The sequence below is a fragment of the Falco cherrug genome, chromosome 1, assembly GCF_023634085.1.
Source record: "Falco cherrug isolate bFalChe1 chromosome 1, bFalChe1.pri, whole genome shotgun sequence".
Classification (NCBI taxonomy): Eukaryota; Metazoa; Chordata; class Aves; order Falconiformes; family Falconidae; genus Falco; species Falco cherrug.
Window position 1 is genome coordinate 13,783,018 of NC_073697.1, and position 288,358 is coordinate 14,071,375.

The 288,358-nt window shown below is 39.7% G+C and overlaps 3 protein-coding genes across 11 annotated transcripts; 2 read left to right on the plus strand and 1 right to left on the minus strand.

Annotated features, from left to right (window-relative positions):
* Window positions 1–1,290: 1,290 nt before the first annotated feature.
* On the plus strand, window positions 1,291–102,572 carry GAB1 (GRB2 associated binding protein 1). 9 transcript variants are annotated; one of them, XM_055701020.1, is made up of 11 exons: window positions 1,291–1,719; window positions 59,497–59,791; window positions 70,774–70,990; window positions 78,129–78,733; window positions 80,899–80,984; window positions 81,298–81,508; window positions 94,474–94,563; window positions 96,799–96,892; window positions 97,233–97,356; window positions 100,308–100,430; window positions 100,671–102,572. In XM_055701020.1, exons 1-11 carry the CDS (start codon window positions 1,648–1,650, stop codon window positions 100,827–100,829), a joined length of 2,076 nt encoding a protein of 691 aa, XP_055556995.1. In that variant the 5' UTR covers window positions 1,291–1,647; the 3' UTR covers window positions 100,830–102,572. The 9 variants fall into 9 exon arrangements, with proteins under 9 accessions (XP_055556995.1, XP_055556996.1, XP_055556990.1 ...); XM_055701021.1 differs by having other exon boundaries at window positions 1,294–1,719; window positions 70,777–70,990; XM_055701015.1 differs by having other exon boundaries at window positions 1,295–1,719; window positions 81,205–81,508.
* Window positions 102,573–112,460: 9,888 nt separating this feature from the next.
* Window positions 112,461–137,056, plus strand: SMARCA5 (SWI/SNF related, matrix associated, actin dependent regulator of chromatin, subfamily a, member 5). The gene is made up of 24 exons (XM_055701014.1): window positions 112,461–112,732; window positions 115,207–115,281; window positions 118,178–118,344; window positions 119,077–119,177; window positions 119,846–119,946; window positions 121,826–122,005; window positions 123,486–123,641; window positions 123,745–123,876; window positions 124,717–124,785; window positions 125,313–125,422; window positions 125,696–125,922; window positions 127,600–127,721; window positions 127,809–127,961; window positions 129,157–129,293; window positions 129,977–130,121; window positions 130,373–130,492; window positions 130,718–130,828; window positions 131,440–131,553; window positions 131,748–131,870; window positions 133,106–133,238; window positions 134,266–134,384; window positions 135,366–135,578; window positions 136,001–136,111; window positions 136,756–137,056. The coding sequence occupies exons 1-24, from the start codon at window positions 112,607–112,609 to the stop codon at window positions 136,819–136,821; spliced, it is 3,111 nt and encodes a 1,036-aa protein (XP_055556989.1). The 5' UTR covers window positions 112,461–112,606; the 3' UTR covers window positions 136,822–137,056.
* Window positions 137,057–137,160: 104 nt separating this feature from the next.
* Window positions 137,161–207,302, minus strand: FREM3 (FRAS1 related extracellular matrix 3). Its single transcript, XM_005440921.4, has 24 exons — window positions 202,208–207,302; window positions 200,684–200,773; window positions 176,162–176,308; window positions 173,365–173,595; window positions 173,002–173,127; window positions 170,652–170,903; window positions 161,454–161,603; window positions 159,058–159,267; window positions 157,644–157,841; window positions 156,857–157,021; window positions 155,763–155,945; window positions 154,042–154,172; window positions 152,202–152,360; window positions 150,662–150,965; window positions 148,596–148,727; window positions 147,979–148,310; window positions 146,337–146,529; window positions 145,494–145,598; window positions 145,124–145,251; window positions 144,079–144,213; window positions 142,019–142,145; window positions 140,790–140,977; window positions 140,556–140,702; window positions 137,161–139,810 (listed from the first exon to the last, which is right to left on the minus strand). The coding sequence occupies exons 1-24, from the start codon at window positions 207,300–207,302 to the stop codon at window positions 139,280–139,282; spliced, it is 9,459 nt and encodes a 3,152-aa protein (XP_005440978.2). The 3' UTR covers window positions 137,161–139,279.
* Between the last annotated feature and the right edge of the window lie 81,056 nt (window positions 207,303–288,358).

Consider the following 288,358-nt stretch of genomic DNA (forward strand, 5'->3'; position numbering starts at 1 on the left):
GAGGTGCAGCCGGTGGGGCCCGCTCGGTGTGTGCCCGCCGCCCGGCCCCGGGTGTGCGGCTGTTTGCCGGGGGCAGCCTGGCAGCACCACACTCCCTGCTGTCGCCAATGCCGCAGGTCGGTGAGCAGGCACAAGCAGTCGAAACTTTTTTTTTTTTTTTGCGGGGGGGGGGGATCTGCAGCGTGGGGTGCACCCATGCGGGTGGGCGCTCGCTGTTGCAGGGAGGTCACCCTACCGAATCCACCCCGGCTGCCACAGGCCGGCCCCTCGCCGCGGCTCCGCGCCCAAGGCAGCAGCGCCGGCGCCCCCCGCCCCCCGCCCGCGGGCAGGGCCGCGGCCGCCCTGCGCCTCGCCGCGCTCACGCCCCAGCGCTGGAACTTCTTTTTTTTTTTTTTTTTTTTCCTAAGAGGAGTTTACTTTTGCCGAGTTGTTTTTAATGCAGCTCTTGTAGGTCTTTCCGGGTTGTTTTTTGGTGCCCCCCACTTCTACCGAAGGCTTGGCGGTGGGTTTCGAAGAATCACTATTTCAGCCGCGAATTTCATACCGGTCATTACCTCGGTCCCCCCGCCTCGCAGCCCTGCCGTCCTGCGGCACCGAAGCGAAGCGCCCCTCCCCCCCCCCGCGCCCCTGGGGCGGCGGGCCGGGGTCCGTCCCTCGACCCCTTCCCTTCCGCCCGCCCGCCCGCCGGCCCCGGCCCCGGCCCCCCCGCGCCGCCGCAGTGCCCGCCGGCCGCTGCCGCCCGCCGACTACAGCTCCCAGGATCCCTCCGCCAGGCGCCGCCCCCTCCCCTCTCCCTCCCGGCCCTTGTTGTTTGAAAAGGCTCCGGCGGAGTTTCGGGGGGACCCGCTGCCGCGCCGTGGCTGCTCCGCTCGGGCTGGCGCGGGGGGCCGGCGCTGGGCCAGGCGAGGTGCCGCCGTTGGGCTGCTCCGCGGCGGCCGGCGCTCGGGGGAGAAGTGGGCTGGGGGCGCGGACACGACGCCGTGAATGCTGGGGTAAACCCCTCCCACGCTCGCCGGGAGGGAGAGGACCCGGCCCCAGCCCCGGGGCTAGACCCAGCTGCGGCCGCCCCCCGCCCCGCCGCTCCCCCCTGGAGGCGAAGGAGGCAGGAGCGCTGCCCGATCCCCTCCTCCCGGCGCAGGGGGAGGAGGAAGAAGGGGAAGGGGAAGGAGCGAGAGCCCGGGGGAGCCGCGGCGGCCGGCGCTGAGCTCGGCCCGGCGGCGGGGCGAGGGGAGGGGAAGCCCCCCGCGGCCCTTCCCCGGCGGGAGGGTCCCGGCGGCGCGGGGGGCGGTGCCACCGACGCGGGGCGGTGGCTGGATCCTGCCCTGGGACGCCGGAGCCGAAGTTGCGGCGGGGCGGCGGCCGCCCCTGTCGTCTCTCCCGATGTTCGTGTGACTCGGCGGCGGCGAGGAGGAGGACGGGGGGACCCTCTCGCCTCAGTCCCGCTCGCCGCTGCGCTCCGGCTGGTTGTTGTGCGTGAGAGACAGACACACACACACCGCTCCCCCGTCCCTCCCCTCGCCCCGCAGACCCGGGAGGCCGGAGCGGGCGCGGTGCTGCCGCCTCGTCTCGGGGCTCCCTCGGCCCGGCCCGGGCGCCGCTGTTGCCGGAGGAGGAGGAGGACTGCCCCGGCGGGCAGGCGGCCCAGCCATGAGCGGCGGGGAGGTGGTCTGCTCGGGCTGGCTCCGAAAGTCCCCACCGGAGAAGAAGTTGAAACGCTACGTGAGTGCCCTCTCCCACCCGCGCTCCCCTTCCCTTCCCCGCCTCTTCCCCCGGCGGGGCTCCCCGCTGCCGCCCGGCCCGGCCTCCCCGCGCGGTCCCTCCCGGCCGGGCCCCGCCGCGGACGAGCAGCTCCCCCCGGCCGCCTGCCTGCGTCGGCCGGGACCGCCGCCCGCTGCGTCCCGCGGGGCTTCCCCACCCTGTGTTTTCCTTGTTTCTCCCCCCTCCCTCCCCTTACAAAAGGGGCGCGGAGCGGTCAGACGCTTCTCCCCTGCTTTTATCGCCTTTCCGAGGTAGTCGGGAGAGGGAGGGGGGCGGAGTTTTTCCGTCTTCCCTTTGGATCCGGGCTCGGTATATATGTATTTTTAAACGTAAACACTTGCTGCCCCGGTGCTGCTCCCTGGTCGGAGGGGAGGGCGGGGGGCGCCGCTCGGCTGGGTGCAGCGGGCCGAAAGCCGCTGCCGGCGGGAGAGCGGCGGGGGCCGCTGGCGCGGAGCCGGCGGGAGCCGGGGATGCCCCGGGAGCCCTCCCTGCGGGGGCCGGGGGGGCTTTGCCCTTGGGACCGGAGCCCTCGGCATCGGGGAAGAGGGGGGGGTGGCGGGGTGGAGGAGGGAGTTGTGAGGAAAAAGTGCCTCTTTTTCTGACTTGGGAGTTCAGCCTACTGTTGCTGAGAAGTAAATACGTTCAGCAGAGGCTGTAGCGGAGCTGACACTGAGCTCGCAGGAAAATGGAGCGCGTTTGCTGAGGGGGCAGATTCCGTAAGAGGGCAGCCGCGGTGCCGTGCGCGGCCGCGCTCCCGGGGCGCCCGGGGACGCTGTCAAGTCACGTAGGGGGAGTGGGTGATGCCAGGAGTCGTCCGTGCCGAGCCCTTTCCCGTTGGCACCCGGCTCGCTTCGCGGCATCTGGGTAATTGGTACAAAATGTTGGGCCTGCTTTCCCCCCCCCTTTTTTTTTTTTTTACCCTTCGTTTAGCCAGTGAAGTGGTATTTAAATAGAAACGGCCTTTCCAGTTATCAATGTGTTTTGTTTGTCTGTTGGGTTTTTTTTAAGCAGCTACACCTTCAGATTCATCTTAGAATCTGAATGTGGATCTTAATGTGACCGTGTTATTTTCATCTGTTAGCAATTAACGACTGCTTCTTGAAGAACTGTTGCTGTTACGGATGACTTTTTTAAAAAAAAAAATGCCAGGAAATTGGTGAAATGAGACACTTTTGAAATTAAAAAATAATATTTGGGATAGCCCATGCTCTGGTTCCCAATGGCAAAAATCCTGTTCGTGCAAAGGGCACAGGATCAGACTTGCAAAGAGAACGTCCTGATGGGTCATAGCAGGGCTGTGCTTCCCTGCCAAATTGGACACAGACTGTATTTTTGGCCGATCCTCCACGTGTATATGTATAGTCACAGGATGACGCTTTACCAATGTGTAGGAATTAAGAGCAGTATCAGTGTTTTTAAAGTTTAAATAAATTTCCTGCTCCAGTCTAAATCAAGTGTAGTTACGCTGTTACTGCACAGAGTTGTACGCAAGTTTTCCCTCCTAAATCGATACCATAAATCAGCCCCTAAATATGCTGCCCTTTGGGTATATTTATAGCTCCATTTCCATGTTGCGATAGTGTCAGAACCTGTGCGAGGAAAAACCTGACTACAGTGTTGGTCAAGTTGTTCCCTGTCCTAAAGAAGTAATTCCTTAATTTTCATTTCGAAGGGGCATCTGCTTGCTGAGGAGGCACGTATCGGAATGATAGTACAGCAAACTTATAGGAGGATGGCTTGGTTTAGCATCTTCATACACTGGAGGCCACAAGGTTGGAAGCCTAAATCTCGTGCACTTTCAGGCTGTTTTCTGCTTGTATAAAAGAAAGGCACAGTTTATAGGACATAAAAGTAAAATTCGTCCCGCTTGTCTGTAGTGCCTGATCAGTTGTAGGCTGAAGATTCACGTTGACTTCGAAGACCTAAAAGTGACTTTGACATCACGATTGCCATCTTCAAGCAAACGGAAAGCTGATGTACTTAAGATGATGACCTTTAACCGACTGCACTTATTGAAGTGTTGGCTTATGTCCTGTGTAATTTTATGCTGAGGTGAAGGCACAGAAGAGCTGTGTTTTTCAAAGCCATATTTTATACTGGTGATATTTCAAGAGGCTGCACTAGACAAAAAGATGGGAAAGTGATTTCAATAGGAAACTGCTTTTCTGCAACACATGCTTTTCACATATATATATATGGAAAATTGTAACTTCATGCTCTATTAGTTTTTGCATGCAAGTGTTGGGGCAGACCCAGGTTACCATCTGGGAAGGGAGATAAAAAGTCTGAAATTGCAGTTAAATATGGTTTCAGTTCTTAGGAAGGGTGAAAAGGAGCACTTTGAAGCTAGTACATAGACATATGTTTCACAGGGACTTAAATTTTTAGTTTGAAACAGTTGGACACGGTATTAAAGCTAGCTTACAGTCAGTTTGAGGCTAAAAAAAGAAAAAAAGCCAACAAACCCTGTCCTGCAGGTGGAAAAATCAGATTTCCTTGAATATATGCCTTATTGTCATCTATGTCTTTTTTCCCCCACTTTAAAAGGAGTTCTATTTTCATGTTTTGTTCGTGTGGTTTTGGTATGGAAGTAACTTTCTGGTAACCATTGGCACCTGTTGTTGGTTCCCTGCAGCTGGTATTCAGAACAGTTTGTTTGCTGGAATAGACCGGTCGTTTCCAGCAGCGGATCTCTGGGGAAAATACAAGTAACTTTTGATGTCAGCTGGAGGTCCAAGACTATTTAGTAGAGGAGAAGGGGAAGGGAGCTGGGGCTAAGTCCAGCACAGGTCTCTACAGCCTGTGCTGTGGTTGTGTGAGTACATGAAAGAACTTGTTTGTGCATAGGGATGGAGGACTGCTAAATTTGACAGCTTCTGTTACTCTGTGTTCTATTTCCTCACTTGTTCTTTTGCTGTCAGTTTCTCAAAACTTTATGCCCTGACCTTAACTTACTGTACTTTTTCTGCTCTGGTCCCCTTATTTTTAAAAATGTCATTGGAAAGACCCTTTCTCCCCATCTGTCCTTTAAAAAGTGATAGTAAGCCTTGGCTTCGTGGTTTTCTGCTAAGCTACAGTTCTGGTGTGCACGTGCCAGTTAAAATAGCTGATTCTTTGTGGTAGCTGCATAGAGGATTTTTTTTTACTGCCATTATGCTGAGAAACTACCAGCTACTTAAATACAGCTGTCCTTGGTAAAGCAAGGGAGAAAAGCTTGAGGGAATGGGAGTAAGTCTTCTAACTTCTCTCCTAGAACTCCTAGGCACTCATCTGTGGTGTGGCTAGGGCTCAGTACGACAACTGGATGGGCTTGAAGTCAGGATTTTAGTGTTGATGGTTAGTTTATGGAACTGGTTTGTAGAAAGTCTGCTGCTGTAATATAATAATTCTCAGTATTCTAACATGTTCCGCTTAGTGAAATACGTTTTATTTGATGAAAGGTAAAACTTTATCAAAAACATCATGTATAAACTGTGTTGGGAAAGGAGAAGATGCTTTTGGGGGTAAGTTGGTTCAGATTTTGCTGTATCTGATAGGCTTCCCTGTACTTGTAGGACTTCATAAGAGTATTTTGAAAGTAAATTAGGAAACCTTAATTTTGATGTAACTATTACTAAAAATCCTTGGTTATTTGACTGCTACTATTCATTGTGCGTGTATTAATCTAAAACCAAAGAGTTTAAAAATTAAAATAGGCTTGATCTCCCCAGGTCGTAAAGGGCACTGATATAATTCAGACAAGGCTACATACAGCATCCTCTTACTTATTCTGATGTTCTCAGTTGTAGACAGCAACTAAAAAAGTGTCAGACTACTAAGCTAGTTATTGTTGTTTGAACTACAGGCTCAGATGGTATAGGTACAAAAGTAATAGAAGTCGAACATTTTACTGGGGTTTGGCAGTTGCAATTTGGCACTAATCACATAGGTGCTTCTTCTATCTTGAGTAATACTTAAATGTGCTAAGATATGTAATTGTGTTAAGAAATGTTTTATTCAGTAGAATAGTTGTCATCTGGGAAAAGCTGGAGTGCCTAACAAAAGCCCTTTTTCTGGAAGGCACCTGTTTGGGTTAAAGCTTTTTGTGTGATCCTGCATCAGCATAGTGAGCAAATTTAAGAAGACATTTGGTTTACAGAAAAGGAAAGAAGCCACGATAAACTTCTTTGACATCATTCAGTGCTGTCCCTGTAGAGCTGGGTCAAGCTAACTCAAGACCAATGAGTGTAATCAAGTAATGTTATGTGACATCTTCATATTCTGATCTTGACTGTGCTTGTGCTCATCCAGGAGTTGCTGAAGACCTTGTAGGCATTGGTGTTTGTGCAGAAGCGTTTCCTTCTAGTAGGAAGCCTGTTCCTTCCCTTCTGCTACGCACTGTTCAAGAACCAGTATTTTGACTTTTGATATTTTTAAACCCGCGTTAGTAAACCTTAAGCCATGAATTCAGGAGCACGACTAACATAATGTTTTTGTTGATTATAGATGGAAGTTGTGGTGTTTTGTGTGCCAACTGAAGATGCTGAAATGATCTTGGGTATGACTTTGGGGGTATACCTACATCCGAAACTTGCTGTGTAGGTGTAAGTCTCACATGAGGAGCATGGAGCTCATCGTACAAGTATTTATCATCTTTGATGGAACATTAGCAGCTGGTGTTGACTTTGCTGCCAAAACTACAGCACTGTTTGTTCTTGACCTATGGTGTGTGCTCTTGAATTAACTGCCAGTGGACAGTTTCAGAGGGTATGAGCAGGTGACAGTATATAAAACAGATTAAGAAGTCTAATATACAGTAGTAAGAAAGATAAGTATCTTCTGCTAGTTATTCTATTTTTCATATAGCATACTGTTAATTTAACTATTTCTGAGCTTGGACGGTCAAGACAGTACCTGAACTGCTTGAATGACTTTTTTTCTTGGTGTAGGTAGGGAAGTTGGAGACTCAAGTAACAGGAATTGCCCCATTACCCTTGGAAGTGCAGGTGAACTGCTGAAACAAGCCCGATAATCTAAAGATGTTCCTTGATGTGAACAATTTTTCTTAACGGGTGTTAAATATTAACCCTTAATTTGAGACTGTAATAGCTGAGATGAGGAAATGCTGAAATTCTGACTTTGTGATGTTGAAGACCATTCTCAGTTGGATGTATGGCAGCTTATCCTTTCAGTATGCTTCAGCCTTTTGGTAGGGGACTGCAATCCAATGAAGAACTAACTGGGAACAGGGGGAGGAAGTGGAAAAACTATTTAATGTCTCCAGCTTTCTTGATGCTGCATAGTGGCTGCTCCTCCATGTATGCACAGTCTTGCAGCGTTAAAAATTCGGTATAAGCAACGTATGTACCAACCAGAAAAAATAATAAAATAACATGATTTTAACTTCTAGTTATATGCCAGTGACCTTGCCTCTTAGTCAATTGTAAGCCCAAAGCAGCTGTATGAAATGGGAATTGGATATATTGAGAAAATAATACTTTATTGGGCAGTTTAGCTAAAAAAAACCCCTAACTTAGAGGCCTGGACTGTCTAAATGGGCAGTAATTCAGGAGGCCTTTGGTTGACCAGGTCAGTCTTTCAGATGAGAGAGAATCTTTCCATTTTCATTCCTCCTTTTTTTTGGTATTCAGGCCCCTTATTTAGAGAGAGGAAAGTGACAGACATAAAACTGTTTCCAGTGTTCTTTTTTTTTTTTCTCTCTTTAAAAAAAACCCACCACCTTGGAATGGTGGTTTGAACACTTCTGAGGCATTGTTTTTTGGTCTTTTTTTTTTTTTTGACATGACTTTTGGATCAGATTGATTTGAATCAAATGTAATCTCTTACAGACATTTAGAACACATTTATTTCCCATTAAATTTCACTCATGGCTTTGACAGAAGTCCTGGCAAAAAGTTAAAGGATTATCAGTGATTCAAAATGTAGCAATTTTAAGGGAGAGAGTTATTTTGTGTACTGTAGATGGCTCTGGCTTGGATGTTGTGTACTACTTAGTCTAGCCGTTACTTTTTCTAGTCTGAAAATATGTCACCAAACTAAACTGGGTGAAGTATTTTCATAAATCAAGAAGGGGAGTACGACTGGTGAGGTATAAGTTTTGTGTCGATGTAGAACAAAAACATAAAGCAAAGATACCACCTCCTTATTTTCTTCAGCCCAACTCATTTTGTAGTGTTGCAATGACAGACTTCTTGAGACTTTTTCAAAGTTACTTTAAAATTTTCTGTTTCAATGAGTAATCATTTTATTGCCAATAGAAGCAATTTCAACTGTTGCAATTTAATTGCAGTATTTCATTAGGAGGGACAGACCTTATGTCATGCAAATTACTTGAGCAAGGCAGGCAGAAAGATCAGACAGAAAGGGATCATCTTGTCAAGGCAGGTATGCGTTGTGTACAGGTGAATATTGCTAGTCCACTGTAATTTGCTGCTGTTTTAGGGACTCTAATATGAATTCAGCTCCTCATATATACAAACAAGTATATCTAAGGCAGTACTATGTTTTTATTTACTTGATTTTTTGGTGTTTTTTTTTTTTTTTGCAGGGAGGTGGGTAGATTCTGCCATCTCCAGACCAAAAATAAATATTGTTTGCTCTCCATTCCCCTTTTATCAGTTCTTGATTAGGCTATCGTGGTTTGTCTCTTAGGAATTCTGTGGCTTGTTTAGGAAAAGTGTACATAGTTGTATTGATAGCGTTAGCTTTGTACATATTGCTCAGTGCAATATGCTAGTTGTAATTCTGAGCTTTTTAAAATAAAAAACCAGCCAAACCTGGCTTCCAGTAAAAGGTTACAGTCTGTTTTTTGTGCTTGTGTTTGGTCTTGCTTCCAGCTATTGACAAAGTTTTTTGTTTCTCATGATTAAATTTTGAGGCTCCTGTGCCACACAGCTATTAGTTGTAAAAAACTAATCTTATATAGTATCTGACTGCCTCCTTAGCAGTATTCAGTAGGGAAATGTTTGAGGTAACTCTGTGAGTTGAAGGAGGCTGCATTACTGTTGAAGTCTCTAATGATCTATCTTTTTTTTACTGTGGAGAAGGAATATAATTGTTTTATGCATCAAAATTACAACTTCAGGATTAAATTCCCTGAGGTTAGTGACACATTTTTCTTCTTTTTTTTTTCTTTTTTTTATTCCAGGTAAATGACAGTATGATAGTTGTCTATCTTGGAACTGGTGGTATAACAACATGTTACTAAAAAAAGTCAGGCAGTTATGTCCGTATAGTTTGTATGTTGTGATACATAACATCTGTACATAATACAAATAATTCTGTGTAAAAACATACCATGAAAAATAGGTGATACTTCTGCTAGGAGGTGGTGTCAAGTTAGTATACCAGCTTTTCACTTCTGGACAGCTGAGTTTAGGCCCCACATAAAGAACTGAATTTGAGGAAAAAATATTGATTGTTTTTTATTTTATGCAGCGATTTATTGATGGAGTGATTTTTTTTTTTTTTAAAAGAAAAAGCTTTTTCAGGAGCTGTGCTTGTTCTTTTCTCTGAGAATTTCTAGGAAGCCAGAAGAAGACTTTGCCTTCTCTGCTTCTAAAAAGGAGGTAATTTTTGTCTTCTGCCACGTGCTGGCTAGCTTGGGTGAAGAATCTTGCTGTGGTGCTACATGCAGGCAAGGCCAGTGGCTGTACCTGGTGGCTGGGGATGGCAGCAAGGATGACCTTGCCTATCAGGAGAACAGCAACCTTGTCTCTTTGCCTCTTGCCCTGCACAAGTTTTCCAGCCAGCGAGCTGGTCATGTGTGAGTTGTCCTGCTGCTTTATAAGTGAAAACAAATGCCAGATAAACTCTCCGTGGCAGTGGAGATTGTGGCTGTCACAAACTAAATCTGCTTCCCCACCCACTTTCCAGCACAGCCAGCCTTGGGGCAGGGTGATGGCAGATCTGCTGCTTGCCTTCCTCCAGGGTAAGCCTGTCTCCACCCCAGGAGGAATGTGATGGGTTTCAGTGGTGCAGGCCAGCATGTGCCTCTCTGGGGTTACAGCTACTGCCAGGCTTTTCAGTATTTCTGCCTCAAAAGAAAAGGAAGGAAAAAAAGAAAAACCCCACAAAAATAGACAGACTTTGGTTTGTCTTCCTGTTTTCTGGGGCTTGGGGTTGAAAAACAAAATAAAACTTCTGTAGGTGTTTATTGCTGACAGTAGGAGTTCACAGGATTAGATTTGGGTTATGGAATAAGAATACAGGAAGCTATTCAAACACAGTTAATACTCCTGCCTTCAAATAGACCTTTGATGCAATCAACACACAGGAATTACAGTCCATTTGGAAGAGTTATTAAAAGAATAAATACACACATGGTATCAGATGAAAAATGGATTTTAAGTTTCAAAATGGAATGATATCTGATTGCAAAAATTCTGAAAATGTGTCAGTTGTCATTTTTCCCTTTGTATGAAGAATAACAGCACTGAGTCATGTAACGTGCTAGACAAATGTCCCCAGTCACACATAATGCATGTTTCTTTTACAATTCTGACATTTGTGTTTGTATGTAGATTCTTAAGCAGGATCACATGTAGTAGAAAAGCTGTGCCTGGTTTGGGGATGGTGCACAGGGGAGGATTGATACTGCAGAAGGACTGCTTTTTGAAACTAGTCAGTATAGAGCATGTGAGCAATTGTTAGTCTTGATGAATTCCAAAGTCTATATACAGAATCTAGCAAACTGTTATGATTTTTTAACAAAGCATATAAATATTTGTGACCCTTAAACATGGTGAAATGCTGATAGCCAGTCTACCCCTTCCCAGCAAACACTGCAGAGTAAGGAGCGTATTAGGAAAGAGATGGTGGGGGTGATTTATCTGATGCCTCTAGTGGTTATTGTAAGGATTGGTATCGGTTGTTTCTTGACAAAGAGAACACTATAGAGAGGATTTCTAAGTAATGCATGGGCTTGAGGTGAATTGGCAACTTGTCCTTGTGTAGATCAATAAAAAGAAAAGGGATGGGGAGAAGGGAAGAGTATGGAGTGCCATTAGAAACGGAAGAGGCTGGTGTTTCCCAGAGCAGATGAAGTGGTGGAATACTTTGCCACGTGGTATCCATGTCAGGAATATAGGTGATTCCAGGGGCCTTGGGGAGAATCCCTCAGCTGTAAGTGTGAGTGCTTGAAGGTATAACGTGTGATAAGAGGAGACTTCTAAAATGTCATGTTGTAACCAGTTCCTTTGGTTCACCTATGTGATCCAGTCTTTTCCTAGTTCTGCAGATTGCTGAAAATGTCAGAGGTAGGCTGTGGGCATGATCCCATTTGGCAATTCTGCTTTCCTAGAAAGTAGTGATGAATATGAACTTGATTTGAGATTTAGGCCACTGTCACAAACTGACAAAAACATCCCTTTTGAATATATTCCTTTTTATATAATTCCATGATTTCTTGTGATGCGCTTCATTAAAGAAATGTTTTTCTTTCAATTACATATTATGTGGGGTGATGTTCTCATGGTGGGATTAGATAAACTTCTTGTTTACAAAATCCTTTCTGGTTGCTAAGGGACATAACTTCAAGTGCAAGAGTAAGTATAAGGTATAACAGTAAGTGTATCTTCCTGAATCTTACATGTTCTAATGCGTTCCCATTTACTGTTTCTACACAATAATTTCAGCAATTATTTGCCTCGTGCTATGTGGATAAGTTTTGCAGTCCAATGACTTGTTACTCAGTGTGAAATAATACCCTTAAAGCTCAAAGCTGGGGTCATGTCATGCCCTTAGTTATGACCTATCTAATGCAGTTTTCTGTGTGCGCAAATGAAGTTAAATTGCATAAGCTTGTCAGCACTATGAAAAATAAGTTACTCTTCACTACTGAAGGTCTGTCGGCAGACAGAACACACTTACATGCACTCAGGAGTCTGCCATTACAGACATATTTTTTTTCCTTTCTGAAGTTTTGAGGAAGGAAAGGGAGAAATGGGGCAGGGGGAAGATACAAGGTGAAGAGTAGCATTCAGATGATTTGTTAGGGTAAACTGGGAAATTTAACCTTGGTTTCATCCCAGGGTAATTTTGTCCCAGGACAGAGTTTTCTGCTATGGTGTGTACTTGAGTGAGAAGTTAATTCATGCCCCTTTGCATTTTTCCTTGACCTGATGGCTCTGTTTACCTATGAACCTCTGCAGCTCCAGGAATAAAATAAGAGGAAATATCTGTTCTGATTTACAAAGAGAGTGGCAGGAAGATCTTTACTGATTACGTAAGGGAGGCACCAACACGATTACATAAATTTGATAGCATTCTTTGGCGCTTTCTTACAGTGCGGGCATAACTGACTCGAGTCTTGTCTGCTGTTTTAGCCTTGCAATGGGCATGTTAATTACACCGAGTATTACTGCTATTTAACAAACTTAAAACTTTTCTCTAGATATGTAGTGCTGAGAGTCAATCTAACTGCGGAAGAGAGGTGCAAAGTCGTAAGCAGCACTGCTGAGATGCTCGATTGCTTCCAGCAACTGCTGGGAAGGCAGTGCTATTCCCATTGGGGTGCTTCTCCTGCTTTCTGCTTATGGAAAGAGGTTTTCCTATCAATCTCTGCAACCAGCATCTGACAGAGGTGAAATATGTTCCTGCCTCCCTTAGCTGGCTGGAAAATGAGCTTTCTTTCTGTCCATCTTTCGATACTTTGCTTCTGGTAGCTGTTGTTTAAAGGGAGGGCAGATGGAATGCTTCCCTCTGAAATCACTCTGCTTAAACAAAATAGGGAATAAGAAAGACCATGATCTGCCCTTTCCAACTGGGAGACTGAGCTGGACAGATGTTTCTTACTCAGTGCTAAGGAGGAAAGTCCCTGGCTAGGGGCTGTAGGATGAGGGTTAAAAGGTGAAGAAATCCTATGGGGGCCTCCTGCTGCTACAATTGCTTCAGCCCTGCGCAAGTCAGAGGGAAGATCCAAAACTTCTGCCTCTCCTGTCCTTTCCTCCTCCTCTTTCCTCTCATTGCAACTATTTTGTGTTTATTTTCCTACTTTTAAATTGCATAATTTAGTCCATCCTGTCACTTCCTAATGTCTGAATCATAGGTAGCTCTGCCTGCCTGCAGTAAACAAACATTTTACTCCTGGCGCCTTTCCAAACATAGAAATTGTATTTATGAAGGTGGGGGGTCCCTCTGGCAGTGTGCTTGGGAAGCTAATTCACTTGCGTACAGGTTGGATAAGCTGCTTACTACACACTTCTGTGGCCAACTGATTTCCTTGTCTTTCCAATCTTCTAAGTGATGTAGCTGCTTGGCTGATCAGGACAAGCAGGTGAATGGTAGCGGATGATAAAACCAGAGTATAAACAGTGTGTTACGAGCTCCTCAAGTTAATGACAGTAGCAACTAGGCAGCCTCAAGTCTTCCTGCTGTTGGTGTTGCTGCTTCTCTCCTCTCTCTCATACCTTGCCATGTACATACATTGCTGAGAATCACGGTGTCTGCCATTTAACCAGTCACTTGTGATAAGTGCTGGCTGGTCTAACATTAGGGCTTTGCTCATTTTTTGGATTCTTTCACTGCAATGCAAGATGATAACACGGGGCACTTGGGGACACGTGATCTGCCTCCATCAGCCTGCTGGACATCTTGGGCCATATTTGTAAAGGCTGCAAAGTATGAGTGTGTCATCCTCACTTTTCCTATTATTACTCTTATTTCTAAGCTTTGAAAATCCTTATTTTTATTTTTGGATTGATGGTGCCTCCAGAATGATGCATAGAAGACACAGCTAACAGCCATGGGGACTCCTCACCTCTCCTGATGCATTCGTACTCTCTTTGCTGGTTTCTGTCCTTTATAGGGAAAAATGGTCTTGAATCGTGACAGACCAGCCTCATGGTGTGCTGAACGCTACAGCTCATACGCTGGAGCTATGTGTGGAACAGTTAAGTGGACTTAACTTGGTAAATGGAGACGGCAGAGGAAAGATCCAGTCCTTGTTTTGGCAACCTCACATTGGTACCTTCCCATCCTTCTCTGCGTTCTCATTTCCCTCTCTTACTGCTCCTGCTAAGATGGAAAGAAGATGTGAGAATAAGTCAGATATATTTAGGGCAGACTAGATGCAGTAAGAACACCCTGAATGTTATACTGACTTCTTAATTGTGCTTTCTTGTAAAAGAGTGAGCGAGCGCCTTCAACAGTTACAACCTAGCTAGATTTTTTTACTGTTGCATGGGAAGCATTCTCAGTGTACATGATTTAAAAAAAAAAAAATTGGCAGATTGTGCCAGTAGAACAAAGCAACAGAATATTAATCTAGCCTAGTTTAATACCAGTTTCAGAAAAGACAGTTGAAGCGAAAGAACCCTGCTGTTACATGCCGCAGGAATGCCTCATGTTCTAGTTTCTCCTGGCTGAGGCTGCATATGCACAGGGACATGGGGTTTTCCCTTCTGCCATTTGTTCTCATCTGGCTGGTAAAGTAGAGGATGGAGTTCCTTAGAAAGAGAAGCCCGAGCGACTTTAGACCTGGTTGCTAATCTTCAGAGTCGTGAGTGGGTTGGATACCCTTTCTGTCACCATTGCCTACATACACTATTTGCTGATGTTTAGTGAAAGAATTCACATTTCTTTCCATATTAGTGGGAGGAGTTACTGATTCCTGCAATTGGGGTTGAAATGAATTTTACGTGTTTGGAGTCTGAAAGCCTTTTTCTTGGGAGTCCAGCTTGGGTAATGAACAACGCTAGAGTATTGGGAAGAAAGAAGTGTGATGGAAGACAGTGTCCTGCTTATAGTATATTCTTGTCTAAAATGATGGCAACCTATTTCTTAATAGCACTATACCACGTGGGAACTGGATGTGAAAACAACTATATGAAAATATCTTTATCTGTTTGATATATGCATTTTGGAATTCTTGAAACTAAATAGTACACGATCAAATAAATGCCATGTTAAATAACATAGAAAATATTTCTGTGTCCTTTGTATGCTGTGTGGTGAAAGTTTTGCTGAATCAGAAGCAAAAATGTGAGAGTTGGGTCCTGTAATTATAGTATTACAGGACCTGTCTACTATTGCCTTTTAATTTAAGCTTGTAATATAAAGTATTTCTGGTTAGAATGAAGATAACATTGACCAATAATGAAACCCAATTTTTCAATCATTTGCATTACTTTAGGTTGTCTTGTAATGTTCTACAGTACTATTTTATCAGTTCTAGTCAATTAATGTCACACTGGTGTGCAAATCTTTTCATTTGAACTTGTGGTTATTAAATTATACACTTGCATTGAATTTCAGTGATTGCATTATTGTCATTTGTCTAAGGCAATGACAGCCTTGTCTCCTTAAAGGATGTTGGGCTTTATTGTTTCTTTAAGAAGACGTAAATAGTATTAAAGTCAAATCTGGTGGAGGGTTGTATTGTTTTTAGGAAATAGTTAAACAGTGCTTCTGTGAGTCGCTTGTGAAATTCCAGTAAGTCTCAATTTAAAGTTCAGGTATTTCTCTAGGCAATTGAACTGTACAGGCTGAAGTTGCTATAAAACACATTCATAGTGTTATGAAAAAAAATATGCGCTAAGCTTTATACCATAACTTGTAACTCTGCAAGCAGGCGTAAGCCAAGAAAATGGTTGAGACTGTAATAGAAACATGCTTTCCCATGAAATAAATTCCAGGGATGTAGCCACCATAATTGTGCAATAAATTATCATAAATATGATGTCATAGTCTCTGCAACTTTTTGAAGGGGTAGTCTGATTTTGAAATCAACAGAGTAGCGAATAACAAGCCTCTGAATTGGCCCAGACAACAGCAGACACGTCTGCATCATTTGGGGAGAGCAGTCATCTCCTTAGAGAATTAAACTATTTCAAAATAGAAGTTGTTGACTCAATGTGTTAATCTTGGCTTTTCATGAAGAAGTGCAGCGTCCCACACTGATTAATGTTTTGTTTGGGTTTTTTTAACGGGTTCATAAAGTACTGGCTATGTAGGTAATGAGACTGATGTGAAGAAAGTTCATTGAGGCCATTAAATGTAGTTCCTCTGAACTGCAGTTGTTCCCTAGTAGCTTTCAAACACCTTCTTATTCATCTGTGGAAAAAGCTCCCCAGATGCAAATGCAGGATTGTAGCTTTTGACTTACAAGGATAATTTCCCAAGGGCATATTGTGAAGATTCAGCAGAATCCAGCTAATCTTTTAAGGCTTCGGTAGCATAATTCAGAAACTTTGTTTTGGATAATTATTGTATGTGATAAAAAGGATGTACTGTTTGAACCCTAGCTCCATTAGCCAATATATTATCTTAAAGTAAAAAGACAAATTGAGGGGGTCCTCTAAATTTGTAACAGTTCTGGTTTAAAAATAGAGTATTGTTAACAAAATTATTTGAAAGAACATGCTGAACTTCCATTGAGTGTGGTAAAACTTACTTCAGTGTCCAAATAAGTATGTATTCTAGGTAATATAAAGGACAATGTATATTTTTCAGCTTTTACCATAACCTCTTGGTGTGTCTGTAGTAATTAAAACAACTTAAACAGTTTAAAAATCAGTGATGTGCCAACAAATGGTATCTCTTTGCTTTCATAGCAGGAAAACCTTCACAGCCGTCCCTGTATCTTTCAGGCAAAACCCTGGGTAAATAAGCCTTGCAGTATGCCCAGAAGGTTATCTTTCAGGGGGAGGTGGGAGCAAAATTCAGAACCAACCTTCCCAGAAAACTGTCTACTGGTACACCTCCATGTTTGGGAGGCCCTTGGCTTCTGCCTGCTTCAGTCTTTCCTCATGACTTATACAGCTGTCTGCAGAGGTCTACAGATGACCTTTTCCAAGCTGATTCTTGTGTCAATAGTTCATTCTTTATATTTCCCCCCCCCCTTTAATCTTTATTCACTTTAGAAACAATCAATAACTCCTTGCTTGAGCTCCAAGAGCTCTTGTATTTAGCCTTGTGATGCTATACCCTGCTACTCTGGTAACTTGATTCATGTCTCCAGTAAAAAGTAGTAGTTCTCTTTTTTTTTTCTTTTTCTTTTTTTTTTTTTCCTCCCCCCCCCCCCCCCCCCCCCCCCCCCTTTCCTCTCCCTTTCCTTTGGGGATCTGCAGCTTTTGTGTTAACTTGTATCTTTTCACCTTTTGCTTTTTTTGGTTATTGACCTGTCTGTGGATGACTTCCCATGTTCATTTTCTGTAATCTTTACATCAATGGGGCATGCTTCAGTCTCCCTCTTCCTAAATGCTGTCTCTTCTACTCTGACTTATCTTCTGTATACTGCAATTGTTACTGTCTTACTACCAAGAAAACAGAAGATAAATTTCGTTTGGAAGTTGCCTTTTCAGTTCTCTGTTCCTTTAAAATACACCCACGTTTTACTAACAATTAAGTCACTTGACTGCTAGAATTGCCTATTTCAGGAACATGTAGGTGACATGGCCCATGTTTGACATTGGGTGGGCATGTAGACTTTTTCCAGACAGAACCAGCTATAACTTGGTGTCACATTTTTGTGTTTTGTTTGGGTTTTTTTTGTTTGTTTGGTTGGTTGGGTTTTTTTTGTCAGGCCTGCTAACCATATTGGGTGTCTTTAAATGCAACAACTATTTTATTCATAAATTCAGGGAATTTGGACTGTGAAGACTGTATTTAAAGCCTTTCATAAACTGCGCTATATCTCTGTAAAGACTTATATCTCATTATTTTTCCTGTGTCTGATCTAACAGATGTATCTCTTTGGTTTTAAGCTGTGTGCTAAGTCTGGGGTGAACTGATTAAACGCTTTTTTTGAACTATGAGAACTTGTGTGTTTTTTATTCAGTTTTTAATTAAAGCTAATTTCTTCTATTACACATGCAAAGGATTTGTAAGGTTGTTCTATTGACTTGTGTGTTTTTGTGAAATGCTCCTATGTCTAGAAGGGTAAGGTTTGGGTTTGGACAAGGAGAATGTTAGCATTGAATATACTTGTTACTCTGGGCTTGTTATTTTGTGACATGTTATTGTCTGTTGTGTTTAAAAATTACAATTATTATTTTCACTCCCCCAAAACATGCTAAATGGACATGAATGCCTTACAGAGCAAAATAACCAAGGCAACTATTTTTGCCATTTTTCTTCTGTTTTCCATCTTTCTGAGTTTGTGCATTACTGAAGGAAGGAACTGTGGGCAATCTTTTCAGGAGAGTTCATGCTGAATAAATGGTCCCCTCTCTCTCTGCTTGGAAAGCATGTAGCAGGCTTTGCATTTAACTGCTCTGTTCAGCCAGAAAAGGCTGGAGTAGAGTGGAGTGGAGTAGAATGAAAATGGAGTGGACAGAAAAAGACTGGGTAGTGAGAGATTGCTTTGTAGCTAGGATTTTGACTGTATGGAGGTTCATTAAGGCCAAAAGGGCTTGAATTTGTGCATAGGAACAATTGAGAGAATACAGACTGGAAAGCATGGGAATTATCTGTGCTCTGTTAGGAGCACTGCCAAGATAAGCTGCTGTCTTCTATATCAGCTGTAAAGTTTTTGTGGTCATCCTTCAGTAAAGCCCCAAATAGCGTACATGGTTCAAATTCCATTGAGATATAAAAGCAAGCACAAATATGAAAGCTGACCCCTGAAAGAATGCAATTTTAACTATAAAGCCAAATTTTCTTTCATTTTATGATCTCACTACTCTAATAATAAAATAAATATATATAAACAAAGACCCAAGAACCTGAAGCCAGCAGAATCTACCACATGCATTCTCTCATCTGAATGGGGTAAAAAGCTTTGGAGTCTTTGAGTGCTTCCTACAGCATTGGTCTTCTCTTTCCTGGGCTGAGCCTCAGTCAGGTTGTCTTCTCCCAACTTGTCAGCCAAGTTTGAAGTGATTTGGAGCTGGGGCATACCTTTATGTTGGTGAAATGACCACTGGGGCTACTGCTTCCTGTTTTTGCATGTCTCTAAAAATACTCTAAAAATTATAATGTGACAAAGTAGAGTTAATTACTCTGCACGGAAGGGAATTTCTGTATCCCAAATGCCATAATGTAATCTAAGCTTGTTGCTGTCCAAGAGGAAGTACTTGTGTGAGCCACCTCACCTGGGCCCTGCACTTGCCGATGTAGTTCAGGGTACCAACAGCTGTTTGTTGGTTAAAACTCAAGTTAAAACCGAGCAGCCTGTATGTTTGAGCTTTACAATGATGTGCTTGGGGGGGAAAAGATAGAGTTGTCTTCATATAGATGTGGAAGTAGCCTGGAAGTGGTCCAGAGTTGTTTGTACGCTCTTACAATTGTTCAGGTGCATCTCTGTGCAAGGTGTTCCTGGAACTGAGGGATGGAGAAGATGACTTGTTATTTTCTGATCTTGTTAACCTGCAGTGTTCTTAATGGGAATAACTGGAAGTGAAGAGGCTACTCAGGTGTAATGAGGTTTACTAATGTAACCAATGTTTCAACTTGTTCCACTGCATGTTTGCTCTAAGGCTTGTTTACGTATTGTATAAGCCAAACTTGCCTGTCTTGTTAGGTGAGTGTGGTTTAAGTCTGCAGAGCTAAGTGAATGTACTGTAATATCTTACATAGCATTAACAAAATATGCCCCTGTGGTATGACACATTAATGGCATATGAAATCTATATGCTTTTGAGACACACCTCATAATGTTGATAACACTTTTTTGCAGATTGTGGGATACTAAAAAAAATACCGTAACCATCCTTAAATATTTAAAAAATAAATAAAAGGGGGGGGAGGAGGGAATGTATGGCAGAGACTAGAGTTTCTATGGAAGGGAAATGGAAGTTGAAGATAGGTTGGGTTTTTTTTTATCGGTGGTCTTTGGGTATGTTCTGAAATGAATTGAAAATGTTTGTTTTGATGGACTGCTTGTGTCAAGTGAGGTGGTTTTTTTTAAATATACCCACCAAAAAGCTCACTGCCGCCTTGTTCCTTTTGGTGAGCTTTTGGAATTCATCATAGGAATATTTTTAGTATTTCATATAATATAGCTACTATGAACAACTTGTTTCACTGAGAAGATCTAGTGTGAAAAGAATGTAATAGTCATTCAGTATAACACTTTCAATGCTAAGGAAAATTGTTCCCACTACTTTTTTTGTTAGTTTGTTTCCTCTTGGATTAAGCTTAATGAGTATATATTAAGTAAAACTTTGTAAAGAATTTTCAAGTAAGTCAGTTAAGCAGAGCTACTGTAAGTTGATTGGTATCCTGTTAAACAGAAAAACCATGAAAAAAAAGTCTGGTTTTGAACCAAATTCTGCAGTTAGTGTGTATTATTTTTTTTTTGCCAGTTTTGTTCATGGGAATTGCTTCAGCTATAGAATCGGGTCTGTAGTAAAAGTTGGTTTGGTTTTTTTTTTATGCTTGGAACTACTTTTTGTTGCCCCTTTTGAACTTCAACATATAACACTTGTGCGTCTCTAAGAACCTGAAGTTTCTCAAACAGGAAGGCTCAAGTTTCCAACAAGAGAGTCCTATCAAAAAGCTGATCTAGATGAATTTAAGTATATCGTTGTAACCCATTGATTTAATGACCTTTGTAGAAAACTATCTTGATAACTGTTATTTTTGTCATAGTAAAAAACTATATCTTTTAATTCTAATATGAAAACAGTAATACAGTTTCTTCATAAGACTAAAAATACAGCTCTACTGGAACAACATGCTTCCAGATTATTTTTTCCCTTCTGCTCTCTTCACTTTCCCAAAAGGTTGGAAGGAAATGCAGTTTCATAATCGTGAGGTTTCCTGATAATTTTTTATTTTCCTATTTTGATAGGCTTCCTAATGTGCATGTCACACTTTGCTTGGCTTAGGTTGTCCAGAATTTTTCAGGGTAACTTCAAGCAGAGATAGTAAGCGTATACTCATGTATAGTTTACCTTGTGGCTTGTATCTCAGTTTTTTTGTGTAGTTATCTGACAGTCTTAATCTGTGTTACTGGAAGAAGGTTTGTGTAAAACCCTTTTATAACAGGAGAGGCCATGACCCATGGTGATTTTTATCTGGCAGCAGTGGATAGAAGGGAAGATGTTCCTTTGTTTGAAACTCTCCAGTAGTGGATTTTTTTTCCTTGTTATTTCCATTTTTAGTCCACTTGTTTTGAATGTCATATAAGAAACTGCAGTCTTCAGACTATGCTGGTGTCGGCTCAGTGTGGGTACCGTAATGATGAAAATCTGGCTTTCTGCTGGGATCCAGAGGTGATGGTGGAGCCAGCGAGGAGCACAGAGCACTGTGAAGCTTCACACTTCTTTCTTGCACTGTCTGACATTTCTGTGTGTTTTGGGTGGAGAAAGCTACAGGCAGAAGCTCAGCCTTGAAGTAAAGGGGTTTGTGGCTGGTGAACTTTTCTTGAGTTGAATAGATTTGTTTATGTACCAAAGTGGAGATTGTAGAGGAATTCCTTCCTGCTGTTATTGCCTTAAATTGAGACGGTGTGGGGAAGAATTGAATAATGTGGGCTGAATGCACTATGGGTGATCAGATGGCCTTGTATATTTACATTTGACTTATTATAGTATAGTCATCATTCTTCGTCTTCTAAAATTAGCAAAGCACAGCACAATTATAATACTTTCATGCTTCAGGATAAGCTTTGCATTTCATTAGTTCATTGGTTCTTATTTATGCTACGTCAGTTCAGGAAGAAAAATGTTAAACTGGAATAACTTGTTTTGAAAGTTCAGTACAAGTGTGTGCTTTCTTCATCTCTAATTTTAAATCTCCCACCTCTTCTCTTAATGTGAAAGTCTGTTTGCCTCGTCCTCTGTGCTAAGTTGTAGACTTCACCATGGAGCAGCATCAAAGCGGTTTATTTGCCTTCAAATATGCATATGTATTTGGTTATAAATTTTTAGTTGACACCCCACTGAATCCTCCTTTTTTTTTTTCTTCCTCTCCCCACGCAAATATTTTTAGGGCAAGATTTACTGGTAAAAATAGTATCAAGGTAAGAGGCACCTCGCTGTAGCAGAGTGAGGCTTTCCCAGGGAAGCTGGTGTTGGCGTGCCCCTGAGGCGCGGCGGCGGGTGCCACCTGAGGGGCCAGTGCCAGGCCAGCAGCACCCTGCCCTCAGTAGCCGCCGGCCAGCGGGCAGCTGCTTTCTTGTAAGGTAAGTCATGGCCTTCAGCGATGGTGAAGCGCAAGGGGTTCCGCAGCGTTTCGGCTGGCAATCTGAGGGAAGGTTTTCTTCTCCCTCAACCCTGAGCAGCTTGAAGGCTGTTCCCTGCTCCTCCCTCCGCAGCGAAGGCCTCTGTGGGGCCATCTCTCACCCTGGTTGTTGCGCTCTGAGGAGATGGCCGCACGGGTACAGCGTGGGGCCGGCTGCCTGGAGCCCCCTGGCTCTGCCTGCCTGCTGGCTCCGGGGTCTGCCTGCCCACCCGCTCCGGCCTGGCACCGTCGACCTGCTGATGCCCCTTGCCATGCCTCTGCCGCCTGGGCCGGACTTGCGCTTTGCTGGTGGGCAAGTAAGATGTCTGCGTTCCTGTGGGAAGGCCGGCTGTGGTGATTATCTTCCTTGAATGCCGCTTTAAAGGTACCCGGTGAAGCATCCACTCTAAAGATCAGTATTGTAGTATTTTTATGCATACTTTGAAAGGCAGATGAACGTTCAGCTGGGTTAGTGGGCAAACAAATGTATGTGGCCCTGGAGCCTTGTGCGCCGCTTGAGGGTTGTGCTGAGGTACCTGTCAGACAAAACCAGAAGGATGTGACACTTGGCAGTCACATTTCTCTTCCTTCTGTGACTTGTTGCAGAGACTGGAGTGAAAAATGAAACGCTCGTGCTTCAGACCGGTCTCCAGAGCGCGGACATGTACTTTGTCTTAGTATCTTTCCTCGCAGCTGATGTTAACGGAAGGAACCTTTTCTGCTTCACATTTTTCTTGTTCACAGGCTTCTGTGTGACCTTGTAGTGAAGTCATAAAAACTTGAGTCTTTGCTATCGCAATCCTTGCCATAGCAACATGCGTCATAGCCATATAATTATTTATTTAATAGGTTTAATTATGAAAACTGGGAAAGGCACTTATGAAAACTGGATCAGGTAGGAAAACAAAAAAGCACTAGAATTAAAGTAAAGAAAGGAAAACAAAAAACCAAAACCACACGCTTTCATGATAACCTGAGACAGGAATAAGTTAAGTACTGGAGCCTTTGTTTTAAACTACTTTATTCCCTGTCTGCCTTTTCCTCCTTTTTTAATTTTTTTTTGTCCGCCGTGCAAGAACCATGCAGCTGCTTCAGTGATATTTTTTCCCCCCGTTTGCAGACCTATAAATACACTTCCTTTGTCATGTTGTTTCCCAAGAGCTTTGCCTCCAGATAGCTTTGCTATTTAAAATTTTTCTTCTTTGAATTTCTTTCTATCATGTAAAAAATTAGAAATCCAAAACCAAATGCTCTTTATTAACTTTTAAATTTTAGATTGTCTACAGTTTTCTCGGCTTGTGTTCAGAAATCAATTTTGCCATTACAAGCCTTCTCAGAACTATCTATAAGAATGAAATATTATAAGTATTGAAGAACAGAACATACAGACACTAGCACACTCTTAGAGTAGAGAAACTATGTTTTTTATAATCACAAGTACTAGCCTTGGAGGATTTCTTCATTTATTGTCATCACAGTATACAGCAGGAGTTACATGATCTGCACCATCTTGCACTAGCGTACTGGTGGACTGATCCCTGATTAATAGTTGTTCCTTTTCCTTAATTCATGAGGGAAGAATGAAATGAGACAAATAAGTTTATTGATTCCACTTCAGACTTACTGACATGTTGTGAATCTTTCAGTTTAAATCGATAGCTACCTCAGTAGCCATAGCAGAAAAATACCTGGACTCCTGGCAGAGATGCCCTTTCCTGTGTGTCTGCCTTCAGGCTGCAATGGAGTCTTGAATGAGAGTGGGAGCAAGTAGAGTGGGAGTATCAGAGCAGGTCTTGGCAGCTTAGGATCTTAGAGATGGTTCTTGCTACAAGCATATTAAAGACTGGTTGCGAAATACAACTTGGTGACAGAGCAGTGAATTGTTAATCCAGGATGGGGCTAGAATTTCAAATTTGTGAACTTTTGGCATGGAGGGAAGGGTGGGGTTTTGGAAGGAATTTCATTAGTTGGATCGTGATATAAAGTGCAAAGACTTTAAAGTGAGTAACTCAAAAACTAACTTGGAAGAACTTTTCTGTTGAAGTTATTACTTGACTCAGAAGCCTTCATTAGTGAATATTGCTGCTCAGGCCTGATGCATGGAAGCAGAATTTCCTTTTTTGTTGTGTTTGTTTGGTTTTGGTTTTTTGTTTTTTTTTTTAATGGTGAAATGTGAAACCTTTCCTGTTGGCATGCTGGCTGACTTAACCACTTTGGTAGTCTCTTTCTCACTGTGTAGGAAGAGTAGACATCCACTCCTCTGCTGTCTGTGGAGAGCTTTGTGGGATGTAACCTTTCCTTCCTTGGAACATTAATTTTGCTTTTTATATTGGGAGAAAAAGTCTTGCATTAATTGTTCCATTTGCCTTGCTCCAATTGTATCTTCTTGGCTGCCTGTGAAATTCTGCATTTTAGAATTGCAGTGCTTATGAGAGAGTGCCTCCGTCTTGGGAGTTGCCTTGTGGCATCACTCTTCATAAGAGGAATCAGCAAAATCCTTTTGGGTTAAAAACAGACCAAAAAAACCCCCAAACACCAAAAAACCAAAAGTCTTTCTAAAAGTAGACTGGACTGGTGAATGGTCACCTGGTCCAAATGCTGTGTGAGTGAGATGTGCTGTTTAATGTGTGACTGCAGACCACCTGAGGAGCACTTCACTTATTCCTTGGGCTACAATAGTGGAGCCTCAGAAGTATGGTTCTGGAGCTTCATGAGGTTCCCAGATAGAGTTGGTGGCAGTCCAGCCAAGCATACTTTTATATTCCTGTTTAATCTTTACCCTGCATTGAATCCAAGCATAAATCTGACATTCACAGTATGACTCTCATAGATTTCTCTAGGCCTTGAAAGAAAAAGCCATACCAAGTTAAAAGTACTAATGCAAAGGTATGCAGAAGTGTATACAAACTTGTAATGTGTGTGTGTCTCTCTGCAGCTGTTTTGACTTAAACTAATACTGTCTCCCTTAGTCAAGCGTCCAAAACTTGGAGGAAAGTTGAAGTGGAAAGTCATCTATTCAAAATAGCAGGAGAGCTCCCGTCTGAAATCACTACGCTATATTGTCAAATTGGATAAGCAAGAGCTATCTAAGGTCTTCCACAGCATACTGTGTGGGTATTGTCACTGGTGTTGAGGAACTCAGGATACCTTGCTGGTGGCTGGCTGGTATCTCCAGCGGATGCTTCTTTATTAGGTTGAACTTACCAGCATCAAAAATTTGTTGGGGTCTAGTGCAGCCTTTGCATTCTGAAAGACAGGTAAAGTTCTGACAGTGTCCTTTATCCATAAGCTTCTCCTCACCTTTTCTGGAGAAAAGTGGTCCTTCTGCAAGCCTGTCACCACCCAGAGTTTGTAGTTGCTAAGGGGGAGTGTGTGTGTGTGTGTGTATGGTTGGTTGGTTTTTTTGTCTGCAGCAGAAATGTGGCACATCCACAGTGGAGCTCTTTGCTGTCTTGTTGAATGACATTTTAAGAAAAAATGATGTTGTAGAACAAGATATACAGATGGACTTCTTTCTCTGCCTTTGCTTATTGCTGCTGGGTTCCTCGTCTCTTGACTTGATGAATGTTTCTCCTTTAGACAGAAGCTTTTGTTCTTATTTTGGGCTCTGAGTATAGAAACTTGGAGAGTAGCTGGCCTGCAAGAGCAAAAAGGCTGTGTGTAAGAGGAGAGGTGGTTTACAGGGAGCTTTAGAAGTGAACCTACACCTGGTGAGAAGGGAGTGGCGGGAATAACTTGCACCTAAGAAAACAAACAAAAAACCCCCAAAAGGAATAGGAGAACTTTGTAATGTTACAGGCTCTTGCATCTGCCTAAGGCAAGGTCACTAAGCTCACCCTTCACTTCCATAAAGCTTTCACTTGGTGTGGGAAGCCTTAGCCTTATAATCCAGAAACTACTGAAGAAAAACTTCCATTGCAGGTTTTTTTCTTCTTTCTTGCCTGTATCTTGACAGCTAAACCGTATTTCTTCAGAGGAAGATCAGATGTTCTTTTAACATTGCAGCAAAACTGTACCACTTAACCATGTTTTGATGCATAATGTAATCAGCTTGATTGCTTTTTTAATATGTCATTCAGACCTACAGTTTCTGTCAGCTGGACTGAATCTGTTCTCTTGGGGAATTTCAGAAATACTTTCTGGTGGATCACAGCACCTGATGTGTTAAACAGGTGGTTTTTTTCCCCAGCGCTAAATCTGTGTCCTGGGGTAAATGGTGACCTTGTAGGGGACAGCTAAAGCATGTTGTGGAAAAGGTGCTGGGTTCTTGGTCTTCCCCTGCTTTTGCAGTGGGGAGGGAAGGGCTGAATGGAGTTAAGGCTTTCTGTGCCTTGTGTACCAGGCAGCACAGCTGCACGGGTGTATGACAGGCATTAAGTCATGCTGGGTACCTTTGTAGATTTTCTCAGGTGGAGAAGCTGATGGGGGTGGAGTGGCAGCATAGAAGCTGTGCTGCTGTAAAGTCTTCCTTTTTGAGTATTAGTTGGGCATGGCTCATTATAGTTTGATCACTTGAAAACTAGTACAAAGCTGTAACAGCTTTCAGTGCTGTTCTGTTTACTTTGCAAATCACAGGGCCAGGTTGCATTAAGAGATAGGGTTTTCCTTTTTGAGTGTTTTGCTCTTGAAAGGCTTTATTGACAGTATGAGGTGTGAAAATAAGGCACGCAAGTGGCTGTGGGTTTTTTTCTTTTTCTTCTTCCCCATCTGAGTGTGGTAGTGTATCAGCTTTAATAGGACTATGATCTCACTAAAATAAAATGGTTGAATGTGGGAGCTTTTAATATTATGCATTCTCGATTAATTGTGAGCTAGAAAGGTTTGAGTAATTAAGGTTTTTAGTTCACTTATTGGTATGTGCTGGTCCTAGAAGATACAGGTGCTTCTTCTATTTCTTCTTCATTAAAAGGAAGTGTAAAACCAAAAAAAAAACCCCCAAAACAACCCAAAACAAAAAAAAAGAAACCAACAAAAAAAATCAAACTTGAACAAAAAGCCAAACCGCCGTGTAGGCTGATTGGAAATCTGCAAGTGACATAGGTAAGAAATTACATTTGGCATTTTCATGTGTTTGCTTAAGCATACTATTATAACGTAAGCATTCAGAGATCTTTCTCATAACAGCAGTGTGCATAGTTTTAAACTTCTGTGGCAAGATGCTTTGCTGCAGCTTGAATGAGTGAAAAATGGCAAGTAGCTGTTATATATATTCTAGACAAAAAAAAATAAATTACATAAGTACTTATGAAGTGTCCTTAAGGAAAAGAAGTTATCTGTGTGGGAGTGTGAGGAAGGATTAAAACTGAGACAGTCAGTAATCCCCCTCCCCTCTTTTTAAAGAAAAAAGGTTTTCCAAGTAACACAGGAGAAAAGAATAAATATCACTAATCAGAAAGACTTAAAGGTAAGAGGAAGGCTCCTGAATAACACAAGACTAATAACTCGCCTCATCAGACTGATTCTGCATTACATGTGATTTTATCTTGTGTAAAATACAGATATTGGTTTCTTATGGTCATGTCTGCTTCCTCTGGTCTTTCCTCCTTCCCTCTTTTCTCTGTAGAAAACTTCTTGGCGAGGCCATCGATGCAAATTTGACCTTTAAGTTTTTGACTGAACAGCTCGTGTATCAGGAAATAGCTCAGAATGTGCAAGATAATTTATTGCAGGAATTTAGTGCATTTTATCACTCCTTGAAACTTTCAAGGCCTTTTAAAAATCCATCTCTTTAATCTTACCCTTTACCATGAAGAAGTTCTGCTTGTCAAGCATCTGTGTGAAGTGCTCAATCATGTGGCTGGTACACCTTGATGTGCCTACTGTGGTGAGGCTGAGGAGGCTGGGTCCCGTTGCGTTGCAAATACCTTGGTGTTTGAACAGCTACCCAGCAGGGAGGGAGATGTCAGTCTGTCTTTGGGGGTTTCTTGCTGTTATGAACCAAATTGTGGCCTGTGTTAGGTGGCACAGCAGGTGCTGGAGTCGGTAACACTCTGTTGCTGGTCCCATGTGAGTGCGCAGGTTTCTTGCTCAGCTGCCTCGTGGCAGTGGTGGTGTGGGGGGGTGAGCAAAGGGTGCAGCCCTCTCCATTTTCTCTTGCTGTCCCTGCCTGTTGCTTCTGTGACTGTATTAATATGGAGCAGTTGAAGTCACTCAGTTGGCTGTGAGCCATCCTGTGCTGTATGTGCAGCTTCTGCGAAGACCACTCTAATGCGCAGACTGGTGATGAGAGTCTGAGATAGAGGGGCAGCACGGAGGGAAAGGTATGTCTTGTCTTTCTGTCAAAACTGTGTGTCATCTTCAGTGTATCCAAATCCTGCTCATGCATTTGACATTTCCTTTCTTCTTCTTGCTAGCCTTCCTTTCTATCCCACTGGGATAATTTTACTTTTTTTCCGGTTAGACAAACCGACACTGTTTTGTAAGCTAATGGTCGGTCTCCATTAAGTTGTTAAGCAACCGTGTTTCATTGATGAAAGTCTTTGTTCAACAGACTTGGTGTTTAAGGTCAGTGGATTATCTCTGTGTAACAGAAGGGCAGGTGTGCACCTAGAAGCATATCATTCAAGCCAATTTTTAAAAAAATCGTAGCAGGGGTTCTTTGCACATCACAGCTACTGGTACAATAAATAAAGTAGCAACTGAGTTCATCTTGGAAAATTTCTGTATTTACCTTTTCTATTGGAAAAAGTCAAATTTCTGCAGTCAAGCTTTTTGTCTAAAATATTGTAGAGATTACTAGATTGGTGCAAAAATAATGTGAAAGTGATCTTGACAGGAGATTTGCATCATAATTCGATAAACCCATTTCACAAGCCTAGAACTTGATATTTCTCTTTGCTTGTAATCACAGTGACTTTTTACTTGGATGTAAAGAGACTTTTAAATATGCAGTGAAACACTTAACTGGATTTACTGCAGTGTTTAACATGCTTCTCCTTGAAACAGTGTTGGTCAATTTTTAGAGAAAGTTCCTCATGATCTTTTTATGAGCTTTCCTCAAGAGCAGTAATAATAAAAGGGAGAATGTTTGAAAACATACCACAGAAAGTTAACGAAAAAACTCCAGTGGGTCATGCTTCCCTATAACATTTAGCATGGAGATGAAAAAAATCCTATTGGGGGGTTGGTAACCTAATCTTAGATTCTCATAACTATCTGGAAAAGCCTAATAAACAATTGAAATGCAGCCTTTGCTATTAAAAAAACTTTAAACTTCTGTGATACTGCATTGATTTGTGTTTGTGTTTATATCTATGACTACTAGTTTACCAAAGCTGTTGCAAAACATTTTTTCTTCCTAGTGCATTAGATAGATTTATCTGGCAAGTGACTCATTCTGTGCTTTTAAGAAAAACCCTGTCAGAGGCAAACAGAAAAGAGGAAGGGAAGTATGTTTTGGAGATGTCCTATACACTTTGTCTTTCTCTCTGTGAAGAACAGACTTTTTTTCCTCTTATACAGCACCTGTGTTAAAAAAAACTTCTGGGAGATAATGTATTCTCCCAGAGATCTCTGGTGTTCACCCCTTGAGTGAGGGAGGGTAAACTAACCTTGCTTACTGTCACATTCCAGGTACTGGTATTCTCATACTGAAAATAAACTTAACTATTGCACTGTTTGTGCTTGTAGGAGTAATTGTACTGGCTTTGCTTTTAAGGGGGAACTTTTCTCTGACTGTCTTCAAATTCACCCGACAAATTACATAGCATAACACTTACGCAGAAGGTCGTGTGGGGTTTTGTTGTGTGTCTCTCTTTGGTTGTTTTTTTTTTTTTGTCGTTGTTGTTTTTAACTGTAGACTTTTGATATGTGCTTGTGAGACTGGGATCTGAGATAATACTTGATTTGTTTAATTTTCTGTATCTTACACATGCAGCTTTTACCTGTAACTGCCTTTTTTCCTATAAGGCTTGAACAAACACTTTCCTCTGGCTCCATTTAGCTATCCAGTTAAAAGCATATAAGAATAACTTGAAAAGTATGTTCTGAGTAGGAGGTCTTTAGAACAGCCCATATGAAATAAAACTAGGTTTTCTTATTCACGTGTCAGGATCTCATAGTAATATAAAATGGGAATATTTGTAGGAAGAAGTGAAATAGTTTCCAGTCACTTATTTCAATGTGACTTAGTCTTCCTGTATGCTTGATAAAAAGAAATACAGAATATTGAACAACAAAGCAGAGGGGACTGGGTAGGTGGCAAGGCATTTCACTTTCTCAGTCTGTCAGACCAGATAGCATAAAACAGTGTTTGAACTCTCTTGTGATTTTAAATATTTTCTGTGTGCATGCATCTTCTTTTAAAATAATAGTCGTTAGGAGTATCAGGAGCGTCCCTTGTGCTTTATTACAAGTGGTCTATGTACTCTTGGCATAAATACCAACCTCATTGCTTCACCCCAATATGGATGTCGTCAACAAAAACCTCTGTTTATGTTCTGCTCTTATCCATAGTTCTTAGATTAATTATTTGTAGCTCTCCGTCTGTAATTTCTTGTTAAAACATGTACATCATTCCTGTTGAAGTACTACTTCTCGTTCTTTCATGATCTAAAGACAAAGGAAACATAAGGCAAGAATTGATGCTTTCTCTTCAGTAACTGATGCTGTCTCTTCGTGTTGTTTGATCTAAAGACTTGGCTTCATTCCACATTAACAGCATTACAGTGACAAGAAGGGTCCTGTCTTTCCTAATGTATCCCTAGTAAATAAGATAGATGTGTGTTACCTAGTGATTGAAGTGAGTCAGTTGGCTAATAGCATCACAGCTGAGAAGTATCTATCCAGATGCAAGAGTTGTTATCGTTTGGACTTGGTGTCACCTTTTGTTGTCACTATTGATACTCCAAATGTACAAACCTAAAGTCAATATGGCAGCTGGAGATTTACTTGGTGATTTTTTTTCTAATTTTTTTTTTTCCTTTTGAAATGCTCAGACCTAAGTTTGTTCCTGGAGCAACGGCTGTTTGTGCTGGGTTTCTGAATGTCTAAAAAGGGACCGGGTTTGTGGTAAAAGCAGTAGCCTATAACCAAAATTTTGGAATTCACACGTGTGGGCAAGATCTCTTTGAAATTGCCATGGTACTTTTGGACCTGCAGGTGATGGCAAGAATCATCTTGCATTCAGAGGATATTTCAGGAAAATTCTTTGCACATTACGCAAAAGGGAAAGAGCAGTGTATGTAACAGTTGCTTGACCATTCTTGCATATGTGTTGTCCAATGAAGAGCCATCCACACTTTACCAAATGTACAAAACCTGTTCAAATTAGTAAAGCTGCTTGTTGGACAATCCATTTGTGGAGCTGGTAGTTGTGCTACCAGTTGGGCACAGGAGGGGAGAGGGGTTCCAAAAACTCAAATGGCTTTTTTTTCCCCACTTATGCAGTTATCTAACCCCTTTTCATCATAACAAGAAACATTTTCTGTGCTTACTAAAAAGAGAATCTTTAACTTTGTACGTGGCTTAATTTTTACTCCTTGAACTGTCCTTGGTTTTATCTAGACCAAGATTGTAACTGGAGAAAAGAAATACAATGCTCTGTGTCACTAGCTCACGCTGTAGTAAACCTCAGCAGCATTGAATCAGTTAATGTAATTCTGATTGTTTTGATTAGTTCCTCCCCATTTTTAGAGGATCCCTCCCCCACCTCCCTGAAACTGTTTCCTTCATTTACATTGTTTGTATGTTAACATTTAGTCTCAGGGAAAACAGTTATCCTTATTAACATGAAACTGAGATAATTTTAATTTCATTCTTCAGGAAGAATTTGAATGTCTTTCTAACAGGAAACTACTGTGAAAACTTACTCTTCGAAGCCAAATACTTCTTTTACGTTGTAGTTTCAGCTGGGCCTTGCATCAAAGGCAGTTTAGTTAAGTCTACATCAGCTTTGGTCTGTGAAGTTTAGTCTCATTTTGTTCTGAATAGTTGGGACAGTGTGATCAATTTTTCTGGGACCTGGTATTCTAATAATGATGGTGGTAATGAGGGGATGATGAATTGAGGCAGTTGTCAAAAGTAGCAATCAGTTTCTTCTGTAAATGACAGTCACAGTGCTAAAGCACACTAAGAGCACTCATAGTCCAAAAGGAACACATCAGTGACGGTTTAGAATCACAGCACCACATCTTGAAGGCATCTTTTGTTTTTTTTAATGGAAGAAGTGTCATCAGCATCTTATTGGACCAATCTTATTCACCCACTTTTACAAATAAGTAGCAGAAGACTTCTAAGATTCCTTTGTTGGCTCTCAGATGTAGGACACAGCTAATTTGCAAGCTTCTTCATTTGAAGCTTCTTCATTAGAGATAATGCATAATCATGGTTAATGACAGTATTTATTATAATAGTGTATAGTCTGGAGCTGCATCAAATAGTGATTTGTTACTCAATTCTGTTGAATAATTAGGTTGTTCCAGTAATCGCCCTGTCCATGGTTAATTTCTTGCAAAAACATCTTGTATTGGACGACTACTGTCTGGCTTGTACATGCACTGATATAGCTGTAACCCGATTCTTTCTTGGACTCGGGAGATACCTAGATGATAGAAACTGTCACCCTGCTTCCCGGCTCTTCCTGGTCAAAACAATTCAACTAACTGTTGAGTATCTTCTGAACCATGGCTAGAAGTAGGACAATTCTTAAGGAGTACAGCTGTTTTACATTTTCTTCTTTGTCTTCCTTTACAGAAGATGTGTTATCTCCAAGCAAGACTAACCTTAGGCTTGTGTGACTCTGTAATGGCAAAACTTACTGTGCAGAATTTAGCCACCTCTTTTTCTACACACGCCCAATCATTAGAAATGTTTTGTTCAGTTTACACAATTATCTTATGTAGATAAAATGAATTAGTTTTTATAAGTATAATTTAATAAGCATTTACACAATATGGTTTAGCTTAGATGACCCTTAATCACTTGTGATTCAACTTCTTGCATGAGAAAATTTGACAGTACTTATTTTATGGAAAACACAGAAATGAAACTTTAAAATTAGAGCGTATGTTAGCACAACTGCATAATTCAGACAACTGTGCGTCATATTGAGCAATGCTGGGAGGACAGTTGATTGCAGGAAGTCTAAAAATATGTTGCTTCATATACACTTGAAGTGGCTGGAAAAATCAAATGTACGCTTGTTAATGTCCTACAGCTTGCAATTGCAGGATTTGGAACAGAGAGCCGCTATTAAAAAAATAGTAGTGAAACTCTGAATTTGTGTTTAGAATAATGTGCTTAAGCAGTCAGCTGTCTCATCCTGTGCAAAGTTACTACAGTTTCTCTTTTGCCTTGTAAACATCTGGGATTGTGATAATTTTCTAGATCGCCTCGGAAAAACAACAGGACATTACACTTGCAGGAAATCAATTGTTCTCCCTCTCCTTTCAAAATACATGTCTGCAAGCATGTGTGCATTCATGCACAGCTGTTGGGAGATTCTTGAAGGGTGAGCAAGGGTTATTTTCTTTATGATCTTAAGAGGTGCCTCTGATCAAATATAAATAAATACAACTGGCTTTCCTTTTTGTGACAGAATCATGAAGACGGCATAAAGATTCAGCTGCCTGCAGTCTATACAGAGAGCTTTCCTATAGATGGCCTCTGAATACTGCAGCCCTGCAGTAGCTGTTAAGGTGTGTGCTGTAGCACATCTCCCTCCAGAGCAGGAGAGGGCACAAATCTGGTCCTGTGTAGGCAGGGCTTTGCACGAATACACATGGTGTATGACTGCTTGCTAATGCGAAGTTATTTCATCAGGTCTGTCTTGGGACTGATTAATCAGTTTTTACCTTTCTTGCAGGTCTGTTTCTGCCATGGTACTTTGCACCTGGAATAGCTTAGCAATACATATGTCCTGTCTCTTGTTTCATACATGCACTTCAGTACTTACCCCTCTTCCACAAAACCTGCTGTACTTCGTGGAATATTTCAAGTGTGCTTTTAATTAAGTTAAATTAGTGAGACTGTTCTGTTTTGCTTTTTGACTATAAATTTAAAGTCAAATTTTATGTAGTTCCAATTCATGTGTTAACAAATGGCTACTTGGTAGTCTTGGAACAGTGGTTGAAATTGCTGTCTTACCAAATGTCGGTAATCTATAATTGTAAAATCATGTTGTTTCTGATGTATGCATACCATATCTCTGTATGTAATAATGTGTAACAGAAATTAGGGGCAGGAGACAGAGTCCAAAAAAAGATGTTATCCTTTATTTTCAGACCTGATTCTGCACTACAGAGATTAGAAGATATCACAGGTTGCTTATTAGCAACATCTTAGGTCTAGGGTTTATTCTGCTAGAGCTCTGCTGCCTCTGAAGACTTGTCTAGGCCAGCTTTTTATTTTGACTATTAGTAAGACAACGCCCTGGAGCTTGTTACTCTTCAGATGGTCTGTCCCCTGATAATGGTTGTTCACTTCTTGCCTGTCTGAGAGGTGGTGGGTGAATAGTATCAGTAGAAGTGATCAGGCTTCCTTGCTCAGAGCTGTTCGAATAGTGTGTTTATCAGCTTATATATATGTGTGCGTGTGTGTGTCTTGTCTAGTGCTGTTAATTTAAGTTTTTCAGTATACTAGACAGGAACTGCAAGGGCAGGCTGAGATATGCCTTTTTACAGACGTGGTCTTGGCGGTGCCATATAGCATATATGTTGAGGTTTGTGGTTCTGAACTATATCCATTGTAAATCCTGTAGGTGAGGTTTGAAAGCATGCTGGCCTAAGGAGCACCTGCACTTTCCCAGGACAGACTTTTAAATATGCAAAATTACAAAAACACCCAAACAACCCCAATCCCATACGTAATGTGGTCAAATGTCCATCTCCAGAAGCATTTTCTCATCTTTAAAGTTTTCTGTGGGTGTAAGTTCCAGCACAGCTTCACACTGTGCTTCATCATAGTGGAGTCAGAAAGAAATTACTGTCAGGTGGGAAGATATTTCTTAAAACCTTCTTTCAACATTTGTGCCTATTGCAATGCCTTCGTTAGAAGTGTGGAGCAATCTGTAGGTTCTAACCAAGAAATGTGTCAGAAATGGCATGGGGTTTTTGACCCAAAATGACTTCTTGAACATCAAACATTATTATGGTCTTATATACTACGTTTGAGGTAATAATGTCTTGATATATGGCAGTAATTGGAAAACTCTTCTTAATTATTTTTAAAACTGCAGTTTACAAATCCCTATTTCCTGCTTGTCCTATGCTGCAAATCAGTTTCTTCCTGTCTTTCACCCCCCCCCCCCCCCTTTTTTTTTTTTTTCCCACTGGTTGCTTATGTGTTTGTGCAATTTTAGTATGCTTGTAGAGTACCTTGCACTAGGAAAAGTATTTTAGGAACTATAACATCAATAAAAATAAGCAAATGCAGGAACTGCATGAATCTGTTACTTTGCTGCTTTCAAAAAAGAAAAAAGACTCTTTCTTAGTTAAGTCTTGGTCTATTCTGAACGATAGGTCACCTGCGTGAGTGAATTCTTACCTGCTGCTCTTCCACCATATACCTCGCCCCATTCTAAATCCTCAAGAAAAATGAGCAGAAGGGTGAATAATGAATTGATACGCTCAATATGCTACTTTTTTTTTTTTTTTTCCAGGGCAACTTTTTTCTTTTTTATCATCTGAGCACTCCTGGTGATTCACTAGTCTCTTATGAAACAAGTACTTGGATATCTCTATGATGCTCAGACTGGGTTTAGTCAGCAATATAATGTGCTTGTTCAAGAGCGTGCCTTTCTGCTGTGAATAACAAAAATGATTGTGGGAAAATAATGGTACCACTGATAAATGAGTGACGGAAACCCAATAAAGTCTGCACTCTACTATTAGAAATGAATTGTTACATCTTAATGCAGCTTTTCTAGGCTTTATGTGACTCTCCTACCTGGGCTTAGAATTAATCTAATCTAAATGACAATTTTATAAAACATCGAATGGAACCATTAAGCAAACTTGGGATGCATGGTGAAACAAACCTCATATGAAGTTGATCTTTTTGGTATTTTTTTCACACTGAGAATGCAACTCATACTTCTTAGACTTTCCATTTAATTAGCATTTTGGATCCCTACAGAAACTAGCATAATAACATCAGGAATCTTATTATAGATAGACCAACCAATGAATTTCAAAGTTTTAGGTTGCCTAACATCTGCCATTATAGTATTGTCTTAGTTAAATCATGTTTTAACTGGTTGTGCTAATGACTTTTTGTCCTGGATATCTGTCATAAGCTGACTGTGTGTGAGAAAAAGAAGTGAAAATGAGATAATTACTGGTTTAAGGAAGATGTCCTTCCCTGTCCTTTCTCCTGTTAAATTTTTTCAGTAGCAAGGCTGAGAGACCCTGAGAAGCATTTCAGTATTTTTCAACAGGATCTTTTTGTGCAGGGTGGGAAGGAACATCTTGGTTTCAAAAGGCTGTTAGCAGACTTTTGGAATATTGTACAATTTTGGAAACAGCATTAATTTCTGGATGAGACAGAATTAACAGGACTAAATACTTAGGTCTATTAAAGGTACAGAAGTTTAAAAACAGACACTTGTGCATTGCCAGTGTTCCATGCTTACAGAGACTACATTGCTCTTTCTAGGTAGATTCCAGTGCTATGCTAGTGGCAGAGTACTAATGCTGCTTTTAATGTTAATACTTGATACTGTAGATAGAGTAAACATTATTAGACTCACTGTTTCTACTCTTACTTCTTTTTGAAGCTAAGTCAAATGTATTTTTCCTCCTCTCCTTTGTCCTGTCTCCTTTGTATCAGCACAGTTATTTTGACGGAATAGTGGAAAAAGTAATGCTGACTTGTATCTGGAGTTTTGATTTTGTGCATTTTTTTAAACTGTATTAACAGTTTAATCTCTAAGTGGAGAGAGACCAGTTTGTGTAGTAGCCTGTCTAGCTGTTTCAGTTGTGTTCCCTGTTTGAGGTGTCTCACAGACGATTTAAAATTGCTTCATAAACAGTAAGTGATTTTACTGTTACCAGAAAGCTCTTGCTCAGTAGATGGTGTTTCAAATGGGAAAGGATTTTGCTTATGCAAACTGTCCTTTGTCTTGTGTGTCTGTGGCAAAAATAATAATAAAAAAGTCAACAAATAGAGTGACAGTTGCTTGATTATTTATGTATTCACAGAATTCCTGAGATTGAAAGGGATCTCTGGAGATGTACTCAAACTCCCTTGCTCAGTGCAATGGCAAGTTGCTCAGGACCATGTCCAGTTGGGTTTTGAGCATCTCCAAGGATGGAGACCTCTCTGGACAGCCTGCCCCAGTGTTCAGTCATCGTCATAATAAAAAGGCTTTTCTTAGGTTTAAATGGGGTTTTTTTATTTCAGTATGTGCCTGTTGCCTCTTGTCCTCTTACTGGGCACAACTGAGAAGAGTCACGCTCCACTGTATTTACTTCCACCCACCAGGTATTTATATGCATGGGTAAGATCCTTCTCCTCTCTAGGCTAAACAGTCACAGCTTTTTCAGCCTCTCCTCATATGAAAGGTGCTCCAGCCCCTGATTATCTCTCAAGCCTTTCCCTGGACCTTCTCCAGCATGTCCATGTTTCTTCTTGCAGAGCCCAGAACTGGACAGAGAGCTGCCAGACTGAGTAGAGAGGAAGGATCACCTCTCTTGATATGCTGGCAATGCTCTGCTTAATTCAACCCAGGAAACTGTTTGCCACCTTGGCTGTGAGGGCATGTTGCTGGCTTATTGTCAATTTGTCTACCATGGCCTTCCCTACAAAGCTGCTTGCTGTCCAGCTGGCTGTCTTCCAGCCTGCACTGATGTCTGATGTTATTCCTCCCAGGTGTAGGACTCTCTATTTCCTTTTGTTGAACTTTTAAGTTCTCATTGGCCCATTCTTCCAGCCTGTTGAGGTCCCTTTGAGTGCCAGCTGGCCATCTGGTGTATAACTTGCTCTTCTCCGTTTTGTAGCTTCTGCAAACTTGTTGAGGGTGCGCTCTGTCTCGTAGTCAGAGAAGATACTCAACAATATTGGCTCCAGTATTGATGCCTGGGATATGCCACCAGTAACTGACTTCCACCTGGATTTCATGCTGCAGATGGCAAGCCTCTAAGCCTGGAAGTTCAATCACTCTTCAGTCTGCCTTTCTGTCTGGTTATCTAGCCTGTATTTCAGTGGGTTTGTCTATGAGGATGTCATGGGACACAGTACTGAAAGCTTTCCTTAAGTCAAGATAATTAAAATTCACTGCTTGCCCATACTTCCTCAAGCCAGTAATTCCGTCAAGTTGATCAGGCATGATATTCCTTTCAGAAATCCGTGCTCGCTACTCTTGATCATAGTCTTGTCCTTCATTTGTTTGGAAGCTTGAGAAATCAAAAGTATTAACTCAGTATAAAAGTAGCCAAGCCTGGGTGAGAGAATTGGCATGACCCAGTTTTATATTCTATTCTGGAGGGGTTAGTGTGCATTTGGGTGGGTAGCAGGGGTAACTTACTTGTAAGTCTCTATTTTCTTATTTGAAATAGAGCTATGTGCCTTCGCCTTGGATGTGTGAAGATGATATCCTGTAAAAATGTAAAGTTACTGAACTGCTTGGGTTGAGTATGCTTGTGGAAAAGCAGGGAAGAAAATGTAGATTCCTTTAAAAATATTTTTTATCAGGGCTGTTAAAAGCCACAAGACTACTTTTTGGTATCTGCTTGCTAAAAAAGGATTGCTTAGCAAGGCAAGAGTCCCAAGTCAGGTCCAGGCTTCGCCTGGCTTGAGTAAGTGGCTTGTGAGGCAGTTAACTTTGGAGAAGAAGATCAAAAGACTGTTTTCCCCAAGACTGCCATGCTGTTTTTCCCTTTTTACATTCCCATTTTAAATGAGTATCCTGGTAGTGGATTGAGATGCTTTCAGAAGAGTTCAGGGATGCTTGGTTCAGCATAACGGGCTGGTGATCAGCAACAGGTTTGCAAATGGAAGAAGCTGCTTCATATGAGTTGTGTGTGTCTGTTTCCTCTTTCTTCTGTCTTTTTGGTTGGATTTTTTAATTTCAGGATTCTTGCTTTTTACAGATTGTGCCAAGCTTTATGTGGTTCTGTGTATTTCCAACCTAAACATGACAAGATTATAGCCATATGTACTCATCTGGTCTCCTTTATTTAATTATCTTTCCCTTTCTTTCATGTTATTGAAAGCAGCTAATAGTAAAAGGATAAACCAGAGAATGTGTTTTGGGTTATGGAGACCTGTTTTGGAGCCCCCAGTCAAGTCTAGATATGCATAGCCTTTAAAAAAAAAAATCATATTGTTAACTATGTGTTAATACCTATCTTTATACTTGTGTGTTTTTCCCTGCACTGAATGAAGATGTGTTGAAATTCTGGTAGCACAAGTATTTTCAAGTGCTTTGGGGAAAGTGTAAGAGGTAAAGCCAGTGTGATAAGGTAGTGCTAATTTAACAGGTATGTCTTAGATTTTTGCCCATGATTCTTGCGCTGCTTTGGGAAAGCTGCTTAATCACTCATTTAAAATGCTGATACTAGAGGGGCTTGTTCTGTCTTTCGAGCTGTGTGGTGTAGCTATTTTTTTTAACTGTGTGTACAATAACTGGATCCTTCTGTTACCTAGGTAGACATCAGAACAAAGGGCTGTTTTTTTCCCCTTGCAACCAAAGAACAAAATATAGGTTAGGTTTAGTTTTAATATTTAGATTTTCTCATTAGCCTAATCTGTCAAATAGAACAAGTTTTATTTGTATGTGTTATGTTACTTTGAGGTTGAATGATGCTTGGTTTGGTAAATGAACAGTTTTATATTGGTAACAGTAAAACAGCCAGTGTGCAGTGCTTGGTGAGCTCCGTTTGGTGATAACTGGGGAAGTTTGTGTTTTGGAAAAGGCAGTGACTGATGTTCTATGAAGCCTTATGGTTTTCCAATGTGAAATTTATTAACTGTAAACATGTAAATTGTTGCATGTAAACTTAATGTTCTCCATAAGGGAGCTTTTGTATTTTGCTGTGATTGAGCATAGAACACATGTAAAATTTAAAAATGGAATGTGGCTCATAACCTATTGGATAGAAGTAACAATTTTAGGATTGGAGCTAGCAATATTTTCTACGGTTGCGGCAGTACTTTGTTCACAATTTCTTTTTATCCTGTGAGGTAGAAACTCTTTACGGTTTTGGTTTCTGTGCATGGCAGTCATCTAGCTGTAGGAATGATAGCAGAATAAGCCGATTAGCATGATTGATACTGATGTCAGGGGACTGGCATAATGGGCTACCATTGAGACTGCATTGTGAAACCACACACGGATGAGGTAATCTCATTAGATGATTAAAACCTTCAATGAGTCTACCAGACTGCAGGGCTTTCAGTTGTATTGCTGTTGGGAACTGATGCTAAATAAGTGTAGTGCTCTCCTTGGAGTGATGCTGAAATGGAGATCTTGCTGGGTTTTTCTCTTGGATAAAAGTTGAAGCAGCTGGAGGCTGAGGAAGAATGTTCCGTCTTTCTGTGTTTTCAAGTAAGATTCTAGATGGTGGTGTCATTTTCTTTTGAAGTCAGTGTCAAACTTGTGCTAGTTTAGTTTTATTGTGCATTGCTGTTCTTTGTGAAATTCTGTAGTACTAGTGTTAAAAGGATATGTTTCTGATTTGTGTAACTATGTCCCTACAGCAAAGGGGAGTATCAGAGTTCTGTTTTTATAAAGTAACCGTGTTTTTTTCTGAAGGTCAGCTTTGTCTTGACCTAGGATGAGGTGTAACGTAAGTGGCACTTCTTGTCCTCTTGTCTGTCCTGTTTACCAATAGCATGGCAGGCAGCACAGGCTTATGCTAGAACTGGTGGTATACAGAAATCCTATCAGACTTGGTCATATGCTACTTGTTTTAAGGAACTAATTGAAAACCATTGAATTTGAAATGAAAAATGGTGTACTTAACTAGTTGCATACTTGGGCTTTGTTTTTGCTAGCAAACTGAAATGAAAAACAAATGTTTCTAATTCTGGGACTCCAGTGTTACAGGATCTATAATGCAAGGGTTACTAGAACAGAATTTTGGAAGGTCAAGGCTACTATTCTGAGACTGGCAGTAACTGCTGTTGCTGTATAGTCAGATTTTTCTCTATTAAAGAATAGCCCAGTTAATCTGTTGGAGGGTGGGGTGGGCGGCAAACAGAAGAAACAGTTCTGACTTCCATTGCATGTTGTGAGCAGTTGATCCATTTCTGTTGCTTAAAGTACTATATGACAAATGAGCACATATGCACATCCAATGAGACAAAAGCACGGATACCCTATTGTTTTGTTAAGGGAACCCCAGCAATGTAGGATCTTCTGAACTCTGTCAAATATGGTCTACTTATTCAGCAGCTCTGCAAGGAAGTGATCTTTGTCTGAGAACTATTTAGGATCTGGTGTCAAAAAAACCCCACCACCCAAACAAAAAAAAAATCACCAAAAACCAAAACCCCCAACAACTTGTTCTAAACCAAAACCCCCAACAACTTGTTCGAGCATGTGAAGAAGTAGGGAAACACGCACACTGCAAGCAGAATATGCTTTCATGTGTATGTGGCAAAAAATAAAAATATAAACTTGCACAAGTTACTGATAGGTTATAGACAATAATACTCTGTGAAATGTGGTCAGCAGAGCAAGTACACAACAAGTTTTCAGGTTTAATTTTCCTAGTTTATTGAAAATGGCATAACTTGATGATAGGAGACGTCATCTTGTGTGATTGGTTTTAAAATTCAAGGTTATACTGGACATCAGCGGTATACAAGTAGGAAGCAGGCCAATAATTGATACGCAAAATCAAGTTGAGTTTCATGAAATACTATATGGTTGAGAAAATAAATGAACTGGCAAGCATTACAAGTTTGCTTATAGCATTTTTTCTCCTTATAAACTGTTCATAAAGTGTTATTTTTGTGTAGTTAAGTATATCTTCCTGAGTAGTAGACTGAAGTCAGTTACTCGACTATTAAAATATCTGCTATGTATAGGTATGGAAATGTTTTCCATTTCAACTTTAAGTTGCTCTTTGAGTGTGCTGGCTGAGTTGAAGTATCTCAAGGTCTCTTGTTCTGAGACCTTGGTCAAGTCTTGACGTTGCCTGAGTTGTTTGAGGGTACACAGTTAATGGCACTACTTTGTAGTTAGTTTTTACTTTATGGGCAAAGCAAAGCCTTAGTACACAGCTGTATTTTGCCGGCCAAGGACCTGTTCCTCTGAAGAGAATTTAAAATTATGGAGTATTTCCAGGGAAACAAGACAAGTGTTTTGATTATGAAGCTAGAAACCTCCTTTGTTGGTATGACTGCAACCCAGCTACTCTTTCCAGAGTGTCTGCTGTGAACAGAGGAGAGCAAATCGTAAACGACAAATCTCACAAGGCCCTTTTCAAAGGGAATCAGTTACTGGCTTTACTACTTCATTCAGTTTTCTTCTTTCTGCATGTTGGGTCCACTTAGAAAATGAACTCATAGGGATGGTATCTCAGCCCTGGTGGCTGTTGTAATAGGTAAGTGACTTCAGGTTCACCAAGACAGAGTGTGAGCTAGGGAGATTAATCCATGATTGTATTTGTTACTCTGCCTTTCTTATTTAAAAGTTGTAACTCTTCTGTTTACATAGGCTGGTTGTAATACCTGAAAAATCTATAATCTCTGTTGGGCCATATATAATTGCTTTCAACTCTGTCTGTAAACTGAGTGACCTGGTAAACAACTGTAAATAAGCTGTTTCAAAACACCTCTTTTTTGATTGACATGAAGAAAAAAAAGTATTTCTTTTTAATGTTATTAGAGAAATTTTGGGTAGAATGTAGATTCGGGGTCAAGTGCCTGAGCTATTGCAAAAGAGAGGGGGTAACCCTTCTCGTTAGAAACTGAGTGGGAGATGTGTACTACCCGTGAAGTATACTTTGTCCTCATTTGTTCTTAAAGAAAAGAAATAGTTTTTTCTACAGAGTAAAATTTTGCTGATGGTGATTTGTGTTTCAAGCACTAATTTTCCTTTCATTGCAAGAAATCTATATCCAGTGTTTCTTTGTTTATTTTGCCTTGAATTAGGTGTGCTGATTGAAACTGCTTGATGTGTCAGTATGAAATGTCCAGGAGTTATTTTGTGGAGTGTGAACCAACTCTTGAGCCCTAGGATTTGGGGGTTTTTGGTGTGGGCTTTTTTGGTGGTTGTTTTTAAGAAATCTTCCAGACTTCTTAAAATAGCCTGTTCACAACATATTTTTCTCCACTGTTGTTCTGTGCTGTTTTGTTCCTTCCCACCCCTTTCTCCCTCTCCATAACAGCCCAGCGGGTGAACCTGAGCAGCAGCTCGTGTTCTACCTCTTTGCTGTTTCTTTGTAATCTGTTTGTTGAGCTGGCTGGCCTGTCTCCAAAAGTGCATGAGTGTGTTTATACATCTGGCCTAACAATAGTATCATAACACCAATTTGTTTAACCTGGGCTGGAAATAACAATCTAAATACTGTGAATCAAAGGGAAAGCAGTCATTCTCTACCCTGCCAGCTCATTTCTGTTGTGTCTGATTAAAATCACTGAAACTTCTCTTACGTTCTGTGGGAATTTTATTAATTCTGTCGGTATGATGTGATACCTCTTTTAAATGCTCAGAGAAGTTCAGCTATAGCTTTTTCTCCAAGCAGCATCACATGCTGTCATCACCTTGCTCAAACAGAAGCTGTTTAATTTGTATGTCTAGTTCAAGCACATATTATTGCAGAAAATCATCAATCCCTGCCACTGTGGGGAGGATATTCATAGTATAGTGAACTTCTAAACTGCCTATGCTTTTGTTGCAGTATTTGAGCAGAGCTGTGAGGTGGAAAGCACACAACGCTGGCTATGCTTATTTATTAGTCACTTTGTGACTAACAAATTGATCAGCATATTTTGGTTAAGGTGCCAAGGTTTTGGAATAAGTATGCTTTATTGTTACTTTGATTCAGTAACATTGATCACCAAAATAATTTTTTTCTTGATTGAAACAATTTGGACAGTATCCATTGGTAGGTGATGTGAGCAGTCCTAGCAGTATTTAGACTTAACATTCCAAGGTGCCTCATGTTGTAAATCTCACAGTTTCTAGGGGTGGGAGGAGCAATACATGTTTTTGAACCAAAAATAAATGATACTAAAATTTAAGCACTCTGGTTTTATCATCTCATCCTCAAAAATCTTCTGATCCTGGCTGTGCTGTGATAGGACTTCTGTTTTAGTAAAGTCTAAGTGGACTTGCCTGATCTGCTGAAATCTGTTTTATTTTCTCTGTGTAATTTTATAACGGAGAGTAAGAACGGGTGTTCCTGCCACTCTGGCAACCAGCTTGTTATCAAAAGGGAAAATGTATTTGTTTCCATATTGCTTAGTCTTTGGCCTCCCTGTCTATTGAGAATGAGTGTTCTCAAATCACGTAGTAGCTCCAGTGAAGTGGCACCTGCCTGATAGGGAGCTGACGGCAGCAATACAAATAACATGATGTTAGTAGGTGTCTTGTGTTTGCAGTTGGTGACAGTGAAGATATAATCATTCTACATCAACAGTTTCTAAAACTGTGGTTTGACATTGTTGTTATTGGTCTTACCAGTTTGTCACGATTCATGTTGTGAATAAGCAGCTTTAGCACTGCAGTTTTCTAGGAGGAGGAGGCTTTTGTAGCAGAGGTGAAATGAGAACGTTCAAATGTGAAGGTCAGCTGAATATTGCTTAGAGCAGCTATTTAATTTTTTTTCTGTGTTTTTGTTTGCCTTTCAGGTGTGGGAGGGAGGGTAGATGATGACCTGTGGAAGTAGGGGAGCCATCTACTTGGAGGCCTCAATATGTGTCTTAGATCTGTTTAGCACTCAGGATAAAGGACAGCTTAGGAAACCTGTGTAAGGTCTGATGTCGGATGTAAAAATGTACTGCTCCATCACATCTCATCTATTTCAAACAGAACACTGTGGCCTCTCTCATGTTGGGATCCCTGGCAGTGCTGGTGAGCAGGAGGGAGGCATGTCCAGAGGACCTGCCAAGCAGAACCTGGCCTGGCTAGCAGCATCTCTCTTGCCTCACTGTACCCCACAGACAAGTGGATCCTTCTCACACAACCTAATACAGGTGGCACCAGATTTCCCTAGGAAAGGCTTTGGGTGCCACTGTAGGTGGTGGAGAAAATGAGAAGCTTCATTTTTTTGCTTGAAGTTTGATATGTTGTTGTAGTGTCATATGTCTTTTTTTTTAATCTGTATTTAAATAAAGTGAAATCAGTTGTGTATTTTACTGGGTTCATATAAATGGTGTTGTGATATTTATTTCTAAGAGTTGGAAAATTTTGTACAAGGTATTAAATCTTGTTTCTGATGTCATGCCTCTTGCTGTTGGCCTAAGGCTCTTACCATTTTAAGGATTAGAAAATGGTCATCTTTAGAAATAAGTATACTTTTTCAGTATCATTGTGACACAGATATTGAAAAACAACGTTATAGCAAATCTGGCAGTTGTCATTACTCATAAATAGCTCCAGAATGAAAAGGGTTAAGTTACGAGTGCAGATAAAGTACCTCCTGAGGTAGGTTGTTTTGTCCATTTGAGGTTACTGGCTATTAAAAATATTTTCAAACTGGTTCATGTGTACCTTATAATTTTGTTAGATGGCAAACAAAATGTAGAAAAACATGTTTTCCCCTTTTCACAGTTATATTGTTCCTGAAGTGCTGGCAGTAGTAAGAGCTTCCAGTCAGAAAACAAAGTAGATGTAGTTTAGATGTATAGAGAGCCAATAAATAAAGTAACAAGGCATCCAGTTTTAGAGTTCCTGTGCTGCCTGTAAGTTAAAAATTAAACATTTTTATAGGAAGTGAAACTAGTTGTGAAACTCTTACAAAAAGGTGTAAAAAGCAGTTGGATAATGCAGTGCTTGCTTTTTATGTCGAAGAGCAAAGCTTAAAAATGTGAAGTACTTTGCAAACCAGATAAGGCAAATAGACTGCAACACTTGAATCTGCTCAAAACTACAAAATAAATAATAAAAATCTGATGGGGTTTAAATTCACATAGCAGTGTTGGTGGTTTAATGACAATTTTTTTTGTTTAATCTATTTTTAATGTTTTTCTCTATTCTGTGATGTGATCTAATACAAAGGAAGAAATGAACAATCTCACTGTACTGAGGAAACAGCAGGCTAATTGTTCACTTTTTGTCAAATGCACAGAAGAGGAGGGGAATAGTTTGTGATGAGATCAGAAATTCTAGGCAGTTTTTATTTTCCATGATTCTTCTACTCATCAGAAGGATGCTGCTGTTAAAAAGAACAACAACAACAAAAACCTCTCGAAAAGGATAAATGCTTATAAGAAGAAATCCTTCTTGGCACTAAAAGATGAAGATGAATGGTGATATTTTAGGTGTCTCAAGTTTCTGGACATTTCCTAGACTACAAAGGTGGTCTTACAGGGCCTTTTGCCTCATCTTGTTTTTTATCCAAAGAAATACCTCACATGAGAATTGCATTGTCAGTGCATTTAATGTTGAAATGGTGACATTAAATTATTTACCCTTAGATGATACCAAAGATGTTTGTATTCATCATCTGTACAGATGCACAAAGTATGACTCTTCTTATCATGCTTAGATGAAGCCTTAGATGTGGGGTGCTTTTAACTGAGCTAAATGTGAAACACTGGCCATTTGGTAAACTAAATGCCCTTTGTCTGTTAGGTGGTGAGATGTAGGGAGCTGTTCAGCTGGGAGCTGCAGCACAGCTGTGGTAGCTGGCCTTGGAAATTAGGGCTGAGAAACAAGTTCCTTCTTTCATACTAGAGCTACATAAAGATATTTTTATTTGTCTGTCTGCTTACTTTTTGTCATATGATACTTACAGCAAAAGCGTTAGTCAAAATTACAAGAGCTGTGAAGTAAAATTTCTCCCAGCAATTGTTGAAGGAAATGCTTCATTTAGAGAAAATGACATAAAGCTTCTTATCTTTTCACTTAAACTAAGCATACCAACTTAATTCACGGTGAGTCTGGGAAGAAGAGTTATATCTGCCACCTTCTAGGGTTTTTTTCTTCTTTTTTTCTCCCTCTCAAATATGCCAACTCCTTAATTATTATTTTTTTTCTTTTAAACGAAGCCTTCATAGACCCTGGGGGTTGGCCATTAATTTTAGGCCATTGTGTGAATGCTAACTACTTAAAAATAGTCATGGAGCCAACCTTGCTTCCTCCCAGGGTTTATCAGTTGGAAGCATCTTCTTTTTATCCTATGTGTAAGCAAAGACTTCTCTGGATTGATGATTTGATCTGTATAATGGAAAACCTAGGCAGGATATCCTTTCCCTGTTATTCCTTGATGTGATGGCATCGGGTTGTGTCTTAAAATGGGGGAAGGGAAAAGGAGGATCCTATTAGCAGACAAAGTGGTTTCAAGGGACTCTTAAACTGCAGGCTTGCAGAGAACCTTGTATTTACTCTCCTTGTTGAACCATTTGTGCTTCAAGCTACTATTACAATATGTTGATGGTGGCTTCTGCTGCTATGCTCAGAAGCTTGCTCATGTGCAATATGAATGTTTTATATTTGGAAGCTGTTGTGGATACCATGCTGAAATATATCATGAGGGGCTTCTCTGTAGTTATTTTCAGCACTTGCAGACCTTAATGAGGTACTGCATTGACAAGCTAGATCCAGTCTTATCCTGCAGAAATGCAGTGCCTGAGCTTCCCCTGCCAAGAAAAGGGTATTTCTAGTGTAATTCCATGATTAAAATGTCTCTAAACCCAATGTGTGTTAGAGCTGCAGTGAATGCTTGATTAAGTGTGTGCATGGGGTAGCAAACATACTTAAAATTATGTTGGAACATTATTATGACCTTGCATTTTGACATGCTTGTAACTATTCCACTGTAATACCCTAGCCTGAAATTTTACTTGGTGTTTACAAGACAGAGGACGTTACCAGGTATTGTGACTGTGGGAGATCCTTTGATTTAGTCACCTTGTGTTCAGGACAAGGAGTCTGTGTAAAAATGATGCTGACTTTTTAACCCCTGCCCCATTACCTTCTCCTGAAAACAGTACAGCTCTTACATACAAGACGTGAGTCCTTCTCTCAGTTAGTTTGTTCTGCTTTCATCGTTGTGACCTGTGTGTGTTGTGGTGTAACCGCGAAGGAGGAACCTGAGGGTTTTGGGGAGGGATGAGAGAGACAGGATGTGATTGTGGGTATGCGAAATAGTAATCAGCTGGTACTTGGGGTGCAAGACAAAAAAACATTAAAACTAATGAAAAGAAATTCTGTAATTGACTATCTGGACTTAGTAACCCTCAAGTGTTCATGCCAAATGTTGGTGCAATTTAAAGCACATGAATTTTTTTACGGGTAATGAAGATATCTATGGGGTCATTGCTCGGACCTCTGTGTGACAAGAAGGTAAAGATCCTTTTCTGCACCACCGGTGCACCTCAGCTACTTAGAATTAGCAGAGGTCCTTTTTGTATTGGCAAATAGATCTGTGACTTACCATCACCACATTTTTTTTTCCATAAATAATTTACGTAAATTCAGTAATAATTTATTACTGCTTTAACTGCAGTAATAAAATAAATTTCTTACCAAAATGTTGCATTTTATGTGACATATAGTTATACCTATTACTGATCTGAAAAGCTCAGATAAAAATAGTTAAAAAAGATACAGTGCTGTAAGAAACTCTCACTGCTATAGTTTACACTGTTGGAAAAGTTCATTGTATTTAACAGCCTAATGACTATGACTTAAATGCAGAATCTCAACATATGCAAGAATCTGTACCTCTGTGCTCTGAATAGTGTTTCACAGTTCTAGCCATGTTCAGCCTATGATCTCTAACAAATGTTGTAAGTCTATGTAGATAACATGTTTTAAGCAACTGTTGAAAAACAAAGCAAGGGAAGTTTTTCAAATCTTAAGCCCACCCCTCATGCATTAAATCATTTGAAATCTTACAATTGCTGTTATTTTCAGTCCATTGTGTCTGCTTCCTGTTGGTCAAAGGTTATGAGGATAGGGTGGTGTAGAGCGAGGTGGGAAGCCGGCAGGAAAAAGAAAGCTTTGCTTATTTTGGGGTAGACACAACTACAGAAATGGCCAGGACATTGCTTAAATTTTCTGAAGACTTGACGAGGTAAACTAGAAAAAAATACCCTGTTCTTGATGTTGTTTGCTTTCCTGCTTTGTAACTTAGGTATATGGAGAATGAGTTGGTCTAAGTAAACAGGGGCTTCCTTTAAAGAATGTTATCTTTTTGCTTGAAAAATGTTTTTTATTCAAAATGAGCTGTGGTTTTTTGTGTTGATTTACAAGTTGACTCAGTGAATTCTGGTTCTGAAGCATGAGCCTAAACCTCTACCTGTTCGTTCACTTGTATCACTAAAAAAAAAAAAAAAATAATTTGAGAAAAAGCTGTTATGCCACAAAGTGCAAGTAGAAGCTCTGTGATGAATTGCTTCAGTGTGTCACAGGCATATGTGGGCATGCTTAGATGTGTTAATACAGCCCTCTAAAACACTTAGTTTATCTTAATATTTGTATTGTTATTCAAGAACCATCTGTAACTTCTTGGCTGTTAAAACACTAGTGTGAGTACTTCAGTTTTGTCAACAGGGAGCCTTGCAGGGAGCTGCCCTGAGCAGACACTGGCTGGCGGAGGCAGGGTCCTGGCACTCAGGTTCCTCCAGTGGGGCAGTGCAGCCTTTGTGGTAAGCAATTGTGGCAATGCTGTTTGAAGGGTTTGGTTTCAGAGTGAATGTTGATTCAGAAGGTTGCTTTGGGGTGGAGGGACAAAAGATAAATTAATTCATTTTAGTGGTTAACTCTACAAATCTGTTGATCTTAATACGTGTCATGAGGGTACTGTTACAGTCTAGGAAACAGTAGAAAACTGAGTTGATGAGAGTAAGAGGAGCATTCTGTAAACTAATCAAAGTAATTTTACTGAAGCATCTTAATTTTCAAGTACGCTGGTATGTAGTTAAATTTGCTATTGGTATGTGATGTAGCTGACTGGAATCTAAAAGAATGGTTTTTTCAGTGTTGGAAAACCCAACTTTTTTGTTATAATAGAAACTCAGTTTAATTAGCATAGTAAAAGCAATTTATATATCATAATGTCTTGCAAAGAATTTTGACTTAGTGCTTGTTTATTTTGAAATTGATTTTCCTCTGGAGTTCTTCAGGCCAGTTCTGTTCAGAAAAAACTGCTGAGCCTAGTTGGTAAATATTCTCAGTGATGTAAGGTGAGAAGGTATGTGTCAGACACCATGCTGACTTGTACTTTACCTTATCTTTTACTTTTATTAGCAGCTGTTCCTGCGATATCTGTGCACTTGGCTCATGCACATTGCAGATCTGATGATTTGTAATGGAAAAGCTAGTAATTTTGGTCCTAAAAAGTAAGCGCCGAGCATGCCCTTCCTAGTTCTTCTTCTTTCCTAGAATAAGAAATTCCTTGCAATGCCTCATGGTATAGACTGTGTTGATTCTCCCTGTAATACCTTAGCAGAACAATAAATTTCCTTTAGCTTTCCCTTCACTGTGGCTGAGTAAAGTGACTTGCATAATTATCAGCCCTTCCATTGCTGTAATAGCGGCTGACTCACAAAAGAGGCTCCTGCTTTGGTCTACAGATACTTCATTTGCAAAAATGTCAGCTAGTGTACAGCCTTGCTCTCACGAGGAATGGACAAGGATGGAGTGTCAACATGTCCTAAATTTAATTTATAGGGATTATGTAAAATATTGTCTGGAATTTCCTTTGGGGGCTTTTCCATGTGTGTTAATGAATGTATAGGAGCTTCTTTCATTATACATACAACTAGTAGGTTAAACCAGGCTTGTTAGTTGGGAGGCAATTTGTAGAGATTACAGGGTATCTTTGGACCGTCCTTCTTAATTCATTGCTAAACCCCCCTTAATTCATTATTCCCTATTGAAGTTGGAGAATCTGCTGCTTCTGTAGCTCAGATCCCCTTTTTGTTATGGGGAGTACAAATTACAGTATTTTAAGCTTATGCATATTTTATGGAAAAGACGATGTGCAGAATGTCTGGCCTCTGTTATCTGTAGAAATTTCTATTTTGTATGCAGCATGAGCATGCTTGAGTAATCCAAACGTGAAGCAGTGAAGCATGTATTCTATGTTTGTTGAAACTGCAGTGTTCTTTAAAGGATCTAAAATAGTGTTGTAATGGCATGTTTTTAAATAGTTCTAGTGTTTTACTTTTCCTTGTATGTTAGCCTTTCACAGGTGATGAAGATAGGTGTCTATGCAGGCAAGTAACGAGAAAAAAAACAGGAAAACTGTGTATCTGTACAATATATTACAAAAAGCACCGGGCTTGTCATCTGGAAGAATGGAGATTTTTCACACCTTGTTATAAACACTTCAAAATGGCTGTTGCCCTAGGAAATGAGAAATTAATAGATAAAAATATATGGTGAAATATTTCATCGCAAACCATTAGTGGGAAAGCAATTATTGATACCAATGGCTTGACCTTTCAGCTTTGGTTTTATTGTGTCTTTATAAATCCTAAACTTTTTATTTTTCTGTGCATTGCTCTCATGTGGCTTGTCACAGTGTACACCCGTGAGCTCACAACAGTGGAACTCGAGTCAAGCAGCACGGCTGGTGTCTTCTTTGGCTTGTCTTGTTAAGAGGGTCTTGTCAGCGCTGTATTAATCCTTGTGATAAGTAATGTACAGACACTTTAAAAAAAAAAAAAAAAAAGGCAGAACCTACCCTGAATGTTTTGCTTTCTAAGATTAAGACTTGTGGGGGGAAGTGACTTCTAATTAAGAGCTGATGAAAAGAATGAAGCAACTTAAAAAAAAACCACCAACAAACCTTTGTCTGAATACACAGAACCATTACTTTTTAAATAAATCCATCTGACGCAAAGCCAAATTGTGATTTGGTTGGGTGATTGTAAGTACTATCGAAGAGGCTGATCTTTAGGAGGAATCTGAAGGGAGGAGATGTCATGCCCTTGCTTATTGGTTCGGGGAGCCTTCAGAAGTTGAAGAAAGTTGAGGGATGCGGGAGAGAAGGAAAAATAAACCAGATCTGGTATCGATGGTAGAACAAAGTGATAGGAGGTGACTTGCAAGACGGACTCCAGTGAGTGCATTGACTTTCCTAAGAAGAAAAGGCCTAAAAATAGGAAGAGAGGGTTAAAACTGGAAAAAAGTCAATAAATGGAGAATTTTTTAAAGTGGAAGATGTGATCAGTGTGAAAGAAGAGAGATTGTCCTGGCAGTATTATATTAAATAGGATGAATATGGGAAAGGCTAAGGGAGATGATCAGAATGTGCTCATGATCAGAGAGGAAAAGACCAAATTCTGGAGACTTTCTGAGAAACAGGGCAGGAAACCCAAGGCCATATAGACGTGTGGGTAAGGGACCTGCAACAGAGAGACTTCTCCTTGGGCCATAACAAGCGTCATGCCATGACAAGCGTTATGTTTTCATTGCTGACAAAGCAGTGAGAGGAGGTGGCACAGCTAATGTCTGAGATGGGGAATATGTTGCTGGCAGGACTGTTAGGGAGTTATGCCTTAGCCACATAGGGTGGGTGGTGTGAAGCAGAACAAGTAGAAGTGAAAAGGTAAGTTTGCAAGTGATCAGAAATGACAGAATATTTATAGGCACAAGAAGTGGATAAGGTGATGTAGAAAGATAGAGGGATGATCTGGTCGCTGGTCCTAGCTTGGAGACAGTGAAATGAAGGCTCAGGTCCTGGCTCAAAGCAGATCTGCAGCAATTGCTCTGTGTAGCTCTCTGAATTGGTTCTCCTTTGGTGAAGAGATGATGACGATGGTAATTCTCTGGTGTGCAGCAGTATGGTGGAAAGAAATTGTGTTTGTCATTAGAAAATTTCTGACATTGCAGATAAGTATTTATTGAAGTCATTGATGATACTAGTCATAATAAGGATCAGTTTAATGTGAATTAGATGATACAGACCTGGCTGCAGTATTATACTGGGAAGAGGCATAAGGCTTTAAAAAAATAAATGCAAAAAACCCCAACACCCCCCAAAACAAGAACCACATGAAATATGGAAAGGACTATGAGTTAGTTTTAAATTCACAAAATAAAGCAGCACTTAATCTTCCATTGTCTGAATTGTATATTGCACCTTTTTTGGTGCTTTAAGTAGTGGTGTAATGCTGGGAGACTAATTCACATGCTGAAACGTCAGTTATGGAACAGTGCTCACAGTAAATCTGTGTGGAAGTATTGTTCTGCTGTATTTTCAGTGTTTTCTTTTGTTTATTTAACAAGCTAAAGTTAGAATCGACAGCACAAGACTAGAAAATGGTGACAATAGTTTGAAAACAGGAAATTTTGGCCTTGTGTGTATTCGGAACAGATGATCAGGATGATGGCCAGGAGAGTGGAAACTTCCACTGAGACTGTTTTTTCCTTATTTTGCTCAGTGAGAAAAGATGGTGCTTCCTGGAAAACAAGTCTTAAGTATTTAAAGAAAGTCATAATGTGTTCACTGTTTTCCTTGTATCACATTTGTTTATTTTGCAGCAATCTGTTTACACTTCGTAGTCCTTAATGCTACTAAAAGTAGAATATTTGGAGTGTTGTCAAACTTTGGAAGTGCATTTTCTGCTATTAAATTAGAGACTAAACATGCTTTTTTGTGCTCAATTTAGTTTTTCTGTCTTACGGTTCAAAAAAAGAATAAGGGCATCACTTTTAGGGAAGAGAATGGCAGTTGCCAGTAGGTGCTATGACAATGGGTTTCAGAATTAGCTAGTAATTGCATATTCTTCAGTTTTGGTGGTCATTATATGGCCTTGCTAAAAAAAAAAGTTTTAAAAGACTTTCAGAAAATGCTTTCTGAAAAATACCCCTTAATTTATTTTCAGATAGAAATACACAAGTGTTAATTCCTCAGGGAAAACGTGAGCTGAAATTTTGAAATTTCACCCTGTTGGAGTTAGTTCTGCAAACTGGAAGAGTGGCAAGTGGAAAAAGTAAAGTTCTGTAATTGAAGTACTGTTACCTAATGTGACCTCTTTTGGCTACTTCCCGGCAGTCCTCCCAAATATGTGCCTTGTGGGATGAAGCTGATCAGTGACAGTTGTCTATGCCTACCACAGACAGGATTTAAAAAGAAGCATATTGTGAAGGAACACTCTTTTTTTTTTTGAGCTTCTGTTGGGATGCAGAGCACAGTTCAAATGTACAAGTCCGTGAAGCTGTGTCAGAGGTGTTTATCTCCTGTGATGAACAGAACACCTGGACACTAGAAATGTAGAGGCAAAAAGGAGAAGAAATACTCAACTTCTGTTTGTGATCCTTCTTCCTGTTGTTTGTCAAAGACATACAGCAATTTCAATATTGTTTAGCCTTTGCACTGGGAAAAAAAGGAGGAGGGATAGATGAAATAGATGGGTGCAAAAAGCTTAAATCTAGCAAACACATGAAAGGAGCTCAACTATACATTCCGGACTTCATCAAATGTCCAGGAGAGTATTCTTGAAGTGACCTTGCCCCCCGCCCCACCCCCCATCCTTCTCTCTGGTTGATGCTTCTTATGTCTTCTACTTTATGAGTTCGTTCTGAGCAAGAAAATGTTTTTTTTCATGTGTTTGTAGAACATCAGGGGTTTTTTTTTGATCTTTCCTTGTGCCCCTGGATAAGTTGCTTCTTACTTCCAAGTCTTAGTTGACTTCTCTGGGAAAGGAGGACACCAAATGCTGCCCTTTTTAAGTACTTTCTGTGGAGTAAAGAGATGAAAACTAAGCACAAATGTCTGCACACTTGAGAGATGAGAAGGAAAGTCTGAGATTTGTAATTTTATTCCCAGGTCTGCTGGTCATACATGGGGAAAAGATTTATTAGTGGTACTGCTGGAGCAGGATGTAAGCGATATCCTCTTGGGCTTAGCCAGTGCTCAACAGTTTGTAGGTGTATTTTTGACTGGACGTTACCCAAGAGAAAAAAGGTGGTAACTATGCTAGAAGAGAAGAATCAGCTTTAAATGAAGTGAGTATCATGGGTAATAATACTTGGCAAACCAAGGAAGGACGATTGACCAGTTTATCAGTGAGCAGGTACTTGACCACATAACAGAAAATGCTGTAAAAAATAGACCAGAAAAAAAAGTTGCCTTTGATATAACATTTCTAAACTTTTATTTAAAAATTTAATGTAATTATTTTAGCCTCTTGAGCGTCAGCTTGAGGGGGTCCAAATGGAAGGTTAAATGTATTTTAAAATATAAATGTAAATTATCTACTCTTTCCTGCCCCTTCCTCCTTATTTTCCCTCTCCATTTACACATACATCCCCTATGTCCGACATCTTTGAACTACAGCCAACAGCTGAATGAGGTACATCTGGAATACATATGATGGGGAAAAAAATTAATCCATGAATGTAAAAATTGAGGAAGTTGTAGCTGTATCTCTCTTAACAGATAGACCTTTCTTAAGGGGATTATATTGTAAAACCTGTATACTGCATACGGGTTCCACTACGGTCTTTAAACCTGCTCTCCCACCCCCCAAAAAAACAAAACCCAAAACAAAAAACCCAACCCCCCAACACTGCTAAATGATGCTTTCTGCCAATTTCTTAGCTGATTCACTTGCTTTTAAGTCAGCAGTTTGCATGTATCTGAGTGGAAAAAACAATCATAGGAATGTCTTGTTTTTGCGTTTTAACCTACTCAAAATGCTGTGTGAAAAATAAAGGATTCCACTGTTCCTTTGATCATTTGATGCTCTGTGGGTGAGCAGCTTGTCACATTTTAGACTACCTCAAAAACAAGCAAACAAGCTTGTTTCTGTAGTTATGATGGTCTCATGATACAATGGTCTCATGATACAAACAGGACAATGTTTGGCAGGAATGGTGATGTCCTATGTTAAGCCAGCTGATATGCTTTGCAGCTCAAAGGAGAAAACAAGCTGAGGGGCACACAAGGCCTTTCTTAGTCAGAAACAAAAGCAGCAAACCTCGTTAAACCTTGTTTTGTAATAATTTACAAAGCTTACACAGGCTTTTGGTGAACTTCATTCTCAAGACATTTGCCATATTACACTTTTAGAAGGACTTTACTTCTGAATTAGGTATTTGGTCTGCATGCAGTGTTTTGTAACTAAACTAAAACCCTGTTTATATTAATAACACACATTTATATATATGAAAAAGGCTTTCACTATAAAAGACCACCTTTATGTGCTTAAATATTTTTTCCAGAATTAAATGATACTTGTATTGGGACAAAATGTTGAATCTCATACTACCTGTTTTTTGACTTCTCAAACTTTATGCAGTTGACTTTTAGCACAGAAAACCAGTGTTTGATATTGTATGGCTGAATCAGTAGTGTGACAGATAATTAGCACCTGTAATTTTCCTGTGAACTAAAAACTAATTGCATCTTTTTTGATGATTGAGAAATAGTCTGTAACATGTTCTGTAAAAGAAAATGCTAAATTTTCAAACAAGAATGACCAAAGGGGTTAAAAAAAAATAATTAAATTTACATAAATATGTATTTGCACATGTGCATGCTCTTTTAGGGATTTCTTTTTGGAAAGCCATTACTGAAGAAGCTCTCTTCCTTACACATATAGCACAGTAGTCTGTACTTCAGTGAGGCAGTGTACAGCTTTTGTTACAACAAATGCTGAAATGTTAAAAATAGATCAAGCTTTAAGAATCCCAGATATTTTCAAATAACAAAGGGTGATTTATGTGGGCTCATTTTGCACTTTGACAAAATATAGAGGAGCTTTTGTACTATGATTAGCAAGGGTGCTGATGTCAGTTCGCTTGTCTAGCCTTAAGCTTTATTCTGCTGCTAAATTGTGCTTTGTACTGTAATCCAGAGAACCTTTGTATCTGCCTTGTTAGTGTGTAGTTTATGGAATTGCTTTTGTTTTTGAATGTAATCTGTGCCAGTTTCAGTGAGTGTGACTCATTATATGACTGAAATAAACGTTCACATATGCACTATGTGAAAACTCTTCAAAAATAGTGGCAGGTGCTGGTAGGCTAAATGCAACGTTTTAAGTATTTTTTAGTTGCTATTTTGTAGCCCGAAGGGCTGAAAGCAAATTCCATTTAGTTGGTCGAATTTCTGAATTTTTAAGAGTCCTATTTAGTCATTAATGCTCAACAGAGATTGCCAGGATTGTTCAGAAACTTTGTCCTTAACACAGTACTAGAAATAAACTTCTAGAAGAGGCTTGCTTGGTTAATACAGCATTGCATATTTTTTTAACACAAATCGTGAGACAATGCATCGTGCTTCTCAGTTGCTCTTGTTCCTCTCCTATTTCTAATCTCTTTCCTCCTGATTTATGCTTTGAAAATGACTGAATGACTAAAGAAGTTAAAGATAAGGCTAGTTTCTGAAGCAACAGTTCTGCAGTTTGGTGTGTAACAGTTACCTGTTATCAACCTTGTCTGGAGAGAGAGCCTTCAATACTGAAGTTTCCTGCATCGAAGTTGTCACTTGATTTAGAAACAGAAAACAAGGCTCTGCTAGTGGTTTTGGGTTGCTGTTAAACCGTGCTTATCATCTGTGCTACTAGAAGATGCTCACATTTGAAATCTAAGTTGAGGGCATTTAATCTGTTACATGTTTGTTACACATGTTACAATCTAAGTTGAGGGTGTTTCATCTGTTACATGTTTCTGTGTCTTGCTCTTCGCCCAGTTGAACTTACTGCTGCTGGGAAAATAGTTGCTTGAGACCTTGACTTGATTCACACAGTTCAACATTGAAAGGCAGATGCTATATTCACAACTACAGTGAATATACTTGTTTTATAAGGTATAAAAGTTACCTTAAAATTAAGTAACTTTTAGAGGCTTGGTAGTCAGAGTATGGATCACAGGCCTTAATTAAGCTGTCTGGCGTTTTCCCCTTTTTCCTGTTCACTGTACTATCTTTCCTTAATACCTTCCTAGGCCTGTCCCTGCTAAAAGGCATGCCCACTTGACAATGAGGGGTTTGTGAGTCTCTAGTGCAAAGCCGACTGCGCTAGTTTGGAGCTGGATGATGGCAGCGCAGTTCTCACTTTCTTTTACGTCCTCCCTCCACTAGTTTGTTTGAAAGTGACAGCTACATAAAAATGAAATGGCAACACTCTTGTGCCTCAGGATGATGGGTCTGTATCTTTTTGTAATACTAACTAAGAAACTTTTTCAAAGCTGTGTCCCAGTGTGTAAAGGACATGGTGTGTCTTGACCTCTTCTGGGACCATCCTTGTTGATTTCATTCCTATCCTTGGTTAACATGGAGCCAGGCTGGGCCAAAAGGAGTACTTACTCACCTGTTTTATTTTCTTATGTCTTCTGTTGGTTTTTGTCCTTCCAAAGGACTTGCTGGTGACCTTGTCTGAATATCCTAAGGAAGTTTTAAATGGGGTGCCTTGGGGAATGATGTGAGTCTGCAGTGAATGTGCAATGGCTTGGCTACTGCGCTGACTTGCCTAGGTCTCCAACTTTGTTGAAAAGCATAAAAACAAATGGGCAAAACAGTGATGGCTCCCCACTGTCCGGACTGCTTTCAGATTTTGATCTGTGAATGCAGTGTAGCTCTTCTAGTTGGCAATGGCAGTAAATCTGGTTTCTTCTACTGTGCACATTATCCTGGCATCTGTGTATATGAAGAAGCTTTTAAGATAGAATGCTGTATTGCTGGTAGAGTTGAGGAACCAAAACGCAGCAACGCAAGGTAGTAAAGATACTGTTGGTAACAGCCAGGACAGTTGTATGCAAACCTTGTTTTCTTGGTTTGAGTTAGCATCCATGGTGAGAATTACGCCAGGTGACAGAGGCCCACTGGAATGAAAGGCAGTGGTGGATTAGTTGGAAGATGAGGCATCTTAGTTGTGCTTTCTCCCAGACCAGCTTATTTCTGCAGCGGCAGGAACGCTGGTATAACAAGCATGGTGTCAGATAGTGACATGTATTTTTTTTCTGTAGACATACCTTCCACAGAGGCTGGTTTTATGTGGTAAAGCTATAACATTTGGTCATTCTCTCCATCCCCATCTCTCTTATGGTTTTCAAAATAATAATGTAGTGTTGTAGAAATATTATGAAGCTCTGAGTGCAGAGTTCCCCTAGCATTGAGACAAGCATACGATGTGAGCATTGTCTGTTCTTTAAATGCAGGTCACTATCCTTGAGTATCAGTGAAAAATTCAGAGTTAAAATGCAAATATTGGAAACAAGACATTATGCACCACTTAAAGATACATTTTATGCCTACATCAGCTTCCTTCAGAAGCTTTTTGTGTGTGCTTTTTTCCCCTCCTGGTCCCTTCCCCCCTTTTTTTCTTTATTGGATTCATCCTTCCTCATTTTGTAAACAGTAATTTTATATCCCCTTGTTACAAGCAAAGCTAAAATAAACTTTAAAATACAAATGCACTAATCCTTTAGTCCTCTGTTGTAAAAATACATAAATAGATTCTGTTAAATGTAGGTAACTGGTATATAATCTCTTAGAACTATAATTGAACTGTGTATTATTACTCAGTTCAACCCAGGCTGAAACTATACGTAAAAGGTAACAGTCTTGAAGTATGATTTCTTCCTTCTAATTTTTCTTCTTTTTTCCTCTCTCCAATTTTCAGGCATGGAAGAGGAGATGGTTTGTCCTTCGCAGCGGCCGTTTAACGGGGGATCCGGATGTGCTGGAGTACTACAAAAATGACCATGCCAAGAAGCCTATCCGTATTATTGACTTAAATTTGTGTCAACAAGTGGATGCTGGATTAACATTCAACAAAAAAGAGTTTGAAAACAGTTATATTTTTGATATCAACACCATAGACAGAGTTTTCTATTTGGTAGCAGACAGCGAGGAGGAGATGAATAAGTGGGTTCGATGTATCTGTGATATCTGTGGGTTCAACCCTACAGATGAGGGTAAGTGCTGTTGGTTTTTCTGAGAAAGTGTGATGCCTTCATAAGGAGAATGTTTCAAAGATCAGATGACTATCATCAGCTGGCGTGTTTTAAAACTTGACTGTATTCGCTATGAAACTTCCTTGTTACTCTTGAAAAAAAGCAAGCTGAGCAGAGGGAGGTATTAAGTATTTGTTATAAATTAAGTGTGTCATAGAACTTGGATGATGCTCTTCTGTTTTGCATGATGTTAGGTCTTGAGACTATAGCAAAAATCTTTTAAGTAACATCATGCAAAACAGAAGATCATTACAATCATCAGAGGAATCCCATTTGGTATAAAAACGTATGGTTATGCAAGCAAGAATGAGTGCAAAATGTCAGGTTTCTAATATTACCATTTCTCAGTCTGCTTTGCAACTTGAAAAAACATAATATATCCGCCCCCCACCAGCCGAAACAAAAAATAACTTGCAGTTCTGTACCATCCAGCTCTAATTTGCCCAACATAGACATTGTGTGAAAACAGCTTGTAGGAAACAGGATAGTGTGCTTAATTCCTACAAATACCTTGTGGCCATTGCTTGTCCTGGAATCCATCCTTATTTATTAACTTACTATTCCTGCATTCCTTGTGGAGATCAGTGGGTTGCATGACTTGCTGTAGCTCTGTGCACAGTCCCAAGGAAAGATTAAATAGGAGTGGTAAGAAGGTTAGAAATAAAGCATGCCTGATTGAAGGGGCTAGAATTAAATCCCTGGGTTTAGTAGGCTTGCAGATTGAGGGAGGTGGGGGGAAGAAAGAGCTTGCATCTCTTCTACTCCAGACAGATCTTAAAAAATGACTGGACAATATTGTCACTTTATAAAGAGGGGTGCTTTTCTTTCTCCTTATTGCAGTTTTTAACTAAAACTTGTCAGGAAAACTTAGTCTGTGAATTACCATTCTAATAGCAAATTCAGTGAAGGGTAGTTGTTTTGACAGTTCCAGCATGTTTTTATGACATCCTGAACATAACCGAGACCACCCACAGCACGTTTCTAAAAGCGATTGTCTTGTGATTCAGTATTGAGTCTGCCAGGCATCTGTCACGTATGGGAGAGGTAGGCAGGTGGCTGCTTTTCAGGGGATAATACACTGGTGCACCTGCGCAGCTGTGGGCAGGAGGCACTCAGAAATTATTGGTTCTGGGGACAAACTATGAATCTGGAAAGTAAGGAGGAAATGTGTTTACCTGGCAGCTCAAAGGAGGGACATGCTCATTGTGTGGAACACAGAGGTGGGGTGCCCTCAAAGTCATGAGGCCTTTCCTTGCTGAGAGCTGGTGTACACTAATTTTCTGTTGATGTTACATCCTTGTTGAGTGACATACTCTCATTGCATGTTTAATCTTTGGCATTTTACCTTTGTGTGAATTATCCTGACATCTTTACTTTGCATAACAGAGTTGACAATACTGCTGCTTTATGGGTTTAGTAATGTCTTGCAACGCTAAGTGTCTGTTTATTACCAAGTTCTTCTTTTTACAACATAAATCTTCTTACTAATGGAAGAGCAAATCATAAATATTCTCAATAAAGTCTGTTTTAACATACAGTTTATTCTGAAAGCTAAAGAATAGGTGAAGTTCACTGCAGACCACAAAAAAGCACTCTTAGTATGGAACTAAACACAAAGAGAATGTATGGGGCGTAACCAACCTTCCCTTTAGTCTATGGAAGCAGAAGGTTGTTTCCTTTGAAGCTGGACAAAATGTCTTGCCAGACTGGTTAAGAGTCTTGTTATGAGGGGGACTGTCATTGCCATCCTTTGCTCAATCGAGAACTAGGGGCACCACTGGTCTATCGCTCTTGCTGCTGTTCATTTGGAAACCCAGTTCAATTGTCTCCTTGGATTTACAAAGAAAAAGATTGAGACTGTGGTGGTTAGTGCTGTTAGAAAATGAATATAGAGTTGTTTTGGTGTTGGGCAGAACGAGGAAGGAAGTTAATCATAACTGTGGAGAGACCAAAAAAATAAAGATCACTTCAGACTAGCTCTGAACAGCTCCTTCCATACTTAGTGAAGACTGAGAAATTCTTATGATGCAAAGTTTGTTTTCTTTTATTCGTTTTCTTAAAAATGAATACTCACGGTAATTTCTAAACTATATAACGCTTTGATGTGACCTTCCAGCTAGAAACTGGTTTACGCACATGAAATCTGTTTGTTGTGGAGATCTGCAATGTTACATTTGTATTTGGACTGAGGAGATACAAATTTATGTTCTTTAGTCATATTTACAAGCCGTGGAGTCTCCAGCTTTGTGATTGCATCATAGTGTAGTGTAATCTGTAATGATTACATTACAATGACGTTATATGACTTTTTCTAGGAGCTTTCTTTTAAGGAAGGGCTTACAGTGATTTAGGTCTTTTAAACTTATGGGACACGAGCATGAAGGAAATGCTATTTTTTTTTAATAAGCCATATCTACTTTTGTAAAGAAATTGTTGGGTACTTTTTATGTTTTTCTCCAGTTAATGCTTCTTGTTTTCACACTGAAGCTGCAAAATGCCTGGTTCTGTGGCGTCTGTCTTTTTAAATGCACATGCAAAAGTGGGGGGAGCTACACATGAGCAATGGTTTTAGATTTTCCACCAAGTTACGTACTGCACTTTTAGCACTTACATTTTTTCTGTAAGGTCATAATATAATAGGTCATTTAGAGGTTAAAATGTAACTGTGAGTAAAAATGTGTTGCCAGTGTTTTGTGTGCTTTGAACTTCCATGAGAGGTGTTCTGAGATGGAGAGGCTAAATGGACATGGGAAATGACTATTCTCTGCCTGGTGCTGTGGAGACCTCAGCTGAAATACCATGGCCTGAGCTTCCGGAAGGATAAGGATAAATGTTTAAAGAATGGTAGAGATAAAGGAAATGGATTTTTAAAAGCCATCAATGGGGAGAAAAGTTGAAGGATTTGTTTTTCCCAGGAAGAAAACACTGATGGAAGAGCTGACTTTCAGAGTATAAAAAGCTGTGATAAGCAGGACATAGATCAGTTGTTACCTGAAGAGAGAAGTAATTTGTTTCTCTTTCATTGAGTGATGTAATGATACAGAAAAACCTTCCAAGGATATTTAAGCACAGGCTGTGAAAGCCCTTCCCTAGAATTCAGTAGACATCTGTGATGAATGTTTTATACATGATCCAGCTCCATGTTTCTGTAATTCAGTGAATTGTGTGTTTGGCAGGGCAGGGGAAGGAGGAAATAATCTTGCTATATGCAAACATCTTACTTGCGTGTATTCATTTGAATAAAGATAGCAATAACAAAGTAAACCAGAAGAAATAACAAAGTAAGCCAGAAGAAAAAAAGAAAAGGACAGAACAAGACGTTGAAATCTACAATTACATTTATACAAATAATTACACACAGCAAAGAAAATTTGTCGTCATAAGAACTGTACTTTGAAAATGCAACAGCTTGCTTCACATGCAACACTTTCAAAGTCTGCAGTGTTTCTGTTCAGGCAGCTGCTGTCTGGTATATGCCTCTCATGCCTTCTGCATTTTGCACAGTAATAGAGGTTGTGGAGTCTCCTTCTCTGGATATACTGAAAACCCTCCTGTATGAGGCTCTGTGCAGCCTGCTCTAGGTGAACCTGCTTTAGCAGGGGGTTGGACTAGATGATTTCCAGAGGTTCCTTTCAACCCTGACCATTCTGTGATTTTTCAGAAAACCTTTTTTTAAATTTATTTTTTTTAAAAAAAATCATGTTCTGATAATATATTCACTGCAGGTTTATCATAGCTTGGGTGCAATAGCAGTGACTGTCGGGTTGAACGTAACTCCACTGTCCGATCCTGACTCCTTGTATTCTCTTTAATGCTGCATGGTCAGGTATCACTGCTGTTATGCTGTGTTGGAGATCGCTGTATCAATCAGATCAGGATACCCCTGTGCTGCCTGTTACACAAGTGTGGAACAGAAAACAGGTTCTGCCACTAAGAACTTCCTATCTGCAGTAAGAGACATCAACATAGGAGCAGAGGCATGGGAAAAAGTGAAAGCAAGTAAGGGTTTGACCATTGTGACAGAAAGTGGTCTTAGTGCTTTGTCTGTTAGACTATTGTTGAACCCCGGGATTTTTGAGAAGACATTTTCTTTGATAAATAGCGGACATTGGAGGTGTTTAGGGTGACCTGTGTTTAGGTCTGCCTATAAGAAATACAAAAATTCTCTTCTGACAGCCCTAACAAGTGGATGGATCAAAACCACCATCTTAATAACATGTGATGGATTTAAGAGACCTTGGTCATGAAAGAGCTCAAAAGTGAGGAGAAATAGCATGAGCTTTCAGGTGAAGGAAGGGAGGCTCTGGAAGAACATAGATAAAAGCGTAACGACAGAGTAATATGCTTAAACGAAGTCTTTGCAACGAAGTTGCACCACAGAGATGATGACCTTAATGAAGAGCTGATATTTATTTTTCTTTTAATCTCTTGGGTACGATTAACTAGAAAGTCAGCTCGGAGATGACCTGTCAGGAGGATGAGTAGGTGGTGACCTCGGGTGCAGTGAAGAATAATACAAAAAGACAAAGTTAAGCATTAGGGGAGAGACCTTCCAGACAAGGACTGTGGGTCTGTTGTCTTAGAACTGAGGCAGTAGGTTTAGAGGGAACAGTGGCACAAAGGAATCTCTTTCTGTGGAGGCTGTTTTGGTTGGTTGCTTTGAGGAAGTAAAGGTGGGGGATAATAGCCACTGAGATGTACAGACTTTTTTTTTTGAGGGTGGAATTGCTGAGAGGGAGGTGAGCATAGACTGTGAAGGAGGATGTCAGAGTTGCAAGACTTCATCTGGCAAAATTGCAGAGGAATAATAAAATTAGAAGAAGCAGGACCAGAGAAGGACTTGAGATTTGGTATAGCAGGTTTGGCAGAGGTGGTAGGTGGTGGCTAAAGAGCTGAGTATAGGGAGACAGAGCTGAGATAATTGTTGCCTGTTACCCAAGGAGAAAAAGAAGACTGCAGAGAAGACTAAGATGTCTTTGACTTCAGAGGATGTGGTTAAAGGAGAGTGTGACTAAGTCAGATAATGATGAATAAAGCGTAAAATCTGCGACAGTAGGTCTTCCCTTACAAGTATGTGAAGAAAAAATGTGTATTAAAAAAAAAATACTATCAGGAATGCTGTCATAGTCTTAATCTTGAGTGTTTAGGGTTATTATCTTAAGCTGCCAGCTGTGTGTGACAAACTCATGTGATAGGTGATGCTGCTTTTCCCTGAGGAAAAATAAACCAAATCTAATATGCCGAGGTGATTAACTTATTTTTCCCCGGTTCCTGCTGGGCACCTTTTTTGGCATTAACATCACCTGATGAGTTGATAGAAGAGGATTGCAAGAGGGTGGGTTGGCAAACTGTTCTGCAGATTGCTAGTTCTCAAGTCGTGAGGTGCTGTGAGGCAGTATGAAAAACCTCTCTGAAGCGCAGAGGTGCCTGTGGTTCCAGACAACATGCTGCAGCCCCAGCTGGGTCAACTCACCATGTGGCTAGAGCAGCCTGCTGCGCCGGGGAGAGCTCTGGGCCTTTTTAGGGAAGAAAAAACCTCAGATGTTTTAATGTGGTGGGCTGCGCTGTTTCTCTTCACGAGCACCTACAGAAGTTAGTCTGTAACAGGATTCCTTGATTATTTTTCCTACGTCACCCAGGCTGTGTACCATCTGAAGACGGAGAGAATAGGCTACAGATGTTTCTTCCTCCCCCCCCCTCCCCCTTTTGAATGAATAGTCTTCAAAAGAAAATTGCAGGTGTGGAGGGGGAAGAAATTCTGAGTGGAAATGCTTTTGGTATTTTCAAATTTTAAATGGGTACCCAGAAGTGAAGTTTAAAATCACATATGAACTTCAGGTAGTAAATACTAAATTTTAGATGTGAACTCCAAAAGCCAGAAACTTCAGCATGTGATAGGAGCCTGGAGCAGTCAGTCATGTTTCTGGTATAGGTGCAGGAGGCAGGGTTGTCCTGAGCATACTATACAGTAAGCAACTGCTCCGTTCTTTGTTACTGTTCTGTAGATACAGTATCGTGTTTATCTTCAGAAAAAAAGATACCTGGAGTTTATATTAAACTAAGAAAACAAATTTATGAAGTGCACAGGATCAATTGATTATTTATAACTACTTTCTCTGGGTATAGCACAAAGGTTCAGAACTAAGACTCACTGCATAGATTACATATTAGTTGTAAACTGATCACTTACACTGGAAATCATACCCTGATTAATGTGTCCATGCATCTTCCGAGCTGGGTCTGGCTCATATCTATTGAGTTAAGTACACCAACAGAGCAAGTGCATGTTTCTACCCGTCAGCATACACGTGCTTGCGCTCTGTGCTTGCACATGCAGACATGTGGCCCTTTGATTCCAGGATCTTTCACTTGAGACGATGTAGAAGCTGACACTAGGAGAATCCAGTGTATTTAAGGACCTCGTTACATCAGCAGCACAAATAATGACTTAACAGATGTAATAAAAAAAAAAAAAGTCCTTTTAAGGACTAAAGTGAAGTTGCCTCTTTTTTTAATGGCTACCACTTGTATCTGTAAATTTTTGTTCAAGGTTATTACTCTTATATTGTATTGGCCGTTGGTAGTTTTAATGATATCTGCATCATAGTAGATGGATTGAATGAAGTAGCTCAGAATAGTAGAATCATGTGACTGCATATCTGTTGCTGATTCACTGTTACAATGGGAAAATCCCATTTCTATTTTAGCTTCTACCTATGATCTGCAAAGAATGCATTTTCTTACTTTGATTGCAATTTTGACATTTAAAGAAATGCTTGCTGTAATGAGGCTTCTGTGTTTTGTTCACTATGAGAACATTTCAAGTTTTCACATAATTAGAATATTAAGAGAGTATATATCATAATGTAGAAAGCAATTTAATTTTTGCTCTCATTAAAAAAACACAAAACCAACCCTAAATGCAAACGCCCACACTCAAATCTCCTAGACTGTTCCTAAAGCACAGATGTAGGAACATATGGAATAAAGAATCTTTATACAGTTAAGAAGGAAGAAATGGTAGCCTTTCATTATTCTTGTTCAGAAAATGTGATGTTTACCCTATTAATTTTATGATTGTTTTATTAGTGAGGCAAATACAAAAATGGTTACAAGGAAAAAAGTATAGATTCTAGCAAAGACTATGCCTGTAACTGCTGTTAACAAACCGCTGAGAAAAGAGAAAACTCTTGCCCTGGTTTGAGAAAGCTGCTTGTTCTAGCTGTACTGAATGCAGGAATTATAAAAACAAAATAGGATTCTTGTTATGCTCGTTTGCATGTTAAATATTCTGGATGTTATTCCAGCTCCCAATTATTTCAAAGCAGTCCGCGTGTTGTCTGAGCTCTGGGAACAAACCAAATGACTTTACAGTGCTCTTTGGTGTGCAGATGACCCCTTCCCTAAAAATCTGCTAGTCCAAAGTGGAGCAAGTTGGTGATTGTACTCTTTGAAATCATAATCTGCTGCTGGGAGAAACTCTTTCCTTCATATCAGCTTCTGAAGTACGTAGCTAAAGAGAATATTTGAGAGGGTGCAGATAGGCAAACAGCGTTCATTTGCTCAGTGATGAAAGTAGTTAACATTACTGTTTTCTTCATAGTCAAATTTGAAGTAGCTTGATTGCGTAAAGCAAATAAGTAGCAGCCCAGGAGTGAAGTGCTTTAGGCTGAGTTTCGTTGCTCTTTAAGTTCGAAATTAGCCTACACCATTTGACACATACAAAATGCTTGTGTGAAGATGACTTTCAGATCAGGAAGTTTGTATTTTACTAGTTATGCTTACCCACTGAGAAAAAAATCCAAACAAAAAAATCCCAACCAAGCCACACACAACACCGCCACCCTCACCCCCCCCACCCCAACAACAGATCTGTAGGAGGACATGGGCATTTTGTGAAGTGGTGTCTGTGTCCAAGTAAATGAGGCAGCTCATCACAAAGAAAATATCCCTAATGATCCATTAACATTAATGGGCTCCAAATCCTTGCACGGAAAAGAGATCATGAACCTTCTGGACAGTGGGACAGCATCACCTTTAATATTCAAGAACAATGAAAAGGCAAATGGCTACGGTAGGAACAGGAGGAATTATTGTTGTATCTTTGTAAATCAAGAACTGTGTCCCAAACTTTTCTTTGTGCGTTTTATGCAATAGTTAGTTTCCCTTCTCAGGAGGGAACTAGTAGAGCTAGGAAAGGTGAGGGTGAAGGCAAACCAGATCTTCAATGGCATGGCTTCTGTACCCAGAAAAATTAAGCGCCATCAACTCAGTAAAGCTGTGACAAAGTTTTGTAAAGTCAGGAATGGGGATTATGAATAGCAGGCAATTGTTCACTGTTTCTCTGAAGACAGGAGTTGAAGGATATCAAATTAAACTATCAAGCATTGGGTTTAAAATAAAAGGTGTTTTTTCATGCCACGCATCGTAGGGTGTGGAGCTCGCTGACACAGGGTAGTAGTAGAGGTCAGAAATATAAATGGGTGTACTCTAAGGGGGCAGCAGGACAAATTCGGAGAAAAGTTTTTTCAGTGGCTGGTCAGCACAGACTGTGAGTGCAGCCTCTGCCCTGGGGTGCCCTGAAGCTGCAGAGCCCCAGAAGCTGGGGCAGTACGGCAGCTTGTCATGCTGCTCCTGCTCAGCCTGGCTGCAGCAGGCCCCCATTGGGGACTGCGTCACGGGCTTCTGAGACTACAGATCTGAGCCAGTATATTTAGCCTAACAGCCTTCACCACCTTTCCTCCTTTCACCAATTACAAGTTACAGCCAGCCTTTAAGTTCTTTTTCTTTCTCTCACACACACTTTTTTTTTTTTTTTCTTACTCCCCCAAGAAAGTAACTCTTTCTTTCTTCAAACAAACACGGTAGATACATTGGTCCTCTTTCAAGCTTCTTGATCTTATTGTTCCCTAGAAAGTTACCCTTGAGTCTTGTTACTCTTTCTGCGAATGCCAGTGCATGGTTTGCTTAAATGCATCAGCCTCACGTAGGCATGCATCTTACTATGTACCTGTTAAGTTCTCCTGACTACCTGTGGTCTAATTGACACACCCATCTTCCCTGGAAGCTGCAAGGATGTCCTGTTTGATTTCTTTTTTTCCCCTTGTGTGAACTCGGCACCAAGAAGATATAACGATGTGAAGGTCGTGTGTAATCAGGGACAAGGAACAGGGGTGGGGGTTGTAGTACACTGAAGCCCTTGAGGATCTTGTCTGTAACTGGCCGAAGAATGACAGTCTATCTGGCAAGAAACCTTTCCTCTCCACTCTGACTTGTGCAAAATCTTACTTGCATTCCTCAGTTCTGGGGGGAACAGGACAGAGACTACTTGTAATTTCTCCCACTACCTCTTTTCCAGGAGCAAGAAATACCTTCCTGGTAGGTCCAATTCAGGTGCCTCTCTGTTCCTGCTATTGAACCCCAATGTTAGGAGAATGAAGAAACATGAGTAGGTGCCTCATATAGGCTCTGTCAAGCTCCTGAAATTCCTAAATAATATAAAATTTATCATATTTTAATATTTTAGCATGTAGTAAAGAAAAAAAATTATTTTTGTGTCTGAGATCACTGGGTGCAGCCTGGTTTTGCCTTTGTTCTGTTAAGAAACAATGTTTTAGAAAAAAGTTACTTTTTTTTTTTTTTTTTAGGTTATCCTACCTTTTCAGGTAGGTTGAGTTAAGGAATTTTCATATACCTAGACTTCTTCCACCCACATGGGTGTGGTGGGATTAGTTTCAGAGCCTGTGTAAGTGCTATGGGAGTTCAAAGCAAGTACTGCTGTTCCTATTTCCACGTCTAAATCACTTGTACCTAGCATACACAGAACTGGAAGCAGGAGGCCTGTGTTCTGGTCTGCTCATCTGGGTCTTCCCAGGGTAGTGCTGGGAAGCAGAAGCTGGATGAAATTACTCTGTAGTACATGGCTGGCCTGTAAGTCTTAACAGAAGCAGTCTGCATTGGATAATAATACGTTCTTTTAAACAATGCTAATAATCAGCGTCCATTCGTGGGATGTGCAAATTGGAATGTACAATGAGTTGCAAGTACAAGGGAGCCTTGATAATTGAGGAACAATTTGCTTAATTATGTTGCTCTTAGTCAATGTATCATTAAAACAATGAAAAAGTTAAATGATTGTTTAATGTTTGACAGTGTCAATATTTTCCAGTTGCACAGAAAATTTAATAGTCAGGATACACGTATTTGGGAAGGAAAAAAGCTACTCTACAATATATATGAATAGGAATTGGATAAGAATTATAAAGACAAGGTTATTTTACAAAAAACACAACACCTCCCCTTTCCCCCAAAGAAACCCCCAAACCAAACAACCACAACTACTTCATTTACTGCACTAAAATAAAAAGCTGGGGTATGTAGGGGCTTAGAGAAACATAGTACCTTTTGTTCCTCTTCATTATTTTTATAGTTGAGGGATCTTCCATTGCAAAAGTAGTGTTTTTCCTGTTGCTTCTCGGCTACTGAGAGGCTCGTTCTTGAGTAGTAATTGATGTGAAATGTTGAAGTGACCTTGGTCAAAAAGGGATGCATGAGTGTAAGTGCTGACTCAGGTTACCCTATTCAAGTAATAACGTATGGGCCTTTAAAACAACAGATTTGTGTTCTTAGCTGTCTTACTGCAGCTGTCAGCATCTTTTCTCTTTCTGTGACCAGAAAACAGGTTAAATAAGGCATTAAATAAGTCATAACTTCTGTTTCCAAGGAATACTTAAGAAATTGATTACCATTTGAAAAAATATAGATTATAAAGACATACGTAAATACTCTGAAACAAATGGTAATATCTAGATGTTCTTATGTCACTGATGTTACAATTTTGAATTAAACCCCTTGACTTTTCTCATCCTCTGTTAGTGAAAATTTTTGGTAGTATTGTAAGACTTTCTCGATCATAGAAAGAAAATGCTTTGCTTCTATGTTAGCAGATTCTGTGAAGCCACCGGTCAGCTCTTTACAACCATCTGCAGAGTTACCCTTGCCCATCAACACTTCACCGCCTTCCATGCAAGCAGAATCTTCCCTACCTCCTCCTTATCAGCTTATTAACATCCCCCCACTGGAGTCTTCCTCTGGTCAAGAAGATCCTCAAGACTACCTACTGCTAATAAACTGTCAAAGTAAAAAACCTGAACCAATGAGGTAAGTGACATTTTCTCTTAATAACATTTGTATTACAGGCCAAGAATGTGCTAAAAGCACTTTTTTTTACTGCTGAGTCATTGAATATTTGTGTATGTGATCTGCAGGGGAGGAAGCTGTCTGTAATTTTTGCTTTTCTTTCTACACTTGAACTTTTTGCAGCAATAGTAAGTTGTTTGATCAGTGTAGACCCATACTGCATTTTTCAAAAGTGTGGACAGCAATTGCTAATATCAAGTATCAGATAAATGCAGTGATCCAAGCATTTCATTGTAGCTTGGCACAGAGCAGAGAAGTACCCTTTCTTTAGCTGCAGTCTGGTCTCTTTAGTCCAGTATATGGCAAGAAAATGCTTGAAAAATTCAGCCTTTCTCCCTTCTGGTATTTGGTGGTGCAGTTGTGCCAGTTAAAGCTTTCATGGAAGGGATTCAGTAAAACATGGTCATATTTATTATCACTTGCCAGGTTACCGCATCACTGAACATAGCAATCCTCAAATGGTGTTTGACTACTACTAACACGGTTCAGACTCTCTCAAACAAGAGTAAAAGATGATTATTTTATGATAACTAAGAATGTAGGAGACTTAAACCACTTAATTTCTGTATCCTGAATTTTAACTTTTTCCAAATAACAGGTATTTAAAAACAAGCTCAAATAAGCTTTATTTCTTACTGAATAAAGAGTACCCATACAGTCAGTTCTCCAGAGAAGTGTTCAATAGGAAATTTTAAGGAAACAATTGAGAACTTATACCGAAATAAATGTTTAAGTATTTATCTAACTTCTACTTTTAACTCAAATAAATGTACAGCATCTCCTGCATAGAAGATATGGTATTTATGGTAGCTACCTGGGAAATATCACTGTGGTTTTTTAGAATGGATCATGGTGGCTATCCCTAGAGCAGGCTGCCCAGGGACTTAATGGACTCTGTCCTATGAGATTTAAAAAAAAAAACAAAAAAAAAACCCACCACAAAAACAAACCAACAACCACATATGAACTTGTCTGGACAAGCTCCAAAGGAGCCTCACCTGACTTTGAAGTTGGCTTTGCTTAGAGGATTAGAAGAGCTGGACCAGATAATCTCTAGAGGTCCCTTCCAACCTTGAGTATTCTGTGGGAGAATTGTATAAATCTCTCTGCTAAGCTTTTTTTCTGCAGTAATTTAAAATAAAATCTGCTGGATTATTTCCAGAAAAATAAACAAAACGTCATATGCAGACAAGTACATGGAAGGCTGAGGAAAGCTTCCTTTGAAAGTGTTTTCATGAGTATTTCACATACTCCCTTAGGGCCATACCTTTTAGTGGCGGTGCCTTCTTCATCAACACCTTGATGCTCTGCCAGTTTTACCTGTGCCATGTGCTCTCCGCTCCCTTGGCATTTTTATCTTGCTCTGTTGTGCCTGAGGAGTTTCCTGCTCAGTTTACTGATGGTTACATGGTAGAAAAGTATCCACCCTTTATAGTCTTTCCTATAAAACAGAGGCATGAGCCTACAGTTCCCTCAGAGTATGGAATGTGCAGGTTATGGGGAGCACGGCATGCCCCAAAGCCTCCTGCAAGAGAAGGGGAAACCCAGTGTCTGCTTGCTCAGTGTTAAAGGTTTCAGCGTTTAGTGATATTTAGAAGCTGATGGTGCCAGAGAAGTATGTTGCTGTTCCTGCCAAAAGCTATCAAAAAGTTCAGTATCATTTCTAGAATGGCTTGGCGAAGGAATCTTGATTTCTCATTTCAGCACCCTGGCTCATCAGAAATGCATCTGAGTGCTCGTTTACTTCTGCAGGGGGCAGGCACAGAGTGGATTTCTAATAACACCAGATGAAGCATGTTTTTAGGAGTGATGAAGGTTGGGATGTGTAATTGACTTTCTGACCTGAATTCCACAGTTGTGTGATGTGCAGGTTAAGTAGAAGGGAGTGAAGATTGAGGAGACCATAAAAAGGGGTACAGAACACAACAAAGTGTAGAGTCCATGAGCAGTCTGAAAAATCTCTTGAGGAAGACACTGGTGACGCAGGAGAGATGTTCAGGTGTTGGGGAAGGCAGAAGGTCCAGTGGAGATAAAATGCTGAGGGAACTGAGAAAGAACTGAACAAAGTCTTTGGGAGTGTGGAGAATGTTTAAATAAATTATGTTTTTATAGGAATATTTGAGGACAGTCAAACACTGGCACTGTGATTACTTGAGAATTATATGGGCTTAGTGTATTAGATTTAACTAAGTTCACTACATGGCTGTGTCCTTTTATTAAGAGGCTGTAATAATGAAAATGCAGAGTAATAGTTATGCTGAAGTTGCAATTCCACCTTAAAAGGACTGCTTATATTTCATGTCTGGTATAGTAGGTATTCTGCTGGATTTGGGCTGAACTATAGAGGTTATAGAACTTTTCCTGCAGAATTACAGCTTTGTGTATCTGTTAGAGGGCACTCTGTGCACTACTCTAATCCACATCCTTACAGGTGAAAAAAAATATTAAATGGCTGCATTATTTTCCTAATGATTTCCAGGCTTGGAACAATTTATCTGTGTATTTCATACAACCTTTTTTCCTTAGTGTAAAGTGCAAAGTTTATTAGATGTAATTAAATGTGCAGGTATTGTTACTTGAATGGCTTATTTCTATGACATTTTCCCTTTAGACTTAGAAATTGCTGATTATACAGAGGGAACATTTTCTGTTATAACTTTGCATGTTAACTTTATAGATAATCTGGGAACCACTGAATTTTATTTCAAGACTTTGGGATTCTTTTCCAGGTGAGGCGGGTAACTGAAACATAGAGGAAGTATCTGAGCTGCCTCTTCGAAATTTTTAAGAATTTTAGTGTTTCAGAAGTAACAAATAATTTTGAAATGCTTCATTGCTGCATCATGCAATGCACCACATACTGTTGTGAGAATATCTTGGATGCAACGTTTGCAGCTGCAATAATCATGCTGTATTTTGTCTAAAATAGTTATATGCTCTGATCACTATTGACTTGAAAGAGCATTGTTCGACTGTAGCATTTACTGAGATTTTTAAGGTTGGTATTTGGAACCTAAATAAGAAAATGCAGCCAAAGACTGTTTCTAAAACCCCTTTTGTTCTGGCTCATTTGAGAGGTATATTGAAATACTAAATACTGTCTTCCTCATCTTTCTTATGTTTATGAACCAGCCAAGGGTCACCCTTTCTCTCGGAAGAAGGGCAGGAATACCTGCTATTAGAAGATTTTGAAAGTAAAAAGATCCCACTGCAGTGAGTGAACAGTAGCCATTCTTGGAACGCGTGTGAGAAATTAATCACAGCGTCATTAACTTGCCTGAAAATACTGTTTGTTGGAGATGTCTTGCATGGTGTTCTGTGAGTTTTAACAGAAAAAAACTATGTAACTTTCGCTTCCATTTTCTGGAAATAGAGCTGGTTTATTATTTATCTATTCACATTTTTACTGTGCTTGCTGTTTCTGTCCCAGACTGCTGGCACACAAGAGCGGTTTTGCTGCCACTTTGTTCATAGTATTCTGTGTAATCGGTCGTATCGATTCCTGCAGATGGGAAAAGAATCAGCTCAAAAGGATGAGTGCTCAAGCCAGCCCAAATACAGCATATTCAAAAATGGGATGATTACCCCTCAGACTAAAACACTTTAAAAACTTTTTTCCTGGGTCTCTTGTCAACAAGTAGTTTTTAACATGTAGAGGCAAGCTTTTTATTGGGCATCCACTGTCTTAGTATCCCGCCTCTTCTCTGTGCATCTTAAAGTCCAGCTCCTGTAGATAGCAGGCTGTACAGTTACCTTTTCTTGATATGTGGAAAGAGGTGTCCAGTCCTAGCAGTGAGTATGGAATAGTTTGTCCACTTAGTATAATTTGCAGGTGTGTGATGGTCAACGTGTGATAACACTGAATTCATGTCACATTCATCCTCTGCTTATAAATAGTGAGGAGTTTTGTGTTATATCCAACTTAGATATTATTTTAAACTGAAGTGGTAAAATGCCACCAATACTTATCTTAACATTCCATTAACAATGGGTTATTCAAGCCAGTTGACTACTTTGAGCTGTTCTGGAGTGAATGGGGAAAATTAAAATTTTCAGGTAACTTTCCAAAGTGTAGAAGTCAGCAAGCATCCTGCACCTGAAATACTTGGGGGAAGAAAAAAAAAAAAAGCAGGAGTAAAGTCTGTCTCTGAAGTCTACTCCTAAACTAAATTTCCTTGAGGTAATGTGAATGAATCAACTATGCATTGTAGATTTTCAGAATTCTACATGGTGTTCTTATCATGATGAGTGGTTAATTATGACTTTTCAAAACTAGTTAAACTTCAGAGGCTGAATTCCCTGTCTTCATTTTGGCATAAACTGCATTTGTGGCCTGTGTTTCAGACTGTCTTCAAACTTCTAGCCTTGCAAAATCAGATTGGTTACAACCCGTTCATATTTTGAAAACTATTTCAGTGGGCACAGAAGTTGATTCCAAAAGATTACTTCTAAAAACATGAAGTAATTCAGAAATGTCCTCTCATAATGAGAAATCTAAGTTGTTGCCATCAGTGAAGCAAATGACAGGCCTGGCTGCCTCATGTGTCATTATTTTTTAAAGTCTTCTGTTTTCACAAGTGCTTGTGGTCAAGACAGAAGCAGCAGTATTCACTTAAATCCAGAAAACCTCCTAAATACAAAAATTATAGCATTTGTTGCTTACGTCTGATGGGTAATCCTTAAGCACTGGCTTTGTACATGTGCTGTTACTGCATTTTGAGCTTTAGTTATATTCTTCTGTATGCTTTTGTAAGATAAATGTAGTGTTTATATTTTATTTCTGTAGTTTTGGAAATATTTTCATTTTAAAGTATATCCTAGGGGTCTGGAACTAAGAATTTTGGTTCTACAGTTGATTGTCAGTGTCCAGCTTCTCTAGACTGCCCACTTTATTTTTGTAGCTTATAAAATACAGATCATAATCCTTGCCTACTTGCACATGTGAAATACAGTTTTGCGGGACTTTGGTCTGGATGAATACCAGAAAACAGAAGAGTACATCTAGAAAGTGAGGAACCCCTGAATGAATCCTTCAAGTAAAGGGCAAGGGCTGCAGCAGGGGCTGAGCTCAGAGTGTTACTAGTTGCACAGTATGTTCGCAATTTGTTATATACTCTGTAGCCTTAGGTAGTTTCTTCAGTCCTATGTGCTCTGTCTTATTCCAAGTGTGTTAAATTTCCAGTGGTTCATCAGTGAATTTTTAAAGGTTTGAGGCAAAGGAAATAAATGTCAGCAAACAAGAAATACGTTTTTGATGGTCAGCATCATAAAGGACATGGGAAGTTTCACTTCCTTGGTTGTGTCAAGGATAAACATTTAATGAGAACATTCTCTTCTTTTTCAGGGGTCTGTTAAGCTAAATGCAGATTAAAGTTCAGAGTCACCTAGAAAGCAATTCCAACCACTGAGACAGAATTTAAATCTATGTTTAAAATAGTAACCAGAGCAAAATTAGTGTACTTTTCCTAATGAATGCCCCCCCCCCCCCCCCCAAAAAAAAAAAAGCTAATGGAAAAAGGTGATATAATCAAAGCCTGAGAAGAACTCTCATAAGCTGTTCAAACTGATGGAAGACTGTATCTCTGATATTAAACAGAACAAAAACCAGTTGGTTAGGTGAAAGATGTTTTTCTTGACTGCAGATGTCCAGTCGAAGCTAATCGTGTGTGTTCCCTTGATAACTGGCAGGGAGGCACTTTGGGAGTGATTCATTGGGTATAGATGATATCTAAGAAGAACAGATTGTGTTTCACACAGTCCCTGTTTCTCCAATGACGGCAGAGGAACCGTAAATGAATAGCTAAACTGGACTCCTTTCTCCTCAGGTTACCAGAATCCTGGGAGATGAATCCAGCTGCCCCTTAAGAAAGGAAGTTTTGTGCCTTCTTACTCAGAAATTGAAATTTGAATAATAATAAATAATGGTTGTGATCACTTTAAGGTAGAGAGCAACTTAAAATAAGGGGGAAAGAATGTTTCTTGTGTTCCTCAGAAGTTTTACGAACTGCGTGGTCTGGTTGCTTAATAGAGCTTAGTAAGAGTAGTGTAGCAGCTATTCATTGATACGCAGGCATGCTGAAATATTTACATACTGGTATGGTACTGTGGTAATGAAAATACTGTGGTATGATTGATCAGAAAGTGTATGGACTGCATTAACTCCACCTGTGTTAGTATTTTGCAACTCTCTTGACTTTTATTTAAGCAAGGAGTCTGACTGATAACAGAATTTCTCTGCCTGGAGCAAGGTAACTGGGGAGGTTTACAAAAAAAGAAAAGAAAAAAAAGATTGCAATATGTTTACTTTCCATGTAAGCTTACTGGTACTGGTTAGTACCACTATTAATGAGTGCTGTTCTCATAAAAGATGGAATTTCTAAAAAAATCAAAGGTAAACTACTGTGTAATTTTATCTAATGACACTGCCTTAACTTGCATTCAAGACAGAAGCACTCTGTTGAACATACATCCTATGGATTGTTTTTTCCCTCCCAAAGAGCATGCTATCTTCCTCCTGTTTCTGTTCTTATCACTTATGTCTCGCTCCTTTATGTATTTCAAACTAGTTTTATATGGTCAGTAGATAACTTCAGGCATGCACTTAAGCACGTTACAAGCAGCCATATTTTTTCCTCTTACATTTTTTTTATACTGATTAAAACTAGCAAGTACTGCAAACCCAAGGATTGAGTGTATTATTTTTACCTTTAACAGTGCCATTAAAGTGCTGCAGTTTGCAGCATGGGTTTAAAAAAAAAAATTAAAATCTCCCAGCCCCCAAACAAGCTCTGCTCCAAACGGGCGTTGTGATAATCACTTGCTTTATGAAACATCAACTTGTTGTTTAGCTGCTGCTAAAGCTCCACACTTGTGTTATCTGTTTCACATGCATGGATTTGTATGTATATAGTTACTCAGGATCCTTCTTAAGTACTACTGTTTGTTTAATAATTGAGTTCTTGCATTTCATTAAAAAAAAGAACACACAATTGAGACTGATAGACTTTTTGTTTGTATTTTAAGTGTTGTGTTTATTATTTATAGTGTTTGTTTTCTTTATATGTTCATCAACATTTTAATCTTACAATCTTATGTGTAGATCTCATGCTGACTCTGCAAAATCCAGCTCTTCTGAAACAGACTGCAATGATAACGTGCCCTCCCACAAAAATCCTGCTCCATCAGCGAGCAAGCATGCTGTGAATGGCTTTTTTCAGCAGCAAGGTGTCTATGACTCTCCGCCTTCTCGTACTGGACTGACACCGGCAGACTGCAGCCTTTATAACTTGCCCAGGAGTTACTCACAAGATGTTTTACCGAAGGCAGCATCTCCATCTGGGACTGATGCCGAAGGAGAGCAACATGTTTTCAGTACCCCATCAGCAACATCTTCATTAGACGCACAGATGAGACACATCTCCATTAGCTATGACATTCCCCCCACACCTGGAGGTACTTACCAGATTCCACGAACTTTTCCAGACGGAACATTGTCTCAGACTTCAAAACTGGAGACTATTCCAGATATTCCTCCACCTCGGCCACCAAAACCTCACCACGCTGCAGATCGATCTCCTGTGGAAACATGTAGCATTAGTCGCACTGCTTCAGACACTGATAGTAGTTATTGCATCCCTACAGCAGGAATGCCACCCTCGCGCAGTAACACCATTTCAACTGTAGATTTGAATATCTTTCGTAAAGGTAAGTATTTCGTATTTTATCCTGCTCTTCCAGAATTTTTGTGTTAAATGATGCGATCTTGTGATGAGTTACATGATGTGAATTATACAAGTGGGCTGAATGAAATGAGGGGCGTTTTCTAGCCTTTAGGAACAAGTGTGTAACCCTTCACAAAGCAGTCTGTAGTTGCAATGTTTAAAGTATGTCAGAAAGAGGAAAAAGATGATTATTAAAGGAAACTGACAAAACAGCAAAGGACAGGACATTAATAAGGGATGTATATGGCACTGTGGCATTCAGTCTTAGCTAAAAATATTTGAAGACCTGGACATATTTATGGTGTCACTCTTCTTTAGAAGTGAGTGAAGCAGTGAAGAACTAATAATATTTTTTTTGTGTGTGTGTGAATAATCTCATATAAGGTGAGTTCAATACTGCCGTTATCAGTCTTCCAGAACGACCGAAGAAACATTAGCTATATAGTGGTCCAAATCTGCAGAAGCTGAAAGTGTTTCATGAGGGTCTTTGGGACTTGGTGTGTACTCAGACTTTGATATCAACCCTGATTTATTGATGGTTGCCACTAACCTTTATTTATTTGCTTGGCATAGATATGTTTACTGCAGTTTTTAAGTGTAATTACAGTTGCTCCTTACAGTCACCTAGATGTTGGTGTTACAGATGTGCTAGTGCAATTTTTTAATTGTTCTTCCTTTAGCAGCTGGTTGTGTATCAGGTCCTAGCAAATCTAGTGGAGCTACTTTTAGTTAAGTGGTTTGGGGTTTTTTTTTCTGCCTGTGGTTTTTTTTTTCCCCAGTTCTTATTCTCTCAGATTTAAACTCAAGAAATACAGGGAGAGGTAGAGATTGGGAAGCTGGTATTTATTGGTACAGAGAGCAGTTGTTCTAGTCTTGTTAACCACTCTTGGGCTAAGAGTTTCATTTTTCTTTTCAGGTTCCCAAGGCAGATGGGGATTAGAGTGTTACTTTTGAAGTGAAATTTCAAACTGGTTAGAATCGATGCTAATGTTACGGGGGGGGGGGGGGGTTAAAGTTGTGTTAGATACAGAATGGGAGGCTGAAATGAGGAAGGGGCTGGGTCTTCTGGAGGAGGCAGTACACAGAGTGGAAGTGATCATACAGGCACTTGGATGGTGTTATCCTGTCTATCATTCATACTGTAGGCTAAGCGTAATAATATGGATAGTTGTTAGTGTTTTAAAATGACAAAGTAACACCCTGAAAGACCTTTCTTTGCTTCACTTATCTTCTCTCATTTTGCTGTTTATAAGTGAGTACTTTCACAGTAAAGCTGAGATCTCCTGAGGCTGACCAGGTAGTCTTTCTGAAAATAATGTTTTAATTTTGCACTTAATAGCAGAAGTGTATATTTTTTCCCCTGAGGTGGAAATCTCCAAAAAACTTCAGAGGTTTTTTCAGAGCAAGGTGGTGGTAAAACCTGGAGTTTGCCCACATTTTCTGTCTTGGCATCAGGAGGGAGGTCATGCCTGTTGCAGGGTAAGGCAGCCTGTCGCCTCCATGGGTGAGTGCGACCTGGGAGGCAGATGACTCACAAAACCCCCTGTCCACCAGAGAAGCAGCCACAAAGCTGAGGACCTCCTTAATGTGAAGTGCCAACAGTCAGGATCCTGGAAATGGCGAGATCTTTGGTTCTGTAGCAGTTTGTTCAAACAGAGTCTGTGGAGACCACACTGGGGAGTTGAGAGCAGAGATTCACCTGTTCCTGCAACAGATTTGAATCAGTACTTATCAAGGTTCAGTCAGAAAACTTTTCTCCAGACCCTAAATTACATCTGCTGTTTGTTTATTTTAGAACAGGTTTTTCATGAGGGCCCAGTATCTCAAAACCTACTGTTGCACTAAATTTTTACACCTGCCTATTTGACAGGAAGGCTGCTGCTGCTTTGAAAGGGAGAATTACTTTTTCTTTTCTTGCCATGGAAAAATGCCACTGTAAGAGCTTCAAGTTGTGACTGATGAGTGCTATGTTTGTTTGTGAATACAGTTCTTTTGCATATACAGATAAAATCTATGGGCCACAGCTTCAGGAGGTGTGTTTGTATGCTCTCAGAAGCAGACAGTAAACAACAACAGACTCTGGATGCCTGGTGCCAAGTGACAGGAACAGGAATGATAAATAGCAACTTTCTCTTCTTGTTTCTTTAGAAATTAGTTCTCAAGACTGTTATGATATTCCACGAACGTTTCCGAATGACAGATCTAATTCATTGGAGGGCTTCCATAACCACTTTGTAAGTATGACTTGATCTAATGAGAGGCGACAGTGACAGTGCTTGAATGCTCTTTGTTCCCATGTAAAAAAAAAAAAAAAAAAGGCAAGCTGTACGGTGTTTGTGGTTTTTCAGTTTCAGTAGAATATATTAATCTGAGTAGATTAGGTTAAAAAAACTCATATGATTCACAGCTGATTGCATAACTTATTTTGTTAAAGGAAATATATGTTAATTCTAGAAAAACAGAAGCATGTTGACAGTGGGAAGTGTTTCAAGTGAAGAACTAGATGAAAATTATGTCCCAATGAATCCCAACTCTCCTCCACGACAGCATTCCAGCAGCTTCACTGAACCCATCCAGGAAACAAACTATGTACCAATGACACCAGGCACGTTTGATTTTCCGTTATTTGGAAAGCAAGTCCCTCCTCCTGCTCACATGGGTTTCAGGTCCAGTCCAAAGACCCCTCCCAGACGGTCAGTACCTGTTGCAGAATGTGAGCCACCGCCAGTGGATCGGAACCTCAAACCAGACAGAAAAGGTGAGGAAAATATCCAATAGAAGTTGATTTTTATCATCTAAGAAAGTAACACAGCTCTCCCAACTTCTGATTTATGGAAAATGATAATAATTTTAGAAATTATTTTTATCCTATGAGACAGCCATAACATAAAGGAATCCTTTTTAACCATATTAAATCATTCGATAACAATGCCAAATAGAAGCATAGGTTTAAATTTTATTGCTCTAGTTACTAATGAAAAAATGACACAGAACTGCTAACACTCAGAAGTAGGAGTTTTGATCCTTACACACAGAAGGCAGTTAGACGATTTGTGATGGAGAGAGCACACGAGGCATTGGATAGAATACACATTTATGGCTGTAACAATGCTTGGTACAGGATCAGTACACATTTCATTTTATGAAGTGAAAGTTAAAAATAACTATTAGGTGTTTGGTTTTGATGTAAATATTGTTAGAAGAAATCAGTTGTTACAACAAGAATGAGTTGTATACTGTGCTGCTTTTTAGTCCTACTCAAAGTATGCAATGATGTTACAAATTTTTACATAGAATAATTCTTACAAATGTGTTCAAATGAAGAAAGAATTAGATTGAAGAAGTAGTGTTTACTATTAAATAGGTAATCGTAAGTCCTCATTTCGGTGTGTAAAAGCAAGGGGAATCACTTGATCTTGGAACTGCTTAATACTTAAGTGTTAGTGGCCAAACTGCTTAATACTTAAGTGTTAGTGGCCACACGTGGCAGTCACAAAAGACGTTTAATGTGCATGTGGGCTATGAGGTTACCATATGTATTTTCCTTGGGATCCAAATGGGAGGAGGGAACTTCTAATTCAAGCCAGCTCTTATGATATGTTTGCTTTATCACAGGAGCTGGGTTCCATGCTTATATTGAAATTTGTATAAAATGTGGTAGGTGAAAATTTCCTTGCCTTCATAGAGTGTGGTAGATTAAACAAAGTCATAAAGCAAAAGGAAAACTAGCTTTATGTGGAAATATTTTAAACTGCTGAATGTGTGGAAGATTACTGTTGAGTTTGAGGAAGCTGCAACAACTTCAATGACAAAACTGAAAAATCTCCAAATTTTAGATGGCCCCTTCAAAGCTGTCCAAAAAAAAAAAAAAAGGTCTTGAATCTGGTGTGTACTGGATTTACTTTTCCTTAAAATAAGGATTATTTGGGTGACTGGTGTTCTTAAGAAACAAAGGTACTGTGCTCTGTCCGTAAGAGATATTTGTATAGAGAATCGCTAATAAATAGCTTAGACTTTTCAGTTAATCTAAGATGTTTCTATCAGCCAGCATATCAGAAATACAGGTAAACGTTTGAGGAACTTATTTCCATACTACACAGTTTTTCAGACAAGATAACTTTCTTGTAGAAGTGGGAACTAAAGAACAGTAGGTCAAATATCTGCACTACTTTGTATTCGAGTAAGCCCTATTTTTAAAACTAAGTCCTTAAAAAAATCGGTATTTACATTGAGAATGGATGGCTTCATTTTGGGGAAAACTCGACAGCAAATATTCAGATGATCCAAAATATTCACTAACTAAACCTTTAAGTATATTTACCACTAAGTGAAAACAGCCTGTCATTAAGTGAAGCAGACAATACCATCATGGTATAGATGATCTTGGTGTAAAGTGGGAAGTACCATGTCTCATTCTGGCTGTCCATCTCCAGGAAACAGTGCATGGCCTTTTTCAAGACCTTGGCTCTCTGCTTGTGTCTTACTGTTTCCATGTTACCAGACAGTAGTTTTGTTTAGTTTTTAAGAAATACTGGCTAGTAACAGATTGATGAAAGACGATATTGGAAAATATTCTCAAAATAAACACTGAACTGCTTTAAAATATTTTCCCTGACTGGCCAGTTTGTGCATTTTACTGATAAACTGTTTGACCTTCAAAAGTAACAGATTTCTGTGTTGAAAAGCTGCTCACTTTAGCAGTGCAAAGCAGTCACATAGATGTCTGCTGGGGCAGCATTGCTGCTCTTGCATCTCTTGTCTTGAAACTGAATTAGTGTCTTAGATTCTAAAAGTGGCATGTAAGGCTCCTGCTTTGCTCCTATCCTCAAATGCTTTACAGCTAGAAAGGACTTAGCTAACCTCAGGGAAAAGATATTTTTTTTCCTCCTTTTTTAAGATGTACTAACATACCTCTTAATGAGTGTAGAGTGACTGGCTGGTTTTTTTGCCTGTAGACTTTTAGAAGCTGTTATAGCTGTGAAATAATGAGATTATTTAATATAATTTAGAAGAGAGAGTAATTTTACAGTAAAACTGTCCCCAAAAGTAAGTATTGTATAGTAAAAGCTTAGGGGCTGGAAAAAAAAATTTTGTGAAGATCTTGAGCTACAAAGAATGGTAATGATTCTGATTTATCACTAAGGGTTTTTATCTTGGCAACATACACATGCACAGAGGCTCACTCAAATTTTATCAGGTGTGTTACTTTGAGTTTCCCATTGTTGTGAAAAGCAGATACGACACATCAGGATGGTAATATATTCCCATTTTAGTAGTTGAGTTCTCCATGCAAATAACTTCTTCCAGAGATACCTTTGGGGAAATAAAACTGCAGTTCCTTTTGTATTAAAATACAATAAAACTCCTGGTTTTGTGGATCATTACCTAACTAAAATGAGCATGGAAAAGCAGCACAGTAGAATACAAAGCACAGCTTTCAAGTTCCTGTAGCAACTTCTATTATCAGGTTGTTTCTGCTTATATAAATGTACTATAATGATCTTCTGCTACAAATAAGTGCACGGAAAGCATTAAGTTGGCTGTTATCCTCAGTAAAACTTAGCAAGACATAAAAAGGGAGTAAATGGTACACAAAATAGCTACCTCCTAGGTATTGCTTCTTTAACTTTAATATTTTTTTTAAAATATGCAATTGGTTCAAGAGTTTCTGTTGAAAGACTACTGCTGCTTCTCTAAAAGATGGTATTACTGCAGAGATCAAGTGTGTCGGTGATAAGGCCTCTAGGTATATGAGGGCCCATCTCATGTTCTGTCTGAAGAAGCTGCTGTATCTTTTTTTTTTCCCCCATCCCTCCCCCCCCCCCCCCCCGCCTTAGATACAGATTCCTGAAAAAATAGTGTTTGCACTGCATCCAAGTAACAATCCCTTTTTGGTAGCTGTCCCTGTTACTGAGAAGTATCACCATCACCTTTCATGTGAGCGTTAGCTCTAGCTCAGTAATGTTTCTGTGGGCCAGGGAAGTTTATGATAAAAATAAAAGTCAGTGATAAAAATGCGTTTGACAGAAAAATAATGCAGTAAAACTAGCACATAAAGAACACACTGCTTTTTGTTGTCATGTATATGCTTAGCATCTCTATTTTCTTCTGGTTTAAGGGTTTACTGCTTGCAGACAGTATACTTTGACAAGGGTAGAAAATGGAGGGCTCAGCGATGGCAGTGGCCATGCTGTTGCATACAGACTGCTGCTCTCCCCTCTGCTGTTCTGTTTTGTAAACCTGAGATGAAACAGATACTCTGTTACTTCTGATTCTGCTGTCTTTGAAGAGTAATGCATCAGGCAGCAAGGATCTGGCAGTCTGTCTATCGACAGTAGTGACTGTTATGTGTATGTCTCCACAGATCTGATATAAGCACATGACATTCTGGATACTTTATCAAGTTGTTAAAATTCTTCAGATTTGTAAGAGCAGGTACAGTTACATACAAGTAGTGACTGTGACAGAGGACTGAGTCATGAAAAATCAAGAACATGGGTAAACTAAATTCTGAGGGAGGGTACTTGCGCAGCCCACCTGTGGGAGCAGCCTGGGCCAGGAGCCACGGTGACCTATGGGATACCCTCTGTCTTTTTCCACCAGTTTCTAGAAGAACTTTGGTTTAGACCATGGGTTAAAAAAGAATTTTTTTTTTTTTTAAATAAATATATAGCATTGCGATTACGCTACATTTTCATGTAGTTTTATTTTTCTAGCTCACAGCTGCTTCTGTAAATGCGGGGAGCTTCCAGTATTTTCTGGAAGTCTTGAAAGTAATTTCAAAACACGGTGTTGGCTTCTTGCCCCAATACCTTGAATCAAAGCACTTTACTATTTCTTTAGAGAAGCATACCAAAAGGTAAGTGATATACTGCTTGGGACAAAATGGAGACTGTTTGGCAGGTGCTTTTCTGCATTCACTTGTAATTGAATGACAAAAATAATCTCTCTTTTAATTTGTTTGTGGTTGTTTGATTTTTTTTCCCTGGGGTGCTATTTCTTTTATTATAAAGAACCATTGTGTATATTGTATTTCTGCTTTTTCGCTGCTTTAGCTTGCCACAGTTGCATGTAGTCATGACGCTACATTGGAAGCATTATTGCTAGCAAAAGGCTTCAAGCGGAATAAATAATTGCATCCATCCGTGCAGTTGGGTCTTACTCTCTGAATCGGTGAAAGACTGACTGGTTCTGCCACAGAGTGGTTATGTGACATTTGTTTTTACAGTCACATGTTCCTTCTTCAAAATAGTGTTTATCCAAGAAGGAGTGGTAGATTTAAAGATGCCCAAATGCAGTGAGGTGAGGACTCGGATAGCTAAGACAGAAAAAACAGCCAGGTTTTCTTCTGCTCCACCTTGTACTTTCGCTGGGGCTCTGCAGAGTATCTGAATAGGGTTGTGATGTGAGGCAGTAGATCCTGTGTTCTCCATCCTGCTGACAGCCTGCAGGACTGTAGTGGACGTTTCGGCACTCCACAGGGACCACTGTCTAGCAAGACAGGTCCCAGGTGGCTGTGCTGTCAGCCCACAAGAAGTTTTTAAGGCCTGACAGAGGTCTGTGAGTCTAAGTGACCTCAGTCTTCAGTACAAATGTGACATAAGCCAGAGATCAAGGAAAGTGCATGGTCAAAAATAAAAGGGGATAGGATGTGAATTGTTTTTTATGGATCAGGAGGAAGCATTTGAGTGATGCAGCATTTGAGATGGGGGTGCTTGTCTTTGAGCCTCCTGCCCTGTGATTTCTTTCCATGAGTAGGAGGGTGGAGTTCATGATCTTAAAGCAAGACTTTAAGACTAAAAACTAGAAAATAATAATAATGTAGAAATACTTGTTTAGGAGCTGTCCAGAAGGACTCCTTATAGCTACGTTACTTTTAGTATGTGTGTATATATCTCATCTGTGATGTTCAGAGGTCTTAAGAAATAAGTGCTTCCCATCTTGACTGACAAAACTTATTGTTTCAATATCTGAATCAAACAGGTCGTTCAGTGATGGAATTGGTGATGGCAGAATTTGGAGTTTGATGTCCTACGTACTGTAACTTGGTAACTTCTCTTTTCTGAGGGGCAGCATGTCTCTGTCCCAAAATGGGTTCTGGAACCTTAAAAAGGTTCTGGAAAGAAATATATGAACCGTAGGCATGTGGCTGAATTAAGAATTCATGACCATGATGGAATGAAAATAAAAAGTTAAATCTCATTCACTTGGCTGTAGTGTAACACTGCCATTTTTAGAATGTTTTTGATTCATAGCACTTAAAAACAATTTACAAGAGAGTTCAGTTTAGCACAGATCCAAGTTCAGGGTCATGGGGAGCTGTGATAGAACAATGCATTCGAGATCACTAAGCAGATTGCTGACAGAGAGTGTAAAGATCTTGGGATTCACAGCTTACAACATGGTACTGGACTTTGCTCCATTTGTCCTGATTGTATTTGCCCAAATATTGTCAGAGTTTAATTGCATTCAAGATTATTTAAACAAATTTTCAGCCCTAGTTTTGGGTTGGTTTAGACAGATTATTTTGCTGATAGTAAAAATAACCAATAGGTAGCGTAGTGCATCTTCATCTTTGTATTTTTTACGAAAAATTTATCTTTCAACAAAAATATATCAACATTTAGTATTACATGCTTCCTGCAACCTGAGTCCATACAATTGCTTTTAAAAGAGGCTGCTGCTTGGCCCTGGTAATTTTCAGCCCAGCAAGTGGTAAATTAGGATTAGAGACAGTGAGTGATGCACACATTTCTTTTCATGCCAGCAAAATACCTCATTGCACCTTGAAAAACAAAAGACAATAAACAAAAGGAAACCAAGGTAGAGGAAAGATATTCTCACTGAGTCAGGAGTTGTGATTGTTTTAAAAACGTTAAAAATTTTATCTAGTTGTTTTTCTTGTAGATTTGTCTCATTTAAGGTGTTACAAGACATAATTTATGTGGTTATACCACAAATGCGTGGACCGTTTATAAAAAAATGTGGCTGTATCTTTGCCACGACTACTCATGAGCATCTCCCAAACAGATTAACTTCATAGAAAATTCCAATTTTCTTTCTTTAAGAGCACAGGACCACTTTGAAGAGGTACTTGTGTACAGGGCTTTCATGTGGCAGTAAAGCATTTGCCACGTTCTGGCCCCTGTAGGACTCCCTGTGATGCTGCTAGATGACTGACATAATCACCTGTTGTTGTAGTGTAGTATGATGCTGTAAAAATCCCAAGCAAAGTAGGCGGTAGTTAGGGAATTTAAGAACTCTAATTAATCGTGAAGTTCCTAGTAAACAGTTCCCTTGTTAAATATTTACATGTTTGAGTGTCTGAGTTGGTCAGTGTGAACATACTGCATGTCCTGATACAGCAGGAGCACCGCACCATCCTGAAATAAAACTTCAGGAAAACAGTTAAGGCATTTGTGACAACAGGAGCTGACAATTCTTTAAAAATAATAGTAATTAGAAGCTGGCAGCACTGCAGTGTTCTACGCTATCATGGTTGTCTTGGGTATTCTTAAATAAAGGATCACTCATTTTCTCAGGCTTTAGGACAAGTAGGCATTGAAAAATTTTGAATGGTGATTTTAATCAGCAGCAAGAACTGAACTGAAGATCTGGTTTCACAACAACTTTTCTGAACAGAAGTACTGTTTATTTTGCTTTTAAGAAATCCATGTGTTTAATCCTTCCATTTACTCTTGGAAGCTATACCTCCTGTTCATTCCATTTTGGAATTTAAAAAAATAAAATTTTTGGGGGTGTTGTGGTGCTTCCTCAGAGTTCTTAAGGCAGACTGAATACAAATTTATTGATTTTTTTTTTTTCTGGTTTTTTTTCCCCCACAAGCTCCAAAGACTCAGTTTAGCTGAAAACTGTGTTTCCTCCATAGCTGTACTAAATCACTTCTACAAGGTTAGTTTTTACTTAATAGCTTTAAATGAATTTTATGCAGCTCCTTGATATGATAAATCAGTTCTTAACTTGCAGCTGTGACTTGTCTTATAAAACCTTGAAACAACAGGTAATTTCAGGTAAAGAATCCATTTGGATGGCTGCATTGCAGGTGCAAAGGAAGGTATGGTTTATTGTTCTAAAAAAATGTAAACATAGGAGCTTTCCGAAGACAAAACTGCAAGACTTGCTCTGACACTAACGGTAGAGATGGTGGTGTTGAATTCCAGAGATGCTAGGTAGAGCAGGAACAAAAGAACATGGATAATAAAACCCTATTTTTTTTCTTCCTTACATACAATTTTTCTTTTCTTCTCCATGTGCTTAATGCCTTTTTAAGGAAACACAGGTTTTGATATACATATTGTCATGCTATTCCCTTGGCTTTTTAAAATAGACTTAATGTTAGGGTTGGGTTTTTTTCCAGTGAGCAAGTTTTTTGGTTTGGGGGGGGGGGGGCGGGGGGGTGGTGAGTGTTTGGGGTTTTTTTTTTGGGGGGGGTGGTTGTTTTTTAAAGGTGAGGTGAGGAGCGATCCCTTGGCCTTTCATGAATCTTAGTGCCACTTTAAACTACTAATCAATAAACACTCCAGAACACTGTCTTAGAACACTTTGCTATTGAATGCTTTTAGTTCATCATGCTTCAGGGGCTTTTAAAATACAGACATGTGGAGTTACTCACAAATTAGAGCAATCAAATAGTATTTGAATGATTAATAGCTTTGGTATTCTCTGAATAGTTTTTATGGCATTTGGCAAATATTTTATGAATACCAGTGAACCTTAGCTGTCAGATGCAGTTGGACTTCTCTATAATCAGATATTTTTTCCAATTCACTCTTAATTTCTTGAGTGTTCAAAGTACCAGTGCTCTGAGAAAAGTGCTTTTGAGAAGATAAAGACACCTAAGAAAACTGGAGAGCCTCTCTTTAGGTGCTTTTTATATTTCATAATATTGAAAGAATAAGTTGATTTCAGTTTGGTTTTACTGTCCTAAAGAGACTATTTATCACCATCCATGTGGTATCACTGACCCAAACTAAGCACATTATTGATATTCCTGTTTGTTGCTGGATACCGGTATGGAAATAGATACGAATGTTTTATAACTAAATACATGTTTTTAATTAGAAGTACCTTGGCAGGAAATAGTCTTAATAAAAACAGAGATGAAAAAGCAAATGCAGGATATCTGTAGAGCTCTGTGCTGAAGACCGTGTACTTGGGAATCAGAGTTCATTGGGGTGAGGAAGAGAAGGAAAGGGGGAGTTTATTCTGCAGAATTGAAAACCAAATAATAAACCCTGTGGGAGTAAGGCCATGAGCTTCAGGCTTGTTTTTTAAAGGAAAAGCCTACCATGTTTCTGAGAACTGGAATTCTTGGACCTCAGTGCAAATTTCAGTTTCCTCTAATTACAGAGAAAGTGGGGAAAGGTGCGTATTTTTTAAAGGAAACAAAAACTGCTGTTGGTTATGTCTCTCAAAGTACTTTCATGGATGTGGGGCACTTACGTGGCTGTTTTTGCCTTTTACTCTCCCCCTCCTATTCCAAGTAAAAGCACTGCTCTAGCATTCCTGCGTCTGATCTTCTTGTCCCATGAGGATTAGTCCTGTTGGCCAGGAAACAGCATTAACAGGTCATGCATTTCTTAAATTTTATGTCACGGTAGTAGATTTACCTTAGAAAACTTAAGCTGGTATTTAAGTAGAGCATTGCCCTCTTTCATGAGGATATTTGCAGTTTCCTGATGTAAAATCCTTTACCAGCAAGCCATGGAACAAGCAGCCAGTTGGAAAAGAAGCGTTCTTAGAAATCTTGTCTAGTACTACTCCTTCAAGGCAATAGCCTGAAAACAAATGAGGCTCTACAGTGAGTGGTTTACGTCCTCAAAACCAAAAATGTTTAAGACCCACTTACTCTGATGCAGGAATTTGCTCCAGTGGGGACCCCTTTTTTCCCCCCTAGCATTATATTCCAAGTGTTTTATGAAAAACAAAAAGAGAGAATGCATTAGCCAGTGGAAAAATCAAAAGGTTTTTCAGTTTAAACCGTTATTTGAAACAAAATCAAACATGTGAAATGGACTCTTCTCCTGATGACTTCTCAGACAAAGGCAGCATTGACACACACTGAAATGCCAGGAGCAGAATTCATGCTGTCTGAGTGCACTCTAATGCTAGATCCATAATTGCTTTTTCTGCTTGGCAGTTTTTACAAGCAGCCATTTGTTAGAAAAATAGACTTCATTAGTGATTTTTTCAGCTCAGAGTGCCCTTGTACAGTATTTGTCTGATAGAACGTGCAGAAGCTGAGCTTCTCCCTTTCCTGGCTGTAGCGCTTTGCATTTCACAGGTGGTGACTTGACTGAACAGTGAAAACATCTAATTTTCACTTCTTGTTTGGTTGGTTTCACTTGCCGTAACTTATTTGGGGTTTTTTTTCCCCTTGGTAGGTTTACATCCAGTGGTGTTGCAATACAACTTACTTCCTTTTCAGGGGGGTGGGAGGGAGGAGAAATACATCTGAAAAAATATTATTTTTTTTACCCAGATTTCTCTTTCCCAGAACAGGTGTGTAAATTTAAAGTATTGTCTTATGTGAGTGCCTAAACTGAGGTAAATTTGGGCTTGTGAGCCTAAACCACAGGAAATGTGTTCCTCAGTATTGCTGGCACTGGAACACTGTGTGGAGCCAGGCTTTCCAGAGACCTACTGTCCTTCCACCTTCACTAAGCTGATCTGAAGAACAGCCCTATGACACTTCACCTTTAGTGATTATTTCTGAATAGAAAAGATCTTGGAAACCAGTCTGCTGTACAGGTGTAAGGCGTGTTCTCCTCCATATTATATTCAGCTCATGGCTTCTCGGAGGTGCTAGGACGTGCCCTCCGTGAAATTTAGTGAAGTTACCTGGGAGCAGCGCCAGAAATTTCAGTCACAATTCTTAGAGATACAAAGTTCTAAAACCATATATATATATATATATTTCTGTTCACAGATCTGGCTTAAGATAGTGACAGAACTGTTGATTTTTATATGAAGAATGGCATTTTAAAAATTTCTAATGGATTTATTAAAAATATGTCTTTTGAGGGAGTAACGGACATCATTAAGGGCTTTCTGTGCCCTAGCTCATATTACTTTATCTTCTTAAATGGGCAAAAATAGGGTGGAGGAATTTTGCACTGCGGACACAAACAAGTAACCTCAGCTTTGTGATGGCGCTCCCTCCTCCCCCTTTCCTTTGCCTGGTGTCAGGTCTTTTCTGGTGCGCAGTATAAGCTCCTCAGCAGAGATTAGGCCTTGTAGGTTTTGTTTTGTAGGGAGTGGGGAAAAACAAACCTGCACAAACATTTTAATTCTCTGTGACGTATTAAACTAGAGGAATTGCATTATCCTGGCCAGTTGGTAGCAGCAAGCTGTTTTGCCACCAGATTTATTTAGGTTGAACAGTTTTTCAGCAGCAAGAGATGAAAGCTCACAGAGTTTATTTTATGCTGGAACATTTTGTATGTTCTTGGCTGATGCAGAAGAGAAATATTATAGGGACCTGTACTTATTTATATAGCTCTTCTGAAAGTCTCAGAATGGTTTATAAGTGCTAAATGAAGTATGAGGCACACAGTTACATAATAGCCACTTTTTACAAATGGGGATAATCACAGCTTAGGAAGGTTAGCTGCACAAGACCACGTAGCATCGTTAACAGAGTAGAAATAATGAGTCACAGCCCTGAGTTCCTTGCACTTGTCTTCTGTATGATGGGTTTTAGGCACTTCAGCCTATGTTTGGCTATAAGAGCAGAGAGGTTATAAAGCACACGCTAGTTAAATAACGTCACTAACCCTGTTACCTCTACCAGATTTCTCACTGTACTTAGAATCTTGCTCATATGTCAGTGCATTGATTGGCATTTTAAATTTAGTTGTATTGAGCCAAATTTCTTTTAAATCAGATCGTAAAAAGTTAATATCATTAGATAGTAATATTCAGTATCAAATTGTTCTTAATAAAAGGTGTTTGAATTTGAACTTCTACAGTTGTTCAATTGATTTTAAGATCTTGGTCTTTTTATATAGGCAAGCTTTTATTATAGAGTTGTAGGCAAGGTACTTAAGAATATCAAATCATCTCAGAGTGAGCTATGCCAGCATCTTGGGTCATGCTTTTGACTTGGCTCCAGTCAACAGCATAGTTTACAGAAATGTTTTGTGTAGTGCTTCGCAATCTGGGTCTTTGGTCAGCATTGCCCAACTGCTTGGCCTTTTCATTGGCACTTCAGCCATTTAAGGGAGCATCTGATTTTGAAATTGGAAAAGAACCATCTGTGTGAAAGTAGCACTACTAGTAAATAAATAAATTTTGTCTTAACTGCATGGCCTCTCAGAAGCACTGTGTAGAAGTTAAGATACAGTATAAAACCTTCCTGTTTACCTTTCTTGTTCTTACTTGATTATTCCCAATACTTCAGCGATAACAGTAATAGAGCACTTCATATGCAAAACCCTTGGGGCAGAGATTTGCAAACTTCTGGTGTTTGTTGCCAAGTTTATTTTTTACATAGCATTCTCACTCATTGCCGGTTGTACCAGCCCACAGCTGAGTCTGTACCAGTCCTTTTCCACTTTGTGCTGTAGGGCAACTTTCTAACGTAATCAGGCTTAAACTTTTTTAATTTGGTTTATTGTAAAGGTTTACTTTTCATACGGCTTCTTGGTGTAACACTTGAAGGCACTCGCCTTTTCTAATATTAACACTTTGTCAGATAGACTTTCACGGAAGGTTAGAATTGTTAAGTGTTATTGATCATACTTATTTAAAATAGACAGTGTGATGAAACACAGAGTTTGGTCAAGTTGGCTGAGAACTTCCTTGCTGGGAGAGGGGTTATGTTACTGCCTGTAGGGAGCTTAGTGACTCTAATGTTCTCTTAGTTTGTACTCTTCACCTTGTTACCAGATTAATTTAAAGTGTTGCGTTGCGTGATAGAATAATATAGGGGAATGTTATCCTAATAACATGATAGCATATGATAGCATAATAGATCGGGGAATGATTAGTGCGTCTACTGCACTTGTATATGGGAATATGCAATAATAAAAAACGTTTAGAGAATGTAATGTTATGACAGGGTTGTTTCCGGTGGAGTTTGGGTTGTGCTATGGTGAGGGGACAGTGTGCAGGCTGGGAGCTTGGAAAGAAAGTCCCTCTGTGTCTGCAAGATTGGAGAGGTGGTTTTGGTACAGACAGATGTAGACCTCTAGGGAACAAGATTAACAAATACAAAAAGATTCTTGGGGCTTCTTGAGTGGGAGATGCGCACTGGATAGGAGACCTCCCAAGAGTATCACTATTTCCAAAGTAATATTGTGACTAAAGAGGATTTAATTTCTTTGAGGGTACCTCAGCTTGCATCTGAAACATGACTATTCTCCTGTCATGCTAGATAGTCCTCAAGTATGTATTTTTTTTTGTGTAATTCAACTTGAAACCAGTTAACAGTTACAGTACTTGTTGATGCACTTCTTAGCCTTTTTGTACACCTTTTATGCTTGCCTCCGACAAATTACTCGCATGCAGTGTTTTGTTTGTTTCTGGTTTGGTGCTTAAGCCCTTAGTGTGAGACTTAGCTAGACTGTGAAACTCCTTCAGCAGCTTGCTTATGCTTGTGGCGCTAACCTTTCCGCAGGGGGTCATGCTGTTTATTTACAAAATTCCATTTTCCAGTTACAAATAGAATATTATTAAGAGAGTCTTCTTTTTACCAATTAGGTCAAAGTCCTAAAATTTTAAGACCTAAACCACATGGTTTAGAGCGAACTGATTCACAAACCATAGGTGACTTTACTACAAGAAGAAAGGGTATGTACTTTAGCACTGTATGTATATGGAGCTTTATAAAAATAAGTAAAACAAAAATTAAGAAAACTGTTACTCTAGAATAACTTTAACTCTTGTACAGTCTTTTTACTTCTGTTATAATCTAAGATCATGGGTGCATTTTCCTTGCCAAGTAAAAAGTTTCCTGTATAAGGAATTAAAGTCTTGAAGGCTTGAACAGCGCATGGAAACATTTCCTTGACATTAACATGGGTTCTGATCTCTTAAGTTGTAGCTGTTCTTATTTTGGATTTACTTTTTGTCTGTTTATTTAGAAGCAAGTATATATGACTTACCTGTAAGTTGCTTGAAATAACTTTTGTTAGTCAATAACCTGAAATCACAGTTTACTTGGGTCTCCTACTGTTGGCTAAACACTGAAATAAAGCAAAATATTTATCTTCTGACCATTTACTAGTACAGAGATTTATTTATCCATCTTAAAGAGCATTGCAATTAGTCTGATGGGCTTTACTGAAGGTGCCAAGTTGGTGCCTTACATAGTCGCAAGAAATAGAGGAGATTACGATTAACGTTAAAAATCTCACAGAAATGTCACTGATCATTACTTTTGGTTGTTAAAGCCCATTGCAACTGGATGAAATATCCCTGCTATCCTCAGTGGGCTTTGGACAAATTTCTGACAAAGTCCTGACAATTTCTGCTGGAGCAGTACCTTGCCCACCGTTCGTACTTGCCAGGTAGTCTGAGGACTTTCTAGAGGACCTGAGCCAAGCTGATCACTGTTGTGTCACTCATGCTTTAGTATCATCTTGCCTACGTCAACTTCGGTTCTGCCAGTCCTATCTCATATGATACTTTATATCTTGAGATAGATGAGTTGTAGTTCCTCTTCTGAGTCTGTGGTGACAGCTTTTTATGAGCAAGTGAGTTAAAGCGGCAGAATTACTGGAGTAGGCTTGATATGCCTTGAGTGTGTAATTTATGACTTCTTAACAGAGAAAAGGAGAAAACTGTTTGGGATACTAAAGACTGATACTTACCCAGAAAATTTGGATTGGGAGTCCTTAAGTTCAATATATGATAGCTGACTTTTCTATAAACTCAATCTGAAGTGTGAATATAATGAAAGTATGATGACTACAGTTCTGCTTTTTCCTTGTGAGACAACCACACTGATTAAGCAGCTGATTTCTGTCAGTTCCTCATGTGGTCACTTACGAGAGCTCTTGCTCTTCGTGAACTCTAGTGCTACATGCCTGACATTTGGTCATGGTAAATCTGCTAACGGGCAGCAAACTGATGGGGGAGGTGTGTAGGGGGGAGGAGAGGAGAGGAAAGGGTGTTGTTATAATGGCATTGCATTTCATTTTCTAAAAACAGTTTTGGGGAGGATGAAGTTGAGATTCAAACTGTGACAGCAGTTTGATGGTGTGATATTTTTTATTTTTTTTTTAATTTTTAATTCCCCCCTCCCCCCAACTCCTTTTATTCTTTGGGGTTTTTTTCTAACATTTAGGAGGGGTGAAACATACAAGCTGGAGGAAGGGACAATGTGTTTGGCACTAATACTCTTATTTGTGGTTCTGTTCTGAAAATTGAATTTAAAAATGGCACCTTTTCTAGAACAATGTTAGCCGTCATTAAGGGCACATTGCTACTCTGCCTGTCTATTGGTAAGCACTGAAGCCAGGCAGACACCTCTTGGAATTGAATCTGGGTGTTGGCTCATCTCTTTCTCTTTTGCAAACTTAGTCTTAGCTGCAGATTCTGCCCACACTTTGAGCTGTGAAATTGGTAAAGGCACATGTATGCAGTGAGGGCAGAGTCTACATAATAATAATAATTGTCCGTGAGCAAGAAAAGTACCCAGAGGTGGTGCTGAAACAGGCCATCAACCCTGTCCTGGGCTTGTCAGTTCAACAAGTCACTGTGGCAGAGTAAAGACAGAATATGATGCTGCCATTTTCAGAGTCTCTTTTCAAAACAGAATTACTACGTACAAATATATCTTGCAAAATTCTTAAATTGTGCAGCGTTTTTCTAATTTATGTTGCTTTTTCAGTACCTGGAAAGATTAAAAATATAAGTTAATATATCTTGGTTTTCTGAGAACTGAACAGTGTCTCCTTTTCCTAACTAGTATTTACTATTTAAAAAAAGTATTTATTTTTTTTACTTAGGCTTTGAAAAGCTATTACATTTAAGTTTGTTGAAGTATGTTCTGTGCTTTAAGATTATCTGTTTCTCACATAGCAAAACCAGCTCCACTAGAAATAAAACCTCTGCCTGAATGGGAAGAATTACAAGCCCCAGTTAGATCTCCTATCACCAGAAGCTTTGCACGAGAGTAAGTTTCTTAGCTTTTCCTCATTTGGATTAATTGTTTTTGTTGAGTGTTAATAAATGTGTGTACGTCTGTATTATATTTTTACCCTGTGTAATACAAATTAAGGTTCCTTTGGAAGTGTGTGTGTGTGTATGCTCATGGAATTGAATTGAAACAAAATGTGTCCATATGACTCTTTATTTTGTAATATTAAATATAAAGGACTGTGTATAATCAAAAAATGTGACACTCTAGTAAACATGAATGAAAATTTCAGCTCTAATATGCTTATTTTTGTTGTTTACCAGGAGGTTTAAGATATTAGAGATGCATTGTTTGTAAAATAATTCCTGGTAATTAGCTCCTCCAGGTTTCCCATGTCTCCCAGACCGGATTCAGTTCATAGCACAACTTCCAGCAGTGATTCGCACGACAGTGAAGAGAATTATGTATCCATGAATCCAAATCAGTCCACTGAAGACCCAGTATGTAAAATCTACGTCTTAACTACTGTCTTCCTGTGCAGTCCTTACTTTTAAATCATGCAAACACAGATCCTTCCACTCAACATCACTCCCTTTATACTTCTAGATCAATATAGTAATAAAAAAATCTCCATAGAAAAATTGTAATTTTGGTAAGATTTCACTGAAGAAGTTAAGAGCATAACCATATATAAAGAGAATGGTTAGTATACATATTGTACAAAACAGTTCAATACATGACCTTTTTTTTTCCCACCCTCTTACCTAGGAACTGTCTCCTTTTTGTAATTGCTTGGGCTATGCACCAGTTCAGTATTGTGCCATCAAGGGAAACAAACCGTCTTAGGACCTCTGAGCCGTGCTTAAAAGCCTTTATTAAAAGGACGTCTTCCAAGAAATGTGGAAGGAACAGGGAGGATGTGAGGCCAGAAGGATTGATATTTGTTGTTCACATTCTATATAGACTGAGCTATGTGTATTTTTACTAGGCTTCTTTCAAAAAAAGAGGTTAGAAGGAATCTTTATGTACTGAATATATGTATTTTTTTCTCATTTAGCAGAGAATTTTCTCAAATGATAAAGTTTCAGATATTCAGCTTGCAGTTCAGTAAGTGAAGAGCTAGTTAGGAAAAGTTAATGATGTGTGCTGTGGTTTTTGTTTGGTTGGGCTGGAAGGTGAGAGGGAAGAAGAAGAAGCCATAATGATATTTTAAAGTAAGAGAGCAGCAGTAGACCTAGGCCGAGACTAAAACGTGGTCCAGAGTACCCGTAAGGCACTAGAGGAAAACCTGTATCTTGAGCTCAGCTTTTTGTTCAGTATAGTTTAATTTATTCACCCCATTTTCACAGCTTGGGTTCTCAGTAGGTAATACAGCAGCATTTTTCATCTTTAAAGCATTATGAAAGACCTTCTTTGGAGGGGGCCTTTATAGCACCTTTATTGTTCTGTTTGTTTGTCTGCCTTCTTATGCGGCATGTGCTAGCCCATTTCACTACACCCTGGACTCTCCTCTCGCAGTGCTGCTTGCTTCCTCATCTCCTGTTGCTCTGGATGCCCTCCCTGATCTCCTCCAGTCTCCCTCCCCTCCAGCTCACTATTGCTGCCTCTGGATGCTGCCTCGGTTTCCCCGAGCGAGGCCCTCCTGCTACTTCTCTGCTGCGGCAGCTCTGGCTGGGTGCAAGCTCACGAGCCTGCAGAGCACCTTGGCCTGTGCCTTGTCCGATGTCTGACCTGCCCGCAGTGCAGGCATGCTTCCCAGGGGAAGTGGGCTTCAGCAGGGGGGAGCTGGTGATGTAAAAACTTAGACCCTCTCTTGCAAGAGGCATTGGTAAGTAATCGGTAATGTCCCATTTTACAGATGCAAGAAACATCCCATTTTACACAAAGGTTTAGAATCGCCTCTGCCCAGGCTTCTCCCTGCAGCAGAATCGCAGATCAAATTGGGGATTTCTGTTGATTCTTACAATGCCATTTCAGGGGTTTAACTTCTGTGCCAAGACAGTCTTAATTAATATTACAGCTCATATGGCCTGTCATTAAAATCTTCTGTTTGCTTGCACTGTTCATTCTTTAAGGTTGTGTTACAGATTTCCTTTAATTTTCATTTACGTATCTTTAAAGTTTCTGTTTCCTAATGCGTATGTTCTGCCTCTCTGTTTGGTTTGAAATAACAGATATTTTTTTTTGTTCAAAGAGCAATAGCTTTTTTATTTTGTGCTGGAAACATTGATACAGAACCTGATTTTTGTATGTTAAATATGCAGAAATTTGTTTGGAGAATTTGGACAACAGAAATTAACTTTGTCTTGGTTGTTTGTGTTTGTCCTTGTTTCCACTTAATATTAAATGAGTTTGACAATACAGATATAATGGCTAACTTCAATTTAAAAAGCCCAGCCCATTAAGCTTTAACCCATAAAGCATTTTGTTTCCTAGAGAACCTGAATGTTCCCAGATATCTCAAGCCCTTTGTTTTAAAATGTGCCAATTACAGCTGTTTTGCAAATTGTTCCAACTGCGTCTTAGAAAGGAGACCATGCTTTTCCATCCTTTTCTGTCATCGGCTTCGAAGTACCTTGTTTGGACATGTCATACTTCTGTTTTATTTAATAAAATCAGTAATATTCTGGTTTTTCTTTCAAGTTGCTGTCAGCCTTACCCTTCTGTCTTTCCTTCTGCCTTCTTCTTCATTTTTTGCTGACTGCTGCCCTCTGTCTTCCTTTTTTTTTTTTCTTTATCTTTTAGAGAAGAGTCCTTCTATTGTACTGTTCCTATAACACCTGTTAAGAGGGAGGGATCAGGCTGGGAGAGGAGAGAGGAGGTGAGGTTGTAAAAGTCTGGGCTAATTGAAATTTAGGTATATACAATGCAACTTCAGTTTAGGCAGCCCTACACAATCTTCTGAACTTTTAATCTTTTGGTCTTATCAGTTGAATAGTACTTCTTGATTTTCAGCTTAACCACAATGGCTTTTGAATGAAATGTAAAGTTTCATTTGAAGTTTTGCCACTATTGTAAGGCTGGAATACTTGTAAGGTATTTAAGAGCAATTCAAAGAAATAAAAAAAATTTGTTGTTATGTAATGTTAAATTTAAGGTGTAACAACTTCACTTAAAAAGAACAAACCACACTCCATTCTTTTCTCATTATGTGAAAGGGACATTAGGTGGAAGGTACAGATTGGTTTGGTGGCAACCTTAAATTTGGGGGGGTGGGGGTGGTTTTGGGTTTTTTCCCCACTGTTGGATTTTGACTCTGTCCCGGTTTTGACTTAGCATATATCACCTTGTTAGACAATGTCAGTACAATTTGCATGGGTTAACTGATTGCAAGAGCTGTCAGCCAGTTCTTTAACCTTTAGTATTTTGGCAGTTTATAATAAGCTTATTTGATAGTGTGGACCATTAACACATACCTTTGTAGCTGAAGTTATTTGTGTTATAATTTCAGAATTTGTTCGGAAGCAACAGTCTTGACGGAGGAAGCAGCCCTATGGTAAAACCTAAAGGAGATAAGCAAGTAGAATATTTAGATCTGGACCTGGATTCGGGAAAATCTACCCCACCTCGTAAGGTAAGCAGTTCTTCAACACTTGCATTTCTGCAATCAAGAGTTTAACATTTCTTCACAAGCAGTTGCGGGGAAAGAGAACCTCCAGCAAGATCGTCTTAACTAATTTGTCAAATGGTCAATCGGAGAGCCTATGTTGGACCTTTCAGAGAAACATGTGCTTGTTCTATATTTGTTTGGGACATCTACTTACTTTTTGTTGTTAGTGGAAAACTTACGTTAATTATCCCTTGCCTTTCCCAGAAAAAGAGCAGTGGTTCAGGCAGCAGCGTGGCAGATGAAAGAGTTGACTACGTTGTGGTTGACCAGCAGAAAACACTAGCGCTGAAGAGTACACGAGAGGCATGGACTGATGGGAGACAGTCTACAGAATCCGAAACACCTACGAAAAGTGTGAAATGAAAATACTGCTTTTTCTTCAAAGAACAGAAAGGAATGAATTTTGAAGCATTACAGAACCACAATGGCAGTGCTGTTCGACTGTACAGTACCTGATTTACTGGTGTGTGAATAGGTTCTTGACCGAATAGGATGGAAGCCAAAGGACGCTTTGAATCTGTCAAAGGATTTTTAAGATCGTAAATTGGCTCTGTGGTCTCTGGAAAAATTGCAACCTGTAAATAGCATGTAAAGTATCACTTAGCTTTCAGAAAACCTTTTTGTTCTGTAGTTAACACATTTGTAGTATTACCATGTTTATGCACTTTTTCAGTTACAATGTTGGTTCAGGTATTCCCAGTTAGTGTACCGTAATGCCTGATTCATCTGGAGAATTTTTTTTTCCCCTTACACTACTATTCCTTACAATTTTAGGGTAATTAAGCTACATGTAGATACGGAAATTAATATTTGAACTTCATTTTAACAACTTAAAATTGATTTTGCAGAAATACTTTCACAATTGAATAATCTACTTGAAATGCCAAGAGATGACAGTTAGTTACATACTTGTTTATATTTAATACACGCAGGATTATTTGGAAGTCTACAGGTTACCTTCCTAACAAAAATTGCTGTGAGTTAATAATAATGAACTGTACTGGGTTTTAGACCTACAATCCTGGCTTATATGTTAGTTTTTAGGGGTGGAACTTCTATTGTATTTTATTGATGACAGTGTTTTGTGTTCAATGGGTGAAGATTCTGCAGGGTGGGATCTTACACTTTTAAAGACTGAATAATTAAATGTCAAGTAAGCCTGCAAACCACTGATGGCATGCAGTAATATTGTGATCTCACACTTATTAACAAGAAATAACCTTTATATTATTTACAGAAGGTAGAGTATATAAATCAGGTACGTACCAAGCACTATTGTGCTAATACACTGATCAGGTTTAGACAATGAGCTTTAGTTTTGTACTATTAGAAGTTCTAATGTCAGTTTTCAGTTCAAGATTAATGGGACAGTGTGACATTCACTGTTTGTAGTACTAGCAAAATACTGTGATTTTGAATTAGACATTAATTCAAATGGAAATACTATGTTTTGACACCATTGTGCCCTTCTTATGATCTCTATTTTACTTTAATCTCCTGCTTGGCCTTATATTTAAATCCCTATGCAACTGATATTTTATATCTCTGTTTTTAAAAATTAGATAATATACTTAAATGATCCCCTTGTAAACCACTTGTTGCTCCTTCCTGGTACAGGATTTTAAGCTCTGTATACTGTGATCCTTTATTTTACTATGCCAGTTCCAAATAATAATCTGCCTTGGTTTAGAAACATTTTTTGTTATTTGGAAGAAGATAGATTTCTTTAAATACGTGAACGAGTTAGGTCTAGATAGAAAACTTACTAACACTTTTTTTTTTTACAAAAAAAACCCCTTACCCTCAAGTAAGCAGTTGGTTTTATTTTCCTGCCCAATTGTTTTGGTTTGTCCAGGTCATGTAAAAGTTGAGCATCGAGCTGTGTTGTTTTCTGGCATGTTGGCCTTAGTACTGTGCCTAATCTACCATTGGTTGTTTCTTTCCCCTCACAGCCACAATCTACGGTATGTGAATTATCTTATTCTTAACAAAGGTTCTTTTTAAATTAGTAATATTTTGATGCTTTGAATGTTCATTTTGAAAAAAGAAACTAAACACAGTGCATTTTGAGGTGAATTTTAAATAAATCAAGTTGTTCGGTTTTGATGTGTAAACTCTGTCCTGTGAAACAGCAAACCAATGTCAATGCATCTTTGAAGGTGCCTAGATACCAACTACACTTCTTCGAAATTGTAGATTACCTCTTAGTACCTCTCTCAAAAAAAAAAAGAAAAAGAAAAAGAAAAAGAAAGTACAGCTAAAAGAATTTTCAAAATGAATCTCTGATTTAAAACCAAGCAGCTAAATAATACCAAGCAGCTAAATAATCTGCACTCTGTCTTCTGTGAGCCAGAAGATGTTATGTGAGCCAGGGGACATTGATGGTGCAATCAGAAGTAGCTCAGATCCATAAAGATTCTGGAGCTACAGCTCAACTCTGCTTTGATGGTCCTCCTATCAAATAATAAACTTTTCTTTGCAGATGCTAGAGTCGAAGCACCCGTAGGCATGGCAAGTACTTGTAACTGATATAATGATAGTTTAGTTTTAGGATGCTGGCTTTAAGCATTTCATTAGTGCAATGATACTGCGCAGTTCATCTCCACTGCTGAGATGCCTGTAATTCATTAACACATGTGGTTCGATAATCACTTTGCTGTTTACTCCTACATAATTGGTTTGGTGCTTGCCACTGGGGAGAAGAATCCATACTGTGGACACCTACACTCATGCATGCACCCAAGGAGCAAGGTGATCTTGGAATATTTCAAACTTGTGTTTCTTTATTCTCTCAGTAAATGGGAGAAATTGAAGGAGAAGTTCTGGAAGGGCTGCTCATCTTCTCACTACCCCTAACCCATCTGTCCTTGAAATGCTTACCAACTACGCAACTATGTATTATTTTTAAAACTTTTGTAATTGAGCAGCGATACTTAAATTTAGTTATCTGTACTATTTTTTCAGGTGTTGTGAGCACCTCTGATAGTGAACTGTAAATGCCTAAAAGAATCCGTTTCCTAGACTGGCCTCTCTTGTTGAGCTAGTGATAACCAGGTGGCTTTGCTCTAAGTTTGCTGATATCAGTCCTTGGTTTACAGATTACACTTACTCTTTCTTCACTTTAAGTTTGGCAGCATTCACAGTGTTAATTGTTATTATGATTGAGAATCCACTCTTAATTTCTAGAACTTTTCCCTTTTTTTTGTTAAGGAAAACAGCGGTTTGCAGCAGGTGTGGACAATACAATGTTTTCTAAGTAACAGGCTAAAACTTCTCTTTAATTGGATTTCTAAGCAGTTTTCTCACCCTAATTCCAGTAATACATTTTCTCTACTTACATGTTGTCCAAAGTGTGTTCAGAATCAGAGCCATGATACTCACTCTGGATGATACATCTCATTTTCACCTATAAAGCTAAAGTGGGACTTCATGCTGCAGGTCTGAGCTCTTGGATAGTCTAAGGATGTGAGTATTAAATTGAAAATGTGAATCCTAAAATTGTAGGTGGTGGAAGGCAAGCTAGATTGATGTTAGCCTTGTGTAACTTTCAGTTACTAGCTTTGTGAGGACATTCTAGTTAAGAGAGTTGGGTGCTGGTGGAAACTCCAGCAGATAGCAGTGCAGAAGTAATTTGAGAGTGGTGGTTGTCAAGTGTTCTTTTTCAAACAGGTGAGTTTGTTCTGTTTTCACTAAAACCAGTTGTGGATATAGTTTTCATTGGTGTATGTCATAAACAAATCTTTTAAAACTGCAAATATACGTACACGTGTAATAGGTCTTTTTACAAATATATAGAATCTTGCTCACAAAAATCAAAAGAAGAGCTCAGTGCCTTGTGCACTAAGATTAACTCTAAAGATGGTTTGGTATCATTTCATGCTATAATCTGAACAACTTGTTATCTGGTAAGTACCAATCGCCACACTTTTACACACTGTGACATAATCACTATTACCTTGTGAACTGCAGGTGGAAACACAGCTGTTCTGTTTTGCTAAAGATTTGTAGAGTGACATTGAAAAAGATTAAAAGGTAAAAATGTGATCATTAGCTTTTTTTACTTTACCGAGATTTGTATTTATGTAAAAAAAGAAATATTAACAATCCCTTCACGTATGGTAGTTGTGACATAGTGCCACACATAGGGTGTACAGATGAATTGCAACGTGCTGGTTTAATTAAGTAACAGGATTCATTGCTCCATGAAGCCTAAACAGGGGGTGATGGGCAGCTCTATAGCTTTCACGTGGCAGTATGAGCTAAGCAAGATTTTTATCACAGTGAAATTTAAGCTTAGCTGTTACTGACTGCAGCATTCAATTGGTGTGTGTTTGTGTATGTATATATAATAGCCTTTCAAAACTAATTTGGAGACTTGGCAGCCCTGGGCAAACCTTCCATTCCTTCCTTTACTGTAGAGGTTTGTGCCATCCAAAGCCAAAGGATGTTTATTTGCTCCAGAAAAAGATATTGCCATACAGTATCAGTGTGTAATTTTAGAAAGCAGTATCACTCAATCTGTTTGGATATTTTACACCTGTAGCTCTTAAGAAGCTGAGCACTACCCACAAGTGAACTTACATTTGGAGATAATCCTCCGTATTTCTTGCATCTGCTCTTGGTCTCTCTGTATTGCACCAAATGCTGCTTCTTAAAGTTAGTTTCTTGTTGTCTGTCTTACTACATGGGAATACTAATGTGGTCCATGACGACAAAAAACTGGTTTGTCCAGCAATTAGTGTAATAAATATTCCACAAAATTACTGTGTTTGATTGGGTGTAGATGAACCAAATACCAAGTTGTGAGGTTTTTGTTTGCTTGTTCAGTTAAAACAAAAAGCCAGTTTGAGTACGGGTCTCAACCTGATAAAGTGCAAAGCAGGACAAAAAGAAGGTGCTTGAGGTGGTTATGAACAGTGTCTTTTACATTAGAAGTTTCCCATTATATGTTTATGATTCAGCATCCTTGATGTTACTTCTCAGTAACAGAAGCAGAACAGCAGGTATCAGATGCGTGACTAGCTGAAAGGCTTTTGCCATCTCCTCATTAGATAAACAGAGCTAGACTGTTCTGATGCCAGTGGTTTTCTTATTAGATGGTCTGTACAAGAAAATTCCCATGTTTTATTTGAAAGGGACAATCTATGTTTGCTTCATCTTTTTTATGAGAATCAAGTTAACTGAAGTGTACAGTTGTGTAATCTGCAGTGTACATACTTAAGAAATACTAAACATTTTGGTAATACCATCTTGCAAAATAACTATCTCACTGTGGTGCCAAATTTAGTAAGCCAGTAGAACTATTTTTCAGTTTCTAAACCAGAAGGCATGGGTCAATGCCTTTTGCTTCTGTGTATAATAACAAAAAGTAGAACATTAAAAAAACAGTAATTTTGAAATATTTACTATGTTAAAATGGAATAGAAAAAAATCCTATACCATTAGAACGTAAAATACAGAGTTGCTAAAACGGAGACGCTTTAACATTTTTTTGCAGTTGTAAAATCGGCATTTGTAGTATCATAGCGATTTGCTCTGGAAGATTCTTACAGGGTCCATCGTTGTCGCCAAGCCTTCTACTGGTAAGTTCTACCTGCAGTGAAACAATTAAGATTTTGTAAATTTTGAAAAAGGCCAGTCCTTCTATTATAATAAGATTATATTAAGTGCTGTTTGAGGGTTTTTTTGGCTGGTGCAGTGTGTGTGTGTGTGGCTTGCAGAGGGTACCCAGGTGACTTGATTGCAGTTCGGGAGAGGGTGTGGGAATCCAGTCTTTTGAAGATATTTAATAGGTGAAATACAAAGTAGAACCGGGCTTAGTATTACTTGTAGAATTGGCTGAGGACTGTTAAGTATGAAATAAAATGCTTTTGATTTGAAAAAATAAAAGGCTCACAGTAGGGCATCTCAGTGTTTTTTTCAAATTTAGTGGTAGACTTTGCAGGTGTGTTGAGCTGTTCTTGAACTAGCTGTAACTAGCTAGCGACTAGCTGTGTAATCCAACAGTGCCACTAGATGCCCAAGGAACAACACTTAAAGCTACAGGTAACTTAGAGATTTCTATTCTAAACCCCTTTTTACAGAAACTATGTGGGCATCTGGAAGCTGATCATTGGTACTGAATGCGACCAAATACAACTGGGCAGCTGAAAGTTGCCTTTACTACATTATTTTTTTAATCAGATAGCTAGAATAGGAGGAAAGTATAATTATGCCTTATTTTTCCTGAACTCCTACCAGACTTTAAATTATGTAAGAATTCAAATTTTTATGCTACTTTCAGGGAATATACTTTGGAGGAAGGAATCACTACTTGTTTCTGTGCATTTGTGCTGTGGATTTACACAGTTAAAAGTTATACAGACTAATTGAAATGTTTGTTCAGGATTATTTTTTTTCCTTACCTGTTAGTGGTGAAGGTTGCTGGCCTGGAAGTTTTGGAGATGCCTCACACTGGCCTGCTTGAGTACATCAATGTGAGTCTGGAGATAATTGCAACAAAATCGTGATTCAGCCTTCTGCTGAGGTTATCTTCATAAGTAATACATGTAAATCGTGGTGTTGTTTTTTAAAAAAAATCATCATACTTGAGACCAAAACATCAAAACAAATGGTGTTCAGTTAGGCATGGGGTAGCACCTTTGAAAGTGCATTAAGCATAGCAGGGCTGCAAGTTCCCTGGGCACACAAACGCAGTGTATGATCTTCTGAGGAGCAGACTTCAATATTCAATGAACTGGTGTATCCCGTTTAAGTGAAATTTCCAAATTTTTTTTCAAAATAGTCCCATTTCTACTTAGGTATGTAAATATAAGTTTAGGAACTAAAGATTAAAAAATGCTGTTTGTGGTTGTTTTTTTCCCTGCATAAATGAAAGGAGTGATGATCTTGAAGACATTTTAACCATTAGCTCAGCTCGCTGGCAGCTCAATATGAAGGAGCACAGGTTAGGCTTAGCCCTTAAAGAGCTCTTTTTAAAAGAAGGAAAAAAAAGTAAAGGAGCCAACCAGGAGCAGGATTTAGCCTTTGATCTGCCTTGCAGTGAGCTTCCTTCCCCTTGTACGCTGTGGAGTGCAGCTACCCCTGGTTTCAGCACTCAGCTAACAAGTGTGGACAGGAATTCTGTGGCCAGTGCCAGAGTGGCACCAACAAGCTCTGGAAAAGCGGTGCAGTGGAAAACTATATAAAGAGTTGAAGCAAAAATTTAGTTATGGAGAGGGTTGGTGGGTGGTGGGTTTGTTTCCTCATAAAAGGAATAGGGTAAAATTTAGGATTAGGATGCAAGCACGCTTGCTGCTAGCCTTTGCAGGCTGTGTTGCACCTTGCTATGAATTTAATTGTTCACCCGTTTTTTTGTAGTGGTATCTGTGGTCTGGGGTCTTTTTGTAGAGTATCCTTGCATTTGGTGCACGAGGAGGAGGGCCGTTTTTTAAGGCATGGGGCTAAGGATCAGAAGATGTTGGCTTACGCTTTTTCTTGAGCCAGCCATCCAAGCTGCCCTGGGATGTCGTCCCCTTGGAAGACTTCAGCAAGAAGCTGAATTCGGTGCTGATTTACGGTCAGGTCTGGTCTTGAACTGTGAGAAAAGGCATTATCACAAAACTGGCTCTGGAATAAACAGTGGGCACATGTGGTGAGCTAAAACATTGTTTCTGTTGCATTAAGGAATTTCTGAAATTAATGTCTAATATATTTTGCAAGTGTCGATTTTTTTTTCTTCTTCTTACAGTGAAAATCAATGTATTAACAGTGATGACGAAGCTGTAGCTGTGCTGATGTACAGAGTTCTTGGCTTTGGTTTACTTTTGGACTTGATGGGTTTTTTTAACAGGCATAGCATGACTTTGATGGCTCGTTTGGCTGCTTGGTTGGGGGGTGGGCGGGGTGTGTGTGTGTGTGTGTCTGTGTGTGTCTGTGTGTGTCTGTGTGTGTGTCTGTGTGTGTCTGTGTGTGTGTCTGTCTGTCTGTGTGTGTGTCTGTGTCTCTGTGTCTGTGTGTGTGTGTGTCTCTGTGTGTGTGTCTCTGTGTGTGTGTGTGTGTCTGTGTGTGTCTCTGTGTGTGTGTGTGTCTCTGTGTGTCTCTGTGTGTCTGTGTCTGTCTGTGTCTGTGTGTGTCTGTCTGTGTGTGACCTGTTGCCTGCAGCACCATTAATCTGAGACTGGAACAATGATGGTGACAGAGAAGCGATGGCATTGAAGTAGGCCTGATTATACCTACCTTTGAATGGGACAGTCCAGCTCAACGTTAGTGTTGTGAGGGGCTAGAAAAACTGGCAGTACCTAATCTCACTTGCGTAATATTTTACTTTCGCATTTTAAACTAAACTTCAAAAAACAACAAAACCCCCTAAGATCTGAATGCAAATGAGGCACTCTCTTCTTGTACCTTCTTGAATCCAAATGACTACCATACATCTGATGGTGTGACCTGTGACCGCAAACAACTCTATTTCATTCCTTTCATTTCCCAGACTTTGGGAAGATTTACAGTGTTGATACATGTGCAGCGATGCCTATTAGCATAATTGCTGCAAAGCTAATAGTATCATTTAGAGTTGGCCTTACTTGTGATGTTTCAGTTTCTTGTTTAACAAGAAGTCATCTAAAGATTATTGAAGTTATGATTACACAACTGCACAACAAAACTGAAAGACATGTTGCCTGAGAGATTTGACAAAAATCTGTAATTAAACTACTCTTCACTAACTTCATAGGCATGTTAATAACTAGTTGTCTCTGCAATTAGTACTGGCTGAGGGAGGATTTTTTGCATTATTGTGTATTTGACCATGTGTTTGTGTTTAGCACATCTGTAACCCCTGTCATGAGCTTCTTTATGCTTTTAATTGAAGTTCTCCATATTCAGGCTGTATATGGTCTGTTACGATTTTGTGTGTTCATGAGCATCTTTATGTTAACTTAGAAAGTCCTCTTTCCTGTTCTGGCTGGGGTTTTGGGGTGGGGGAGGGTGGTTTTTTTGGGGTGGTTGGTTGGGGTTTTATTGTTTGGTTGGTTTGGGGTTGGGTTTTTTTGTGTTTTGTTTGTTTTGGGGTTTGTGGGGTTTTTTGCATAGTCATCTGCTAAATTTCTTGAAGTCCTGAAAGCAGAGGAAATGTAGAACCTTTAGTCTGACTTTCCACTTTGGACAAAGAGATTTTTTAAAAAAGTATTATGCCCACCCTCTGTACTTATTAGAAATCTAACAGTTTGCTTTATTTTTGCCTCTAGTTGAGCCTTTTCCTCTGAGCATGGCAGAGATTTCAGTAACTCTGCTGTTCCACAGCATGGGTCTCTTCGCTTGGAAATAGCTTGTCCAAAATTCTGAGGCGGGAGTTGACTCCTAGTGAGGTTGCTCTCTTGCAGTGATATAGGGTCCGTGGCAACTTCAAGTGAGTGATACTGAATAATGAAATAATGGATGGATTAGAGCTAGAACTAGGAGTTTGTTGAGAAGTGAGTCATCCATTCAAAAGCATTTGGTTTGATAGTATCCTGTTATGGTTATCCAAAAGTACTCATATGGTATTGCAAGTTGTATGCAACCGCAAGGGTAATGTTTTACACCCCCAGCCCCTGACGTGGCAGAAAAAGAAAATGCTGTTTCTATTGTGGAATTCAGGTTTAGGCTAGGAATATTTTCTAATATATCTATATAATGTTTCACCATTTGTTTGGGGCTGGTATTTTCTTGCATATTAACTTTGACATTTTGGTAAAAACTATTCTATCTCTATGGTAAAGGCAGTTTCTTAGGATTAAGGGAAACAGAGAAGCTAAAGCCATAGCCACGAAGATAAAACCAATTTTGAAGTAGAGATGAACGATATGGTGTAAATCTTTTCTGGTAACAGGCATACAAATATCTCAACACCACCCATGGACATGGTACTGTTTTATTTTGCTGGATGGCTGAGGATCAATGAGATCTGGATGGAGGTGATGCTTTTCTCCCCTCTCCACCAAACCAGATCTTACCTGGCGATTTAAGTCTGATTATAAAGAAATGCTTTCAAAGATGCTGAAACATCCTCAGCTCTCTTCCCAAATACCTGAGTCCTTCCAAGGGATCTTCTACCCCACTTTTTTTTACCACTGGGGGTGTGAAGAAATGGGGGAGTGTAGCTTGCTTCCCACCCTTACCTATGCTACACACCACACAGGCAGCACTGCATCATCTGAAGCAACTCTAGAAGCGGAGAGGAGACAGAAGCTGAGGCAGAGCAGATTAAAACTGGACTCAAGACTATGCTGGAATAATATAGGTGGCTAATTACTACAATTTAGTATAATTTGCTGCTGCATGTATTTAAAAGTTAAAGCCGTCTCCCTGAATGCAGAGAAAAGCCTTTAGCGAAGCTCAAGGACTGGGTTTCCATCTGTGATCAGAGATGACAACGAGCAGTGGGAAAACATGCCAGTAAATGTGTTATTAGTTGAGAAATCCTATTCTAGGAAAATTGAGACTTTCTGGGAAGTTTTTCTTCTGAGCTGTTTTGGCACAAATGAACTGACACAACCTTTTGGAGATGTCAAACCTAATCATTTTAACTTCAAAAAAATTTTGAAGTATGTCTGTAATAAAAAACACTGGAATGAAGAGTTGCAATAATCACCGCAGAGATGGGCTCCATTTAGCTGCTACCTGCATGGTTACAGCAGTTTCTCAGGATATGGCAGAAGCAGCTCCACAAACCTGTGGAGCAGACTCATGGCTGCGTCTACATTAACACTACTTGTGAACACGGACATGCCTACAAATGTAACGGTCTGCAGGAGCAGATCTGCAGAGCAGCGCAGCTGGCGTGGAGTACCCGGCTGCCCCCACTGCGTGCCATTCAGGGGACTTTTGCTTCGGAGGAGCTCAGGTCTGGCCCTTTGGACTTGGCCAGCTGGAGTGTAGTAGCGGTGTCTTCGACTTACTTTCCTGTTCGGTATCGTCCATTTTGTGTGTCCCAGGGTTCATCTGGGACGCACGCTTGGGTAGGTAGCACGGGGCAGGGTAGGGGGGGGCGGTCAGTGAGGAGCACTGCTGGCCTGAGGCAAGGTGGGGGGCAGTGCAAGTGCAGACCTGCTCGGTCACATCCTAAAGCTGGGGGGGCTGCAGCCTGGGGGGGCTTCAAGCCCGGAGCAGACGCCATGTAGACGCTAGGAGTGTAGATGCTGGTAGTATAGTATAGCAGTACTAGTAGACCTGGGCAATGTAACCCAGCAGCCGCTTGTCAGTTGGTCTGTAGAACTGTTCCTCTCCTTCAGCCTCGGCCTGGCCCCTTCAGCCAAAGGCAGGGAGGGTGACTCGCGCAGCTGGCTCACGCCCTGCTCAGAACTCCCCCCCTCCTGGAGGGCTGTTCTGTTGCACTGGCACACGTTCTCCGGGGGACCTGCTGTTCCACCGCAGCGGCGTCCTCCTCGCATTTTACATTGCAGCGTGCACCGTGAGGGATGGCGGTCGGCTCTGGCCTCTCTCTTGCTTTTAACAGCCCCAGGCCGCGATCAGGAACGCGCGGCGCGAGCCCTGCTGCAAACGGGGCGGGTGTCTTACCGGCAGCGTTACCGGCGCACCGGTTCTGCTCCCCCGCCTCCTTGCCACGCGCTGCCGCCCGCACACCGGGGCGCAGGTTCCCGGCGCAGCGAAGCCGCCGCCGGCTTCGGCCGGGGGGCGGGGCACGAGCCGCAGGCCCCGCCCCGCCCCGCCCCCTCGGCCGGGGACCCTTCCCCGGCGGCGCACGCGGCGCACGGCGGCACCATCGCTGCGCCAGGCGCGCGGCCCCGCCCCGCCGGCCGTTGGGCGGCCGCGCGCTCCCCTGGGCGAGCGGTGGCGCTGACGTCACAGACCCCCCCCCGGCGGCGGCGGCGGCGTTGCGAGGCCGCCTCCAGTGAGGGGCGAGGCGGTGGCTGGCGCCCGCGCAGTGACTGCCGGCGCGGCGGCGGCGCTCTCGCGAGAGCGGGGAGCCGGCTCGGTTCCTGGTTGGTGGGCGCCCGCCGGGAAAGCCGGGGCGGCAGCGGGGACGGGCCTCGGCCGGCGGCCGCGCACCGCGCTCGGCGCGCCGCTTCTCCCAGCTCCCGCCGGGCGGCCGCCCGCAGCGCGCAGCCCGCCGGGCGCGGGCCCTGGGTTCCGGCGGAGCGTTGTCCGCGGCGCGGATCATGTCCGCCGGGCAGCCGCCGCCGCAGCCGGACGAGATGCCCGCGCCGCCGCCAGGCGCGAACGGCAGCGAGGCCGCGGGGACGGCTTCCTCCGCCGCCCCGCCCGGAGCCGACGTCGAGATGGAGGTCAGGCGCTTCTCCCCGGCGGGCCCCCCACCCTCACACCCCCTTTCCCGGTTCCGCGGGGCTCGGCGGCGGGCACGGGGGCCGCGGCGGTGGGGGGGCGCCCGGCTGCTCGGCGGCAGGTGTCCGCCATGAGGACGGCGCCGGCGGGGCGTCCCCGGGCCGCGTGGGGCCGCGGGAGACAATGGAGGGGCGGGCGGGGGCGGGCCGGGCCGTGCGCCGCGGCGCCTCCGGGGCGCTGCCGGGCTCCGGCGGGAGAGAGGGCGGGAGGGCGGCGGCTGGGGGGTCCCTGCGGTCCCCTCAGCGCCCGGGGTGGGGGCCCGTCCCTCCGCTCCCCTCAGCGCCCACCGCCGCGCGGATCCCCCTGACGTCGTGTTCCTCCGCCGGCTGCGGCCGCGGGGGTTGGGGGGGGAGGCCTCGCCGCCTGGTCGATTCGTTATTTATGTTCTGTGGAGCGGGGTCATGGCCCCCGGCCTCTCGCTTGGCTTCGGGGTTCGCCCCCCTCCCTCGGTACCCGCTTGGTGCAGGCAGCCTGCCGGGCCTTCCTCCCCTGCCTCCATGAAAAGCCCTCCCGGCGTCAGAGCTTCCTCAGCGCCCCGCCGGCCCGTAGTCTGGCGAGCAGTAGGGTCTTCTGTCCTCTGAGGTGGTACAAAACTTTCTTTTCTTTTTTTTTAATTGGGGCGGGGAGGGTACAGGCCGTTGTCTGAGCAACCGTTGTTTCGGCAACAGGTGCTTCTTCCAGAAATTTCAGGGGGTTTGAGCGACTGCCTGCAGATGCCGATTTTGCCGGAGCATTGTGTCTTTAACGCGATGAGGAAACTGGCTGGTCCTGCTTGCGGCGCTGGGTGTTGTGTGCTCTGAGTCACGCTGTGCGGTCCAGCCTACTCGATCTAAATAAATTTGCAAATGCCATGTTTTCCGGAGGAGCAGGTCGCCAGAGCACTGTGGGTAATGGGTCCTGCTGGAACCTGCCGAAACGGGGCAGCTGCGGGCCGGGCCGGGCCGGGCGCACCGAGGCGCCAGGGCTGCTCTGCTCGCGGAGGCGAGTTGGCGCTTCGCCTTGGGAAGAGGTTGCCTTGCACCGAGCCAAGCCCCGGGTGAAATAGCCTTTTGGTCCCCTGAGAGACGGCTTTTCCTGATCGTCGGCTAAATCGCGGGGTTTTGTCATCTGTGTTGTGCGTGGTGAGGTCAGACGGTGCGCTGCTGGCTGCGGTTCGCCTGTTGGGCGTTCCAGGAGAAACGGGAGTTTCGTACAGAGGTTCGAACGGTCACTGATAGGTGGGTGTTGGTTAAATCCAGTAGGAGATTAAGTAAGAAGATTTGAGTACGAGTTCAGAAGATCTTGTGGTGCAACTTTTTATGCTCGGTTCTTGATATTTTGAAGGGCAAAGGCAACGCTTCTGCTAGGATTTTTCTCTTTCCATGTGCCTTACCTGCCAGAGTTCTGTGAGGAAACAACCGCCCACAAGCATCCCATGCTCTGCTTGCCTGCCTTTGTTTCATGTTGTTTCTTACTTTCCTGTTCCTTTGTTCTGTGTCAGCCAGTGAAGATTGAATTTAGCTCAGTTCTTGGCTCAGTTAAACAGATGGTTATTAATGATTTTGAAGGCATCTTATTTGTCTCCTTTTCTCACCTTTTCAAAATTATTTTGTAATATGCTGCCTTAGCATGTTTTACCAGGGAAGGATTATCCCATTTTTTTTGGTTTTAAGAACAGAAGATGAAATTAAACATGGGAGATGATGGGGAAAGGGTTAACCTATTAACAAGGCAAGGATAAATAAGCCCTGACCTGAAAGAATAATTGAAGGCAGTATGTAAAGGATTTGGCAGGAAGGGGATGAGGGAGGACTGCCCCCTCCCAACCAGCTTGTTTGTTTGCCTATTAGTACTGATTCCATTGGTGATAACAACAATTATTTGATTTAATAAACTAAATAGGGAACAAATGCAGTGTGTCTAAATTCCTCTGCTTCCAGGACAAAACTGCAGTCCAGATTCTTACTTAGACTTGTTCCTTTGCTACAAAAGGATGAGGGATTGGGGTAACTTGCAAAAAGGAAAAAAAACCACCCCAACTTTGAAACTACACTTGCCTGGGGACCAGAGCTAGTTCTTTCACAGTACTCTCCAGAGCCAGCTTTAGGACCGTTTTGGCTCAGCACCCTAGAATCGCCATGCCAAGCTCCTGGACCACAGCTGTCTCTCTCATTCACATTGATGTGATGCTTTAATGATGTAGCTAAATCGGATTACAGAGATCTAGCTCTGTCCCTCACCCTGTGGTAGGGATCTTTGATCCATCTCCAGGTAATTTTACAGTAAGTAATAGAAAGCTGACTATATCAAAGCAGCAAAAGATGGCTGTGCCATCTGATGTAGATAGATGATAATTTGAAACAAGCTTGTTGTTCTTTACGTAGGTATCTTCCCTTGTTCAGAAAGTAATTTTTTTTCTAATTCTTTTTCATCTCAGGAATCTTTCGATGATGCATCACCAGGAAAACAAAAAGAAATGCAGGAAGCAGATCCTACATATGAAGAGAAAATGGTATGTAATATTTGGGACTAAGTATAGCTGTCCAGTACTTGTGCAGCTGCTTAAAATAGAATTGAGTTTTCTGCTTGTTTAATATCTCTGAACTGGGTTTATAAATTTTTTTCTAGTTATTAAAAAATACTAAAGTAACTTGAAACCAAAAAATATCAAGAAAAAAAACCTTCAGACCCTTCTCCTTTTTAGCGTTTTGTTCACTGGTCCTCTGCTCTTTCTCCGTTTCCATTGCAGTCGTTTGTGGCAATAATTGTTAATGTGTTTTGTTGTTTCCAGGAAGTATAGTACTAGCAGCTGTGAGGTGCTCTAGATTTAGAAGAATGATATAATGGGAAATATTTAAATGTCTCAGAGGAAAAAAAAAATCATGAAAAGCTGTCAAGTTGCTTTTGAAGTTGTCTGGAGAGTTGTCCTTCCTGTAGGCAAGGGGGATTATGAAGAGTTGAGTGTTCAATTTCTCTGTCAGAAATGGAAAGATTCTCTAGGAAAGCGCCCATAAGTATTTAAATGGCTGGTACCTTACTTTCTCAACATATGGAATCAGTTGAAGTCTAGAACCTTTTTTAGATCATGGTTGAATACAGGGAAATAATATCAAACTTATATTTAGACCACAGGAGTAGCAGTCCTTTGTAGGAAGAGTACATTAATTTGTAGCTGGGGAGGTGAGCAGTAAAAAGAATGGTTTGGCATAAGGCTTTGAGTAGGCACTGCTTTAATTTTCAGTGGAAATATGCTTTCGTAGGCGGACTACAGAATAAGCAGAGGTTCTTTCAAACAGTTTAGGGGTCAAAGTAAATGAAAGTTAGCTTTCAAAATTCACAGGAGGCTGAGGAAACGTTTGCTGTTTGGAAGTGCTGATTGTAAGCCTTGGCCAGCTGTTCAGCCCTTTTACTTTGTCTAGACTGAAAGGGATTTTGTTAGAATTTTCTGGAATTTAATTTGTTCTTTGTGAAATTCTAGTTGGGCTCCTTGTGAGTCTTTTGAAGATGGGTGATTCTGTGCTTCATGGGTTAGGTAGGAGAAAACTTACTATTTTTATTATTTTTTAGTTTTTGTAATGTCTTGAATGTAAGAGATGGAGCTGTCTGCTCCTCACCATCTTCGTGCATTTTCTTTCTCTGTTCCCCTCCCCATTTTCCTTTCTTCCTGTTCATATATAATTCCAGTGTTTGTGACTTCATGTAGAATTTCTCCATAGGAAAATGAAACTTGATTCTTCTAATTTGCTGCTTCCAGTGTTGTTTCTTCTTGCCACTGAAAATAAGCCAGTCTTCTGCTCATTTCTTTGTGCTGCTTCCTGGCAAACTGAAGGAAGTGAACTTGGAGTTGTCTTTTCTAGTCTCTAGACAGACACGACTACGGGGAGGATTGTATTTTACTGTCACGATAGTCAGAAGATGGCAAAACAGGAAAAGTTTCTCTGTTGACAGGAGGAGAGCTTGAGGTTGCAGAGTACAGCCTGTTCTTGTCTGTCCCCTATGTAAAAAATACTGATGATGTTTGTTAGTCCTTTGAAGGAGTAGCCTTAAGTGCAATGAAAACAAGTTGTGGGGATGTGTGTACAGCGCCGAAACTTGCAGAAGATTCCTCACTAAAATTTTAGAATGAGGCAACTTTTGCTTAGCAGTCTGTATCTCTTCTTTTTTGCACAGCCAATGAAACAAGTACTTAAAAATAAGGTTCAGCAATTTGAATATCAGTAAGATCTTACCTAGTTTAAACTTCAGAAACTGTTGAGAAGTAAACAAAAAAACTCACAACCTATGAAGAATAGACAGGGAAGCTTAATTCAGTGGATGTGGATTGTAGCTGCCTCAGTCAAGCTTGAACTGTAGTTAGAGCAAGTCTGACTCTTCTGTGGTACATACGGGATCTCTTTCTTGGTCTCTTTCTTCTCTAACTCTGTTTTCCTGTCTTTTACGTAGTTCAGGATCGGCTTGCTTTAAAGAGGAGAATGCTCACAGAGCTGGCATTGCTCTTGCAGAAGCCTGGAACATGTGGTCCTTTTTACTAAGAAAACTCACTTCCTGTAGCTGTGCAAGTTGCTAAATACCAGGTTACGCTGTGGCAGCTGGCAGAATGTCAGGGTGGTGGTTGTTAAGCTTGGAGCTGTTTTCTGTCTTGATTGTCTGTTCTAAGGTTTTGATGTGGCCTGGGGAAGGTGTGTTGATTCCCAGTGGAACCTGTCTCAAAGGAACTGGACCCTTTAAACACTCATATTGTCTCCTGTAATCTTTTTTGCACAGCAGATAGGGCGACTCATATCAAAGTGGACAGGCTGACAAGTTAGGTCGGCTGAGCGTATCTGAGAGGTGGCTGGTGCTGAAATGGGTGTTCTGGCTTGTAGCTATGGGCTCTTCTGCCCCCTCTGCTCCCTCTCATGCCAGCTCTTCAGCTTATCTGGCACCACAGCGAGGTGGTGTATCTCACTGAGCAGGCAGGAAACTAGTGCAGTAAGAAATAGTTCTTGGTGGGTTGGCGAGATGAGCGAGGTCACTGAAGGATCCTTGCCTGCTGGGCAGGGGTAAATTCCTGGGAGTGGGAGTGTCATCTTTGATAGGATAAGGTTGTTAAGGGTAGTCTGGCCTTGTCTAGTGACACTCATGCGATCTTTTTGCCAAAGTCAGATTTCAGTTTTGGCGCAGGTCTGTCGCGCGACTTTGATCTTACTGTGTAGCAAAGGCTAACCTTGACCCAAGAGAAATGAACATTGAGTCTGTCAGCAACGGTTACGTTGTTGATGTTGATCATCTCTTCTTTGTTATTGTAGCTATGTATGTAAAGAAATGTGAATCTGTATTGTTTAAAAAGCATTTGTTAGCTTTTTCTTCTGAATGAATAGATACTGTAATGTCTCACACTTGTTCCACTTGATTTTCCTTGTCAACAGCAAACAGACAGAGCAAACAGATTTGAATATCTGCTGAAGCAGACAGAGCTGTTTGCTCATTTCATTCAGCCTGCTGCTCAGAAAACTCCAACTTCACCTTTGAAAATGAAGCCTGGACGACCACGAATAAAGAAGGATGAAAAACAGAATTTACTGTCAGTTGGCGAGTGAGTGATGACATGTAGGCCAGCTTGTACTGTAATTATGGATTTTGTTGTACTTTAGAAGCGTAAGTTAAACTTGCTAGTCTTTTGTCTTATTTTGGTGTGTATTTTATGCTATATAATTGCGAGTTTTTTTCAACTGCCCACCTGGAAGTTGAGGGTTGTTTAAGAAATCTAGGAGTTACAAGAATTTTGTATTGGTGGTAAGGCACTATCGTGATTAAAAGCATTCCAGCATGAGGAAAAGTGGGAGAAGTAGCGCACTTGTGTCTGTGAGCTGTAGGAGTTTGTGGAGAGCATCAGTGTACAGCACCTTGCAGGCAGCTTGAACAGCAGAAGTCTAGAAATTTGGATTGCCTTCATTGCAGCTTGTATAGCTAACGGCGCGTCTAGCGTTTGGCAGATGTTCCAGAACTCTTAAATAAGTCTTGTTGCCAGTTTTGTAGTTAAAGGCCAGTAATGATGCACAGAATTTATCCCTTTCCGGTCACTTTGCTCTGATATTTGAGTCTGCTAACAGCGTGGTCATCTTAGGTTATTAAGACGCTAGTGGCTGTAAGAGTTAAAAAGCAGCATTTCAGTTGATAGCTAAACGTGAGTTCTTTTGAAGAATCTTGCTAGAAGCTTCTTTGGGTGTTGGTGGTCTGTACTGCAGTGACATTAGATTTCATTTCAGAACAGCTTCACATCTTTTTAGTTTAGCCAGAAACTTACTTCTTTCTTGCACTTTTTCAGCTACCGCCATCGTAGAACAGAGCAGGAGGAAGACGAGGAGCTGCTAACAGAAAGCTCCAAGGCAACTAATGTCTGCACTCGATTTGAAGAATCTCCATCATGTGTGTTTCCCTTTTTTTTTTTTTTTTTTTTTTTTCCCTCTCTGTTCTTTTCCTTCAAGATGTCTAAAATGAAGTTTATTTTGGTCTTTCCCAGTTCCCCCAATGAATCATTTTTGGGGGACAGGAGGTGGAGGGGAAAGAAAATCCAGCACTGGTCTAATAGGACCAAATGTATGAGGGAGGGACTGTTTATTTTCAGTGAGGCTACATAGATCATCCAGTGAGTATTGCCCTTTAGAAATCCAGTTGCTATATTTTGGTTACTAGGTGAGAGAGAGTGTTTTTCAGTATGCATCTTAATAATTTTTATATATGTAATGTGTCTTCTGATACAATTTGGAGTTCCTAACAGCTTTCTGTTCATTGAACAGAATTCAGTATTCTGTTGTTTTAACCTTTGACTGTGTTCTGATCTGGGCGGCGGTGATAGAGTTAGAACTTTTATGTGCTTTGGGTTCTTGCAGAAAACAGAGCTGTCGGAGCAGCTTGCAGAAACAGTTAACATGTCGCTGTCTCCAGTCTGCCTCGTGCTGGGAATTTACTGCATGAACTTTGCTACTTGATTTTGTTCTGTAGCTTAGATAATTGATGTCAATTAGCCGGCAAGGGGTGGTGAAATTCTTTTAAGTTTTTACAGGTCTTTTCATCTGTTCTTTCGTGTCTTTTAGATGTTAAGTGGGGAAAGCTGCGTGATTATCAGGTCCGTGGACTGAACTGGCTCATCTCTTTGTATGAAAATGGCATCAATGGTATCCTGGCAGATGAAATGGTATGCATGTAGTCCGTCTTTCGGGGGACTTGTGAACACATGCGATACAATACAATTTTAGTTTATATATATATATATACGTTTAATAGCACAAAATGCGGTAATAATTTGCCAGATCTTTTCTACTACGTTTTAAGTCACTAACATTACAACTGTCACACACATCTTAATTAACGGTGTAGGCAGTTTTAGAAATAGGCGTATGACAAGGGAATCTGTCAACCTTTAGAAAAAAAGGATTCAGTGGAGAGTAGCTGTTCTATAGAATGAAGTATCCTCAGTTTTTTCTCTCTAAATTGTAACTATTTTGTTATGGTATTCTCAAGCTGTCCTTGAGAAGAGAGCGTCACATATGAGAAGAGCAACAAATGCGGAAATGCTTCCTGTTGTTGTTAGGGTGAAATGCCGAGAGCAGGACACAAGTGTCCTGTGTGGACTGATCTCAGCAGCAAGAGCTACGCCAGTGGGAAATTTTCTGGGAAAAATGATGCAAAGATAGATACAGCTGGAGAGCTGCATTAAAAATTTCACACCGTGACCACATAACATTTCAGTCAGCACTGGCTGTAGTAGCTTTTGCTTCTGTTTTTATTATTTTTCTCTGAAAGACAAGGGTTGAATGCAGAATAAATTGCAGTATTTTGACGGGCAGATACGTTTTTGTCCTCTAAGTGATCTTAGTTGTATCTGGTTTTCATAAGGAGCAGGTAAGGAAAAACAAAAATCTAATTACATTTCAGTATGCTGTATTTCTTATACCTTCTGGTAATTACTGAGTAATAAAGCTTCTTCAACATAAATTACAGACAAATGAATTTAAATTATTGTTCAGTAACATGTTTTACTTTTGTAGTAAATCAAGGATTTTCTTCAGCATACGTGCTTAGGAATAGAGTAATTTTTTTTCTTTTTTTTGCTGAGTACAGTTCTAAGTGGAGCAGGCTTGTTTTAACAAAAACAACTGGGAAACTTTTTAAGTCCTTGGGTTTGTGGTACTCCAAAATCCATCTTGCGTTGAGGAGTTTAAATATTTACTATTACATATTTTTAGCTTTATTCTTAAATATTAATCCTTTTGAATTTATGCCTTTCACACAGCTTGTAAACACTTTTCCACATCTTACACCAGGTGGAACGTGGTTATTTTGAAGACAAAGACTTGAATTTTGGAAGCAGACATAACTTGTGCTGATGGTTTTTGGTTTTTTTAAATCTCATGTGCTTGAGTCATAATCTTTTTGAATTATTTCAATGATCTGGTTTTTGCGTGTCTTCCTCAGTGTTGTTTTAATTAAAATTCTATGCTGAAAATACAAGTTTTTAATCTGTCTGTTAAATACAGAGCACTTAAAAGAAAAAAAACATCTAAAGAAGCTCAGTATTTGTTTTATTCTTTGACATATGCAGCTGTTCACATTTATGTTTGGCTTTCTTCTCACAAGAACTGACATCACGTAGTGGCCTGTAAAAGCCTCTTTGCAGGGTTCTTGATTTATTCACTTTATTTCAAGTTTAAGAGAATGCATATGTCCAGTTTCTAAAGTTCGTTGACATCTAAATAAGTAATAAACAAAATCGAAATTTTATGAAATAACGTTTTCTTGCACTTCAAAGCATGTGTCTTATATGAAACATAAGGCAAAATTCTGACTTCATAATGTCACTCTCTCTACTTTTTTTATTAAACGTGGGAAGCTATACAAGCTTTTCCTAACCAAGATTTTGATGCCTTTTGTGAGCAGCAGTGTATTTAATAGATCTCACTCATTTGTTCAGGCTGCTGTGTCTTCCATGTTGTACTGGGGAGCTTGCTCTTGGGTTTTTTTAAAGGTGTTTCCTGAGAGATGTGTGTTTTTTTCTGACACAATGTCTCTTACAGGGTCTTGGGAAGACACTGCAAACAATTTCTCTCCTCGGATACATGAAACACTACAGAAATATTCCTGGTCCTCACATGGTGTTAGTTCCTAAGTCCACTCTACATAACTGGATGAATGAATTCAAGAGATGGGTACCTACGCTTCGAGCAGTTTGTTTGATAGGTGACAAAGACCAGCGAGTAAGTTTTAATGTGATTGTTTCTACTGTGTAAATCTAGCATGTGATCTTGCTGTCCTTTACCTTTTGTTCACAGGGAAGGATATTAACTTGGATTTGTAGTGGTTAAACAGTCAGGCCTACAAATGCTGCCTATTTAAAATATAACCAGCTTAGAAATCATACGTATGTTGCCCAGGTATTGCTTCGTCACTGTACGCTCCTCATTTCTTGGCCAAAGATTTTCTCTCTCCTTTTGCGAAGGCAGTACACTATGTAGACCAACAAAACCCAACAAGTCTTAAAATAGGAAAATGAAGTATTTGATGTAAAGTGCTGTCATTTGTATGAATATATAAATCTATAAAAAAGGAAATTTGCTTTCTCTCTATACGGTACAGCACATTGTATTGGCTGTAAGAGCTACTCTTAAGAGGATTATGGAGTCTCACTAAGGAGCTGTTTTCTGAAAACAGGCGTCAGCTTGATGTTGGAGGGGACATGGTGGCTTGGTCAGTAAAAGTGGTACATGAATAGATCTTATTCAGCTTCAGTGTTGTCAGAGAAAATATTGTTCAGTTGTTCAGTTTCTTATGACTGTACTGTTTCAGTCATTCTCTTTTTGTTAGTTCAGTATCAATTCTTTGCTACCTTTTTTTTTTTTTTTTTTTTTTTTTTTTAGCCTAGCAAAGAAAACAAAAAAACATGGAATGTGATGGTGCATCTGTAGATTTGGCAACTAGAGATAACCTGTGTGTTTATGGAAGGAAGAGTTATTACCGGTGCCATTGAAATTCCACTTTTGTCAGCAGACTTTTTTTATTCTAAGGGCATCTGGCTCTATTTTCAGTTTGTTGGGTTAGAAATTGCAAAACTATTGATGGAACTTTAAATAGTTGTGGAGGTCATTGGTCCAGGTCTCATATCTCGTGGGGTTTTTTTAGTGCATCTTTTCTGAATTCAGTATTTTTTATTCTTTCTTCAATATATTTCTTGCTTGTTTGAGTTAAGTTCTTGACATTTATACATCTCTGTTTTGAATTCTGGCTAATTACTGTGTCCGCTTTCAACCTTGGATGTCAGCATTCTAGAAATTGTTCAGTTAGCCAAATAAAGCTGTGCTTGGGATTATTTTTTATATTCAAAACCTACTGTTTTCTAAACTAAAAGAGAAAACAAAACAAAGCAAACGTACAGAAGATTAATTTTGAGTTCTGATCTTAGAGTTCAGCTATTGAAAGCCTTATGCGTGTAGGTAGTCATTCGCAGTTTTCAAGCCAGATGTTAGAGCTGAAAGCCCTTCCGTGCTCTGCCCCAGGGGCTTTAGCAGCTTCAGCACTGACAGAATTGTCAGGATTTGCCTTGGTTGTGTGTTATATTGCCTCTCTAAATAATTTCATCTTTTCATTTAAATTTAGTAGTAACATTTAACAGTGCTGGTGTGTTCTTTTTATTTCAGACTTGTCAAAGCCTCAGAAACTAACTGTAACCTTGATTTCTAGGCTGCCTTTGTCAGAGATGTGTTGCTGCCTGGAGAATGGGATGTCTGTGTAACATCATATGAAATGCTTATCAAAGAGAAATCGGTATTCAAAAAGTTTAACTGGAGATACCTAGTTATAGATGAAGCCCACAGGATTAAAAATGAAAAGTCAAAGGTAATTTATATTTTCACTGAAGGAGACATTTGTGTGGGTTATTAGGTGGCGGTGTGGGGACTAGTAATATTTTTATATTTGCTCATGTTTTCATGTCCTTCAGTTATCAGAAATTGTGAGGGAATTCAAGACTACAAATCGGCTGCTATTAACTGGAACTCCACTTCAGAACAACTTACATGAACTCTGGGCACTTCTTAACTTCCTTTTGCCAGATGTCTTTAACTCATCTGAAGTAAGTTTTCATTTCTGCTAATCAAATTAAATGAACTTGCTTGGTTTTCCACATTGGAAAATAGACCTGAATACGTACACCTGGGTGTGTGTGTGTGTGTCAGTTACTACTGATAATGATAGATTGGCAGTTAGAAATTTTTCCAGAATTGCGAAGTGTAGTAGGGTAGACTATTTTTCTCAGCTTGGCCATTTTTAAGGGCTGTTGTGAGTTAGCAGAAACAAGATGTTTTTAAAATCATGTGATGATCTCTGCTGCATTTCAAAACAACTTTAAGGGCTAAACCAACTTTGTTCTTTTATTTATTTAACTGTAAGTTACATTATTTATCTAAAAGTTTTTTCCTGTGAGTTCAGAGATAGTATGTAAGGAGCAACAGACTTCACAAAGTGAAGCATGTGCTTAACTGTTTTGATGAATTTGGAGGGTAACAGCTGTAGAAACAGGGGGGAAGCCTTGTGGTGCATTACACCAAAATTGTACTTTTTCCTTTTGATCTTTCATCAAATGCTGCAGTAGTATGTTTCTTCCAGATGGAATTTGTCCAATGGAGTGATATGAGTGAATCCTTTTAGAATAGAAAAGGACTCATGTATTGGTTCTTGAGGGTTGTTTTTTTTTTTTTTTACTTGTGATAGTACAGAGGTTTTCTAGTTTGTTTGGGTTTCGGTTTTTTTGAAGACATATTATAAAGCTTTCCATAAAAATAGACCAAAGAGGGTAATTTGTTCTTTTACTTACTGCCTGTGTAAGAGAATCACACTTGTATTTATTTACCATTGTAATGGCATTGCACCTTGAAAGGAAACCTCACACATACCAATGATTTTGTTGATACAGGACTTTGATTCATGGTTTGATACAAACAATTGTCTAGGGGATCAAAAGTTGGTGGAACGTCTTCACATGGTGAGTCTTTCTGCTTTTTGTATGTGTTACGCTTACCTAAGTTAAGTTCTAAATAATTCTTCCAACGCTTCTTGTGACAGAATATTAGGGTAGGATAGCTTATTCCAGAAACTGTGGTAGACTTTCAAAATAGGTTTATCAAGCTTAGAACGTGATCCATTTGTTGAAAAGGAAATGGTTTTGGAGGGGAGAAGAAGGGTCAATAGTTCTGCCTTTCAGCATTCTGAAATGCTTACATAAAAAATACTGGCTATGAAGAGACTATATTTCAGTCAAGCAAAATTAAAAAAAGAACCAAGGGGCATAGAACCATCTGAAAGATGATTCTGGCCTAATCTTGGAGTCTTCCAAAGAAAGCACGTGTATATTGCCATGTATGATAACTCTCCATATAGACTGCTTTTTCAGACGATCTGGTAACGGCTCTGGTGTTTGAGCATTTATGACAGTCTGTCAGCACTGCTTTGGTCTGTGGATCCGCTCAGTGTTTCATTTCCAAAACCTGTTTAATGGTGTATCTCTTTCAGGTGCTACGACCATTCCTTCTACGTCGCATTAAGGCTGATGTAGAGAAAAGCTTGCCTCCAAAGAAGGAAGTTAAAATTTATGTGGGTCTCAGCAAAATGCAACGAGAATGGTAATTCATGTGCTTGACTGTGCTGTGGTTAAAGTTTAGAAGGAATGTGCTGCTTGTGACTAGATTATTGTGTGGAACTTGATCTAACTCCTTCTGGTGTACTCCCAACTCGTACATATTTCCTTGTGACACTTTTGTGATGACAAAACCATGCATATCAAGGAGAGTTACCTGGTGAAAGGAGCAGGAGGGGGAGCTGTTGACTAGACTTAACCATTTAAAGAAAGGCCAACTTCATTTTAGTTAAAAAAGTTTTTTCTTTCTTTGATGTAGGTATACACGGATCCTAATGAAGGATATAGATATCTTGAATTCGGCTGGGAAGCTGGACAAAATGAGACTGTTGAATATCCTCATGCAGCTGCGGAAGTGTTGCAATCATCCGTATCTTTTTGATGGAGCAGAACCTGGTCCACCTTACACAACAGATATGCATCTGGTCACCAACAGTGGCAAAATGGTAGTATTGGACAAATTGCTACCTAAGTTGAAAGAACAAGGTATGCGTCTTGTTGTTGTTTGAGGGTTGTTTGGTTCAACAATAGAAATGAAAGTTGATGCTTCTTAATGTTTTCATGCATCCTGAGCAAAAACCAGCACACTTTAGCCAGGATTATTGTTGTTTTCTAGCATGATACCAGCTTGTCAAGCACAGTATCTTAAAAACAATTTGTGAAGTGCCTTCATAAATAATTGGGTCAATTATGGCTTTTTGTAATGGTAAAGTGTTCTGATTTTTTTCCTTTCTTTTCTTTTGTCCCAGCTAAATTGAGACCACAGAAACATCAGTTCATCTGGGCTTTAGGCTTTCTTTCTTAGCGTTATTAGCTGTTTGAAACATAATCATGTTTGCATTTTAGTCACTCCTTTGATTTGCCATGAACTACCATTTCAGATTCAAAGTCTTCATGTAGGGTTAAACTCAAATCCTTTGTGAAATGTTGGTCTTTCTTGCTGGATGTAGTTTTGAGCAGCACCTGAGGTTTTTTCAGTGAATTTTTTTAAGGCATGCAGACATGGGGGGACCGCTCAGTTATTTTAAAGTTATTTGGTAGTAGGGACAAAGCTCTGGAATAGATTACTGTAAAACTCAGTCGTCACAGAATTTTTGACTCTGGAATACATTTTTAACTCATTATTTTAATGAGAATGCTTACTGAAGTAACTTGGCTAAAGGAGTGGAGGAAAGTTTGTGACTGGGGAGACATTGCAGAAAAGTAAAACCAAGTCCAAACCCCAGCCTTAGGTAATATAAAAGTAATCTGTACTTTGTGTCCAGGTATCACTCATGCAACTGTGGCGAGATGCATCATTGCAAGACTGAAAAAAAATAATTCAGTGGTTACTGTGCTTTTTTTGATCATGGTTTCTTTCTGCTATGAGGCTTCTTGTTGAGATGTGGCAATTAAAATTGGCCTGGTCTTAAATCAAATTATCATTTTACACAAAGAGTTCGTTATTAGACCTTGAGTCCCAAAGGACAAAAAATAAAAATCATACTAGGAGAATATAGGGGGAAGTGGAAGCTTTGTAATATTTTGTTTTACCTACATCTCTCAAATAGGTTGGAGATGGTTGTGTGTATGTGCATAAATTACTGTACATTTATGTTCTTTGGAGGTTGTTCTTGGCAGGTAAATGAACTGACAAGTCTTAAAGAAGAACTTTCTTTCTAGGTGTCTGAAATACAAAACACATACTTCAAAATTTCATTGTTTATACTCCTTGACGTTTTTATATTTGTGTTACCATCTTGCTGTGCTGTGTCTGGGAACGTTCTGATAAGAGGTACAACAGGAAAAAAAAAAAAAAGCCAAAAGGCAGCCACTAACTAGACTAATACACAGTAAGGCAGGCGAGCCTGGCGGCAGCGCAGAAGCCTGCCAGTTAGTGGCTGAACAGCCACGGATTGAGTCTGGCGGGCTGCAGCGCCTGCAGTCATGTCTGTGGTTACCTGGAACCCTTCTGGCCCAGGCTGGGCACGTTTTAAAGCCCCACACAGCCGCTGTGACAGCAGCAGCTGCAGCCCTGCGTTACGTACTGGGTTCTGAAATCCCAGTGGCTTTTCTTTGTAGTACATGGAACTGTCCGCTTGCCCTTTCTGGTGACACAGACTTGCAGAGTTTGGTAAATTTTAAGTTTTACTGAGACGTAAGAAAGCTTTTAACCCAAACCAGGTTCAAGAGTCTTAATCTTCAGTCAGATGACCAGAGTCCTAGATATCTTGGAAGATTACTGTATGTGGCGAAATTATGAATATTGTAGACTGGATGGACAGACACCACATGACGAGAGACAGGTATTTAAAATTTCAAGTGTTTCTTTAAGTAAAAATAGTACTTGTAAAATATTTGGTTCAACTGATATGTGCCTTTTATTTATTTAGGCATCTATTAATGCATATAATGAACCCGGTAGCTCAAAATTTGTGTTCATGTTGAGTACGCGGGCAGGAGGTCTCGGAATCAATTTGGCTACTGCTGATGTTGTCATTCTGTATGATTCAGACTGGAATCCTCAAGTAGATCTTCAAGCTATGGTAAGAATCCAGATGGAAATTACATTCTTGTTTCTTCTCTTTCTCATGGAACTTCCTAGAAATGTGTGGCATGATGTAGTATTTCCAAAATAAATTAGTATTTTTCCTGGTTTAGCTTAGAAGTAAGATTTGTAAGACTGCTTCTTGGTTCCGGTGCAGCTTCCAGGGTGTGGAACCCTTAGTCACATTGGGGTACAATGTGTTATGCAGGAGGAAATGCTGGGTGCATGTTACAGTATCCTTAGCAGTATTTAATAAAAAGACCCTGCTTTGGTTTTCACAAAAACAAATCCCCCCAAAACCCTAGCATGTTAATTCCCAATCTGTAAAGCTTTACTCCTGTGGCGAGTGGAGGTGACTGTGTTTACACTGTCTTCTCTGAGACCCTGGAAAAGAGACAAAGAGCAGCTGAATTAAACTTCTCAAAAACTGCTTTTACAGGGGTGATAAGTGAGCAAGCTCCATTTAGTAGACATCTTTTATATTTTTTTTAGGCTGATTTGCATGCATCTCCAACCTTGGAACATGTCAGGAGCGCTACTTATCACATAAGAAAGTAAAGCTGTTTAGAAACTACCAGTGTTTTTTGAGAAAGGAGGCCTTTCAGTGACAAATATTGGATATTTCTTCATAATTATTCAGTTAAGCTGTAGGTAGGTTCTCAAGTATTCTAGCAAAAAAATTACTTCAGAAGAATGATGTAACTGGCGTTTGGAAGCTAAAGCAAGATAGTTCCAGCTGAAGGTGTATGTTCAGAATGCTGATTCTCACAGTGGGTACTACTTGCCAGTCGGGTGAGGTGGTGGATTGTATTTTTCTTGAAATATTCATGGCACAACTGAACAATAGATTTTGGTCAGTACAGAGATAACTTCCTAAATACGTTGGGTTTATAGAAGGTTACATAAGGTCAGGAGCCATCCAGGCTTCTCCCCAGTGTGATTCAACAAAAAACCCCACACTATTTTTAGACACGACATCTAGAGACATATACTCATTGCTGATGTTATTGAACAAAACCACCCCAAAACTTGCAGTGCGGATAAGAATGTGCTACCTGGGTAGTCACGTTAACAATGTTTATAAAGATTTAAGTAACCTATGCTATTCCATTTTTTTAAACTAGGATGTTGAAACTAATGAAAATTGAAGAGTAATTGTATGGTAATTCTCTTTTTTTTTTTTTTTTGCCTAGGATCGAGCACACAGAATTGGCCAAACAAAGACTGTTCGAGTGTTCAGGTTTATCACAGACAATACAGTGGAAGAAAGAATAGTGGAACGTGCAGAAATGAAGCTCCGGCTAGATTCTATAGTCATTCAGCAAGGCAAGTATATGAGGACAGTTTGTTTGTCTATATGATGTGATTCTCTTCTCCCCCGGCCCCAGCTTGTAAACTATGGCAGAATCAGCTAGTCCAAACGTCTGGGAATGCTGCTTTTGCCTCAGCTGAACTCCAAAGGTAGGGTGCAAAGGCCTGAGCCACTTCAAAAAATTTATTTTACTGTGCAGGCGTAGTAGGCTTTTCCTTATCTCCCTAGTGATACATACGTACAAGTGTGTATAATCAGATATCTTTTTTTTTTTTTTTAAAGTACTCAACTTCTCCTGTGAAGTGGAGAAATTAATGCCTTTTTTAATAGATGGGGAGAAGTCATAGAAATGTAACCTCCTTGGTGTCTTGGAATTGGTACCTTTATTCCTGAAAAAAGGATTCAGTAAGCTTTAGTCTGGAAATTGTGAAAACATGCACCATAACAAAGCTTATATGGAAGACCTCACATCCAAAATTATGTTTCTTGAACACAATTCATGTATAATAAAGCAAATGTATGTGATCCCTGGGTAGCTTTTGCTGGCCTCCCCTCCCCCGCCTTGGAATTTCCTTTACCAAGAGAAAAGGATATAGCTTTAACGTGGAAGTGCAAGAGGAAAGAAAAATACTATATTGCTCCTTCTGTAATGCAACCTTTTTAGTTAATTGCTATCCTCCAATGCTTTGATCTTCAGGAAGACTGGTGGATCAAAACCTGAATAAACTTGGGAAGGATGAAATGCTGCAAATGATTAGACATGGAGCGACACATGTGTTTGCCTCAAAGGAGAGCGAGATTACAGATGAAGATATTGACCACATTTTGGAACGAGGTGCAAAGAAGGTGAGATGGAATTTTAAGAAAAAAAATGGAAGCCCACCTGTAGACTTAAATTTGATGGCAAAATCCCTAGATGATTGTAAGCTGGAGAGAATAGGGGATGGCTGTTGAGGGTTTTCAAGTTGGTCAAGGATGTTTGGGGTTTTTTTTCTACTGTTGTAAATCAGATGTTTTATAAAGAAGTACCTTTCAAAATTGCTACTGTTTTGTTTTTGGGTGTTGTTTTGTGTTGTTTTTTTTTTACCCCATCCAAGACTGCGGAAATGAATGAAAAGCTTTCAAAGATGGGTGAAAGCTCACTCAGGAATTTCACAATGGATACAGAGTCCAGCGTGTATAATTTTGAAGGGGAAGACTACAGAGAAAAACAGAAGGTAAACGCTTAAATTTCTTCTGGAGGAAAGCACTAAGTTGTATGAAGGAGCTATATTTATTTAAGTGTTGGTTAAGATAAAATGTAAATCTATAAAACCTAAGTTTTAAGACTTATTTAATGAAGTAGATGCACACCTAGTTTTATATAAAACTTGGAGCTGGACTGAATGTTTTGCAAGGCTTAGTATTAATATTCTTTGGGGTGGCGGGACTTGTGTTTATAGATGGCATTTACAGAGTGGATTGAACCACCTAAACGAGAAAGAAAAGCCAATTATGCTGTGGATGCTTACTTCAGAGAGGCCCTTCGAGTCAGTGAGCCAAAAGCACCCAAGGTGAGTTGACTGACTTAAAAAAAAAAAAATTGTTCATATATGCAGGATAAATGGTTAAAGCTGAAAGCAAGAGATTGGACTTTAAAAATGAATAGTGCAGTTTTTATGAATATAAACTGGGGAAGCAATTAAAATTTGGAAAAATCCAAAGGATTTGGGAGAAACTTCTGTAACAAAACAGTAAGAGCAGGATGAAACTTGTAAGATGTTAGGAGGGTAGCACCAATGTGTGTGTTTCTTTATTTTTATTCAAGCAGCTGTGAATTTTCCTTACCTGTGGAAGATTTACTTATTGCTGCTTAGAACATGGGAACTTTTTTTGGTGGGATGCATGTGTGGCTCTTTCCCCAGCCTTCTCTTCCTCCCAAAAGACCCTCTCCCGTTTCCTCTTGGGTCTTTTACTTTTAGAATTCTTCATGGCTGTAGTTGTCTCTTTGTCTCTTGCATGGTGAGGCCTTTTTTTTTTTTTTTTTTTTTTTTTTAGTTAAGACAGTGCATTTTTGTAACAATAAAGCTTTTTTTTTTCTTCTCAAAAACTGAAATCAGTTATTACAAGCAAACAGATTCTGGATGTGAAAGGAAGTCATATACAAACTTTGTATGTGTTTCAGGCACCACGGCCTCCAAAACAGCCAAATGTACAGGACTTCCAGTTCTTTCCTCCACGCCTGTTTGAACTATTGGAAAAAGAGATTCTCTACTACAGGAAAACAATTGGGTACAAGGTAATTAAAGAATTCAGGCATTGCAAAAGGTTGTGCAATAGTAGGAGAGTATGCACTTGTCCTGCCTTTCACCCTGTTTTAAAAGTAGTAAAATAATGTTGGGCTGAACAGATCATTAGGATATATAAACAGAAAAGTGACAATTAGCAATTATCTGTGAAACATTAAATGTTATAAAATGCAAAACCTTTCAGGTACCTCGTAATCCCGATCTGCCAAATGCAGCGCAAGCACAAAAGGAAGAACAGCTTAAGATTGATGAGGCTGAACCTCTTAACGATGAAGAACTAGAAGAAAAAGAGAAGCTTCTAACCCAGGTATAGTTGGGTCTTCAGCGAGATCAAAGCCGGCTGAAGCTTGCTTTGTGTTACAGCTGTTACAGTATTACAGGAACATTTCTTGGTGGTTGATGCACACACAGCTACAGATTTTGTTCTGGCTGAAAAGAGGTTTAGCAGTAGGTTTGTTGTGGGCCTGGGTGCCTTTGAAGAACGTGCACCAAATCAGCGCACTGGGAATCTACTGCGTCTGACCCATGTTCTGTGTGTCTTAAGCCTGAAGAGTAAGAGCTACCCCAGTGTCAGCCTGGCCTCCCGCGTTTGCGCTGACCGTAGGCTGTGATATGTTCCCTCAGCTGTGGGACCCTGCAGACTGGCTGCAGAGCCGAAGGTGCCGCTTTCCGCGTTATTTAACACATATGTTCTGCCAAAGTGTCACTGCCATGTGGAAGCGAATCCTGCAGGACGAATGGTCCGTTTTCCTAACCTATGGCTGGTAGTGGATAGTGTCCCTCTCTTAAAGAGGGTGTGAGCTACATAGGTATATAATTAGGCAGCACGTACATTTAAGTGATGTAAAACAGGTTAATGCCTATTATGCCTTATTAGGGTATTATATTTTCACATTGTATTTTGGGGGGGGATGGGACAGGATCTTGCTGGAGTAGTAGTGCACTGGAGCAGTTCACTATAAAACCAGTACAGTCAGAATGTTTTACTGCCGACTGTTTGTAGAAATTATTTCTAAGATGAAATTGGCTTATTTTGGCAGCTGATAACTTCAGCAATACTATTTCTGTCCCTACTGAATATCACCACAAGAAAGCTTTAGACTTTCTGAGGGAGGGGGGACCAGGGAAAATGGCTGATGGGGTCTGTGAGGCACTTGCTGGGCCTTTTCGACAAAACAAAAGCATTATAGACACTAGCTGCCTCACTTGAGGGATTTTTCTTCTTAAAATGTGATCTCTTGTTCTCTTTCAGAGAATACTGGTAGGAGGGGTTAATTCATGAGCTGAAGACTTTTATCCAAAACTAGTAGGGCAGTTAGAGAAGCCGCGCTAATCATGACACTGTGTTTAGAAGGAGAGACTACAGTGACAGCAGTATAAAACCAGTTTTTCTAACATCATTAAACTGCAGAGAAAGCAGAGCTTAAATACTGTTGGAGTAATGGAAGTGTTACAGGTGCTTTAAAAAAATCTGTTAAAACAGATCTGGAGACAGACAAATCCTGAACTTCTGTGCAATGTTTCCTTTTGATTGCTATAAAGGGATTCACTAACTGGAATAAGAGGGATTTTAACCAGTTCATCAAAGCTAATGAGAAGTGGGGCCGTGATGACATTGAAAATATAGCACGAGAAGTAGAAGGAAAAAGCCCAGAGGAAGTCATTGAGTATTCAGGTAACTTACTTTTTAAGTAGTCGGTGCTCTCAGTCCGTGTCTAGTGCTGCTTTCCTAGTTTGAGCCGCCTGTGAACCTGGAAACAGCTTACTTCGGAGGATTTTTTACAGGGCTCTTTAAGACTTTCAGGGTGGAATTGTACTGATGGATTTGGGATCTGCTGGTCTGGATTTTACCATGTTTAGCCCCTGCCTAATTAAAGCTGTACTAAAATGTGAATGTAAACTATTACTGACCCACCTTAATATATCCTGAATCTGCTCTTAACTGGATAGTGCTGTCTTCAATACTTGTTAGTTTTTTGCAAAAGGAAATGCTCAGAAACAATGCTTGGCTGGGGAGATTTCACTTTTCCTTAGTAGTTTTCACTAGAAAACTACTGATTAGTTTTCTTGAATCTTTGCACCTTTATTACCTCATCCTCATCAAGAGTGGGATACAGTAAACATTTTGTGATGGAATATGTAACTATTGGGTTTTATAACCTAAGTCCAATTGGCTACTTACCTCTGATGTCTCAGAACTGTTTTCTGCTGTAGTGCAGCTGCAAATTCCTGGGGCTACATTTCTAAAAGTATATAGCAGCTTACAGATGTGAAAAACTCTTTAAAAAAACCAAACAACTTTTATTGAAACACCCAATTGTCTTCTAGAGATTTGCTCTTGTATTTGGCCACCCAGTTGCCCTCCTGCTTCCTGTTGTAAAAACGTATTGTCATTGTATTGATTTCCATGTTAAGGAATGTTTTTTCCTGAGAAGGAAATTGACTAACAAAAACTTTTCTGGCACGTGTTGCACCTTGTTTAAACTGAAGACTCCTGTATCTACCCCCTTCAAAATAGCATCTGTAATACTGCGACATGTGATACCAGGAAGCGAAGGTTCCTTATCGGGTAAAAGCACGCCTCTTGTTAGAACAGCAGTAGGTTCTGGTAAAAGGAAGTAACAACTAATGTCTTTTTTTAAGGTAAAAACCTAACTTTTAAAGATGCATGCTAAGAAACTAACCAATTGTTCTTTTCTTAGCTGTGTTCTGGGAAAGATGCAATGAACTCCAAGACATAGAGAAGATCATGGCTCAGATAGAAAGAGGAGAAGCCAGAATTCAGAGACGAATCAGCATCAAAAAAGCACTTGATACAAAGGTACCTTAGCTGGGTTTCTTGCTTCCTTTATTTCCCTGTGCCAGCAAGGTGAGGCGAAGGACACTGTGCCTAGCCAGCGTTACTAATGTGTGAACACATGGTGGGCATAGTGTTTGCCTCCGTTGCATATTCCTCAGCAGTTGCTTCCTATAGCTTTTCCATTCTATAGAAATGCTGTCCTGGCTGATGGCTATGATGAAAACTTGGTGTGTCCTAACCTGTTGTTAGTAACAATTATCTTTTGTCGTACGACAAACAGTTCATAGTGCCATATAACAAACTGCCCATAACTACGTGCTTTTGGAAGAAGCGGAATTTCATTTGGACCCATATAACTGAAAATGCTATATATACATTTAGAGCACTTAAAAAGGGAAGACTTACCAAGCAGGGGCAGCTTTCATTCTGCTGTGTGCGTCGCCAGTCCAGGTTTGGTAGTGAACAGATTTGGGGTAAATTAAGGCAGTGGAATCAAATTCCCTCCCCCTGCTTCAGGTTTGACTAGTTAGTTCTCTCTTCTAGGGCAGTCAGGGGAAGAACGGTGGCTGACTCAACCAGAACACAGCTGAACCATGTGCTACAGTCTCATGTACCTTTGTACTCTTACGCTGATTTTGACCATTCCTGAGGATTTGTGTGTTGAAAAGGATGCTTGCCATTTGAAGCCTGGCAGATCTTGACTATTGTCGTATGTGGCAACAGGCATGAAGTTAGCTGTTAATCAAAAGATGACTGACAAAGCTGTCTGTTGTCTAAACCAGAATTTACTAATTTAGATGGTGTTGGTAAATGTACTGCCTAGAACCCACAGTGCCTTACGTGTGTGACTTAGCACCAGGGATCATTAAAAATATTTAGTTTTCTAACTTGGCATTGTTCATCTGCCTGTCTTCATGTGGATGTATTGCTTTCATATAAAACAGTTCCATGCTAATTTTGAACTATTTCTTAGTTTTATATGATCTTATTTGTTTTATTTAGATTGGCAGATATAAAGCCCCTTTCCACCAGCTGAGAATATCATATGGTACTAATAAAGGGAAGAATTACACTGAAGAGGAGGATCGCTTTCTGATCTGTATGCTTCACAAACTAGGATTCGATAAAGAAAATGTCTATGATGAATTAAGACAGTGTATCCGAAACTCCCCGCAATTCAGATTTGACTGGTTTCTCAAGTCCAGAACTGCAATGGTATGTGTTAGTCTGTTTTGCTTTTTTGTTCGTGAATGCCTGTGACAGCACAGTTACACACCAGGCTAATTAAATAGCTTCTGAAATACCGAGGTATGCGTATGTGTACATTACATTGGATTAGATTCTCGTAGACTTTCTAGTAACTGTGGAGTGTTGATGTGGATGGCAAAAGCAGTAAACTAAGAAGTCTTGGGGGAAGAGGAAATGAAAATTCCAAGGTACTGTTTTTCAAAATCAATATGAGTTTGAGTTAAATACAAGCATGTTTTTAAAAGCAAATATCTGTGATCAGATCCATTCCTGCGAAGTCAGCCAGTAACCATCAAACTCGCCTGTTCAGAGGCATTTCTAACATTCCATCATGATTTTTACATTAAGTGGCTGCCTGATGTAGTAAGTTACTATGTTGTGCCATTTAGGAGCTGCAAAGGAGATGCAATACTTTAATCACCCTGATTGAAAGAGAAAACATGGAGCTGGAAGAAAAGGAAAAGGCAGAAAAGAAGAAACGTGGACCAAAACCATCTTCGGTAAGATTTAAAAAGGCGTTTCTATGGGAAAGCTCATTTGAAGACAGGATACTCTTCCAATTGACGAGTGATATCTAAAGTTACTTGAAAACAACAACTCTTAGAGGGCCACGTTCAGAGCTGGTTAAAGTTCACGCTGTCATTCAGCTAGCGCAGTTGTGGATGCCAAATAAAGGAAAGTAAGTGTAGGTTCTAAATTGTAGCTCACGTGCTTTGGAGCAGATGAACGACTTCGTTTCGGATCACTGAGATATGGTATGCTGTGTAAGTTTACCCTGGTAAAATAAACCACAGATCTATTTTGGTCTTTCTGCATATCTGCAAAGAAAAGTTGAGAGTGGTGGATTAAAAAGTTTCTTAGAACTGTTCACAGAATATTTAAACAAGTATTTAGAAATACCATTTCATAAATGGGAAGCATTGGAACATCCTTCTTTGCTTCTATACTCTTTTTACCTCTGCATAATCGTACTCTTCCCGATATGGAAGAATACAAAACGATGACTATCCTGAGGAAGATGTGTGTATTTGCCATATTACAACATTTGCAAGTTACTGTATTCTAAAGCTGCCAGGGTGTAAACATGTTGCTTGCTTACAATCTTTTCGTATCACAGTAACTTAGTAAAAAACTTACCTTACAGGCACAGAAGCGCAAAATGGATGGTACTCCTGATGGTCGTGGAAGAAAAAAGAAGCTAAAGCTGTGAATGCAGAAGTTTTTTAATCAATAAATTTAAAAAGTAGTTCTTTAATTTACGGGTCTTCATAAGATGTACTGTATAATGCTCAACTATTATGTCATTAAAGGACATCGGGTTCATCTGTTTACTGAACTAGGAACATAGTACTTAACGTAGTTTCACTTTTTTAAATGCAACAGCTGTGCTGAATTTTTTTTACCATTAACACTTGAAGTAATAAATAGGCTTCATTTATTAATAAGGCCTCGCGTGACTATTTTTCATTAATGTTTCCACTTCAATACCTTTTTAGTCATCCCCCAATTTTTTTTCCTCTTAGAGCGTTGTGAACACTTTTTCCAATATGATCGATAGAATTATTTAGTTGTGTTTTCTTGTTACAAACCACTACCCATCATACCCCATTTCTGGAAATTCTGTGGCACTGACCTTGCCTTTATTGAACTGAATTTTACTGCATAAATATACTTTATTCTTTGGCGTTAGCGGAAAGGCCAGGTATTTACCTCAAGAACGAAATGATCAGCGTACATCCAGACTGGAACAAAATGATAAGATTTTTTCTGCTTAACCAGAAGAAAATGAACCAGAAGAAAGGTAAGTCAGTCAGTCATGCTGAAGTTTGTATTTAATTAGAATGGCCTAACAATGGTAGAATTTTTATTGCAAATAGCAACAAGTCAGAACAGAAAACTTAATATGTAAAACAACTCGCTTCTCTCAAACAGCTGCGGTAAATGCAGAGACAGTCTCGATTCCTGTGAGAAGAGCTGCTGCCAGCTGAAGGTGTGCAAGGCAGGAGCTGTCTGGCAATCCCCGCTGTTCCCTGGACCAGTCAGACGGTACCATGGCCACGTTTCCTGTACTGTGTGTCCTTTTTCGTGTATCTGGCATGTAATGACTGAGGTGAAGTTGTGTTTCCCAATGCCATCATCTAATGTAGCATGATTTTGGAATTGATTAGGAAAAACCCACAGAACAAATGCTTGGTTTTGGCCTAATTAAGAAGGCATATCAAAAGGCACCATTGCTGTGTAAGCAGAGAAATGCAGCCCTAGAAAAATCAGCTTTTTGGAGCTTAAGCACTTAAGAAAAAGCTGAGACCTCACACATGTAGATTTCATGCACAGCAGTACAGTTCTTGCTAGTACATTAAATGAGTTCCTGTTTGCAGGTTTCCTCATTTGCAGACACCAGCTGGAAGCAGGTGGAGTAACTGTACTTTTTGAAAGTCAGAAGAACTCTGCACGTACAGCAGAGTCAACAGCCACTCCGCAGCACTTCACAGGCTCAATTGGCATGGCAGCCCTAGAAGAAATCAGCCGAACTGCTTAGGCATGGTGTACCCTAAAACAAAAATGCTGCAGCCTTCCTTTAAAAGCATCCCTATTCACACAAAAAACCTGAATGCCACCAAAACTTTATAACCAGCCTTAATTAAAAACCTTTAGAGGAAGCAGGAGGAAAAGATTTGTTAACTATTTAAGCAGCATTGCCTTTGTGCTCGCAGTTTTCAAGTGCCAATATGAGGAAAGCCAAAGCAACCAAACCGTAATCTCCCAAATGACATCCTCTTAGTTACACAAAATCCGTTTTTTTTCAAGCAGAAGTAAAAAAAAAAAAGCAAACTATTTGCTCTAGGTGATACAAGTGCATTCCCCCAGTGCCATCTGGCAAAATAAGCTACCTTTTACAAGTATTTGCCTATATTTTGATGTTATAATCAAGCAGAGGAAGAGAGGCAAATATTGTATAATTATGGGAAAGTTGTTCTGAAGTATTAGATTGTGTTTAAAGGTGTTTGAAAGCATTTAAGCATTAACATATTGTTTTTCTAGTGTAGCTTTACAATATAGGTCTTACTGATCGCATGTAATGCTCTCCTTACAGATAATTGCAATTACAGCCTTACCTGTGTGAGGCTCCTGTCCATGTCCGAGGTCCTCATAAAATTTGAGACAGAACTGTTGGTACCATTCATTTAAAAGAATACTGTCATCTGCTACTTAGCTTCCATTCTAATACTACTACCTTCTTCCTTCCTCAGCATTAATTAATTAAAAAACCCCTAACAACAAACAAAAAACCAAAACCCGTTACACAAAAACTAGATACTGTACATGTCATCAAAACCACCGTCTTCTAAGCACCAACCTTCCGTGGTGGATATAAGGCACATTTACAGCTGCATATTCGAAACATTAAAGAAAAACTAGGTTTAAAAAAAAAAAAGAGAGAGAAAAGCACCAACTGTCATTCATGGAGTTTGAATTCCATAAATGCCACTCATATGTGACCCTAGTACACCTGCCCTGTCAGAAATAGCTGCTCATTACAAATAATTGAGCCAGCATTAGAACTGGAGCAGCCAATCGTCTGTGCAAAGGAGTCAGCCAAGAGCTAGATCTGAGAGCCTGCGTTTTGGTGACACGACATGTTAAAAGACAGGCACCCCGCAACTTGGCTAGACTTCTGAACTGTCACTGCTGCTGTGTTGTACGGTCATCGTGTCACTGCCACTGGAGTGGCTGACGGGCGTTTTGCTTTTCCCAGCAGAGGGCTGCTGCCTCTGCTTCAAGAAAAAAAGAGTTACAACCACCGTGCAGACCAGAAGCAGCAGTCCTGTCAGGCCTCCAGTAATGGGTACAATACCGTTGCCAGAGTCCCCACTTGCAATTTCCAGTACCGGCCTGTGATGCGGCGTGCCTGCTGCGACCACATCTTTGTGGATGATGACAGCTTGGTCAGAACGGTCAAGTGCGACATGCTGGATATTCGTGCCCCTGTTTTTATCTGCTCCAGTTTCTTGCATGAAGACTGGGTAGTCAGGGTTGGCTCTTCTGCTGCGTTTAAAGGCTGCGGCGCTAATTCTTCCTTTAGCAGAGGACGGCACATGGCGATAGTCCAGGCTTCTTTTGCCATTGTGCCTCTGTGCATTTTCTTTCGATTGAACTGTGTAAATCGTATGGATGTACCATTCTCGGCCAGCTGCCACCTTAAAAAAAACCAAACCACAAACGCACCAGAACAGCCCCCTCATGCACTATAAACTGAAAAACACCAAGCATCAGATTCATCCAGACAGATGTCCCCAGTTTGCTGCCAAATATGGCTAATTAAAGTCAATGGCAGAAATAGGCACTTGGAGATAGGATTAATCTTTCCTTAATGCAGCCTGCTGAAGTAGGTCAGATAGAACATTGTTCTAAGAGAGCCTGTTTCTTTCTAGAGTTAATGCATAAAAGCTACTGCATTTACCTGACGAACACTAGTCTTAATTTAGGCAGGAAGAACCCCACTTTAGGAGACCAAAAAAAGACTTGAGGAATTTGAATTAATCTGACTTAAAGCAGGATGCGCAGTTGTCTTTTTTCTCTTTTTTTATTTTCCTATCATATACAAACCTTTTTTTTTTTTTTTCAGTTGCAAGAAAATCAAGTCTAATTTCTTAGTTTTCTTCTGCATAAAAAGGCCTCTGTGGTAAGCTAAACCAGCGACTTCTGCTCCCAGCCCCAGGCGTACGTGTCTGCAGTAACAGCAGGGCTGCAGAAGGGTAGCTCCGTGTTACAGAGCAACGCTCTCATTGTTTCTGTACTGTTAGGGAGAGCGAACAAAGCAAAGCTGTTGCTGAAGCCTGTCACTGCCAACATAGTCCCCATGATTACCTGCACGCTCTGTTCTCCACCCGTCACCTTTTCCGTGTGAAAGAATTTCTGGGATACACTTACCAGACAACTTACCTGGAAGAGTGGAGCAGATGACAGGCTGAAACCATCCGAACCAGGCTGTTTGACTAGAGGAAAAGCATCTGCATGATCAGCTGCTAATGTAGCATGAAACTCCAGGTTTCCAAAGGCTCTTGCTTGTGTCTCAGGTTGAGCTTTATCCTAAAGGAAGTAAGTTTGGTATTTCCAGATTCACATGGAAATCAGCAATCTAAAAATACATGCTACCATAACTCATTGTTTACATACCAAGATCTTGAATCTGTACAAGAGGGAGGGTGAGTCAGCCAGACATCCGTATTCCTGAGTGTCTGGGCTGTACTTGGGCACGTACCCGTCGGCACCAGTGCAGAGGAACACCTTCTCGATGCTGCAGCTGAAGGAGTCACCGAGATTCTGAACTGGATCCACCATCACTCGGCCATAGATTTCAGATCCTGGTAAAGCAGATAAATGCATTTTACATTATAACAGTCAATTTAAAATTATTAAATCAAGTTATTACCAAACCGTTGTTATTAAAAATTCTCAGGACAGGAATTATCTAGCTTTAAATGTATTTCCCTTTGCACGAGAAGACAGTAGGTTCCATGACTGTTACTACTAATTTAGCATGGACTTTAGTCTTTATTTTCCGTTATGATTTGTACTGACGTTCAGTTCCTGCAGTGCAGCTCTTTTTTTAAGCAAGCTTTTCCCTTCTTTTCACTAGAGGGCAACCCATATTCACATATAAGAAACTCCCCAACCTGATAGCATTATCTCAAGCAAAAGAAAGTTCTTAACAGGGCATTTGGGATTTAGACTGGTAACTCAAATAAGGGATGGATTAGAAACAAAATTATTTCTGGTCCAGCACCGCCATTACCAGGAGTTTCCCTGGAACCTGGTAACAGCTCCAGTCAGTGAGTGAATACAATGGTGTGAGAGCACCTGCCCTGAGCCTGAACACACAAAAAGAACAACCAAAAGAAGGTGCCAGGTGCAGTTATTGTGCATCCAGTCTGCAATTGAGAACAGCTGCGTGACCAAGTCAAGGAGCCTCAGGTGTACAAGTATTCAATTCCTGCATTTCTGACTAGAATAACCTAAGAACTGAAATTACTTGGCCTCCTCAAAATGGGGCAAAATGTTACAGTGTGGGCGGCTTCAAAGCAAAACAAGCGGAGTGAGGGGAATATGTGATTATGCAGTAACTGAGCAAGAGTTTCCAGAGCTGCAGTTGCAGATACACACACTTAAATTCTGCACCTACCTTTGGAAGGCTTTTCCTCTCGGAGCCCATAAATGGAACTGAAGCATGTTTCAATTACACTAAATTACATCATATTTTAGTGCCTCTGTATTTTACTTTTCTGCAGTGGAAGTATGTAGACCACATAAGGGTTATAAAACTAGTAAAATACATATTCAGCTCTTGTTAGAAGCAGTCCTGTTCTAGCTTTCCCCATATGCTGAATGTACAATTGACATTTTACCTTTGGTAAAGGCTACGTCAGCTCCTTCTCCAAATCCCATTGAACCGTCAGATATCCAAAGCTCCTTTTTGGACAGCAGAAACATTTGAGTATTTAGACTGAACTCTGCTGCCACTGGGTCACTGACCTGTAGGGAAAAGTGATAGGAAATGATAAAAAAATGCCTTGGTTGTAGCTTTACAATGATCGTTGTACACCACTGCCACAGCAGTGATGCGTGGATCAAACCTTTCAGCAGTACACAGCATTTATAAGAATCCCTCCTATACACGTACATACATAAACCTCTCCTTGTGCTTTTCTGTCACAACCCATTAAAGTACACAAACGTAGCGCTTTGTTTCAGCGTTGGTAAGTAAACCGGCAAAAGGTACCTGAGGAAAGAGATACAGGACAGCAACGTATCTTTCCAGTGGCACTTGCAAAAGTTACTGGGAGAACAGGGCTGTGGGCAAGGGGCCGATAAAATAGATCGGGACCGGAACCTAGCTCGACACCCGCTTATTTCCCCTACTCTAAACAACGCGCGTATTCAACAAGCACAGGATGGGAACCCTCGTCTGCCCCTCCTGGGCCCTGGCTACACTGTACGTGTTACACTAGAAGCTGCCTGCAATTCGCCCAGAAAAGTACCGTGGGCCGTGCCTGAAGGCCAGCCCAGGCTTGCCCTGCAAGTAAGTCCAGTCCTGTAGTGCAAGGAGAAGTTGCTCCCAGGCATCCCCTTTCTGCCTTCCCCGCTGCAAACACCTCGTGGCTGCAGAAGCCCAAGAGAGCCCAGCACGTATCGACAGAGGAAGCTGGCACCAGCCTGCTGATCTGTGCCTGCCCTGTGCATCTGACACTCCAGAGTGCTGGGAGACAGGTGTAATGCCCAGGAGAGACAGTGGGGAACAGGAGGGGAACAGCTCTCCAACACAGAAATAAGGTAAAGAACTAAACTGTCTTACACCAGTGTTTAATCTTGTTAACCACAATAAACCCAGCATCCAGGGGCAACAGTCCTAAGGGATATATATGTGTGATTATACGGACAGAGGTACAAAATTTACTTCATACGCAAATGCTACTACAACTCTGGTTATTTTCTTCCTCATCATTTTCCTTTTCCTGTGTAACTCATGTCCTGAGTTGCAGCATGAAGTCTATTGCTGAAGCAGTATCTTTAAAGTAACATTTCAGCTCAACACCGATTGATTTAGCAAACACGACTGAGACATGCATGTAAGTGATACAGGTGTCTGCACACTTGCCAGAAATGCCACACAACTGGGTAACGAAGCAGAAAGTTAAAGAACATCTCCAATGGTCAAAAGGGCTGAACGGCTCTGACTGGCACTGACAAGGCCTTTGAGGTATCCAGTACTTAGAAGGTCATTTTTCATGTATTGACTGAAGGATGCAATGTCACATTTAGAGGTTTTAAAGTTTGGAATGTTCACTAGAAGTTAAGTCTCAGATCCTTGGTCTCCAAATGCTAAGTCATTCCTCAAGCTCACCGCAACAAAAAAATCTGGCCCTTGTGACAGTCCACAATAGTAAGTTACTGCTACTTAGCACACTGCCTTTTTTCTTTTTTTTTTTTTTTTTCCTTTAATAGGTACAGGAAAATTGTCACAAAGCCACACTAACTCCAAATGAAGTGTTTCGCACTGCTTGAGAAAACTGAAACAATTCTATTGCATTGAATCTCAGTTTTACAAAGCAGCCTCAGTTAACTCTGAAAATAATCTCACTTAGAACTGAGGAATAGGCTGGACTAAGAGGTAAATAAATAATAAATGGAAAACCAAGATTCTAATTACTGGAAAAAAATCAGCTTAGTTTGATTTTATCTCACCTGAAAAGATGAGATCTAGAGCAACCTACAAGCCCTGTAAAACTCCTGAAGCCATCTGAAATAACTCCGTGATGTTCTCTTGACACCTGGTACTGGATAGCCTATGCCAGAACATCTCTTGCTGGTTACAAAACACCTTCTTTTGAGCTTAAATTGGCTTTTAGCTGGTCTTGGCCATGAGGCTTTATGGAAAAACATGCAAGTCCCATGTAAAACGGTGTACCTGTTGGAACCTGATGTCCATATCAAACGCAATTGGGTCCCGTGGGTTGCAGATGACAGGGAGGGCATATTGCTGGCCGGGTGCAGCAGTGCAGGGGATGAATTTCACAGTGTAAGTACCTGAGTAATCTCGTACCTGTGAGAAGATTAGAGAAATGAGCGTTTCTCCACAGCCTACGAACAATCACTTTTTCAGCTCACATTGCCCCCACGGTGAAGCTGAATTCCCAGCAGCATCCTAAACACTTTTGCAAACGTGGACGTTGCTGTTTATGACCGTGGTGCTTTACCTCACGCACGCAGCATGGGCAGCAGCACTGTCGGCACTCCTCAGCAGCACAGGCACGGCGCTGACACATGCTGTCTCTCCTCTACTTCTCTGTCAAAGGATAATACAGCACACCTGCTATCAGGCCTCTGAAGAGCTGACCTTCCCGTGGTGGTGGGAATCAACCATGCCCATGTCCAGACCTAACCTACTAAATCTGACTAGAAGTTGATTTTGCTCATACTTTTAGTGAATGCAAACGGCTCCTCTGCTGCCAGCTCAGCAAGAGCTGAGTAACTGGGCTGTGTCCCTCTCACAGAAGCAAGACACTCCTAAGCAAGCCTCTTCTGCCATATTTGAAGCGCAGACTTTGTCACCACAGTAGCTCCCACTGGCTCCTGAGCTCCACAAGAGCTAAGCAGCTTTGTCACACGCCTAAAAATCCAGCTTCTCTTAATGGCAGCCGCAACTCCTGGCTCACAGTTTCCCAGCAATGCTGGAAGAAGATAACATTAAGGCAGATTCTTCAAGAGATGCCACAGCTCCAGCACTGACCTGCGCAACAATGGTACCAGCTAGTGCTAGCGGGAGCACTGGTTCAGGCCTCTGGACTCAAGCTCCAGGGATTGCTGGCTGTCCGTTATGTAATGAAAATACATGACTGCATCCAAATGAGCTGACGCCTACTGATCTTACAGTGCTGACAACCGCACAGGAAGTATGTTAAAAACTGACATTTCCTTTGCTTCCTTAAATTCAAGTCTGAATGCAGACTCACAGCAAAGTCAGAGATAAAACTCCAGTGCTGCACAGGCTGGTGGAATGTTGGCTCGCTTCGTAACAGACTGAGTGTAAACGTGAGGCCAGGGTGGTCAGCAGACATCACCATTGATGCCAGAGATGTTCCTGAAAGAATAGAAGGTGAATTATAATTTGCCATAACTAACAATGCCTGGTACAGTATAAAATTAGCACACAAAAGCAAAGCAGCAAGAGAACAGAAAGAAATTAACTTACCCCCCAGAAAAGGAAATGCCTCAGTTACCCTTCTACACCGAGGCAGACCCTTTTCTGGGGTGTCCTTCTCTGCCAAGTAGACAGCACTACAGGTACTCTGGCTAGCACAGATGGACAGGCTGGCTATGCACCTGGGTGGGACATCACCAGCTGGCCCCGGAAACGAATCTCTGTTTGGAAGTTCACCACTAGTCGCCCTTCGTCATTGATCCGCATACTTGTGGGATAGAGGGAGCCTAGGGAGGAAAATGCCAATGATTTTACCCACCGACATTGCCCAAGCGTGTTTTTAAAGGAAGGTTCTTCATGTATTTGTTTGCATCTGGGGATCTGCTTCCTCACAGATACTAAACCCTGTCACATTTATTGTTCTGAGAGAGACCTCCAAACCCACCAACTCCAGAAGAAATGTACACATTTATACCTGCTAATGGTTCGATCCATTGAGGCAGGTTTTGTTTCTCCCTTTTGCTTACATAAGACCAAGACTCACCTGAAGTCTATCCACATATGATGATAAAACAGAGTGCAGGCAGGAGAAAGGGTCTGGGACTTTTTGTCACACAGACACCAAGGCTGCTCACTCCCGTAAGGTCCCTTTTGCAGGCACTTCTCCAGCACAGGGATATGTAAGTGCTTCCGTTGCCCTGTAACTGTGCACCAATTCAGCACTGGAGTCTTATCTCTCCATAAGAACATCTGCTTTAGGGTTGGTCCGTGCATTAATTCATCTCATTTTTTATAGATTAAAACCAGCATGCAATTGAGGGAAGATTCAAAACATCTAGTTTAATAACATACAGCACTAAACACCAAACCTAATTGTCCTTTGGGTGGGTGTTTTAACCGAGGGAGTCAGCATGCTGTTACTGCTTTTGAGATTCTCTGCACTAAAAAGCATCAAGTTACCAACCACATCTCCCATCATCAGAACAGGATGGAGTTTAGAAATGGTGTCATCTGAAACAGCTCACCTTGGAGCTCTGATTCAGGAGGGCTGCCTATCCCATCTTTCCACAGGATAGCTGTGTCGTACACGAAGGTGAGTCTCAGTTCAGACTGCAGATCAAAATGTTGCCAGCCACCAACGGCAGCAGGGGAGTGGAAGACGTAGGAGACAGAGAGAGGAACCCGCAGAGTCACATACGACTGCACCAGATTTAAGACCTGAAAAATATTGCGGTACCAGGTTACTGTATGCAACCTGAAAAAAATTACTTTGCCAACCTTGCATTCTCATGAATTGCACGCTTTAAACCGGAGCAAAACCATCTGCACAGGAACATTTTTTTATCTGTTACTGGCATCACTATTATTTCAGGTGCTGCAAACACCTCACTTCATAATGTCCCCAAATTTTTGCCAATTTAACATTACAGGGTTCATACCGCTTCAAAAAAAAAGGACCATCTAAGATTTTGTTTTACTTTGGAATAAAAATAACGAAAACAACCCTTCAAAACAAACTCCACAGAAACTGAAGGAGGTCTAAATGGAAGTTTCAGATCAGAACCACAGATTCCTTAGGCATTCAGAAAAAAACCCACAAATTTAGAAATAAGTTCTGTAAGTAACACCTCCCTTTAAAACAGATTGAACTCTATAGATTATGGCACCCTGAAACACTGCAATTTACAATTCTGAGTTATGGAAGTCTCTCTCTACCAAGCAAGCAACAAGCAACCAGAATGGGTGGCTAAGCAAATAATTAGTAAACAAATCTTCTTTGGCCACTGAGCACCCATGGAATGGGAAAGCATCAAGCTGCTGAACCAAGGCTGATTCAAGGCAGAGCCAGCACACAGGGTCTACAGCCCCCTGGAATGTCCTCTAATTTAAGTGAAATTGCTGTAGGGCACTTGTGTGTTGGGTTATTTTCCAAGGAAACACAATGTGCTGTCGGACACTGCACAGGGGAGCCACCATGCCTGCTCTGTGACTGATGTTGATGTAATATGTATCAAAGACCTGGAACAATAGCCTGGTTTACTCAGGCAAATTATATGGAAAAATCATATTTTGGGTAAACTTTTGTTTGTTCCTTATCAACCAAGCTTCTCTTTAGAAAAACTCACCTACTTGGCAGCTCTGTCTAAAGCCTGAACACTGTCAGCCTACATTAGAGCTTCTAATTAGAAGCGTGGTTTGGGTTTGGTTGGGTTTTGTTTGGTAAAAGCATTTTTTTCTGTAGCCTTAGAAAATACTTCCAGGGTCAATAACATACCACATGCATATGGTTTATTTCTACAAGGCAATGGAGTTGTAGCCTCTTCTTTGACTATGCTGCTACATGGGCTTTGGGTGACAGCACAAGCATGTACACAGTTCGGAAAAGCTCTTCTGAGTCAAAACTGCAGTTTCTAAAATCCAGACTAGGAGCAACAGCAATGCAGTAAGCTGTGCTCAGTTAACAGGAAGATGAACCATGGTTGCACACAGAAATACAGTACAAAGGAACAAATCTGTACTTCTAAAAATGTTTGTGCGAAGGGAACCCGTGTCAAACTGCTTGCATAGTGACTAAAACCTTTCTCATGCAATCCTTAGTAACTTTCCGTTGGACTTGTGCTTCCAAAGCCTCGTGTTGAGAGAGGAAGGCACTTCAGTGCCACATACCTGCCCATCTGTGCCAACGGAGCCACTGCAGTCCGTCAGCAGCTCAGACATGTCATAGTAACTGTTGAACTCCCAAAGGCAAGCCTCAAGGTTGAGGTTCTGGTAGAAACGCAAGGTTTTGGCAGACCGCAGTGCACTGCTGTACTGGTAAGGTGATGTTTCTCCAATCACTTTGGGGATCTTAATTTCCTCTGTAATAAACCCATGTTTGGTCTGGATCTCATTATAGTCCAGTAGGTTGGAGCACTTGTGGTGTCCCACACGAGTGCCGTCTGGGCTAAGTGTTAGCTCAAAGTTGGATAAAGGGCGCGTGGAGATAACTGGCAGCATTCCTAAAACATAAATGTCACATGACCCATTAACATCCTGAATGAAAAAGAGCAGATGAAGTATTCATTAACCGCCTGTGAGCATATTTTTAGACTTGGAGTCTGGAAACAGAGGAGCTAGGGGCACCCAATGTTTCATCCATACATTAACCTTACAATTGGCAAGTTGTTCATTAAACATGGATTATTCGTGGTTCTGCCACAACGCAGCAAACTGTGGAGACAAACCTGTGGGAGAAGAAAAGTCCAAAGCAGCAGTCCAATTAACCCTCACCACTTGATGCTTACCATCTGTATGGGGCATTGTGACTGTTAGTCGGATCAGATTGGGATAGTCAGGATCGTCTGGACCCATGTAGCGAATTTTAGCTGAGAAAGGTTCTGCTCCTACCGTTCCTGGGATGCGAGGCTGGCAAAGACCTGAGCAAAGGAGAAAGGTTTGTAAGATGTTGTATCTGTGTTAAGCAGCTTGGAGATGTCTGTCTATAGAGCTAGGTCAGAAAAATGCAGAAACACCGAGATGCTCATTAGGGAGCTCCTCACAGCTCTGCTCAGGCTGCCTGGTCTAATCCCTAGGGAAAAGAGGTCCTTCTCCAGACAAGCGAGGGCAGTGGTATGGAAACACTTCGATGCCCAGCAGTGGCTGAGGAACCCGAACTCTTCATAATAAGGATTTGTTCTTCCTCCCTAGAAACTGGGAGATGGCAATTTTATATCAGCCTTCACCTTGGCAGCCATCGCTTACTGAAGTGAAGGGCAGCCTTCACAATCACACCTGAGCTCTTGCCACAAAAAGCAGGCTGCCTGAGGGGAGCCAACATCTTGCAGACTAAACTACATAGGGGCAGCTTGTGCTGTTCTGCAGGGTCCATCACTTACACTGGAAAGGTATTTCAGCTTCTTTTTCTGTGTGTGACTGAGGCAAAGATCATTTCTGATTAAATTAGACAAAAATCTGGCACTTTGGGAGCATCACAGTAAATCCGCAGAGGAGCTATGGTGCATAATGGACACTTTAGACCTATAAATCTAACACTTAGGAGCCTCAGGGAACCTTGAAAACTTCACAAGCCACTGCCTAACTTGCTAACAATGGAAAGCCTCAAGGGAGCTACTTTTCAGCCACTGAGCATGAACTCAACTGCCTAACACCTTGATGGATTTCAGACCAGATTACATGCCCAAAAGTTTCCCTTCCTTCCCCAGCTTGTGATCTTAACAAAAAATACTTCCTCTCTGCACAAGCCTTGTCTTCTCTTGAGGACAGGCCACTGCCACTACAACAGGACCGTCACTAATACCCTGGCAACACAAAACCTTTTCAATTCTTCCCACACAGTTCAATCCTACTCAGGGGGTTTGCACTGTGGCTGGAAGAGATGGAGGTAAAGGGCTCTGCGTTGCAGAGATGTAGCAGAAGGAATGAACTGCACAAACCAGCGCTGAAGCAGCACAGCATGACCCACTTGCATAGTCACTAAGCTGACTACAATGAAAACATTTTAGTCTAAAGAGACAGAGAAGAGTCACCCCCTAGCACCCAATATTTTGGCCCTGTGAATCCCAAAATGCAGTGGAGTCAGGCTCCTGCTTTAATTTGGGCAGAATAGGACTTTAAAGTAACTTCCAAGTAACTGTTCTAGTCACTGACTGAGCAAAAAGATGCATTTTCCTCAAATGAATTTCTGGGGAAAAGCAATAGATTAGATGTACACATCCAGGTATGGATCACAGTTAAGAAACCTGAGGGATGTGGGCTAAACCCAGAATTAGGATGTCTCCCTGCCTTCTGAGGCAGAGTGTAAGTTCTCAGCAGAATCACGCATGCAGTGCTGCAATATCTGAATTTCCTCAAGGGTTTCACGCCCCTACACTTTTCCAGCACCTCTATTTTAACTGTCTGAATTATGCAGTCTTTAGACAATATCAGATTCAGTATACCTACAATACACCCTCAGCATCAGTAGCTGTGTTGTTTAAACTAAAACCACATGGAAATAGAGGCGTATCCCAGATATGCATATCGAGACAAGCAAAGGACCCAAGACTGGGGAAGTCATATTCTGCTCTAGTGACTAGACAAATTAGGTGTAAGAAATCATTATCACCCATACACCCACCAATCACGCACATATGACCTACGATGGAAGCAAAGTCACGAAATACCAGACCTGATGAGATAAGTTACAAGATGTTTTTGCTTTTCACTAGCAACAGTCCCGTACTGGTATGAAAAAGAACTAACTAACATACAAGCACTAATGCCCTAAACCAAAACACTCCACAGCAGACCCCCATCAGCTGCAAACACTTTTCCAAGAAAGGCCACCTAATTCCCATCACGAAAAACTTACCTTCCTCTCTGTTTACTGTATAAATTGCACTTAGCAGCTCCAGACCTGCATTGCCATTGACGTTCACAGCTCGAGCTGCACACTGAAGCCTGGAGCCTGCTTGGAAGTATATAGAGTCCAGGGAGATGGATTTGGTGCTGGTAAAAAAGGTGTTGGAGTCCACTTCCCTCATCGGGCTGGTGACACCATCACTCCCACTTGGAGCACTGACAAGCCAGCGGTACATGGTCAGAGTGTCATTGATGTTTTCTGTGGTGCAGATGGATCCGGTTTTGTAGTAGTCTGAATACTTGGGATTGCAGGCCTGTGGGTTGGCATTTAGACAAAATAAAGGAGGTTATCTATTCTTACTTACACCTGCTCCAGGCAAGCAAACTATTAAGCATTATTCTAGCAGTATTGTGCTTATTACTAACGCTGCATCAGCAAAGTAAGACCTTCATGCAGGCACACTGCATGATTCCTATTAATTGAGGGGATATGAATGAATGCCATGGGGCTTTTAAAATTGAAAACAAGAACAAACAAACATAAAACCAAACCTCAGACAGCTGTGAGTTGCTGTTATGATTCCCGTGTCACCTCTAACCCCACAAACCTGGAAACTGCTAGTACTAACTCAAAAACCTGAACTATTATTTGACAACATCAAAGTAAGTTCTCCCAAATTTAGACATGCTAGCTTGAAAAATCCCAGTCTGCGACCACTCTTAATAAATTAGAAACTGTTAGAAACATGAAATAAGTGGCCTGAATTCATACATCCCTGGCGAAGAGCTGCCAAATTACAACTGCACCCTTCCCAGCAGTCTGTTGCTGCTTCCTCACAATGGAATCAAGCAGGAATGAAGATGCATGTGTGCCTTTTGCAACTGCAACATTCATCTTCCCCCCGCCTCCCAAAAAAAAAAAATAAAAAATCGCCCTTGATCAACAGTTTAAAACACCTGACTTCACACAGAAGCAGCAGGCACACAAGTCCATGTCCCTCTGCCAGCTCTGTCTGGGAGAGCAGCCTCCTGCAGATGGGACAGATGGCTGATCCCAAAGGCTGTTCAGTCAACTTTGGTAAAATCTGCTGCTCAGCTGCTCATGGCACAGCTCTGCTCACAAAGTCAGAATGCAAACCGCTTCTGGAAAGCTCCGTATGGCCCAGCCACTGCCCTTGTTTGGGCAGCACTTCGCTCCTCTGTGCCTTCCTGCATGCTCAGCTTTGGGTTTAGAAATCTCTGGGTTTCTGGCCTTACTTCTATGTGTCCAAGTCATCCCCTGGAACTGGTTAATTAGTTTGACAGCACAGCCAGTACAAGAGACCTATTTAACTCAGCAAGAAACACTCACTGCAGAAACAGCTGTCACAGGTTAGGGGCATTAGTAACCCTCTCTTAGAAGCTCTCCTCCTGAGTTAAGACAGCATAAAGACAACAGCCTGCTGCTTTTAGTTGTCATTTTCCAGAATTGAATACTTTTTCAATTTTCTTACATGCTCCGGAGCATGGAATGAGTAAGCTGGACAAAAGCATGCTGAGGCAAGCCTTACCGTTACACAAACAACAGGATAGCCAGTTGGAGGGTGTGGATTCTCTTTGCTTTTAGCAGTATTGTCATACATCAGAAGTGAGACAACCTGAGGCACAGCTGGAAATGTCACATCTGCAACGCTGTCCATTTCTTCAATGTACACAATGGCTTTACTCATCTGAGTTGAGAGAAAGAAAACTTTATGTATACTGCTGAAAATGAGGAATGGAGGGAGAAGGAGAAGTAGTGCCTGCAACTTAATTTCTGCCACCAAGCTCATTCTGGTTTTACCCAGGGTTCTCTGATAAAATGGTGGCTTGTATCAAGGAAGATTTACTTCTATGGGTTTTACAGGTTTTCCACTTAAAACCTGTTCACCAGCAACTAGCTGAACATTAAGGAAGAATTATTTCCCCAAACACTACAAAAAGGGAAATTAAAATATTCCAATTTTTCCTTAAACACCAAAGAAGTTAGTCTTGGCAAACAGTCCAACACACACCCAGTTGCTCACTCACTCCCCAATATTCAGCATGGCAGGAGGAGAAAATAGGATGAGAAAGCTCATGGGTCCAGCTAAAGACAGGGAGATGGTTTACCAATTACTCTGATGGACAAAACACACTCAACTCAGGGAAAATTAATTTAATTTTTTGCCAAATAAAGTAGATTTGGGTAGCAAGAAACAGAAGACAAACATTAAATCACCACGTTTCCTTTTGATTTTCCCATGCTCAACTTCACTCCTGACTCACCTACCTCCCCCAAAACCTTGCCACAAACATAAAATACAAACCCAAACCTTCAAACGCTCCTAAATTAATTCCAGAGACCATGTACTGTACTAGCTTCAGCCTACACAACGATCTGATCTCACTTGACAGCCAGTTCAGGCTTTTACCAACTTAAGTATGAAGACTGTGCGTTAACTTTGGAGCTTCTGTTTTTAAAATAGGGGCCAACAAATTTATCAAGGCATAATATACATGATGTAATGGATCCCAGGGCCGTAGTTTCTCTGCAGGTAGTGATTTACTGTATATAGTATTGAAGTAAGAAGCTGCTAGTGTTTAAGTCAAATCAGATGTTAAATACAGCCCAGAATGGCAGGCGGTGCCTTTCAGAACTGTAGCAGCTCTAACACTTGCTGCGCTCTCCTCTGCCTTACCAAAATATAGAAGAAATGGGAAAGGAACCTATGCCCATCTGTCCCCACTCATGCCTGCCTCCCTGCCCACAGACCTCCTACCACAGGAACGGGCGAGAAGGCCTCACTGAGCTGTACGTGAGCCCATGAAGTCATGCAGAGCGCCCGTCAGAGCATCACAGCATGGCTGCAGCTGCTGCATCTCTCCACACATGTTTTAGAGAGGGACTGACGCAGTCTCTCTATTGTACTGGGTTGGGTAGCAGCTGGAGACACAATTAACACAAATAAAAACTGTCAGTCACAGCTGCTTGCTTTCTTTTTCTATATTTTTAAATGTTTTGATACTTTTCACCATCTATAATAGCAAAAGACAGAACAGGTTTCTACAAGCCAGTCAGTGCACTATACTTTCCTAAGAGGTACACCAATAACTTGGGAAGAACAAGAGAGCTCCCCACTGCCAAACTCTCTGTGAAGCAGGTAGTGGGTCACACATAAAAGCTGTAATTCGAGACTTCTAAACTTTGTTCAAAGTGTGTGGATTTACAGCTAATTTATACCAGGATTTAGACAGGTATGCACCAAATTGACCACAGGAGCGTGTCACCAACAGGCTGTCATGCATGCTGCGAGTACATGGGTTTTTAATGTTTATGCAAACAAAAAAAAATCATTGCAAATGGCAAATTTTGTTGCCAGCAGTGGTTACCTGTGTCTCTGCTACCATGTTCTCATCAGCTTTCAGGTGGACAGTAAATGCTTCTCTCATTTCTCGTATGCCATCATACAGAATCTCCACTTCAACAAAATGTTCAGTTTCTCCTTCTTTGAATTCAAGATCTGATTAAAAAAAAAAACAAACAACAAATTAATGCAAAATCAAGACCCAAACATTGTTTTCTTTTTCAGTTGTGATCAAGTAACATACTCTGTTGCAATAATGTGGTTTTGCCCTAAGTAAAACGGAGTAGTGAACTGAGGTGTTAGTATCTGTTCCTCAGCACAATGATGAAGTAAAAGTAACCCACTTTTGCTGGACAGAAAAAATGAATACAAGTTGATATTGATAACTTGATGGAAGACTTAAAATAACATCAAAACATAACATCCTGACACAATTTTGTGCCTGGCCAACTAGTTTTCTTCCAAACAATTGCTGGACAAGTTTCTGAATTAGTGTGGACCAGGGACGCAGTTTGCACGCAGAGGTCCTGCTTTCAGTGACAAAGAAAGTTCAGCAGAATGGGTCTGCATGCCAAGGAATGGTCCCAGATATATTATTATACCAGTACTGATACTGCCTCAGGCTCCATTTGCAGTGCATATTTAAGCAGCATCCAAAACACCTGCACTTTGAGCTGAAAAGTCAACATTCTTGGCGCTAGGTCTTTAGGAGACATGTTCATCTATATGAAATCCCAAGACAAGAATGGTCTATTAGAAACAGGCATCCGTGGTCCTTCCTCCAGAAATCAACTGGCTATTGTTATTTCTTGCTAAAAGCCAGGAGGAAGTGGTACCCATTTTTCTGACACCAGCCCAGTCAATAGCAAGAATACTCAAGAAATGAGAGACCTTGTTTGTTTGTTTATTTTAATTGTATTCAAGGTCATACCTCCCCCCCTGCAGAAGACACTGTAGAAAAGTTACTCCCCAAGGGAGCCTGTGTAAGCACCAGGCTTATACATTGTTCCTGTGAGGGTGACACTCCATCCAAACCACGTCACTACCATGAAAACAAATTGAAACGCAATAGGTCACAGGAAGAGAAGATGGGTCTGTAAGCCTGAGGTTTGAACTCTTTCCTGGGAGACAGGGGACCTGGGTGCCAGCTCCTAGGGGTGGGGTTTTCTATGAAAAGCATCCCACCACGGGCAGCTCCTTACTGTAAGTGCTTAAGCAGATCTCTCTTCCATACTGCTGGATGATGAACGCAGAATAAATCTAGATAATTGCCTTAAAATAGCAGAACCAGGAATCAGAGTATATTCCTGTATCATCTTAAGCTGTCTATCATAAGAATATCCCAACCCTCTTGCCACCTCAGGGGACCTGAGGGCAAAGCTCAAGAACCAAATTCTTCTCAAACACATGATGGGTAGGTGACAACCTCAGCTATGTGTGAACTCTGATTCTTACAAAGAAATCCTGAGTTTGCACTCCAGGTTAGGAAATTCAAAGTAGCCCAGACCAAACAGGATCTTGCATCCAGTTCAATCCCTTACAGGTCCCACAGTTAGCTTGGAGACAGGCAATACTCAAATCTCCTATTCCAAAACACACAAAATAAAGCAGGAACTCTTAGTCTAAAGTACGGTATTTGCCATTTGGATATCAAAGCAAGAATTCAGCTTCCTGCCCAGTATTCATTTGCGGGAAGGCACTTTCCAAACTAATCTTTCCCATCCCCACACCCAGTGAAGCCCTTACCTTCTGACATTGGATTGTAGTCTTCTCCTGAGGTGGCTGAGCCATCCTTTGTGTGCACTCTGACAACAGATACTTTGGAGCTATCACCGAGGCGTAGAACATGGATTCTTACTAGTGCAATTTCTCCAGGTTCCTCAGGCTCCTGAATGCTGTATTTTATTTCAGAGAATGTAATAACTGGTTCTAGATGAGAAAAGAACCTCAACGTTAAAAAAAATAAATAATAATTTTCTAATATCAACTAGACCAAGTGCAAATAACTTCTCTGAGAGTGGGTAATCCAAAAGGAATGAGAATGTCATAACTAACAAACCTGAAAATTCAAAGTGATTGTCTGGTTATTAATATATTTGATTTATTGATTGCTACATGGAATGATCAAAGTGAAATACTTTGGAAACTGGAATTCAGATAGAATTTTGTAGCTATTATTAAAAGAAGAACACCTGATCCCCTGGTATTTGCTTTAGTAGAGTCTGAATGGAATATTTAGACATAAAACATGTTTAGCTTTTGAAGAAAGCAGTGACTTTTCCAAGTTATTTATTCTAATGCATTGGGAAAGGTATGGGATAAATCTGATTTTCTTAAATGACTCTACAACTTACAAGGAGTCCATTTTACAGCACTATCAATTATGTTACGGTTTTTTTGTTTGTTGTGGGCTTTTTCTTTTGTTTTTACATGTCATTTGACATCTTCAGATGCATAACCTGTACAATCTGTACATAAAAGTCCCTATTACATTCCTGAAGGTTTTGTGAATTTGACCCAAGGCATCTATGGTTCTTTCAACTTAGTCAAATTTCTGATACTCTTATCAAAGCAACACATATACAGCAATAAATGGAATGGAAAGAAACAAGTGAATTTCTCAATTTCTCTCCCCATTATCTCACAAAAGGCAGAGCCAGTGATGCATCCAGAATAGAATAAAAAGGTGCAAATTCAAAACATAAAAATAAAATACTTGACAGGATTTTTAAAAACTTGGTTGGGTACTTTGAAAACTGTTGGCCCAAACACTGAATGGAATTAGTCCCATTTTCCCATTTGCAGCTACATATGTAATCAACAATTAACAAAAAACTCACTGTCATCTTCATCTTGAATCTTGATCATTGTCTCTTTCTGATCCCCAATGGAAGCACCAAAAGTAGAATTATTTTTTGGTGTTCCAAGCACCAATCTGAATTCCTCCTCCTCCTCATAAATTACATCATCCTCCAGAGTTACCACACAGGGCTTCTCAGTTTCTCCTGCAGAAAGGTATCAAGCGAAAACAAGACCTTATCATCATGGGAACACAAAAGACCAGGATAAAAATGAAACAAAACCCACATCCCAAACTTTTTCAGGCTTGCCATAGAAAAGTCTCAAGGACATGGAAGCAGAGACTAGCGTGGACTGGCACACTTCATTTTTTTTGTTGTTGTATTTGAGTCAATCTCTGCTAAGGAAAAATCCCATGACACTCCCATTGTGATGGGAACTAAGCAGCACCTTGCGCAGCATTCAGCAGGGTGTTGTATGGGGAAGAATCTGCTGCTCCAATTGGCTTCTGCTGAAGGCACTGTATCAGTATTATTCCTGCATATTCTCATGAAAAAGTGCTAGGCTCAAAAGTATAGGAGAGGATGTTCAATATTCTTTATTAATAATTCTTTATTGTTTAAATTTGGCCATATAAACCTTTGAAAGTGTGGCTGTCGCAGTTATAAAACTATTTGTAACTAGTCCTGTGCTGCCTTCTTCATCCACAGAAGCTCAACTAGCATAGCAACTCCCAGCATGTCCCGGAAGTCTAGCTCTTATTTTATTATCAGATTACTCATTAGACAAAAGTAACACATTATTTTCAAACTCCAATGGGAAAATTACCTGGGAGAAACACCACTACAGAATCATCTGTATTTGGCCTCTCCTTGTAGTCCATCGTAACCTGGGCAGAACCCTGACGAGTATAGCAACGCACTGTGGATTTATGGTTAACGTCACCGCTTCGATAAATGAGGGCCACCAGCTCTTCATCTTTTTCATTTACCATGTACATTGGTTCTTTGAACTGGACTTTAGGTACTGACAACAGAACATGTATCGCAAGTTGAAAAGGACCCTCATACACGGGCAGAAAATATTAACCACATTCAATTTCAAAACAAAACAGAACAAAAAAGTAGCCTTTTTCTTTAATTTAGCATTTTATTTGCTAACCTTTTACAATAAACTGAAGAAGGTTCAGATTTACACATGCTTTTTAAACATAGATTTTGAATGTATATGAATTCAAACACTTTCCTGGTCTACAGCAACTAATTGCAAACTTAGTACTAATTCTGTCACCAGTCTTCTTACAGTAGCTAGGACTTTGTGTTTTTTTTAAAAAAAACCAGCATTTAAGCAATCTCTGAGCTGTGGAATTATTTTCTATAAAGCAGTCTCTTTTACCTTTAATGCAGGGAGGAAGTAGGTGCATGATACCACAAGGGCAGAAAGCGGTGACAACCACAATTCCTCCTCCACTGAAGTCAGTATCATCCTTCTTGCTGACTTCAATGAGTATTTCACAGTGAAACTGTAACTGCACTTCAGAGTTCTATTTGAGAATGAGCTTTCTAAAACAATATAGCTTCTTTAAGTCTTTGAAGTGCAACAAATCTGCAGAAACCTGAGGCTGCTGAGAGTCAGCTTGGTTTATTTACCAAGTGCTGGAGAACCTCTAAACGGCGCTGTGTTGACTGCTGTTTACTTTTTTAGAAGTTTTACACCTACCTTGTTTTTTCCCCCGCTTAAAGCTGCTCTAGAAGCGACAGTACAATTACAGCTTCATGCAATAGCATGAGCATCAATACTTGCATAATTACTTGAAAAACTTCGCTCTCTATGATTTTTGGTGTTCAGATATTACTAGGGGAAAGAAGGTTTAATTCCTTTGGCTTATCTACCTTCAAAATGAATATTTTGTAGCCTTAATGCACCAGGCATAAACAAATGCACTTTCAGCTCATGGCACAGTCCCACTATTACGTTTAGTTGTCCAAAACAGTATCTTCAAGTACATCATGAGAAGGAAGACACGCCAAAGAAGCTGCACTATAGCCCTATGTTCCAACTTCAGGTGTAGCACACAGCTGTTAATCTTTATAGTGTAGCTGGGGTAAACGATACATCACAGCACTTACACACACAGCAATTTATGCTACTGCCAAGAGAGCTCTTCCACCTTCTAAGTGCACTTAAAACACTAAAAGGAAAAACCCTTGAAAAAACTCTCCCCCACCCCCTTTACACTTACAGTCAGTGACGGTGTCATTGATAAAGACAGTAGTTCTGCTAGGGTCTCCGAGCACTGCATTTGTTGGCATGCATAGAACTAGCTCAAACTTCTCCAGACCTTCCAGAATAGGCTGGCCCAAATCATCAAGGATGATCACTCGTAACACTTGCATGTTGACTCCAGGTGTAAAATCCAGGTTACGGCTGATGCCCACGTAATCAACTCCAGCTGTTTGGGAAACAACAAAACTTGTATGGTCAGTTGCTACTATGTGTACATTTGTGAGGTGTGTTTGCAGCAGTTTCTACTGCTGTCCTGGAGAAAATTTAATTTAGATTTTTGTCATGTGCAAATAAATTTGGGAACAGTGAACATACAGTGCAACACACACCAATACATATCCAGATCATCATTTTGCTCTTTATGCCATCAGCACAATTAAAACTTGTTTAAGAACCCTTAAACTGCAGAGTAACAGGCTACAGCCTCAACAACATCCAACAGACCTGCTGTCCACAGCAATAAAATCCTTTTGCTCAACTCTGGACTGCATACATAAGATTTTACTTAGCTATTTACCTTTAAAGGAGCAGATGTGTGTCTAAGATTAGTTCCAGCTGTACCTTAAGGAAAAGCATCTTGCGCTACTAGGCTAGCTCACTGAGCTTGCAAATAGTGCTGTTACCATGATCTCATCAATGGAAAGGAGCAGGCAGCTTGAATGCAGGTGAAAACACCTACAATGGCTTTTTTTGTTTGTGTAGGAGACTTTTAAATCTAAACTGAAAGATGTATAATGACTTCTTCCTTTGCTTATGTCCCATTGTTTCACTGAGATTCTGTCTCCATCATTTTGCACTCTTTTTAACCAGTGTTCCTCCCTATCCCCTCTTAAATGTTCTACTTGTTGCTTGTAATGACAGCAATTCTTTCCCTTCTTAGTCACAGTATGTTGAAATTTACCTAAAAGTAACTGTGCCTTTTTCTGTTCCACATCATTTTGTAGCCTCTGGCTTCTCTGCATAAAAGCTGACCTCCCTGGTGGGCTCTGTGCATTATGAATAGCCACAATTCTTGCACAGGTTTTGTTCTTTCCTTAATCAAATATTGTGTGCACAAGCATTTCACATGCAACCATCTTTTAGTGTGTGCAAAAATCTATAAATACTTGAAATTAGGAAAAGATTTAGTGAAAATCATATTTTGTCAAAAAATCATAACTAGGCTTTAAAAGAAATTATTTTTAAAAAAACTATAAATACAAAATTAGAAATGCAACATTTTAGTTTGCTACTTTGTACACAACACAGAAGATCCTGTAGGACCCAGTCGAATTTCTTTACCTGTAGAGTGAGTCTCCATGTAATCATCACGTACACTGTCTATTTTGCTAACCACTTGCCTGTTCTTCAGTAACTGTAGTCAAATCCTATTTTCATATATGTACGTTATAAGTTCATTAACTGTCCCTTCAATCACACATGCTGCATTACTAGTTGCTGTAATTCTTTTATTTTGGTAGTAAATTTTATCATATATCACACGCATTAAAAAAAAGAGAGTTTTGCTTTCAGCTTGATTAATATGAAAATTTCTGAAGCCTTATCTATCCCTTGCCAGTGTGTCATCAATCTGTTGGGCTGAACATAGAAATTCTTGTTAATGCAACTGATTTTCTTGACACCAAGCAGCTATAACTTCTCCTTAAAATTAATTTAGCCTAGTAACTTAAGTAATTTAACCTAGTAAGTCAAGCAATGTATTTAAGCAACTGCAAAATATTGGACAGCCAAAATTTTGGCCAGTATTCCCAAAATCTGATAGGGAAAATTATTTTTTGTTGGGACTGAGAAGCAAAAAAAGGGTTTTTACAAAGACAGTCACCATATCTTGGGTATTTTGGGTCAGTGTTGGACAGAGAAAATCCTTGGAGGTCACACTGCCGGTGCCTTCCAGAATTTCTCTCCACAGATACACCAGCCCTCATAGATAAATAAAACTTCCTCAGCTAATGCAGTGATAACATCATTTCAGGGCAACTGCAGATTTATGCTGTAAATTCAGTTTTATCCCACGAAACACAGTGCTATAAGACAATACTCTCCCTTTCACTCCAGCTGTTCCCCCAATGTTTGCCATCAGTTAAGGTGCAAGTAAATTAACGACCGTTTTATCCACATCCATTCTGCAGTCTCCATCAGAAAGTCAGTGAGCTTAGCAGAGTCTTCCTTGCCACACACAACTGGTACACAAATGTTATGTTTTCTACCTGATAAATCCACATCTGACGTCTTTTACTTCACCTTTCCACCCCATATATACACTGAAGGTAAATAAGAGTGAATGCCAGCTATCACATTTTCATGCTCACATACTCTAAAGCAACCCGAGTGATATTTTTATGAGTAACTCACCCTCTGCTGACACTGGTTCTGTTTTTCTGGAACGCACCGTGACAGAAGCTGCTTTGGACAGATCTGTTCCAGTCCTCCAGACACGAATCTCCACGTAACCGGCGCTTTCATCCACTTGATACTCAGTGTTACCGAAGTACAAAGTAGGTTCTAAATACAGAGAGAAATGCATATATTTTTGAAATCGCCTCTTTTGGCCTGCTCTTGTGGACATGTATACTTAGTACTTAAACTCTCTAGTCTGACTTAGGGCTCAATCTCTGCAATTTGACTTTTAATGTTAGCAGCTGGGAAAAAAAAAAAGTCATTACCAATTTCCACTGCAAATCCCGGTAATATCTACTGTCCAATTACATAAATAATATTATGCACCTGCCTACCACTTAATGAAAGGTTGGTGGTTTTTTTTCTTTTAAAAAACAAAATAAATACCTCTTGAATTAAGTAAGTAGTGTCATATCTATATATTTTTCGTCTTATCGGCAGCTGAGAGAGATCTTCCACAGGCAGCTGTTTAACCTTACTGTTCACCTTACTGGCTGTTTTGAAACAGCCATTTCAAAAATTGTGACTATGTAACATAACAGACATAAGACATGGGATACTTCTTGTATTATTTTCTTGTTAAGTAAACCAAGGCAGAATTTTAAGTTTACTATTAAAGGAAATATATACCTAAATATACCTTCTCACCTCCCTAAAAGATAAAGGTAGTTTGCAAGTTTAAAGAGTTTAGCCTTCTCTTTTTTTTTAATTGTTTCCAAAGCATACATTTGACATGGATGTGGCCGATTAAAGCACTACAAGCTGGTTTTATCTTCAGTGTGTTAAAGTGCCTTTATTTATTCATAGAGAATACAAAACGTTGCACAATCCAGGTCATGGAAAAGGTCAATATTAAATTGGGTTTAAGCAGAGACTCGGTTGTTTAGAGTAAGAGATCAAACATCACAAGACCGTCTCAAAGTAGCGCCAATTTAGCTGCCTTTCTGAATACCCATCAAGAAGAATGATGAGGCATACACTGGAGACCTTATACCTGCTGCTTTTACTAAGTAATGGATAGAGATTGCTAAATTCAACACATGGCCTCCTTTACTTTTGTCACCTAAACAATAGTAGGCTTTATCTTGCTATCAGTGTTAATAAAGCCTGACACATTTTGTCTGTGTTGCATGTTATTACTAATCTATATTAACACAATGTAAAGAATCTCTCCAATACCACAGCAACACTATTTTAGCACAATAGCCTGTATCTTCTTTAGTAGAACCGCCACAGTTGCACAAAAGCCTGGCATTCATCCAATACGCTGCATTTCTATTGTACCTCTTGGGGAAATTAAAAGAACTCTGAAAAGCTTTAGAAGTCGTGATTGTTGTCTCCTAGAGCTGGTGAAATGGAAGCTTCGAGTGAAACAGCATGGTCCATAAAGTTTTTTTAGTTTTTGGCTACCTGGTGTTTTCCAGAGCTCAGTTTATTACTGAGCTCAAAGCCAGTTTTTCAGAAGGGACAGCTTCCAGTGGCTCAACGTGCCAAATAGAGCACAGAAAAATACAAACTTTTCTATATAATGTGAAGCAACTCAATAATAAGAGTTGTCCATCCTAGCAATAATTGTTTTACATTCTGCATCTCACCTTCCCAAACCTAAATAAATGTTCTTTCGTGAATGGGGAAGAATATCTAGCAAAGTTCTTTTCTCGACAGGGACAGACAGCGCTACTCAGCTAACTGAGAATTTTATATTTGCCTAGAGGACTATCTGTTTCTTCCATGTATATATAAAAACATCAGAACCCCATCTGGCCCATATCTATATAAACTTTGCCACTCCAGCTTGCAGGCACCTTTGGACGCTTACTGTAACTTTCTTGAGCCACTGAACTGTGAACCTTCGCAATAGTTTACCATCAGAGCAAACCCTGACAATCACGAAGACTTGCTGCAGAAACAGATGAAGTCTTTAGCACACAGTATTAAGGCGGGTACAAATGTTCCAAGCAGGACTGTATTAATATTTATTTTCAGCCTTTTGATAGATCACCTTTAAACAGGCTGAAACAATTCCTTCCTTAGTCAGCCCAGCAGGATGTCTGACAAAACAAAGCTTTTGCATACAAGCAAAAGGTTAGAGAATGAAACCAGACATTTGGTGATGGTTTAAATAATTTAACAAAACACAAAGCTCTTTGAAAACGTGGGATTTTGAGGGACAGATCTAGTCATCAGGACTGCAGGACTTCTAGCTGAAGCTCGCAACATTTGGGGGATTGAAGGTGTTGGCTTTCTTCTTGATACAATTCTTTTTCAATTCTTGAAGTATATTTGTGTTTGAAGAAAAAGGGTATCGTGACTGAAAGTCAAACTGAATGTCTCATTTTATGTCAATTAAATACCTCAAGCTGTTTTCAAATAAAATTTTACTTTGCCTAAAGCAGCACCTCAGCACAAATTTTTCTCCCCACCTTCCTCCCACCCCTTCAATCAACATTTTTAATGATCAGTTATTTGCCGTTTTTGGCATTTTTACCCCTGCCATGATAGGTAAGAGTTTGAAGATGGTCATATTCCCTTCCCACTGGCTATGCATGTTTTACTATCAAGGTCTTCCCCACGTGGGGGGGAGAAGAGTAGAGTCTACAGATCCAAACCCGCATGACTTTTTGTCACAGCTAATGGATTATCAAGTGACTACCGATGCCCTATAAGTTGTTACAGTTCTGTTTAACCAACTTGTGTAAAGTAATTCTGCACAAGGCAATGGCAACACTCCAGGTCACTGGGACCAAGATCCTACTTCAACAGAGTGGGCAGAAAAATTATTGGAGTCCCTCACCAAAAGTGAAAAAGTAATTTGGAAAAATACAAATTAACAAAAACTGTTACAAATTTGGCCACATTTCATGAAGATGGACACTGCAAGGGTAATCAAGAATCTTGGTAATTAAAAGAAAATTGTTATTTATATTTTTTAAATTAAAAAAAATATTTGTAATACAATATAATCTACTCTTTCCCATTCCTTCTTCCCCTCTGAAAGAACTCTCCAAGATTCTAGATTTTGTTTAAAAATTAGACTGGTTAATTTTCTCTACATAGGAATCTGCTTTCAAATATCAGGAGTCTATTCATTTTCCCCGAGGCACAGCTTAATGGATTTTCAAGTCCAGGTTTTTAATTCTTTTGCAGTTTTAAGAGATCAGGCAGTTCAGCTTGTTACAGTCCATGATGACTGTCTTGAACTGGCCTTTAAATACCAGTCTCCTTAATTGGGAGAGTAACTTTTTTCCCCCCTTGAATGTGCATACCTTGTCTATAACTATACAGACTGTAACATTATAGCTTCAGATGTCAGTGCTGCTCCTTTTGATAAAAAGGTTTTTGTTTTGAAATATGGCCTTAGGAAATGCAATAATCAGTTATATTATTCTTATTAGAGTTATTTTCCCCATTTCTACTATACCCACTGTAATTTGTCATCTTAAATTGTGCTGAGCTTTTTCTAATTCTCCTGCCAAACTTGAAATGCTTGCTGCAATGATCTGAAGTTTCTCAATCTTATTGCATTATCAATTAAAAATACTGAGTAAGCAAATACTTTTGTTCATTTCCAACACAAGCAGATGAAAATAGATAAAAGAATAAGTCTTTCTATAACTATTTTTCAAAATCTTCCAGATGAACATGTTTCACATATAAATATAGTACAATGAGACAGAATTATTCTTTGGATAATGTGACCAGTCAACTATTCAACAGAATTTTCTGTGCCTTCAGAGTTTCTGAAGATCCGATCTAGATATACCTACTCTCCCCAGAACAGCAGGGATAGGAAACATCAGGCAATGGGCTACTAAACATACAGGTCCAGACCTCAAGGAAGATGGCACTTGTGACTCAGTTATTACAGCAAATTAATCACTTGTCTCTCATACACAATCTGCTCTTATTATGGAGCCCAAAGGTAACAACAGCATCCTGTAAATTCTACCAGGGCAATATACTTTAAAGATGCAAACCTTATTTAGGATTCAACAGCTGATCGCCAAGTCAGGAAAAAAAAAAAAAAAAAAAAAAGGAGAAAAAAAGGAAAAAAGTAGAAAAAAAACCCAGAAAAAAGAATAGGGGTGGGGGGAAAGCAGTTTTACAAGTGCAGGTCATTCACGTATTTATACTCTTCTTTTCTTTCCCTTTTGGGATGGTCAGTGAAGAAATCCTTACATTACCAAACATTTAACCAAGAAAGCAGAACAGCATCTGAGCTAACTGGTAATCTTTAGTAAACAATATTGATTTCAATCATGAAATGCCATTAACTATTAATTTAAAATCAACTTTCATTTATAAAATAATAGCTCTATGTGTTACTTTGGCCTGGAAAGCCAGTCAATTTTCTCTTTTTTTTTTTTTTTTTTTTTTTTTTTTTTTTTAAGGCTGTGGTCCTGAAACCTGTTCTACCTGTGATTGCACTTAAACACACAAGCAAAGAGCTAATGTGAATTTCCACTTGCTTAGAAAACCACAAGCTCTTTGCACCTATTTCTTCAAAGCCACTTACTGAACAACCAGACCCTTTGTTCTGCTAGACATGGACAGCGCTCCCAGGCACCCACATTACAGGAAAATAATACACAACTCAGACTTACTGGTTTGGGATCAAGAGTCTGCTACAAAACCTGCATTGTTCTTTGGCTTGGAGATCAAAGAATAGACATTATGTCTTGACTATTAACTTGCTGTATCTTTTTCTTTTTAACTTTTGAACACTTCCTTTATTTATATGTTACTATGATGCTATGAGACTGTGGAGCAGTAATTAGAGATATTTAAGTTTTAAACCTTTTCATGCACTAAGATATATTGAACTGGTGACTGAAGACTCTTGAAACCTAATAACGAGTTATTGCTGGGTTTACGTGCATGCGACATGGCTCTGTGAGGAGCTAGGGATCTTCACTTGAGGCAGCCTGTGGGAGGCCTCTCCTTATGACACTGACAATAAAATTTTTAGGACACTTTTCCTTATAGTCTTGTTTTCACTTTAAGGAATCCCTGGGCATATGCCTCTCTCAGAACCACACTTCAAGCTTTGATTGATGCCCTCCCCCATATAATGCACAAACTATATCCCACCTAAATTGAGATGGTGAAAATTTGAATCCCTCAGATGCTAAATAGGGATAAATTTCTAGAGTTGTAATCTGAGAGATTAAAACAGACCTGTGTACAGAACTAATACAGAAAATTTTCATGCATTTCACAGAAAAAACGTCACTGTAACATGTGTTTCATTTTCCAGTATAAGGCCATTATAAAGAGCCATTTATTCAAAAATGCAGCAAGATGGAGCTCTTTAGAGAGGGAGACCTAAGCAGAATATACGTAAGAAACATGTAAGAAACCTCAAACCCTGAAACAATAAAACCAAGAAACTGCTTTCTTCTCATTTTGACACACACACAGCACCATGGATACCAGTGGTCTCACACTTTTATGAAGCTTTCATGAGACCTCTCAACAGAACAGCCAGCAAGACAAAAATAATTTCCATTCCTGCCTGTGCTCTGGTATCAGACTTTCAAAATGGGAACAGTGACTGCGATAATTTAATAATGTTTGAATGCCTGGTATTTATCTCACCTTATGGTGACGTTTTCTTTACTGACAGAATGTTTGTTTGGTTTTTTTTAAATATGTTATATAATTTGTGAAGCACTCTGCATAAATATTTAAACAGCAGTAACCTCACTAACAGAAACTTTGTTAACATACCTGACTGCTTTCCTTGATGATGCTAAGTGGCTTTCCTTCTTACTGTAAAGTTTAATTTGAGTAAAAGCATTTCAGATCACTTAATATAACTAATTCTTCAACTTTCACTGACATGCGGCACCACTGAAATGATTGACATTAAAGTTATGGCATTTACCCTACAGCTTTCTCTAGCCTAAGAAACTCAAGTTTTTGTCTCCAAAATTTCTTTTATTTCAGCTAGTTGACAAGAAATATATTTTTTACTTCAAATCTTAGGAATGTTAAGCAATACCAGTGCTAATACCAAGTAATAACCTGCTTTCTTTGTATTTGGTCATTGTGAGATGAGTAACGCTGTGAATAAAAGTAGCACAAGCTATTTGCTTTGATATGTATGACAGGGAGTGTTGACAGAATCTCATCATGGGTGAACAAAAGAGCAAAGTAATCATGTCCAAAATATTTTTATTTAGGTGAAGTGTGAGGAATATTTCCTGTGTTCTTGCTACAGCAAGGAGCACATTCATACTGCATACATCTGTATGCGGTCATAAATGCACACTTCTCTAAAAGCCCTTATCTTGCTGTCAACAAAAACTCCACTGACTGCACTGATGTAGTCTAACACCTCTGTACGTAAATGCTTATGATGTAATTGTTCAAGCTTATCTGTTATATTGGCTTTTACTCAATCCCAGTTACATTTTTACCATCTGTATTTAGAAAAAAATGGGTTCAGACCTCACAGCTTGCCATTACACATGAAGGACTATGCATAGTACTTTGCTGCAAGGTTACCTACTTTTTATTTGAACTGTTAAGCTGCTCATAACACTGTAAAATGCTGGAAGTGGTGCCACTATTATGGATATTTCTGTAAAAATTTGTGATATAACAAAAGCCTACAAATGCAAAAAATATGTATTGTGTTCCAGGTTCATTTATATTAAAGCTAATCACAGCCTGAATAAACTTTTATTTATGCTGTGTCTGTGTGTCTGGTTATTTATCCATACAAGCAGTTTTGGAACACTGTCATATCTTAATAATAGAATTTTGCATTTTCCTTTTTTTAGAGCTTGGTAACACAGGATTACTATTATCCCTTAATGCTGTAAATAATTCTATTAATACGTATATTAAAGTCTTACTCTCTCAATTTCTTCCTTTTCTTCCTCACAGGGTTTGCTGGTCTTTACTATTAGAGGTATCACAGCACTCCATCATGACTAACTTGACCAAAGGATTGTGTGAATGCAGTCACGCCCCACATAACAAAGTCGTACTCAGCCTTCTTCCATGTGGAAAGAGGCACTTTCAGGTTTATTATTGCCTTATTCCTTTGCTTCGTCTAACAAACGTTCCAAGTTTAGTCTGCATACTTCAGCAGTTGCCATATTGCAGTTTATAATGGGAAATTTTGTCTGTTTAAACAACCAGTTTTTCCCAGTATTAACAAAAACCCCAAAGTGTTCATCCTTCAGGCACAATCAGGTCTACAGCTATGAAACCTTGTTTTTTACTTTAATGGACTGTAGGACCATCCATTGCAGGGGTGGTAAGTATATATACTTAGCCATTGTATATACACTAACAGTAACGGGTAAGTATTCAAAATGAACTGGTGGACCAAAGTATCATTCTGTAGAAAAAATGAACTGGTGAAATTTACTCTTTGAAACTCAAATTTTACACATTTGAGAAAGAAGGTTGTCCAGTTTCCCATCAATCAAACGCTAGCAGTCTTCTCCCAGGTCAGATCAAAAAGAGTGACAGCCTGTTTCCTGGAAATAAATGGAAATAGTCTCACAGAGTGATGTATTCTTAAGAGACTTCTCATTTCAGAGAACACTCTTTCACAAATTGAGCTTATGCCCTGGCTGTCTTTCCACGTGACATAGGCTGAGTTCAGAATTACTCTGAATTTATCTGATGATAGGTTGGCAAGTGTTTTGCTGGATGGTACTCTTAGAAAGAAAGCTTTGTAACAAAGAAAGAAAGAAAGTGAATATATGATAAACTATCAATGTTGTATTGAAAAGTAGAAGCATGATAATTTTCTGTCAATTAATATGAAATAATTATCTATACAGTAATTTAACTTTATATATATAAATAATTTTCAATCTATTAAAGCTGCATAGAAAGCTGTTTTGATCTGCTGATAATAAATAATCTTGTTTCCTATGAAAATAAAAATTTGGTCATTGAGTCTGGTAAAGAAAACAACTGTCCTGCCACATTGGCTTAATTCTGCATTATTTTCCCTTTGTGTTCTCTCAAAAAGATAAATAAGCCTTTCAACAAATCTAATCACAGAATCATAGAATCATTTATATGATACTCCTACTAACTTCAGTTTTTGGCAACTTCACTTCTAATGTAAATCCTCTGGCCTCAGAGAAATTACACCAGTGATTATTTTGGCCCATTCACGTTTCATTTGAGAAAACAACATTTTTCCCTCATCAGTTTGACTGTGTCTGTGTTGACTGGTTGACTTCTGCAGGACATACAAAATGGTAGAAATAAACAGTAGCTAACAGAAGTATCTTTCTGGATCTTTAGCTTCTTCCTTTTATTCATGTAACAGAGTGAAAATTACTTTTTTGTTACAGGACACAGAAATCAGCCCCCAAATTCTCATTATTTTTGAAGTTAACCAAAATTTCCAAAGAATCAGCTCAATATAGCTTAAATACTGAACTTGATCAAACTACAGTATATTATGGATTTGTCTAACCACAGTACAAAACTCCTGCCTTATTTAGCTTAATTATATTCACAAGATTATATTAGAGAGAAAGATTTAGGCTAAAGCAACAAACAGAATGACAACGAAATATATGGCTTTTCTTCTGCTTCTGTCTAATAGTATCAATTCTTGAATTCTGTCTCTCCAACTGCATAATAAAAGGGGAAGACTTGAATTTCTACCTTAAAAGTGCACACTTTGAAGTCCCTTGACAGGGCAGGAATTACTGTGTATGACAAATCAGGTCTATTAACTATTTCTACTCTTTAGCTTTATCTGATGATACACAAACTTTTTCATCTATAATATTATCACAAAACTAATCCTATACCTGTGTAAACTACTGTAATCACAGACTCTGCTGCAGTAACAGTAAATCTAATAACAGATCTACTTCAGAGTAATAAACCAGCCAATTAGACCTATGCCAGTAAAGAAATGAAACCTAATCCTCAACCTCTACTGTAATAACACAACAGTATAAGCCAAAGTGCATGACACATATTTACACTTAATCTTAAACATAGTTCATGTCTGTTCCATCAAATTTTCTACTGAGTAAGCAAATCTTAGACTCATATTTTCAGCTTTTTAAGAAACAAAAACACAGTGGAAGAGATTATTTAATCAGTAAAACTTCCGAAGAGGAAAGCTGCAGCAAAACAAAAGTGCTTCTTTGTACTCACCATCATCTGTGTCAGCCAAGATTATCACTTTAGTGCTTGGGAATTCAGTGCCAATTTGGCCACCCACTGGCATGCTCAGAGAAATATTGAAGGTCTCATCTTCCTCATAGAGAGAGTCATCAATAATTATAATACGACAGGTTTTCTCAGTCTCATCCTTATTAAAATGAACAATGCTGCTATGATCTTCAGGACGTGAGATGTAGTCAGAGTAAGACAAGACAGTGGATGGTACCGTGCCAGTAGCAGAACCTATGAGGAGAGAGGGTAAGAAAAATCAATTACAGGGACTCAGGTTTAAAGAAGTGGAAGAACAACAGCCCTTTAAATGAAACAAACATACAAAACCAGATTTATGCTGGAACTGACTACTAAATGTGTTTTAGTAACAAGTTACACACAGGAAATCCTTCCTATTTATAATTACAACTTCTCCAGTAGCAAAGATGGGGATTTTATTATTGCCCAGTACCCTCATGAAACTATTCCTGCTCCCAGTTCACTGTTATCTCCACTTATCCTGACTCAACTTTTTTTGTGGGCCTGCACTTCAACCAGGTGAGAGAAGTGAGTCAGCTAATTAAAAAAACAACAACAAAAAAACCTTTCAAAACCACATAATTTGTATCAAAGTGTAGAGCACAGCCCCATCAGCAGTTAACAGTCACGATAAAAAGCAATTTTTTGTGGGAAAATTATTTTACTGCAGCATGTTTATGAAACACACAGATCATGACAACAATTACAGCAATTGCGTGTGTGGGTAAATGGCTGGCTTATTAAGGCCAGACAGGTTGACAGCCTACAAAGACAAAAAAGTCCTAAGTAACTCAGTAAGATTTTCTGTGCCTCAGTACACAAAGAGGGGAGAATTCTCTTAAGCCCTTAAAAGACACTGATGAAGGAACAAATGACCTCTGAATGCCTGACACTGAAGATTCCTGCCAACTACTCAGGCTGACTCTTACAGGTAAGGGCAAAATAGAAACAAAAGATGTTAAAAGGATTTTCTGAACCAGAAGTTTAAATAAAGTGACAGAACTGAGCATGATCCCCCATTTTCCCTGCTCATGAAACATACAGAATGCTGGTATCTCAAGCTATGACTAACTAATAGGAGACTTCTATATAGAAAACATTTTTTTCAATCAGTATTTCATATTTCACTGCTTAAGATAATTGCTGACCTCTATCTTAAACCTGGTTTCATTTATAAATGCCCATTACCTTATCTTTATTAAATCTATTTTTGAATGCAAATTTTAGTTTTGATTAAGTTATCTGATGTATTTCATAATACCTAGTATTTTTAAAGTCTCGAGTATTTTCTCTCCTCTGCCACCTTGCTTTTTCAGTTTATAGCAGGCTTGCTGTGTAATCAAAAGCTGTATTTGGAAAACTTCAGATTCAAATGAGTTGAAGCAAGAATTACATTATCAATTACCTGCCTGTATTAACTATAGCATTTGAGTGACTATCACCATGCTGAAAATCAGCACACCACCACAAATTTACATTCACATGTCTGTGAATAACTAGTGAAGAAAGGGTTGTGATCTGAACTTTATAGCTGGCCTCTAACCTAATCAAAACCCCAAAACCTCATTTGATTTTAGAAATGGTTTAGTTCTAAATCTACATCTCTTCCCTGTGGTTCATGACCAACTCCATACATTGCCTTCTTTTACAACACAGATTGCCAAATGAGATAAAAAGCATTATTAAGGCAGATCATCATTGCTTTATACATCCTTCTGCATCAGGCTTAAACAAAAAGTGATACTCGATGCCTGTAGTCTGTCAATTTTGAAATACTACTTCCTGGTGAGCCAGCTGAAGTCCTGACTTGGCTTCTTCCAGCTACGCATTCAAAAAGCCAAACACTGCCAACAGGAATCACCCCACCCCCCTCCACTGGGGACCTCAGTTCTTATTCAGGGTCTATACAAATGTGCAACGATCAGTCAGACCCTCAACAACAGGAGAGGTACAGGGCTTAGTACTCAAAAAATCGTTTTTTTCCTCTAAACATTCACTGTAGGGACAGGCATTTCCTCTTCAGCAGGAAGAGCTGCAGGAAAAAACAACAGTGCCTCTTTGAAAAAAGGTATACATATATACACATATATGTGTGCATGTATGCATACACACACACATATTCTTACACTTTGGGCTTTACAACACTCTAAGCAGAGAACTAGGCACATATAAGTTGTCTGCAAAAATCACTTATTCCAGCTACTGAAGTTACTGGCAATACTTGCTGGCTATCAATAACTGCATTTGCTCTCTTACTTACCTAAACATGAATATCACACTGAATAATCTGTTACCTAGCTAAATAACATACCGTGGTGTGTAGAACAAATGACCATCAGTTCCCGACTGACATCTCCAGATCTTCTAACAGGAACCAGCAGTTCACCTATATCTTCCTCTACTCTATATTCCAGCTGAGGAATATACACTGTAGATACTGAAGAAAACATGATGAGAGAAGGGGGAAATCAAGGCTGAACACCTGTTTGACATTAGAGTATGAATTTAGCCAGGGAAGAGATTTAATAACAAATACAAATGCTTTGTTCGGTTATACGAAGGTTTAAGACAAGGCTGAGCCACAACAGAGCAAAGGCAGATGAGGTATGCAGGTACTCACAGGACCTGCAAGTGAACAAAACTGCACCTAATCACAACAAGAAGTAATACATGCCATCACCAGGATCCACGATTTCAACTGTTGCTATTGCTGGAAACTCAAGGGCAGCCATAACTGGATCAGAGAGAACAATCTGGAATGTTTCAGATGCCTCATATTCATTGTCTGCAAGTATCTTCACTCGCCAGGTAGCTGAAGCCTGTCCTGGATTGAACTGGACCTGTTTCTGAGGTTTTCCTTTGAAGTCTTTATCCTTTACTGCTGTACCATTTTTGGTTCCAATACCTGCATAAAAATTTGGAGGAAATTCTCCATGCATTTTAATATGTTAACACAACTAAAACAAAAATCACAAAGAAGATTTTTAAAATGCTAATCTGGCAGTTACTGACCTTTAGAAAAAAATAAGGATGGTATATCACACTTTCTCTAATACTGTTGCATAGCTCATAGAAAAAATAGGTAATTAGGGCAGGGTCCTGCCAACATTTGTGTGTATAAACAATTCAGTTTGCATAGAAAATTTAATTGAGTTCACCTGCTGGACACTTAAACAAAGTTACTGAGAGATGAGGTTATTTATCAAATATGACCAAACAGAACTATTTAACAGGGCCAGTTTTTCCATCTATATAAAAATTTGTGGAGCAAGTTTTCCAGTTATGCCTTCGGAAAAGATGTATCAGTCTGTTATGAAATTTATTTATGTCAATTAAGGTGTTCAAGGCTTCATTGAAGGTATAATTTAGTCACCCACATAAAAACAAACCAACCAACCAAACCAGGAAACAACCCCACTGCTCATCTCTTTCAAAAATAAATTAATCATTGTATGTTTAACACTTTGTGCTTACCGTTTCTGTTACTGCTATGTACAGGAGCTGTACTCTACCCACATTTAAGATCTGTGAAGTACTTCCACCACTTTCTATTTCTGTATACTAAATAACCCCTAAAGATTTTTGCCTCTGTCCGAGTCTGCAGGTGCTCTCCTAGCTAGGTAAGTAAATACCTGGGCATTTGACATGGAATTGCAGCTCAGTGCGACAGAACAACATCCTCAGGATTTACTGGGTCCACCATGCAATACAAATTTGCTTCTCTCCCACCCCTATTTTTCCTTCCTCATGTAACTCTAAACTGCAATACTTAGATATTCATCCTCTCTGCTAGGGTATTTTCCAAGAAAAATCTTTTCACTACACATTCCCATCTTAACAAAAAACAGAGAGGGTAGTTACACAAAGAATCTAGGGCTAGAGATGAATCCATTTAGTTCAAAGTAAAGCAGCAAATCAGGATTTAACTCAAAGCCGGTTTTGTTTGCTATTCAGATTAGATGGGTTTTGCTGCAGCATGAGGAAAGGATGATAAACCATGAATGTTTTTAAAGAGCAAAACCAATATCCAGAAACGTGAACATGCTTTATTGGAAACTCACATGCAGGGTGCTACAGCTGACATAAGGATTCATTCAGCTTTTACTACTTAATGCAGCAGGAGCACTCAATTTTTTTATTATCTTTTTTTGTGAGACTGTACCATACATAAAAATGTATCATAGAAAGGCACTCAAGAAAAGATTTTTTTCAATACAAAAACCAAAAAATACAAACAAAGACTTGCTACACATTTTTAAGCCTGCATATTTTTACAGCTAGGTTTCTTGTTTGTTTTCATCATAGGTGCACACACACCAGCAGAATCCAACTGTGGCTTGTAATGAATAGATGATAGGTAACTCACCATGGGGCTTTGAAATTCATTTCTGCCTTTGGGTTTCAATACAGCATTAGTTCAAATACATGGACATCTTTTTATTAAGGTTCAACACCAGCAATTACAAGTCACTTTACCTCCCCAGCTGAGAATGATTAATCCCTCTCAAGGCAATGGCCTATGTGCTTGTGGGAGGATCTGATAGCTAGTGAAGAGCTCCTGAAGGCTGCAGAGTATGAAAAGATTCCTAAATGATTTAATTCCTAAATCAGTCCTAAATTCTTACAGTTTTTCTATTCTAAAACTGCTTAGGTTTTAAATGCCTAAAATGATTTCATTAATATCATTAATATCAGATAATAGCCTGATACATTTATGTTGCGCAAAGTAAATCTTGTCATGCATGAATTCAAATGATGAAAAATTTAAAACTTTTAACCTTTTATCTTTTTGTTTGTTTTTAAATCAAGGAGAAAAAGACCTTTCTGCTCAGTGCTCCCTGAGTCGCTCCATTGGTGCAAAGATGATTCCTATTTACTTTGCAGAGCTGTCACGATTGGGTACTCTGCTACCCCATGATAACACACTCTTAACATCAGCGTGCTCTACGGCAGCCACCTCTGCTAGCAAATGACCCTTTGAGAATTTCTAGTAGGTTTTGGTTTTTCTTGTAGCAAAAAGGCCAGAATAACACTGCCCTTGTAAAGTGAGGAGCTGTAACTAACATCTCCACAACTTGGTTCTGCAAGCAGAGACAGGCTACTTCAAGAACTTAATTGTTTACTTATAGCTAAAGTTTATTATGAAACGTATCCTGCCAATATAAAGGAGTATCCCAATTTCTATTTTGTTGTCTGGCAAGTGACCAGGAAAAAGACAGTGGGCAAACAGCAGAAGTTGATTTTATTGATTTGTTCTTACATCTACTAATAGACATATTCACTTCAATTTCTGGGTGGCAGCAGTGGAAAATGAAACACATAGCCATGTCTAAGCAATGAAGATCTATACCATTGATATTCTCATCATTTGGCATTTATCTTGTTAACAGAGGAACAAGCGACTGTGGAACAGCTCCTTAACAGCTGCCTTTTCTAGTGCAAGAAGCTGCAAACGTGAAAGATTTACTTACTGATAAAAGAGGTTTCTCCCAGATATCCTCTGCGTCTGATGGCCACCTTTAGAAATTTGGAGTTTTCATCTACAACGTAGTTTTCCTGCTCTAGTGAAATCCAAGCCCAGTTCAATCGAAATGGCTGGCTCTTTAACATGTTCCCCCCTGTGACACAGAAAAAGCATCCTGAAATACTATGTATAGTTCACAAAACACAACTGGAATTCCCTAAGGTCATTGCTTAAGTATAATTATATCGCCTCAGGACAAAGCTAGCCTGCTTTTTCACCTGCAGGTGTGAGGGACAGAGGTGCATCTCATGAACCACAATGGTTCACTTTCCTAGACCTTCCACGTTGACCTGCACGTCTTCCAAAAGGCTGGAGGCTAGTGCAGGGGTCACAGCCTGTGTCTTAGCGCACCAGCTCCCTAATTAAGCTACCTATTCACCCTCAAAGATTACTTTGGCAGAGATTATTTCTGTCAGGAGTGGGATTAAGCTGTGAAAATAACTCTTTGGGAGGTTTTAGGTGGGACAGATTGTAGTCTTGCATTACTGACTCTTTTTAAACAATGCCAGTATGTGCCTATCAACATCAAACATGAGCACAAGCTGAATTCAGCACCTCCTAGTAAATTTAGGCAACATGTAGTATCATGTAAGGAAGATATATAACGAATTACATATTGACTGGTTGTGCAAAAATATTTGGAAATTGTGACTAAGCTTCTATTCTTTGCTTTCAGGAAATTAATTTGTTAAGAACAGTAGCTATTCTGTATTATACAAATAAAACTGAAAAAATCAAATTATGAATGTAATGCTATTTAAAATATACAAATTCAACAAAATTTATGTTGTACTTTTCTTCTGTTTTGGAAAATTATCTCTTTAGAAGCATTCTGTAAAATTCTTATGTCATCTGGAAAATCCTGTTTCCATACAACAAAGGCAATCAAATAACAACTGATCTTGAAGCCAGCTCATTAATTATTTTTTAGGTAGCAAAATTAGGCCTTAGGCTGCATATGGTATGCTTTATAGTACAAGATTATAACATCTAATTTCATAAAATTTTCATTGCTTACAGATAATTGACAAGGTACAGCTAAAGAAAGAATAGACAAGAAAAAAATTGCTCACATCAAGAACTGGTACCACTCTGTCCTCCACTTGTCTGATGATTTTTCACATAATGAACAGAAACTTGCCAAAAAAAGAGTACTTCAGATATTTAAGAAGCGTCTACTTACTGAAACAGACAATTTCATAAAATAGAAAATTGTATCCTGCTAGCATTTTGGGAGCTTTTTTGGTTAAAAATTATGTTGGTTAACATTTTTCTTTCAAAATAAAAATCACATTTTTCTCTATAATTATGTACTTCTCTTACAGAAGGGGACAACTTGAAATCGACTGACTAATTTAGCACTGGATAAAATAAACACTGACACTTTTGGATTAAAAGATCTAATTCTCTACTAGTGCCCGGTTGACATCTAATCAAAATCACCACATAATCCTCATTTGCTTTAACATTGCAAAGTCTTATACTAACGTTATCTCTGTGGGCATTGCCTCAGGCTCTTAGAAAGCATAGGGCAAAGTCCAGCTTGGAATTCTCCTGCTAATTGGAAGCAACTCTAGATTATACATTGCGAGTCATTTCAGTAATTAGTGAGGTTACACCTGTGCAAAACCAGTCAGTCGGATGAATTTTAAGATGTTTTAAGCAGTTACAACTTGGAACTAATTGTGCCTTTGAACAAAATATGCAAGTCATTCAGCAGCATTGTGAAAAAAAAGCATTGAAGATAACATATTTCCAAAAAAATCACCTTAGTTGCAAGCTGAAACCTAAACCTATTTACCATCTGGAATATCCTCAAAAAACTCTCTTTAGCTGTTCAGCTGCTGCCCATGGCTGCACATAGGCTGGAAAAAGACCTCTGAAAGCATAATACACATGTGTTTCTTGGTGACTTCTCCCTTATAGAAAACAGAAAGGCTTCTTTTTATCCTAGAAACATCCCACCGAATGACATTATTTCTGCTGAAAATAAAAGTTTTCAGCATGATCATTATATTTTTGTTAGACATCTTTCCTGGCCACTGTTTATTTTACAGCCTTCATCTCTTGATAGACTTCAGTCTTTTAGTTGGGTTTTTTTCCCATTTTTTACAAAGACAATCAAACACAGTGTACTCCAAATGAACTAAGGCTTACCAGCTTAGAAACAAAGGAAACAAAAGAAAATTCTGACTTAAGGCTAGATTAAAACCAAATCCATCAAAAGACTCACACAAAAAGAAAAAAAACCTTTAATTCACTAATAAATTAATGATAAACTACCCAACTTCCTACCAGTCAACAACTGCAGTGAAAAGTTCTCAGGTGTGAAACTACTGATGAACTGCTACATATATATACATATGTATATATATATATATATATACACACACACACTGAGCTAAATTCCAGATGTGATGGGACCACTTGCAGACTTGTTTCCAGTCACAAGCACCAACATCTCTGGCAACCATTTGTACTGCAAAACCCTCTTACATACATAGAAAACACATACAGCCTCCTCCTCCACACATACAAAATATACTTTTATGTGTAGGTAAATACACTATTATATATGGCTGTTTAGCAAAGACACATTCATCACTCTTCAGGTATTCTACAGATATTTTCTTTTGGAAATGTCTGCTCCTACTGCCAGAGTGGGAAGGGGTTTAGGAAGGTTAATCTGCCATATAACTATCCCCAGACTATTAAATCACAATGAAATGTTGCTGGAAAACTAAAGTAAAATTTTCCCCCAAAACTGTTACCCTTAGCATGCAGTACATCCCAAAAAACATACTCTTGGGAAACAGTGGGGCCAGGTGGTGGGGGCAGGGAATTGTATGGCATATGTTCACCTATATCATTGGCAATCTTAGCACAGTGTGTATGACAGGATCTGATGACTGGCTGCTGGAGCTGATGATACAAAGCAGCCGCCACGAATTGTTAGAAAATGCCTTTTGCTTTCATCATCACTAGGAAAGATCAAAGAGCAAGACAGCTAAAGATACACTTCACTTCTCAGTGGTATGTATATGACGTTCAACTGAACTCAGTACCTGGCTTTTTGTAAACTCCTGCATTAAACAAAATGATCCCAAAAGTAGACCGCAAACACTCCGTAGGCTTAGAAGTAGGCTCAAAGTAGACTCATATAAATTACCTATTTCTGGGAATATCACAGAACTCAGCATCCTAGAAGATAAATGTCTGGAACACCCTTCAGCTCCATTCGTACTCCTAGACAATTTTTCCCTCTTTTCAATAAGTCATCTCATTTGGTAGGTGCACTTCCAACAGCATCTTCCCAACCGTGGGCTACTGTTCAGTAAAAATGAGGATAGCTGAGGAACTTGTACAGTTTGCACAATACTAAGGCAAGGTTCAACACTTGTTTACCACCTCACATCATCTTCACCCATGCCTTGTTTCAGAACTGGAAAAAAGTTAGAGCAGGAGGTGGTTAAATTTTTAAGATAATACATTTTCTGTAGTTTTTAAGAGATAATGAAGTGTTATCTAAGGGTTCCATTCTTTATGTTGAGAATTTAGTACTTCAAAAACAACAGAGAACTTCGTTCTGTCAAGTGTGTTCCAAATATATGCTTAAACACCTCTGTTTTCTAACTAAACCACCAATTCATTAGATTACTTACATATGCAACAGAAGCTGTAAAATCTTGTAACTTCCCATTTTGCCATTTTTAGAAGCAATTTTTAAGGGGCAATTGCTGGAAAAATTAAGCATATTACATATTTTACATTTGCATTTCTCACAGAAAGAGAGAAACTGAAAATTACAACAGACCATGTTTAAAAACAGGCCAATATGAAATTAGGTATTTGCCAGTTCTACAGTTACGATAAATGGAGGTACTCCAACAAGATACTGTAATTAATAAGGCCTCTACATAAGGTTCACTACACAGCCCATCAGCCTGTTCATGGCCAAAGAGGGAAGCCTTCAAGGGTTGTCTCATACCATCAGCTTCATAAATCTAACAAAGACAGAACTGTTCTTTTCTTGTCAAAGAACATTTCTTTAAAATCTCCCAAATTTCATAAGAGACAGGCCTCCATTTGCAGTGTTTTCCTAAAAATGCTGTCCTAGAGTTTCTGCTTTCTTGGTTTTATTAACCCTAAGCAAGGGTTGATGTCATGCCAAATGTTACCAGATCTTGGGGAAAGAGACTAGATTAATACAAGGAGGTAAAATTGAGCCTTGTGCTTGACACGTGGGTCCTGCATGCTATGAAACATAGATTTTAGTGCTGTAACCCTCACAGACAACATAAATATATATTCAGGAGTTCTAAATCAGTAAAGAATGGTACATTAATAACCCAAATACCAAGACACTCTGTCTTTTTTGCTCTAGTGAAATGTCCATCTGACCACCATCTCAGACTTGGTTTAGCTTGGGTGGTTGGCAGTGTTTCTATCAACTCCATCAAGTGAAATTACGTTTCTTTACAACAGCTGCTCTGTGGATGCAAGCATGTTTGCAGTTGGCTTTGATTTGCTGGATAGCTAAAATTTACTGAAAGGGATCGGGAAGATAGAAAGCAGTTGACGTGAATAAACAGTGAAGGAAATAAAAGGAATGAAAGGTTGGAGAAGCACAGACAGAAGAAAGAACAAAACCCACTAGCTCAGAAAAAGAAAGTAAATATACGTATGTATGAAAGGGAAATTGTTCCAAATGCTGGAAAAATTGAAAAGGGAGATGAGAGGGAGGGGGAAATCTAAATTAATTTGTAACTTTAGCTAAAAATAGTTAAGAGGTGGCAAAATCACAAATGGGTACTTATTCCCCTGCCACCCAAAAATCTTCAAAAAATATTGGGAAAGGGACAGACAGCAGCTCAGGAAATACAGTTTGTTGGGAACTAGGCAGTTTTTCTTTTTGTTTTTCTTTTGAACAAAATGAGTCTTGTACTATGGCTCAAGGAGTTATTTTTTCAGAGAAGTCATGCTCCATGAAACTAAAAAACATCCCACAACAAACAAAACATCTCCCCTGCCCTAGAAACCTCATTTCTCCCTGCATTTATATAGATGCATTTAGAAAGGGCTTTGGTCATTACTACTTTTTTTTTTTTTTTTGGTGTGTTTTTTTAATTTTTGTGTACCACAATATCAGGCTGTATTATAACAAGTGAATATTCTTAGCCTCCTGTTTGTAATGAGCAAACATTCTGGCTCAGAAGGAACAAGTGGCTGTTCTGAGCAGACCAGCTACAACAGCTGCCATTAATCCCTAACCTTCTTTTACCTTGCTTCTTTGCTAGCATACGCAGAACATGTAACAGGCTGCTCAGAATTACAGCAGGCAAGCATACCAGGAGACTTAAGAAGAATTTGTTCTCGCAAAAATATTTTCCAATAAACTATAAATAAATAAATAAACACCCAGTAATAACCTCAGACTGAAAATTCAGAAATGGATTTACTGTTCCTAAAAAAAAAATTTCTTCTTTCAAAAAAAAAAATAATCTAGAAAGTGTTTCTATAAAATGAATACTGTAAGCACAAATTTCAAAATTAGGAGATGTAAAAAAAGAGTGGGTCTTTTTCTTTTGATATAATTAGTAGATTTTCCTCTCCAGTGTCGCAAGAGCTGAGGTAACAGCATAAGCTATCAACCTAGGAAAAAACCACCTTTTTCAGGAAAAAGGCATCCTCCTTGGCCTACTCTAAGCAGCTGTTTTTATCTGAGCTAAAGGATATCTAGAGAAACATCAAATTATTGGTGAAATGGCTTTCTAAAGAAATTGATCACTCTGGTCTCCAACATACTGTAAGTCTGAGTATAATGCAAAATTCCATTTTAAGGACATGCCAGCACTTCAAAACACCTTAGACTTGATTTTTAAGAACAAACAAATTAAAAAAGAGTAAGCGAGTTATAAAATCACTTCTTTAAAAAAAAAAATAATCTAAACGTGAAGAACAAAATACATGTCAAAGGTGGCTGTTGTGTAGTATCGCGTTTTAAGCATATACAAGTCAAAAAATAGAAAAAAATTGTTCATGTTGGAAAAGAGCACTAATTATCGAAAGAGCAAAAATCAGCTGACAAAAAAGTATACCTGACCATTTTGATGCACAAATCTAAAACAGTGACAATGTGCCATAGTCAAGACTGCTACATGGTCTTTAAATCAGTATTTAATAGGTCTTTTACAATTCATGCCTGATTTCAGTTATCATCAAGAAATTTTGAGGCCTTAATGAATATACATAAAGCTGCTTATACTTGATTTTTCCTGCTGTTTGATGTGGTTGGACATGGGGGGGTTAAAGGAACAGACACATCGTCCATTTTTCACTGGAGCTTCTTTCATTATTGCAGCTTGTGGTGGAGGGCTGGTGGGCACAGGCTGAATTACCTTGTCTTCTGCTTTTAAATCTAACCCCATTATGAGGATTTCATCTTTTCATCCTCCTGAGTTCCAAAAGAGAGACCTGGAAGTTGACTAAAAGATTTGTAATTTGAGAATGATGAGCCAGTGCCTGCAGTGAAACATGAAGTGAGCCTGTGCAGTAGGAGAGCAAAAGTCATATCCCATCTTTGCCTTCACATGCCCACCCCCTCCCCACTCCCACTCCAGAATCGGACAGTTGCAGTGTGTTGTTGATATAACAAGAAATACATGAATTTTATGAAAAAAAACCACCAAACTGTTCTGCTGCCATATTCTTGATCAAGAAAGAGTGTTACTTCATTTGTGGTTCCACTGTTTTTACTCATGTTCTTTGCCTTAGTTGCTTTGCTTTGTCTTGTTTTTATCATGATATTTGCACTATTATCTTTATAGTCTTTCCCTTTCTGGAGCCAATTAACTCAAGAAAAGCCCCTCACAATAACATGGTTTGCTGCACTATGTGAAGCTGTACTAGAACTACTTACGCACTGGAAGTCATCATAACACACTGTTCATCCATGCCAGTGTAGCTCACTGGAACACAAAAGCCATGCCCCAATTTGCTTTAAATATTAGCAAGGAAGAACATGGTTTAGCCTGCGTGGCTGGGAAGGCATTTTCCACCAACCAGGCCTTCCCAATTCTTGGAGTTTTTCCAATATATGAACACACTGCAAGAGATCAGGTGGTAAAAGCAGCTCTCAGACAAACTTACTGCTGCTCCAGAGGCTGTAAATATTTTCAAGTATGAGTTCATGAGAAGCCCAAGAATTTTTGTTCTAGCAAAACGAAGCTTGGTATTTGCAACAAACCATTATCTTGCACTTTTAAATAAACCACTTTTGTTGGTAGAGGGGAGTTGTATTTAATAGTACAACTAGGAGAAAAATAAGGAGAAATTAAGTTTTGTATCACAAGCTTGTCTAATTTTTGTCTGCTTTTCTAACAGCCTCAGTTGTAGATATCCGCAGTCTATCCATGACACGTGATATTTAGAAAATTCCCCTTTATAGAAAGAGGTGAAAAATTTAAAAGTGGAGGGTTCAAGAAGAGATGGGGCAGGGACTGAGACAGAGCTACTGTAGAAGCATGTGCTGCTACAAAGGCACAAGGACACTCTTTACCATCATTCAAGGAATTTCCAGTTGCTCCTGAGAGCAACTTTATAGCATTACAGAGATACAATGAAATTTATTAGAGGTCATCCACATACATGGTCTTGCATACTCTGCTTGTTATAAATTAAGCCTAACTCCTACTCCTTATTTAAGAACAAATTAATCCTCTTCATGTAACCAGCCAGCACAAACAACAATAAACTACGCTGATATCAGACCTACTGTCCAACAAAGATATATGTAAAACAGATGGGAAACAGGAGTTTGCTAGCTATTATTTCACAAAAGTCTGTTTGTTTGGAAAGACTCAGAGGAAAAAAAAAAAAAAAAAGAGAAAGGAGAGAAAAATACAGCAGAATAGAGGAACATCAGAACAGTGAAGTCATAAAAAAAAAGTTTAAAATCTGGGACATGCTCCTGAGGGAAGCTAAGAGTATCAATTTTAACAAGCAGAAAAATGAAATTTTGGCTAACCAGTCCTGTTCCAGAAAAAAGGTCTTTATCGAACAAAGGAACTGAAAAACTTCTTTGCCACTTGTTTGCTCTACATGGTTCTTGGATTTTTATCATGCAGAAGACTTAAGGAAGTACACTGTCTGCAGAAAGTGATGAGAGTTCCTTGAAAAATCATTGTAGGTAAACCTAATACTAAAGTCACTGCTTTTCTGGACTGTATTTGACCTGAAAGAAGTCACGGTACCTGTGGGGATTTTTTCTTCCACCACCATCGTTTTTTGTATTGATTACATTTAAAACTATATTCCAAGGAATCTCCTTTATTCCATGTTCAGGTTAATTACAGAAACTACCTGACACTGTAGAAGCAGCAACACCAACCAATTTATTTAATCAGACAGTCTAAATCGTGCAGTATTCAGTTTACAAGCTATCCATACACTAAACACTGTTTTACCAGAGAATTCTACCAGAGCTTCAAAATAACAATCACTTTCAAGAATCCTGAAAGCCATTTGAACTGATAAAACCAGCAAAACTTATGTGGTAAGTTCTTCATTAGAAATTTCTTTATCCAGTCATCATCTTGCACATACTTATGGTCTGTCTGGGCTTTGGTCCTAATCCAACCGAACACATCTGATCTAATTTAGGCTTCCTCAGTATCAGTTGTTTCAAACAGCTATCAATCCATTTGCAAGCTGTCATGTCTGATTACCTATACAAATGATTTGCCAAATCACTAAAATACCATGAGAACCATATAGAATATGACTTTTAACAATGATCCTTTTATTATGAGAAGGTAAGTGCCTTAAGGGCTCTACTTTAGGCTTTTGAAAGGGCAGTATGATAAACATGCTTTATGGATGGTAGTACAGTGCAGCCAAGGGAAACGAACACAGGAAGTAACAAACCATAAATGAAAGAGAAAGGCTAATCCCCAGGCGCCACAGACACCTGTCTAAATTCTGGAGAGGTGCCGAGAGGTACCACAGAAACATTAGATAATGTTTCTTTCATGCTTCAGAGACCTTTTACTCCCTGGTGAAATGCCTGCTCAGCCTTAGAGCCGATTGCCACACAGCTATTTGCAGAGACATAGTCAGACCAGTACATGAGGACAGATGATGACAAAAAGGTTTCCTGAATCCTCCAGCCACTTGATACTGGCTGAGGTTCCACAACTGGGTAATGACCTCAAGCCTCTCCAGGACCCCTCACAGAATCAGGATTTGTCTAACAAGGATCAGCATTACAAGAAGTGATGACTGCCTCTCCCTCTCTTTCTCTTAATTTTCTGCCACTGTAATTCTGTGACAGCCTTGATTTCTTCACACATGAATGCTGCTTGACCATACAACCTGCCCTTTGATATCCTCAAAATAGAGTGCTATCTAGACTGCCCAAAGAAGTGTGCTTGTCATGTTTCAAGAGAATTACATTTTTCAGACAATAAAGAGAAGTACTAGAGCACTGTGAAAGGTGCTCACGTTAGCACACTTGGCCAGGACATTCTCTAGGCAAGCCTGTACAAAGAAAGATAAAGCAGGTACCCAAAACAGAAATGAAAGCTTCTGAATACAACCTTACTCACTTCTACTCACAGAGCTCATGAAGCAGGTCAGCTGTCTTGGTAAGAGCTTCATCATCTCTTACACACCATATCACAATAAAGCAAGCTTGGTAGAAATTTCATGACATGGCAAAAAAGTGATGGCAATGCCATTTAGTCATGGAGCTGGTTGAAATCCTGCTGAAACCACACAAATAAATAATCGCCCCTGAAGAAAAATTGATGACTGAGTTATTGAATGTGGTACACAAACAAAGGTATCTTTACCTATGGATGTACTGATTTGGCAAGTACTTCCTTTATGCTAATCCTTGAATCTGCAGAGAAGATCACAACATAATTAAGTAACTACAGACAGATTAACTGGTGCACACTTGTTTTTTTAAAATATTCTTTAAACTTCTGTCCTAGAAACTACATTGTTCAGCAGAGGAAATCTTTGGATCTGGTCTTAAATTATCCCCTGGTCCTTTTGCTAAGATGAACTGAATCCAAAAGGAATCTCTCTAACTGTCAGCTGAACTTGCAGTCTCCTTCCCAACAGCTCAGTTGCTGTCTATGGCTATGCTAGCATATAACAGCAACTACAAAGTTATCTGATGCCTCACATTAACCAAATGTAATAAAAGGCATAATGACGCGTTCCAGTCAGGATAACTATGATGAATTAACTATGCGTTGTAATCTTACAGAAAATAAAAATGAAAGATTTAGCACCTGGATTAGAAGAAAACTACAATTCTTTCAAGTGGACCATGTGCCTGATTTTGAGGTAGACTATTCTTGTTTGAACTGCCTGATTTACATGAAGATTAATTGGTTCACTATGCTGGGACAAGATCAAAGTGATGTAGATAGATATATACAGCTGAGTGGGTATACACGACAATCTTAAAAAAGGCTGTTCCTTCATGTGTGTGTTCTTCAAACGGTACTCATCACACAGTTACAAATGTAATCTCTGTCTCAGAGAACAACAGCTCTTTGAACCTCTCTGGCTCCTTTAGGAGAAAGCAGGAGGAAAGATCAATGGATGCATTCATTCTATCCGATACTCCTGCACACTCCATCCTGAACAAAATATAATGCTGTTACATGGTCAGTGCCAAAATGCATTATATTTCATAACTGTCAGATTAAGTAGAGAGAAAAGATATATTACCAAGTTTCTCATTCTCTGTGCAAAAAATAATGTGACTGACAATACATATGTTCAGTGCACAAAGGATGCAATTATCTTTACGATTATGCTAATCGTAACTCAGAAGTGCAGAGCTTCCATTATAAACAGAAAGCTTCTACATTTTCTAAAAGGTAACTTTCCACATGTGTTAGCATGAGATATATAATGCAAAAGTTCCTCCCTTGAATCAATGCTCTCTTGCAAAGTACACTTGGCATTTCACATCCCTGAAGAAGCTGAGGCTTCATCCTGAGACCTTGGAGATGCTGTAAATCAAGAATCAGTGCAGGAGATTCACGTTATAGTTTGACTTTTAAAGTGTCCCAGCAAGAAGCAGCTGACTGATCTGTAGTTTGAATCTGCAAGCCAGAGTAATGGACAGGAACATGGCTGGCCTTGGAAAGAGAGTCTCATCACTGATGACAGTTAAGTTATAATGACATGTGAGAAGTCAAATACCTTAATAAGTATTTTCCTGGTCATGGCATTGGAAGTAGAAAATCCTGCACCCTGCCTCCCCAACCCAGCAATGCTCAGTCAGTCAGGGCAAAGCAGTGCAGGCTCTGCCTTAGAAGGAGCACAATGGTTCTTCCCATTGCCTACATGGAAGATGAAGGTAACAAGGTAGAACCTTCACCAAGATGAGTGCTATCAATGCAGTGGCTGTGCTGCTCATGAGTCCTGGAGACTCAGAGACTTGGTTGCTGGGACACAACCCCCTTATAAACTCCTTTGGAAGATACTGCTTTGGAGCAACATCTGGTCTGCATATTCTGCCCATTAAAGTACCGTCACTTATTCTTTTACAGGTGAGTAACAATAATGAGATGCGTTTTCTAGTGTTTCAGAACAGCTGACTTCTAAGAACTGATAACAGGCTGAAACAAATAGAAAATATTAGACTTGGATATCAAAGAGGTTAATGCCGAGAAGCCCCATGCTGATATTGCCAATGAACTTCAAGGAAATTTAGGTGAAACCAGGTAACAAGTTTGCAACTTGTCACTGCTTCAGTTTCCATTTTGCTAACCCAGCTTGAGTTCCAAACATCTGAAACTCAATCCCATGGTATCACAAAAACGTTCTGAGTACGATACAAGATGCATGTTGAACATGACAAATACGTTTATATTCTGTTTGAGACAGGCATATTATATGGAACAGGTTTCTATGTCCTTTTTTCTTCCCCTAACTTCAGGATAGTGACAGGGAAAGGAATAACCACACTTTCCTGAATGTATCACATCTGTAAATGGCACGATCAATATGCAACAGAAAAGCAGATAAATTTTTAAGTTCATTAGCTCTATGTTATTTATAAATACCTTCTGGATTCAGGTTTTATACTTTGAAACTATACTTCAATTCCTAATCAGTCATCTAAGTATTCAGATGATTTACCAGATGTTAAGGGAATTACAGGGGACTCTCTGCCCTATTAGTTACAAGAGGTTAACTAGAAGACATTTCATACCATTCTGAATGCACACTTAATCCTCATGCTTAAAATTCCCATCACTGACAACACTTATGGAACAGAAATATTTTCCTTTTCCTAATATGTTAAAGAAAAATACCTACTTATGCTGTCAAAGACATTAGAAAGACAAATCACAGGTCCAAGTGAACCCTGAACACAGAGACAGTAGTTGAATTTATTTTTGCAGAGCTTACTGATACATAACATAAGGGAGGGGGTTGGGTGGGAAATGAGGCAGAGGAATTGCTAAAAGACATGTAGAAGAAAAAAAGCTGAGATTTGAAAGAACCAGAGGAGGACAGAAGACTACCCAAGGCATGTCAGGTCTTCAGGAAGAACATGATGGTCCATCAAGTCACCAGTTTTAGCAGCACTTGAAAATTACATCCTTTAAATAAGTATGTCCTGTTCCAGAAAACAATCCTCCTTAAGCGATAGCTATAAGAAATACTCCCTCCGTTGGGGAGAACTGGAATCCAGTATTACCAAAGATGTCAGGTAAGCAGACAGAAAGAAACTAACTTTATCTACTGTCCAAGGACTTGACCTACATCAGCTCTCCTCAAAATAAAAACCTTACCATGCCATTCAGTAAGAACTTATCTGCTGCCACACGTTCACAATAAAACATCAGTTGACTGGGGTAACTGTGTTTTACTTTAGTTTCCATTCAATTTCTGTTACCATTTTGATGCAGTGACAAATATGTCAAGTGCCTGATATACAAAAACCTTCCGGATATGTTTTACATCTCACAATAACAGGTTGAGTACATCAGAGACTAAAACACAAGCATGTCTGCTTACCCGTATACATTCAAGCATAACCCAAAGAATTGTACTGTCTCATGTTACAGTTACAATAAAACATCTATGGAACACATTAACTCATTGGCAATGGGAACGGAAGGCATATGCACATTATTTTTGTTTTAATGGTCTAAAGATAGGTTAATTTCAACAGCAAGTCATAAAAGCTCCTAAATGTCTATTAAGGTTATCTTTTAAATCTCTCAGGCTAAAATTGTCAAATGAAGATGTAAATAGATTGAGATATGAAGAAATTCTAATCAGTGTCCATAGACAAATTGCAAGAGACATCCATCCCATAGAGGACTCCTTTCATAAAATTTTCCTTCTTTCTCACTCTTGCACTCTCTCATGTTCTTTTAAATTTTGTCTTACAGCTAAAAGGACGGAGAAAAAATTTTGTAGCAAAAATAAGAGAACTAAGGAAAATGTTTTGATGCAGGCAAGGTTATCCAATTCTGGATTGGATAAATTAGATAGAATGGATAAATTAGAAGAACAGGAAGATTTTCCTTTAAGGCTTTTATCATTCTTGGTGAACCAGTCTATTGCAACCACTGAACTAACCAACCAAGGAAAAGAATAAAACAGACCAGCTGAATTTTCTGTAGGAATTGCCAAACTAGTCAAGCCCATCAAGAAAAATCAAACCACACAACTCAATGATAATAAGTCTTTCACTGCTACTACTATTTAATCACGTTCTTAATATATGTAGTTTGGTGCTCTTTTTTTACATGCCTTATCCAGGAACATGCCACTACGGTAGGTGATGCCTTAGGTTCACCAGCCAAGTGACCTCAGTTGCTTTGCACCATCTGAGCAGCTTTATGTAGATGGAAGCAGCTTACTGAGGATCTGTTGCTCCTCTTTAGAGAAGATAACAATCTGTGAGGCCTAATAAAAGCTCAATGGATTTTTAAATTTTTTTAAGTTTTCCATTGACTTCAGAAAGTTTTTGTCAGGCTCCTAGTGAGAAGGGACATGAAGCCAGAGATAGAAAAAAGTGAATGATTGAAATAAAATTGTAAATCATACAGCAAAACCATCTTTTTTTAAAGTATACCTAAAAATTTATGCACGTACCATTCATTGGGTTCTTTATCACTAGGTTAAATGAAAAGCAGACTTGTGGGTTGTTCAAAGGCAGCAGTCAAATTTATGCAGAGTTGACTGTAAGGGCCATTGGGCTACCATATGCAGTAAATGTTCTTTGCTAAAGGAAAACCTACTTTTTAATTTTTTTTATAGTCTGCTTACAGAAAGTACAAGAGAGATTACTGTGGCTTTTGAAGGGCAAGATTTAGGTTTCAGTGTAATTACTATAAAAACAAGAAGATAGCTTTTTTTTTTTTTTAAAGAATTCATTTTATCCTAAGCTTTACCCCAGTGAAAAGATAGCAGCAACGGATTATTTAATACACGATTCTGAAAAGTTAATATAGACTTCTCTGTACCCTGTTTTGCACGATTAAAATGAAGTACTCAGCCATAAAATTCTGTATGTACAAAGAAATGTACCTTGAACATTGCCAATTACCTGTGCATGTTGTTTAGTTTTTCTATACAGTACTTTTAAGACATTTTTAAATGACTACGGTTTCCTTCCCTATCAACATGTCTCTTTAGAGGTGCATATGCTGGCATTAATGTTAAAATGTGGTATTTAACTTTAAATAAGCATGAAAACGTTTTTTGACAAATGAAATAGTAGTGTTCAGAAACAGTTCTCAGTGTGTGCTTTTAAACACGTATAATAGGCTGGTCAGATGACCAGTGATGGCAAAAACATAGTTGCCCTGCTTGCCCCAACAATTACCTCAAGCACTATGAGAATGGAGCTGTGCAGCAGATCCCAGCTACTTAAATTCAAGATTTAAGACTATTCGCTATGTTCAGTGCAAACGCTCTGGGGGAATTTTAGTTTTATTTGAAATCTGGTATTTAACATTAGGACAACCACTGCACTAACAAGAAAATAGTGCGAAAAAGTTTCTAAGCTGCAAAAATCCCTTTCCCTCCTTTTAAAGTCCTTCAATATGCTCAAATAAATATTAACATAATTAATAGTAATATTTGACAGTTTAGCTCTCATGACTAAAAAACATTTAGTGGACTATCAAAGATCATACTCCAAAATTAATCTGAACTCAGATATAACTCACCTGTGTGGATCTCCAGCTAAAGTACATAGGACTTTCAAGAAAAGCCAGGAAAGAAGAATCAAGTACTTTTTCCTAAAAGTCTGTATTACTGTTTGAATATAGCAAACTTACGGGACTGAAAAGTAATTTCTAAAAAGCCATAATATTGGTCAAAACTCTCTCCCAGCTGAAATCTTCTAAAGTGGGTCTTGTTGTGACATTGACAATGAAGAGGTTCTGTGTGAGAGAATTTTCAGGATTTAGAGTGCCCTGGTTTTGATTTCATTCCCACTAGCACACTATTACAATTACTTTTTTAGCACCCACCTTTAATTTCTTAAAATCCTTGAAATTAATAGTTCAGTCACAGCCAAATCTCATCTAAATCCTAGGCCTCATATGCTATGATTATTAGAAGAAACAATAGTCAGTGGAGTAGTATCAACATGAGATGAGACTTGGGACTTTTTTCTTTTAGTTGAGGAAGTCCTCAAACCCAAACAAAACATACAAATTTCTTATTAGATGCATGGCAACTGAGTGAGTAGCTCTTGAAGCTAGTTTAGCTTCAGAACTGCCAAAGCATCTTTGTTGCTTCATCCAGGCCTTGTGAGACCCCAGACAAAAAACCCCAGAGTTCAAACATAAAGGCAAACCAGAAGGCAGCACCTTCACAATACTTGCTTGGCATACAGGGCTGCTTCCATACAGTCAGCTTACGGTGTAGGTAGTACTACTCAGGGTGTCTGCTCCCACTTCAGATATGAATTCTATTTGCTAACACACATAAAGGATACAGATTTGAACCCAAAGGCTACTGGCTAGACAAGAATTTTACTCCGCAAGGACAGCACTTGAACATAGCAGAAAATAACAAGGCTTTTACAAATATGACCTTCTAGCTCCTAAGAACCAAAGTTCTTAAGTACCAAAAAGGCACAGTCAAGAGATGGCAACTCTGCTAATACCCAGTACGTCTGAGTGAAGACATGAAGGCAGCAACTCGGAAAACAGCAACATGTGAGCTAACGAAAAACAGAGTGCAATCAGTGCAAAATAGAAATTATCAAGTGCCGAGGTTGGGGTTATGCTTGTATCTGTTCAAAGGAGATGATAGTCTTAAGTATTACGTCTTTGGTAGCCATTGCTGCTGCTGTTGTCAGAACAGAAGAGGCCAGCAGGCAGAGATAAGACTCTTTGAGCTATTGCCTGTTAAAGCCTTTGCATCCCATCTTGTCTCATGTTTTGGGCCTTTCCTGACACAGGGTATTGATAAGGAACAGCAATACGAGGAAAACAAAGTTAACACTTTTAAATCAAAGAATCATTCTTTCTATCCCCAAAAACTCAAAACCTAAATGACAACATATTTTTTACAAAGAGATGCTTAAATGATTAATGATGCAGGAAGGACAGAGAAGTTCAGCAGAGATCTCTTTTTTATTGATAGAATCAGACCAATGGCCTTGTACTATATGAGAAGAAGGAACCACTTTCTAAAGCAGCACAAGCCAGTTTCTAAACTGCTACTAGAAAAGATTGAACACCATATTTTTGAAAAACAATTAACCCATGTACTCTTCAAATACAGGTAGTAGGTGCCAATAACAAAACAGCTGGCAGATCTTCCTCCTTTCAGAAAGCACTGTTTCTAAATGGGAGTAACAAAAATTAGGACTCTGTGGGATGCTAATCTGTTGCTTTTGTGATCTAGGAACACATCATCTTCTGCGGTAATACTTGATGATAACATTGTTAAAAAACTTTAAAAAAGAGAAGCAAGAACAGGGAAAAACTTGCTGAATTGAGTAAGCTGCTCAGTAGGCAGTCCTTTAAAACATATCTCGTGTTTCAAAATATCCAGCTGTGAAGTTTTACAGAGATTGTTGTAGATCTTATCAACATATGAAATAGACAGTATGCATGGAATAAGGCACCTTGTCCTGGAAACCTGTGTTTCTGAAAAGAAACTTATGCAAAGCAGAAAAAAATATCAATAATAAATAATCTTCTACTGCAATACTGGAGGTAGAGAATCCTTTGTTTTACAAAGGGAGGAATAGCAATCATGAGCTTTAAGGTTATTTTACTTCCCTACATTACCAAGAATTGGAACTCAGCAGCACAGTTCTGCTTTCTGCAGTTAAAAACGGCCTTTGAGAAAGTGGGGTAGTCACAGCAAAAGGGACACAAAAATAATTAATGCCTTATTGAAAAAGTATTTCATATTAGAAATTAAGTACCTATAGATATCTACATTGTGCAAAATAATGCTGTAGCAAGAAACCTGACAGCTCTAGCTGGCAAATAGGTCAACAATAACAAAGCAGCACCACATGCAGAGATCCAGGTTTGGATTCCAACTGGACTTCAAAAGAAAACCAAAACGTACTTCGACTGCAGAGCAGAAATACTATTTCTAGGAAAAACTCAAGAGTGATAAATAACTTTTCAATCTAGCACTGTCATGAGAAGAATTTGTAGCCCAAAGGTGAAGCTAGACTTTTACAAGCTTTTGTAAACACACAACTTTTCCTCAGTGAGGATGATTAATTACTAGAACATATTAGCATGGAAAGTTATGGCTTTTCCTTTTACTTATTTCTGCTTTTAATCTAAAACTCGAGCCTAGATAGTCTATAAAATATGTTCGTTCAAAGAAGAGGCTTCTGGGCTCAGTAAAATAATCGAGAGAAATTACCTGGGGTACACAGCACAAAAGAACAAATGACCTAGTAGTCTCCCTTCAGCTGAAAACACCTGGCTTGAAGAATTTACATGAGAAATGTCTGGTTTCAAAGTTTTGTTTTGGTTTTTTGTTGTTTTGGGTTTGTTTTGTTTTCTTAAACACCATGGAACACATCATAGCAGGGAACTAACAGAAGGCTGCAAAGTTGGATTGGTGAGAGAAGAAGAAAGCAGTCAAGCAGCTTTAGAAAGTCAAGAATGGAAATGAGACTGAAAGAAATATGGTTTGGGAAGGAGGGGACATAAAACCTTCTTGCAGTGGTAGTTCAAAATGGTAAGGATTCATGATCCTAGTAGCGTCAGGGCACAGAAGGGAAAATGAAACAAAAAATGTTCAAAGAGGGATGACCATTAGCCTCCACAACTTTTTTACTCTCACTCGGGCCCATCAAGCACCTAAAGATGCCAATAATGTTCATATACATAGTGTGAAGGCAAAATAGACAAATTTGTGAATCAAGATGTTCTTCTGCTCTGCAATTTAACTATTGTCATCCAGGACAGGCATGTCGCATTATACAGGCTGCTAAAAGTAAACTTTGCTACCCATAGTGGTAAAGAACAATTCATTCTCTTCCTCTTACCTGTATTAACAAATGTCATACGTATCCATCTCCATCTCCTCTACTCCAGACTGAACAGAATCAAATCCTTTAATCTGTTCTTACTGGTCAAGATTTACAGATCTCTGCTGATTCTCATTTCTTCCCCCAAGACAGATTCTCCAGTTTTTCTACATCTTCACAAATGCAGACAATCTTTATATAAGAAGTGTAGTATGGGACTCACTAGCACCCAGTGAAAAAATAATTTCTTGCATCTTAAAAACAATACTGTTATCCACTTCCTCTGTTCTAGTATGATTGTCCTTTACTACACAGTAAAAAAACCTAGTATCTTGCATCAGCAGAAATGGTATCCAACACCTCCCGTTGGAGGGGAGGATTAAAATAAAATAAAACAAAACCTTGTATTCAGGTGTGCAACTTTAATAATTTGGAAAATCTGGCTTTAGAATTGAAAACACTGTAGAGTGCATACCTTGAAACAGCAATAGATGAAGGGATGAACCACTTCAACGTTTTCATTCCACAATTACTCAGGTTCTCTCCTTTCAGCAGAAACATAATGCCTTTGCAAACAATTGTATCAAAAAAAAGCCTCCCCACCTTCTGGCTTTTCATTCTTGAGGTCAACACAGGCAAAAAGCATCATTCAGTGCTGTCAAGCATGACAGCAAATTAAAGCACCCTGAAAGTACATTAAACATGGAAGGCATTTTCCCACTGAATTCAAAAGATTCCTGCAGTGCAAGTTATTTGACAAGCTTCGTGGCATAAGAATTCATATATCTTTGCTGACAAATGTTTTCAAACTTTATTAAAGTCAAAAGTTTTTGTAAACCCATCAAAAATCTACTTAACTTTGAAGAAGTGTAGCTTTGGGTTTGTTTTAAGGCTGCTTGAAAATGACTTATTGGTTGGAAGTTCTTTGCCTCCTGAATGATGCACCTTGGTGTCTGAAAGTGGTGAAATCATACCACTGCAATGTCTTTTGCCAGGTCTGCAAACTATTTTCAGTTTTGTGGATGTGAAGAGAGATGAACAAAACCTGCCTACTAAAAAGGAGGATTACTTATCAAGAGGATGGTACTCTGACTTATGTATGGTAACACAAAGTTGATTTGTAAAATCATTAGTAAAATTAGAGGAAATATTACCTACATATAAGAGTAGATAAATATAGTCTAGATAATTGTGCTAGATAAATATTGTCACTAACATGCACAAACCTCACCAGTTTTTAAGTTGGACCAGTAACTACATTCTGCCAGTTTAGGTGATCAAATTCAAACCAAGGATTGCTAACAAGCTGCCGGAACTGCCATGTTTCAGTTTGTGTTATACATGGAAACACCACCATTTAATTCTGCAGAGATTAATTTTTCACTTCCACGTTGTGCATTAGCAAAGATACCTACTCTTAAGCAAGTAGGTATCATTACATTTCTAGATTTTAGAAGAAAATACATGACTTGCTAGAATATTGTATTAGAATCTGCAAGAACTGTGTAGCCCACAGAATTACAAAAGACTGCTTTCTTGTACCTTCTCAGGTGCCAGCTTCAATCAAAACCCTGAAAGGCTATTCAGAATTAAAAAGCTATACTCCTTGCCTAGAAAACATTAACAAGCTTAAAGATAAAAGGCTCCTTATACCAGCCTCAGGGAAGCCTGGATCAGCCCCTGGATCGACTCCCTGGCTGAACAGTCTAAGTCTTCGGAAAGCAAAAGCCAAGAAAAGGGGTGGAAACATCGCATACTACCAGTAAACTGTTAGATTTTCCTTAGGGTTTTCACCCAACCACACCTCCCTCATGCAATTTATTTGCAGTAGCACCAACCAAATATGGGTGAGAAAGCCTCTGAGTGAAGTCCCAGGCCAACTAGAATTAATAGCAAAACACCCGCTAACTTTATAGGGTCAAATATTCACCCTGCAGACCTGGGAGCACGTTGAACAAAATGCACAGAACAAATTCACACTTCAGATAATATTCTAACCTTTCATTTCTACAGAGCTATTTTTTAGTGGCTTTTCTTTAACATTTTGTGGATTGCAAACACTCTTTAGTGCATTTTGGTAGGATTCCTTTATCCATAGGGAATTCTAAATTTTAAAATTACATTCCACTCAAGGTTTGAAAGAAGCCTGAAGTAGTCCCACAAAGTTCACACGAGCAAAACATTGTAGCTTGCAGTATCAGCAAGTTCTCATTACTCTTTTGGCAGTAGCAATTGAAAACAAGGTCCAAAGGGCAGCCAATGACAGGAGTGTCAAAAGGTTAAGTGTACTAAAAAACTACAAAATAAAAACTTGCACTCTACAGGTAAATAAAGAGTTACTTACTCACACAAAATATCACTGAACATAAACCAGAGGGAGAGGCATTGGACTAACCAAGTCTAACTAAGCTGATCTTTACATAAAAATCACCAAGGAAAAATAACAAATGCTTCCACAATCAAATATGGTGAAGTCAAAAGTAACTACTCTAGGTTTACCACATGTCATTGCTCCATTACATATTTTTGAACAAACTTAACATTACACTACCTGTATGCTCACTCCAGGAATAAATCATTAAAACCAGCCAAACCCTACCTACTTCGTATTCAACTTGTACCAACATTTGTCCTGTGAAATGAACTGCAGGCTCAACACCGAATACTCACAAACCAGAGCTGCCAGAGAGCACCATAAATTAGTAGGTTAAAATTCTAGTACTTCTGCCCAAACGTCCAGTTTAATGGCAGGAATGGGAACAGTTTCCTCAAGTTAAAGGGATCGACTTTTCTGAAAGCTGCCAGCCATTCTTTCTTACACATTTCACTGATAAAGGCTTCCCAGCAGCTCTCTTAAATAACAAAACAGGTACTTATCCATATAAAAGAACTAAAGGTATCTTTCCTACCCTCAGGTTAGACAAAATACTGTTATTCAAAAGATATACTCTCCCGTTAAAGGTTGAAACTTCTGTCTGGAGAAACCCGATTGTGTTTGTGCAAGGGAAGTGAAGAGACAAAAAAATACATGCATTTTGTCCTCACATTCGATACCCACACACGTTTCATCGCTCAGTTTCCTTTGTACTGATGCAAATTAAATGCTTTCAAGAGGACTTTAGAAGCTAGAACATAAACCCGTGGAAAATAGGCATTTTCCTAAGTGTTGCTGAAACAGTTGCAAACTGTACTAAAGCAGCGTACATTCTCTTCCCCTGCTAGGCCTTTGGGTATTTTTTTCCCAGTTGTACAAGAGCTATTACAGTTGTGCCTTCCTTCAGGCACTCCCTTGGGACGTAAATGCCCCTGAGAGAATATATTTAATGTATTTCTAAGCACCAAAGCCATCGAAAGACTAATCCAGATAGAATTTCTTTTAGAAGTATTTCTTTGTGCTATCGTAGTAATGACAGCATTGACTTTTCAACCTTCTTTCCCACACCAAACAAGTTCTAAGTGAATTTCCAGGTGCTACTTGCCTAGCAAACCTTCCTGTAGCCATGTACTCTTCCTGTAGTTGTGCCAGTCACATAAGTATACAACAACCCCGCAGCCAGTACATACTTTCATTATAGGGATAGCTGCACACGTTTATTGCCACAGCTTTTCTTACTCTGTTGATATCTGCAATATGTATGATATATGCAATAATGATGAAGTAATCTAGCTGAAAGAATCACTCCATTTAGCAGAGTCTAAAAGCACTGTTAATGAAAACATCTAGTAACTGACTCTTTTTAAATCCCTGGGCATATAAGGAATAAGAATTACCATCTGCTTAGTCACACAATTCCTTTTTACCCATTATTTCTCATCATTATTAGATTAGCCCACTTAGTCATGCCACAAAGATTTGTATATTGATCAAGTGACAGCAAAATAACACATAAGAAACACTGGCAGCAGTTCATGACACCTCCTCCTCTGTGCTAAGCGAAACATAAGCAAAAATAGACAAAGCAAGCACCTCCAACCTTTCTTAAATTAATAGCCCCATTTGACTTCAACTGCATCAGTTGCACATTACTTCAAAAAGAGCTGGAAAACAATTGGCTTGTGAAATCTAGCTGCTCTTTTCCATCCTCCTGAGCTGGCCAATGTTCAACCTTTTTCTTTCAGCATAACCAGAGGAAGCACAAACCTAAAGCCATTTTCAGACTGTCATAGCTTTGTCTCCCAGTTACTCTACAGGCTCCTAAAAGAGAAGATCTTTCCAGCTGTAAAGCTGCCAAGAATACAAAGTGCCAGCCATGGGGAACGGGTTGGTGCATTTTTGCTTATGAAACAGGTCTTCCAGTTACCTGAAGCCCTGTGTCACAACAGCTGAATGAAATGATTTACGTACCTAAACCTTAACTAGAAAGGAAATAATTTCCTTCAAGCTATGAATACTATGCACATTCTCAGCTGCCTACTATTCCACCTTAACTTGTAAACGTAAGAAACTTGCCCCTGACAGGATCCCAATGAACCAGAAGTGTGGTTGATCTAGTATTAAAAATGTTTTTCATGTCCCTTAAGCTACATAATCTTTCATATATGAGCAAAGTGACAATACCAAATCACCAGTTCCAAACATTCAATTACTTTGTGGACAACTGAAAATAAACAAGTAACATTTCTATTTCTTCGTTTTGCTAACCGACACCCTCAGTGCACTGCCTCAAAACAGTAAGTGTTGCCCTACAGATGTGATAAAGAAAACACTGGAAGTCATATCCAAGGTGCTCACATTCATCTTAAAGTCATAAAACGAATAAGTTCATCTCAGCTCATCAAAATGTCTCAATGAACCACAGTATGAGACAGTTCTTAATCCAAAACAGAACGCTTATTTCTCAGACACATACTAATTTGTGGGTAGATTGGTTTATAGCAAATGGTGGGCATAAAACTACAATGATTTATACCACTACAAGAACAAACCCAGACTGATTATAGATAGAAAGTAATAACTGCTTTTCAAGAGACCAAGATATATGTTTTCTGGTTTGCAATAATTAGAACAGGAAGCCCTAGCGAACCCAAAGCAGCTACTGTTTTACAGTGACTTCCTCATAACTATTAATGTGGATTTCTTTTTATTGAGTCTGCCAATTCTGGACAAAATATTATAATAGTGTTTCAGACTTATTTTGAGGCCCATTAGGAAATACTCACAAATTTTCTATCAAATGCTGTATTATAATGCTATTCTGACACGTTCTATGCACTCAGGAGTACACCAGCCTAGTCAGGAAGTTTACAGATATTATTGTGAAGGCAGATCCTTACACAGAAGTAATTTAACTAAATTGCATACTTATTTTACGAGTCTTCCTCTCTGTCTTTAATTAAAGAGGAACTTGTGTAAAATTTTGATGAATTCTCAGTGAACTGAATTAATGTGGACGATTAGGGAAAAATATTGCAACCTACAGGAAAAAGACAATACACAAACAGAACAAAACAGATTTTAAAACAAGTGTCATCAAAGGAATATGCAAAAAAATGCAACATACACACATCAGTTGATATAAATAATCACCGGTCCACTGAAGCCTTTGAAACAATCTATGCAAAACAAGGATGTGTGTCTGTATAAGTAAGAGCAAAATGGACTGAACCAGCCTATCTTATCATTTCACAGGCTCAACTGAACTTCCCATATTTACCAAAGGTTAGCATTAATTTTCTCTTTCGAATCGGTAGTTGGCCATGATTCCAAACCCATCCATGTTCCAGTATTGAGACAACAGTATATCTCACTAAGAGTTCACATCTTACCACGCAGTTTGCATTAATTGTGACTTACACGTTAAAATGAATAAAATAACCTGATTTGTGTTCCTGTGTGTTCATGGCACTTTAGCATATTACTTATAAAGAAATAATAGATGACATGTTTATTTATTGTGAACAATCTTCCAGATGGTGTAATTCTATGATATGTATAATTAAGCATCTTAATCTTACCATTGTCTTCAATAGAGAAATAGAAGATGTCACTGGTAGCATTATCACCTTCCTTCAGGATGTAGCTGATCTTCATTTCATCAATATCAGCTAAGGAAAGAGTATACTAAATAAATCATCATAGGATTTTACTACAGAATATAGGACATTTCATTATACCTTTACTATTTGATTACGTACTAGTAAGTTGGCTAATTTGTGGATAAAGTATTTCAGCTACCAAACTTGTATAATGTGGCATGGCTTCTTATGCTGGTCTATACTCAGCAACACAACATAAATTTAGTTATTAGCTCAAAGAACAATGGCAAAAAGACAGCGAGATGCAGTTTTACCATAAATATTTATTTTTAAATACTAAATCAAATCCTTGTTTCGGCACATAAGGATGAATTACTTTGCTATAACTAAATTGAATCTATTGGGAGTAAAGGTCTGCCAATTTTTTGAAGATCAATTTACTTCAATCAATTTTTTAAGCTTTTCTATGACACACAAAACTGTTGCATATACATTAAGAATGAATATGAGAATGTATTAAACAAATCACAAATAGGCCTAAAAGCCAATAAAATTTGGGTTTGATATTCCTAGTGAATAGGGGTAAACCATCAGGCAAAAGAAAAGTAAATAGGCACATAAAAATAATGGAGACCTCTAATCCTATTACAGTATCTAACGAGAATTTTGGTAAATGGTTTCCCCCCTCCTGATAGTCAAAGCACACTGGAGGTAGGCAAAGCCTAGGCTGAAAGTTTCTTTGTGAAAGCTTTCAACATTCTATTCCATCCAGGACAGATGAATGACAGTCCTAAATCCAGCAAAGTCCGTAAGATTGGCTGGAGCACAGGGGCATATTTATAGAGACGCTGGGTGCTGTCACTGTCGCACCATTCTCTGAGGTTCTTCCCTCTGCACAGGTTTGGTGGAGCGGAGCTGACCTGAAGGAGGCCTCCCTACCTGCTGAGCTTTCTCTGTGGAACAGAATCACACAAAATGTCACCCAAGCTACTGAGGCTATACTGAGTGTTCCCAGTATAGCCCCAGTAGGTTTGGGGTTTTTTTAATCTAGTGATATGCAGAAACGTTAAGCACCTTTCTAAATGATTTTCTCTGAAGACAACCGTGATTTTTGAGCCTAGGATTAATTTCCAGGCAGGCAAACAGGTATAACAGTCTTCAAAAAGAAACATGTGGGATTTGCAAATCACCATTTCAGGTTTTATCCCATCTCTTTAGGAGCAGTACCATGCTACGTACACAGTAAGATGTACATTTAACATGCAGTAGAAAACACATTAATGCATGCACGTACAACACAGAAATTTTCTATCGTGTCTTCATAAGTAAAACAAATCTTCATTTCTAAAATGCATATAATATAATTCTGATCATTTGCACACACTTCATAGTTTAGAAGCCATTACTTTCTAAATCCTTGAAACAAAGATTCAAATAATATAACACAAAATAACAGCTCTTTGAGCCCAATATTTATAAGCAAATACAACGATTAGCACCAACCTTGTATAAATGTTCTAATGCTCTCATTTCCAAGGGCAGTATTAATGAGGAAGCCATGCTCCGGCCCATCTGTTATTTTGTATTTCAACAGCTTGTGTGGGCTGTCTCGATCCTCTGCCTTTAGTGCTTTACTAGTGATGAGGAAGCCTAGATGCCCAGCTGGAAGTCTTCTCAGAGTAGGGGCGCCCTTGTTCACCACTAACTGTGGCACTCTGTTGTCCAGTGAAGTGATCTGAATCCTCATCATCTGGGATTGATGGATCTCCTTGCTAGTGTCAGGGAAAACATAGAAGTTTGTGTGGGTCCCATCGGTCACAGAGAAGGAGAAACTATCCTGGCTGGTTTCTGTACCATCATGTCTGTAGCTGATAAGATTCTCATTCAAGTCTTGTTTGGTGAAGCTGGTAACTGGGTAGCTGCTGTTGTACAAAATCTGGCCATGCACTGGAACCTGAGTGACCCTGAATAGGAGTAAATGGTCAGGTGTATCCCCATCTTCCACAGTCAGCTCAAAAGGGGTGATCAGCCTGGTCCCCCCTTCCTCAACAACCAGGTCACCAATGGTTAAAATTGGTTTTTTATTGTCCACGTCTGTGATGAAGACCCTGAAAGTACGGAAGACCGGGTTATATCCATCTGTCACTTCAAACTCAAAACTGTCCATCTTCACCTCATCCTGTGCAGTGTGAATGTAGTAAATCTTGTTGCCAGCAAGTTGGAGTTGAGTAAAGGAAACAACTGGTACTCCAGGACTGTCTGAATTCTCTAGGTGGCCCCAGGTTGGCGACCGGGTGACACTGAAACACAAATTTTCATCAGGACTGTTAACATCACTTGTGCTAAGCAGATCAGTTGTGAGTGTCACTTTTCCACCTTCTTTCAGAGTTACACCCTTGTTGATCACCTCAGGGAAGACCGTATCAGTGCTGCCGATGGTAATATAGAAGTACCTGTCTATCAAGGCATTAATACCATCAGTAACATCGAATTTAATCAGATCACGCACTCCATGTAGGCCAGTATGAACATAGCGGATAAAACCCTGGTCTAAATCATGTTGGGTGAAGTTTGTGCCTTGTGTAATGTTGAACAGCACTTCCTCTTGTCTGTTCAGATGCTGTAAGAAACCCTGCACAGGTGCCAAACGGATGATATAGACAAGACTCTTGTCCTCTGAATCAGTATCTGTGGCTTTAAGGTTTTGACTAGAGATGACCTTTGACTTGCCAATCTCTACTTCCAGACCACTGTTGATTGCCATCCTGGGGGTCTCATCATCTACCAAGATCACCATAATTGGTACATTCTGCTCCACTGTGTGGTGTCCATCAGTCAGCTGAATTTGGAAACTGTCTTCTTTCATCTCCGAGTCGTCATGTTCATACACAATGCTGGAAGTCTCCTGGATCTCCTCCAGGGTGAAGCTGTGAACAGGCACACTGCCTGTGGATAGCTGCTGCACAATCTGCCCGTGCTTAGGAGGGACAGCAATAACAAAATGCAGGTCATCTGGAGGCACATCTGCATCGGCTCCGTTGAGGACGGGGGTGTCAATCACCAGGCTCATCCCTTCAAGCACCATGAATTCACGCACAAGCAGCTGCGGCTTTTCATCATTGGTGGGGATGACAACAATGGGAAAGAACTGGTGAGGTGAGAAGTTAACACCGTCAGAGCACTGGAAAGTGAACCTATCCTCCACAGGCTCCACGCCCTTGTGGATGCTCTGCACGTAGTTGACATGGCCCAGACGAACATCTTTGATGGAAAAAGCACTGATGGCAGTACCGGCTCTAGACTTCTCAGACCCTGGGGCTGGAGAGACGTTCTCCAAATATCCTGAAGTGGGCTGAACTGTGACAATGCACAAGATGTCATCTCTGGGAGTATCTATGTCCTCCACATCCAGCTGTTCCAGAGTTAGAGTACTCTTCCCTCCCTCGAGGACACTGAGCGGCTCTGCTGCAACCATCACTTCAGGTGCAATGCTGTCCACCGGCAATATAGTTACAGCCACACGCACCCTTTGTAGAGCACTGCCTCCCACCACCCATTCACTGGAGAGGTCAGAAATGGAGAGATTGAAGGAATCGTACCTCTTTTTCAAGCCAATCTCTCCACTGGTGTGAGCATAGACTACTACTCCACTGATGAGGTCATGCTGGGTAAACTTTCCTGATCGTACTCCATCCACGAGGATGTCACCCAGCTTGGGTGGATCCTGCACAATGAAGGTCAGCACCAAATCATCTGTATCCTCGTCTGTACCCTGGATAAGCGACATAGTAATTTCAGTAGCACCATTTTCCAGGACATCAATGGCTGCTCCCACTTGCCTGTGACCACCAGGGAGAGTGATACTTGGGTTTTCATCATCCACAGGCTGCACAGTAATCTTGACTGTGATTGGCACATGGTGGACACCATCACTCACTTCCAACTGATAAGAATCACTGCCAAACTCATCACCACTGTGCTTGTAGGAGATGTGCCCACCAGCAATATCATCTAGCAGGAAAGATTCCCCTTGCACCATCAAGCCCTCCTCCCGATAACGGAGATGGCCATGGTCTGGAGCTTGAGTTACAGTGAAGACAATCCGGTCTGCAGATGTGTCCTCATCTGTAGCATCCAGTTGATTTCTGGTGAGAAGGAAGCTGTTTCCCTCAAGCACGGTGAAGCCTGTATTGGTGATCTGAGGTGGCTGGTTGTCCACTGGCCGCAGGAAGAGAGTAAAGGTACCTTGTAGAGAATTGCCAGCTGAGTCCTCTACACGGAACGTGAACTGAACCACCCGTGGTGTGATTCCCAAGTCCTGAGCCGGAGGTCGATACGCCACCTTGTGGTGGTTGACCTGAGCTTGGGTGAAACGCGTAATCGATATCTCGGGACTGTCAGCCAACACAATCTCTCCAGTGACCACAGAGTGGTTCTCATCTGTGTCGGTTGGAGGTGTCAGTAAAGTGTACTTCAGCTCCCTATCATCTGTATCCAGGTCAGTGTACCGTAAATAGTGCTTCTTAAAGACAGTCAGCTGGTATTCCTGCACAGTCATCTGCAGGCTAGTACCTGGGTACAGTGCAGGTGGCAAGTTATCTACTGGTTGGACTTTGACAGTGAATACGTGTTCCCCTGATGTGTTAGGGGGGTTGTTGTCATCCTGCAGCTGGAATACAATGTGGCCTATCACTGGGCTGGTGCTGTGAGCTCCTGTGTGTCTGAAGAACAGCCTCCCATCCAGGATGTCCTGCTGCAGCCACTCGTTCACCACCCTCTCGTACACATGTTCATCCTCCACAAAGTGCCAGGGGGAGGAAGAGGAATCATTCTCCAACCCTGGTTCACTTCCTTTGCTCTCATAAGATGCTGGTTGCTCTGCCTGACGCAGCAGCAGCTCACCAAAGTGGTAGGAGTGTAGCAGGGACACTGCAGAGTCCCCAGCTAGGACAAATCGGATAGCAGTATCATCAGAGTCAACATCTGTGGCACTGAGGACAAAAGGTGAGATCTGGACAGTCTGGTGCTCACTCAGCACCAGCCCTGTATTTGCATTCAGCAGCGGTGGCTGATCATCATCAGGAGCAATGGTGATGGGGTACAGAAACTCAACCTGGTGCGGCCCATCTGCCATGTGGAAAACAATGTTATCACTGTAGCTGTGCTCGCTGCCATCGTGCTGGTAAATCACCTGCCCTGCTGCTAGCTCTGCAGCAGTGAAGTACTTGCGACCGGGCGGTACACCCAGTACCTTGAGCTTCCCATACTGTAGGCCCCGTATGACCCAGACCTTCACCTCTTTCAGGTTGTCCTCATCACTGATCTCCAAGTTACCAGACAGGGGTCGTGACTGGCCCTCAAACAGCATTAACTGCGGGCCAGCCACGCGACTGAAAGTGGCCACAGGGGCCAATGTGTTCATGGGCTTCACCAGGATCAAGAAAGCAAAAGGATCTGAGGAGGCACCATCAGAGTCCAGCACTTCTATTTCCACCTGGAAAAGCCTCTCCTGGTCTGAGTCCAGGGTAGGGGGCTGGTAGGCAATCTTCAACTCCCTCACCTCCTGCTGCGAGAAGGAAACGAGGGGGTGTCGGGGGTCATCGGTGCTGAGCAGGAAGCCTTGCTGCCGTGGGTCACTGGGCCAGACAGAGGTGAGGTTGAAGATAAGGAAGTCCGGGGGCGTCTCCAGGTCCTCAGCAGCCAACATGTCCAGGGTGAGGGCTGTGAGCGCAAACTGGTCCACCTCCATCATAAGCAGCGCCAGGAAGCTGGGCTTGGGCGGCTTGTTGTCGGCCCCTTCGTGGATCCGCACCAGCACCTGGAAGTATTCCCGCTGCTCCGGGCCGGCAGCAGGCTGCACGGACACCCGCGCCGGGATGCAGTCCCGGCCGGGGGAGGCGGTGGCCGCCGTGTGCTGGTAGCGCATCCCCGCTCGCAGCACGGCGGAGCAGCCGCCGCTGTAGCCAGGGGGCAGGGGCCGCCCCTCGGCGTCCAGCAGCCGCCCGTAGGCGGGAAGGGGGGCGGCGCCGGCGACCTCGGGGGGCAGCAGGGTGAGGCGGCAGCGCCGGCCGGGCTCGCCCTCAGGGAAGCCCAGCACCTTGTCATCCAGGGGAGCGCTGAGCCCCCGCAGCTTCTCCACGGGCAGGGGCAGGTTGCGGCTGAGCAGGCGCAGCTGCTGGAAGAGCACCTCCACCTCCAGCGTGAAGGGCACGACAAGGGTCCGGCGGGGCGAGTCGTAACGGAGCTGGAGGCGCAGGCGATACCGGCTGGGGCTGCGGGCCCCGAAGTGGGTGTACGTGACCTGCCCGCGGGCGAAGGCGCAGGGGAAGCGCGGGGGATGCAGGGCGCCGGCAGGCTGCGGGCCCGGCCCGCTCCCCAGGACCGCCACGGCACACCTGTCCCCCGGCCGCACCCGCAGCACCAGCTCCGCCGCCGGGTCCAGCGACACGGAGCGGCCGAGGGGGACGCGCAGCCCCCGCTGGGAGACCAGGATACCAGAGGCTTCGTGCTCCGGCGGGGGCTCCCCCGCCCCCTGCGCGCTCAGGAGCCCGAGCAGCAGCAGCGCCGCGGCAGGACCCCCCCGGGGCGCCCCGGCCATGGCCCGGCTGCTGCGGAGCGCCCTGCGCTCTGCGCCGGCCCCCGCCCCGCCGTGGCTACTGAAGGGCCGGGGCGGGGGCGCCGCCCGAGGGCTGGGGGGCGGAGAAGGGCCCTCCCCCGGCGCTGCGGCGGGGGTGCGGGCGCCCCTAGGCGAGCTGCGCGCTGGGGCGGCGGAAAGCCCGAGCGACCCGCGCACCCAGATTGGTGCGCCCGCCCCCGGACCCCTTGCGGCGCGGGCACGGCCGCAGCCCCGCTCCCTCGGTCGCTGCGACGGCGAGCGGGTGCGGAGCGGTTAAGGGCGGCAAACAAGGAGCGGCAGGTGCGGCAGGAGAGCGGGAGCGAGCAGGTCAGGAGACGCAAGCAGAGGCAGAGGGGAGCAGGCACCGAAGGCGGCCAGCAGCAGCCACGGGGCTCGCCTCGCTGCCGCGGCAGAGGAGCCCCCCGAGCCCCTGCTGGTGCCTGCCCACCAGCGGCTCTCCAGCTGAAAACCACAAATACCAGTTTTCTCTCAAAGGGGAGGCGAACTCAGCGCGAAGAGGGGCAGATGCACAATTTCAAAGCCAACACGACCATCCCTTCGTGTTCCAAGGGGCTAGTGATATTTCATCATTTCTTACAGACGCAGAAGGTTTCCTCCCTTCACCCCCAAACCTGGCATACAGCTCATGCGATGTGCGGACAGCGGGGGGGGGGGGGGGGGGGGGGGGGGGCGGGAGGAAATCAGCAAAACTGTGCTGACTTTAGGGTGCTTACTTACTGCTAAGCAATTTCTCACGGCTCCAGAAAGGAAAGCAGCCTATGCGCTTTCCACTTTGCTTGGGACCTTTCCTATTAGCTTCACTTGCAGGTGCTCAGTCCTTGCTCAGGCTACTGCATTTTAAAAAAAAACAAACCCAAGGTTTCCCTTAGAATTACTACTGCCCTTTTTAGTATTTTTGGATATTTAGCCTACTACTTCATTAAAGGAACAAGTTGGTTATTTACTGCTTATGGTTTTCTTCCAAATTCTTCAGAAAAATATCAGCACCTTACCAAGTTCCACTGTGCATGAAGATCAATTGCTTACCTGCTCAACTACCATAAAATAGGACTGGGCTTTTCTTTCTTATGTGTTTTGCTTGTGTTCTGGTATCTTTATTAATATCAGCACATATCTGAAAATAAAGTGCATAGGGAAACCAAATATACTTCTCTGGTTTGGTACAAGGTTTATACAATCATATGCTATTAGTTTATCAATGGCTGTTTTAAGCAAAAAGATGACTTTCTGGTATGTAAGTTTCCACGTACACTAGAAAGCAGTTCTGTACTCTGTGAAAGTGCTGTCTGGATGACGACTGAACCCCTGGTGTGGTTGACACTAACAAACTTTTACTGGGACTTTCAGGAACCTAAATGTGGTTCCTGAAGCCAACAGGACATTTCTGGGCAAATAGAATTGGACTAATTAGTAACAAAACCACTGCTGAATAATAACTTACAGATGGAAAGGGATTTTTTTTTCTTGATACGTTCAAAGTCATTATGCCAAGTTCTGCTCTTTGGTAGAACTGTGTAACCAATAACTGAAGTTACCCACTGAAACCTGTGTGTACATCTACATATATATAAAAGCATGCAAAGTTCACACAATTTGCATTTTTGCAATCCTTAATCAAATCTAGGCATTCTATAAGGAACAGTGCCACTACACAAGGTCTGTGTGAAACTCAAAGACTGTATGCCATTTCCATCAAGTTTCCTGGCAGGTAAGAAAATTTCCCTTTAAAATAAGTGGCATGAGGTATGTGTTCAATTACAATTTTTATCTCAAGAATGTGTTGGGCAGGAAAAATTGAGAAATTGTTTTCCCATGTACTTGTGTTCAACCTGCTTCTATCTTTCAGTTTGTTATGAGGCAGTATGATTTACCATAAATATGAGTGTACACCAGAAAAAAGTAGATTTATTATGAAGTTATGGAAACCTGACATTAAAGTGTTGACCAGCTAAATCCAAACCACATGCAATGGTTCTGACTGCCTTAGTCATACCTATTCTTGACCACGCACAGTACAAGAATTGGTTTTTTTCTGTTTTGTTAGCTTTCGAAATAGTTGCATCTTTCTTATGTCACTGAAGCCCAGTGCTATAAGCATGTAGCCATAGGTGCTCATAGTACATGTTAAAAATGGTGGAAATGTTTTCAAATATATTTGCAAAAAAGGAGCTTGTTTTCCCAGCTCTTAGGACTCAATTCCAAGCCCTCTTAAGTCCTGCAATTCCCTTTCAGTTGTTGCTGATGGGCTTTGGATGAATGTTAGTTATACAAGATATTTAGAATCAAGTTCAAACAACTGTTAAACATAAGTTTTACTTGCTCAGGTAGCTTCGTTGTGCCTCAAACATAGCCAAGTGGCTTCCTTCCTAAAGTCATATTCCAGTGGAACCCCCCCCAGCTCCATATTCCAATATTAAAGCAAGTTATGACTAATGGTAGAGATCAGGCAGTCAATAAAACACAGATGCTTGATATCAGTGAAAGATTCTAGAGATCTTGATTTATCACCATGTTAGTCCAGTGTTATGGTAGCATAACTACAACTAAAAACTGGAAGTTGCCAGTTTTTCCTCTATGTCCTACATACCTTTTTTTTAATACTCCTGATTCCAGATTAGACTCAAGAACATTTCTACTCTACATTCACATAAGAGCATAAGGCATTCATAGCTAGAAGACAGTCCAAACCTTGGTGCAGCACAACATACACAACTAGGTCCTCAAGTTGTGTCATTTAAAAATAATAAAAATATATATATATATAGTTGCTTAGAGGGTTCATTAAGCTGGAAAAGAAAGTCTCCACCTGTTCCATTAAATATCTTAGTTTAAGTGGCAAACTGCTTTTTTTTTTAAAAAAAAGTGAAGTTAAGGAAATCCTTGCAAGTGTTCCCTTCTGAATCAAAACTTTTCATAAAATCACACAACTATAATTTCTTTTGGATGCACAAGCACTAATGCACATTAACCTCTAGTAGTCAAGTAGTTGAGCCAATCTGACAGTTCACTGTGGCAACTGTGTTGTGTTGGGCGTTAAGATCTCAGAACCAATTACCATGGAAATTATGACCCGCAGCCCATAACAGCAGACAGACTTTCCACAGAACTAGACTTAGACTAACTAAGATCCTTTTTCACAGCCACACAAATATGTTTAAAATTGCAACCAGAAAGACGTTTAAGTGAATATTTGCTACGTAACTGATGTGTGAGCACTGTAAAAACAGACAGTATGTCTTCCAAAAACTTTTTCTGATGGTTAGGTTATTTCTCATGCTTAATAGTGAGCATGATAAGCAAGCCGGAACAAGCATCAGTTAAATGTGTGGAAATATACAGAGACACAACAATAGGTTGATATTTTTGCTTACCTTGGAGTTTGTTGCCTAGTTGCCTCTGAATTCACTATTAGTTGTATGGCTCCAGCTTATTCCAGTTTAAGCCGCTGGTCTTACTCTCTGGACCCTTCGGTGCTTCAGAACAGTCCTTTTCATCTAGCTTGGTTTCAAGTTTTCAAAAAAAAAAAATCAAGGGCATACTCAGCTACTAGCATTAGTCCATCTTTTTGTATATCTGACCTTGAAGTGAGGTAAGAGGACGTGTTTTCTTGGATTGATCTTGGACACACTAGTTGAAGGGAAAGAAGGTATTCAAATCTGAAAACATGAATGAATCTGAAAAAAAGTAAAGCATAAAAATAAATGATTTATTTATTTAACCTAATGAATATAACTGTTTTGCTTAGTGCGTAACATCATCTGCTTTTTCTTTTAATACATTTCATTTGTGAATGGCAGTATGAGATGCAGCAACGATCAAATTGGATATCCGTCCCCCACCCTGGAAGAAATGAGATTTTAATTCCATAGTAGTGTCAGACAAACACTGCTTTGCAAGGCTGAGCATACTAGTGCTAATTTCACTTAACAAGCTTTTGATAACAAGAAAAGTCAGCAGGGGCTCCCTTTAAAAAAAAATTCTGCTTTATGCAGATGAGATGCCCTGGCTTGGAAGTATCAAGACCTTGCTCCATATCTTATGGGAGCTTTTGCTGTGTAATCTACCTTTCTTCTGCCCATGCACCAAGTGTTAAACATCCATTTTCAGAGGCTGTGAGTAGTGCACCAACCCCTGGCACTGCACAGCCAGGGTTTCTGCATGCATACCGGCATTCATCTGCACACTACCTTTGAATTTCACACAGGGCTAACACTACACGTCTAAGTGGAATGCTAAGAACACCCTCAGTAAGTAAAAATCTACTTACAGCAGAGAAAGGAAAATTATTGCAAAAACCCTAACAAAGATCAAGTTAATTTGTACAGTGTTTAATTTGTATAGTTTTATTTTTCACTTGAAAAAAAATAAAAATTCCACAACTGGTGATTCAGCAGATACTTAAAGTGTGTTTTGTTGTACTAGTGTAATGAAATCTCACTTTTTAAATAATTAGAAGAAAATAAAAGTACCCAAGAGGCTCTTTAAATAGCAATAGGAATAGCCTTAAGAGTAACATTTTCAAGTTAAAATCAGCCTTATATTGAGAGATACTGGAACCTTGCATACTCGTTCATTCTTTCCCCTCCCTATAAATCAACAAGGGTTTACTATAATGCTTGAGATAACAGTCCTTAGGTACGTTTATCTTCAAAGGAGGCCATTCACACTAAAGACTCCATATCCATGAGACACTTTTTTAACTTGATACTGCCAAGATGCAAGGGTATTTGCCAAGGCTGGCTTCCCCAAGTTTATTTCAAACAGGCAGGGTGTCATGGAATCAGAAAGGATCATTCATGCAACACCTGCAACCCCCCCATCAGCTGAAGTGCTGACTTACTTCACGTTAAAGCACAGGGCTCCTTGCATTCTGATGAACAGATATTATAAATGAAAGCTAACAAATGCACTAATTAGAAGCTTTTGATGTAAAATTATTTTAGGGATAAATCACAGTGTTACTATGAGGACATAAGATATTTAAATCCACATGTAGATTAAGAGAGCTCCCTCTGAAGTTTATTTAAATAAATTTATGAGGGGTCAATTATCACTTAGAACTGAGAATCTTCCAACTTTGTACAAAATCATACAAGGGCTTCATGATGTTCATATGAAAATTTTGTATATTATTGTAAAAATACCACTACTACTAAAGAACTTTGTAATTATTACAAAACAGTCACAAACATTATGATGAAGTTTCCGAAGCAGTGTATGACCAGCTAAAGCTTTATACATGTTTTCACTTGTATACCAACATAAAAAATATAAACACTAAGTAGTCCATCTATAATATTCCTTTCCTCATAGACAGGTTAGTTCTTAGTAAGATGTAATTAAAAAAAGAAACCAGGTAGCAATTTGAATACTATTCTGTCACTTTCAATATCAATTTTTAGAAAAGTCTATTCCATTTAAACAGGGTGAAAAACAATTCAGCTGCCACCCTCAGGACCTCTTTAGACCCTCTCCATCTTGCAGCTGCAGAGCACAAATGAAGCCCAGGAGCTCCCTGTGGAATGCTCCAATAGACATTTCATACAATAACTCTCCCCTATGACAAAGCCAGTGGCTACAGTGAGTTTGATTGACAAGGTGAAGCAATTGGGCAGTGACACATGCAAACATCAAGGAAGCTCCCCTGTGCACAAGGCTCCCAAACTCATGGCTTTGCTGTCCCTTTGCTAATTTGCAGTAGCGTTCTGGGGTACACAGACAAGGCTTGCAGTTACAGATTTTGAAAAGACCTTTTTTTTTTTTTTTTTTTTTTTTTTTTTACTTGCATAAAGAGTAGCATCAGATCCAAAGCGTTCTGCCCCACCAAAACAGTATATTCTACCACAAGGAGAGGGGAAAACAACAAGTCTACAGGCTCCAGGTACACCCTTGGGCAGTTCTACCCTGTCCGCCACAGAGACAGGTTCCGCAGACTAAAGGGGAAAGGCAGTCATCCAAAATCATGTGCTTCTGCACACATAACTGTTCTATCCTGTACAGCGAGCAGGAGCAGCATTTGCCTTTAAATGCATTCCCAGACTGCCCAATTAGTACAGGTATGTAACAACAAAACCGACCCTTCCTCTTCTCTCCAAGAAATTTAACATCTTACAGAGCTAACAATACTTGCCCCAGAACACAAAGCCAGAACTAGACAGCAGTATTGGGAGAGGCATGTTTTGAGCCAATGGGATTTCCCAATCAATTTATCATAATATTAAAACCAGATGAGCCTATCCAGTGACTACCCATGAAAATAAGATCAGGGATAAATTCTTTAACCTCACATAATAGTCCAGAGCAGAAACAGGTATTGCCTTACACCTCAATTAAGAGAAAGTAGTTAAGACCATGACCAAAGGCTATTTCATAAAAAATATGTTTTCTATAAATGTGATATTCTAAAAAGTTTATAATGTCCATCTTTTAAAACTGTATCTATATACAAACATAGTGAGATCCCAATGCTTATGTGCACCTTTGAAGAAGTATAGAAACAGAAAGTAGCCCTTTATTCTTATCACTCAAGTTTCAAAAACATTTCAGCGTACACACACTTCATTTGTGTTTGATTTCTGGTGACCAAGAAGCAACCCAGGCATGTTTACCAAGTGCATGGCACAGGTTTCCTTCACGCCATGGTGCAGGTGTTCCTCCTGTGACATTTCCTGATTCTGTAGAAGATACACAGACAAAATTTTGCCCAGGTAGGTCAGGTTGCTAATTTATCTAATAGTCTACTGCCTATAATTTTCCTTCAATCTTAAATAAGTAAATCCCAAACGATGCATTGGGTTCTTTGAAATGAATAGGCTAGTTCTTCTCTTCTCAATACCTCTTCATACTTTCTAGAATAACTAGGAAAAGGTCAACAAGGTTGTTCACATGAGCACTACCAACATCAGAGAGGATTACAGAATCAATAGCTGCCCTCTATGCTCAGGTAGACTAGCCAGCCTTTCAAGCAAGCAGCCCACAGTGCTCCAGGCAAAACCACTCTGACCAGAGAAATGGCTAGAAAGCTTTAACTCTTTCACACACAGAGGAGTTTCCTGTTCACCTGTGTGTGGAACAGATTAAAAAAAAAATAAAAAGGCAGAGTAGACCAGGAGCACATTTGTATTCATCTTAAGAGGTTTATTTGAGAGGTGTGGGTTCCTCTAGCTGCTGCCCTAGCAGAAGAGAAACCATGCAATTTTAGAATGCATCTCACCACCTATGGAACTTGGTAGGTATGAAAATTAGACAAGAAATGAGGTCAAGGGAAGTTAAAGAAACCTTAAGCTAAAGCAAATGCCATGTATTTTACCACAATACAGAAACATGGCAGTAAATTACATCTGTTATTTATGGACATAATTATTTTTTTTTAATTCACATACAAAAAAGTTATAAGGTATTGATACATCTTTTTGGATTTTGTCACTGTAAATTCGATTCCACATGAAATGAAAATGGCTGACATGCCAAATAATTTCTCTGTTATCATTGCTCTAATTCATTCTAAATCAGGATGGATTACATAAATTTGGTCTTCTGTGGTGATCTGGCCCATTTTATAAACTGATTTTATTTTCATCAAATCTGCAACCTAGTAACTTTACTACAAAGCCAGCAAAATTTTATTTAGATCCACTATTTAGCATAATAAAATTTGGTAACTTTTTTCACTGACAATTGTTAGAAGCTACTGCCACTCTGGAGACTTGCTCCCTGCATTTACAAAACCAAAAGCAGTTGGGCAGCTCCAAGAATTGGCCATTTCTCATATTTTAAGTGAGAAAATCGCATGGTTTTTTTTATAATATTTGATGGCTGATGGATTAAAAGAAGTCTAGTGGTTTAACCGCAGCTGGCAACTAAGCACCACACAGCCGTTCACTCACTCTGCCCCCACAGCAGGATGGGGGAATAGAATTGAAAGGGTAAAAATGAGAAAACCCATGGTTTAAGACAAGAACAGTTTAACAATTGAAATTAAATAAATTGTAATGAAAGAAAAAAAAAAAAAAAAAGAGAGAAATAAAACCCAAGACAGACAAGTGATGCAAATGAAAAATGATTGCTCACTACCAACCAGATGATTCCCAGACAGTTCCCCAGCACTGGCCCCAGCCAGCTTTCCCCCTAGTTATATGCTGAGCATGCCATATGGCATGGAATATCCCTTCGGTCAGTGGGCATCAGCTGTTCCGGCTGTGTCCCCTCTCAGCTTCTTGTGCCCCCCCAGCCTCCTCGCTGGTCACTGGTGGGGTGGGACGAGGAGCAGAAAAGCCCTTGACTCTGTGTAAGCGCTGCTCAGCAATAATGAGAAGGTATCTGTATTATCAACACTATTTTCAGCACAAGTGTGAAACAGCCCCGTACTCTCTACTGTGAAGAAAATTAACTCTACCCCAGCCAAAACCAGCGCAAGAACGTAACATATAGGAAAAGCAGCGGGATTGGTCAGAAGTCCTAGCAAACTGAAATCAAGTTAACCCCATTTTGTTTGTAAGAGCCACCATTTTCACCTTGTACTGTTATGTTTTAGTGCTGCTATTCTTTTCCTAAGCGGAAACCGAACTTAGGAATCTGAAATGAATCTGCCCCTGAAGATTCCCAAGCCCTATAGCAACTATTCAAATTATTTTGGTGAAGAAATATGGAAGCAGCTTACAGAAACGGAAACCAAAACTTCAATATTCTACAAGGAATGGACTTGAAGTTGCCCTGTATTTGTATCAAAGTTTTTTCCCAGAGGTTTCTTTTCAACAACATACTGGGGATTTTTGGCATGTGATGTGCTGCTACAGTGATATGCCTGCTTAGGACCTATGGAACAAGACGGGTAGCATCTTATCTGCACCGTCTGCTCTGACAGAGTTATCAGAGGATCTAAGTTCAAATTCTAGCTGTTGTATGTTAAATATAAAGAGGATTTAGTTGGCTCCTAGTCAGTGATGCCATTCTGCTCTAGGGAGTCATATGCACACTCCAATGTTCAGGGGATCTGATCCATATCTTTCTCTGGGACAAAGATCCTTGTGTCCCTTAAAAAAATTAGAGCAGAAGTGCATTGCTAGATTACAGCAGTACTTTTCTGAAATTCCTGTTCTGTGAAGTGAGAAGTTGTTTCTACTTATTTAGCTTCCTTGTAAAGCAGAAAAATAAAAGTACTGTTGATGCTATTTGAAAAATAATTCCCTTTTTCACACCCCCCCCCGAAATACCTCGACCCATATGTAATCTTTAAAAGATTCTAGAATTAATCTTCTTCTTACTGCATTGTTTCTGTTTATGCTAAATGAGAATGTTATTCAGATTCACAGGACAAAAGAGACTGAAAGTAGGTGCTTGTAATATTATCAAGCTACTCAAAACAGCGCAGAGGAGCAGAGAACGAAAGCAATAAAACCACTTTTCAGGGTTTACATGTCGTGTAAGTAAGTGTAGACCAGGGTTCACCTGGAGGTTTTGCTTGTTTTCTTCTTTGACAAAAAGGTTCTTTTCCAAAGGAAAGCACTGATTTGACAGGAAAAAAAAAGAAAAAGAAAAAGCTTTTCAACACAGACAGCTACTTCCACAGTATGAAATGGATACTTATGATGCAGAGCACTCACTCAGCCAGTGGAACCAACTGACTCCAGACAGGACTCAGGGGACAGGTTCAAGCCTGGGCTCCAGGCAGCACAGCTACATGGGAGGATAGTGCCAAAAAGAAAATCTGTGGCATATGTCCCCCAGGCCGCCCGGGGCAAAAGGCAAAGTGGGTACTCGAACACAAGTCTCCCACAGCCTGAATTAATATCTAGGGCTAGACTAGATCAGGTGAATCCACCCTGCTCAGGTTACCCTTAGCACAGCATAACACATCTTATTAAGGCTTTTCCCCTTCTGACATCTCAGCATGCAGTTTCTTGCCTACTCTGGTCACCACATTGCTGTAGAGAAACAGCAAGAGATTTTAAAATATTCACTTTTTCCATACCCCAACTTTAGGAAAATAGTTTATGACTTAAGCCTTTTAGAAGACCAAACCTATAAAGTCTGCAAAAAAACATATACAGGATACATATTTGTTGACATGAATGTCCGCAGTAGGATATTCATGCAGTCTAATTAGCTGTTGCACATGTCAAGGCGGACACGAAGTACAGGTCTTGCAAACATCACTAGAAAAATTCTGCTCAGTGACAGCACACACAGAAGAAATAACTAGTGCCATGTCTTATTTTGTTTGCTTTTCCACACTGCCTCCCCAAGAAGGCCACCTTCACCTTTTAAGGAGTACATCTAAGTTCACACACACACACATGCTTCTTTTATACAATCATTCTTCTATTAAGAACTGACAGAATAGAAGTAAAGGCTAGGCAACTTTGTGAAAATGAAGACTATTCACAATAGATTAAACAAAGACAAGGTTAGAAAGGAAGGAATTTAAAAAAGGGAGAGAAAAGAGGGAGAGCGCTCTCCTATTGAAGCAAGAAACCTCTTTTAAGCAGTTTTGCTTTGGTGGGGGCACCGCCACTTATTGATCGAAGCATCACATATAAGACACTATGCGCAAAACTGTCAGAATTCTCCCATGATCTGCAACTACGCATGGAAAGCAAAAAGCTAAGTCTCCAGCTAAGGTAGAAGCAAATCCATCAACCTATCTCTCCAGTACTATATTGTTAGGTAGTCAATATGTAAGTAATTGACTATATATATAGTCAATATACATGTATTGACTATATATAGCAAGTGTAGTAATAAAACAGGAGATTAATTAGACACTACAGGCATTGTATGAGCCTCCCATAGCAGTCCTACTTTCTTTCAAGTCCTCTGTCCAAAAGTAGACACCATCAATAGAGCAATAATAACTTATATTTACCGGTAGTCCCTCCACAATGCATATATCTACACAGCACTACATTAAATCTAACTCTGATTGCCAGTTTGGTCTCCAAAAAAATAAAAGCATAAAGATAACACTCTTTTCAAGTGCTCCTGATTGATTGACTTTTAATATACTTCAGCAATACTCTTGAGGTTAGCATTTAGCAGTTTGGTTTACTATCATGGATGGTGTCATATTTCGTCTCTCCAAGATAAGTCTCAAATACACGTTCAGAGTCCAACGCCATGCAGAGGTAGCAATCACTTTTTTCTGAACAACTGCTCCTCTTCCTAATATTGGAAAATCTCATGTTTGGGATTATTTTTAAGTTTGATAGTTTTATGGTCTGTAAGCTGACAGAAGTGCTTTATGTTGAATACATACATGGGGAAAACTGCACTGAAAGCTACCTCTAGATTTTTATATATCTTATCAGAACTCAGTGTAGAGTTGTAATTGTTCAACTTAAACTATAAAATATTAGAAAAGTCCAAGATAAACTGTTAAAGGATCATATTCTATTATCCTGCCACACTGTGTTGAAGCTGGTAAGTATCAGGAAATACAAAGCTCTAAATATCACATGAAAGTTTTCACGGTAGGAACTGCAGACGGTGTTTAAGAGCAAAGTGCTTCTCTGAGCTTTAGTAAAAGATCAGAAAGTCTGCTAGGCTAATATTAAAATCCTCATTAACACCACTTTGCAGCAGCAAAGGGTGTAATCTGATAACCAGGAAGTTCATAGGAGCTCCAGCAGCAACAAGAACACTTCTGTTCCAACTGGAGAGCTTATTTTAAGTCTGGAATACTTTTTCAAGGCTAACTGGTACAATTCAATGGAGGAGCTATGAAGTTTAAGATTAAGAGCATTCACCAATACAATACTTTACATTGCCAGTATAAACAGAAAGACAAATACCAACATAGCAAATACAACATAGTGAATTTAGAATAATCTAATAAGATTTGGCTCTTGACATTATTAGTGCTCTTTATTCTATACTACTGAGGTCTCCATTTATTGATTCCATACCTCAGTAAAAAATTGTTTAAGTACAATGTCAGACTGAAACAATCATCTTACATCTTCAGAAACCACTTCTTTGGATAGGGACAAGGAGTTTATGGACCATACTTGATAGCAACTTGCAAGGTCCACAACACACCCCAGGGGCTCACAGGCAGCTTAAACACACATGAGCAACCAGGGGCTTAAGCGGAACTCTGGCTGTGCACAGGTACAGCAGCAAGCACAAGGTGTCTGATACATAAGCAAGGTTAACACAAATGGTAAGAGGCTCTCAGGAGGTATAAAGTAGTGTCACTGCACCAAACTGTAAATGAAAATATATTCTAAGTTGCTTGTAATTTAATGTTTCTCTCCTTTAGCCAGCCTCACACATTTTCAGGCACTCAGACCCAACCAACCAGTATTTATTTGTATAATCCTACAGTCACTATGGCCAATCAGAAGCAATTCCCCCACTTACACAATAAACAAAGTTTGGAAAAAAAAAGTTACAGCTTAAGTCTTTGAAAGCTGATGCTTTAATTTTTTTTTTTAAATGGTCACATATAGTTGTAGGAATTTTAAAAAAAGTAATATACAAATTTAGTCACTATGACTACAAAACACAAACACTGCCTTAACCCTGATAATAGCTTAATCAGTAAGAATTAACAGCCATACTGATTTATTTGGTGATAGAGTCAGAATATGACTGCACTACTTTAAAATGCTGTGCGATGTCCAAATTTGCTTTAGATTCACCTGTTCATGTCACATGCCCTAGGGCACACAAAGAACTTCAGTGGTACCAACGAAGGAGACTGCTTCTCTCCCATCCACAAACAATACAACTAACTGTTGCAGAGAAGCAGTGAGCTTTTCCCAGGGTTAGAAATCAGACCTCTCGTGGTGTCCTCTAAGGGTTCAGTGCCTAGGAAGTTGCTGGTTTGTAGCACATGCCAAAAGAATACTCTGCACTGTGCCATTACCATGGCAGGTTTTAGCTAGGAACACAACAACAGCACAGTAGAAGCTCCAACTAAAACAAACTTGCCTTCTATATCAGAAAATAATCTAAGAAATGGAATGCTACAGAGCTTTTTCTTGTTCTCTTCCTTAATAAAAATAGCATTACATCATTTGTGCCCCCTAGTATTTATTTCTCAATAGTCACAAACACTTTAGCTCGTCACATAATTTAAAAAGATAAAGAAAACACCCACCCCACACCAGAAGACAAACAAAACCTATTTGTAAGATGAAATAGAAGCTAAGCAAAGGGAAAAAAATTAAGACTAATTTGAGATATATTCAGTTAGGTTATCAGTAAAACAAACCTCCCCAAGTTTAGAGGTGTACAAAAGCTGAGAAAAAAACTTACTAAAATCATTTAAGCCTATAGAAAAAAAAGCTGCCTACCTCTATAACTGGTAACAGACACTCGTTTTCACAGACTTGCCAGTGCTTTTTTAAAACTTCCACTCTCTGAAGTTAGCTTTGACTACCAGACACTTGACTCTGCACACTGCTGCTTTAGGTTCTGATTCTCCTGTCAGGTGATGCTCATCTGACTGACTGGCACCAGCCTTCATTTACACCTGGGGAAGGTGTTGCCCAATGCCCTGCAGCAGCTGAGATAAATGAAGTTATCATATACATTAAGCTGCCCTGTTGCTCTGAGTTTGCAAGACCACAGGGTAAAGAAGAAATTAAACAAGTTTTGGATCTAAATTATACAAGTTCTTTGGGGTAGGGTTTTTTTTGCTTTTTTTTTTTTTTTTTTTTTTTAAGAAAAGCTTATAGCTTTTGAGAGGAAGAGGCTTTACAGCAAAACCTGTAATTTGTAGGTTCTTTCAAGGCAGAAAGGGATGGTTTAGATCACAGAATAGTCACATTATCACAGAAATCCCACCACAAAGGGACTATTGTAGGTCTCCCATTACAAACAGTGAATTCCTTTATTTAAAAAAGCAATGTCCCCAACCGGTCTGAAGTAACTGCCTCTCAAAACTTCTTCTTTCTCCACCCTAATAGCACATTTGTAAACACTGAAGTAGGAAAGTAGTTCATTTCAGGCTGCAGCGTGCATACAAGCTCTCATCATAGCTTATATTTACAAGCTAGTGGTTATTGTCTGTTTACAGCATTGAGTTACACAGCAGGTAGATAAGTTTATTAATGTGTTTATTATGTGCTTTCATAAGCCAAGGTGCAAGCTATTCTGACTTGGTTCCTCTAGCAATTATTTAAATCTTTGATCTGAACAACAACTTGTTATAACAAGTTATAATAACTGGTTATACAGCCAGAAGATTTCATCTGAAGAATACCACTATATTATAGATGTATTTACATATTTCTAATTCTAACTACTTAATTAACCTTAAAAGCATGGTAATGCCTATTATAAACAACAGTATGCCACAGTATGCCATTTTCTCAAAGCCTTTACATTCCCTGTTTTCTAAACTCTCCTTAAATTTAATGCTTCTTTTATTACCATAAATGTTAGCAACCTGCACTGCCGGTATCTGTACTTGCCATTATCAAAGCTACAAAAAGGTAAGATCATCTTTCTACTTTTGTTAGTTACTGTCTTGGTTATACATCCAAGATTTGCATTAACTTTCTTAATCACACTTGAAAACTCACACTGAGTTACGCTCTGGATCTGCTTGCCTTCCAGAATATGGACCTGAATTCCTTGATATCAAATGTATGTTTCATGGTCTTTCTCTCAGCAAAATACTAGAAATTGTAGCGTTCATAAGCCTGTCTCAGAGTGGATCCACACGCCTTTACAGTGAATACTACACACCCTTAGATTGATGTTATGATTTTCTAAAAGCTTTTCTTAAGTAGAAAAATTCTTTAAGTAGCACAGGGTTGTACATCATCTTTTGCATGTCTAGTATAATATGTGCCTCAATAGTTTATAAATCCTCAAATAGGTAGGATTTATAATTTCTTACAGTTTAATTTTTCTGAGAAGGCATGAAAAAAATGCAATTGGTCATGCTAAAAAAGCACCTAAAAGCACACACTAGTTCACATTTTCTTAACGCACATACAAAACCAACAAGAGCATCAAAAGAGCTTGGAATTCCTACCTAACCTATTTTAGAAAACCAAGTCTACCACGATGTTCAGGGCAAAAGCCTATCATGCAATTTATGACATTTGGGTAGTAATAGGAGGCTTACAGGTGGCTATTGGCACTCCTTTGTTGGTTTTTATCCTGTCTGCTGTGGAATAATATGATACTTTAAACTGAGTGCACAAACATGAACTGAGGCAGTAATAAGCAGGCAGAGGATATTTCCTGAATGTTAGTAAGTGAACAAGAGAAGCTGATATCCTTGGGATTAACGCCAGGTGCTTATTAACAGTCAGGAAATATCCTGCATGCTGTGCTTTTTTGCTCTGGAAGATTTTAAAGAAAAATCTCTCTTGTTAAGGTATTTTATAATTATCAATGGTTTTGATCAACAAATATAGTACAAAATATTTCTAAATGTAACCTGTATTTAAAACAATGGGGGGTGGGGTGGTTGTATTGCCTCAGCATCAGTTTCATCTAATTAGTGGAAACACACATTTACTACCCATAAGGAACTCTTTTGTCCCTGTAGCACTATACCTAGCATTTCTTCCAGTGCTTTTAGAATCTAAAGGATACATGACAGTTGTCTGTGAGACTCTAAAACCTCAAGATTTAAAAAATACAGGGATTTCCATCCTGTTTATGTTTCTGATTAGCTCCATCCTCATCTTTGTATAGCAATGATGCTATGTCTGTCACCAGAAATAGAAGTTATTGTTAGCTGGCTTTAAAAAGGTATCTTTAGAGATATTTGTTCTGTATGCTAGATTTGGGGGTTGTCAAACAAAAGCATGCTATAATCTTCCTTAGGCACAGGCTAACAACACAGTTCCAAGGTCCTGGCCACATAAACCGGTTAACATCAGGGAAACCCTGGTCCCTCTAACACCAACAGGAGCTTCGCAGTCAAGTTCCACAAGAACTTGGTTCATTAGTATCGAACTTTCATGTCATCCAATTCTTCGATCACCTACTCTGCCTGAAGTAGAGAAAAATATCTTTGCAGGTTTCAGATATCTGCATGCGTATCAAACAGGTATGTTTAGGCCAGCCAGCAAACACCTCTGGAGTAGCAGGTCTTGGGAAATGGAAAATGGAAATGGAAACACTGCAAAGCTTCACAAAAAAGCATTTTGCTATGTTGGGCCCATCACAACATTGTTGCAAGCAAAGTGAAAACTGACCCTTCTTTTGGGCAAGTTCCCATTCCCTAGAATAGCTGTCTAGAAACAAGATTTAATTTTTAATCAAATAAAAAGCCTAAAAATAATTAACCACAGTATGAAATACTTTTTTAAAGGAACAAAAGTTGGGACCACAGTCATTTGTTTCATTTATTTCCATTCATTCATTCACTTCCATTTGATGGAAAACAGATGAAGGGAAGAGAGGCAGGCATTTACATTGAAACCAACAGCACTTCTCATATCATTCCCAAGTCATCTTTCCTGACACGCAGAAAGTGATTCTAACTATATTAGTGTAAATTTCCATGTAAATTTTTGCCTGCACAACTTCAGCTGTTGAACACCTAAAGTTATGACAGTGGGACAGGGCTCTGGCTGGCTATGCCTGGAGAGTAGCTATGGCATGTAAAAAAATAAATTCAGGTCACAGTCAAAACACAGAGATAGACCTCATTCAGGAAGAAAGGTTTAGCTACAACATGATTGAACAAGGTATTTTACAGTTTACCAAATTGTAATGTTGCATGCATGCACTAGATTAACATGAAATCTAGACCTTGGCCTCATTTGCCTCCCTTGAATACAGTTCTATCATGAAGGTGACCTGATCTTTCCAGGACGATCCCACTTTGCTACACCTTTGAGGACATGAAGACAAACTTCTGCACCAAGACTCAGTCCAGTCACATTTCCCTTCATGATCCCACTCACTCCCATGTTCTGCTATCACTTTCCCTGGATCTGCTCTCAGAGTCCTCCCAAGCTGTTTCTGTGGCATACCTCAGAGCTACAGAGGTCACTACAAACCTCCTCTGAGCACTTCATAATCCACACTTATGGAGGAGGAACTATACAATTTGGGGGTGTGTGTGCTAAATAGTTTGGCTTTTCTTCCCTACTAACATGAATTCTTGCAACTTCGCTCCCCCAAATTTCCTTACATCTGGCCAGCTTCATTGGCTTTTACAGGACCTTACTGACTGACCTACTTTCATCCATTTGAAGCCAGCAATGTTACTCAATTCTTCAACAAGGGAAGGTGAACCAGAGCAGATGCAGGTACAGCTCAGCTCCAATGCTCTCCCAGGTCCAATCCACCCTGTGATGCTACCAACAGTCCAAAAAATAGAGACTCAAGCTCCCTTGAATCTTGTGATTAGTTCCAAGGCAAGAAAGGCCACCAAAAGTACCCAGAAAAAAAATTATCAGTAATTGCTTATTAATGTTTTTCTGAAGCTATCTTAGGGATTTTAATCGTCTTTACTGATAAGAAAAATGTGTTGAAATTTAGATCCAACTCCAGTATATTGTACATTATTTCAGTTGGCTTTTGAATGGAAATTGATACCGATACATAACAACAATACAATGCAATAGTGTTCTTCTTGAAACTAAAGCTATCTCTCAACAGAAAAATAAACAGGCAAGCCAAAAAAGAAGGTACTAGAATTTGACTTACTGATTAGATACATGTGATCAATGTAACCTATAAGTTTGGAGTATGATGTTATATAAAGTGTTCTGCTGCAAGGACAATATTGTTTAAAATGGAAGATTTTTCTTTTTTCAGCCTCAGAGAATGGCTGCTTGTTGTTTTTGAATTTAAGTAATCGAACGAATTTTTTCATCAATTTTTACTATTCATAAATGATAAACCATTGTTGTTAGTTAACAGCATACTTCAAAAAAAAAAAAAAAAAGAGGAAACATTTGTAGAGAACTATGCACAGCGTGTGCCTGTTTGCGTAAGTGAAGAATCTCCTTCCCCGCCCCCCCCCAAAAAAAATCAGAAGCTCCTTCCCATCTCTCAAAACACTCAAAAAACTGAGACATGTAACTGATCCTGCTGTCTGCTCTGTAATCTCTTACATGTGGGCAACATCAATGCTTTAAATCAGCCTGACTTGGAAGGATCAGTGACTTACACAGGTAGAGCAAACCAACAAGCAGATTCAAGTACCATTACTTAGTTAACAATAACATTCTATTGGCAATGACACCCAAAAACATTTGATTAATCTTGTTCTCCCTGACATGCTCTCTTCGTAGGAGCAATACATAATCTCTTGTTTTCAGAGACTTCCTGGATGTCTGACTACTTAACCTTCACAACTGATGGACTTGCATCTTTAACAAATGGTTTTAACAAATCCTACTTGGGTCTCATATCTTCTTCTCAGACAGCCAGTACGTAAGTTGAAAATTTCTGCAAGAGGTAAAACTCCAAGCTCCTTTCCTCCTATCTGAAGTCCTGCTGTTCATCTGTCTCCTGGCTTTATAACAAAACTATAATCCATGGTCACAGCACTCAGCAAAACCCAGCGATCAGCTGCAACAACGGAACAAATATCAAGTTACTTCATATTTAAATGACAATTCAGTTTGAAGCATGCCATTTGGTTGCCTTGAAAACCTATAAAACCGATAAATAAAGCAAAGCCCAGACAGTTCAGTAAAACTCTGGAACTTAGCAGAATAGCTCACATGTACTTCTGCATCCAGCCTATTAACCAGGTACAGGGATAGAGAAATACAACTAGTATTCATACAAAAATAGGGCAGAGACAGCTAGGCAGGCCTGTTCCCATGCTCTCTGAAAACAGCGGGTGGAGATAAGCAGTGCTGGCTGCATGGGGAGAAACCTAGTTTCATTCCCAGTACAGTATCACATCCCAGACAGACTGTCCAGGTGAGAATTCCTTCTCCCAGTGCCACCTGACTGACTGAGCTCTGCTTACCCACACTCCCAAAAATTTCTTCTGAGGAGTTGAAAGCACGAGGAATCATTCATACAAACCAGACAGGCGAAGCCTGCTTTTGAAACTGAAAGAAACGCTTTGCTTGCTTCTCAAACAGACAGAAGTAATTTAAGCAGCAGACCGGTCAGAGTTCTGCTGCCACTGGTCCCAGGGCAGGGGGGACAGGATTCACACTTTTAACCTTCACAGTCTGGAAGCCAGTTACAGAATGGCACAGCTGTGGGTAGCGAAGACTATCTTTGAAATTTCAGCCAAACCCTCTTGGGAAAAGGTCTCCAAATGCAAAATGAATTTGTTGTATTTTGTTTATTGATAACAAAAATTAGAATAGCTTTTTTGCTTAAATATGGCCCACTGAAGCCCATTGCTTAATTCTGTGGGTCATTGTCATGTCTACAAAATAAAAGAACAAGATGGGATGTTGGATATAAGTCCTCTATGCACAAATTATTGCAATATCACTATGTGGCTTCTTTATATTTAAATTCACTTGTAGGAGACCTTTTCAAACTTCAGTGTCTGGGGCACTCCAGACAATATTATTCAAAGGTGTTTCATAAGCTGCTTACACATCTTCAAAATAACGTCACAGGTCTGTTTTCAAAATACACAAAAGCTGGGAGACTAAGAGTGAAGGCTGAAATAGAAGTTGTGAACTTCCTCCTCCTATCTGCCTAAGCATGATATGTATGCATGCAAGTGCAGACATACGCCAGCAATCTACAGGCACAATGAAATAAATTAAGAATAGATTTTCAGTCCTAATCCTAATGTCATGGGTTTTTTTGCCATTTAAGACAGAGTTCTAAACCTGTTTTTCCTCATAGTCCTTTGTAGCAATAAAATTGACATAAGACACATAGAAGAAATTGCGTTGAAAATTAATGGAAGGTCCTATTCTCGTTCACTGATAGATCACCCCATTCACCAGGCAACCAGATGGTCAAAGAGCACTTCTTTGACATATTGATCAAATGAAAGGTAAACTTTAATGAGATTTACAGAAGAATTTCATTCACAAAATAAGGGTCCTTCAGACAGTTCTTCATTTATTATATAACCACAAGAAAAACTGGTGGGAATATTCAAAATCAAAGACAAACAATTCTCAAGAAAATGCCAAAATTAAGTTTCTGCTGTAGAGGTATCATGGGATTCAAAGCATTCACTGATGCATTTAGAATTAAAACGTAACAGCAATCCCCCCCAAACCTCACTACCTTTCCCATCTCTCATATTATAGACAGGGATAGCAAGCTGCTCACAGATTAACCCTACTTTTCAGCTGTATTTCCTCTTCCTGCACAGCAAAGGTGCCGTAAGTCTCATCCCAGCTGGAGCTGCTGGCAGGGAAGCTGAGCCCTGGAGCTGCTGGGTGGAAAGGGCTGCAGTGGGAGCCTGGCTTGTAGCTGTCACCACTTGCTGGGAGGCTGTGCTAGACTCCCCCTCCACTCCAGCCTGTCATACTGACTTGTCTTCTAGTGGGGGCACAAGAAGGAAAGAGACAGCCTCATACTCTGGCAATCTCGCTGCACTTTCCTTAAGATGCTGTGCTACAATATTTGTGAACAGAAAATAAAAATAAAATTGGAAAGGAGGAAAAGGAACCACTGCTTTTCTCAGCCTTCTCTTGTTCTCCAAGTGCACCAGTACAACTGCTCATTTTAGCTCTCAGGTCCCATGTTTCAAGGGGTATTGAGGCTCCTAATTTCTACTCTGTTTTTTAAAGGAAAAAGGAGAAATATATTAATAAATAAGGCCTGAACACAATTTGAGTTAGGGCAAGGAAAAAAACCAAGTGATTAAGGTAATCCAGCCCCTTTGAGAAGTCAGGTCAAAATTCTCATTACCAATACACACTTCACAGCCCCTTCCTCTCTTTGAGAGCTAGTTGACCCAAACAGAGCTGTCTGCTTTGGAAAACTGTGTCACTGTAATATATGGAGTCAGACAACAGGTCTTTCAAAATAGCATACAAAAGCAGTAAGAAGCATATATCAGCTTCATTGCCAAGTTCATATCCATGCGAAAATGCAAAACATAAACCAAACTTCTTCGTTTTCTGCTGTCCTCCTTCCCGAGTGCAAATTGACACACGTGCAGACAACACACACACACACACGTGTTTTTTCAGTTGTTATGGGCTAAGAGTAGCTTGCAAGGTCTCCTCAGCCAACAAACATGAGTATCAATTTTTGCAGTGAGGAAATGGAAGTGCTGGTGCAGAAAAACAATAAACCACACAACGATTTAATGAGAAGTGTTGACAGGGAGGCTTGCTATTAAAACAGGGCATAACATATGAGTACAGTCCTGAAGCGCTCAGAAAGAAGAAATTAATATATAAACATTCTCTCACAGTTATAATGATTTGAAATAGATAAATCTCTAAAGATGTACTGGGAGACCTGCCTCTTGTTTCAGAAGCTTTAAAAACTAGTGGGGAGAGCAAACCTGGTGACCCAGGGGCCAGTACAAGTACGTGTTAGTTTGAATCACTTACTACTCAAGACTGAGAAAGAAGTCAATGTGTTGCAGGTACACTGATCTTCTCTCACATCCCCACGAAGTCAGTAAAGGCCTTTCAGATTTCAGCTTGGTCTCAAAGAATCTTACCCGGCACTTTCCCAGCATAATCGACTCCCATGACTAATACAATAAAATTATGCAAACAAACAAAAAAGAAAGAAAGAAAGAAAGAAAGAAATGGTTCTGTAAATTCCCACCCACAAATCCACAAACATCAAGAGTTAGAATAATCTTCAGCTGGAGTTTAGATTGTTTCTTCTAGGCTACTTTGATACCTTACAGTTGGCAGCCTGTAAGAAGGGCTCCAAATAAGGAGAGAACAGCACATGCAAAAGCTATGGCCTAGGAAACACTCAAGTGGAAGAAAGGATTAAAATTTAAGCCCTGAGGACAAGGAAGTTCAACACTGACACACAGGAGTTTAGATTTTGCTGCTGCAGAGGACACCTTTTGCCTTTACGCAGCATTGCAACTCCACCAACTTCAGCACCGAAAAGAAAAAGAAGCTGTTGAGCAGAAAGCTGTGAGGAACCAAAGCTTGCTGCCTACTTTCAGGTTTCTTGCCCTGAGGGTAACTTTGATAATTGTAGAGAACCTGGAGAGAAGAATCTGCAGAGTCTAGGTCAATGAGTGACAGATACACACTGACAATGACCATAGGGAGGTGTTAGCCACACCCCTGAACTACACAATTTTGTAAAGATGCTTGGGTTTAGATGTCAAAGCCTGCATTTCTCTAAAGAACATGTTTATTTCAGCTGGAGCTTTAGTGCTTTAGTTAAAATAGCTTAATAGAGTGCTAATTCTGTCAAAATAAAAGTACATGTGAGATGTGATAACATATTTGGGATCAAAACACAAGTCACGTAATTCAGCCAAAGTTTTGTACCAGTGTTGCCAGTTCTACAGTTGAATACAAACATTATTTGGGAGGCAGAGTGAGAAGAATATACTTTCCCAGCAGTTCAGTGTTCTGAATGAGAGAATGCAGCACTGAATAAGAATAAGTATTATTTCTGAGCAAAACAGCAGTTCTGATAATCTAAAATCAGTTGAAATTTCTTTTTAAAATTCTTTTTGAATATTTTCCTGCACCCCTTGGAGCCCTTCCTCCATTATGCCAGAAAAGTTTTGTTCAATATATAAAATTGTAATACCTGATATCTGGCCTTTAATTATTTTTAAGATAAGAGAGAACAAACCCACTTTAAACTTGTGAATGCTACTCAGGGGAGTATTCAAAATACCAGTCAAGTCAAGTGTCATCCAGGAAATAAGACACAGAATGAAACAAGATCCAGAGACAACTGCAAACACTTGAATCAGAAACTTTGAGAACATTATTATGACAACCAGGCAATAAAATTCAGGATTACCAACACAGAACCTAAAAAGCTTTTGCAAGTGCAAAAATCTAGACCAGTATACTAGTGCAATAATATTTCATAAAGCTTTAGACTGCAACTGAAATTCATAACAGATTTATTATATGCCTTGCTGAGTTTTTTTGTAAAAAATGCACGCTAAGACTCATCTGTGATAAATGTAGTAAAACAATTACGAGTATTTATATAAAAGGTTGCTTTCATTTGTTTATATCATTGACAAATGTTCATTTGAGGCTGAAATTCAGTAGATTTGATTTGTTTGAGGGACAGTTTGCAAACAATGTTTTAGACCTGTACTGTAAGTACATCAGAGCTAGGTTTCACATCTTAATATATTCTTACTCACTGTGTTAAATATAACCACATAATGTGTTCTGATTAAATAGTTAAATGGTTGTCACCCACAATGTGCAGGTTATCTGGTAGCACCCCACAGGCCTGGGAAGCCTTCCTCCCCTCATTTCATTCTCTTTCAAACACACAGTCCTTTGCAACAGTGCAAATATAGAGAACAGGAGGAAAGACGAGCAACAATTTTGGAACAGTAGAGAAAAATTAGGTTTTATATTACATCTTATTAATCTTATCAACTCGGATATTTCTGTATTCTTCTTCCTAGCCCTCAGAATTGTGTTCCTCCCACAGCAGTAATTTACTTGATAGATAAAAATAGCTAACACCTCTTCAGCTGTTGCAGATGCAGCTCTTATACTATGAAATAGTTCCCCTAATACACTGTCTGCTCAAGTGGCAACAGGACATTAGATGCTTCAGTTGCATTTGAAAAATTCAGACACGAAAACCAGAAAGGAAACAAGGTTTTTTTGATGATTTGGACAAAATTATATCCAAATTCTTGTGGTTATTTCTTATGAAACTAAAAAAAATAAAATGTTTTGCAAAACAAAAATTCGGCTGCTTTGCAACTAACAACTAACTGATGAGACTCCCTTGCTCCTCAGTCAGTTTATCAACTGCACCAGACAATTCAAAACACTTGAATTTTAAGGTGTTCGGGGTTTGTTGTGGTTTTTTTTTATTTCTTTATTTTCTTTATTCTCCCCCACCCTTCAGAAGTCTCAAAGTAAAGATTACACCCTTGCATGAAGGAATGACCCTGTACTACCTTCCATAAATATCATTTCCTTACAGCAGATTTACAGCTTCTTATGAGTAATTGTTAATAACCATAATCTCAGGATTTGTTCAGCATCTGGTTCTCATTCAGATTTCCCTGAATTGCTATTCCAAAAGGGTGTTTGAAGTTATTCCCTGCTAGTCTCTTACTGTTTACCTGGTCCCTTGACGCCTAGGGGAAAATGTTTTATATCTATTTTGTTAGTTTTAAACATTGTACTTCTTTCTCACCCCTGCCTCCTTTCTCTCCTCCCTGGTGTTGTAGGTTTGACTAGTTTTCCTGTCTTGCATTTGACATAGTTTCAGGTTCTGCTTGAAATCACAGTGATACTCCACATCTCTTCCCTCTGAACCTGTACATTATGCCCATTCCTTCTTCGTAGCCTAACATCTCGTGTAGCTTTCTGGGAGCATGCAGATAGCTTTCCTTTCCACAGGCTTTTTTTTTTTTTTTTTTTTAAGGTTAGTTTTTAGAGGATGAACTTCTGACCAGTAGTGATTAATGAGTACCAGCTATATATGACAAATTTTCTAAGCTGGAAAGCATCCAAGCTTCATACGTTACTGAAACTGAAGTATGCACTTTACAGCACGCTCTGCAAATTAAGTACTCTGGCTGAAAAAGAAGGCCAGTAAGCACCAAGAAGCTAACCCTGCCTACATGAGTATATTCTATATCATGATCACAAAAATATTTAAATATTTAAAAAGAGATAATACTTCTTTGTTAGATTTTTATCTTGAGACACTAAGACAGCAGACTCGTTTTTTAATGTGCAATAATAAACTCATATAATTAACATACAAATTGATAGTTTTATTTACATTTTGCCCCAAGTTAATGCTTCTCTCACTCATTATAAAAGATAGTCTAAGATCTAAACTACAGTTTGTAGCAGTGCTACATCAAAATAAGATGAGAAGACTCTTGGACCTTCAGGATATTCTCATGACTTTTTGTGGTAAGCAATTTTTAACTCATTAAATATGCATGCTAGTTATTAATCTTTGCACTTTGTTGGTTTCTCTTCCCACTCAGTTCCCCTTACTTATATCCAGGTTATGCTATTTTCTTAAAATCTGTTTGTTTGTAAGAAGCAAGAGACTATTACACACTGCATATGTCCACAGTAGAATGATAAGGATAGAACTCTTACACTGTTTATACCAGATCAGAATCAACTATTTTAAAAGCTGCTTTGATAATGTGTAAGTGTAAATAAGATACTGTCACACCAAAGCAATTTTGGCTGACGTTTATAAAGTATTTAGTATAAAAGCAGACTAATTTTGCGTTCTGAAACTAGGTGGGTTAAAACAATTTTAAGCAGCATTGCAACACATCAAGCAGCCATCAGATGTGAGAATTTGTTACACAGTCTAAGAGCAATTTAGACTTGGAGTCTGTACACCTGTTTATACAAGCAACTGGTTCCAGGTACTTCTTTATGCAAATACTCTTTAACAGAGAATTAGGAAATTATTTGGCCATGGTGAAACATGTTTCTAGATACAGGCAAATATTCCTTCCAAGCAAAACTAAACAAATAAAAATAAATAATTAAAAAAAGAAAGAAAAGGAAAAGCAAGTAGGCATTTTATCTTAAAAATCTTGCCATATTTTACCTGCAAAATCTCAAGGACGTGGAACTTTCACAAAGCATGAAAAATTAGTCTTGCAGTATCAAAGCACATTTTTTTCAACTGTCTCTGTATTTAGGAACCACCAAGCCATCAGGTTAAGGAAATTTTGATCACTTTTTTGTGATCAGGATTACTCTAAGAGATATCCAAATGTCCAATTTAGCAGTAGGACAAGATATGCCTTAATAAGGAAACAGATTTTTCAAACCTGTTAGCATATTGTTTAAGATTTGCAGTGGTACGGCCTCACTGGCTTCCACCAAATTATGCTTTTGTGAATCAGAAATAAGATCGGCATCACTCACTGTGCTCACTGTGGGCATTTTACTTGCCTTTCAGCCACACAGCTATGTGGGTTTTGACTTGTAGAATGGTACATTTCAACACCACAACCACCTGGATATTTTCACCAAGCCCTGGGTATTTATTCTTCCTTGGAATTCACGTATTTTTAAGTGAAGCATAAGTGTCTTTATCAGATATAGTGTTGGGGTGATGCACTGCACTAAGGTCACTAAAGTAGTTTGCTTTATGGAATTTATCCCAGGTTAGCAATGAAACTGTTTCAGAAAATCTGCATGACTGTTACACTGTAAACAGTAAAAGTAATATTGCATCTCCTTTTAAGCCACTGACTCTTAATCAAAACTTGTATAGAGACTGGGACTTCATTATAATGGAAAAAAAAAGATAAAAATCACACACCTCTCTCACTAAACTTCAAAGAATAATAAAAACCATCTCCTTTTCCCAGCCTTCTCCAGTTCTGGGTTTTGTATCTGATCTTATCCTCACAAATTCACAAATGACACTACTCCCACCACTATCACAACCCACATTTTCTCTGTGCGCTGCATACACATTTCCACGCTTCCCAAGCACCAGCCACTGTTTCCATGCAGAAGTCCTCAACTCTCTTGCAAAGGTTCGCTGTTATTTGGATCTGCCCACATCTTTGGTAAACTCAAAAGTTTATGGAATTGGCAAATTAAAGGAACCCTCCTGAGAAAACTGAAAACAGTCTCCTGGGGATGGTGGATGTCCTCCAAAGAGGGAGGCTGGTATAGCTGGAACTCAAACTGTTAAGTCTCCATGTATCCAATGAACCCTCCAGCTACCAGGCCAACAAAAACTGAGAGATGATCACAATCTTTCATCCTTCTTTTTTTCCTACTCAAATATTTTAAACTTTTTCATTTCATCTGCATGTGCAATAAAATTGATTCTAAAACTGCAAATATTTTGATGGGATAGAAACAGAATTTTCCACACAGTTTCAGGGAAATAAATTGGAGACAATGGTCTATCTTTTAGTACTGCTAGTGTTTGTTGGTTGAAAAAGAACAATCTTTCTTTCCATGTCTCCTGATTCCCTTTAAATGAAATTAAAAATACATTTTACTTTCTCTATGCCACAACACTGTTTCTTTCTATGCTTTAAAAAGGCTGCACAGAATTTAACCGCTTGCTTCCTGTAATCACAGAGCAAGTATTACAGCATTTTCATGCAAGATCACTGTGTTAAGAGGATACTAGTAGCTTGGCAAATATATTAATCTGGCAAAAGCACTGCTTCCAGTCTAAGACTCCCAACTCCTTTCCTCTGACTTCTTCATCATGACCTAGTGACTTCTGAATACATTAAGTAGTCATACATCAATGTGACTTCTGATCACATTAAGTAGACATACGTAAGTCCAAAGGCCAAGAAACCTATGGAAAAGTAGCAGTTAGCTACTAGTTCTTCTGCAACAGACCAAACTATTCACTGAAAGGACTTCTGTAAACTGCAATTAAAGGTACTTTTAAACATTTTCCCTTTTAAAGGGAGAGAAAATAATTTTAGTACTTGTGCTTTCAGTGCATTTTTTCATTTTCCCCCCGTTTTTTAAAATAAAATGAAGCTGTAACCCAATTTAGTGATCACACAGCCTTTCTGGAGCAAACAATATTAAAACAACCCCACAGTGTAAATACAAGAAATAGAAAATACACAAAAAATTCCAAATGTCTCATTTCCCAAAGCTGACAACTGATTTTTTGAAAGGAAAATTCAGGGGGGAAAAATAGAGACCACCAGCAGGCCTAAGTATTCAAAACAAAGCAAGAAAACACTAAAGTGTCATTATCTGAAACTCCTTTTTTTATCTCCCTATTGTCCCCATGGTTTAAGATGCCCTGATACAATATAGATGCCCTGGTTGCAATATAGATCTTTAAGAAGTGTATTCTGTGGTCTATAAAAATTATACTAGTTAACTTGCTAGCAAAGGGAGCATATGAATTCTTGGTTTCAGTGTCCTCTCCAAAGAAAGCAAACAGCTAACTTTTCAAGGCAGCCTTAAATACCTTTCATTCTAAGAGAATAAATTACTTTAGGTTTAGGTAAAACTCTTCACTGCCATGACAAGTGGCCCATCTTCTTTAATTTGTTTGAAAGCTGAGATAACCTGGGGCTCCTGTTTCACTGAAAGATAGAGCTGCAATGTCAAGTGGTTTACTTGGCATTTTATTACTGGTGTTCCACATTATTTGAACAATACTAGCAGGCCTGATAGGTCCATAACTTACAAACTGCTTTTGCCAGAGATACACTCAGGAAAATAAACCTGGCAATCAGGTTATAAATTATTATATCTTAGAGCAAATAAATGAATATTAAGAGGAGTTTCTTGGCCATTGGGAACTAATGGGATAAAAATCTGTAAGCAAGCCAAATACCCTTAAAGCATTCAGTTATTAAGCACCAGCAAATTCTTTAACCAAAAGTCGGTATTCCTGAGTAAACCACAATAATTGTCATTTTCTACTACTTTCCATGCTACATGCAACTATTTGCAGCTCATCAAGCTTTTCATAGAAGTTATTTACTAGCCAGTGTGGGAAAAAATCTCTCATTTTAAACATGAACTACATTCAATGCAACACTACGAAGATCCCATTACAGTTAAAATCTTCCATTCCTTCTTTGCTTGCTACATTAATCCTTAAGAAAACTTACATTTCACTCCCCTGCACTCTCCTGCTTTTCAGTCCTATATATTGACTATCTAGTCAAAATATACTTAATATAATTTGGGAAGTATTTTGAGATAATTTTGATTAAAGGATATTGCATCAGTGCAAGCAGCTAGCTGTGACTCTGGCTGAATACACAATGTTTCCTAACGGAGTGGTCTAGGTGATGATCACTCACAGCCAAGTAAGGCATATTCTCTGGCATTTAAAAGCTGCCTTTGAAAAGAAAGACATTAATATTTCTGAGCAACTACAAGGTATTTTTAGAAGTATTTGCTGTAGACAGGGTTTAAGGACATTGGCAGTATTTATTGGTAGCTGGCAAAATCAGATAGCTTTCCAGGCATGCAAGTGATTGTACACAAATATGCCCAAAGCTGTCCAGTTTTCTCGGGGTTTTTTTGTTGTTCCCTGCTCCCCCGCCCCCCCCCCCCCCCCCCTCAGCTGAATTCATTGGAGATATTATCTCTACCTATAAACTTTGTCCTGACAGGCGTCTTTGGCATTCTGCCTTCTAGACCATTCTTATTCCAGTCTTATTCATGTCTGTTGTCCAGTGCTGGTGCCACACTGTGTTTTCCCAAACTGGCAAACTTGGGCACATTTTCTCCTGGATTGAAATCAGTGGCACAAGGCAGATCTTCACGACTGTGAGTGGGGTTGAACAGGAGCACCACGACTAGCTTCTGTGGCTGTCACAGACCACATCCTTCCTCTTGGTTCCCCAGATGGGCACCACTAAGCAATGGTGCTCTTGGTTCCCCAGATGGGCACCTCCTCTCAGACTCATAGATCGGTTGCCCATGGCAAATCTCTGTTTAGATTTTGTCCTCCAACTTGCTACAACACATAATTTTTGGAAAGGCTACTTGGAAAAGATGGCAAGGCTAAGAAAGACCCCCTGAGACCAGCAGTTTAGCAATTCCACTATTACGTTAATTCTAGGCAACATTGCATTTTGGAGTGATATTTTCCCTCAGTTATTACCCCATGAAATTCCAGTAGTGTTGTAACACCTGAACTAATGGTGTAAAACAAATTCACTGATTCATGATACTTGTCACTCACAAAAAGAGGGAGAATGGGGTTTTAGGTGAGCTGACCTCTGCAATCATGTTAGACATGGTTAGCCAATTAGGGACCCAGGATAAATACCATTAGACATACACCATTGCATACATCTTAACACACACATCTTCTCAGGGTAATACTTCACTGACAGTCAGATAGAGGAAAAAGTAATCTCTTAATGAGAAACCTGTGAATCAAAATAAAGGATTGGCAATGGCTAATTTGCTAATTCTAGTCAAATTTGAGTCAGCCAATTCAAAAGTATTCCCTTGAATCCAAATATTTCAGGCTGCTTTGCTGAGGAGATGAAGTTTCCTTGGTAATAAAATCCATAATTTTGTTTGTCTTCCATTTTTGTCCAAGTAACAGTTCATATTCAGAACAATCTTTGTGACAGCCCTTGTAATGAAAAGTCAAAAGAACAGCAAAAAGATATCAGCAACGAGGATGCTGGAGAAAGTTTAACAGCCCAAAAGATCACATTTCAAGGAGTTAAACATGCTGCTGTTACAATAATGGAAGAAAATTAGGATTTAGTTCTTTCGATATTTGACCATTTACAGTATATCTTGCAGAGAATGGATTTGTCTACTGGTGTTGCTTATTGCCAAACTGCTGCAACTACCAGAAAAGCAGCTATAAAACCTCTATGGCTGTGCTCTCTCCTTCAGTGAAGAGCCAGACATTTTTAGTGTATTCTCACAAGTTGCAGGAAGTGAGTGTTGTTTATTGTCCATTCAAAACCACATATTGCTACATCAAGAAACATCAGTTGTCTTAGTGGTGCTGGAAACAGTAAAATATTTTTTTCTTTTGGCTTGATTTTAACACCTTTTCTGAGGCCATTCTGCCACCTACCTACAGCTGAACAGAACTGTAGAGAATACCATTAACATCTGCAAAAGCTAATTGAGTTATACTTATGCAAAAATATAGGCATCAACCAGTTAAGATATTTCTCCATCTATATCTTGTCAGGAACACATTCATAGAAGTTTTTGTCAGTTGATATAAAAGATGCAACTAAGGGAAGTTGCTGCAGTAATTTGTGGGGTAGAACCTCACCTGAGTCATTTGTCATGAGCAACTCTCACAGACATCAACTTTGACAGCTGTCAGATTCTTCAGCTTGAGAATTTTCTGTTTGCCAGCTGGGTGTTGCTCTTCTGTCCCCTTCTAAATGCCTTTATAGATTATTTCACCATGTGAAGAAACATCTTGCCATTTCACTGCCTCTCAAAAAAACATCCTTCCTTCACGCTCTGTAGAAGGCATGACTGACCCAAGCATGTAAAAGGAAACAAACTCTGTTGGTAAACCGAGGAATTTCCTAACCCTTTAAAGTGAAGAAATACGCCAATTTTTCTCAAATAAATTTTCAAGACTGTTTAGGAAAACCTTGCAGTTTGTTTTCTTTCTTCAGTTTTTACTTCCAAAGTTGTCTGACAGGTGTTACACAGTATTTGGGAATATGGACTCTTTGTCGCAGAGATTATAGTTATTGAAACAGCACTGGAAAGCAGGCAATTTAGAAGCAGACTTCTCTGGCTATCAAATGAGAGTAAGTGCAGATGTAGTATTAGTGTCCAGATGTAATTTACATCAAACTTTAATAATTACATTTAAAGAAATATAGTCCATCTATAGCATATTATTTCAGCTAGATTTCTAACATCTTTTACAACAACTTGACCTTGAGTCAAGTTGTCTTGAACAACTTGACAGCTAAAGAACTGAGTTGGATAATGATTCAGTGCCCTTGTTCACTGCTAGCAGTCAGCATATGATAAGATGCAATTGTAAGTCTGAATAATTCCTGAGGAAAAAGTGCCACCACAACATCATTATTTTTACAGAATTGCAAAACAGTAGTGTAGGACAATGTAGAACTTCTTAAGTAATACTAATGTGATCTGTTTTCTCCAGACAAATGAGATGGCTCTGGTCATGTAATGCTTTCTCCAGCTGTATTGTGGTTGGTTTTATGTATGGTTGCCATAGTAAGGTCAAACCTTTTGAATTTATTTTCTAGAATTTAAATTAATTTTAATGAAACTTGATGAGACAGATTGATGAATTAATCTCATTCATGTTTATATTGCAAATAATTTGATCTAATCATCATTTAAGTTACCTATTCCACTACTTTTTCCATAGAAATCAATGGTCCTGGTTTAGATATATTTTTACATTAGAAATATTATAATAGTGGCATTAAACACTGAGCCATTTCTTTTTTTCTAACATGTCCAAAATTCCCATTAATAGTATTAATTCATAATAATCACAAAACCAAAGAGCATCTTGTGGCCTTTTCTACTTGATATTCAGCTACCTTTATTAAACTGCCAAGCGATTGCAAATATGCAACCAAGTAGAACAAATAAAGGAGTTACACCTAACTGAATGTCCTCCTCTCGCATTTTTGGTCTAGCACACAAAAAAAAGCTCAAGTAGGCTGATTTGAAATTATATATGTATGGTACATTTGTAGTTTATGGTTTAAACTGGTTATTTTAGGGAAGTAGACCAGATCACTTTTAAACACAGGCTCTCTCTAGAAACCAAAACAACTGCTTTCTAGCAAACCAAGCAGAGTTATTCACCTTGCTAGGAGCCCTAGTTTTACAATTAAAGCCACCACTATTCTTCCCACACAAGTATACTTTCCTCATGCAGAATGTTTCTCTACAGTAAGTGACAGACCATTTCATTGCCTTTCAGAGTTTAGACCAGAAACTCCTCTCCTAGAGTTCAGGCCAGAAGCTGAACTCAGTGTAAGGGGAAGATAATCCTTTTGTGTCATGGTCACCTGAAAGTGAACTGATGTCTTTATTTAATTTTTTATTTTGCTTTGTCAACCGTTCCCAAGCATTTGGCCCATGAATGGAGGTGTTCAGATGTTGCCATATCTCATTTTGTACTTGGCCTATTCTACACTTCCATAAGTAAAACTGCAGCAATCTTCTACAGCCACCAGAACAGTCATAGAGATGAGTTTATAGACAGCTGCGAACAGTGGTACCCAAGTTTTGTTTGCATTTCCACACCAGGTTATTTAGATGGTGCCTGACCAACAGCTGTTGAAAAGGCTTGCAAAGGTGTACACTTTTTTTTTGAGCAATGATTGTGCTCCGTTTCATTTGGGAAATTTGGCTGCTTTCTGAGAGTGTACTTCATGGACCTCGAACATTGACCCACATAGAGTTCTTGCTCTGTTCCTCACTGCTCATACTGGCAGTGTAATCGGATTCTTCAGGCTCTCTTGCCCTGGTTACTTCATGCTGTCTGAGTGGAAGGGACAGCTGAATCTTAGGAGCACCTGATACAATCTGCTACAACACACACAGTTGCAGAAAAGCAGTGACAAATATGGATTACCATCCAAAATTCTAAGAAATCCTCTTTCCAGTCACTTGTTTTTAAAATAAATGCTTCTTTCTAGAGCCCTGCAATGGTGTGTTGGATGATTTATTTAGTCTTCAGAATTTGCAGAAAGTATACCAATTTCACTGATGTGCAATACCATTAATTTTCATTCTATCCTGACACCACATCATTGCTCTGCCTTGTGTTCACAGAAAGTCCTGACTTTTGAGGCTTGATCAGCACTTATTCCCCTTCCCTTTCTCCTAAGTAGGAACAAACTGCACAAAACCTTTTGCTGACACAAGGTACTGGCCTAGCGACACCCTCCTGATGACCTGATATCCCGATATTATATGTAGATTTGCAAGCTGCTGCATTGTGGGCACATCATGATCACAGTTTCCTTGGAAGTCAATGGGAGTTTATCTTGAAAGGAACAGAGTAAGGATTAGGTGACACAGATTCAAGCAGGTAACACATTTCAGTATTACTGTCAGTGCTGTGATATATCAACTTCAGAACTTATTTCAAGCATGTTTACATTTGAAATTGGAATTCTTGTAAATGAAAACATGTGGATATACATATTTAAAACCTAATGCCTGAAGGGATTGATGTCAGGAGGCTGAAGTGACATTGTCATATTTGCCTGGGAAAGTATATGCTCCTTCTATGTAACAGGTAAATTGTACTCTGATTCAGTCTTGTTTCTCCTGTAGTGAACGATATGTAGCTTGCTTCTGGAAGGCTCTCTGGAAAGGCTGTATCTTTATAAATGTTTATTTTGCATAGTTTAGATTATTCTATTGATACCAATCCAAAGCTGTAGTGCCTGTGATACTTTTGAGAGAGGAAAGAAGATGGGGGAAAGAAGGTGATACTAAATTTTACCTCCTGAGCAGGTCTGCCTAATGCTTGTCAAAACTGTATTCAGTGACAGAATGCAGCCATGTGTCTTTAAAGATTGCCAAGCCCAGCGATGGCTTGACAGCTGTTCGTTATTTGAAAAAGGCAGCCTGCATGCTAGTAACCTAAGCTTTCACAGAAGCTGCATGACCGAGTGCTTAGTTGATTGAGAAAGTGAACTCATTTCAGAGTTGTCACTATGGCCACCTGACATAGTTTGAAGTGAAAAGCATTCTTAAAGACTAGCAAAAATTTTTCTCCTATGACAGAATAAAGCCATAAGAGCTGTATGAAACCCAGCAAGAAAAGAGGACGATAGCAGTCTGCATCAGGTCATTATAAATGAGGAAACTGGAAAACACAAAACTCCAGAATCAAGCCTATTATGACACATTTAATTACAGCACAGTTCAACAGACTCCTGGCTGTGTGAGTTTATCAAGGAACTGACATTTAGAAACTGCTTACCAAGCAAATTTCATGAGTTATTTCTTTGGTCTAATATGCTGGCCACTTCATATTGAAGTTTGCATCTGTGGTGAAAGGAATGCTTAAAATTAGAGGCAGCTGACCCAAGCACTTTCATCTTTCAGAGCTTCAGAAGCAATATACTTTCCTTAATTACTCACTTCATCTGCTTTATAATTGTGTTGTGCTTTTGTGAGTAAGAACTTATTCTTAAGGTCTGTTTAGACTTCCCGAGGTGCATGTTTATCACCTAGCGAAACCTGTTTTGCATACAGCATTTGTTTTGTTTGGTTTACCATGACTTAACCATGACATCTTTAAAGTTCAAGAATTAAAAGGAAGTATAAATCTAATCCCAGAAGTTTTGCATGATATATTAGTGTCAGTTCTGAGTATTAGTTCCAGTTTCTCAGCCATAAAACAATCCTGTAAAATTGTGCTAAGTTCCCTTTACAATCTCTCTCTAGCCTTCTGACCTCAAACTAGGAATACACATGGCCCAAGGGGGCAAAATAACATTCTGGTTGTTTTCGTGATTCTTTTCTTTAAACTTTGTGTCACAAGTTTTGAAAAGTGGCAAAATAAACATCTACACACTTGCAAATACTTGATTACCAACCTTCACATCTACTCATCCAAATCCCTATAGATGGATTCAAGACTGCCTTGCCAGTTCCCCATGGATAAGCCATCTATGATGTCCAAAGCATTTTATAAGAATTCCCCACTCCCACCCCTTGAAGTTAATAAAAAATGCTCTGTCCCTATTGTCTGATATGTTATTAGAAAACTGAGTGCCACATGTTACTTCCCCTTCCTTCACTGGTTTCTTTTTCAAGATGTACAAATACTTAATCTGTTCTCAGGCAGAAATCAAAATTCCACTAAGGAGAAATTCTCCACATATGAAACACAGAACTGATAAAGAATAAAACTGAAATGGAAGGAAAACCAACCAAAATAACTAAGGAGGAAAAAAATATATAAGGGAACCATTATTTTAAAAGTGCTTTTCTTCCTCTAACCCCTGTCTCACAGCACAAAGATTAGTATGACAGTAAGTTTTCTGTAGTCAGTATAGTTCAGAATTACGTGTAGTAATGCTATGACAGTAAGTACTGCTAATAGCTTTCCAATGTCCAGCTTGGGTACTTCCATTCTGAGCTGTGGAACACCTTAAAGTCCTATAGTTTATCACAAGAGCCTGCTGCATTTAAAGCTTACACTGTATATATTCAGCCATAGTTATGCATATGTGAGCAAGAGGAAAAGATGAGGTGAAAGACAGTAAAGTGAGAAAAATGCTCTGACAGTTCTTTAAACACATCTAAAGCTTAAGCTTTTTTTTTCTTTTTTTTTTTTTAAAATAAGGTCTATTGCATTGTAGTCACGGAGATATTAATCTACAACTTGAGAAGCTGAAGCAGCCCTAAGACACTTGGCTTTTTGAGTTCTTGACCTTTGCAAGGATGGAAAATATCCATACTCCTTCTATAACCGCAAAAATAAGGTTATTTGTTCACTAAACTCACTAAAATTAGTACTGTTCTCCCCAATACTATATCTATATTCAATATATTTTCTTATATTTCTTTGGCAGCTTTCCCAATAGCAACACTCCCTCCCTCAAATCCACTTATTAACTGAGTATGGTAGTATAGTTACCCACCCAGGAAACTACATCATCCTGTTTCACCATGGGAGAATTCAATTTGGCAAAGAAACACTTGGATATAAAAAGATGATGTATTTCTTTCAGCCTAAGTACAGTCATTAATGTAGTAGCAAGTTTAACAATTGGTTGTAACTTCAGAAGTATATTCTAGGCCTGCCTTAAACTTTGTTGGTAAAAACAACCAAGCTCACTGGTTTTAGGAGCAAATTACTCTCACTAAATTGGAGTAGCTTCAACTTTACTATAGACAGTAAACACTGTATTCCTGAATTTTTTAATTTTTTTTTTTTTGCACAAAACTGTATTTGTCCAGGCTAACTGAAGTTTTGTTATGCTTTCAAAAGGATATTTTTTTCTAATCTACCAATGTCTCCTTGTTATCTCCTTCCCATTCCTTCCTGACCAGTTCAGAGATGTTCTACTTTGAAAACTCCCCTTTAAGGTTCATAATAAGTATTTATACTAATCATCCCAACAGACTATTCAAGATTTTCTTTTTTAATCATGATGCTCCCTTTCCTGTAATCAACTTGAAATGCTTTTTAAAAAAAGGATACTCCTCCTCCAGAACCCCACAGCTTCTAGCACCCATTCCAATATGTTTTAACACATATGAAAGCAATATAAGGAAACAAACACATTAAAAGATAAGCCAATTTTACCACCTCACACAATTATGTTAATCAAATGCATATATTTGTCTGGAAGAGCGGGAGCTAAATCAGCAACATTCTGTACCTTTATATGAAGGTTACGCTTGGCTTATGTAAGAACTTCTAGTAACTGTTAATTAAAAAAATGAAATAAAGAGCATTATTGATATATGTTAACACTACATATGTATATATACATATATATGTGTATACCTGGCTAGAATTTGGTCTGAAACACTAGTTTAAAATCAGATTAGTTCTAAATCAACAAAAAGGAGTGATTTTCAAAAGCATATTATAGCTTGTAAATAATCAGGTTTAGCATCGATTTTACAGTAAATTTCCATCTGTTCTAAAAGTGATAGCTAGCTAACTGTCCTGCTGTCATTATCTCTAGACTTTTACCTACTTGTATCCTGTGAACAGGAGGACAGATTGCTCTGTACTATGTGGAAGATGGAAATCTGAGACGGCAATCATTCAGGAATGACAGAAATTTCCCAGATCATCCCTCAGAAGACTTCATCTACAGAAAATTTTGTAGGACAATGGTCTTACACAGTAAATCCTTTAAAAAACAGAAAGAAAAATGAATACTCAGGGAAATAACCTGTAATATCACTTTCATACAGGTATGTGATAGCTTGTTGACATTTGATGGATTCAATATGCATGGTTACTCACAAAGGGTTCCTCTGGTATTCAAATCACTGGTGTTAAGATTTTTCCCTTCTATCTGCAGTGTGTCCCTATAAGCAAACTTAATGCCTGGTTGTAAATAGGGATGTAGAAAAATGTGTAAAATGTCTCTGCATGTGCTATCCTAAGTGCAAGTTTCTCTTAGCAATACACTGCAAAAGCTTTATGGAAACCAAGCCTTAAAGCATTTGAAATCCAAAGAGTACTTTCACTCCTGAGTATTGGTGTAGATCCAAGACTACCAACCAAAGATCACACACACACAGCAAGTGCAGAGGTATGCCAACTACCATTACACAGACTAACCACGGAGCCAGAATTATGCCGAGGTGTGGTCTGGGGGTCGCCCCATCTGTCAGCAAGAGGAATCACAGATTTGGAAGCCACGTTCGCAGGATACTGTATAAAGCAAATAGAAATTCTTGCAGGCCTAGCCACTCTTCATGGACAAGATCTGGTGAACTTGCCTTGCGCTGTTACACATAAACTTCCCACCTCAGTTCTCCAGTCACTAGGAAGCGCCTGCTTTATTCAACTAACAACCAGTTTTTGGAAGACATGCTTAAGGCAAAGGCAATGCACAGTGTCACAATTTGGCTCAAGTAGTATCAGTAGAAAAGTCAATATTAACAACCTCAGATTTTCTTTCCTGAGAACTTCTTTTCAGTTTATTGTAGACTGAACAAAGATATCTCGTTCTTAAACAAACTGAGTTCAGACTCCATCCAGAGCACATAAAATTATTCCTGTTGATTTCACCAGGTTTTTAATTAGGCCGGTCACACTGCCCTTGACAGCTAAAACCAACATACATCCTACCTCCCTAAATGCCCAAAGGAACTAAAAGGGCCAAACATACTCCGAGAATAGATTTGTACAAGTATACCTACTAGTATTACATTCTAACATTTCAAATAACTGGAGGGAGGCTGTGGTGAAATGCAGGTTAAAAAAAAAGGAGGGGTCATATGGACAACGTATTGCAGGGCAAAAGGTTTACAAAACACTTCCACATTACTCTTGAAGATACTTGGTGAGGAAAAGTATAGTACAGTGACACAGTGCTGCTCTTCTTCTGGCCCTTTCCACTGTTTTCTGTGATCTTTGCAGTCTACTTCTCTGCTTTTCCTTTTCTCCACCACCACCAATTCCCTTACACCCTTATTTACCTCATACAGCCCTGCTTGCGTTTGCACACAAATCCACCCTGCCGTGCTTTGCCTACCAGAGATTGCCCTGGTGCCACCACTTTGCCACGTTTCCCTCCCAAGGCTACTGACACTTAAGCTTATTTGACTTAAGCTTAATTTAGCAACAGTCAGGAAGATGAGGGAGATCTTTGAAAAGGTAAAATTTTAATGTGAATGTAATAGAACAACACAGAATTAGAAAAGAGGTATAAAATTTACTGGAAGTAAACTGACAGGATTCAGAGCAAGATTTTCAGGATCATTTGGATGGCTAAAAATGCAATCACATAACTTTACATAGCTGGTTTTTAAAATACTTTCTGAAACTGTCACACAGACTGGTCAAAAAGCTGACTTCTCTTTCCTTCCTCTCTCATCCCTCTAGTTTTTCAACCGGCATGGCCAAGGACTGTAAAAAATTGCCACAAAAAGAACATAGAATATACCACCCCTTCAAGAAGACCCACAGAAATTTTAATCAGGGTCTGCTGATCAGTTCTGGGTCTGTAGCAGATGACAGATTAGCAGCTGCAGGAGGTCAAACCTTCTCCTTGACTGCTTCCTCAGTCACCTTTATTACTAGTAAAATACAAAGTGTCTTTGAACTGAAAGCTACAACTGGAATAACAGATCGTATCAGCTCTCCAGAGTATGTGTTCTCTAGACAAGGTTCCATAATACACAATGGAAAAATCAATGGACTTGATTTTTCAAACAGCATCACAGTAAACATTGAATTAAACCAATGTTATTCAAGTTTTTGGAAACACACTATTTGTTATAACTTTGGATGAGTTTTCTGCTTCTTTCTGTCAATCACACCGGAAATACCATTCACAAATTTCTTTTAACTGTAGAAAATTTGAAAATAAACTGCATCCTTTTTCATATAACTTTGAGATATAACACAGATCACAAACTAGCTTTGTACCATCTACTATCTGAAATAAATTATGAGAATGAGATTTATATATTTCAAGGAATATGGGATTTTAACTCTAATTAAATACAGTTCATATTTAAAATGGCCAGGTTATTAAAATAATTAGGATTTTTTTTCCATGCTTCTAAAAATTTCGCAGCCTGAGTGCCTCTGTTCTAAAACACGTCACTGATTCCTGGGAAGAAATACTGTTAGATTTTGATACATATTTCAGTTTTTTGTCAACAAGCCAACACTTTTTCTTTGCAGAGCACTGGTCTGTAATTCAGAGTTGTAAGGAAAGTTGTGGTGAATTTCTTTAGTTCATTAGTAATTAATGAAAGGTAAAGAGGAAGGATTACTATCCTACACCGCCACACAGGAACAACCACCCAGGCAGACATAAACACACCTCCCATGTGATAATTACATAGCAGCTTTGGTTCCCAGTTTTATATATTACCTCACCACATATTGTCCCAGTTTAGGCTTTTATGGGTGCAAAGCAATTAATTTAAAATCATGGCAAATGCTTCAAAGTTCTATACTGTTTTAGAAGAGAGAGATTCTCTGACTGCGTGTGTGCAGAGTTTGTGGAATATACTGCGCTATGACTGATCAGGAAGATCAAATGCTTCCAATGTTGACAGGTACTGGTTGCACAGGCTGCTAGAAAAGGAAGTCCCTTTTCAAACATATTCTTTCATCTTATCTGTAATCTCTTTTCTGGTTAAATTAACTTCCTCTTCCATCCTATCACTACTGTCAAATTTTTTAAAGCCTGAAGTGTTTCACATTCATTCAGTCATAAGCTTCACCAGGATCCTGCCCCAAAGGACCTGTCTCAGGAACCGGCAATGTCATAATAGTTTTGCTGTTATCACCTTGACTCAGTTCCTCCTTGTCACTGAGAATATCTGATAAGAAAAATGCCCTTCAACATGTCTGCATAATTGGATAGGAAAAACTTCCGATTTAACAGATGCTTGAGTCTCAAAGAGTATTTCCTTTTCTCAGCTGGTGAATTTGCTTTGCTACCTTCTGTACCTAAAGAACATGCAGACACAATGAATAACACATCAAGAACGATTACATCAACTGACAACCAAATTACTGCATTTCTTCCACTGGCTTGGGAAATACAGCTCAAATGCAATTTAAGTAGGAAATGATCCCATTGGCAGGAGGGATTCTGAGATCACCTTCTCTGAAACACACCAAGATTATTTAAAAACCAACACACCCAAACCCCTCAAGACCCTAAGCAGCAAAACATCTTTTCATAGCTCCTTCCTTTCTCTGCTGTCTTTATCTCACAAACAGTAAGACTAGCCATCTTAAATGCTGCTTCTCTGTCTTCATATTTACACAACATGCTCATTTGGAGGCAAGGCAACCTGCTCATGGAGAACAAGAAGGTGTCTCTTAATTAAATTACCAGAAGCTGGTAGAAAACTTGTCAGGAGTGAAATATCTTTTGTCTGAAGTGCACAACACAGCACTGGATTTTCCAGCACAAATGGATAGATGTGAGCAAGATTAATAGCTAACCTGCAGCAGGGCTTCTTAGCCAAAATTGAGTTTTGCAAGCTGTTATACATCCCCAGCCTCCACATACTGCTTGTTGAAGCAGTAGTGTTTTTTTTAAAAAAAATTTAAATCTCTGTAGCCCCTTGGATAGAGTATCTGCATTATGTTTTACTCCAAGGAACACTGGGATGGGAACCCAGTGGGCAAGCTATAGACAATATGACTTTGCTAGTTAATGGTAGGCTCGTATTTGCCTGATAGGCTAAAACCAGCATTGATAACCTAGACTTTCCCTAGTTATTCATAGCAAAACAGCTTTCCCAAACCTCATGGGAAACTTTAAGGATATGGTCATAGGTCTTCAAGAAAAATGCATTCAAGAAAAAATCTAATTTGGTTTTGCTTCAGGCTTAGGCTGAGCTCGGTGTGGTCTGTTGATAGATGCTTCCAACAAGGGTTTCTGGTTTGCATTTTGCCTGCTTGTTACTTTTTGTAATAACTGTTGTTTTGATTGCTATGGAACACTGCCTAGCACCACACATTTCTCAGATCTAAAAATAAGTAAACTTACAGTAGCAACATAGTAGCACTTAGCTCATTCTTCAGAAGGCAGTCTGCAAAGCACTCCCCAGTCATCTAGGGCTGACTAAATAGCTCTGCTGGCTCTTTCCTTTCACCCTGTTGCACAACAGAAGAAGCTGAAAATGCAAACGTCTGGCTAATTTCTAAACAAGCAGCTCAGGCATTCAAAACTAAAACTAGAATTCTGATTTCTGTGACAAGGAGCAAAAAATGAAAGCAGTGCCTGTGCCACCTCTCTGTACCACACTCTCACCATCTCATTACAGAGAAGCTTTGAGCATTCTTGGGTGGAAGTCCTACCAACTCTTCGCAACACTTCAACAATCAGCTTCATCACAAAGCTGAAAATTACCTTGGCATAGAATGGAAGGATCAATGAGAAGACTGCTAATTCACTAAATCCTTTCATGGGTCCATTACCACACTCACCTCCGAACATAAACCACGACTGAATCTCAAGACTACTTTCTGGCTTAGACAGAGTTGCCTCAGCTCACCTGTATTTGGCTTGCCCTGTCCTGTCTTCTTCCCCCCACCCCACCCCTTCATTCTTCATTGGACTTTTGCCAGGGAATTCAGCTCGTGGGGTGGAACAATACCCAACCAAGCATGAGTCATGGGGCAAGAGACTGTGTAATCCCAACCCAGTCCCATGGCAAGGGCCCCATTACTGCTACAGCTGTACCAACTGGACAGGGATCACTATTCAGAGGTTTTCTAGCCTCTCTGCAGTACAGAGGGAAAGAAGAAAAAAATTGCCATGAAAATCCCTGTGGGATGTAGTACAAATGGGAATTAGAAAGGCTTTCTATACTGCAAGAAATATTTCTCATTCTTAGAAATCGGTGTGAAAGTTAGGTTTAGAAGAATGTGTTTTGTAGTCTGTAAATGTTCTATAAATGCATGATAACCACATTACCTATATGGCAAGATAAGAGCACAGGAATGAAGGCGGTTTTGTTCCTGCATAAATTATTTACTGCTACAGTACAGCCATCAAACAGTGGGAGTTTAGCATATCAGAACATAGCTCCTGCGCTTGAAGATCTATTTTCTGTTTTAAGAAGACAATAGCAAGTGTTTCATTCTCTCTCTTACAATCTAGATTTCAAGCCATATGAATACCCAGACCCTCTCCTGCATTTTAATTCACTGTACTGCACTGTGTGCTTCTTCATGGCTCGTAGTTACAGAATTCCACTATTTTAGTTTATATCTGACTAGCTGCAAATATGGGTCAATCACTGTTACCAATCCAATTCAGGAAGCAGTTAAATGACTTGCTGTTATGACAAGCTCCATGAATGTAGCCAACGTTTCTCAAAGCAAATACTTTTGCTTAAAGTCTCTAAAACAGGGGTCCTCAAACTACGGCCCGTGGGCTGGATACGGCCCCCCAGGGTCCTCAATCTGTCCCCCGGTATTTACAGACACCCCCCCACCGGGGGCTGGAGGGGAACCAAGCAGCCGCAGATGACTGCCTGCCACTTCATCCACGCGCCGGCCCCCTGTTTAAAAAGTTTGAGGACCCTGCTCTAAAGGGATAGCTACAACCAGGCCAACCTGATGCCTCAAAATCTATTTTGGACATCGTTTCCTTTATCTATCTGCCATCAGCCCCTGTTCTTGATTTGAGTGAGTCCAGGCTACTCTATCACCAGGTTTTCTCTGCTTCCTCTTTCTACTCCCCTTAGGTTTAAGCACAGCACATATTTTCATATTTTTCTTCATTTCCCTTGAAGAAGTTTCTAACAGCTGTTACAAACATCTGGAGAACATCCTAATTTACAGGAAAAAGGAAAACAAATACCTACTTTTTTGGCAAATCACCTGTAAAGTCAAATATTTCTGTCTTCATGAAAGCTTTGCTACACTAACAGCGAAATTCTGAGTTTTATGCTCAACTCTTGAACTTTATGATTTGTCCTAACAAATACATTTCATCCCTTTCCCTATCTTACAGGTTAGAAGTAATGCTTACTTGTGCCCAAGCAACAAATTTGAATCAAAAGTTCAGCTTCTAAATCACTTCTTTGCTTCATAAGCAGTTCTGCCCAAGAGATTATCTGGTGTAATAGATGTTTCCAATAGCACTTGCCCTACAGCACGTTCACTAGCACTTTAACTCAGAAGCCTTTGGAAAGCAAGAAAGAGGCCTGTTAAAGACTTACTGACAATTAAATAGAACTTGTAAATGATCTTACAGGGAGTAGAATAGCAGATTTTTCTACAGAAACTCAAGAAGGGGCATTGTATTGAGTGATTGACAACTTCTATGTCACTGGAACGTAGCTTTCACAGAAGTCTCTACAACTTCCACTGGGATTTCCAGCTTCCATAGCTGTCTACATTTTGGACTTTCAAACTCCACAGGGTAAAACTTGCTTTATGTTTATTTTGTTTGTACCGAAGTTCTGACAACACTGCTATAATGTCCTAAAACTGTCAGATTTTTGTATTTCACCATTTTTTGAAGCCTATCCTACCAACCTGGGTTCTTGATTAATGAAGATGACTTGGTAAAAACAACAGAATAGGAGCATTACATTGTGTCATGTCCTTTTTATTTACTCTGGGACTGTCTGCAAGACTTCACACTCCAAAGTGCATGTCAAAGTGATCCTTGAAAGACTGAGCTAGTATTTGCAACCTGCCATCTCGTGAAGTGGTGTCACACCTAGTCTCCTGCCAGATCCAGTAACATGTGCCTCCATATTGACCTGCGAGTCTATAGCTGCCGAGGTTTGAAAAGCAAGTCACATGAAAAAATGCAGGACTGATCATTTCAACAGTACTTCACAAGGTGTTATTTGTTTTCAGAGCTTAGCAACTATTGAAATTGTCATCTACTATCTCTTTAAGCAAACAAATTATTCCAGACCAGGTCCAACAATTGCCAGTTACTACAGAGCAAGAAGCAGTATGGTAGGGCAAAGGGTCAGATGCTCTTCTGCTTAGATTCTGCTTGGCTTAACAGGGAGCGGAAGATTTTAATCCAAATGACCCTCACTAACGGGCTCAGACTAAAGTATACAGGTTCCTCAGGTCTGCACTGTCCTTTATGAATGTACCACAAAACTGTAGAGATGAATGAGATGTTCTTATCTGGAGATGCCAGGAAGCCTTTGCCAGGTTCTCGGCCATATTGCACTGGGAGAGACAAACCCTGAAGCAGTGATACTGAGCTGTTTTCTGCTCATGTCAGCTCACCTGTTCCTACAACTATAATAATCTCACTAAAAGTAGAGGGCTTTTTAAAGAAATATTTGTTATTGTCTTTGAGCTCAAGTTGGTTTGCATTAGAAATTACTTCAGGGGCCTGGATGAACCTGAGGGGTTCCCTTGCTTCAAAATGGAGTCATATAAATTAAGGTGTTGTGTGTAGGAACACACAAAAATCAATCCCGATTTTTCTCCTCCTCTTGCTTCTGCAAAATATATGTTCTCCAGTTTATCTAAAGGAGAAAATTTACATTTTCTTTTAGTTGTACAAGTCAGCAAGGCAGTGCTCTGCATCTCCCCCTGACCACCATGAAAGAAGAAAGATTTCTGGCACCCCATTAGGAACACCCAGAATCATGATGTTCCCAATGGTTCATATAGCAATATACATAGCAGGGCTTAATTTGTTACTTTTCTGGCATGCACTCATTCAGTGTTGGCTGGCTCAGCAGTATTGAGCAATTGTTCCTTGCTTATGTGGAAACATTTCTTGGATTAAAATTCAGACTGTCTGTGAAGCTTATTTGTTGAACTATGTGGTAATAGAAATGTTATTTTGCTCTTAATCATTGTTAACAGAAAAATAACCATGACGGAACTATCTTGGATATACATATGATATTCAATATCATGTGTAACAAAAGACATTGTATTAAAAATTTCTATTGAGTGTCAATGGTTTTAGTTACAACCTATAAAATTACACTTAATGAATCCCATAACATTTCACTTACTAGCATTTCTGTCTATTAACAAATACTGAACTGGGAACTGCAAAAGGAGTACCACACTGAATAAAAAGGTTCATTGCAGTCATTCTACATAATCCTACATAACTTGCAGTTTCCAAGTTTGTGATCCTGTGAAGGTTATTTGGCTACGAAAAGAAAGCCATGTCTCCAGATAATGAAGGGAAGAAAGGTTGTCCTGGATCATTTGAAGTCTGAGAATATTCGATTCTTTCATTGCTTTCAGCTAGGCTTGTAAAGGATCAAAAGGATTTTTGCAAGACTAGCTTAGTGTAAAGGCTTATTTCTGATTGTAGCACAATCAGTGACCATAAAAGAAGGTATTCTCTTTGAGAAGCGATTGCACACAGTAATTATAAAACAGACTACAGACCATTTCATACAGCAGGGAGAGGAAACAACTTCTGTATGCATACTCCTAATTTTAGCCAGAAAGGTGAAATTCACGTAGAAGCTAAGAGCTCTGCTTACTGAAATCTTCCATTTCTTCTTACTTTTTCAGTTGTTCTGGAAATCAGCAGACACCCAGATTGCCATTAATGATTGCATCTGATTTCCTTCATGAAGCCATGCCTAATTATCCAAATGGAGCACTAAGACATAATAGACTAGAATAGTTTGCAGTTTAGTTCTCCATTGAAATTTATCTCCATGGGAATGAAATTTCCTCCTACCAGGATCTGAAGCAAGTGTTACAGTATATAGAAATGGAGAAGAATCCCACAAAATGGTCTTCTAACAGTACTTACTATATTTTCTTATTTTCAAAGGCATGCGAGTGCAAAGCAGCAGGATGCATAGGCAGCTAAGCCCAGAATATCAAACACTGTTGAAAGAAGGGCGTTTGGATCCCACAAGAAAGAATAAAAGAGACAGTGGCAGACTAGGAATGCATGACAAGTCCCGTTTATGATGGATTAGTATCTATGCAGCTGAATTAAAAACAAGATTGAAACAATGACAAAGATAAGACACCTGATGCATACCACTTCAAAGGAATTCAGACCTATTTTGGGCCTCATTTAAGTGAAATCAGCTTATATTTCGTGATCAGACCCCAGGATCAGGGGTACATCATACCTGAGCCAGTGGCCTTGGGAAAGTTGTAAACAGGCTGTCAGCAGACTTGGGGTTACACCAAGAGCAAGGGAACCTGTCTCCCTTATGACCGAGGGAAGGAAACAGGGCTTATGCTGAGCTAAGGGTAAAGCAAACTTGGTAAGGAAATTTGTGTGTGGGATCCTGTGGTTAACGCAAGGGGCTTTTTGTAAAGAAATTAGTCTTTGCTCAGAACGTGATCTCTTCGAAGCACAAGTGAAAAGTGGGCTTTCCAATGACAAAAGCATTGGACTTCCGGGATCATGAGGACAGAAATCAGTCCAAGACTGGGAGCAGGGTCTGTGTGAAGAGAATAGAAAGGATTTCCAAAGGAGCATAAGCGACCACCTGAAATGCAGTTTTATATAGGGAGGACAGAGAGCACGTCCACCCAAAACAGTGAATAACCTACTAGTGCAGTCAGCCTGTTTTGGGTCTGAGCTGTGCATTTTAAGTCTCCTAGGTATCGTAATTAGGCATCCCATTTTCTGGACAAGCAATTACAGAGCTAAAAAAAGGTAAATGCAGACACTAACACCATCATTTTTTACTTTTGCTTTAGGAGAAGTTCTCTATGCACATATTCTGAGGGGTACATGATCCTACATGAAAGTGTTGAGCATACTCTAAGTATATCTACTAGACTGGGACAGATGAAAGTTTTAAAAATATCAGTCCCAGGTGGCAGATGATTTTTCCATCCTGCCAAAGTTAATGTGTTGATACTGGGTATGCTTGTTAAATTTGCAACTCTATTGATTCCAGTCTTGCTACTTACTTCCCTTCTGAGCTGCCTACATTGTAGATTTAAATTTATACTCTGCCATCCTCAGGGAAATTGGTATGCTAGGTCTAAAGCTACAAAATATTTCTATTTTAGACTATACGCTGAGGTACTCTCTAGATGGCTGTTTAGATTACACGAGCAAACAACATTCCCTGACATCAAGGTAACCCTAGCCCTTAAAAATTAGTCCAGCCTGTATAACCTGAATACAAAGTATCTGCAGCACAGCATGCTTAGAGAAGTGGATTCTGCTTATGTTAATCAAAGTGCTGCCAGATCTTAAGTGAATCATACCTAGATCTAACAGGCTCTTTCTGTGACTGCAAGCAAGCCTTAACCTCACACAGAGAGAGCTCTAGACAAGGTAGTACACTACAATGCTGCAAAGAACCACCATAAACAGTCCCAGAAGCAGCGCTGTGGCTTCAGTACAGTGTAGAGTCTCCGCTACTCAGGTGGTGTGCACTGCCGTACGAAGGTGGCTAAGACTAGTTTGGCATAGCTGTACACCGTATCACATTCTTGATGGATAGATCTTAGAAGTCTTACACTGCAGTGCCAACCAAAACCAACAGGAGAATGGAAACATGAAAAATAAGCTCTTAAGCTCTGCATCTCAGTTACCCAGCTATTAAAAAAAAAAAAAAAAAACAACAAAAAAACCCCCCAAAAAAACCAACTAAAAAAAGATGTCTGCCTCTTACAGTGGTAACTGCTACCAAAAATTCTGTGCATTAACAGTATGCAAAGTGCTATCTAGAAAATCTTCACCATATTTTCACTGCTCACTTGATAGTTCTCAAAATATTCTGACTCGGCAAAGGGTAGAAAAATCATGATTAGACAAATGGTTTCTAAAAAAAGCTTGATTTATGACAGATTCTGTTTAATTCTGTTTACAGAGAATCCTGTTGCTGGGAGAAATTGATCTTGGCACTGACACATTAACATAATGCTACCAAGAGTGAAAACGAGCCATCAACATCACAGCTATGAGAATATGTAAGTAGTACTGGCTGCTATGTGTATATATAGATGTGCATATTACTGTATCACAACTGCTCACAGTGATGCAAAATGTAGGAAGAGTTATTATTGTTAATGAAAATATTCCTCTCAGCCTCTTTACATAAATAAAAGTGCCTTGCTTTTTGCAACTATTTCTTCCTGCTAACTACTGGGGTAATATGTGTTGAGCCTAGGATATTTTAAAAACTGAAAAATTGAAAAGGCAGGAACACTTGAACTTACTAAGAAGAAATATTCTGCTTTTCAAGTGCTTTAAGGTATAAGATGACTATGAATTTCAGAGTTTATGTGGGTACTACTGTGCAGCTACTCTGCTACACACAAAGGACAGGCACAATAGAATGACTTCATCCATCTCTCTGCTTTGGGCTTATTATTTAGTTACACTATAAATGGGGAGGTGAGGAAAGTGCTTTGCCCTTCAGTAGTCAGCACAGATGTTAAGTGATTTTGTTTGTTTGATCGCTGAATCTTTTAAAGTGGTTACTAAAATCCAATAACATTCTGTCTGCATTAATTCCTCCTATGTTGAAGGGCTTGTTGTGACACAGTACTGCACCCTCAGTCACTGAAACAGATTTATAAGATGTTGGATTGCATCTCAGAATCACACAATAATGCAAAATTTGCAGGATGATAGGGAAGTCTCATGTTAAAGTAAATATAGTCACGAGCATATACAAATAATCTTTCCCTTGGATTTTGTGTTTTTTTCCTGCTTTCTGTTCTCTGACCACGGCCTGTAGAAAAGAACTATCCAAGTTTTCGCTGCAAGCATGAGATATTTCCATTTTCACATTCCCAGGTACAAATCTTAACCCTGCAGAAGCTATGCTGGACTTTTATCAGCTGGAAATACCGCCTTCGGTTTGTTGGTAGAGATAGGCTGTCAGAAGCTTACTTGTGCAAGTACAACCCATTCAGCAGAGACTTTCACCTGCCTTTAATTTGAAGACTGAAAAGTACAAATCATGCGTGGTATGTCTAGGGAGGAGGAAATCAATCACTTGTCATCAGTTGATAAAGCCACAGAACAAGATGTTTACTCCTTGTTTTTATTGTTTACTCAGTTTTGGTTTTATTTGGTTTCTGGTTTACTTTTTTTAGTATGAGAGTAACCACAACATTTGCCAAATAAAGCATCATGCTGCTTAGCTGCACAGTTTTCTCTAATAAAGGCATTTATTTTCCTGAATTTTTATTTCCTCTTCTCCTAAACACTGACATCCCCATTTAAACATGAGCATATATATTAAGAAAAAAATTTGGTTTGTACCCTTCTAGCTTACAGATAAGGCTGGAATTTTTAAAACTTTGGAACTATGCTAAAAGTTATTTGTTTTGGGAACATGATGATACAACAAATTAAGAGTTAAGTGTGATCATGATACATGTTACAATTTGGTCTCAGAATGAAACATGAGAAGGGGGAACACTCAGCTGAAAAAGTTATCTTATTATTAGTCTTTCATAAATGCTTTTTTTTCTAGCTGTTTCACAGACATTTGATGTTTATCAAAACAACGTTTCAGCTAGAACAAATAATCATAGAATGGTTTGTGTTGGAAGGGACCATAAACATCATCTAGATCCAAAAAATGATTGTCAAATAGTAACTTCTCCCTTTTACTTGGGATTGTATTATTACAATCTGTCTAGTTCCTCATATGTGGTGAAATGCTCCTCCAAATAATCTGCAAATGGAAGCATGCTTTTTATACCATATGGGACCTATATTAAAAATGTGTTGAAGCAGATAAAAGAAGCTACAAGGTAAGTGGGACATGCTACATTTCAGAAAAAATCTTTTGGATACCACCATGAACAAAGACAATGCTCATACTGTAAGTTCCTCCTGAAGGAGGGGGGGCAGATAATTCTTATATATGATGTCTAAGCATGTAAGGCATATGCCCGTATATTTAGCTTTCCAAAAAACAAGCAACACTAATGTCACAAGCAGCCTTCCCAAAACCCAGGCTGTAGAAACCCTTCTGGGTTCACAAGAACTGCCAGTAATTCTAGCAGTCAACACTGCCCCCCAGTGCGGGTTGCTTCAGCTTCGTTCTACAATGGCTTCCTCTTTCAGGGTTAATAAATATATTTGGAGTGCGTTGTTGGGTATGTTATTCCATGACTTAATTTAACTTAACTTTATTTTAAAGAAAATAATTTTTAAAACTAGTGCTTATTAGCTGTTACTCTCCTTCTTTCTATGAATTACTGCAAAAATACAAAGAAATGTGCAAATATAGGAATACTGGGTTTATCACTTATATTTGTTTTATGTTATGTTCTACAGGGCCAGTGGATCAGCTTCACAGATGATGCGTAATATGGTATGGATTTTCTTTCTGCAGTTATATTTCTATATATTTTATCTATATGCAAATGTAATAGTGCTTATAGATGTCTATTAAAAAGCTGGCAGAACATACTCATATAAGCACATACCTGTCTCCTCAATGAACGTCATGAGTTTGTGCATGAGAAGAACAGCTGGATTTGCATATAAGGACCTGGTCCAAAATTCACCAACATGAACAGGAGTCTCTACAGTGGACTATGTGAGAGACAAAGGACTTCATATTTTCATATACTGAGCACTCAAACTACGACCTAACAGATATCACACAGAGTATACTCAGAAAGTGTCGACTCTACGGAAACAGTTCTGCTGAAATCCAGAGTCTTCAGAAGGCAGCCTTATAAGCCTGTGAGCATCTCCCCTCTCTACCACCTCTGTACTGTCCTGCCACACCAGCAGCCCTGTGCAGTCAGGCTACAGACCTGCACACAACCAAGTTAGCTTTATCCAAACAAAAACATTGTGAGGTTAACAACAGACAGAAACATTTTGCAAGAACTTGGCAGATCTTTAAAAGACAGTAAAGACACTAAAAAGTTTTTACACTGCCATTCAAGCAGATTTCTGGTAGTCCATATAGTATAAAATTTTTTAAACTTTCAAATCAATAACCACCTCCACCAGCCTCAAAGTGTTAGAAGCTGTTAATCTCTAAACAGATGATTCATCTCATGGTCAACACACTGCATGTATATACACAAACATCTCATTCTCATTTAGAAATAACTGGGAATAGGTAGAGCTGATTTTAATTTATTACTGAACTATCTTTTTTCTATCAGTCATCTAGAATATACTACTGAATTTCAATCCTCAATTGCATTAATATAATATTATTAATAAATAATAGCATCAATGCAACACTAAGTTAGTACACTGAAGTACACCCAATCAAGTTTCAGAAAGGTTAATTTAGCCACATAGTCTCTGTATTTTATATTTACATATTGAACAGTTACTGGAGTTTTCATTTCATAAGGAAAAGAAGGGGTTCCTAAGTAGATTTGCTGCTAGCAATTGAAAAAAAGCTTCCATATATTTTGAATTGATCATCATTTAAAATCACCTACATGTGTCCGCAAGATTTGGCGGAAAGCACCGTAAAGAATAATTTCCATAGTCCAAAACATATACAGCTCTGTGCATAAACTCATACTCAGAGATCAAGGAAACAAAGGTGGTGAAAACTTTCCACCTCAGGGACTACTTTTTGCAGGTTTTGTGAACACTGTGCTACACTCCTGTGTTACACACGACATTCTTTTAATATAAAGCAGCATGTATTTTCCCAAATTCAAACACTTGGCAGAACTATTCAAGGAAACGGTAGTTTGAAGGAAAAGGTTAGCACCAAGAGCTGTATGGTCCAAATACAAACTATAGTATAGTAGGAGTCCAATACAAAATTAAATTGTAGCTTGCTAAAAATTATTCTGATACTGTTTGATCTAAGAGCACCAGTTACAGAATGTATGCTGGAGAACTGTAAGTATTATGGGAATGCAGTGCTTTGCTGGTCTAGGAAGAATAAGAAATATGAGTTTAACCTGCATGCGTGGAGCTGAAAATTCATACTGAGACTGGGGGTGAAAAGGAAGGGCAAGTCCCAAGGTGCTAATGGCAAGCTACTAAACAGCATGAGACAGTCAAGGTGCTGTAGTTCTGTACCAAAACATACCATAGAGAAGAAGGCTGGAAAGTACATTACATTTAAGCAGAAAAGTAGGTAGGCTATAACTTCTTCTTCAATTGCTGTAAGAAAAACAAATGAACCCACCGTTTCCAACCACTACAGAACAGCTGTTTTGCAATGCTGGTGTTTGTACCTGCACTTGGCCACTGGGTTGTGAAGTAGTGATGCTCTCAAACACCCTCTTTTCCTACATTACATGGTGCAAACCCCTCAGTTCTGGTGCACACCATTATGCCAAATTCCGTGGTTTGGTTTGTGTTTCATCTCATCTCTGCGTAAATAAATTCTGATGAAATCGCAGCTCAGCTTGGCTTCTCCTCAACCCCCTGCTGGCACCAGCAGTTGTTCACAGTCTTTCTATTGCCAGCAATATGGGAGGTTTCATGCCAGGCAATTGCAACTGCTAGTGTCAAGGGTCAGCTCCACGGCCTCTTGTCTTTGTCACCAGCTCTCACAGCTGGCTGGCATCAATTTATTCTATTCTTTCAGTTTACAATCAGCTTGAGACGGTCTTCCACACAAAGTTTGCTTCCCCCTGTGACCCTAGTAACCTTTACTTGAAATAATTTATATTGCTAAATTCTGAGGTAGTTCGACTGTGCCTCTGGGCATCGATTCAGTCTCTGTGTCCTTTCAACAACCTTGTGTATGTATACACAGTTGTCAGATGCCATCAAGTGGCAGAACATGTTCCAGTTTTCTATTCTACACTGACATGGCCCCAGTATCGACCCCTGGGGTACCCCACTAATGACTGGCCTCCCGGTGGACTTCATGCTGCTGATCCACAACCCTTTAAGGCCAGCAGCTCAGCCAGTTTCCAGCCCACCTCACTGTCCACTTATTCAATGAGCTTGTCCATGAGGATGTAATGGAATAGCTTTCCTAAGCTGAGGTAAACAACATCCACTGCTCTCATCTCCCCCAGCAAGCCAGTCATCACATTGGAGAAAGCCATCTGGTTGGTGAAGGATGACTTCCTCCTCATAAAGCCTTGCTGACTACCCCTAATAACAGTCTTGTCCTTCTTAGGTTTGGAAAATGCTTCCAGGATTAGTTGCTCCATCACCCTCCCCCCGGGATCAGGGTGAGGCTGACCAACCTGGAGCTCCTCAGATCATCCATCTTGCCGCTCTGGAAGGCAGGGATTACACTTCTTTCTTCCAGCGCTAAGGAATCTCACCCGATTACCATGACCGCTTAAAAGATTATCGAGAATTGTATCATAGTCACTCTTCGCACAAGTGGTTGAGTCACCATCCCTGGAGGCATTTAAGAGACCTTTAGATGTGGCATTTAGGGACGTGGTTTAGTTGTGGACTGGGCAGTGCTGGGTTAACGGTTGGACTTGATGATCTTAAGGGTTTTTTTCCAGCCTAAGTGATTCTATGATTCTAATATTAGGAGCATCTCTGTTCTGGATTTATTAGTTGTGGGCTCCTCATTGCTCATTTTTAAGGAGGTTATAATAGCAGTGTAGAAAGCAATCTCCCTCCATTTTTAATTTTTCGAAGATAAACCCTTTCACTGGAGCACCAATGGAATAAATACTAATTTACAGACTACTAGTCCCAAGATGCTAATGACAAGTCACTAAATAGCATAAGAGAATCAAACTTACATCACTCCATCTGGTAGAGGCAACAGCTGAATGTCTACTTCAACAATGATCATGACACAGAAATATTTTGCCATTGTTTTGCATGCTCCCTAATAAAAAGACCTGAAGGAAAAAAGCTTGTTTTGTACTTGACCGTTCTGCAGAGGCATTTTTGGTCTTGAAATCTGAGACCAGTTCTCTGATCACTGCCTTCCAACACAATTTCATTGCTCCAAGTCATTCCAGTGGATAGCTAGAAACCTCTGGAAAAATGGAAATTCAAATATACTCAGGAGTGACGACGTAAGTACCTCATTGGACAATGCTGTAAAAATTTTAGTGAAACTGGGGTTATGCTATGGTATAGTTCTATATCTCTTACACAAATGAGTTCCCTTAGAGAAAAAAAATGAAATGTTAATTCATAAGCCTTCTGCCTCTCCATTTTTCCTCAGGAAATTCTGAATCTCCAAGATGATAAATCACTTTAGCCTTCAGTTCTTTTAAGTTAAAATGCTGAAGTCCTATTATGCTTTTCTAGGGCTCAAGCTACATACAAAAAAGTGGGAGAGCTTTATTCCCTGCAACAAGCCTGTGGGGAGGCAGTTTATGACAAAAGTAGAAGAAACATTGTACTACAGACTCAGAACACCCTGAAGTAGGCTGTTCTTCCCTTTGAAATATTTTTTTCTTTCCTCCCACTTTAGTCTATCTTTGCATAATCTCTTTTATTTTTTTCAAGTGAGACAGCAAGAAATTCCCCCTCTTTTTTTTTTTTTTTTTTTTTTTTTTTTTTTTTTTTTTTGAGAACTGCTGGTACTCAGCCTCTGGTGGGAAAAAGCACAGACTGAGGCACAATCCTGGCTCACTTCTCCCGCATTATTCACTCTGATGCAGTTAGAAGCCAATGTGCACGAATTGCTGTGATCTCTCCATTTGGCTTTTAACTTAAATAGCCATCTGTAGGAGAATCTCAGCTTCTTTCAGCAGCCAGAAGCACTTGAAAACAGCAGCCCCCTAACATTGTTTAACTTTTACAACTCTGAGGTCATGAAAGAGACCAATAACTGTTTCAATGAAACTCCATAGGACAGGCTTGGCTGGATGATTTGTTTCTGCTTTAGGATTAATTTGAACAATCTGGACTTTTCTCCATTAGCATAAAATAAATCAGCACATTGCACTAGTTTCCCACGCATCACTTTCAACAGGCTGCCAACATTAGAATCATGTGGATAGATGACAAGCACTCAAACTACTTACATCTATTAAAGTCCACTGGTCACATCAGCTCTTGGTTTTGATCATTCTTTAAGTTGTATATCACTATTACTTGCTTCCCACAGTCACCAGGTTCAATATACACACACGCCTTGTAACTCAGCCACAGAGCATATTTGGACAGTCATGAATTCAAATCAGGTAGCAAGGGTTTGAATAACATAAGACATTTTCCCTCACTAAGGCAGTTATTTGAAATATACCATAGCTGTACTTGCAGGATTTCAAGGAGATCAAGTATCAGAATTCACATTTTCCTTCCCCAGCTTTCCATATTCGTGTTGGCTCATAAAATACTGCTTTATATACAAATGATTTTGTTCCATAAGTCTAAGGTAAGTTTGAGATTTACTGAACTAGAGTCCGTTTATGTCAGTTCATCTTCAAAATAACGTGGGATGAAACAAACACTCTCATTTAATAAGGTAAGCCATTGAGCTAGCTGGAAAGAACAGTAAGCCAGTGAGCTAGCTGGAAAGAACAGAGTATTTTTCTATGACAGACTTCCAGGTTTCTCCTTCCCTCCCCACTCCCACCCATGCCTTATTGCACCATGCATAGGGGACATCACAAAGAGACAAGGCAACATACTGTATTTATGCAAAAAGCAAGATTAGCATGTTCTGGATGCCTCTACCCATTACCAGCTCCATCATCCCATACCCTTACCAGTCACAAGGTACACGAAGCCACATGCTAACTCGGTTTGCAGACAGGAGGTCAATACTTCACGGACAGTTTGTTTTCACACAGGTGGCCTCAGCCACAAGGGCAGCATGATGTGATGCAACATGGCCTCCACCCCAGCATGCTAGCTCGAAACAGCCCCCACACCCTTTCTCAGCAGCTCTTGAGGCTCCACAGTGCCCCCACCCCATCCCCACAGCCATACCCTGCTGTGAACTTTCTGCATTTGCCCACACAACACACTCCTCACCCTCAGGGGGGCAAGAAGCATCAGGTCTGCCTCCCCCCTGTAATGGCGGGCCTCCCGCCTTTCCCTCTGTAATGGCGCCTTCCCCCTGTAATGGCGGGCCTCCCTCCCTGTAATGGCGGGCCTCCCGCCTTTCCCTCTGTAATGGCGCCTCCCTCCCTGTAATGGCGGGCCTCTCCCCCTGTAATGGCGCCTCCCCCCTGTAATGGCGGGCCTCCCGCCTTTCCCTCTGTAATGGCGCCTCCCTCCCTGTAATGGTGGTCTCCTGCATCCCCCCAGGGCTGCCTGCCTGACCCATCCCATTCCTGGGGAACTTTCAACCATTTCCTACTCAAAAGAACAGGAGCAGCAAACTCACCTCAGGCTGTGGGACAGGACAGCAGCAAGTCCTTTGCAAGGCCACCTGGCTTTTCTGAGGTCGGGTGCTAAGTGCCCCAGCTGGCACCGATCAGGCTGATGAGGGAGCAGGCTGTCCCCTCAGGGGAAGCCAGCAGCCACCTCTTTAAGCATTTTTAAACTGCCACCAGGGAAAGCCCAAATTATACAACATGTTCTTTTCTACAGTAATCAGCATGGTGCTGTGTAAAATGCTGTGCCTCTCCATCTCAGCGAGTTGTTCACCATTAAAAAAAAGAAACAACCAACAAACACAAACCAACAAACACCAAAAGTAGAAGTTATTCCAAACTTTTCCGTTACGCCTATGCCTATTGCATGTCTGACCCACACCTGGTACCGAGCAGGGGTCGGTGCTCCTGAGGAGCCTCGTCACTCAGGACATGGCCAGGAACCGCGTTTTCTGGGGAGCAAGTGGTAACGGAGCCACGGGTGTTCCAGCCGCCGTAACCTCGACAGAGCAAAACCAGCCTTTTGTATCTGCTTTTACAACACAGAGGAGCCCTACTGGGAATCTCTGTGACTGTTCTCCGTAAGTTTAACGTTCAGTGGCTAACAGAGAATATATGCTGGGGCAGGGGGGAGCCCTGGCAGTTTGGGGAGCTCATGTCAGAGAAGCTGCCGAAGGCCCTGACTGAGCTGCCCCTGCAAAGAGGTATCCATGCAGGTCACCTCAGCCAGCCCGTGCTTTCTCCCCTGGCCTGCCTGCATCAGGTTGGATCCCTCCGGCAGCCACCCTTCCCCCAGACTGCCTTCAAGTACCCGGGACTCTGCCATCCAGCACTGCACCAAGGGAGGCGACACTGGCCGTGGGGTCATGCCGAAGCAGCATGATGGGGTACACAAGCACCTCTGCAGCCAGTCCCGCATGTACTGCTTGAGACATTTGCTCACGTGCAAAACAAAGCTAAGTTTGTAAAGCATAGCTGTGTATACCGTGACTTCTGCATACCAAGAAACCACTTAAAAATAACCACATTTTGTTGATTTTTTTTTTTGTGTGTGTTAAGTAGGTATGTCCTGAACTATAAATGAGCTAAGATACCAGGTACAAAGGTTTGGTGAGATTTAAAAGGAAAAAAAAAAAAAAAGAAGGATAAAACTAATGAGTAACTGAACTAGGGCATAGGCAGGAAAAGCATGGGACTGCTGGCTCTGGGTCCAGCCGACAGGGCTGGCTGTCTTCTGGGTGTGCCTGTTGTGAAGAGAGTTCCTACAAACAGTTTTGCAAGTACAGCAGAGGTCCAAAATATTTACAAAACAATCAGAGATGCAGACTGTCATTCAGCTTTCTGCACCAAATGAAAATATGTATCCTACCCTTGTTAAGGGGCTTTACCTATACCTAGACATTCCTATGATCATCTTTTCAGATACAGTCCAAATCATTCACATCTCCAGTCCAAATTATCTGTAATGCTTCTTGTCTAGACCAATCTGTATATTGTATATGTAAACTTATACCTCAGTTTTAGTTATGGAAGAAAGATGGACTTGCTGAAGAGAGAAGCTGAATATGAATCCAAATACTACAATAAAACAAACTGCAGATGCTTCCCTGAAAACTATGACAGATTAAATATGCACGTTTTTTCTGAACACTGTGTTTCAATTGGCAGCTATAAGCCAAATTACTCTGCCTGACCCCAAACCAACACTTAGACAAAAGCATCAAAATTTCATGCAGAAACATTTTTTGAAAATGAGGGGATTTTTTTCTTAAGACTTTACATGGATAGACTAAACATTTCTAGATTTTTGAAAATATACAAAAATCAGATGCTGTCCACCTGCTAATCACTGAGGGCAGACAAAAAACAATCCCCAAATTGCTCCACACTCACACTTGAATTTTTGTGTATGCATAAAGTCTTCATTTTGTAGAACTGTTAGAGCAGTTTGGATTGAACCAAATGTTGAACTGAAGAAGTATCTTCACATTTTTTATTAACAAATGATCATTTTCCCTGTGTTGCTGGACAATTCTAGCACAGCTGCAACCAGCCTCCTTGGATGCAAATTCTTCCTTTCTTGCAACTGCCCAAGATTCCAGTGCTGCAATAGTTCAAAGATTATTATTATTTTTACCTTGTAAGAGTGTAATAAGTCTTCAGATTGTGCATATGTTTGTATTTGCAGAGTAGGTTACAACTGGAAAAGAAAGGGTAATTTTTTTGTTTTATGCAAGGAAAGGAGAAAGATTGGTGCCATAGACAAGGATTTCATTAAGATGAAGAAATCCTAATTCTCCAAAAGGAAAAGATCTTTCATGAAACAATTTGTGTGGTCTTCATCATTTTTCAGTCTCTTTAAAGACTGATAGCTGCAGATTTACATGATTGTCTGACATGGCCTTGAAATTTGCATTCTTCTTTAGCCTGTTTAAGACCTAAATTCCATTCCCACCAAGTAAAGACAATTTTGATCAAAAAGCTATTGCACCAGCATGTAATCTTCCAATGAAATCTATCAAAACCATAGCAATAGGCCTAAAATAAGACACTAAAGCTTGACAACCAAAAAAATCAGCTGCAATTATGTATCATTGTCTTATCCTTACTGCATCTTCTAAAGTAGTCATCCTCTAAAGCAAACATAAAGCATGTTTTTGCATGTCTCCAAATATTTTCATTATCCTGAAGTATGACCGAAGGGTCTCCCAGTGATGTTAAAATGTTGGGAGCAGCAGAAGAAAGGCAAGGCATTTTTCTTATCAGAAACAACCTGAATTAATAAAATGAAATTAAATATTAGTTAATGTGGAACAAACCCAATTTATTTATATATTACTTTCCATCATTTTAAAACCTCTTTTTATGTAGCTGATTTATAGCATTTTTCACTTTCCTTTTCTGGACCAGAAGTGAAAAAAGTTCTGTTAAAAATAAAGAAATATAGAAATGAAACCTTTTATAACATTTAGAAAGTGTCTGTTTCATGTAAAAATGAAATGTTTTGTTGTCTTCTAAATGCCCTTTTCTCTCTATTGTGGCTGAATCTATGTGCCAAAATAGACACAAGTTTTATAGTGCTATTCTTTATGGTTACTGATAAGGCTATGAAGCAGTAAGAGAGAGCAGGAGCTGCTGTCTCAGAGCACGTATAAGTGGATCATTTTTGAAGGAAAGATTCTAATACATAAAACCAGCGTTACCTAGTTGCTGTTAGTGTTTGTCACTTGTATCTGAAAGCTTCTTTTAAAGGGAGTCAGGGTCCTTTAGTAAGAGGCTTACTGTGCTCTTCTAAATAACAGAAACATCATCTACAGCACATCAGTGGATAAACACTGACAATGGAGAACAATTAGGAATAAACTGCTGTACTCATACTTCTTAAAGAAAGACAGGAACAATTCAAAACAATTCTAATAGCTGACTGGAACAAGGCTGGAAACATTGAGAAAACTGCTTTCATTTTATTGAAGCAGAAACTGGCATCTGACTACACCTGTATGAAGATGCTCCCCCCTAACAGAATGCAAGCATCTGAAGATCAGGACATTTGTATGTGTGGCTGCACACCAAGATCTGGTATTTTCAAACTCAGCATAATACTCAGATGCCTAGTTGAACAGTTGCATGTCTCAATACCCCTGTTTTTGACATAGTTATTTAAATACCTTAGACATGTAGACGTTTTTGCCAGTTTCTACCCTAATCTGCTTTCACTAAAAAAAAAAAAAGTAATGGCCTAGTAGAAATTACTTCACATTTAATTAATGTACCAAAACAGGAGGTAGGTGAAAGATGAGGAAAAGGGACAGAAAATGTCATTCTAGACTACCTGGCCCTATTTACTAAAATTCCTTTAGACAAAAATTAGCTCCTCTGAAGATCTCCAGAGGTTCCTCCATTGGTTGTGTAGGACTGCTGTAAGAAATACTAGGTGATTTCCACTACTTGGGATCCAGACTGTTTAACTTCATGAATACAGATGCCTCATGGAATGAGAATAGCTATTAAAAATAATAAAAATGTAATTCCATGAGGCAACACCAGCACCAGGCCCAACATTGTTTTGTTTCTCTGCATAATAGTCTAGTGGATAAAACCATTTTCTGGGAAGTGGAAAATCTATGTTCTAGGTTGGTTTTGCTTAACCTGAAAGGCTCTGAACTTAAACCTTTCAACTCACAGAGTTTTATCTTAAGCAGCAGGTAAAGGCCCTTTTGGGAGGGCTGAAGTGGAAGAGGGGGTGCTCTCCAGCCTTCCCATGGCTATGCAGTCAATGATGCCAGCCAGGGGCCAGAAGAAAAGTAGGCAAGCAGGACTCTGTGTGCTCTCATCTGAAAGAGGGCACAGCAGCGGGTATCACACTCTGCTACCAGGCAAGTGCATGTGTTTTACCCTACACTGTCCCTGCCTAAAAACCAGAGGCTATAACCCTAAGGGAGAGAACAGCTGTCAAGATTCATCAATATTGCTGGGCTGAACCTACACCCTACTTGCTTCTGCAATGGGACTAGAATTCATCAACTTCTTATCTGCTAGCTTTTTGAGTATTTGATTTCAACCTTTAACTAACAGCACGGCCAGCCTTTAAGGGAGGGAAGAAAAAACCCCTCACTCTGAATTCACAGTACCTGGTGGCTGAAGTACCTTCCTGAAACACGCATTCAGGCTACCTTAGATGGATGCAGCCTTGAAATACAGCCCTGCCCTCTTCTTACCTCTTGGGGCAGGTACTGTAGTGACCATCGCTGTAAGGGGTGGGCAGGCATCAATCAACTGTGTTCCAGGAGACCAGGGTTGTGTCTTGGGTGACTCTAGACAGACAAGTCACTTCACCTTAGTTTGCCTCATCTTATTAGCTTCAATTTTGAAAACAACAACACCCCATCCCCACCTCCCCCCCAACAACAACCGAAAGTAAACCACTTAAAGCTCACTGGTTTTAGCTACATTAAATTTTCTTTTCTACTTAGCCCCATTTTTCACTTCCACCCTATTACTTAGATACGATAGATGAAATAGAGTAGACACAACAGCTTCATGTTGTACAGTCACAGGAGGGCAGGGGCAAGAACAAGACTATTTTCTGTGAAAAATCAAGGAATAATTTTGTTATTTATTTATTTATTAAAAGGATGGGGTTTTGTATCCCACTGCAAGCAAAAAATATATACTTCTCAATCATTGAAAGCCTCTGGAAAATTTCAGTGAAGTCCACAACAGGCTGACTGGAAGAATTACTATAAAACAACGGTTTTGCCCAAACATCTAGTCAGGTTTTTCAGGAGAAATTGTCATCTGAATTCTTCCTCTTATCAGCATGTCACCTTGACGTAATGTGCACTACCACCACCACCTCCTGCCCATAAAGAACTGCATTTCACACACTGGAGCATAAAATTAGATTTCCCTGATACTTCTAGCTTGTGGCATATGAAGGCACAGAACCCAAGTCAGGGAAGAAGTGATATCGTTTATTGCATACATAAGTGCTAGTTATATACAAACACATCTACCCAAGTTCTGCCCTGGAATGTGCCTACTTGCAGCAAAGCACCTGGGAATTTGTCTATGTGTGGCAAAGCAGTTACTCATTACGAGCTGTTCACTCTCTTGCAGTTTCACTGCCAGATTTGGCCGCTTATCTGTACACTTAACATTTCTGCCAATTCAGCCTTGTATCACTTCAAGGTCAATTTATTTTCATCCCTTACGTTAGCTGTCCATCAGTTTCACTTTTGTTTTGTGAAGAGACATGTTCATCTTACTATCATATGAAGAGACCGTGGCACTTAATTTGCTAGTGAAAATGTGTATGTGCCATAGTCAGAATATTCAAACACATTTTTCTTTAGATACTTCTATTACAGAATTTCTAGAATTTTGTATTTTTAGAGAACTTTATCAGTTATTTCATGAAGCAAGGGAAGTAATCTGCATAAGCACCACGCTTATTGGAATTGTTCAGGACACAACTTAAAAAAAAATGAGCCTGTTCTAGAGTTTAACTTCTTTCATTGGAAGGGATTAAGTCAGGTTGACACAGAAATGAGTAATAAAGCATAAACTGGATCCTAACAAAAAAAAAAAAACACCACACAAAAACAACAACAACAACAACAAAACAAAAAACCAAACCACAAAAACAAAAAAAACCAAAAAACCCTCCCTCACCAAAACTCCAAATATGAAGGTTTAGCAAGACTTCTACTGAAAAGAAAAGAAAGATTATTACTAATCTTTCACTTACGGATATAGTATGCATCATTAACTTGCATTGCATTTGTTTGTTGAAATCTGCATGTGTGTCCATACAACCAGACAGCAGGGCTGTTGTGTAGAAATCACCACAGAAAGGGCTTCTACCATTCGGAAAAAAATAAGACTCGTATTTAGAAATATCCAGTCCTTCAGGCAAAACTCCTGTTTCGTTATTTATCTGTTATGTAACATTCAGAAACTCCAAGATTTTCTATTCCATCTTGTGAAAAAAACATTGGAAATGAAACAGTTTTTTTGAGTTTATTTCAATCTGGAAATACCACTTCATTTGGATTTTTCTGTCAACTAAAAGGCCTTCAAGGAACAAAAAAAATGACTGGTAGGCATCCTCTAACCAGCAAGCTGGTACCAATATACCGACTGAAATATAATTGAAGCCTATGCCTAACAGCTATGTTTGCAAAGCTGCTGGAAGTACAAAATATGTTGTTCTTTTAAAAAAGGAGAATGCTTACATCATCACTATTTGGGCCAAAACACCGGGAGTTCAGGATAACTCCAGACTACAGTTTTGGTTTTCCCATTATAAAGACAGTCCTTGCTTCCAGTACTCAAGTCACATGTAATCTCTTATTCTGAAACACGCTGCTTCTTTCTAACGTTTGGACACTTCAGATCAATATTCCTAACATTGGTTTGCACTCATCTTCAGTTTTCCAAGGATAAATGTTGAGTTCCTTGATTTCACTTTCTAAATCTCAACATTTCCTTTTCACTTCCTTCTGCCTTACACCTTCAGCATTCCAAGGCTCCATCTCCAGTTGCCTTCCCTCACTTCAGAGATCTCTGCTTCTCAGACTTCATCATTGTTGGTTGCTTACTATCTTGGCTGCTTTCAGCCTTCAAATCTCAATTCTCCATCTGCTCTTCTAGTCACTGGTCTTTTTATACTCTTTTTGCTAATTCATCCTTTATGCTTTTCTGGACTTCTTAGACCTATTTCTTCCACCTATGCAAACTATTTCTAAGCCTTGTTTCTGTCTTTGCTTCTTGTCCCCTGGCCATCTGACATTGTCACTAAAGCCTTTACATTAGAACCAGAATATTTATCCCATAGTCTTGCTTAATCTCTCCATTTCATTTATTCTTCACATGTTCCCAGCTCCCACTTCAAATTGAAAACACAGCTTTTTGCCGTAGCATTTCAGAATTGCACTTTTTGATTTCTTACATCTTAGCAAAGGGGGGCATCTGTATCTGTATTATTTATATGCAGAAAGCATTTTGGTCATGCACTTTGTGTGACTACATAAAAATTGCATTGTTCTGTGTCTCCACACCACCTCCGAGGGTTCCAGGATTCTGTGTGGTGAAAAAACACAAGGGAATTTTAGAAGATCATATTTTCCACTGACAGCTCATTCTGAGCTGAAGTGAGTACACACATCAGTGACATTTTTAGCTGCGAGTCCAAATTAATATTTTTTTGTGGTAAAAGCCAAGCAAACCCTAGCATTCAAAGGCCTGCTGCTATATTCACTTTCTTCAGTTAATACTTGGCCCAACCACATCTACCTCTAACCTGAAATTCAGCTTCAGTCTTGTGGCTTTTTTTTTTAATTTGGCATAATCTATATAGCTGCTAAATACTTAGTGCCAGCCTCCACTAGTCTGGAGTTGTTATTAAAACATACCTAGTAAGTCTTACAGACAGGAAACTGAAGATTCTGTGAAAAGCAGATATGTTCTCATAAAGACAGACCCTGCCATCAGTTGCCTTATGAGGACTTAGGACTGATCCGCAGTGCTTCAGTCCTACAGCACACAATCTCTCACCCATGTGCAATGCATCCCCCGGGGCAGAGGAAGGGATGTTGCCTTGTTTCTTGAGCTTGGGTAAAAAAACAGTAGGGGAAAGCTCCTGGTTTTTTTCTCCCACTTGCACCAATGTAAAGGGCTGAGAACGAAGTGCCTTAATAGGAGAAGATATGAAGCATATTCCTTGATGAATATGGATGCACTCCCTGATCTAATTTTTTTTTTTTTTTTGGTAACTGACTGGTTGTTTGTTCAGAACAGAGCAATAAACAGAACTCATTAATTGCAACATTAATGAAGTCCATGTAGGTTGGGCTTAGACATATAGTTCAGTTGTCAGAGTACCTGAATCCAATACAAACATTTTGGAGAAAAGCAGAGACAAGGATTACAATATTGTCATAGAGTTCATGATTTTCTTCCAAGACCTTTCTGCTAGGCCCCATTCATGCTTACATCTCACTTTGTGCATTCTCGTGAACTCCCTTCATTGCCCATGAAGTAACAGTGCATGGAAGAAAGTTTTAAGACTCTGGAGCCAGGAAAATGGAAAGTAAAACTGTTTCTTCCTTGCTTGCAGTAGTTGCTTTCTCCTCTAAACCCCAGCTGTTAGTTTTGCACAGTCGTGTCCGAGTTGCTGATTCAAGCTCGTTTATGAGATATGGACAACTGTGCCTGTTGTAACTTCTCAAGCACACTGCATTGCTCCGATTTACATTTAAGAAAGTTAAGGGCTTTGCTGCTAACCCCTGCAAACACTTCCATTACTGGCAAAAATGAAAGCAACTACCTTTATTTTGGATTCTAGATATCTTTCTGTTACTCATCTATGGCTGTTTGTTACGTTTGTAAGGGCAAGCCGATTATTTAGGCAGATGACAGCTGCACTCATATGTCAGGATTTTTGTGCATTTCATAACTCTGCTCACAAGAGAAGAGCAGACAGTTCAGAATGGCATACAAGTTGCAGTTTTGCCATGAATTCATTGTCAGTGAGAAACTGGTGGCCTTAGCTGTCATTGGAACAGCAACAAACTGAAAGCTCCAACTCGGCTGAAGAGCTGAACTGGTAGGCCATAAAAAAGTGCCAAATCATCTACCAATGTTCCAGATAATTTCCACCTGAAGTTAAATTTTCAACCATTTTTCCCACAGTCCAATTGTGTTGCCAATCGTATTTACAATTAGCACATGCAAACCTGCTTCATTTTCTCAGCTGGCTTCCGAGCGACTACATGTGTATAGGGAAAAAAAAGAAACCATGCCCCTTACTGGTACTAACCAAAATGGTTGTTAGTAAAATGTGTGAATGAGAACTGAGGTCCAGATCTCCAATGATAGTGAAACACCTGCGAACATTCCAGAAACAGTTTCAGTTTCCTTATAAATAACTAAGTAAACTGTGACCAAGGAGCCACATTTCTCTTTTGCTTGGTTAGCATAAAATAAGTAGAACAAAGTTTCTCCATCTCAGCCACACCAGCATCGGGAGCCTACTGGAAAGAAACCATTTTGGGTTTCCAGAGGCAACAATTCGCATTTCGGAGGACCTGACAAATTTTGATTGCTAAATCTGATTTCAACAGTACACAAATAAATTTTGATTTAATGTCTTAAATGCCTAAATAGCTTTCAAAAATAACATATATCTACCCAAGACCCTTATAAACTGCAATAGTGAGCAAAGCAACATTAAAATAACTTTTTAAATCACGGGTTGAATTGAGCACTGACTAAAGCATTTTCTCTCCGTAAAAGGAAGCCCCATAAGAAATTATTTAAACCTAGGAACAGGCAATCCCTTATAAACCCTATAATTCCAACTTAGACATCCACGGTAATTATATATAAATGACAATGGTGGGAATTTTTAAAATCGTGGTGTAAATACCTAATTTACCAGAATAGCATCTATTTTAGCAACACCCCAATAACCAAGTGAAAAGTAGGACAGAAGCTTGCAAAAACTAAATATGAAGTCACATGTTTGGGCTTTTTTCTGTCATTCCCCCATCCCCCACTAAAAGCACCAAGCCCAAACCAAACCCCACAACTACAAACAGAGTTCTGTTTGAATGGAACACAGAGAAATGGAAATAACCAAGCACTGACACAGGCTGCCCAGAATGTTTGTGGGACTTTCCATCTCTGGAGATTATTCAGAAGCTGTTTAGACATAGTCCCGGGCACCTGGCTGCAGGTGGCCCTGCTTGAGCAGGGCAGTTGGACCAGATGCCCCCCAGAGGTCCCCTCCGACCTCAACCACTCTGATTCTGTGAAACGTATAGATGCTTCATCTTGTATGTTAGAATTCAGCACAATAAAAGAAGAGTAGTTGGTTTGTCCCACCTTAAACAGCAGACCAGCAGAACAAACAATTTCTTGTGAAGCTGGCTGCTTGAATGCCCAGGTTGCTTTTTGATAGTTTAAGAGGTACACAGATCAAGGACATCTATGCCAAACTATGTAACAGGAACCACCTCAGTAGTTCTCTTTGCTGAACAATGTGGCTTAAACATTTATCATTTATACCTTTTAATCACAGCTACTTTGTCCTGTCACTACTAAGCTACTGTTGAAATTGCCTTCTCTCCCTCATTAACCTCACCAGCTAATACTTTCTTCTCCATGTGCTCAAAAATTTGTGAGCTTTACTTTGATATGAGCCTTCTTTGACGACTCATATCTTAGGTGAGAGCCAAACAGGCATTTTCTGCAGCACAGCCACTTGACATCCCCTCCCTGTCTTTTTAAGTCTCTCCTGACTTGCTTCCCTGTTCCAGTCCTCTCCAGTCAGTGCCCTCCTGAGCTTTGAGTTTTTCAATTATGAGTGTATGTGCATATGTAAATCTTTATTTTAGATTCTATTCTCACCCCCAAAGCTGTTTTCTGACATAAATCCCATGTTCTCTTCCAGTATGCCAAAGCTAGCGAGGTAGACTTTTAAGGGGAACTAGACAGTCCTGGCTGCACTTACTGCAGCTGGTGGCCACCTTCTACTTTCTGGTATGGCAACCCACCCCTCAGTCTTTCTCTCTATTTCTGATTTGTTCGTTACTTTTCATGCATACTGGGTGATCCTGAAAATGCATGTCTGTAAGCAAACATTTGGAAATTTCAGTCAGTATGTATCCCAGAAGCCAATTCAGCCTCTTAAACAAAAGTATTACAAACATGTTTTGAACAGAAATTTAAAGGGTTTAATGAGATCTAAAAATACCAGGTAGGCATCTTTTAAAAGGTAGCTTTTTTCCCTGCCCAGCTCTACATCTTGCCTGATGGTATAACAAATGCAGCTCCTGAACAGAAGGTATTTTTAATCTTTGAAAAACTTTAAACATGCTATGCCCTAATTCCGGTTGTGTGTGTTCCCTGTTTCCATTTCAGTTACTAAATTAACTCCTCTGTCTAGTATTGAATCTATGGGCTTCAAAGAAGTTATTTCCTTTTCTGCTTTGAAAGTTTTTTCCAATGTCATTACTTTAATAAGAATCTTCCCAATGATTGTAGACTATTTTTCTATCACCAAGGTCTATCATTAGCCTTGAAATTCAATATGCAGACAGGAAAGCAAATCCAGCTTTCTCAGTCACTAGACTGTCTCAAGGTGCTAAGATTCAAAACGCAGTGGTGATGAATTCATTCTTCTTCTAATCACAGCAGGATCAGAATTTGGGGTGCCATGTTAATCACCCTCACAGTAATCCCTTCTTAAAATGTACTTGTTTAATGCCAGGATTATACATCTTGATCGAAATGTATTCTTGGGTTACAATAGAGTGCCTGTAACAGGGCACAGACAGACTGCCTAGGTGTAATGAGGCTGATGGATGAATAACAATGTTGCTATTCATATACCCAGACCCTGCCGTATCTGAGCCATCTGGTGCTGAAATTGCAAATCTGTGCTGAAGAATGGTAGATTATTTTTTCTCTTCTATTATTCAGACAGCGCTTTGCATTTGATATAACTTGCAGGCACTGGATCTACGCTTCCTTGTTTTAAGTGAGAATCGAGATCAACTTTTTACTGTCAGAAGACACTTCGCAAGCTCAGAATAACGTGCAACTGTGAAATTATATTCCTTAAAAGAACATGTCTAACTGGATGAAACTTTAAAATGAAGTCCTTTGTTAATACAAATGAGATCAAAACTAGAGTTTTAGTTGTAAATAAGTGGTATTGGAGAATAAAATAGCAAATATCTATAGCACAGGGCAAGAGAAATGAAGCTCAGTAATTTGTTCACACGAATGAATGGTCTTGATGAATCCAATGGATTACTGATGTGAGAAAATTTTGCAGTTTGGCCCACAGTTGTAATGAAAATTAATTTGTTTTAGAAGTCGTTGGCAATACTTCTCCTGAAATCTGCTGAATCTTCTGGGCTTGACCCTGCGAGGCACAAAGCAGTATGGCTGACTTCTAGAAAGGACACACAGCTGCTTAACGCCAGTCAATGTTGGACATGAATATTGCAGAACATTACAAAACCTGTGCTAGATGAAGAAGTGGTCTTTGTGCAAGCATTAGATTTTTGCCAACTATTACAAATGAGGGAAGAAATAATGTCAAAATACATTTTTTACCTAGAAATCAATGGTTAGTTTACACTTTGTGATTCACACTTTAAACAGTGTGTCTACCACTATTTACTGCTTGTTAACACTAGATGACTGTAGTTTGCTACTATCCCAGAATGCCCTGTTAGTAGCTATGTATCTGAAAGCCTGTTACAGTCACTTACTGACTACAAAGATTTGATTCCTCCACGTATTTTTAGTCACTGCTAACAGCAGTGATTTTTCTATATTTTGTACAGAAGAGAAGGGGCTGGACTTTGTTTTGCTTCTGAGTTGACTTTTTACTGATGTTGTCTTCCACAAATAAAAACGCAAAGTGTTTGTACAAGTTCAGCCTCTAGATATCCCTTCCAACCTCAATCATTCTGTGATTCCAGGTGTTTATGCGTACAAAACTTCCTGATCCTAACCGTGAATGTGAGACTACCCTCGTGGAGAATCTTTTACTGAGTAAGCAGCAAGTTCCATTGTCCCTCATCACTCTGCAACAGAAATAAGAGAAAACACCAAAGCATTCCTGATAGACATACGGCGCCTTGCTAGGATGGAGCCTTTTTCAGGCACTCACCGTATTTTCCCCGATGATCTTTCTCAGAATCCAGGTTTTTCCAGACTTTGATCACAGCACAGCCTTTACAGTTGATACGTTCTTGCGCCTTTACTGGCACCGCCTGTAGTTTCATACAGCAATTAGCATTCTACACATGATCTCTCGTTTCTTGGAGATGTGAAATAATCTATTTTTTCACTCAGAAAGCAATTATTGAGATATAGTGCCATCCCTGGTAATGTTTGTTGTGGAACAGACTTCATTAAGTTAGTCAAAATCCATGTCCTACAGTTCAACTCAGAAGAATTCTGACACTGGACAGGAGACTATCTCCTCAGTAAATTCATGACAGCATATATAGTTAATAACTATGTTAATAAGAGCATAAACCAGAAATTTTTCTGCATTGCTTATACATCCCTATGTTTTCCCACCCCATCTGTACTATTACACTTTCAGAATTCCTGCTGGAAGTAGCTACAAAATATAACAGCCTACTGAAAAATTTAAGTAAAGGGTCCTCCAAAAATATCTTTTTCCTTTTTTGTTTAAATGGAGGTACAAAACTGCTGCCAGGTATACCTGAAATACATACAAGGTAGTTCCACTAAAATTAGCCCAGGCATTCCACTTATTAAGGCTACACTACAGCTACTCAAGCAGCTACAGATCTCAGGAAAAATTTTCCTTGTCTGGTGTACTTTTGATAGCACAAACCTGGCAAAAGCACCTCTGCTGCTTTTTGTTCAAAACACCCCTTGTAGGCAAAAAAAAGTTTAAGTCCAGCATAAAGTGAAAAACGGTGTTCCTGGGTTAATTGAGGCAAGGGAAGGACACAGGAGAACATATCTCTACAGAGGGCTTTCACACAAAGCCTGTCAATGGCATACATTAGAATACACCCTCCCCTGCTCTTGTACACCAGCTGGAGTCTCTAAAGCAGATAGCGCAGATATTTTAATCCAGCACTGCTCTCTACTGTATTTGAGCACACATCCGAGGGAACAGAAAGTCACAGTCAATTATTTGACTAGTATTAAAACATGATCATCAAGTGACGTCTGACAGCAAAACTTAGCACTTTGAAAATGACTGGTTTGAAATTCTCTGTCAACAGACACATGTCTTTCTATCAAAAGAACAAGTGCTATCAACAAAAAGCACCGAGGTTGTCTCCAACATGCTTGCCTTCAGCCATCCAGCCTCATTCAGAGAACGCTAGCAGGAACATTTATGACACAGAAAGATATTTCATATGTTTGTGTGCCTGTCTTTGTAATGCTTTGCTTCTTGGCAAGGACTACTGAAGAACAGAAGCAGTCCTACTGATTCCTGACAATCCACTGCAAGGTGCTTTCACAGTCTTGTTTGAGATGGTGTGAAATGGCCTGGCAGTGGTGATCATACCTACTGTCTGTCTAAATAATGACACACACACATATTGTTAAAAATACCCTGGGGGCTTCAGTCCTGTCTCACCCAGTATCATATTTATCATCTCCTGTATTCTGTTTGGTTTCAATTATTGGTTAGACCCCTATAAACAGGAAAACATGCTGGCTGCTGCTGAGCCTGCTTCTAGAATGTACAAGCGGAAGGGGAATAGAAAAGAAGTAGATAGAATAAAATTTTAAAAGCCTCAAGGATGACTTTGCATAAGAAATGGTTTAAGGGTTAAAAATGCCCAGGCTTTTACTGCCAGGTTCTCAATTTTAATCATATTGAAAATGTTTTCTTCTGATGATGAGAGGTTAATGCAACTTGTGGATGAATCCTTCAATGTCTGTTCATTATTATATTAAGTAAGACTAAGTCTTCAGTTTGATCAAGATGGCTAATGTGTATAAAAACAGAGATGACACATAACTAATCTGAGTGACTATATATAATACTATTGATGCTCTTCAGCAAAACATACTCAAACTGAAGCAGTGTATTTTTTCTTCTAACTTGTGTTCCACACTGTAAGTGCAGATGCTAACTTTTAAACATTTTAAACATAAGCAATGCTTACTTTGAAGGACAAAGCAGTTATGCTAGAGGTTTATAATATCACGAATGACAGGGAAAAGGGAAAGAATGGGTTTGATCATAGTAAAAAGATGAAGAGGATAGTGAATAAGCTTATTAGACAGCAGATTTAAAAAAAGAGAAAAGAGACTTTGAGCTATGGAACTCACCTCTTCAGCATGTTGTATAGGTGAAGTCTGCACTGCTGAAAAGGCAGTAAATTTGAATGTAGAGAGGAAGATTACACCTTCCCTATGCTCCTATTTTTCCTAAGACACCTGTTACTAGTGTTGCTGGCTGCAGCGTACTGGGCTAAGCGGTCTCTCTGCATTTCCACTTTTTGCAAGTTTTTCACGAATGGAGCTAGCTATTGTACAAACACAACTAGCTAGCTGGGGTATTTATTATAAATTGGAAATTCAGAACTTGAAGGGACCTGCAGAGACTATTTAATACAATCTTCTTTGCATTGTCCTGGGAATAGGCGTATTTTGTGTAATCCATTTTTAAAAGTCATTTCCACTGAGCAGGGTTTTGACACCAGTTTGGGTCATTTGATTTTCCCTTCTTGTACTCAAAAGGATTTCTCTCTATCTGATCTACAACTTATTTCCTGAAAATTAAGGCAATTCCTTCTCATCTTTCCTATGCTGGCAAAAAGGAATGAATAAACTAACTGAAAATGGGCTTACCATTCCAATGAACATCAGGGCCACCAAACCACAGGTAGCATGTACTGCTGCTCTGACCTCCATGCCTGCAGCTTCTGCAGATCAGGCCTTTCCCGATTTCCACACACTTCTCCCTTTCCATTTTAACAAACAGTTCACCTCCCCAGTTTCACACCAGTCACCTCAAACTTTTCTATAACGCATACCTCATTTCCAAACCGAGCCACAGAATGCTGTTCTTTTAAGTTTTCTGTAGCTTTATTGTCTAAACCTGCTTTTTCAGTACCATCTCCCCACTGTTTCCCAGCAAGCTGCTGCTGCCATCTACCCCATCAGTATGTAACGCCCGTCAGTCGCTCTGCTGATCAGCATGCAATGAAACCGCAGTGCAATGAGCCAAACAAACCACTTTGTGAACGCATGTGTCAGGCCATATGTTGCACTGACTTCATTGACACAATAATTCCAAGTTCACAGGTAGTTTAACCGCTAAGTAATTAGCATCCATTCTTGTGGGACGGGTCACCATTACTTTGACAATCACAAACATTTTAAACAGTGCAGTAACAAAATGCAAACACCAAGTAACAAACAACAAATATTTCGAGTACAAATTCTGCAAAAGTTCAGATAAAATACAACCACTCCGAAAACATTTCCAAAACCAGAATCATTCACACAGAGGCTTGCAAATATCAATTAAAGCGCTGTAAACATGGTTTATATGAATTATTCCTAGCAAATGGTCAAATGTTTGTTATTCTTACTTTGTCTGCAGTCAGCTAACACTGTTGCCCAGGGCCCTCTTGATCTATAATCCAGAAAAGCATTTAACCACTTACTGAACTTCTATCTAATGGAAGGAAAACAGAAGGTGCACATTAAAAAAAACAACACATAGGAAGCAGCTATAGCACAACTCTCACACCCCAAATAGTATTACTGCAGATATAATTAATATAATTACCTCATTCTTAAACTCAGAATAAACACACAAAAATGAAAAAGATATCTTTGAATATTGAGCAGATGGAAAAACTGGTGAACTTTCAAATACTCCTTTGCATTTTGTTTCACTGAAGTCAACTGAAAATATCTGTTCAGCTTTCATGAAGTGCAGACCCTGGCAAGAAACTGCTTTTATTTTTAGAGAATGTCAATTAGCACCCAAAATTGAAAGCTGACATAGCATTCTTCTCTACTGTTACTGGGAAAAATAATAATGATTTGAGAAGATTTAAAGGCAAACAGAATCTGTGATTTCCTGCAAATTTACCAAAAGCTTCATTACTGTGGGACTTACACACCCCATGCTTTTCAATTTATTTATCTTCACAGATAAATGAGGTAAGGACATACTGCTGGTTTTGTCCTATAGACCAGAGGCTCATTCTCAGAAATAAAGGTCACTTGCCAAAGCTCACACAGGAATATCTTGGTAGAGCCATCTCAGATGATCCCCTGACCTCTCTGATCCTCTTTCCCCTAACACATTACCAGAGGGCAGCCCTTTGGGTGTGTATCTTCTGGCCCAGATGCCCCAGCCCCGGCTCAAGCAGAGCTCCATAGCAGTCACTTGCTGCTCAGAGCATCTGACACCAGACGCCTACTAACGTAAGCGCCACTCAATTAGGGGAAGAAGTAGTGAAATAATGATGGTATCATCCAATAAAATTCAGGGTTTCAGCCTTAGCTGACTTGATTATCATCATCATCATCATGGGCTAGAATTAGGGGAAGGAAGGTCTACCAGTTTATACCAGCTGACAAGTTAACCTTTTAGCCACACAGTTGCTAATTTTAACTGACATAATTTTATCAATGCATGAACTTCTTTCTTGCATTCTATAATTTTTTTTTCCTGAAATATCCTTACTTCCTCTCTTACAAAATGGATGGTGTGCTGAACACTGAATTGCATGTCTTTGTTCAGGCTATGGAATTTCTCTGGTTACTAGTGGCAGCCTTGTCACAACATGAGGTTTTTACACAGATTAATTTACACAGCCTTGCACAGCCATAGGCCAGGATACGAATTTACATTGCACTAGTGATTTCTGCATTCACTCGGCAAGGATGCAAGAGCTTTGGCCCAAGGTCAGGGTGTGAGGCTATTCTGCTACTCTATTCTACAACAGTGTCTATCTAGCGAGAGAGTACAATGCAGTTTAAGTCTGTAAATTCACATGCCTGTTAAGACACCATAATAAGCTTTTAGCAACAAGCCTTATATTCAAGCAACTGGCATTTTAGACAGCTACAATGCAGCAGAGAAACAGAGCACAGTGAGTGAGTAAATCAAAGTTTGCGGTGGCCAGATTTGATTAATCGCTGCTAGTAATATCAATGAGTAGGTACGTCAAATATGTAATGTAAAAATATCTTTAAATAATAACACTGTATATCTAGATGAGTAAACTAAACAATGCCTAGGAAACTCCCAGGCACTGGAATGGCACAGTTTATGCTTGAAGTCTGGTTTTGGCCTGAGCCAAATTTTGGAAGCTAAAGCCTTCCAGGAGCCATTTCCAATAGGTAGTTCACACATATACAAACACAGACAAGGGCTATTCCAGCCAGTCTCAATGGTAGCAATGTTCCTGTGCCGGTTTATTTTATTAGAAAAGACACAGCCTAAGTGTGCCATTTTATGTAACTAGGATCTCTATAATTTCAATAATTTAGCTTTTTTTAAGATACAGCTCTTTTGAGACTGCTGTTTAAATAGCTACAATTGCAAGGAATTTCTTCTTTCCTCCTGAAAAGGACATAAGAAAAGAAAAACGTGGAAAAAAATAATGAAATAAGAGTAGGATGGCAATACAACTCATTGCAATATACAACAAACACACAGCAAAGGCCATAAATACCAATGATTAAGTTTCCCAGAGTCCCTATAACCACACAGTTCTCAGAACTCAATTTAATTACAGAACTGATGAGGAAAGAGATGATAAGGCTTGAGGCTCTGCAGCAGTTTGACCTTTTCTTCTTACACTGCAGGCAACACATGCCACATCAGGTGGCATTTAAGAACCTCCCTGATTTTAATGTTTCCCCGGTTTTAACAGTTTACATAATACCACTGACTGAGATTCTTTTGGTAACGGGATTTTCTTGTGAATTGACATTCCAAATTATTTTGGAGTGATTTGAAACACTCAACTGAAAAAGGAAAAATTACTGACTCAAAGTCCCATGGTATGTGCAGTTTTGCCATACAGATGCACAGACCAAAGGGTCATGTAACAGCTCTCCCACTGTCACTGTCATGCTCTTTCAAAATGCCACTCAGATTGGTTCTCATATGCTGACATGTTTTTTAAGGACACTCCAGCTTCAGCAGAGGAGCCAGAAGTAATTTCAGCAGAACTTCCCTGTGCAAGAAATACAAATACGTTATTAACACTGCAGTATGCATCTGAACTACACACATACAAGATCAATAATGTCAACATAATGTTAGTATTAGTGCTGCTGATATTTTTCCTTATATTAACTTGTTTCATTAAAACAGTAGACTATTTTTTGCATACCTGAATCTATAGTAAGTGTTACTGCATTTATTCTTATTCATAGGTAAGTTATGTAACATTTTAATTTTTAGCGATATTAGCTTATCATAGATAAGACTGTGGTTGCAAAACAATTATAGCATCCATAATAACTCAGGTAAAACTCACTTGAACTGTTCAATTGTCATGTCTGATGCAGGACCTTTAATAACAAAACCCTGTCATTAAAGGGAGAATAAAACTGCAAACCAGGAACCATTCCTACTAAAATGTGAGCAGGTCCTACCCAGGAAGAGAGATCAGCTGAGGTAAATTAAACCTTGATTACAAGATGACTCATTTTAGGAATGCCATCCAGTGGCAAAAAAAAATTGCAGTGGAAAAGCAACTAAAGTGCAAATGAACACCAGCAATCAGTGAAAAGTGAAAAAATTGGGAAGCTGACACTTCATAGTCTGTGATACATACAGATAAATATACATACATAAAGAAATATCCAAAGGTAAAAACGGGGGCTTACCTTTGATTTCGTCCGTGCACACCAAACACCAATAATTACAACAACAAAAAGGAGCACAAAGGTAATGCTGATTCCTGCCACTAGAAGAGCAAAAAAGAACGGTACCCATGACTCTGAGCCATTAAGAAAATGAAAAAGGTACCACCAACATCTGTGGTGGATAATTATACAGCATAAAATTGTTACACGTGACACTAAAATCTAGGTATTTATCTTTCCTGCAAACAAAAATCTCATTCAGGTCTGGATTTGTACAGAAATGAGCCAAGCATATTACAGCTCATTACAGTCAATGATTTTTTGGCAGTGCAAAGTACATGTTATATTCATTTCCCATCTTAATACGCGAACAGTTACTGATGCTACAGATTTTACTGAAAAAAAAGGTCCAAAATATTAATTAAGCTAATAAGAAAGTAAATTATGATGGTTTAGTCTAGTAAAGCAATATTTTTATTACTCGAATCACCAGAGAAATACCATGATTCGCAAGTAAGGAGTGTCTTTAATACTCTTTTATAAAAACAGAGTTTTTCAGGCTAATGTAGGCAAGTCCATACATACCTTTTGTTTTCTGTAACCAATTGCAGTAAAAGAAGTTAAAATTTCAGATTAGGTAAAGAAAAAAGAATTTTGAAGCAGAAGTATATATATTGAAGTTATCAACCTACCTAATTCAGTTGCCAGATGTTTTTCTGTTAAAGAAATGAAAATTAGAAAAGTAAGAAAATCGTACAACTGTATGATGAAGCTTAAGTTGTTTTCCCCATCTTTTTTTTGGTGATTACAAAGCACTGAATTTACAGCCAGGTGTTAGAAGGAAACTAACTCATTATCTCCCACCAAAATAATAGATGGCAGCTATTAACTACTCTGTACCTACATTCGCCATACTTGCACACCGATTTCTGTTTATCCTGCTTCGTACTTGGTCTTTTGGCAGGTAAGTATTTAGTGTGCTGAAGCTCTCTCATATGTTTAGAGCTGTGCATTTGCATATACACATAAGTAACATAACTAAGTCCAAGTCAGAACAGCAGCTTTCTTCAGATCCTGCCATGCTGAACAAGGAAAGAGGAAGCAAGCAGGTAAGACTGTTGCCGCCAAAAGTTTCCTCCTTTTTGCCTTTCTCTCATCTTCACCACTGAACCTGGAGTAGTATCTTGGTATAAGAAGCACAGAGAAGACATGAGGAAGGAAGAGGGTAGGTAAAATTCTGACTTTTCAGCTAGCAACATTGCCCTAGCAGCTGCCTCACAGACCACCACCACACAAAGCCTCACAAATGTAGGAATTAAGAAATCATTAGTGTTTTGAAGCCCTGGCCTATACCTATAAAGTTTCATGCAGTTCATAGCTGTGATAGGAAGAGCAAAGACGAGGCTTGTGAAAGCAGACAGAAAGCCTCCAGAAAGATCAGCAGGAGCAGGGCATCGCTTGAGACACACAGAGGCAGGTGCTGGTAATCCTGCACAGAGGAGTGTCACGGAAGGAACCAAGACACTGAACAGCAGAAAAAGGCCCCTCAGACCTGCTATCTTCCTCATCAATTTTCTGTCTTTAGCACAGAATACCAAGCTATCCACTGATCATGCAAAATGCCCGACATTTTATACCAAATGGCGTATTTTCTGCTTCTTGACAGACAATTATTCAGGCTGTGTTATTTGAGATGTCTGAAATATTCTTTGTGCTTCAGCTTCCGCCTCTGTAAAAACAGGGGCAACTTGTTTAAATCAATCACGTGGTCATATTGCTGCTAAATTGGCTTGTGTTCACAATTTTTTTAAGGCTTTTGGATAGAAAGAGTCATTGGGTAGAAAACAACAGGGGAAAAATGGAACAGCATATTCACAAGACTTGGGTGTGCACACTGAGGGAAGAACTGAGCCAGGAATTGGAGGAAGAAATAAATTAAAAACCAGACCTGAAACATCATTGCTCTCATGTGTTACTTCTGATTCAGGAGTTTGCTTGACTTTGGAAGTAGGTGAGGATTTAAGCCATGATGGTGTGGTGCCTGCAGTAACACCTGCATTGTTACAAAAATATCCTAAAATAATAATTAAAAAAAAAACAATCATACCCTTGCTGGAGTATGCCATATCATTTATTCTTAAGGTTGCTTGATAATTTCAGTTAGAAAATTCTTGCTTTCAGATGGACAATCTTACCTGGTGTTTTATGTTTGGAATGTTTCCGTCCATCTGACTTTTCTCTATGAACATTTAAATTGAATTCTCAGAAAAGTTTTGAAAAAACAAGACTGTAATTTACTAAGCTTAAAAAAAATATTTTCATAGATACTCCTCTCAGATATTTTTTCGTTGCTTTGGAGTAAGAAAATGAAATCCACAAAGGAACAGTAGCAGAGCTATAGCCTTTACTAGATTTGGGCACTCTGTGAAAATTAGCAAACCCATTTTCATTTGGTTTGATGGGGCTCAATAGTATACAGCAGCTAAATCAATCTGGGTTGTTTAGTGAAATTCATCCTTGTTCTCACCTTTCCTCTTGCCCTGTATGCTTCTCAAATGGGAAGCAATCACATCAGCACAGATGATGACACTAGCTTGCTTTAGTTAACATTTCTTTCACATTCCTCCTGAATTTCAGTTGCAGATTAATGAAAAAGATCTGGGAAGGGGTGAAAGATACTTTCCCTGAGCTATTTCTGAATGACAGGAAGAAAGGAAAACTATACCCTTTGTTAAGTTTTTGGAGCATTAAGCAGACGCTTTCTTACACAGTCTCAGTTGTGACATGAAAAACAAAACACCACCTCTTCCATGGAAGCAAGCTGAGCCAGTGAAGTGCCAGGAGGTTCCACACAAAGTGACTGACTCTGAAACAGCACAGGGGGACAAGGCTGTGCCACATGAGGTTCTCGGATATACAAGTAAAAAGAAATTAGCACCACAAAACATCTTACCTAATTCTGGTCTCCCCTGAGATCTCGTTATCTAGAAAGATCTTCCTAGAATTATAGCATCATCTCCAGATAGAACACCTACAGCTTCTCTAGAAGGGAGCAAGTAGATGCACCCGTGATGTTGGAATAAAAATTAACAGTACTTATGGGCAGATGCTGCCTCATTCTCTGAGAATATGCTGCACTTGTTAGCATTAGTTGCTCAGTGGTTAGGAGAAAAACATGCTTTGTCACTTCAAAGCTTTTATGGGACTCTGCCAAGTGCAGTACAGCTCTACAGAAGGGGCCTGATGATATACATATCTTCATGAACTCCTTTGAAAAGGGATGGCATAAATTCTCATCCAGGCTCGTGCTCTGGAGAGCGCATGTACATTCACGATAAGAAGGTCCATCAGCCAGCCCCCTCCACCTCTTGCACCTTCTTAAATTCTCTCTCTGGCTGCCTTTAGTGGGACAGAGGTGTAAAGAAGAAAATGCCTTACGTCTTCACACCAACCTAAGACTATTCTTTCCTTTGTCCCAAGGAAATAATATTCTAGTGAAAATTTGGGAAACCAATACAATCGGTCGCAAACTCGAACTTGCTAAATAAAAAAATCCTTTCATTATTGTCTAATATTAGCAGAAATTATGTAAGGGGTCTCTGCTATATCATATGCAGTCACAAATTCCAAGTATTAAACAGAAACATTTCCATTAGACAGACATTATATAAGGGGCTGGGGTCCTGCCAGTCCTAATAATGCAAACGGTGCAGTTGGGAAGTTGTTCATGAAACCTGCAGAGTGAGATACCACCCCTTCTCATTTCTGTTCAGTAAATTTACAAAGTCTTCGTGGGATGATTAGGAAGACCTGGTGCTTATTGTTAAATAGCCTGAAATAATTCAATTTTTTGCTTTCTTTGCAGCATCACTGAGATACTGCCACTCTACCTGTAACTAGCAGTGCTGACAAAAGAAAAAAAAAAAAAAAAGGAATGAGCTGTATGTATCTTTTCTCCAGTTCTACTATTGACTGTTAGAATACTGATCATTATTGATATTTACATTTACTTTTGACATTCGTTAATGAATCTACGTTCATTAATATTGCAAGGTCTTACCTTTTATTGGCACGTGTCCTTCTGTACCTGCAGATTTCTTTAAAATATGACAACCTAACTTATTCTTGAAATTTTATTATTAGGGTTGTTACAGATATTTGTACAGCAAAATAACTGTATAATTTTAAAGTGATTTATATTCTAGAGAAGTAACTGAAGTAATCATTCACATGGTATGATGTAATAATGCATAGAGAAAACATTATAATGATTGTACAACCATTTATAGATCAAGTTATATGAATTAACGTTTAGAATATACTTAGGAATA

Excerpts from the sequence above, each read along its gene's own strand:
- GAB1 (XM_055701015.1), top strand. The coding sequence starts at position 1,648 with ATGAGCGGCGGGGAGGTGGTCTGCTCGGGCTGGCTCCGAAAGTCCCCA. Across the intron at positions 94,564-96,798 it reads CTTTACTACAAGAAGAAAGG|CAAAACCAGCTCCACTAGAA; the intron begins GTATGTACTTTA and ends TTTCTCACATAG. Across the intron at positions 97,357-100,307 it reads ATCAGTCCACTGAAGACCCA|AATTTGTTCGGAAGCAACAG; the intron begins GTATGTAAAATC and ends TTATAATTTCAG.
- SMARCA5 (XM_055701014.1), top strand. The coding sequence starts at position 112,607 with ATGTCCGCCGGGCAGCCGCCGCCGCAGCCGGACGAGATGCCCGCGCCG. Across the intron at positions 112,733-115,206 it reads GAGCCGACGTCGAGATGGAG|GAATCTTTCGATGATGCATC; the intron begins GTCAGGCGCTTC and ends TTTTCATCTCAG. Across the intron at positions 129,294-129,976 it reads ATAGTCATTCAGCAAGGCAA|ACTGGTGGATCAAAACCTGA; the intron begins GTATATGAGGAC and ends ATCTTCAGGAAG.
- FREM3 (XM_005440921.4), bottom strand. The coding sequence starts at position 207,302 with ATGGCCGGGGCGCCCCGGGGGGGTCCTGCCGCGGCGCTGCTGCTGCTC. Across the intron at positions 161,604-170,651 it reads CTTGGCTGACACAGATGATG|AACCTACTTTGTACTTCGGT; the intron begins GTGAGTACAAAG and ends CTCTGTATTTAG. Across the intron at positions 150,966-152,201 it reads ATCCTGTTGTTTGTGTAACG|GCCTGCAATCCCAAGTATTC; the intron begins GTAAGGCTTGCC and ends GCCAACCCACAG.